The sequence below is a fragment of the Cyprinus carpio genome, chromosome A5, assembly GCF_018340385.1.
Source record: "Cyprinus carpio isolate SPL01 chromosome A5, ASM1834038v1, whole genome shotgun sequence".
Classification (NCBI taxonomy): domain Eukaryota; kingdom Metazoa; phylum Chordata; class Actinopteri; order Cypriniformes; family Cyprinidae; genus Cyprinus; species Cyprinus carpio.
In genome coordinates, this window is record NC_056576.1 from 21,405,774 (window position 1) to 21,694,131 (window position 288,358).

Genomic DNA, 288,358 nt, shown 5'->3' on the forward strand with positions numbered 1-288,358 from the left:
GTTTTTTGGTTCAATAAGTAATATCTCTGTCTTATTCGAATTTAATAGGAGAAAATTATTGGTCATCCAATCTTTTACATTTTTAACACTCTGTTAGCTTAGATAATTTAGAAATTTCATCTGATCTCGTTGAGATATATAGTTGAGTATCATCAGCATAAAAGTGGAAACTAATGTGTTCAAACTATTCACCAGTACTGTATAAGTGAAAATATACAAAGTTTAAAATTAAATGTTGTATAAATAAAAAGGATAGCAATCATATTTGTTTTAAGTGCTTTTTATTGGAAGTGAGGGGCCTTCAACATGAATTTTGGCTAGGGCCTCCAAATATCTAGAACTGGCCCTGTGCCAAAATTGACATCAGTTTCTTTGGTGACTCATGTCCTTACTAAGAAATGCATGCTGCTGTGAGCACCAAGTTGTGCTGAGGAACACATAGAGTTTCAATAATGACAGAAACATCTATTATTTACACTACAACAGTGATACTGCAACACCCTCCTGTACACACCAAATGACTCAGCATTAAAAATTAACTCCTACTGAGAGAGAGAGAGAGAGAGAGAGAGAGAGAGAGAGAGAGAGAGAGAGAGAGAAAGGCAACTGCAGAATTGGGCTGCTGTAAATGAAATAGTGAGAGTGGAGTGGCATGTGTATTTGGCTGCTAAACAAGTGTAAATTAAAGATGCACAGCATAACATGAATCTCTATGACATTTGATCGTGCTGACCTTTGACAGTGAAGAAAAATCTGTCTTGGTCTGTAACTGCAAAGTGTAATTTGATGGTGCAACACAGTATAAAGCAGGAGAATTTGAGATGTCTCTTTAATAAATATATATAAAAGTGTATATATATATATAATATATAACAGTAAGCAGGAGAATTTGAGATGTAAATAAATATATATAAAGTGTCAATTAATTTTAATAATAATATAATTATAAGAGAGAATTGGGGAATCATCAGTGTAATATTTCATTGTTATATTATTATAATCCTAATCCTAATCCCCAAATCATGTTATCTAAGTGAGGATGACATTATGAGAGACAGTTCAGAGGGACAAAGGGAAGAGAGACAGAAAGAGAGATGGTGAGAGCATTAAAGGAGATTGAAACACAAAGGAGGAAATGAACAGAATTACAGGGAAACAGTGGCACCTGTGACTATGATACTGGTTAGCCATTGGTGGAGGAGAGCAGCAAATAAAGTCATGTGACCAAAGACAGAATCATCACTGCTGGTTTTTGTTGAACATCATTAATGAAATGAATGGGGTACAAATGAATATTAAATGATAACAACAACAACAATATAACACTGTTCATTAATGATATACAATACCTAAACACTGTTAAACCAAGGAAAGAGTTTCACTTGTGTGTGAATGTAATGAAAACTATAACGTTCAACTTTAAAGGGTAATGGAATTGACCTGAAAATCCATTAATGAATACATCAATGCAATGAGAACCACAGTAAAATGAAAAATCAATATATTGAAATCAATCAGTATTTATACTTGCACAGAGGAGTTCAAACACAAACACACAAAAAATACACACAACAGTGTGACACACACAGAATGCCGTCTTTCCCACGTTTACATACAAAATGCCTTTGAAAGAACAAATGTTAAAGATCAAAAATAATTTCTTTCTAAGTGATCTGAGGAGAAAGAGAAAGAGAGATGAAGGAAGAAAGGAGAAGAAAAGGGAATCACAAAGAATCACATCAGAGGAGGAAAGCAGACCTAAGTGCTCACAGCTAATCTGCTGTGCTCCAACTCCCAGACAAAAGCGTACAGTCATGCATACACGCACAAGCGCTTAACACACTGTCACTTCAGCTTCACATGTTCAGTGCTTTAAGTATTCTTGACCTCTCATGAATTTCCCCGTGACTGCCATGTTCTCTTAAGATGGCTTTCCTGAATCTGAATGTGAAGTATTAACACAAAACCTGCCACGTTACAACCTAAAAAACAGTGCAAATGCCACAAATATTTATTCTCCGCAACAAGAACCACATTGTGATGAAAGTGTGTTCAGACTGGTATATAATAGCAAAAAGCATAAAATATTTACTGGGAGAGGGAAAGTTCTCATCCCAGCTGTACTTGAGCAGCAGAACCAGACGTTACGGTCCTTACATGACTCATGTGAATGATAAAGAGAGAGCTGGACAGAGATGATAGATAGAGACATGCACCCATCAACAACACACACACATAAAAGACCACATATATAAAACCCCATGAAATCAAAACGATCTATATCATCTACAAGTTAGAGTACATGACATGAGCCTTTTGATAATGCACACCCATCCCAGGACAGAAAGCTGCACTTGGCTTTTTTATGCGTTTCAGTGTTGTACGAGTGATTAAATTTTATCTTACAGTGATTCTTACTGTTATTTTCTTTTAATCCACAAATTTTACCCTAAATTCTTCCTATTCTCACCCATACTTAAAACTCGAATATACACAACTTACTATTCAAGCTCTTTCGCTACAAATGTGAGGCATTTTTTTCATTACAAAAGTAAGTTATTTCTTGAATATGCAAGAATGTTTTTGTAGAGCTAAAATAACTGGAAGCGGCTGACAACGGATGCCTTGCACATTCAGGTTACAAATGGCCAAGTCTGCTCTTAGGTTAAAAATGAGGTGGAGAGAGTGGCTTAGCTGTTCAGTGCTAGATTGATTTATCAGTGGTGCAGAATAACCTGCACGTAGACAGGCCATCAAGATGCCCTTTTGGCAGGTGTGACTGCAAACAAACATAAACAGAGATCGACCAAGGTCACTGCAAGGTAACATGGGGAGAGTTTCTAACATGAGTTCTGTGTGCAGTGATGTGATTGGTGAGTTTTTGAGGAGTGGACCAGTGAATGCTAGAGGTGTGTTGCTCATTGGCTTAATTGGGTCACCTCTACACTCAGAGAACCCTCGTTATAATCACCGGGACACAGAGAGTAATTTGTTTATTTTCGATTACTCTTCATTTAGCTTCTATAAAGGACTGAAGGGTACATGAAGGTTAGCATAAAAATAGGATTTTTACCTATAGGGGATGGGAAGGTACTGCAGTTGGTTTGCAGAGATTATGTTTTTTTCATAGCATTTCTAAGAGTTTTAATGAACATAAAGATAGATTATAGTCTCATTAAAGTACTATTGGGACCAAATAAAAAAACGTGACAGAATTACCTAACAAATGCAAATAAAGGGTATACAATAAATAAAAATTCATCAATTTTAACTTGTTAGAAGTTAATGTATGGAATGGTGTGTATGTTATTATAGTCGTTTTAGTTTTAATGACATGCAAGTCAACATATTTAATAAGTATAGAACAAAATTACCCTTATGAAAGGTAAAAATGGAAATCATTTTAAGGGGCAAATATCATCCTTTAACGGAAAATTGAATTTCTGTCACTGTTGTCATAACCACTGAATAGAAAAAGAAAAATATGAAAAGCTTCATAGTCAGGTGTACACAACAGGCCCAAATCATCCAAGGACATGCAAGGTACAAAAACACTCAGCAAAAATATTGTCTTATCGTTGTAGACAAAATCACAGAAAACAAGATATTTTTGCCAATATCGCACACCCTTAGGCATAGAAAAAATGTTTATCTTGGTATCAAAACAACAGAATTCAATGGAAAGTCCCAGCCCAAAAAAAAAAAAAAAACGTGAATTTGCCAGCTGTATAAAAAAGCTAAAAAAAAAAAAAAGGTGAAACAAGATGGCAGCGTCTCTTTGAATTATATGATGGGAGCAGTCAGGTATAACAGCAGCTGGAACATAATAACGTAATGCAGCTGACCTTATCTTACTCAAATAAGTACGAGCTTCATCATCACTATCAGATCTTAAAAAACAGCCCTACATTTATGTGCAACTGACCTTTACAATCTAAACATACACAGACCTGGCTAATGCTGCTTTTATATAAATTAATATTCTACTGGGAGGTAACGTATGTGCTGAGTATTTGATTATACACACATCTAGATGACAAAACGACGACTGCTGTTATTCCTGAACAGAGGATGTTAATCATAGCGGACTCCTCGGGTCTTGTTCAGAGTCCTCTGCAGTGCTGAGGTGGACTCTGACTGTGTGGGCTGAGCTAGTTTTCCTCTACTAAACATTCACAAGCTAGCACACCGTTTCAAGTCCAGAGGCTTTTCATGCCATAAACAAACCAAGCAGTTTAAAATATTCTTTATAAACACCATAAAATCGTGCTACAGGCAAGGGGTCCTTTTGTGCAGTCTAGATACAATTCCCTAGTTACAGGGATGTATTTTACAAGTATAATGTTCTTTTGTGAGGGAATGTTGATTGTATATAGCGCAGTGCAGCACTCCGATTTAGAGTTAATACATTACCGCGAGTGTTACTGAGATTAGGAGCCTGATATAGTCTGGGTGTAAAGCTGTGTGTGTGTGTGTGTGTGTGTGTGTGTGTGTGTGTGTGTGTGTGTGTGTGTGTGTGTGTGTGTGTGTGTATGTGTGCATCTTGAGGAATGACCAGAGAAAAGTGCAGTGGCAGCAGATCTGGTCTGCAGCTCAGCACTCACCATCAGCCCCCCGTCAAAGCTCAACCCCACCCCTACAGAGGGATTCTCCTTCAGCTCCTCGCTTCCTTTTAAATAATCGGCATGTTCTTCCTGGGCAAATTTGAACAGTACAGGATAATGCTGAACCACACCATGTCTTTTTCACTTCTGCATTTACAAATGAGACTTTAACAATCAATGAACTCCTGCATCTAATTTTTACACAGTTTTTCCATCTCTCCACACACACACACACACACACACACACACACACATTTTTGAATGGCCAATGCAGACAGGCCATGAAATTGAAGATGTGTGAGATACACATATTTCACACTTAAAACTGACCAAAACCCATCCAATATGCATATACACACAGATAATATGCATATATATAGTTGCAATAAAAAAAATCGTCTTGACCTGCAAGACATTCTGCTGCCATAAACAAATTTTTATGAAAAAAACTGGACTTTTTTTTTTTTTAAATACCAAAACAAAAGTAAACTATTATAGAAAGTTGATTGGATAATGAGTTATAAGTTTATGTACAATTCTATGCATCAAACATTGTGGGAACAGTTTAGGGAGGGTGCTTTTCTATTCAAGCATGATTGTGCCCTAGTGCACAAAGCAAGGTCCAGAAACATGGTTGGATGAGTCCGGTGTGGAACAACTTGACTGGCCCACACAGAGCTCTGACCTCAACCCCATCAAACACCTTTGGGATGAACTTGAACGGAGATTGTGATCCAGGCCTTCTTGTCCAACATCAGTGCCTGATCTCGCAAATGCTTTACTGGATAAATGAGCAAAAATTCCCACAGAAACACTCCAAAATCTTGTGCAAAGCCTTCCCAGTATATATAGAAGCTGTTATAGCTGCTAAAGGGGGCCAACTCCATATTACCTATGTATTTAGAAGAGAATAATATATGGGAAAAAATATATCATTAAAACATTTTCTTCCATACTAATTACATACTTTTATTATATAATTAAAAAAAAACATCTCTTAAGGTGTGCATTGTACACAGCCCCTTACTGATATCAATAGGTGGTCTCTGTAAGGCTACATAAATTAAATGCAGTGCTATTCTTATTTCCTAATTGCTCTTGACAAAGGCTGCAAACATCCATCACAGTACAGACCACAGCACAAAGGACGTCACAGTAAACAGAGCAAAGCACAGCTCACGGTACAGTACAGAGAGAGGAAACTGTCCAGGCAATGAGCGATTGACAGAGTCGTGGAGAACAGAGAGGCGCAGGGGCGTCATATGGGTAGAAGAACAAGTTATAGGTCAAAGAAAAAACATGCCTATCATGCCACTCTTGTCTCTCTCTCTTTTTTTGTATCTCATACTCCCTCTCTTTTTGAAGGAAATTGATAGGTATGGGAGTGGGTTTCTTATCAGAGGCATAAGGATTCTTTTCTGCTGAAAAAACTGCAATGCAGATACACAGAGACTGAGAGAGAGAGGGAGAGAGAGGGAGGGAGTGGCGAACTTAAACTCTGTCAGTAATCCCCTCAAATTTCAGTAACATCCCATTCAGCACAGCACCTTTTAGGATTCTCACATGCCCATGCACATACACATGTCTGTTTTTATATCATGTTAGGGAGTTTTCATTGTTTTTATACTGAGCTAATGATATTGCTAACCCTAATCCTGCCTTTAAACCTTTATTCATTTTTTTAAATTCATTAAACACTATTTAGTGTGTTAATTACACCATTTTCATTGCAGAGACCACTGGATTTCAGGTTTACTATTTTACTCACAATGTACACAAAACCTAACCACACAGACACAGTCACCTTTAAAACACCTTTCCTTACACCAAATCCAGTGACTCTTTCTTTCGTGACTTCCAGTGACTCTCTCTCTCTTTCTCTGTTTAGCATAATCACTCTGAATCATCCTTCCCTCAATCTACAGTGGCACTTATGATTAAGACATGTTAACTTAGGGCAAAAAAATAAGTGTCCTTGCCTCAAACCATGTATAGTGCAGTTTCTGGTCAACCTACACACTTTCTAAGATTCACCATTTTACATATTAAAAATTATCCCTGCTTGCAAAATAAAAAATATGCATATGCAAATCAAAAATTTACAAATTTACTTGACAGAGCTTTATTTTATTGCAGTTTTTCCTTAATACAAAATGCAAAAAGACATGAACAATGACTATACTGACACTGGTGAGGATTAATTCTTTTGTTTACCAGAGATAGCGTCGTTAATAATTAACATATACACTGCCACCTGGTGTCGGATATGATTAAAATAACACCCACTATCCTCCTTACTAAACAATTTCCTGCCCTGTAAGATCATGACCTTGATGAGAAAGTGCCAGTAGAGAGAACTGATAATGGTAAATATACATAGAGGAGGCCTGAGGAGTGTTGCAACACAGGGTGAGTCGTAACACTATAAATGAAATACAGTGGTGAATAAAATAAAATTCTCTCACCCAGTTGAGATTGTTGATCATTTTCAATATCTTGGCACATTTATAGATTGCAAACTAAACTTTGGGGATAACACTAATTATATCTTTAAAAAATGCATGCAACGTCTGTTTCTAAGAGATTTAGTAGGTTTGGAGTGACTCAGAACATACTGATTGCTTACAAACCATTGGTTGAGAGTGTGCTGACTTATAATTTAACATCCTTAATTGTAAGCAGAAAAATAACCTGGCAAGGGTCACTAAAATAGCTAGTAAAATCATTGGTAGACCACAGAGGAATTTAGATGAGGTGTACACTTCAAGTTGCTAGAAAAGCAGAGTGTATTCTAAAAGACTCTACTCATCCTTTTTTTTTCTATTGCCCTCTGGGAGACGATTCTTAATGCCTAGAGCAAAGATAAATATTTATAAAAGATCCTTTGTTCCTGCTGCAGTTGGATTTAAAAGGCTATGGGATTTAGTATGGTGATTTTTATCTGTGTTTTGTGTGGTATTTGTTAATATTCAGTATCACTGGTGTGGTCAAAGTCAAATTTCAACCAAAGTTGATAATAAAAATGTATTATATTGTATTGAACTACAGTGGTGAAACCACCGTGACCACCATCCACTGATGATGACAGAAGGTGCAACGCCATTTTACAGCACAAAATGAATAAATATACAAATAAAACAAAAAATTATATAGAAAATAAAGACAGAGAGTAGCCTATTTCACATCTGGTCATAGTTTGATAGTTTGAGTGATCTTGTGCAGGAGCAGATTTTCTTGTTCAGTTTAGTATAAATTATCCACAGCTTTTCATTTATGTAAAATAAAACAACAACAACAAAGCAGAAATAGTTGTGCAGACAGAGGGTTGTTAACACTTTCCAATGTACTTCTGTACAGAGTTAAACCTCTGAAAAAAAAAAAGATATCTACTTTTTAAGGACAGTGGTTTGTAACCACAACACTCTTTATACTTGACACTCATTTCTAGTTTATAGGTAATGTGCACATTACTGTAATTTGTAGCAGACAAAACTAACACTTCCAAAAATAAGATTCACCTATTGTTATCTGGTATTATATTATTATTCTAACTCACCCAAACTGCATATTAAAATGTAGGCTTACAATTAAAAACTATTAAGACTATTGAAATGGCATAGCCTTTTATGTGCCTTGTTTTTTAATGCCACCTCAAATTAATAGCCACTTGAAATTCCCCTGACAAACACAACGCGTTGGAATTCCCATAGAAACTAATGTAACTGGCAATTAATTATGTGTGCAACGCAGGCGCGCTCCGAGCCCTACGCATGCGCAGTCCGCACGGTATCTGGTTTCTAGAGTGGATTTGGGAATTCCCCAGGAAAACACCTACGCAGCCACAAGACCTTTTCTGGACAAACAGGGCAACAACAAGCTGCTCACAAGGGGAGCAATTTGTAGTTTTATAATGCTCCGGACATGGAGGGAATCTGAGGCTTGTGCGACAGCGCTTGCCGCTGTTTTTTGGGAATTTGTCCAGAAAGAGCGCATCTTGTTCCCATAAGAACACCAACAAGCGTCAGACGGAATCCATCTGGATAGAAGCGAAAACGGCGCAACAGATAGTTGTTTTTCAGGACAGGCAGTTTCTCTTTTTATAGCAGACATAATTTAAACGGTTGATTCATATATAAATGGAGGGGACGCACGATATTCACGCTGAATCCTGGAGAAAGAATGCACGGCCTGGACCGAGCTATGCTATGGATAAAAGGGGCGCCGAGGACCCTGTTCCGGAGGACTGGTGTGACAGCGGGCTAGACTCCTTAAGCGGGGTCGGACTCGGTTTTGAGGGTCCCTACGGCACTTACACCGAGGCCGAGCAGATGTGGACACCTGGACGGTCTGTGTCTGACATACCTGACATCCCTCCGCCGGACGAGTCCGACAACAGGAGTACCACGGATTGTGTGTCGATTGGTGGCGGAGAGAGGCTGGACTCTGCCATCGGGGACTCGATTAATGAGGATGCGGTGGTGGGGTGCATCTCCGACGGGATCGGCACCATGATCCTGGGCGAGCCTGAAAGTACAGACAGACTGGCGAATTCAAACACTGAGGAGGGTCGGCAGCGAAGGGAAGAGCTCTTCAGCACGCTCAACTTTCTGTCAGAGGACGGTGACACGTAAGTCTATGTAGTTTTCTATAACCTGCACTTTTGAACAGTCTGAAAGGCTATTGGATTTGGACTGTAAACACGTCCTTTTGTCTCTCAGGGTACTTCATTTGGCACTGATTCATGAGCAGTGGGGTATTGTTCAGTGCCTGCTTGAAGAAATTGTGGTTGACAACACCTGGACTTCCTACCTGGACATTCAAAATGACCTGGGCCAGGTAAATGCACACCTTAGTGTTGCCAGATCTTTATAGGAAAACAAACAACCTGCTCTGACAAGCCAGCACCTGTGGATAAAAAGAATAGCTTTACTTTCAGTGATTTACTGTTGCATACAACATTACATATTAAATGAGGCAATACATTTCATGGTGCTGTTGAAGTCACCATATCAAACTTTTTTATGGAATATTGCATTGTTTATAAATAAATTATTGGTGCCTGTAATTTAAATTCATGTGCACTAATAATCTTTAAAGTAACTGTATGCACATTGTTACCTTAAAATATTAGTTTAAAAATTGCAATATCAGTTCTGCTGTACACTAACTTTTAATAAGGTGAATCGCTTCTGTTTCTTTTCCACGCTCCCTCCAAAAGTCTGTTCTGAGAGTTTGAAGGTTTAGTGGGCACGAAATTCCACAAAATTACTTTACAGCACCAACAAACGCATATGTACAGCTATCCACTGTAATTACGAGAACTTAACTATATGGGGCTCCAAAACTTGCAAAAATATACAAAACCATGTACTGTTGCTTTAATGAAAAACATTGATTTTAACATTCACCTCCCCTCCAGCAACCTGTCCAATCAAATCTCAAAGTAAAAAAAAACAAATCCCACCCTACCTTTTTTTTTTTTTTTTTTTAAACTCATGCATATGCACCTATAGGGAGACAGATCCCAAAACCTAGCAAGCCCAAATACACAACTGTAAATAATGCAAACCGCAGCTGACCATATCTATATGACTTTATAAAAAACAAGCCCAGAGTCACTTATAATTAGTGTATATGGCAACACTGACACACCTTCGGTGCATGCTCCCTATCTCTAACTTTTTTCACCCTCCCTCCTCATTTGTTTAGACTGCTCTGCATTTGGCAGTCATCGTAGACCGGAGTGAGTGTGTTCGTGCACTGTTGTGGAGTGGAGCCAGTGCAGCGATCCAAGAGAGGGGTGGAAACACACCTTTACACCTGGCTGTCAGAGAGCTTCGCAAAGAGTGTGTGAGAGAGTTGACCAGCTGCTCACGGACCCCACCAGCTCACCTGAACATCACCAACTATGCAGGTACAAAGCCAAGCAAATGTATTTCACTCTGATGAATATCATTGTTTTTATATATCTATGTTTTGCATCCTGTCCCTTTCTCTGTCCGTCTGTCTCTTTAAGGTGTGAGTGCACTGCATCTGGCTGTACATAAGGGCAATTGTGAAATCATCCATATGCTCCTGGAGGCTGGAGCAGATGTAAATCAACGGGTGAGAAATTACCATTTGATTTAAATCAGGGTTATTGTAGTTAACTAAAACTAAAACTAAAATGAAAACCATTAAAAACATTTTTGTTACTTGAAAAAAAAAACAAACAAACATTAATTTAATTAAAATATCCATCAAGATGTCAAGGCAACAATTTTTTTCCGTTTTTTTTTTTTTTTTTTTTTTTCATTGTAGGATTTGGGGTCAGGTCGGTCTCCATTGCACTGGGCGGTGGAAGGTCAGAGGTCAGAGGTAGTGACGTTATTATTGAACGCTGGCGCATTGGTGAATCAGCGCTCATATGCAGGCCACACCCCATTCTACTGTGCCCTTTACCGACCCAACAAAGAGGTGCAGGCCCTTCTTAGTGCCCATGGGGCCACATACACACAGGACGATGAGGAAGAGGAGGAGTGCCGAGAGAGTGAGGAGGTTAGAGCCAAATCCACACACACTGACAGCAGAATGCTTAACTGTCTGCTTCTGTACTCATTATTTCTCTGTCCGTCACAGGAGGAGTTTGATGATGTCATCATAAATGGACAGCGAGTGCTGTAGCTGTAAAACATGGACACTACTCTGCCATTACACCCCTTGAACTCCAGCTGAAAGAATGTGGAGTCTGAGTGTATTTGGTGGAGACTATTATGCGTGTCTGCGTGTGTGTATTTTGTTTTAAGGTACAGTTTGCTGGTTTTGGTTTAGGCTGATGGGTGTGCATAGCTAGATTCTGTAAGTCATGGAGGAACTATGTTGAAGTTACTTTAGCCTGACATCACGCAAAGCCTTTTAAAGCTGTAACAATGGAGGCAGCTTTTCATGTAGTAAAACCTCTCATTGGCCCATCTGGTGTATGTTATCATAAAGGGATAGTTCACCTAAAGATGAATATGCTGTCTCACCCTTATGGTGGTTCAAGCCTGTATGACTTTTTCTTCTGGGGAATAAAAAAATGTCTTAAAAAATGTTTGAAAAGTGTTTTATGTGCACACATTAAAAATCAGTGGAGTCCAGTGTTGTTTAGGCAACATATCCTATATCATACCTTTAGGCAAAATGTCTTTCACAGAAGAAACATAAAGTCATTTAGGTTTGGTGAGTAAATGATTTTAATTTTGGGTGAATTATCCCATTAAGAACCAAATGCCCTAAAAGATACCAAACACGGTACATTGCTTGTCATCGGCACATGCAAGCAACACAGCTGTAATACTCCCACTCATTATGTCCACAACATGTGTTGATGTAAAAGGTAACAATAGTGGCTTTCTTTATTTTTTAAAATGAAATTATTAGCCAGATTTCGCTGAAGAAACCTTGAAGAGAAATTGAATGGTTTTTAATAAACTTGTTGACTTACTATTACTGCTATACCAACTATTGGCTGTTTATTTAGTGTGTCACGCTTTCCATGTGACCTCTCAATTGCATTTCTTATTAATTTTTTTATTTATTATTATTTTATTTTTTTACAGTACATGTTTTCTCCTAAAATGGGTCTTGGGGTTAATATGATAGGTGGACACGCAATCAGTCAGACAGAGATGAAAAGTTTTTATAGCTATGACTTAAAAAATAAATAAAATTAAAGACAACACAGAATTCTACATTACAAATGGCAACTCAAAAAGTTTGAACTGAATGCAAAGAAATATGATTAGAGCTAAATTCTTGATCTAGGGACGTTCATACTTCAGACTCATCAAACCGCTTACAGTTACACCATATTATTTGAACTGTGAAGCATCTAACAATCATTCCAACTTTTATTAAATATGGCAACACAACACTTGTCTTATTAAACATTTTAAAATATATTTAAAATTAATTAAAATATAAAACTATATGTATATTATAATAAAGAAAACAGATCTAAATTTTGTTTTCAATTGTTATAAAAGTGGAGATTGATCTCTATTCACTCATGTGGCGGCATTATGGTTGTGGACATTTACAATAACTTGTTGAGGCCTATTTCAAATTTTCTGTTTGAAGGGGTGAACGTGAAATTTTTCGGTGATGATGATGATTGGTTCGTTCTGTTGGTAATATGGAGACTCCTTTGGAAATCAGGGCTCATAATCTACTTGTACTTGTCCTCTGTGAGTTGACTGTATACTGGTGAGCAGATTAAATTTGTCCTGTTTTAAATGATAAGGTTAAGTATGGTTATTCATCCAATGAGAATATGTCATTGGTTTGACCTTGTGCTTTAGGAAACGATGCCACAGTAACAGCTCAGCGTAGATGTAAGACAATCAAGAGAGAGGAAGGAGCAATATTTAGGGATTAATGAAACAAGTGTAGCCATGTCTTAAAAGATGAGAGGTACAGTTAATTTTAGAGGAAGCTGGATTTGCATTTGAATGTTTCTAATCCATGTATAAAGAAATTGTTCCTTTCATCTCTACATATTTCTGTTTATTTGGTGATGGGTGAAATTACTGAAAATCTCTTTGAAACCTTTCAAATGGACAATAAACAATAATGACAAGAAGGTTTGTTTTATTTGCACATGCTCATAATCACTCAAATACACAATTTTCTCATAATGTAGCTGCATTGTCTATCTTTTCTAAACTCAAAGATTGCAGAATGTGTGTTAAGTTTGATTGGCTGCAGGTTTTGAAATGACACTTCATGTCTGCTTTGTTTTTGTTTTTTAACAAACTTTTTACTGCAAATTTTTATTTATTGTTTTTAGAATCTTACAAAAATTAAGAAATGTCCAAGTCCCATTTTGACACCCATTTCCATTCTGTTTAAATGATTATTCTAATTACTAGTGCTATATTTAATGGTTGACAAGAAATTAAATCAAGGCTGTGGGGATTGTAAGCACAGTATTTTAATTTCTAACAAATTTACTAAAAAGGTAGTATCAGTATTTTTACATGTAAGAATGAGAGGATGTATTTTGAATTACAGCAATAAGAATTGGGGGGTAAAATGAGCCTAATTCTCCTGAAAATATTAATAGTTACAATGCAAAGAGTCCTAATAGTGGACATTTTCTTTATGCAAATTAATAATATACATTTTTTTCTTTCTTAAATTGTAAAATGTGACCTGGAAACGTCCTTGGTCTTCAGTTCAGTTTCATTCCTCAAATTTTGCCTGTTTGACTGTTCACCCTTCCAAGATTCTGTCTGAAAGAACTCATTAGTGGTATGTTCGGTAGTTCTTCTCTAGCATGCACAGAGTTACTGATGATCCAACGCCAAACCCAGCATACAGTGGTTCTGAGAACTTGGCCTGAAATCTGTGGATGAGCTCCATTGTCTCAGACACAGAGTAAAAGGACACAGATCCTCTGGCGTAATCCAGGTACACACCAATCCGTGAGGCACGAGCTGCACCTGGCAGATCTTTATCCATCTTATTGTGCCAGGCAGAGTATCCCGAGTCTGAGCATAGGAGGCTCCAGGATTTATCGTTGTATCCCAGAAGGCTGTTTGAGTTCTTGCCTTTGCGGCTAATGCTCTTGTAGGCAACTCCAATGGAAAATTCACCATTCCACTCCACCTCCCAGTAATGCCGTATTCCACTGAGTGGCTGCTCGCACAGGATCTGGCAAAACCCATCAAACCGCTCTGGGTGATCTGGGTAGAACTGGGTTGTTCTTTTGCGGACCACCCGGCGATTCCCGTCTGAAAGGACCAACTCTTTATAGGCAGTGTTGAGATCAAATGTAAGTTTACAAGAACCTGTGAAATGAAATTGTTGAGAAAAGAGACTCATTCGGCATTTAAAGGGGGATATGTTATTATCTGTAAACTGAAATAGATTAATTAATGATGTGGAATCATCTATACACTCACATCTGAGGAAATCCAGTCTTGTTTTAGGCTCTTGCAAATCAGTTTTTATCTTAGCTGAAAGTATAGTACAAGTGGTACATAAATGACCAGAGGTGTTCTGTAACATACTTTATTCTACATAAAGTGAAATGTAAATGAAACCTCAGAAAGTACTCTCACCATTCAAACGTCCTCCAGATCTCGGAATAAGGATATAGACTGAGGTGTCACTCACTAAGATGAAAGAGTTTTGAATATCATGCAAATGCAAAAATTAATAGCAGATAAAATATAGCTTTATATGCACTACTGATCGAAAGACTGGGGTCAGCAAGATGTTTTTTTTTAATAAATTTAGAAAGAAATGTAGTTTTATTTAGCAAGGATGCATTAAACTAATCATTACATTTTTAACAACATACCAATTATTCAACTTCTTTTTGAAGAAAAAAAATCAATAGACAAAAACTCTATAAAATAGTGAAAGTTGTGAGTTATGAAAATGACATGATCTAGGACTTATAGAGTGCATGCCATTGTTAAGACTAAGTTTATCCCTCACATGCTGGTTTTCATTTGTGTAAAATTCAACATAACATCTAAGCTGATTAAGGTCTATTCACCAAAGAATCCTGAAAAAAAGGTATCAGTTTCCACAAAAATATTGAGCAGCACAACTGTTTTCAACGTTGATAACTCTAAGAAATGTTTCTTGAGCAGCAAATCAGCATATTAGAATGATTTCTGAGGTATTGTGTAAATATGAAGTGTGGAGAGATGATGCTGATATTTGAGTTTTTTCTTAAGGGTAGTGAATTACATTTTACAATATATTCAAATAGAAAACAAGATTTTAAAATGGTAATGGATTTTCACAATAGTACTGCTTTTATTGTTTTTGCGATCAAATAAACACAGCTCTGGTGAGCATAAGATACATATTCCAAAAACATTTTAAAACTCTTACTGACCCAAATCTTCTGAACGGTAGTGGACATGAATCTCTCTGCATCTGCATTTCCATTCATAATTGATTATGGAACTATAGGGGTGCAGAGCTGATTCAGTTTGCTGTCTTGTGTGTCCAATGCAGAGTTGGGCACATACATCTCTGCGTAATAGCTAGATTATTTGGAGTATTTTATTTATTGAAATAATAAAGTCAAAACAGAGATAAAATCTCATGTCTGTTCCTCTGTCTTGCAGTGGTTAAATGTTATAGTCTTCATGATTACCTCGTTTGGAGATGTTTCCCAGCTCTTTTTTGCAGATTTCGTCCAGGTGTTCCTTCATGTCAGAGACAGTCTTGGTGATCTCACTAAAGGAAAACTCTGGGTTTATCAGCACTTTGGGCACCATGGGCTCCGGTGCAACAGATAGTGTGGGAAAGTTCTGTACAAGTAATGAAGGCACTTAACAAAATCGGTGCTGATAAGTAGCTTCCTTAAATATTCCTGAATATCCATATTAAATAATCAGTCAAACTAGTCCACTTTCTGAATGACAGAAATCCAGAATGAAAAAAGAAAACAAATTAAATGTGAGTGGCTATTTCTTTACCTGTAGGAAGTGAATGTTGTCCTCTGTGTCCAGTATTTGACGTAGTTCAGCATCTCTCTTCTGAAGCTCCATGATCTCTTGTTCAAGTCTCTCTACATAACCCTGTGCCTGTCAGTAGATCAAAGTTATCACAGTCTGAGAACAGGGAACAGCAACTGTAGTCAGCTCACCACAGTTCCCCAGTGAGGGGCTGGGGATTTTAATCAGCACTTGCTCTCTCCGGGAATGGGATGTTGGTGTTACAAGTGCAATGCTCTACAATTAGAATCAAAACGTGTATGTACCTGATTCATGGAGGCCTGTAGGTTGGCCTGTATGAGTTGTCTTATCTCAGCATGCCAGCGCTCTACCGCCTGTAACATCTCGCTGAAGATTTTATCACTGTCTGTCTGAGCCCGCTGTGCATTTCCCTGCAGAGAAGTTGTTACAATTAGCAACAGCATACATCCACACTGCCAGGGGGCAGCACAGAGCACTTCATCTAAGTGCCTTTGAGAGAATGCGATAACTGGGACATATTTAAGTTTTACTAAGTAGCCTACATGTTATTAAACAACACATTACCTATTACCTATCTTTGACAAATTTGAAATGTTGTCACTGAACATTTAATAGTATCTTAGCTGTTTGGTTACTTGTATTTGTATGACCATAGGAGACAGCATAGAGACGATGGTAGGCTAGATTATATAACAACACATAATCTGCCAGAGATACATGAAAATTAGGATTCCATGTACCACCATGTTTCAAACTAACAACAATTCTATTGTTATTGTTATTATTATCATCATCATCTAATTGTTGTTTTGCCCCAAAGCTTCATTAGGACTCTCCTGATTGGACCGACCTTGAGAACATCTACATTGTGTCTGAGTTCTTGAAGTTCTTTCATCCGATCCTGGATAATGTGCTGAACTTCTGTCTGAGTTGCCACCAAGATTTTCTATAATCACACACATATAGTTTATATATACACAAGTATTACTTTTTTCATACGATTATGGTTAATGTATAAACATATAGTACATGCAAAAAATAAATTCATATAAAATAATTAGATTGCCTTTTTTCAAGAAATAATACTTTTATTTAATTTTAATTACATTTTAAAATATATTCGCAATATTAATCCTTTGTCTTTTTGATTGAATAAATCTGAATTTGGTGAGAATAAGAAACTTCTTTCAATAACATAAAAAACTAAACTTCTGAATGGTTTTATAAATGTATCCTAAATGATTCTGACAATATAATCTTTTGTTGTCCAAACCTGTGACAGTCCACAGTCTACTCTTATTTCCAGGAAACAATTCATTAAATTCCTTATGAAACACAAAATGTAAACATTATTTTGTGCCAGTTTGAGCAAGTTTTGGTAGCTACAATTCTAAACCCCGTGACAGTTTCCCCCGGTTTATTCACAACAATTATAATCTTATGTTTCACCTGTTTCTCCGTGCGTTCATCATCTGCGCTGACTATGTTGTGGCTGCGATGTTCTCTAACTGTACACAGAACACAGATGCACATCTGGTCTGAGCGGCAGAAAAGCTCTAAGCCTTTTTCATGCTGTGGGCAGATCTTCCGATCCAGGTGTCCCGTCTCATCCACCAGTTTGTGCCGTTTAAATGTGGCTGATTCGTAATGAGGTTTGATGTGTGTCTCACAGTAATAAGCCAGGCACATCAGGCATGACTTAACTGCTTTGTTCCGCTGACCAGTACAGAAATCACACAAAGCATCACGCTTGAAGTATGGAAATGGGGTGAGCTCGCGCCGGGGCGGCCGAGGCTCCGGGTTGCCTACGTGGGGTACATTACGTCTGAGTATGGGCCGAGGAGTGAAGGTCGCCTGGCACTGCGGACAACTGTAAATACCGAGGTGGTCAGAATGGTCCCAGTAGATCTTAATGCACTCCAGGCAGAAGGTGTCTCCACACGGGATGGTGACGGGGTCTCGCTGGGTGTCTGTGCAGAGAAGGCAGGTGTAGTCGAGGTACTCCGATTCTGCCATTCTAAAACAAACGTGTGAGAAAGAAAGGTGAATTGAAAGAGCAACTGAAGCAGGAACACACCCGTATTTATAGATTAGAAAGAAGGGTGGAGAAAGGGACCTTGTGGTGCTGATCTGAGATGAGCATGTCTACAAACACAGTAGTTTACATAAATGAGGGATTATGAGGCACATGTAACTGGCTTTTCTATTCCAGAAAAAAAAAAAATCATTCAGAACACAATTTCAGCATTATAGCAAATGTTAAAGCAGGAATAGTTTACCCTAAAAAGAAAATTCCACTTAGGTTCTAACAATTCGATTAATCTCATAGATAGCCAAAGCACTTTCTCTCTTTCTGCATATATGTACTGCAGTGAAATTTGAAGCTGTTTGGCCTGTAAATATGGAACCTGTTTAGAATAAATTTGTCAGTGCTTGCATTCTGTGAGTACAGTTCTCAATGTGTACTGTAAACACCTAGAATTATGCAGGTAGATCATAAACACAATTAAATGCTGGATCTGCAGTATGTCAAGGTCAAACTGACCGATGTCATGAAGGGAAACTCAGTACAGCATACTTTAGATCCTATGTTTATTTCAGCCATCAGTTTGAGAAATCTTTTAGTTTTAGTATACCTTATTTTCAACATAGAATCTATTTCCTGTGAATGTATGATTCGTTAGTTGCTAAAGGTAAATAAATAGCAGAATAACAAAATGTTGTAAGTGGTGAAACTATTTCCACTACAAACCAGTGTGTTTATGATTATGGGAATAAATTAAAATAATATAACAAATACCAACATCAAGCAGCATAAAGTCCTTTTTTACAGATAAATTAACTGGTAGTGGATGACACTGTAAACATTGCACATTAAAGTTGAAAATGCTGCAATACGTTAACCTATAAGCTGGATATAATAATAATATTCCTGCTTGCTTCCCTGTGCATTCACAACGGTGTCCTTGCAGGCCCGGGGAGGGAACAGTAAAGGATGCTGAGCCACCATCTGGATGAGCTGCCAGACCTGCAATTCAGAGAAAAGACACTCATTCTTTGCACACATTAATACACCATTAACACCGGCTGAATATTGTTTATATGCCACAGCCTTGTTGCTGACCATGTGCATACATTTATGATGATATTCCATTCATCTTCTTGAATATGCAGCAGCTACATGCCTAATGCCTTTGTGTTCACATAGAACATAAACATGGAAAAATGTTTCCAATACTTTGTTGAATCCATGTCACAAAGAAATCAGCTGTTCTGGGGGCAATTGGCGTCCAACACAGTTTAAGGAATGTGACCTAATAAAGTTGAAATTGCATGTGTATACATAATTCGTCAGTAAATAGATACATTTATCTTTAATACTGCATGAAAAGTAAAATTTCTGTGTGGTATTGTCTTTATCTAACTCCCAAACGTCTCCCACTGTTTTAATCTTGACATTTTTAGATTTAGTACTTTTTCCATTTGTCATTCTCTGTGAGGCTCGTTTGTTTGTGTGCAGAGCAGACCTTTATAAAGCTTTTTGCAGCTTGTAATCTATAGCTATATAAGTAATAACTTATGAATGGATGTGTTTAATGATTGTGACCTTCAGGATTCATCTATCTTCATGTTGTCTTTGTAGCCACTTGAATAGCCACTTGAAAATATGCTCCCATTTTTTCTAGCATACTGTAGAGGGAGCTCTTGTAGTTCATATAAAGAAAAGCTCTGTTTGCTACGCAAAGATATGCTTGCTTATTATTCAGTCTTTTTCCAGAACTGGTTTTAATTTATACATTTAATTGCACTGCTGAATAAATATATTTATTACAAATAAATGAATAATCCATGTACACTAAGGTTAGAATCTGACTGAGGAAATACTGGAAATGCTTATTCTTGCCATTAATTAACTTTTGTATCACCAGGACTTAGTTTGGACATATACAGATTTATATGTTCATATCTGAAGTTATGGTAGATATTATATTGGCCTGGTTATTGCCACTACTGTACATCACATTTCCAACTGGAATATGATGAAATTCTCATTATTCTTGTCCATGTACACTCTTAAAAATAAGGTTCCAATAGGTTTTGAACCAATGCAGTGGAAGAACCACTTGAGTTCCACAAGGAACCTTTCTGTGAACAAGTTCCTAAAATAACCATGTTTTATAATGTGAAGAATATTTTAATAATCTGAATAAAAGTGTATAACTATAAACTATTTGTGTAATGGAAAGGTTCCATGAATGTTAAAGGCTCTTCAATGCCAGTAATAACCATAGGATACATGGCTTATTTATTTATTAACCTTTATATTTAAGCGTGTAAACAGTAATTGTCAGCAATGGTGATTGGGTCTTTATCTATATGTGGTTGTGTTGTGAGTAAGTGATGAGTTGCTCAGAGACATTAGATAGAGGTGCCCTGAAGCCATTAGAGCAAATAACATTTAGAGCATCACAGAACAACAACGTGTGAGCATGTGTGTGGCTTCACTATGTCACATCTGAACACTGCTCCACACAGACTGATGGGAAAAGGGTGTGGCAGCAGAGAGAGACAAAAACAAAGCCAGAAGGAGGAGAAGAGGAGGAGGAGGAGGAGGAAGAAGAGGGAGAGAGGGTTGAAAGTGAAGGACTACTGTATACAGTCAGCAAAGCAGAAAAGAGGACAAATAAAAGGGCCAAATAGAAAGAGAAAGTCAAAAAGCGGCAAGACAAGAGGGCATGTGGCAGAAAGAGAGAGAAGAGTGAGTGATGTCATCATTTGTGCTGGGCTGTGCTCTTTCCTCCCTCTGTCTGGCGTCATTGGACACACAAACACTTACCAGTGGCAGAGAGGAAGACAGAGAAACACACACCCACATTCAGCATCCTTTCAATAGCAGCTTAGCATCAGTATCCAGGACTGTCCACCTCACTGTCAGGTAGGCTGGATCTTACCCTTAATAACACACACTCACCCAGAAGTATCTGTTATACCTACAAGGCCAAACAGGGCTAAGCATGAAATATGGTTAGCATGTTTTTATAGTACCGTTTTCAGATGATATAGTGCTCTGCACATTTTGAATGTCTCCCTTATTTAACACGCCTGATTCAGATCATCAGTTCGTTAGGAGAGAGCTCTGTGAACTGAACTGAATGTGTCAGATAAGGGAGACACGCAAAATGTGCAGAGTGAGGGGGTCCGCAGAACCAGGATTAAGATATGATATAGTGAATATATAGATCAGCATTATTTGAATATGTACAGTAAGTGCATACGGAATAAAGGAATGTAAGCTTACCAGAGCCCTTTCATTTCTAATAATACAAGAGTTTCGCAATTTTTTTGAGCAATTTCGATTTAATCTGTTTATATTTTATATGGATTTATGGATAAAAGACCCGACATTAGAGAGAGAGAGAGAGAGAGAGAGAGAGAGAGAGAGAGAGAGAGAGAGCACAGCTAAAGCTAATTAAGTAAAGTGGACTTCATTAAATTAGGGCTTTTAGTGTGAGTAGTGTACATTTTGTGTGTGTGTGTGTGTGTCTGTGTGGTAAATAAGCATGATATTTATGAGCATGGAAGATGATGTAACAGTGTGGTACAGTGCTCTGGCTGTTTACTAGCACAAGAACATTATAGCAGCCTTCACTGTACAAAACCAGCAGACATAAGTACATGACAATATTAACAAAGCAGTACAGCATTGAATAAAAGAGTGTCTATATATTTAAAACAAACAATTAACTATATATAAAAAATAAAAATAAAAAAAATACAGAAAAGTACACATATTTTCATTAAAATGCTAAACATTTTCATTATGTGGCATCTTTCAGTAGAAGATCTGAAATGCTTCTGTGTAACAAAAATCAGGATCTATTATGGCTGCACATGAACAGGTGCACATAGATGTTACCTTGTCAAAGATTTACAGCTGGAACTATTAAAATAATAATAAAAAGAAAAAAAAGAGATAAATATTAGATGAAAAACTTCCATGAAAATAAGATATGATGGCTTGGCAACTTACTGATCTAAAATAAGTTACTAAAGTATTAAAGTACTAAAACTAAAATAAAAATAAAGCTAAACAGAAATATATATATAAAAAAAAATAATAAAATAAAATAAAATAAAAGGACAACTGAAATCTAAACGCTAATTCAAAATATTAATAAACACTATAATAGTATAAAGACACTAAAATAACTGGATCAATAAGAAGCCAGGATTGGAAAGATCAGTTTTCTAATATTGCAATGAAACATCATAAAATTGTCTTCCCTATCCTTATATTTGTAAATTGTCTTTCTTTAATATTCTTTCTTTCTTTCGTTCTCTAATGCTAGGTCTGACAGGATGGCTGAATGTTCAGGTGAGGTATCACTGGCAGATGTTGAGACAGCATTTTGTAAATTTGCAGTGCATGGAGACACCAAAGCGACGGGGAAAGAGATGAACGGGAAAAACTTTGTTAAGCTGTGCAAGGACTGTAAGGTCATCGATGGCAAAAGTGTCACCAGCACAGATGTGGACATCATCTTCAGCAAAGTCAAGTATGATTATTCACATTGTGAACAGTTTTTCTTTGAATGCTGTGCAGCACAATAGACACATTACTGGGTCTAAAATTGTGCTGATTTGTATCTGCTAATGTGCTTCAGGGTTAAATCGGCACGTGCCATCACATTTGAGCAGTTCACTCAGGCCATGGCGGAGTTGGCTACAAAACGTTTTAAAGGGAAGAGCCAGGAAGAGGCAGTACAGCTTCTCTACAGACTTATTGTTGGCAAAGAACCTGCCAACGTTGGTGTCACTGTGAGTACTAGCCAATCAAAACTTCTGTCTTCATAGATTAGCAATAAACATGTACATTAACCATTGATAATCCCTTTTTTTCTCACAGAAAGTGGCAAAAGCCCCCGCTGTAGACAGGTTAACAGACACCAACAAGTACACTGGTTCTCATAAGGAGCGCTTTGATGTGTCAGGAAAGGGAAAAGGCCGTGCTGGGAGGGAAGACATCCCTGATACCAGCGGATATGTTTCAGCATACAAAGGCCAAGGCTCCTACGAAAGCAAAGTAAAAGAGGACGAATGAGAGGAAGGAATAAAAGGAAAAGAATGCTTTATGCATGACATAATGAGTGTCTGTCTGAAGTCTTCCTGGTTTTATTTCAGCAGCTGGGCTGTGGCTTGCCTGCAAAAACAAACCCCTGGCTAAATGTGTGTTTATCATTTTTACACTTGCGAGTACTTCACAGTTAATGGTCTGTAAGTCATAAACGCCCTTTAGTGATGCTCCTGTTTGTTGTTTTTACACTGGTTCATACCACCATGTAGCAACCTGCCTTTCTGTCCATACCTGCTAGCTACCTGAAAAACATCGTCTTGAATCCCAGGGAAAACACATGCTGATAAGATACATACCTTGAATGCAAGCCATTTTAGACAAAAGCAGCAGCCAAATACATAAATTACTGAGACATTTGACACTCAAAACAATACCCCTTTAAAAATAAGTGACAGCTTAGAGTTGACAGATGCGTTGTCATAAACTGGTCTGTCATCATGTTACTGATTCTTCATGTGGTAACAAGCTGTTTTTTATGACTTTGACCCATTTGCCTTTCATAAATGTAATATATTATTTATATTTAAGACTAAATGAAACCAAGCAATAACCCAAAAATTCAAACAGTCATCATTTACTCACACTCGTGTCATTCCTAACCTGTATGATTTTCTTTCTTCTGTGGAACATTTTTGAGAAAATGTCCTAGTGTTGTTGTTTTTTTCAGAGGTCACCAAACAGTTTGGTTTCCAACATTCTTCAAAATTCTACTGGTTTGAAATGGCATGAAGTTGAGTAAACGAAAGACTTTTCTTTTTTGTGTCAACTATCCCTTTAAGTGCTTCTTTCTCTCTGCTGGGGTTATTATTTTGCTGGCTAAATAATGAAATTTATTGTGTGCTATTTGAGCTTTATGGCTTTGTTGCACTGAGATCTCTATCAGACTGTAAACACTAAACTGAGTCGACTCAAATAATGTAAAATAAAGAAATGTCATGTGAGAATACTTGACTGAAATTACAGCACACATTATTGTGATTTTTTGCATCATCTCTGATTGTGTTGTATTGTATTGTAGACAGAGGTGTGGTGTGTCTCTTTGAATAACTGTTCTGGGACTTCAGTCAATAAGAAATGGATATCTTTTTCTGGGAAATCACATGTTTGATTGCTTTAAATTCTTGCGTTCAGTTTCATCGTATTTCATGGCTTTGTTGCGTGTCATTGTGTGGCGGTATAGTGTAAAGCTCTGTGGGGTTTTGTATTTCAGTGCATCTGAGGGAAGTTACAGTCTTCATAAACACAAACCTGAGTCTCCCTCCTTTAATACAGGAGGAGGAGTGCTGCCAGGATATAAAGCTGAACATAACACTGACTCCATTTTTCACTCACTTCCACTGAGACTCAAAAGGCAGAAACAGCTGTGAAACATGAAAGGTGAGAAAATAATCACTGCTTCTGTAAAGAAATATTTATTATGACAGTAAAAATCTAACAGACAAACTTGGCAGATCATTGCACCTGTTAAAAGAAGTTGCTTGCTTTATAAATAATAAAGTTTTGAATAATATTTATTTTGGTAATATTTTATTTATAAAATGCTATTTATTTGTATTTGTTTATATACATTTTATTTATTACAATTAATGTATTACAAATTATTCTAAAACAAGTCTATTTGAAACTCACAGATGCTTCAGAAAGTGCCGATTATTATTATTTTTTTTTTACAGATGCTTCAGAAAGTGCCGATTATTATTATGAGATATTTTCTTAATAAATTATTATATAATCTACTTTAAACAATAATAAACTTTAATAAATTCTATATATATATATTGTTAGATATTACCAGGCCCTTATGGAATCTGCAGACTTTTTTCAGATTTTATTGGAAAAATTTGTGGAATCTTACAGAATCAGTTTAAACCTAGAAAAATGTGTTTAGTAGAGCTGCTGTTGTGGCACTCTTATTGGTTGCCGAAAGAATGATTCAATTAGCTAACATAAACAAAGGGGAAAACTGCAGATTCCATGGGCCTAGTTATAAGTCACACATTTTTATACACTTATCCTGTTGTTCTGAGCCATGGAGCATAAACCAAACTAACTCTGTGCAGTACAGACTGTATAATGGTATCATCAAAGCTCTGACAGAATGTGATTACCCTCTGTGAACAATTTAATCAGGAAAAGGTGTTGTGCTGTTCTGTGTGTTGCCGCTGGTGCTGGTACTGGGCCAGGAAAAGTCCTTCAGCTGGGATGGACCAGGACAAACCCTTGCTCCAGATCCCATCAACCGTAAGTCTTTGCAAGTCTCCCTGAAAATCTTAATAATATGGAAATTTACAGCATTATTATATACACCAAAATGTAAAGCTAGACATCATGTGTGACTAATATATTTATTGATTTCTCACTAGCATGCCTGACTGACCAGAACTCATGTGGTTGTTGTGTGATGCAGAAGAAAAAATGGGAGTTAGAGCAATATTTAAACTCTAGTATTAATACATTGGAGGATTTGCTGGCCAAAGCACAAAACACACTGAGAAACATCAGAGGTAAACACATACGCAAATATGTGTGTATATAAGCTCAATGGATCTTTATTCTATATCTTTGTTCAATAATTTTACATATAGAGAGGGGATGTTTTATGTACTGTAACTCTAAATTACAAGCACTTACAAACTAAACAGGCAAAATAAAACAGAAATTTGAGTAGTTTAAAATGAAATCCTGATTTCAAAATATTAAGAAAAAACATTATGTTGGCTAGAAATAACTGCATCTTATCTGTTAATTCCATAACTTCATCTAATCTGGCCTTATTTATTTTGTGTCATATTTTTTACATGTGTGTTCCATACGTTACTCTTTAGACAATCGAGTGGCATTTTCTGTGGGTCTAACTGACAGGAGACGTTGCATTGGTCCGTTAAGAACAGCGACAAATCTGGTCTATCAAAGCATCTTTATCAACATTGGAGAGGCCTATAACTCATCCACCGGTGTGTTCACGGTTCCACAGTCAGGCGTGTATAACCTGGCATTTACTGTTTTCAGCGACGCAGGCTCACCAGGCGCATTGCTGGCTGTTTGTGCCAGTATCAGGAAGAATGGTGTGGCTCTAGCTGCGCTTAGGGAGATTTATGGACAAGACCAGGAGGACCAGGCCACTGCCGTCCTGCTTGCGCAGCTTAGCGCAGGGGACAATATTACCATCAGTCTCCAGGCTGGCTGCTGGATCTGTGATGATCAGAATCACTATAACACATTTAGTGGTTTTCTGTTGTATGCTACAGAGTGAAGCACACACACACACACACACACACAGAGACTTTAAAATGATATTAGTGAGGAGATAGATGCAGTGGTTTTCATACAAAGATCATAAATTCTAAACCTAAATATCACACAAAACTTTTAACATCATTAGATTTGAAGCAAAATTTGATTTGGTAAATGTATCAGCATTTCAATTAGTGAAGACCACTTTAAATGAAGTTGGTTTTCAACAGGTTTTCCTATACTTTGTTTTTAAATATTTGACAGTGAACCATGTAAACAAACCTAGACACAAACACATACTGATTGTGAAATAATAGAATGTTGCAAAAGGTACAGATTTTGAACTAACAATAATAAAATGTTGACATTAAAAACTAAATTGTGTGGCCATTTAACTTCACTTTCTCTTGTAGTATTTCATCTCTATATAAAATTATTGGTAAACCAAATTTAAAATGTCTATTATATTATATTATGTTATGTTATATTATTTTATATATTTTAAACAGATACAAGTATATTTTATGTGTTTATAATTTTAGTATCATGGTTCAGAGTGGTGGTAGAAACACATCTAGCAAAAGTAAAGATCAAAATACACACACACACACACACACACAAACACACACACACACAAAACATCCTAAATATTTAATTTAACTTTTTTACAATTAATAATTGACAATAAATAAATAAATTAATAAATTGTCATTGATGGAGTTTGGGTTCCTTGTCACCGTTTGGCTTGCATATAGCTGGGGAAACATGATAATATTGGCAATATTATTGACTTGACCGCACACACTATAGAATGAGAATCTGAATGGAGCTGAGCTTGATGATGACATCACTCTTTTCTCCAGAGCTGTTTTATAGATGAATTAAACTCACTCCATAATTGTGGAGTATGTATGTATGTCATTACATTGGTTGGAGCATTAGAAACAAATGTAGAGAAAACTATGCTATTTTTCTTTATAATGAAGTTGTCTGTATTTAGTAAATTGTGTTTAACACACAAAAGAGTGATAATCAGGTCAACACACATTGAGGTATAGAAATTCTACACTGATTAAAAAAAAAGAAAAACCTGTGCTGGTATCAGTATCGACCTATACTCAGAATTTTTGGTATCGGATCAGATCGGTTCGGAAAAAATGTCATCGGTGCACCCCTATTTTTTTCCAACCTTTGTAAAAAGATGATAAGATACATAATGTTAACCATAAATTGGTATTCCTATTCTAAACAATGTATTTATACATTGCATCCAATTTACATATTAATGTGTTCTTGAGGCAAACCATAATAAAAAAAGAAGTGGAATAATGGGAGTAATAACTTATTTTCATAAGAATATCTCATATTTCATAGGAATATTGATCTATAATTTCTTTCACTATTGACTTGCTGTGTTTCCCCAAAATTCCTGATTATTAAGATGTTTGTCCTGGTATCCTCTGCAGAAGGCATGATTGAAAAGTATGCCCTTTATATAGAATAGAATAGAATAGAATAGAATAGAATAGAATAGAATAGAATAGAATAGAATAGAATAGAATATGATATGATATATTAAAAAAATCTTATAGTCCTATATATTATAAAAGTTACTAAACTAGTTAACTAAACTAACACATAATATGCCAGTGACTCTCATTTCATACTCCCATGTGTTAATGGTGTGATTTGAGAAACATGATTTATTTTTTATTTGTAATATTACACAGATGATGATGCTGAATTACATCACTAGGATGAACCATAATAAAACCAAACCAAGAACACATGAACAAATCAATACTGACCCAATAAAAATGTGGCTATTGATACACTCGTTACTGATAATATCAGTCAGTTCTTTAAGCAAACAAAAACACATGTGCAACCAGAGCCAGCTGACCTACTGATATGCTTGTCCCTTTTTATCTGTTATCATCCAATTATAACACACAGACATTGAGGAGTTCAGTTCAGGGAGACATCTGAGAGTGCTTTGCACTTCCTTGGGATTTTACATCTGAGCAGCTATAGGATGTGTACACGCACACACATACACGCAGATGCAAATCGATTGAAGGCCATCAGGGTGGGACTGCCCTCTGAGCCTGACATCAATGCTAATAAAAACTATAATAAGCACCACCCATTAACAGAGCAGATATCCCTGCTTTCACACCTCCTCACACAGTGAGTGAGAAGGACTTTTCATAAATTCAAAGCCAGTCTGAGTGTTTAACGGCTGATTTTGCCTGTGAGGAGAGTCATACTGTGAACCTAACAGGGGATATGAAAAAACCCACACGCCGCCAAAAACAACAAAGCTGCTTTGATTGGAGAAAAAGGTTACATTTGGTCACAGAAAAGCCAGGTGCGTATTCAAAAGAACATGCGTATACATGGAGAATGTTCCTTTGCAGGCTGGAAACAGCTATTTAGATTCTTAAGCTCTCTCACAAAAATCATTGAAAAGGCAAGGATAAATTGTGTTAATGACAATTAATTAAACTGTACAAAACAGTTCAATTACCATAAATGACTAAATGTCTAGCAATATTCTGAATATAACACAGCAAATAAATGTGAAGAAACATATAACCATTTGAACGATTTTGTGTTTGTAAATTAAGTCAGATCAGCTAATTAAAATAATTTTAATAATTTCATTCTGTTCAGCGATAGTTGTTTTTAATCAGGACTTGCTATCCTGAAGAGGTTAATTTTCTCTCTCAACCTGAGCTGTGATCTCAAAGCTGTAACAAAGTAGCTCAAAGTTCTTTATATTAAAAGTTCAAGCTGAACTACAATTTTTCAGTCTCAAAATACTTTCTCAGATCATGGCTTAAAATGCAGAAAGAGATACATATAAGGCATTTGTAGATTGCTCAAACTGTTTGAACAGCCTGACACAGTAACATTGGCTCAACCAATGTCATGAGCTTTGGGCAGGACCAGTGGCATTTTCCATGGCTCCGCATCCAAATAAATAGATAAACAAACAAATAAATAAATACACATATAGAAAAAACTACCAATATATAATTTTCATCTACTTCATCACTACAGTTTTCTTTAGTTTTTGTCCTAAAAAAAGTTTGGGAATCACTGCTATATATAGTATATAGTATTAGTATTTTAGAGCTGGAGTTCTTCACGGCTCCTTGTGAGGGCATCTTCTCGTTTAGCTTGTACTCAAACAAAGGATCTGAAGGACAGCGTTTGTACCAGCGGGTGGCACTAGTGAGACAGGGACGTTCTGAGGTCGCTGCGTGGGAGGACAACAGGGAGAGGCAGTGCCACACAACTGTGTCCTGTTCAGTCTCAAAGCTGGAGAGCAGGTTATGGGGCCGAAACATCTTTAGAGGATACTTATTTAAACAGCACCGCAGAGCTGCATACACACACACACACACACACACTGGCAGTGATGTTATCATTATCTGTTTAATAAAATAAACTTTATTGGAGAAATAAAAGATTAGTGGAGAAAATCATTATTATGGCCTCTGCTTAAGACATACAGACCTCTCTTCACTCGTAGAAATACTCAGACATACTTTGACATTTGACATACATACACTCTCAAGAAGTTTTATCAGCAGTTTTCACACAGCTGCAGGCTAATGTAAATAAATTAATCACTTTATCCATGCTGAATAAAAGAAAAAAAAGTACCGACCCCAAACTGAACAGTAGTATATTTAAACCATCTTATGTGTGAATGTGTCAGTGAGAGAGAGGGGAACTCCACCCAGCACCACTGTTATCTCATTTTTCATCAGACCAGTCTATCAGCCCTGTAAGGCCTCTGCCACTGAGAAATCTCAACAAGCCACAGTCATATCACCCTGTAGCCCACGACTGGTTGCCCACTGAAGCTAAGCAGTATTGAGCCTGGTCAGTATGGGAGACCTCCTGGGAAAACTAGGTTGCTGCTGGAAGAGGTATTAGTGAAGCCAGCAGGGGGTGTGCACCCTGTGGTCTGTGTGGGTCCTAACACCCCAGAATAGTGACAGGGACACTATACTGTAAAAAGCACCATCCTTCGGATCAGAAGTTAAACCGAAGTGCTTAGAAATGGTGACACAGCACCTGGGTGACCACCTTAAACAAAGCATGCAAATGAAGTATTCAGGTATAGCAACCTGCCCCATTTCATCAGTCCTAATCCAATCTGCATAACTACTCAAAGACTGGGGCAGAGGCACCAAGAGCCATTACAAACAAAAGGTGATAGTCTCGATAATCTGGTTCATCTGACTAACAATAAGAGAACAAGAACTGACAGGAATGTCTTGCTACACACTTTGCTTAAGAGAATCATTTGTCTGATGTTATTTTATTTACCTTAAATGCTCAATACAATGTACATCACCTTATAGTTTTTCATGTGATGCTATGTCAGAACATAGGATCATCATATATTATACAGATTCTTAAATTTGTAATCCCACACAATAATGCCTGCTAATAATCCCCATCCACTGAATTGGCTCTATCTCATTCTCCTATCCAACTGTAGCTGGTGTGGTGAGCACACTAGCGCCGTTGTACTATAGCTGCCGTCACATCATCCAGGTGGATACTGCACACTGGTGGTGGTTGAGGAGTGACCCCCTCATGATTGTAAAGCGCTTTGGGTGTACAGCAATATACAATAAAGCACTATATAAATGCTTCATTCATTCATTCATTCATTCATTCATTCATTCATTCAACAAGCTCAGCTTAGACATCACTTCAACAAGCTGGTTTTCAAATGAACACAGTGAACATAGTAAAAGTTACATGATTTCCAACATCAGACACTTGAAGCGCAGCTGGCGTGACCGCAGTTAATATGTCTATATCCATCCAAACCATTTGGTTAATCCAACAATATATTTTCATGGTCTACATACACACTGTAAAGGATCAGAACAACTGCATTTAAATACATGAGTGAATCCCCTAAATTATAGTTTTCCGGTGTACATAACAGAACTCACTCTCAAAATTGCAATGACTTACAGCTGGTTACAGCTAGACACTTAGCCACAGACAACCAATCACATGCCTCAAATTCACGTGCTTTGGACAGTCACAGAAACACATACAAACAGTAGTTTTGTTTGGAAAAATGTAAAACTGACAGAAAATGTGTCTATTGGAGTGAAGAAGAGACTGTTTCATGTTTACACTAATAGTCCAAAAAGTACATTCAGGAAAGACTTGACAGTACAGTCTGTAACATATAATATGTGGATGCACAATGCTAGGGCCTTTACGTAAACAGGTCGAGTGCTGAGTTCGCAAAAACAATGATACTGTCACAGCAAATCTGCATATAAGAATGGTAACCCAGAGTTTAGGAATGTACCTGTGAAACATTAGATTATGAATACCCAGGCTTAATTATTTACTCTGAGAAAACTATGAGCAGTGTGAAATGTGAAGCAAGACAACACAAGACTCTGTTAACCTGAAACTTAGAATGACCCAGGGTTAATCACATCAAGCGTGAAAAGCCCTATCAACATAGCTATAAATATAAATTTATACTCGGAACACAGTAAACTAAACATGAGACAATATATAGAAACAAGTAGACCGAATTTAACAGGTTGAGAAGTTAACAGGTTATTTACAAAAACTATATATAAAAGCAAAGGGAAATTACTCAAATCTTTGTTACTATGGAAGCAGAAGTCAGATCATGACATCAGTACAGCTCACTTTGTCCATGATGTCATGGCATGTCAGGAGTGGTATTTATGTCTGACATTTTCTCTTTCTCTCACTTCTGTCACATTTACTGTCCCAGTTTCCCTGTCCCATTTCATTTTTCATTTGGTTGTCATGTGTCTACTCTGTGACTTCCTGTTTCATCAAACCTTCTAATCAGCAGCCCCATAGAAAATTGCCAAGATATTCTCTCATTCATGCCCGTATCATTCCTCATTCTCTTCCCACTGCTCTGGGCGGAGTGAAGGAGAAGGCATGTGAAGAAATTCCTCACTCTGTCCAGACCGCTTCTTTTCCCTCGCCCAAATAAGGACGCACATTGCAATACAGGAAAATGAGAGAAGAAGGGAGGGGCAGAAATGGTGGCGAGAAAGAGATTTAGAAAAAAGTCATGACCTTTTATGGATGTGGTTACCTCCTCTTTTGCCTTTCTTGCTCTGTCCTTCACTCCCTCTTTCTCATGCTTGGTCTCACTCTTGCTGAAGTCATTTCCATGAGGGTGGCACTCCCTGAGTTTGGACCCTAAACACTATCATAAAGGGAAAGAGACTCACTTTCACGTAGACACACACAGTTGTGCATCACAGAATACGCATTTTCATATCAAGACTACTGAGTTTCTACACATAAACTGGTAAGTACTCTACATATAAACCTACATATTGCTAAGTTAACACGATTTTGTACATAAATATGTAATATGTGCTTAGACCAAGAGAGGACAGTGAGCAAGTTAGAAAGAATGAAAGACTGACAGAGTTTGAGCATTAGAGATGTGATTTAGTAGGACAAACTGACTATAGCAGTGAATGACATCTAAATGAAGAAGAAATCTCATAATTTAGATCATTCTTCAGAATATTTTTGAATGCCTCTGCCTGTTTTTACATGCTCTGTGTCTATAAAAAAGTTTTTATTGGCAGTAGCAGATGATGTTGCAATTTCGTTCTTCTCCATGTCATTTCTCTCTGTCTTACACACTCACACACATTGTGAAAATGTATACTTCAAAACTGAATAAAAAAATCTGGCTGTATGACGCACATGTTTTTCCACTTCAAATGAGGGTTGTTCTTTATACTCCATCGCTCTCTCTCTCTCTCTCTCTCTCTCTCTCTCTCTCTCTCTCTCTCTCTCTCTCTCTCGCACTCTCTCTCTCGCTCTCTCTCTCTCGAAATTCAAGTGAGAGTATCAGATCTCTGTAAAAATGCTTTTGGATCTGAACTGAAACCAGCTCTTCTAAATGCATCTGGTTTCCTGTGTTTGAGGAGTGAGTGTAAGTGGTTAAAGCTCAGTTGACTATTTGATTTTCGGGTTTGACAAACCATAACAAATTTGATTATCACAGTCATTTTTAATTATTTCTCTCCATTTACCATATCAAAAGTATTTGCTTACATACCATATCTCATTCTTTTAGGATGTTACTAAGAGCTGAAGAGGGAGTCTTACTGTATGATTTTGAGCCTGAAGCCAAATAGCAGATAAGATGAAAGATTGTTACGTAATTTGAGATATGAGGACATATATGAGAAAGTTTTGTATCTCAGTATGAGACTCCAGGTGTGCTCATATGTTTGTGTGTGTATTTGATCTACTTCTTGCAAATAAAAGAAATCATCACCAGATGTGAACTAATTGGACTGTGAAATGCACAGACAGACACACACACACACACACACACACACACACACACACACACACACACCCCTCACCTCCTCTACAAACAAGGGCAGGGCAGGTTGTAACTTGTCTTTTTGCATATATCGCAAGTATGCAGTAATGTGTGAGTTTAGTGATTTGCAGGGGCAATGATGTGTACATGTGCATGAAAGCATCTAGCTGTGGAATCTGAGTGCACTAAACTGGAAACAACAGGAAACAGCAAGAAAACTGAAGAAAGAGTGTATGCTTCATGTGTGGGGATGTTGCAAAAGAGTCACAAATTCTGACTTAGTTTCTTTAGATGACTTTGGGGTTGGACTTTGACAAATGTATCTTTTGAGTTTTACCTTGTCTCTCTGATTCTATCTGTATAAGTTTGCCTATACTGTTGAGCTTGCATTTTAGTTATTGATGTGGTGCCTGAAACAGTAATGAATACAAATGAAGGCCTGATAAATCCAATATGGCCTAACAGCAGTTTGAAATGTGATAAGGACATGTTGACACAAAAGTAGGTTTCAGCATTGCTGACACTCGGTGGTCAGCAGTTCCTGATTATGATCGGAGATGTCCGTCTTTGTCAGTTCAGAGGTTGTGTTGTGTTGTGTTGTCAGAGACTGAGGTTGCTCTGTTAAAGACTTCACACTACAGTGAATGCAGGTTATTACCAGAGTGCATCAATATTTGCATTGAAACTTTGCATTACTGTCGAGAATGGGATTTGCATGGAAGTCACAGTTAAATACTCCTTACTAAGCTAAATCCTCTGACTACACAGATTCATGCATTAAACATGAAAATGGCACTACATAATTCTAGCAATAACACTAGATGTCCTTGAGAAATTAAATGCCAATATTTAAATGATATCTGCTAACACAATTCTAAAACTACAATTGAATAAAACTATAAAACTGAACTTAAACTAACTGACAAAGTGGAAATTAATGAAAATGACTTTGTGTATGCATGTCTTCTCAGTCAAAATGGCAAATAAAGGCCCATCCTATGGTCTGAGTCGTGAGGTGCAGAGTAAAATTGACAAGAAGTACGATCCAGAGCTGGAGGAGCGGCTGGTGCAATGGATCATCGCTCAGTGTGGGGATTCTGTCGGAAAACCTCAACCTGGAAAACAAGGCTTCCAGCAATGGCTTAAGGATGGATGTGTAAGCCACCACTTCCATTAAAGTCTTTGTAACACAACACACTCCTTTCATCATTTTAATCATCTCTTTTTCTGTTCTCTCTTTGTAGATTTTATGTGAGCTGATTAACAGTCTCTGTAAGGATTCAAAGCTTGTGAAAAAGATCCAAAGTTCTACAATGGCTTTTAAACAGATGGAGCAGATCTCTCAGTTCCTTGGTGCTGCCGAACGCTATGGGGTCACCAAGTCTGACATGTTTCAAACAGTTGACCTGTGGGAGGGTGAGTGCCTGTTTTCACATCATGCGATCTTAGTGTATTTAGTTCATAGAAAATTGTCAACTTGATTCATCTGTCTAAATTATGCCATTAAAAACACAACTGGCATGTAACAGTGTTATTTTAGCATTATTTATAAACTATTATAGAGTGTATTATTATTTTGAATCAGTTTTTTAATTTTATATTTTACTGCCAAAAAGCACCATGTTTTGATCTCTTTGTGATCTATATGTTTGTGTATGGGTAGGTAAGGACCTTGCCGCTGTACAAATGACACTGCTGTCTTTGGGGAGTCTGGCTGTTACTAAGGATGATGGCTGTTACCGCGGTGACCCCAGCTGGTTCCACAAGTGAGTGTTATCAAAGTCCTTTTAAGACCTTTTCAAGGTATTCTATAGTCTTTGGTGCTGTTGTGGTTTCCTCTTCCTGTTCGCAAAATGAACCAGCTGCCATAGCGACCAAATAACAAAAACAAGCCACTTTACTGTCCGTTTTGCAGTTGTGGCTTATAGCCATAGCAATATGATTACAAATAGTTATTGGACAGACATTTTTAATGTGTCCAGCATGGAATCAGCAAACACAGATAAGTGTGTTTCTCATAAAAATATGCTATTATTAATATTAAAAAAGAGACAGTAGAGAGAGACAGTAGCTGGTTCCCAAATGACACACTATACACTAGGTACTTATACACTGTGTAATCAGTCATGTAGTGTATGAAATATATAAGGTTAATTTGTCATTAATAATCATAGTCTAATAGCTCCTTCCCCTTTGCTACGTAATTAAAGCTGTGACAGTTGAGTGCATGAAGTGTCCAACATTCCACACTTTGTTTTTCGGTTATTTAAGTGCATCGTCCGGGTATTTAAAGTGCACTTTTTCTTTTTGGAATTTTCAGTGTGAACACACTACTTATGCTATTTATACTACAAAACCTCATAGAATACTGCAGTTTCTTTGGTAGCTAAAGGTGATGAAAAAAAAGTACACTGCTGTTCAAGAGTTTGGGGGTCTGTAAGATTTTTTTTTTTTTTTTTTTTTAAAGTCTCTTCTCACCAAGGCTGTATTAATTTGATCAAATAAACAGTAAACCATTTTCAGGCTTCAGTGTCACATGATCCTTCAGAAATCATTCTAATATGCTGATTTGTTGCTTAAGAAACATTTCTAATTATTATCAATTTTTGAAATATTTTATGTAATATTTTAGTGGAAACTGATACATTTTATTACTCAAGATTATTTGATGATGACAAAATAAAAAAAACAGAATTTATTTGAAATAGAAATCTTTTGTAACCTTATTAATGTCTTTTACTTTATTACTTAACGTCTCTTTTAATGACATTTACTTTTGAACAATTTAATGCGTAACTTCTTTAAAACAATTACTGACCCCAAACATTTTATCAGTACAATATTTGAGTTATTTGTTCTCATCTTTACATCAGGAAATCCCAAGAGAACAAGAGGGAGTTCACTGAGGAGCAGCTGAAAGAAGGTCAGAAAGTAATCGGCCTACAGATGGGCACTAACAAAGGGGCATCACAGGCGGGCACGACTGGTTATGGTCGACCTCGGCAGATCTTGAACAACTAATAAAGGCCTGAAGATCCGTGATCTTTCCTTCTCAGCCCTTCAGCAGGGTGGACCAGATGTAGCGTCCCACTTAAACCTTCAGCAAACCCCAGCTGGACAATAACAAGGAACAGAACACACAGTGCTTAAACCAAAGTTTACAAATTCATTGTATCATTTCAAAATCCTGTACATTCCATTAGAAATTCATTAGTCTGCTGTAAATTCTATTAAGGTGCAGACGGACATACATTCCATTATTCTATTTCATACATTCCAGAGAAACGCAATCTGCTGCGTTCCATGGGAACAAAATGCCTATAAGGTTAATTTGGCCTTGCACAGTCAGGTATTGTCTTGTCTTGTGTTTCTGTGGATCCAAATTATATTCTCCGCTCGATATTCATTTCCTGATCTAAAATCAATATGAATCTAGGGCTTTACATCAATATGCTTATACATTGTACACGAGTAACTAATAATTGATTTTGCTAATAAAATTCATTTAAATTTTGAAATCTCATTGTGTTGAGTTGTGCTCCGGCATTTGCTTATTCTCTGCCACTGAGTGTTATGTAAGATCATTATGAACAAATATTCAGTTAAGTGTGTTCAAACATTTGACTAGCAGGGTATATTTGTTTCCTCTAAAAAGCTGTTTATTCAGTGTAGTGAAGCCTCTCCTCTATTGACATCCATTCAAAAAAACGGCCTCTGGTCTCCTTTCCCAAGTAGGCCTACTTCAGGAGGTCAATCCTCTTTTCAGTGTTAACATCCTCCACATTTAATTTTATTTAACTTCCTACCATTTCAGAGAGAAAAGTAATAGCACGTTGATCTGCGAGCCGTGGGTCTTCATGCGGAGAATTCTGTTCATATTTTCTGCATAATGATGCATTTAAAAGTTAACGACCAAACGGATGTTTATAAAAGTTTACATTTCATGTTGCAGAATAGCCTATAACACAGATAACATTAAAGGGGTCATATGATGTTGCAAAAAAGAACATTATTTTGTGTATTTGGTGTAATGCAATGTGTTTGTGGTTTAAGGTAAAAAAAAACCACATTATTTTCCACATAATGTACATTATTGTTGCTCCTCTATGCCCTACCTTCTGAAACGCCTCATTTTTTACAAACCTCATTGGTCTGAAAAGCGAGGTGTGCTCTTATTGGTCAGCTATCCAGTGCTTTGTGATTGGCCGAATGCCTCAAGCGTGTGATGGAAATCAGTGGCAAATCCTTTACATATGTAAACGTGCTTACAGACTGTGAGTCAGAACAGCCGCATTGTAGTCTTCTCTCCCATGATCAGGAAACAGTCTTCCATAAAATGTGCTACACAGATCTGAATATTTGGGTTGGACTGTTCTGGAACAGTGTTGTAATCGGGCATACGAGCACAGCGTGCCAGATGTGGGCCAGTCTCATTTCTGTAGGCTATCTACTGTACTGTTCATTAATATTTAATTTGAAATTAATATCCAGCCAAAACATTACTTTCATTTTAATTATGTAGATTATAATATAAATAACATGACATAAATATAAAAACATGACATTATTATGAAAGCAATTTTAAAATCCATTAAAGAACTCACTAGATCAAGCTGGCAGGAGGAACGTTTACAAAATAATACATTTATTTACAAAAACATGCAATTACAGAAAAAAAAAACCCAGTTATACAATAGCCTAAGTGTAGATACAATATTTAACACATTTTGCAAAATTACCCATGCATTTACTTAAACTTGGATTGTAAAATTTAAGCTTAAGCTAAATATAAACATTGTTTTAAACAACATGTCTTTTCACATCATAATTTGGTGAGTTCTTTACTTGGGAGCTTTCATTTCTGTAAAGAGCAAATCATTTTGCAGAAAAATAAAAGTGAACACCACAATAAAATGCTAGAAAAATACATATTCAGCAGATCCAAAGCTTCCTGTTGGTCAGTTTGTCTCTTCAGTTATGATTCCCACTGTTGTTGCAAAAAATTACACAGTATAATGGTAAACGCAGACAATTACTTGAACTTCCCCTTTAGCTCTAACTGTTATGTCAGAGAAGTATAATAAAGACGATGCACCCGATGTCTTGGACTCAAGAGACTGCTTGGTGTTCACAGGTGACTAAGGATTAACAGCTGACATTTCTTCAGCGAAGATACTTCTCTTGGTTACTACAAAACAGAAACATATTAAAAGCATTTTGTGACATGTTAAGAGAAATAATATTATTTTATAATATTTTATATTATTCCTGTGTGTCTCCACATGCTGAGTGAAGAAGCAACTAAAGATGCAACTGAAGCAATCAGCTGTGATGCTGTGTTGTGTTACATGTTTTGGCAGAGGTGAGCATCTGTAAATGTAAAGTCTGCTTAAATTTAGCAACTGTTAAAGCAGGACAGATCTGTTGCAGATGATCTCAGACGTACTGATGCACATTAATTTGTTTGCAGTACATTCTCAATCTCATCATAAAAAAAAAGAAAGCGTATGTATTTAGTTAATTGAGGTTATTTGAAGACAATGATCTTCTATAGAATTAGCAAAAGTACATAGCACTTTTCACTCTCACTTGATAGTTGATCTCATATCACGTCTTCTCATTTGAAGAAAGTTTTGCTTATTTGCTTTTACATTCATACATAATAATAAGGTGGAATAATAATTATGTGGAAACTAAAAATACAAACCTTTCTACTTGTATATGCTGGACCCTCATCAGGGGTCCTCTTCCTCATCTGTTTGTTTGTGGATAAGAGTGTTGATCGTCAAAGTTTAGTGCAGCGTAAACACTCTAGATTCACATAACTGTTACTTAAATCAAAAATCAAAAACATCTTGTTCATGTATTAGCTTTAGGTGGTAAACATACCGAAAGTTTTTCGGGCAAATCAAAGTCTTGCACAATAAGTTAACTTTTTGCTTAGTAAGATATTAAAAATGTAAATGCACATCAATACTTACCAGAAATATTTTATCAAAATGAACCCATACTTCTTTATCTGTTGGTAAATAAGCCATTGTGATTTGCTGTTATCACAGACCACAGGACAGCAAATAAACGGGATGTAGCCACCTCATTACTTGACTGGTTAGACCAATGGTTTCATTGCCATTTATTTTAAGCTACAGGTGCCTGCACTGTTGATTCTGAAGCCAGATTTCTTTGACCCTGGCAACACATGATTGCTGAAATATGATTGGACAAAAGCTCTTATATACACATATACTACTGAAACCAGCGCAACCAAAAGAAAAGCTATGAAATGAAGAGATTAGACTATTGGGAATAATTTAACAAATCAACAGACTTTTCTCTGGTGTTGTATGCCAGATTTCTCTAATCATTAAGTCTGCTTAAACCCCGCCCCTTTCTTACAACCAAGCAAGCTCTCATCAGATCTGCTTCCATCTAGTCAACAACCAATGGACTGAACAAGCAATAATCTTTTTCACCTGGATGTACATCACTATACGGAAGAAAAGATCTGTCGCAACTTCCATTACAATGTAACTTTAAAATGATAAAAAGTTTGAAATGAGTAGCCCTGAATGAATACATCACGTCACATTATGATCCCAAATATTCAGACAGGATGGATTGATGTCTTTAAGTTTTTATTGTTAGGTAGGTGAAAAGTGTTTTCAAGCAAAAAACAAAAAACAAAAACAAAACAAACAAAAAAAGTTCTCAGAGCTGCATTGGAATGCCATAACAACTTCAAAAGTAATACACAAGAAAAACACCTGCAAACCCTATAACTCCCATATCCTCTTTTTTTTTTTTTTTTTTTTTTGGCTTTTTTTTCTTGCTGAGCAAAACTTTTCTCTGTTGGGTGGAGAATGACATTTCAGCCACCTGAGCAAAAACATTCTTTATATCAGACCTGTACAGTGCACACGCAAAAAGTGTGAAACTTTTAACTTGAATGTGCTATTTGTATTTGATTTGACCATTTATATAATTCAATTATGCACATTTTAGGTTACCTGAGAAAACATTTTGCAGTGCTGTGTTACTTACCAAGAAATTCTATTTAAAAAGAATTTAAAAAAAAAAAATCTCACGCAGAGCAGTTCAATTCTTTATTATAATATAATATAATTAAGAAAAAATTAAGCAGTTATTGGTCATGAATTCCCTTTTTGAGGTCAATTAATTATTAGGCTTAAAATGTAATATATAAAAATGAAAAAATAATAACAATAATAATAATATTTAATATAAAAGAGTTATTTTGTTATCGTTCTCCTATCATCCGCTATTTCCACCACTTAATCAAGCCACTCTTCTTTAAAACATGATATTTTAGTTGACGTCACTGCGTTTGCATTAGCTCATGTGTTTCGTCCGCAACCATAAAGTAGGCTATTCGATTTCTACAGTGTTTCATTTGGCGCACATCATTCTCCTTCTAACTATATAGCGACCCCAACTCTATGGCGGTTTGCCCGAGCATTGCAATTATTTCGCATTTAGCCTACTAGATTTCTATCAAATGGCTTTCCCAGCTCATTTTTGCGTCTGTGCTGTGCGAAGCTGTGCGAATGTATATTACTGACATCCCTTCCTCCTCCCCTTCCTTCCTTCTCTACATCCTGCCTTCACACTTCCTTCCTGGTCTGTCCATTACATGATATAACATACGTCTCTAGTGGTTCAACAAATAACCAGAATAACATAACAGAAAATCCAGTTACACTCATTTTAAAACAACAACAACTACCACCAGAACAACAAACCACAGCCTAGAAAAAAACAAAACAGCAAATATTTATGTTTATCATAACAGCAATGCTTATTATTTTTGTGGTTTTGAAGCTTAATCAACCACAACAAAATTATTTTTCATGCAACTAAATGACTTGTTATGACCACTGTGAAAATGACATATTCCTTGATTCATGTGGTTAGGGTCACATTAGTCTCGCGTAGCCAGACCTTCAGACAACGGTCCGTGGGCGTGACGTCCGAGGCCGAGACAAGGGTCACGTTATATGTCCTGTGCTGCCCCCTACTGTTATACTCAACAGACAGCAACATTCCCCATACACCACCTATCTAACGCAGCCTCAAAAAATATATTGACTAATAAAAATTACTGGTCGGGGGAGGAGCTTTCGTCATAGTCACCAACAAAGGGTGCTGTAGCCCTTTGGTGAACATTTAGTTGAACTACCATTAAATCATCGACTAAATACACACTTACTGGGCTGGTGACATTTGTATACGACTGTTGATTATTTACCTGGGTATTTTAATCGTGATTATTAATGGTAATTAGTATAATTTACATTAAAATACATGTGTGGTCCATCTGCATATTCTTTATGTAGAATACACACCCTACACATCCAAAACGAGTACAAGTGTATTCACATTTTTAATAAATTATGCACAGTGCTAACACAGAATATACACTTTATAGCCAAAAGTACACAAATTTCCTTTTTAATAATAGTTTATGTCAGTAATTCTAATGAAAGCAAATATTTATGTTAGCGTTGCATCATGACATTCTAGAGCTACTTACATTTTTTTTCAACACTTTGGAAAGATCTTTTTCTAATCCAGCATGACACACTGCCTCCAGGCCTACAGCGTGCTCCCTACTTAACTGAAGTGCACAAACAGAACACGTAGGCCTATGTAGTCGGTAAAGTTGTTTTAACACATCACGCCCACGTGCTTCCGCATTTATCATAAGCGTCCTTTGCTCCACACACGCAAATGCACTGAAACTTCACAGGCAATAACCATGAAAACCAATCTTCAAAACTACTCAGGTGCAACAGGCTTCCAATATACGCTTGAAGACGAGAGTCTGTTAACGGCGTTAACAGGAAAAAATACATAGCAGGCAGAGCAAGCTCACTGTTTACAATGCACGAAGTATGAATTTATCTCTGAGGGGAACTGACTGTCATAAGAAACAGTTTAGACAGATTGCATTTTCCTTTCATCTTGCCTCTGTATAATGCATTTAGTGTTTACAGAGGTAATCACGGAAACAGTGCATCGCTGCTGTTCCTTAAAGGGATAGTTCACCCCTAAATGAATATTAACCCATGATTTACTCAACCACAATATATCCTAGGCGTATCTGACACTCTTCTTTCAGACGAACACAATCACAGTTATATTTAAAATTGTCCTGGCTCTTCCAAGCTGTATAATGGCAGTGAACGGTGCCTGTTTTTGAAGCCGTGTTTTTGTAAGAAATTATTGTTTTTGGTCCCCAAAAAATGAGAATGGATATTATTAAGGAGCTGGGCAATCATTTCCCCTCCATTTCCTTACAGGTTAGAAACCTGGGTGTTATCATAGACTCCAAACAAATTAATTCTGTCGTTAGGAACAGTTTTTATCAATTACGGGTCATCTCCAAACTTAAATCGTTTTTGTCTTTTCAAGATTTGGGAGATTCAGCTTTTATTACATCATGTTTAGATTACCGTAATTCACTGTACTCAGGTCTTCCTCAGTCATTGCTTTCACGCCTCCAGTTGGTACAAAATGCAGCTGCAAGTCTGCTGACTGGGGCAAAGAAATATGATCATGTCACTCCAATTTTAGCTTCACTTCACTGGCTTCCAGTCCATTTTAGAGTTCAGTTTAAGATTCTGTTGTTTGTTTTTGAAGCGCTTAACAATCAAGCTCCATCTTATCTTAAAGATCTTATTATCCCTTTGTCATCTACCAGACTTCTAAGAACTGCTGCCAGGTCCCTCGTTCCCGTTTGAAAACTACCTTTTCAGTCACTGCCACCCGTCTGTCGAAACAATTGCCTCTAGACTTCTGCCTTGTACCTTTCATTACCCATTTTTAAACCAAGGTTGAAAACGTATCTTTTCTCCTTAGCATTTTCATTTCATTTCATTGTTGTTTTATTGTGTGTCTTGTTTGCTTATTTTCTGTGTTTCCTTTTCTCTTTTAATTTTATTTTACATTTTTTAAGCACTTTGGATAGCTTTGCTATGTTTAAATGTGCTATATAAATACATTTTACTTACTTACTTAGGGCAGTACTTTAACCACTGACCAACCACACCCCGACAACTTCTTCCCCAACTTTTTGGGTAGCAGATAATATTTTTCAGACCCTATTTTCATGGCAAAGCTGTATGTGAACATAACTCATTTTTATGCCGAACTCACCGAGATCGCTTGTCATCATTGACTATTTCAAACGCTTCTGGTTGGCTGTTGAATTCATGCACTTAACAGACAGTGGCATGCGAAAGTTTGGGAACCCCTTGCAGAATCTGAATAATTTTAACAAAATAAGAGAGATCATACAAAATGCATGCTATTTTTTATTTAGTACTGTCCTGAGTGAGATACTTTACATAAAAGATTGTCATTTAGTCCACAAGAAAAAAAAAATAGCTGAAATTATTGTTTCCTTCTCTAGCATCATTGAATATTTGAACGTTTTTTAATTGTCCTCAGTGTGAAAAGATGGATCTCAAAATCATACAGTCACTGCTGGAAAGGGTTGAAATATGCAAAAGATGCTGAAAACTGAAGAATCTGCAGGACCAGAGGGATTTTTCTGAAGAACAGTGCTCAGTTTAACTGTTCAGAACAAACAAGGGACTCATGAACAACCATCACAAAACAAAAAACAGTTGTGGATCATCCAGGTAACCACACACAGTATTAAGAACCAAGGGTTCACAATCTTTTGAATGGGGTCATTTGAATAATTTCAGTGATTTTTATATTCGTGTGGACTAAATGTAAGCACATTTTATGTAAAATATCTTACTCAGGACAGTACTAAATAAAAAAAACATGCATTTTGTATGATCTCTCTTATTTTGTTAAAATTATTCACATTTTCACAGATTCTGCAAGGGGTTCCCAAACTTTCGCACGCCACTGTAGGTTGCAATGCTCAACTCTTCAAAAAACAGGCTAGACCAGCCTATGCGCATGCACAGTCCTAAGCGTACATCTCAGAACGCTGACCGTTTCTATAGCAACCGTGACTTCTAACGGCAGCTGCAGTAGTCTCACGTAGCCAGAAGGTCTATGGGCGTGATGTCTGAGGCTGAGACTACAGCTGCAGTGACGTGATTAGCAATTGGCTCTTTTACTCAGAAGATGGGGCTTCCTTTGATAGAGAAACCATAATGAGCGTTGCATTTTTCCCCCATTCACAACCATATGAGTGACAATTCATGGGTATTCTATAGTCTTTGTTTTAATTGACCAGGACAGTTATCAATAATCCATTTATTATGATCTCATGGAAATGTTAACAGCTCCATATAGTGGCCTACTGGAGAGACAATGATCCAGAGGTCATCAGCAGCCTACCGGCATTGTGGAGGTGGAAGTTAGCTTTAACAATTTCACTTTTTTTTTTTTTGGTCAGCTTGTGATATGTGTGTTGTGTAATGGTGGAAAATAAATTTTCATCAGAAACTTCCTTACAGAGACGGCTTCTGAATTCTCCTGGGTCCTTGGGGGTCACTTGGAGAATTGCTTTTTGGGTTTGCTGGAAGAGAAGATACATCCAAAGAAAGTTTTGCTTGTAGAATTCACAGTTTTTGCAGTTTAGGGTTAAATAGTGATAGCAGTGATCGATAGTCTTTCATTTATTGAACACAGCTCTCAAGAGTTTGTGTGACTCAATATCATTACTGAGGTTCTTCATAAGCTGTGTGTCTTGCATTATTTGGGATATTCCATTCTGGAAGTACCTCCACTACAGGATATGACAGTTGCATGTCTCATCTTCAGCAATCTAGTCTGCATTAATTTTTTAGTGTTGCGCTCATGAATCAAATCATATTCAGACAGGTATATGGTATTCACATGGGATCACCTTTGACTCATCTTGAGTGACAATTTCACCTTGCGTGTGGCTGGCATGCTTGCTGGTGGTCAAGGCTGATGTGCAGCTTTACTTGGAACTGACTTGGTTCATTTTCCTTATTCCAGTGAATACTATAGCTCTAGTTGATTATCGAGGTTGATATTGTGAGACTGTTGAATAGAGGTTTACAGTATTAATGATCTTTATCTATTCAAGACAACTTGGTGTATAAAAACTGAGGAGGGTGTACTTTACTGCTTCACTGATAATGTTAACTGCTATCAATCAGTTTAAATTCCATACTTAAAACAAATATGACTGTTACACAAACCCCTTAGTTATCTGAAGATCCAGGCAGGCTTCTGCAAGAAACTGCCTTAGAAGATAAATTTAACGACTATATACTTGCTTTAACAACTTCTTATTTCTAGGCAAACTGAGTCATAAAGTGAGCAGGGTGTGGATACCACACTAGGATCCATCAACATTAAATCAGTAGAAAAAAGAAAAAAAAGAAAGTTGGTTTACTTTTGGAGGACTTTTGCTTGATAACATGTGAATGTAGAACATTATGAAAACTACACTGCTTGTTGTCTGAGCAATAATTCTATGAATATAGTCACTCACTGTTTCATGGAGGTAATGCAGTGCGTCATTTGTATACTATGTCATGATGACCCACCCAAACATCACCATTCCAGTCTCGATACATACTCACCAGGTCTAGTCAGCACAGGAAGTGATGATGACCACCATGGGGCCTTTGAACAAGAATGTTAATATGTTTTGTAACTGCATATCTGTGCACAGTGATGAGTGTTTTACAGACTTCTTGCTGATTGTATCTATTGCAAAAACTTACACAAACAGAATATAAATTCAAGAAAATTTTATTTTAATAATGTATTTAAAAGTTTGCGAAGTGTATGAATGCTCTTTACTCCTGATTTCTTCATTATGCAATCGGCAGTAGAATAAACTCAAATACTGAAAGTCATACATCCAAGTGAAACAGCAAAAAAGCTGATAGAAAAAAAAAATCTGACAAGATCACTGGCATTTGAAAAATCATTGATTAAATCGGCAAGATCTTCGGCATTTGAAAAATCATTAGCATTTGAAAAAAAAAATATATGAGTAACTTTAAGTGACACACATGATATGTGTGTAAACACATCACATAGTAGTACAGTGGCTTGGTAAACAAAGTAGTTTATACATTCAGGTCAGTGCCGTGGTTCATTTAGGACTCCACATATCTGTTTCACAAGATTACTGGTTCTATCAGCTATCGCTTTAAATGCACTATGGGTGTTCTCAGGTTTGTTTCTCTGAGTAATGTGCTTTTACTGCAGTTTAGGACTGCTAAAACAGTAGTTCAGCATAGCAGGTCATAGGGAGCATCACTTGAAAATAGGGCTGAGGATAGTGGGCATGGTCTTGTTGACCTTCTCCTTGTATAAAGTATAGAGGGCATCCTTTTTGTTGATTTTTTTTATGCAACTGTGGGAACAGGAATGTGTTTTAGAGTCAATGTAAAATCAGTGAAGAATAAACATCAAAGAATCTGTAAATGCATCTGTTTATTTATAAATATACTGGCCATATACTTACATCTTCTGTAATATCCATAATACAAGACAGAGGATGCCAATGCCAATGACCACCAGACCCACCAGACTGAGATATTTCCATGCCGGGATGTATTGAGTTTCCTTATCTCTGATTGTGACAGGAGGAAAAAGTTATAAATGATCAAAACTAACATTAGAAAATGCAAATGGAAAGGACTTTTTACAATCTAAGGATGATTTCTGATGTTCTAACATCTTAGGCTGTGTTATACGAATTTTCAAGAGCACGTTGAATTAACTATCTTTAAATATTCATAAACACGTGTCAGTTATAAATGTTTCAGAAGATCAGAATGACAGAAAACTCTTAAATCAGTAGCTCTAACCTGTACACTTTCTTTGACTCCAGTCACTCCAAATTCCTCCATCAGCGCAGTACATGTTCACCTTTGATCTGATTCGAAAGCAAGTTGTCTGACTTTCTACCCCTCTCAGAAGGCCATAAGATGTGTCCACTAAATTCTGAAAAACCATCCTTTCCTAAAGAGGAAACAAAGACAACATGGGTGATTTTGACAGACTGAATTCCTGCTCAATTTGATGTTTGTATTGGCACACTACCTAAAGCAAATCTTGGTTTAACAGTGCATGCCAAGATTCAGAATGAAATACAAGTGAATGGCAGTTGTTCATGGAGACAAGTGTTGTTTACAAATTACTGGATGTTACAAAGCTATAAAACTTTGTCATCAGTGTTCCCCAGTCCCTTCTCCTGAAGGCATTTTGGATGTTTCCCTTATCTAATATGTCTGATTCTTATCAGCCCATGATTATAATTGCATGTGTAAAATGTGAGGCACCTAAAATATGCAGCAACAAAAAGGGTTTGCAGAATAGTGCTGAGGATAATGTTTATTTTTCACTGTGATATTTATTTTTGATTTTAATCATCTAACTGCATTGGACAGAAGAAATAAAGATTAAAATACCTGCTTTTCTTCACCATTTTCCATCGCAGTGCTGCTTTCCACCTCATATTCCAAGCAGTGTTCTGGCACCTGACCACTAGGTGGGGACCAATCTAACTTCAAACCTCCATCAGTCTCTGAGACATGCACAGAGGAGACCACTGCTGGTTTCACTGCCCAGAGAAAGAAAGTGAGAAGAAAATGAGGAATATGTTCTTTAAATGCACTTTACTACTGAGTCAGTCCAGGTGTTTATTCTGTATATGTCCCTAGTTCGCCAAGTTTGCAGTTTCTAGACTTATTGTGAGATTTATTCTGACAAGTATAAAGCACTGTGTAGTTACCATGGTTTTGGACCTCAATAGAAAAGTAGGCCATTCTCAGACTTCCTGCTGGAGAGGATCCATTTACACATAAATTAAACTTGGAGAACTCCAAGAGTGATTCTCGAGGAAACCTGCATCCCCTTCGACCCTCAGGAAATACGATGTATTCTGGACATTCCTTTGTTTCATCCATTTCCCTGTGCCTGGAAAAAACAGATACACATTTACTCATCAGGTTAAGTCATTAAGTGCACTTATTTTATTATTCAAAATGTGGATTGTCAACGTAAAACTGATTTGCTTGTTTTTATGTGCATCATTAGACATCATTAGAAAGAAAATGATGCATGCTATTGACCTTTGCAAGAAATTATGCTTATATTCAGAGTATGAATAGATGTTTGAGTTATAAATGGTATTTTAACATCAAATTGAAGATTCTGTTTTATTGTGACCTGTTACATTGATTTACAGAAAGAACTAGACGCTGACTCATTCCAGCTAAGCAGTTCTGTCTTGACTTGTAGTGCAGTGGAATGCAGCGATCAGATACTAGTGGATCAGAACCATGGCATCTGTTAAACTTTGCCAAAAGTTACTGTGTTCTGCACACTCTAGTGAGAATAGCGTTTCATTTCCCCCCATGGAACAGACAAAACAGCGGAAGCTTTTGCATTTGATCAGTGAACTCTGTAAGGTCCCTCAGTTCATTCAATTAAAAATATTTGTGCTTTAACCTGTCCTCTCCTCCCCCTGAGGCAAAAGCCATTAATGCATCTGTGAAATCATTTGGAATGCATTAATGGTGTTTTTAAGTAGCATTTCACATGGTAGTGCTCACCAGTAATAGAGGTAGTGCTGTGAATTCGGAGGCTGGACAGGTCCTGACTCCCAGGTGCATTCCATGTACTCCTTACCATAGTAGACACAGTGAAAATCTCTTACTCTTGATCCTGCCACACCTGAGACAGGAGATAACATGTTTAGTTTAACAAGTGATAATAAGTAAATGACAACAATCAAAATAGTAAACTGTAATTGTATTTATATTGAATATTATGATATGCTATGCTATATTCTAGCAGTATGGCTAACACTAGAATGGTAGTTCTGCTTAGAAATGAATGAAGCAACTTGGTTTCCTCAAACCAATCAATTAAAATTGCAGTTATTACCAAATTTAAGGTAACATGTAATCCAACACACAGTTAGGCCTATACTGAGATTTATTTGATCAATTTCACAGAAAGACTCTAAATCGTGCATCAGTTGGTTCACTCCTCAAAAGCAATTTCCTTGAAAACAGGTCATTAATATTATGAAAATGTTTGTGCAATAGATTCCAGATGGGTGTGTTTAGACTAGCATGTTCCTATTTTTATTTTTTATTTTTTCAGATCCTTTTTGTATTTTGCTTATGCAATATACTTCAGATTAAAAAGGCTAGGAACAGATAAACAGAAAATATTCACATGTCAGTTCAGGTGGTTACTCAAATGTATACGTCTTCAAGACCAAAGAATTACGCCACAAGAATTAAGCCAACGTATTCACATTTACGCAAGTACTTACAGTACATTTGCGTCTGCAATTGCTGTCTGACTGATGTTTTTGTTCCTAATTTGTATTTTCATCATCTGATGCTTACAATCAGATATTCGCAAAAAAAGCACACATTTACAGTTACCAGCATGATTGTGGAAATGCTCTATTTCCCACCAGCAAAAGTATTGGGAATTACAGAGATTAGTAACTCGACTGGTCATGTGATCTCCATATACAATGAGATGACGTGCTATGTGTAAAAAAAGACTCCTTTTATTAAATATTAGTCTTCATTTCCTGAGTGATTGTTTTTAACATATTTCTCAAAAGTAACCAATTTTAGAGGTAAAATGATTGTGATTAAATTACTGAGTGCATATTTAAAAGAGGCAACTAAGCAATGTAAGGAAAAAAAATAGGGCTTCAGCTGGATTCCTCACAATCACAATATATCATGTATGGTTGATCTTTGCTCTTGTTCGCTTCAGTGGGGTTGAATAGGTTTTTAATCTTTACCTGTAGGTTCATGCGTGTAGACCCACTCTGTTTCCTCCCCTTGGACCTCTGTCCCATTGGTGCAGGCACACTTCAGCACAGTGAGTATTCTCACCTTGACTGCTTTCTCAAGGTCAAACTGAGCAGCATAAGTCAGCTTGACAGTTCGGACACTCTGTACAACACAAAAAGAGGGCAATTTTGAGTCATACATCTCTATGTTTGTAATAATGGAATAATATATATATATAAGGCATGAAAAGCAGCTTCATTTTGAAGATGCTGTAAAACAGATATGTCTGTCTGAATACTAAGTACATCACCCGCAGGGAGTTGTTCTCTCTGAAGGGTTGCATTAAATGAAACACAGATTTTGGCTCTGACTAGGAGTTCCCTGGAACTGACTTACCAAGTTTGTGAAATGAGCCTTAGAAATTAATGCTTATGTGCTGAAAACAAAACAAATGAGACTGTGTGTGTGTGTGGTGTGTTCTGCGAGTTCTTGAGGATTCCTACCCTCCATCGTTCCTCGTAGGTGTCATAGTATCTGAGTTGGTATCGTACTGTGCAGCCTGTAAGGTTCTGAAGGCTGGCTGGCCGAGTCCAGTGGATACTGAGGTAACCAAGGAAACCAGGGTCTATTATCTCAATATTAGCAGGTGGATCCACTGTGGGAAATCAACACTGTATGTCTATGAACAATGTTAATTGCACTAACAACTCTTGGCTTGGAGACAGACCAAGCACGTGAATTAAACATCCAGCTGTAATTCTAAACTCAAATCTAACCCATGAGTCAAAATGTTTGTGCGTGCATGAGGGTAACAGTTGTGTAATCCAGTGAACTCAGCCAAATTCTTAGTAATCTGTGACACAAAGTCCGGCTAAAAACCTCCGTGTGTCTGATCATACAGTTAAGCTATAGAGGAAATGATGTCAAAAGGAAACATAAATGGTTTCATAATGTTAAAGACAATAGACTCTATTTAAGAAATATCAAATAGGTTAACTATTTGCTATTGGTTTAACTATACTCTAAAAAAAGATGGTTCTTTACACATAGTAATAGTTCTATTAACATCCATATAATCCTAAACAACCGTTTTATGCTAAAATGGTTCTTTGTGTTAAGAGTTTAGGGTTGTTTATTCCCACCTTTTTTTTTTAACCTTTTTAAATCTGTAACTGTCAAAATCTGTAACCTCATTATTGATTTGGGAACTCAGCCATCCAGCTCTCAACATGTACCTGAAATTCTTCTTAAAATGTCCATACATTTTACATTTCAAATTGTAACTGACTTCCTACCGGTTTTTCTCTTTTCAGTGTTTTTTTTTTTTTTTTTTTTTTTTTTTTTTTCAGAACATGTGTAGTCAGCTTTAAGCAGCTTAGTTGAGGATATTTCTTTCCTCTTCTCACTAAGCAAGTAAGTGACAGAGATTTTGCATTTATGATCCATATTCTTATCAAGATTTACCTTTTATTTACCTTTTTAATATTACCTTTTATGAGCTTTTGCTTTTTGCATTGTAAAAGGCTCTCATACTGTCCATTTAACCTTCATAAACTCTAGACTATCTTTCTACCCAGACAGATGTTGTCGCGTTCCACAAACTCATCAACTGCAGAGAGAAACTGCCACTCAGTTACCGAAATACACACATTAGGACTGACGTAAAGACATCACAGACGACTGTGAAGATATTTCACTGGAACTTGGCCTTCATTACATTTATTTTGTGTTTTATTTCTTTATGTATGTATTCATGTTTAGTGTCAATGATCATTTATTAATGAAACTAAACGTTAAGGTATTTTTACTACAATTTTTAATGCCAATAAAAAGTAAAAGTACCTAATTTACATTTTATTAAATGTGAAAAAGTATAAGACCAGGTAGAAAAGGGGGTAAAATACATAATATAAATTAATTATATATAAACTGATATGATTAAAAAATAATTAAACTTATTAAAAGATTCTTTATAGCACTTTCAAAGCATGGTTCATTATATGGAACTTATAAAAAGGGTTGTATTTAACAGTTCTACTTAAGAATCTATTAGAGCTTAGATAAAAGTCATGTTGAGTCAGAATAAGCAGAAGTCTAGAACTGTGCCAGTTTTTTTAATATATATAATTTCAGTGGAATTAGCCAGGAAGCTTACCTGCCACTCCGCAGGCCGTGACCTCTGATGTAGAGACAGGCTCTTGAGTCAGCAAAAGCAGAGTGAATGCAGAGAGCCATGCAGGAAACTTATTCAGCATCAACATGTTCTTCTGAAGGGTAATTATCAGTGTCTAGAGAGGAAAAAAGCAGTAAACATTTACATCAGTTGTCTCTCTTAACACCTGTTTTGCTACCTTTTGGGGTGATGTAGTATAGCAATGATCTGCAATCAAGATAAAATAGTACATTGTCTTTAAAAAGGGAGGTGTATAGATCACCCACGCTGTCGCCAGTCTTTTTTCCCATGTGGTTGGAAAATGAATAACTGCATGAGGTGTGGTTCCTGTATTTCTCTAGACCAGTTTTGTATAGCCTGCTTAGTATCAGCTCTTTGGCATCTTATATTTAAAACAGCTGTTCTGCATCACTGTGTATTTGCCTAGTCCTTCACCTTAAAGAGACATCTGTCATTATTTACGCAGAACATGAAAGAAGGTATTTTGAAAAAGATTGATAACCAAACAGTTTGGTTACTTTACTTTACTTTACGCTACTTCAATATCGCATGCAAGAAAGTAATACAGGTTTGGAACAACATGAGGGTGAGTAAATGATTCGGTGAACTATCCCCTAAACACATTCCCAAATCTGATTTTATGCACAAATATATTTTAAAAATAGAAAGGAAGGAATTTACATCCATATAAATTCAGCATATAAATGAAGCATACATTAAAAAACAAATGTTAATATTTTGTAAGAATCTACATAAACAGAATGTTTTATTTTTATATAATATTAAAAATACACAAATATTACATTACATTTTCATTATGTTTAAAATGTTTAAGACATTAAATAAATCTTTTGATAGAATTTTTTAGATATTCAATATCAAGGTGTAAAATTTTAATTTTTAATATATATAAAGTATAATGATTAAAGAAGCAAACTAAAGTTATAGTTATAGTTGTTTTTTGTATTCTTTTTAGGAGATCTTGTTTTGAGTATATATATATATATATATATATATATATATATATATATATATATATATATATATATATGTATATATATACATATATACATGCATACATACATACACACACATAAAAACATTTGCCTTATAATGTATTAATTATATTGTAAAATTAAAGCTGCTATTGTGATAAAGTTTTCACAAATATTCATAAATGTCGATATAGGCACACACAAAGACAAATATACAGTTATAGAGTGGAAAATTATCCACTTAGTCAACCTAAATTCAACCTATACATAAAGCAGATCTGAAGATGTGATGAGAAAGAAGGCAGGTAAAATATCCACATATGATGAAGATATAACTTCTTTTATGCTATTACAGCACAAAAGAACAAGTTAAACAAGTACACTTACTGTCACTGCTCTGTAATAGAAAGATCTTGATAGTATGAGCCCATATAGGTGCCTCAGGATGGTCTGAATGAACTTCTCAGTGTTCTCGGATTTTGTTGGATACAGCACCCTCTTATTGACTCATTGCGTATTTCAGCGTAATTCACTGCCTACCTAGTATATAGTTACAGGATTTTTCTTGAACAGCATACACCTTACTGAGTCAAGACAATTAGGCTAATTCCACTGAACGTTTTAATTAATACTTTTGGTTTTGTCATTAAGTGTGAACTGTTTAACTGATCCTGTTTGTAAAGGTTTTATAAAGCAGTCTTGTTATTCGAGCGTTCCGTGTGTGTGTGCGAGCGCGCGCGTCATGCTCTGTGAATCAGCACTGTTGGGCTATTGTGTTTACTTTGGCTTCCTCTGTTTATTCACTTTCCCCATATGTGTTGAAATGCGGCAACTTTAAGACAGCAAGAAAAACACATCGTCTTTCAAAGACTTTTTACAAACCTATTTGCAAGAGGAATGTTTATGTTGAACACGAGTCCTTTCAGTTCCCACAAGTACAAACATTTCTTTTTTTTTTCAGTTTAAAATGTTCCCTCTGGGTTTTATGCTGATGGGAAATAGCATGTTTACAATTACCTTTTTGATAAAAAATGACAGAAAAAACTCGGATAATCAGTTAAACAGTGTAGCCATTGATCATTAAAATTCAAGTAAATAGGTTCATATCTCATAAATATATCCCTGATAAATACAAACTGTATTGGACTCTTTCAAGTTTTGCTACACTGATTTGACATTAAAAGCTTCAAAATAATGAGAGCTGGAAACAACATAAAATTAAGTGTCTGCTAATTTTTGTTCACAAGTGTAGCTAGAGAGAGCACAACCCCTCCTTCCTGACCCCCTGTCTTGGTTGATTCTCTGGAAGAGAGATAATTGCTTTCCTTGGAATAGGATTCATACTTCAAAAGCAATGTAGCGGACATCGGATGGTCAGATCTCATACTAATAATTTTAAGCACTGCTTATTTTAGTTTGAAACTTAGAGAGTGTCATGAAGAATTGTGTTCCTGCAGTGAAGAAGCACAAAGCAAATGACACGGACACATTGAACACTGTAAATGATCAGTTTATTCCAGTATTTTGACCTTTGAAATGTTTCGGTTTGTTGCCTTTTTAGGAAACATCCTAATGTGTTAAAACATAGATTATGTACATGAATGATGGTATGATCCAGACATGCAATCAATTTGTCATACAAAAACATTTATACATACAGTACGCACTGCGTAGGCATCTCAGACCTGTCTATTACTTTTTAATCAAAACTTCTTTTTACAAACTGAACAGCTTCTCACCAAAATAAATGTGAATCAGAGCTGATGAGTGATTTGATTGGGAAAGGGGGGAACATGAGAGTGGATTTCATTAAAATAAGATACTCCTCTCATTGAACAGTGTAAATGTGCATACTCAGTACAAGCGGTCTACTTTTCCCTCACAATGCAGTAAGTGTCATGAACCCCGATTCAGCATTTCATTGGCCAATCTGAGGTCTTATGACAATGATTATCTCTGCTACAGTTCAATTATTATTCTTGCATACCGAGTACTATAGCATGTTATTAAAAAAGTAGCATGCAGTATGCAGTCTACACCTTGAAGCAGGTGACCTATTTCAGGAGTTTTGCAAAGTGATGGAAGTGGAAACGTATGAGTGACAAATGGCTAATTGGGAAATTGTGTCATAAATATAAAGCTAAACAGACAGAAACAGCTAAATTAGAGGGTGCAACTGAGTGAAACTAAAACAAAAACCTTTTTATTTTTTTTTAAACAGGAACTGTAACATTTAGAAAACCTACGTTCTTGGCTGAGATTGTGTCAAGGAGGCAATAAAGCCTGAGGAAATGCTGTCACCAATCCATCCAACACAAAGCTCTGGAACTGAACCAGACGTATCTGTTATGGTGTGTGAAGCATGATGGGGAGTGAGACATTACTCATCACTGCAAATCTGGGTCCTAAGACTCCTTTCCACAGAAAAGGTGTCAACAGCTGCTCCTGCTGCCAGTTGAGTACACAATGACTTTTTGAGAGGCATAAATCAATGAACGTTTTCTCTTCAAAACACCATCAGGCACCACTATCTTTCACGATGTGCTGGAAGTGGTTAATTAGACACAATTGCAATAAGAGAAACAAAAATACCTGTATTCTTCACAGAAATATATGGTGAATAGTCATGAACAGTAAAAGTGTTACCCTCCAATTACAATATTTACATGCACACCATAAAGTGGCTTAAAGGGATAGTTCACCCAAAAATGAAAATTACCCCATGATTTAATCACCCTCAAGCCATCCTGGGTGTAAATATATTGAAGCCACAAAAAGTGTTTCCATCAATCATAAAAGGCACTCCACGTGGCTCCAGAGGGTTAATAAAGGCCCTCAGAAGCGAAGTGATGTGTTTGCATAGAAGAAATATCCATATTTAATACTTTATAAACTGTAATCCTTAGCTTCTGCTAACTGCTGTACACGCGTTCGAGAGAGTGGTGTTCCAGTGGATGACGCAGGCATAGCATAAGCTCTGGTGAGAAAATGCTAGTCTTGTGAGAAACAAGTTTTGTTAAAGCAAAGAAAAACCAGTCTACTCTTGGATTACATCAAAATCCTCTAACATTTTTCTTTACATATCCTCATTTTGTAATTCTAATTTGTGACAGGCTTTTTATATTGCTCTCTCCTCTGCGCTTCTGCATTTGTCATTTTTCACCGGAGCTTATGCCACGCCAGGGGTGTCCATAGTTGGTCCTGGAGGGCCGGTGTCCTGCAGAGTTTAGCTCCCAACCCTATTTAAACACACCTGAACCAGCTAATCAAGGTCTTACTTAGTCTCAGCCTCAGACGTCACACCCACGGACCATTGGCTAAACGTCTGATGCATATGGGACACAAAAGTGGAAACACTTCAGGAATGTCAAAGTCGGATTGGCTGAATTCTACAGGAGGTCCGGGAGACGTGTGTGTCACGTTCTTTAATGTCCTGCCTGGAAACAAAGATACTGTTCCGTCAAACCCCCTCACAAAAGAAGAAAGCCTCTGTGTTTACAACTGTGACAACGAGTGCTTGTCAGGATCAACTAAACGCTGGGTTTTCTAAAGTATGTGAAATATTTAAAGTTTGTGGCATAGAATCTTTAAAATATGTCTGAGAGTTGTACACACCTGTCTGTTATTGTGGCGACATTTCTACGCCCTGAAACATGCCGCTAAATGAAATAAACTGTGATTGGTTAAATAGACATGTCGGTCAAAAGGCCTCATGGGCAGGCCTTGGCCAATGAAAGCTGCCATGAATTAGTCTGAAGGTCTGGCTATGTGTGGCTAGGGCTTACTAGTCATGCTAGGAACTTGCAGGCAGGTGTGTTGAGGCAAATTGCAGCTAAATTCTGCAGGACACCAGCCCTCCTGGACCGAGTTTGGAGACCCCTGCGCATCCTCCGTCATACACTGGAATGGCAGATATTTTTCTTATACAAACGCATCACTTCACTATTAGGTCATTATTAACCCCCAGAGATGTGTGGAGCACTTTTTATGATGGATGGATGAACTTTATTTTGCTTCAAAATCGCGACCACCATTCACTGCCATTATAAAGCTGGGAAGAGCCAGGACATTTTTTAATTTTCTTATTGTATTTGTCTGAAAGAAGAACATCACAAACACATAGGATGGCTTTAGGGTGAGTAAATGATGGGGTAATTTTCATTTTTAGGTGAACTATCCCTTTAAGATATCATAACAGCTTTCACGTTTACATGCACCATCCACTTGTGCGGAGCAGAGCAAGCATTTTCAATTCTTTCCTATGGGAGTAAAGCTTCACAATCCTCTGATGAATTGTGGGATTGGCAGTAAGCATTAAGAGTGCCGAGAGCATCAGAAAGTTTTTTTGTGCAAAGATCAAACAAAAAAAACTTATGATGACAATTAAATTGGCCATGCACTGAAATAAACAGTTCGTACTTTCTACAGACACACCCCAAAGTGGAGAGATTGTAGTGTTTAGAGCGGAGTTCTGCTGCTGTAGTGGACATTTACATTTACATTTAAGTCAGATTAGATAACATAATGAATTTAAAGTGGATAAAAATGAGGCTGCGAGAGACAAACTTACAGTCTTTACAATGGTACACTGTATAATTGTCCTAGATCACATAGTTTTCACAACTTAAAACGTTTAAAACTTTTTAATGGAGTTTGTTTACTAAGTTTTTTTATCGGAAAGATTTTCATCAGCTGAACAGTTGTTAAACAACAGTACAATCCATTGAGCTTCTATCCCTCACAGCCTTGTTTCACTCCTGTCAAAAATTAAATATGGCGCTACCCTGACTATTGTCTATTAAAGAAAAACCACATGTACAGTCTATATGCTAAACAGGACATGTAAATATGAATGCTGATCTTCTACAAATAACTTCCTCACATAACCTTCTTTCTGGTGTGCATGTAAACGAAGTGTCATACAGAAACTGACTGCAAGCAACTTCCGGAGCTACAACCCATTAAGATGGCTGCTCCAATTTTCATGTTAGGAAATTAATATATAGCACTCAAGAATCAGTGTCGCTGATTTTTGAGGTTGATAAAGAAGTAAATAGAACTCAAAGAAATAAATAAAACATACAAAAGTACATAAAGGTAAATAAATAAATTCCACAATAAAACTAATTAAAACTATTTGTCCATATTTTAAAATTTCTATAAACCTTCAGAGTTTACTGTGGTGAATGAACGGCTGCACATCAAACCCTTTACTTCACTTCACTCAAGTTCCCAAGTATCAAAGACTCTTAGAGATTTAAAAAACAATAAAACAAATGTGAACAAATTTAATCATTCAACAAAATGCAGATCTTTCATTAATGGATGGTTCTTACTCTGTAATTATAATAAGGTTTTTGAAAATGTTTGTAATTGGCCTATTTTTAGTGCAGAAACTTTACATACCTGCCCATACCTGCACAACAGACAAAAATTTACCACAATGCTATTACACTGGTACTCGCGAAACTTTATGATGTCGTGAATTCCTGGCACACGCAGGCTGTGAGAAGTAAAGCACTTAATAAAACCTGTGAGAAAAACAGTCATGGAAAAACAAACATTTGGCAAACGCTAACATGTACGTAAAAGAACACAAAAAAGCCTTTGTCTTGTGCAGGCACGTGAGCAGTGTCTTCAGTGTTAAAACCTTCCAGGCATGCCAAAAGAAATGAATACTCTCTAATGCACTGCCGGTGACTCACCTGACTGCAGTACATCAACAGCTGTGACAGCAATGACAATTTTTATGGCAATGCATTTGTCTGTCCTTTCCAGGTGTCCTCTGTGCAGATCGGGTTATTACATCAATACATGTCTCTGGCCCACTTATTTCTTCAAACAGACAGGAAACAACAGCCAGAATGTAACAAGATGTCTGACAGCTCTTAGAGACTTCATACAGGAGAGGGCTGGAGTGACATATAAATAACATCTTCCTTCTGGTCCAGAATCAGCCAGATAGCTGTGGGCTTTTCTCCTGTCCTCACCCGTTGGGGGCTCACCGGTCCAAGAGAAGAGTGAACATGAGAGATGAGAAGAAAGGAGACAGAGGTGTCCATCAATAAGAGGGGACAGACGGCATTGCCAGCTGTGGAATAGAAATTTCCCCTCAGAATGAAATGTGTGGCTTTAAGAATTACATTATTGGAGCTTTAAAATGTCTAGACCCCTCCATAGAGGCTTATAAGAGGTAGGGGGAAGCCGGCCTGTTCACCACAGTTGTGAAGGGTAATGACTTCCCCATAGTAGGTCAAAGATCAGCACTGAGAGTGAGGATGAGGTGGTAAGGCAGGATAAAGGGATGCTAGTGGACGTCCCATGATCCAGCAATGCTACATGGTAGAAAGTTGGTTGGGTTTTGAAGATGGAAGATCCAGCAGTGCCTGTACAGTGACACCAACCTTTACCAGACCTCGCTCCTCTAGGATGTGATGCGGCAAACACAACTTGTCCTGTTCATAAACACAAGTAAATGTAAGCATAAATATAGATCAATGGCAGATTTCATAATTCTATGATACCCCGTTAAAAAAGATGATTAAAAGACGGTAAAACAAGAATAAATTTGGCATTACAGCATTATAACACACTACTGTTCAAATGTTTGGGGTCGGTAATATTCATGAATGTTTTTTAAAGAAGAAGCTTCTTATGCTCACCAAGGCTGCATGTATTCAATCAAAAATAAAGCAAAACAGTAATATTGTGAAATATTATTACAATGTCAAATTGTAATAATTGCAAATGTAAAATAATAATAATAATTGCATTTTAAAATATATTTAGTCATTACTCCAGTCTTCAGTGTCACATGATCCTTCAGAAATCATTCTGATATGCTTATTTGCTGCTCAAGAAACATTTACTATTATTACAAATGTTGAAAACAGTCGTGCTGCTTAATATTTTTGTTGAAACCATGATTCATTTTTTGGGCTTTAGTATTTTTATCACATTATAAATGTCTTTACGCTCACTTGATCAATTTAATGCATCCTTTCTGAATAAAAAAATACTTATTTCTTAACAAAATCCTACTGATCTTAAACCCTTGAACATGTATGAATAATGAATGGATACATTTTCATCTTAACATTTTTATGCATAAATACACAGCTTACATGTGCACAGCAACTCTCTTAAACTCAGTTAAATGCGAATGTTAAATCTTGCAGGGTTACATCTTATAAACTATCAATAATTCTTTAAGTAAAAGCTGGATGATGTTGAATTGTAAAATATGAATTTGATACTGATTTAATAAAGCAGATACAAGCTAATAACTGATATGGCATTTGTAAAAGGAATAAACACACGATCCTACCTGTGGCACTCCAAGCTTTTTACATGCATCCAAGAAATTCTCAACATTCCGCCGACACTTGGCCATACTCAGCTTTGGCTGGTAGAGGGATTGTGGACAGAAAGTGTAACATCAAACAGAACCATGAAACAACAAGCAATGTATGTGCTAGTTTCAAATGCTGAATATTTACTAATGAATGTCAATTAAAGTGCAGAAAATATGATTTCATTTAAAAGGAGATCCAAGAAGCTCTGTTTGAAACATTCAGTGAAACTTACCACAGCAGGGGAAGGTACATGAATGCTAGCGACGGAGCGAGGACGAATGTGATTAGCCAGATGGCACAAAACAACACCATCCATCAAAGCAGCACCCACATCATCTGGCAACAAAACCTTTAGCCTAGACTCGAGGTTCTGCAAACACATACAAACACTCAGTTTACTTCATTTGATTTCAAATAAAGGACAAGTATATCATGTGAACCAAGAATCATTCATTTGCTAAATGTCAAGATAAGACGTCTGTGCTCTTTTCAGTCATTCCGGCTATCACATGGGTGGCCCTTCAGCACCAAGGACAGCATAGAGCTGGGGTGGAGGTTATGACGTTGGACATGATAGGAAATCATTAGCAAGGGCAAGCAAGCACTCTACAGCTTCAGCATCAGTGAATCTCACATTCACTTCTTACATGGAAAACTAGTCTGTAGACACCGTATAGATGCAGTTTTGTTTTACTTATGATCTGCCTTGCTGTGTCCACGTCTAATGCAGCATCCTAACTGAAGCGGAACCTTATACAGTGAGTAACGAACTGAAAGCTCTACGCAGGCAGCAACTCAAATGGTGTGCCATATAAATAGCATTCCACATGTGAAGCGCACATGAAAAGTGGTTTCAATCTATATATAGTGACTTCAACACCTAATCATCATCCCTTTCCTTAGAATTACTTAGAAGCTATTGTTGTACGATTACATGGTACTAATTATTGTCTAAAATATATGTTCCCTTTCTGGCATCATGACTCAACAAGTAGAAATAACACTGTTGGTAAGAGCTCCCAGTGGCAAGTAGAAACATAGAGCAACTAATACAGAAAACTGATGAAAGAAAGCACTGTTATCACACGTGAGCTCTGACAACATTAATTACACGCTGCTAAAGATGACTTGTTTATCTGTGTGTTTAATTAACTTCACTTGGCTTACCCTAGAGATATGAATCAATCATTTTTCATTATAGTTTGTCAAATATGCCAGAGGGGTTACAGTGGAATTCTGACCTGCTGCAAGAGTCTGATCTGCTCCATCTCTTCTCTGAGGTGCTCCATTTTTCTCCTCATGGTGAAGCTTGGCTCCGTGGAGCTTAAGTCTTGACGATTTCCACGGGAGAAGGCTGAGTAGTAGACACATAGTCAACATCATTATAATGTTGCTCTTCAATGCAAGCTTCCCCTAATAAACTAAACTGTTTGATCTCTGAGTCTGGTAAATCTTTGAATTTTTACATGGTGTGACTGTGGTCACTAAGTGTCTTCTTTCTGTTCATTAGATTTGAGGTCTTCCATCACTGCCCTTCAACTATAGATCAACAATAGTTCTGACTAATTATTAATAATCTAATTTACTTTAGAATAGCTCCATAATCAATATTTTTCTACAGTTTGTTGTTGCTCCCCTAGTTAAAATGTGCATTAACACACTTTCATGTGGAATAAAAAAAAGTGTAAATAAACTCCGATATAGATTTATCCTCTTTTGTCAAACTATGTTCAAGGTTCTTTTTTTTTTCTTCAGGCCAGACAATTATTTACTGGATGAAATTACATTGGACTTACATGGCCATTAAAAACAAACAAACAAAAAAACAAAAACAAAAACACTTACTCTTCTTGTTTCCCCCCCTTTTCAGAGTACTTAGTACACTAATTGATACACGTATTTCATATTGTCATAAGGCCGAATTTACATGAACCAAAAATACAGAGAAGCATGTTTTTGTCATGCTGATGTCTTTCTGCTGCTATTTAAATATTTGAAAAATATATTTGCCATAAATAATAAAACGGGAAGCATTTGTGAGAATGATAATATTGCAAAACAAGCGTTTTTTCTGTTGTGTGCAGCATAACTCTTAATATATTTCTGTGAGACAGGAAGTACTGGCCTTCCTTGTGCTTTCCACTGAACTGCAATGTCATGAAAAAATGAAAAAGAAATGATAAAGAAAAACAACTAGTTCAAGACAATATCCTTCCAAAGAAAAAATGTTCTTGACCTCCAAATTCCCCTTAAACAAAGGTGAAGAAGAGTATTTTTGAAATGACAGACATCGTGAGATTTTAATACAGTCTCAAAATATGATGTCTATGGAAAAAAATACTGTTTTGTAGTTCAGAGCTTTAAAGCTGACTTCAGACATGATGCCTGTTTAAAGTATAATTGAGAGTGTTTTTGTCTAACACATTAATACAACTCTGATTGCTCAGTTACACTGAAAAGAAAATGCTTTGCCAGGCTGCCAAGCCTTGGCAATACCATCACAAAGATTAAAGAAAAAAGACAACTTATGACGAGAGAAAAGGAAAGGGACAACACTACCTGATCTGGGTTTCAGACCAAAAACAGTCAGAGTTGTGGTGAAATCATTAGATCGCATTCCCTCCTGTAACAACACAAATATGGAATCACTGCAAACAATTCTGATGGATTTTGTAATGGATTCAGATTCTTCTGACTGAGATGGTCTGTTCTACATGTTTTACTCAGATGTTTCTCAATGAAAATTGTATGCTTATGTTGAAGCAGGTCTCAGGGGGTAGCTATACATAGGGGAATGCCTATCACAGAAGTGTAGAAAACATGCAACATGCATTTGTTCACACATAAATATGTGTCAGTTTTTAAAAAGGGGTCATGAAATGTAAAATCAAAATGTTCAAAAATTAAAAAAACTATTTTTGTAATAAATGTTAAACCAGCGTTTAATGCTATTAAGACACCAAGCGTATCATTGAGTGTTGCTAATAAAATCAGTACATACCCACATACATGCACTGTCTTTTGTAATACAAGTAACAATAGTACTTTCAAAACTAGCTACTGAAAATGAAGCAAATAAGCAAGCAAAAGCAATTATCATGCTGAAACAGACAAATGTGTAATGGTGGCTGTTTACTTTAGTTTCTGCATCCCTTGAAATTGAGTGTTTTTCACAAAAGGTGAAAAATGAGGATGGAAAACTGTAATTTTTTATGAATATTGGACCTGTAAAAAACTTTCCCAAGTGATAATGTCCATCTTGGGCAGGATGCCATCCCACTCACAATGGGAGGCACCTGAGGATCATTTAAGCTTGGGATTTTGCCTCAGGTGTGTGGGGCATCAGGTGTGTAGAGGGAATTTCTACTACATTTACTACTTTATCTAATCTAAATATTGCAATTTCTTAATTTTTCATGACACTGAGATCTGAGCAGAGCGACATGTAGACAGTCATGAGTCAACACAAATTCTCACCTCAAAATCATTTTCGTTGCCACTGGAGTTTCTTCGAGCACTTTGGCACTTATACTGGAGTGGGAAACACAGGGAGACAGAGGATCAGATTCCAGATATTCATCACAATATCAGCCTTTAACATCAGAAATGCATTAAACAGGACAATGGTTCTCAACCATATTCCTGAGCCCCCCAAACACTGCGTATTTTGCCTGTAGGTCTTGGAGTCTCTGCTAATGTGCTGATGATCTGAATCAGGTGTGTTTGATTAAGGAGACATACAAAGGCTGCGTTTACACTTGGCATTAAAATGCGACCTGTATCCAGATGTTGTCCACATACACATTGAAAAGACAAGTGTGAATGCGATTCTGTTCGGAATGTTATCTGATCATCATGTCCTGGTCCAGAGGTAGTCGAGGACGCAATTTGTCTCAGTGTAATAAATGCAATGTCATCGTTCTTCATTCACAGGTCAAGATGACGCAAAAACCCCACCCACACTGACTGTTGGTAGACTTATTTAAATGCGCCGTAGATCCGATCGGATTGCACAGGAAAGATAGATCCGATCGGTCATCCAGATAGAAAAGTCACTTGATGTTGGTAAGTGTAAATGTGCCGTGTCCTGATTGACTGATGATCCAATCTGATCTGCTTGATCGGATCACGGTGATCGCATGTTAATGCGAAGTGTGTTGTAGGGATACAATGACATAAAAGGATACAATGCTGACTCTATCACCACTTTAAATCTGGCTGAAAGCAGTCTAGTCATACTCTTGATAACCTTACATTCAGGAGCAGATGTGTATATCTGATTTATTTTCTGTTTTATGTGAAATAATCAGTACTTTTGTACTGAAATTCTGATCACAAAAATTCAAGGTGACGCAAAATTCACTTTTACATCGTGTGTGCATGTGTTTTAGCTTGCATGTGACAACCACCCTACAATGATAAAAATCCATTCACTCTTTTTTTAACAGTCAAGAAACCTAAATAGTCTCAATTTATCAAGCCGTTTTTATTCTCTGAGCAATATGACATCATACTGCCTAGGCCCCGCCCACGACTGCTGACAGACTGTCCCATATTAGCATATTCCAGCCCTCAGCCACTTGTATGCTATCCACCATTTTCTCCAACAATGTCTCGTAAGCAATGCAGGTGTTTTGTAGTTGGATGTAAAAGTGAACATAAGAGTCTGAGGAAAGTGGATTCGTTTTATTTTTGATGGTAATGCGCCACCGAATACACAAAAAACAGAAGACAGGGGCGGGGTGAGCAGAGCTCATTATCATTTAAAGAGACATGCACTGAAACGGGTCACTGTGAACAGAGCTGTTTTTGACAAGGTGAAAAGAGTGTTGTTTTACAAGACCATTGAGGAAATTTAACCAAAGAATTGCAGACATTTCATGAAGACCGTAAAGAATCATACCAACTTGTGGAAAATGGGCATCCAATGTCCCCTTTAATATACTTTTCAACCATTTCTTTAATGTTTTCTGTTCAACCATTTGTGGGGAATTATAAAATAATAATAATAATAATAACTCCTCACAGTGTTATTGTTGTGGTAAGATCCATTTCAGATTTAAAAAAATATATATGCGATTTATCACTTAATATATCAAACACAAACTATGTACTATGGACCAGATATTTTACAATTAGTTACATATCTGGTCATAGACAGTGTTGGGAAGGTTACTTTAGAAATGTAACAGGTTACAGATTACAAGTTACCCTTTTTAAAATGTAATAGTAGTGTAACCTTTTCGATTACTTTATTAAAGTAATGTAATTGATTACTTTTGATTATTTTTTGATTACTTTTCTAAATTTCTAATGAATGTTTATTTTCAACTGTTAATCATTTTCAAACATTTACACCATGCAGGTTTAACCTTACAGTAGTGCTCAACACTGTCAGACTTTCAAAATCCTTCATCACTTGAATTAAGATGATCAAATTTGAACACATCCAGAACAAAATCAGACTTTAGTGCTGCCTTTTACTTTGAGATTGATCTGAAGTTCAATGCAGATTTAAAATCATAAGAAATTGTGATACTGATACTGTTTTTGAAACCAAATCTTTGCATAACTACAGGAAACACTGCATCTAACAATATCTAAAATGATAAAAAAAAATCATAAATAAAGGCATATACATCAACTCAAATACGGTTATCTAATAAGCATGTGTCTTATGCTGTGTACTAAACTCCTGAAACATTGGTGTCTCTTTGTATATATGATGATAGGTTTCTCAAAATAAGTAAAATGCTCATGAAGTGACTCAGAGAAGTTCTAGAGATTATGTTTATGTGTTCATGTACTCATATATTGAGACGGCAGAGGCAGAAAACACCACAAGCTTCAGTAGGCCTATGTGTAGTAAATGAAACCGCATGTCTGCGCCATTCATTTCTACGAGGGGCGGACTGGGAAACAAAAATTTCAGGCCAGAAAATCTCACACTTATACACCCACAACAAATTCTGAAACATGGACAACCCTATTTTTTGTATATCAGGAGCAGATGTGTTTATATATAATATATACCCCAGGGTTAAATCTTTAGGTTGGACATTCAAAATAACTAAAAGTTCTCTCCTGAACTGCACTATCACTTCCATTTTTCTTTTCAGTCTCTTTATTTTGTCTAATATCCCTCTCATGACTTTAATACTCAAGATTTAACAAAACTATACTTTCTAAATTGCCTACATGTCTAAATTAGTACATCACTACAATATCTTTATAGAAAAATCCTAATACTAAACATGAGTCATGTTTTTCCCTTACAAAAATTAACCATGTTTTATTACAGAAAAGTAACCATGTTTTTTTTTTTTTTTTTTTTTTTGTCAAATGGATTAGCATTTGTATTTATTTTTACTACAAATTCCATGGTTAAACTATGGTTAGCGTAGCAAAAATTATGGTTAACTTGTGGTAACCATGGTTTTACAATAACCATTGTCTCTGGATTTATAGTAAAATCATTGTTAATTTTCGTAAGGGTTGTGTTGTTGTCTGCCCTAGCTCCCCTTAAACTTATTATAAAATATGATTATTTTTCTGCCAAATTACTACTGTAACATTACAATAGATAATAATGATCATCCAACCACATTGTCTTTTACATCTGATAAAGTTTGTTAGTCTGACCAGTAGTTGTTTCAAACCACATTGACACATTAATTATTATTATTAAAATATTTTCTATTGAATTATAAACCAGTAAAGTAGATTATTACTATTACTATTTCACTCTAAAATAAAAAACCTAAGTATTGAATAATAATAATAATAATAAATCTATCAAACAATCAATACTAATACTCATGGCTGTTTTACATGTTTTGCTTTCAAATGTTTCAAATGCTTTTATTTTGTGGAAAAGGTAGACTTTACAGCTTCTCTGTTTGTTGATAACAGATTTATAAATGATTCATTACAAATTTGGGATGATAGCTGGTTTGTTGCATTTTCAGTGGGATGGTGTGTAGAGCATGTTCTCCAGAAAAAATGCAGATGAACTTCATACACAAGATCTCATCCATCAGGGGCCGATGTCTAATAATCCATTACACAAGTCTGTATCTTTCCTCTGGGTCAAATCACACAGCCATAGCTATTATACTGCCCCACTGAAGATAAGCATGAAATCAATGGTTGTATTCATGCTCTTTGTTCTGTTCTCTTATTGGTTTATTGTCTTTATTGTTCACAGTATATATATAAGTATATATATACTTATGTTTAAAGTGCCCATGAAATCAAAATGTAAGTTTTTTTGGGTGTTAGTATCAATATGTTAGTCTTAAGGTTATTTATAAGGCAGTGTGCTCCAAAACAGTGACAAAATTCGCATTTAGAAGATATAAGCATTCAAAGCTTGCAGTTTGTCACTTCCTCCAAAACGGCTCAATGATTTTATTGACGTCACATCCTTCTTCATCTTCTCATCAAATCTTCTGACCAATCAAATGCTCTCTAGAATCCGAAGAGCCAGCCCCCTGCACTATAAATAGACTCTAAAGCGTCGGCTGAGATCGGTCACTTGTGCACAGTCTATGCAAACGATTCAGACAGTGTAAATATGCTTTCAATTGGTGCAAATGAGGTCTGGTTTCACAGTCTGAGGTCAGCGCACAAAGTCTGATCGGCATAAAAAACTTTTACAACTACACAGCCTCAGCATGATTATGACCACTATTTTGTTTTACTAAGAGTTTCATATTGAATCTAGGGGCTAATCTATTAGACTGTGGCTGTCAAATGGAGCTTTACCGAGCTCAATGGCTCCGGCCCGAGCAGATACAAACAAAATGCTATTGGCTATTTTAAAAAGGGGGTGGGGCTGCTCGATATGTCCCTCCCTCTCTTCCTGTTTCAGATGAAATTATTTCACCACATATAATAACGCTGCATGTTTCAAGACACTTCAGGGGACCTTTAGGTTCACGTTTGTTCATGGTAAGTCTAGTCTCTGTTCATATTGCATTTGTTTATGGTTTGGACTTCATTAAAAGTGCACATGGGTTCTACTTCAACGTGCCTCGGTTAAGCTAGACCTGTTACAATGAACCTAGCAGTTTCCTTGCTTTGCCTCCGTCAAGGGGATCGATGCATAGAGGACAATGTGGAGGAATTCTGTGGACTCTGTCACCTAGTTAATTTTAATGATGTGGCATTAAAGTATTTTTTTAATACTTTAATGAACCCATTTGTTCATGGTTTCCAGGGGGAGAGATACACTGGTCCCTGGCGAAATACATAGACCATGCCCTTCTGCTTAGTGGTTCTTCATTTACTGTGGGGACTATGGATGAGGAACCCCACAATTCTCCAGTACCTACCATGGCAGAACCTTCAGCCATCATGTCTGCCACGCCAAAATCTCATCATTCAGCCCATTCACGTCATGCCTTCCAAGCCAGAGCCTGTTCACATTATAGACGCCATACCCGAGTATTCAAACAAGATGGCTGCCACACCAGAGCCTCGTCATGCCACAGCACCCACACCAGAGCCTCGTCATGCTACTGTCACCATGGCAGAACCTCGTCACGCCACAGCTGCCACACCAGAGCCTCTTCACACCACAGCCACCATGTCAGAGCCTTGTCATGCCACTGCTGCCGTGCCAGAGTCTCGTCATGCCACTGCCACCACACCAGAGCCTCGTCATGCCATTGCTGCTGTGCCAGAGACTCGTCACACCTCAGCTGCCACACCAGAGCCACGTCACACAACAGACGACACGCCAGAGCCTCGTCAAGCCACAGCCGCCACATCAGAGTCTTGTCACTCCACAGACGCCATACCAGAGCCTCATCATGTCATGGCTGCCATGCCAGAGCCTCCAGCCAACAGGGATCCCACGCCAGAGTCTCCAGCTGTCATGGACAACATACTAGATTCTTCAGACATCATGGACAACACACCAGTGTTTCCAGGTGTCATAAACATCGCATCAGAGGCTACAAATGCGTTTCCTAGGTGTTTTGGACTGGCTTCCAGTTTGAAAGACACGCCGCTTACATTGGTGCGAGCTGCTAGCGTTTCTGTGGTGGTACGAGGTCTGAGTGTCAGTCGCACTCCCTGTTATGGTGATGACCATTTTGTGTGTTAGGGCTGCACACTGCTCTCTAGTCCATGAGTCTGCTCCAGAGCCTGCTTAAGCCCCAGAGTTCAATCCTATGCAGGTGCTAGCCTGTGAGCTTCCTGCCTGTATTGTTTTGACCACAGTGGTCACACGTAAACCATCTGCCAGTCATGTCACAGCCTAGATGGCCATCCCTGAACTCACAGTCTCCCCTATCATGGCCAAGGAGGCCATCTCTGAGCTCCCAGCCTGTTCTGTCACAGCTAGGTGGTCCGTACATGTCTCTGCACCCCAAGGCCTTCTGACCTGTGGTGGTCTTTATGTGGCCCCGTCAACTCCACCATGGTAGGTATCAGCTCCACCAGTGCTCCACAGCCCAGGCCTGCCACTTCACTATGGTCCATGGTCTCCGCCACTGCTTCACGGCCCATGCCCACCTCTTAGTCTAGTTTCCTGGTTTGTCATGTGATTCCGTGTTCCCTCATGTGTTCCTGCCATGTGCTACCCTTGTCCATGTGTCTTGTTCTCATTGTTTATTTTTATTGTGTGGTTTTCTGTTTATGAACGTTTTCTCATTGGTTTATTGTATTCATTGTTTACGGGAGTGTCATGTTTCCCTATTGTTTGATATATATATAACCCTCATGTTTCTTTGTCCATTGTCCAGCTTTATTCATGTTACCACTGTTGGTGAGTTTATGTCCATGCTTAAAGGGATAATTTACCCTAAATTTTTTATGTCTATCTGCTTACCCCCAGGGCATCCAAGATGTAGGTGACTTTGTTTCTTCGGTAGAACACAAACGAAGATGCCGGGAATCATGGCTAAAACATACAATAAAAAAATCTCCATTAGAAGTGCCAATTGTCCACTTGAGAGGTGTCGGTAATGCACTTACAAGTCTGCAATCTGCCATTAACTGTTCAGTTTCTTGCACAGACCAATCGTTTTGTGTCTTTACAAATCAATGTATCATCACAAGCTGCAATTTGGATTGTTTGTGTATGTTTTTTTTTTTTTTTTTTTGTTTTAGCCGTGATTCCCATCCACTTCCATTATAAGACTGACAGACTGCAATGGTTTGTGTTAAAAATCTTCGTTTGTGTTCTACTGAAGAAACAAAGTCACCTACATCATGCAAGCCCTGGGGGAAAGCAGATAAACATCAAATTTTCATTTTTGGGTAAACTATCCCTTAAAGGTCATGTTTGCTCATGCCAAGTCTAGTCTCTGTTCATCTTGCATTTGTTTATGTTTTGGATTTAATTAAAACTACACATAGGTTCTACTTCAACATGCCTCAGTGGATTCATTACATGGGGTGTGTACAGGAATTCTTTTGTGTATTCAAATGTTCTTCAAAATTCAAATGTTCTTTTTAAAATGTCTTGTCTCCATTAGTGTCTGCAGATAGCAGTGGTTAGAAAACAGTGTAAAAGTAGTACAGAACAGTAAGAGCTGAGGAACGTTTCCAATTAATAAACTAAACCAATCAAATCATTCAAGGACTCATCATTCTTCTTCTCAGTTACAGGTCAGTACTGAGGAAAAAGTGTTATTGCAAAGTAATCTGGGCACAGACTGGGCTTGTCCTCCATTTTGTTCTTTTGACAGTTCCATGGAAGTGCAAAACAAATGCACATTTGAAAGAGACTGAAAGGGAAATTCTCTCAGGAAGAGGTATTACGGATGTGTGTTTCTGTGTGTTCTGCCAAGAAACCCTAAAGGCAAAATTTCACCCATTTTAAACCCATATTTTCTTTCTTTGACATTTAACATTTCAATGTTCATACACAATAAAACAATAAATAAATATCTGCTTGCCTTAAAAATGTTAAAGGGGTCATATGATGCAATTTCAATTTTTCCTTTCTCTTTGGAGTGTTACAAGCTCTTGGTGCATAAAGAAGATCTGTAAAGTTGCAAAGACTAAAGTCTCAAATCCAAAGAAATATTCAAAGAGATGATGTGTGTTTCATTGTTAAAGCGAAACTACTTTGTTTGGCCTTCCAAAAGAGGATGATATCCACTTCGTCATGCCTAGAGCTGATCCATGCTGGTTGCTGAGGAAATACATCAACTTCACGCTGTGAATCGCCGGATCGGCTTTCATTGTGGACAAAGCAGAGTCCAGCCCAGTGGTCATGACATGTGGTTGCCCACCGGCCGCGCTATTCTCAAGTCCACCGGCCACCGCTCACTCAGCCCACCGGCTGTTCCTCAGTTCCAACTTTGCAAGGACATTCTGACATTTTGACTCATAGCCTGTAAGTATGTTTTTTATATTTAAAGATTTTGCCACTGATGATTCAAATGTGAGTTTTGAGCAGCGTAGAGTAGCGCTTGTTTTTTACGTTTCTCCAGACATGGTTTTATGCTTACGAGGGCACGATATGCAACACAATGCATAAAAAGACAGTATAAGTCATTATAATCAGTAATTATGTCCCCACTGGATGCAACAAATGCCTGGTTTATAATGGGTTTAACTTGTTCTTGTCTTGTCGCGCCGGTTAAGGGGCGTAACATTTCCGTCACACGCTTGAGGTATTCAGCCAATCACAACGCACTGGATAGCTGGCCAATCAGCATACACCTTGCTTTTCAGAAAGATGAGCTTTGTAAAAATCGACACGTTTCAGAAAGGCAAGGCATAAAAGAGCAACAATAATGTACATTATGTAAGGAATAATTGACCGCGGGCCGTTGAATTATTAGAAAAATATTTCTTCCGCATCTCATCCAACGCCTCTTTTGCCGGTTTTACAACGTCATTTTTAAAACTGGTAATGGACGCTTGAGCCGTTGATAGCATTCTAATGCAGTTATTAATGAAGTTATTAGAAAGAGAGCGAGAGAGACAGAGAAAGAAAGAGAGAGAGAGAGAGAGAGAGAGAGAGAGTGAGAGAGAAAGAGAGAGAGGGGGGGGGCTTGTGTGAATTAGGCTGCAGCAGCGTCTCTAAACAGCATTGCTGTTACATTGCTAGTGAGAAATGTCATGTGTACTTACTTTCGGAAAATCGTCTGTCGTGTTGTTGTTTCTGTTTGTCCTGTAATTTCCGTTATTACAGTTTTACTATGCGAAGTGATATGGAACTGTAATGCGGTCAAGAGAGCTGCCTGGAACTACGTTCACCATGCGTTTCCCAGAAAATAACTGCACACCTCAGAACGTTCGTCAGCCAATCAGATTCAAGCCTTCAACAGACCCGTAGTATAAGCGGAAAATAATGTGTTTTTTGAACCCTAAACCAATAAACACATTGCATTACACCAAATACATAACATAATGTTCTTTTTAGCAGCATCATATGACCCCACTTAAAGGACATTGATTTAACAAAAGGTCAAAGGACAAAAAAAGAAACAAAAAAGACAAATGTGATGCAAAAAAAAAAAAGTCAAATGTGATACATTTACCTGGATTTCATTTGACTCAATAGTGAAAAGAATAGACAAACACAGTTCACTTTTTTTTTTTAAATCACACAAACTAGGATACATGTTCATATTTTTATTGAACACTGTGTTAACAGTCACTGTGCAGAATGGAAAAAAATCTGTGAACCCTGCATTTAATAATCTTAATTTTGGCAGAAACATCCTCCGCCAATTGTTCCCTGTAACGTGGATCAGACAAGCTTTCAGGGCAGGAGCTTAGAACAATTCCTTTTCGCTAAATTCCTTGAGCTAGGTAAAATATCAGATGTCTTTCTGCTGTGAATTGCTCTCTTGAGGTTGTGCCAAAGCATCTCAGTCAAACTGAGGTCAGAATGGGCCATTCCAGAATGTGTCATTTCCAGTCATTCTTTTGTTACTCTACAAATGTGGTTTAAGTCGTTGTCTTTTTCAACACTCCTGCAGCCTATCCCAATAAACTTCTGTTTATCTGTCATGACAGAAAGCTGTCCAGGCCCTGAGGCAGCAAGCATGCCCAAAACCTACTTTACAGCTAGGATGTGGCTTTGATGTTGGTGTTCTGTGTCTTTTCACTCCACACGTGGTGTTGTGTGTTTTAAGAACTTTGATTTCATCTGTTTACATAGTGTTTAATCCATCATAGACACTTCAACAGATATGTTAACATTCTCCAGGGGTTTCTGTGAATCAGCTGACTCTCAAACTTTTTGGTATAGTGCATTATGGGGCTCAGAGCCATGCTGCGAATCTTGTCTCAGTGACAAGGGTCCATGTTTTTGTTGAGGTCACTAGCCTAGAGATTCACACGTTTTCCACCTTGGACTGTGAATATTTCCAAAATGAGTTTAAAAACGACATGAAAATGTGTTTGTTGGTGTGTTATTTGTTTAAGCAGACCGTTTATTTATCTATTGTGCTGTAATTTTTACAATTTAAGACCAATTTATGCAGAAATCCAGACAAATCCTGCCATTCTCTAAGCAACTAAAACAAAGTGAAAACAGCAAGGTACTTGAAATAAGACCTCACGTAATTTTCTTCACATGTAAAAACTCTGGTCGGGTCTGGGATTTCCCCTCTTCAATATATAACAATTATAACCAATTGTGTGGAAGATCACAAGCCATTATTTGAACATTATACCCACAAGACTAGGAACCAATGCTAATCTCGCCATCCAGAGTCCTTTAAAAGCACCTCAAAAAGAATAAACTCCTCACATCTTGATTTTCCAAGGTTTACATAGGTAAGGACTGAAGTACAATAAGTAATCAGTCTGGGGCTGCCATATCTGAGGCTGTAGACAAAGTATCAGAGGCTGAGACTAGAGATACTGTAACTGTTTTAACATACTGAAGTACAACACAAGTTGCCCTGTGACATACGCAAGTCTCAAGTTGCATGAAGTAATTGCATATTTGTGTGTGTTTGTGTGTGTGTGTGTGTGTGTGTGTTTGAGTGAGAGAAAACCAGTGAGAAAGAGAGGGATACGTGAGTGTACACGAGCAAACAAAATATGTGAGCGAGAGAAAAACAGAGAACTTGTGCGTGCTTGGGTGTGTACCTTCAGGTAGTCTTTTCTCAGGTACTTGTTTCTCCTCCGATCCTCATTCTGGTTGAGCACAGGAGGAACCTCTGGCCATCTTGGCTCTGAGTCACTGCTCTCTGATTTCAAACTTCCATCAAACGAGCAAGAGGAAGAAGGCTGAGGGACAAATCACAACATTACGGTGAATCACAGAGCTCAGAATGGATTTCATGGGGCCCTAAATTAAAAGGTAGATACTCTGTGGAGTCGTAAACAAACAAGTTATGGTTATATTCATTCTCAAGGTCTAACCTGTGGAAAGCATTTCCTTCCACATTAATGGTAAATGAACAATGTGAGAAATATTGATATTGTATGATATATATGCCATAAAGCCCCCCCCCCCCCCCCCCGAAGAGGAGTTGATGTTGAAACAGGGAAAACAAAACAAAAAACAACAACACATGAATGAACAAATGCATGGAAGCATCAGTAACAATGCACTGAAAACTACAAACCAGTTAGCAATAATTTGTTTTCCAGCAAAAGTGTGCTTATGAATTAATGGAGTTAAATTTAGTTAAATATTTTTTGCCTGGTAATTTGTCAAGAAAAAAGGTGAACAAAATGTTGTGAATAAAACATGTTGTAATGAAAAATATACACTAACATTCAAATGTGTGTGGCTGGTAAGATAAAAAAAAGAAAAAAAAAGTTTTTGAAAGGAGTTTTGAAATACAGCAAAAACAGCTAATTAAATTTATTCATGTGATGGGAAAAGCTGAATTTTCAGCATCATTACTCCAGTCTTCAGTGTCACATGATCCTTCAGAAATCATTCTAATATGCTGATTTGCTATGATTTACTATTATCACTATTAAAGTTGAAAATAGTTGTATGCTGTTTAATATTTTTGAAGCTATGATGATGCTATCTTTACTGTTTAATGTCACTTTTAATCAATTTAATGCATCTTTGCTAAATAAAAATATTTCCTTTAAAAAAATCTTATTAAAGGGTTTGTTCACCTTACAATTGTCATTAATAACTCACCCTCATGTCATTCCAAACCCGTAAGATTCATCTTCAGAACACAAATTAAGATATTTTTGATGAAATTTGAGAGCTATCTGACCCTCCCATAGACAGCAACGCAACTGAATTGTTTCCAGGTCCAGAAACGTAGTAAATACATCAGTAAAACAGTCCATGTGACATTAGTGGTTTAACTTCAGTTTTGCGATGCTAAATACTTTTTTTGTGCAAAGAAAACAAAACTAACAATTTACTTAACCATTCTTCTCCCATGAGTTACATCTTCCACTATTCTGGAGAGTACACCAGAATCTATTGGACATAATCAGTGTTGCTTACGTTCAGGGGGAAAGCGCGCACATGAACGTATCTGCATAATAAGTGTTGTTTACGCTTAGGGGAAATTTTAGACTCTCTTAAATGGTGGAAGACGTAACTCGGGGGAGAAGAACAGTTGAGTAAATTATGTTATTTTTGTTTTCTTTGCGCAAAAAATATTCTCGTAGCATCGCAAAACTGATGTTGAGCCACTGATGTCACATGGACTGTTTTACGTTTCTGGACCTGGGAACAATTCAGTTGCGTTGCTGTCTATGGGAGGGTCAGATACCTCTCCAATTTCATCAAAAATATCTTAATTTGTGTTCCGAAAGATTAACGAAGGTCTTATGGGTTTGGAACGACATGAGGGTGAGTAATTAAATATGCCATAGAACGTGAAAACAACCAGCCTATAATGGTAAAAATCGGGGAAAGTCCCATTTGCGACGCTCTCTGCCCTATTAGCATATACACAGCCCTGAGTGAGAAATAGCGGTCCGCCATTTATGTTTTCTTGCTGTAGCTGCTGTAGGTATAATGTCAGTGCCAAAGAGCCATTAAAAGTGTTGTGTGTTGGGATGCACCAATGAACATAGGAGTCTCCATAGACCACTGAAGACACAGTGGTTAAATTTCAAAATCTCAAAAAAAAAAAAAAAAAACGGAAAAGTCCTATACTTTGTCCCAATCATTTTATGCCAGTTCAGTGCCTATCAGTTCTGAAAGAGGGATCGATACCAACGCTGTGCCTGCAAACGTCCAGATTCCAAACAAAGTAAGCATCATGCATCATATTTTGTTTTCCAAAAGAGCTTCTTGGCTCTCTGTAAGGCTAAAGTTGCTAAAGCTACCATTGTCTCTCCCTGTTTTCACTAATGCTGCCTTCACGTGCTCACAGAATGATCGTAAATAGAAATGTGGTGTTTGGATGCAATGTGAGGATCAATAACACGGTCACCACCAGTTAAACCGTAACAGCGGTGGTATGCCCGCCAGCATGAGCTCTTGAAGCTCCACACTCTTCAGAGAAGGCAGGAGCACCAGCACATTTTAATTTAAAGGGGACATACACATAAATAGCATGTTTTGGCTCATACCCTAAAAGTGTCAATTTCAACAAGCTATAAAAAATTATCTGTGGGGTATTTTGAGATAAAACTTCACATACACACTCAGAAAAACAATTTCAAATATTGTATCAATGCATTCTATGGCACCTTTAATGATAGAATTTTCATTTTGGGGTGAACTAACCCTTTAACCCTAACTTTTGAGCAGTGGTGTAAGAATGGATTGAGCTGGTGAAAATGTTGTGAGTGACAAAAAAAAAATCCAACTAGAACATTGGATTTTGGAAGCCTTAATGTAAGGATAGAAATGAATGAGGAGGAGGACTGTGATGAACTGAAGAGTGACCTCAGAGAAAGCAGCATCTTCATCAGTGAGATCAGTCTCTTAAAAAATACACACACAAAACACAGAATGAGGGAGAATGGAATTCACAAACACAATGATAAAGCAAACTCAGATCAAATCTGTAAAACATCTGCTGGCACCCATTGACTTTTCAAAATGTCTTGTGTTCAGCAGAAGAAAAGAAATGTAATTAGTTTTGGAACAACTTGAGGGTGAGTAAATGATAACAATTATGATAACAAAATACTTTTTTGGTGAACTTTCCCTTTAAAGTTGGCATAAAACAAAGTTGCGTTTGATTCACAACAGGGAAAGTTTTTTCCCGGGTTGTGATGTACATCAGAGGTTGTTGGAAGGAAGAGATGAACACATCATCAGAGAAGAGAAGAGATGTCGTTGCAAGGGTGAGGGGAAGATATTTTGATTAAAGATTAGGAGGAAACGAGTTTTAAAAAATTATGATGTATGACGCAAGTTCAACAGTCAACACACTGACAAAGGACAAAAGAAACAAAAGTTTAAAAGAATATAAAGTATAAAAGAATAGAAAAGTTTAGAAAAAGTCTGCCATGAGTGCTATTATCAACAAAATCTTAAACAAAGAAGCCAATCCCAGAACCCACAACCCACAAATAAACCAAAGTTGCAATAAAACCATGTTGTAACAATTAATTAATTAATAATAATAATAATAATAATTCCTTACATTTATATAGCACATTTCTAAGCACCCAAAGCACTTTACATTGTCAGGGGATAGCTCCTCATCCACCACCAGTTAATTCACAGTTAATAATTATTTTCAATGCAAAGCCTGCTTGCATTTCTTATCAGGGGTTGGAAAATGAGTGGAAACATGCATTGCTGCATACAATGCAGGCATGTTTATGGCTTTGTGTGCAACTGTGCATGACACATATATATTGGTACCTGTCCACTCAAGGCGGAGACTGAGCTGCTCCCTTCATCTAGTGATGCACTGTAAAGAAAAACAGAAACACTCAGTGATATGCAGAAATGCACCTCCAAAAAATACAAATGGGGGCTTATGGGTGACTGCACTAAGATGATAACGTGTGCTTATTTGTATAGATATGGGCATGTGTGTGCACACTTCAGTGTATAAGGCCTGATGTGTTATCAGGTTGTTAATCTGTCCATAGAGTGCTAAAAGGCTTTATACTATTTCACAACATATGTGGTCAAGCACACATGAATGAAGATCTACAGTTGACAGATTGTAATTCCTAATGGTTTACATTAACCTTAACGGGTTTGCTGTAGCGTAAATGTTTTAACCAGTGAGAGGCATGTCTGGAGCTGTAACTCATTATCAAACGCCATGTTCCCAAAATTAAACACACAGGGGAAAACCCTAAACAACTACATTCACACATGAAGCACCAATGTAGATGGTTTTCAGCAGGCATTATTCCAGGCTTCAGTGTCACATGATCCTTCAGAAATCTGATTTGCTGCTCAAGACACATTTGTTTTATTATTATCAATGTTGAAAACAGTCCTGCTGCTTAATATTTTTGTGGAAACTGAGATACATTTTTTTTTTTTCAGGATTTTTTGATGAATATAAAGTTCAAAAGAACAGTGTTTTTCTTTGAAACGGAGCGGTCTGGACTCCTGTGCTTTTTCTTTAGGTTTGAGAAAAGAAACAAGATAATGAGGGATTCAAAAGCAGTGGTGTATGGTGTGGTACTGTGAGATGGTAATGAATGACCTCTTGCAGCCCAAGGGCAAGAGACATATTGACTTTCAATAAACATCTCATTTGATATATTTTGTCTTCCTCTTTCTGATCTTGTTTAATTTATTGGCATTTCAATTGAGAAAATAAAAAAATTGCTGACTAAAATTCTGGTGAGATGTGTTTTTCTTGATTAGTTTAATATTAGTCAATGGTGAAGTTTTAGATCGGAGGTGATGTGGGTTGACCATCAGAATGTGCTAGAAAATGATTAGTACCAGAACTGCAAAATGTGCTATTAGTTTTGCAGAAAAAATTCTTAACAGTTTCTGGCACATCAGCATGAGCAACTGATGCCTTGGTGCACTGGTTCAGTCACAGTGTGCATCTCTACAGGCCGTGACACATTGAGCCGTCAGTCAGCCGTCTGCCAATGCTGGGCCGTCATTAAGCATCTGTTATCTCGGTTTTTGCAGTATATTCCACACCATCAGCAATAATCAGACCCTGTCTGTGGCTTCATGGCCGATTAAGCATGTTCAATCAACATTGGTTTGGTGTGTCACGGCCTTAATGCAGTTCTGAATAAAACAAAAACAAACAAATTAAATAAATTTATTCCAAGGATCACATCTGAAAATATTGTAGTACAAGTTCCCCACAAGTTTGGGGGAAAAAAACAGTATTTCCAGGTGCATCCTGTATGTACCTGTCTCTACCTGTTCAACTGTCAAAATATAAAGCTTCTCCACCCTGTCTTTTTATTTTATAAAAAAAAGGGAGTTCCCACAATCAACAAAGACATCTCAGAGATCAAACTCCCGCTCATACTCCACCCTACAAATGCTCACGGTTTAAAACAAATGTGCAAAACAAAATTTAAACAAAGAAGAATATGAAGGAGAAATGGTTGCTTGCTGATGCTCTGTTGCACTTCTATTATGACTCCGCCACCTGAACTTTCTATTACCCTGTATCGTACTCTCTCATTATCTGTAGATTATTGCTGATGTCATTTCCAGTCAAAACACATTCCATATGGCAGGACTGTGAATCGCAGACAGGTCCAGATATTTAGCATGACAAATATCTCACAGACGTCAACGACATATCGGCGTTTCTATCAGATCGTGTCTTTGATAACACACACTACACTATTGTCACACACGTGAACAAGCAAGTGCCTCCAATTTCAAGCATTTGTCTGTGATTTCCACAAAACTAACGCTGAGTGAAAATTGCAGCTAATATCGTACAGTGTGTGCCCGGCATTAGTTGAAATAATGTTTCGGGGTGGGTTGGGGGGATGTGGTTGGTTCCCTGTCGGCCCCTTCTAATGTCTAACGTCAATGGAAGCTTTTTTGTAAAGTTGTAAAAATATATGAAGCGTTATGCCGTTTCTATAGACTTAACCAACTATCTTTTAGGAAATACATAACATAATAAAGTTGGTTATTCATAAATAAAGCAAACTATTACAAGAAATGGAAATGTACGTGGAGGTGTTTGTGTGTGTATCATAATACCTTCTAACAGCCTGAGATGAGGTTCTTTGTTTGGTGCTACTCCCTGAGTGGCTGAGAAACCTGAAAGATCGGAAAATCCATTATGTCTTTGAATGTAGTCTTTGTTTGACATGCATCCATGGTGCGTAAATTTATCTTTCCAAAATGCCTGACTAAAGGAAGAAATCTGATCTGAAACCATATGAGAATTGAATTTTTAAATACAAAACATTTTATAGCTGGTGCAATGACTATGCGTACAGTCAGTGGAAAAGATGTGGTTTGAAAAACAAATTTGTGTGCAACAATTTGCTAGGAAAGAGATGCTTCAGAGCATTCTGAAGTCATGACATGTACCCAGTGACCTGTAAAGCAACTTGGCTTCGGATTAAAAACAATCTTCCAAAACGTATGCATTTTTTTTTTTTTACATGTGAACCGAACCAACAAATTCAAAAGAAAGGTGTCCTGCACATTTGCACGTCTACAATTTTGGCCAAAAGGATATGTGGGAAACTATTTTGAAATATTTACGCATGCAACACACTGTTATCAGCATTTCTTTTTTAAAATTTATACAAAGTTGCAACACCCTTGAAATTACAACACTTGACTTCTTGACATCATTAAACCTGGACATGAACATAGAGTACTTGCTAATACACAACACGCACATAAATACACATGACCAGATGTACTAGATGTGTGCTATACACCCTCTTCTAATTACACCCATCCATCATTTGAAATAAACACACACATATAAACACACACATCTCTTCTTCTACCTGTGAGCTCTCCCCGGGGCTCTTCTACGGTGTATTAGACTCTCTGCCCTACAAATTAGGGATCGCCTCCTGAGAGTCAAATGTCATGTGTGCACCAATCAGATCCCAGGATTAGGTGGAGATGCAGGAAGTGATGGAGAAGGAGATGGAAGGAGAAAGAGGAGGAGGAATATGGTGATTCATTTGTTAGTTAGCAGAGAGGGTCTGATCCCATTAATTCAAAACACCTGACAGCAGTCCTCTCATGCAGAGGCAGCAGACTGCATGGATGAGTGTATCGAAAAGGAACTGAAAAAACTTCCTTTCATTTGTGAATCTCACATAGACATACAGTGCCTATAAAAAAGTATTCATACCCCTTCGTTTTTTTTACATTTTGTTTTGTTGCAGCCTTATGTTAAACTGCTTTAAATAACTTGTTTTCCCACATCAATCTACACTCCATACGCCATAATGGCAAAGCAAAAAAGAGATTTGTAACAACTTTGCAAATGTACTAGAAATAAAAAACTTAAATGATTCCATTGCATAAGTATTCACACAAGTATTCTGGGACAGTTGAACTGACTGAGGGACTTAGCAGAGTTGAAGGAAAGCTCAACACAGCAAAATATAGAGATAGCCTTAGTGAAGAAAAATTTAGGGGTATTCTTAATATAAGACTGGTAAGGAGGTTCACGAACCTAAGGGAAGATGACATTAAGCACACAGCAAGAGTGGCTTATAGACAACTGTGAATGTCCTTGAGTGGCCCAGCCAGAGCCTGAGCTTTAACCCAATCAAAAATTTCTGGAGATTTTTTTCATGAGACCGGGATCTTATAGAGAGGACCCCCTGCTATGTGACGTCACTTGCTGTTTGTTGCTGCCGTGTGTTTTGAGTTTGAGCTCCGTCAAGTTAATTCTTTATCATCTATTTTTCATCTTAAAATCAATTTTATACACCATAATTTTCATTTCTATAGCATCTGTATATATCCCCTATCGTATTCTACAACGAAAACAAAGTTCCTTGTTATCACTAGTTTTATTTTGATTTCCCGAGTCCGCTATTAGCACATAGCCTGCTATCATCGCCAGCGTGGTTGCTGCTAATCTCGCTTACATTGCTAATACTCTATTCACACAAATTACCATTGTTTTACTCACTGTTAATTGCTTTAATGGCGGATGTGTGTCTACGTTTGAGTACAGGTGAGGACCAGTTGCTGGAGGCTGTGGAGAAGCATATCTGCGACCTGGTGGAAAAGCAAGCCGGCTGCGAGAGCAGAGATCCGTGCTGGGAACATCCCGGGCTGATGCTCACAAGTCTGGGGTAAGTATTCAGCACGATACTAACACTCCCACCACCTCTACTCCGTGTGTTTCTCTGCACAGGCTCCGTGCACCCAGGACACGATCTTCCCAGATATCCTTCATTCTGGTGCCGGGACACCACGGACCCTGGGTGCACCCACAGTGGAAGACGCGAGCCAGGCCCTGTGTAGGATCTTGGCCTGGCTTGGTAGGCTCTAGAAGAGCCCACCCACAACATTCTTGACGAGGGGTATCTGAAGGTGAATATGTGATCGTCGGAGACTCCATCGTCCGGCACGTATATATTATATATATATTATACTATATTAGCTGAAGGTAATGTCCACACTCACTGTTTCCCTAGTGCTTGTGTTCTCGATGTTTCTGCACAGATACCCACGATCCTGTGGGGCGACAAGAGCATCGGCGAGGTCTTGCTTTACGCGGGGGTTAACGACACGAAGCTACGGCAGACGGAAACACTGAAGAGGGATTTCAGGAGCCTGATCGAGACGGTACGCAGCATGATCATCATGTCAGGACCGCTTCCCACGTATCGATGAGGACACGAAAGGTTCAGTAGACTTTTTGCTTTAAACGAATGGTTATTGTTATGGTGTAAAGAACAGAAACTGCTCTTTGTTAATAATTGGAATCTTTTCTGGGAGCGTCCTAGGCTTTTTCATGCTGATGGCCTGCACCCATGTCAGATTTTGGATGTCAGAACGGTTCTGTGGGACTTTCTCTTGTCAACCAAAAGGGACCTGGTGAGTAACACACACTCTCCGTATACGACCACCAGGGCTGTATACAGATTTCCTAAAAGAACTTGTAGATTTCCTCTCAGACCTATTGGTAAATGTTGATAAAATGCTAATTGTCTGAAATTTTAACATTCACGCTGATAATACAAATGATGCATTAGGACTTGCGTTTACTGACCTAATGAACTCTTTTTGAGTCAAGCAAAATGTCACCAGACCAACTCATTGTTTTAATCATACGCTAGGTTTAATTATATCGCATGGAATCGATCTTACTGATATAGATATCATACCTCAAAGTGATGATGTTACTGACCATTTCCTTGTATCGTGCATGCTGTGTATTACTGATATTACCTATATGGCTCCGCGTTATATTAAACTATTCAGAACTAATAAGAACTATTGTTCCAACCACTTAAGATAGATTCAGAAATAAACTGTGTACCCATAAATACAAATAAACTAGATGAAATGACTACCAACATGGACACTATCTTCTCTACCATATATGAAGCTGTTACTCCCATCAAGTTGAAAAAGTTTAGAGGAAAACGCACTGCGCCACGGTACAACAGTAATACCCATTCTCTCAAGAAAAAAACTCGTAATCTTGAGCGCAAATGGAGAAAAACTAACTTGGAAGATTGTAAAATTGCTTGGAAAAACAGACAGGCTCTAAAAGCTGCCAGGGCCGAGCATATCAGCAAACTCATAGAAAATAACCAACATAATCCAAGGTTTTTATTTAGCACAGTGGCTACATTAACAAATAACCAGAATGCCACCGATCAACATTCTCACAGTTTAATAGTAATGACTTTATGAATTTCTTCACTGATAAAATAGATAACATCAGAAATACAATAACAAATGTAGATACTACAGCGTCAAATACTGCAGCTTCATTCATTGCACCCAAAGAAAAACTGCAGTAAGAGCTACATAAACTTATCACCACATCTAAACCAACAACATGTTTATTAGATCCTGTATAGCAGAAGAACCACTTCTCAATCTTATTAACTTGTAATATCTTATTAACTTGTTATCTTTAGGTCCCAAAACCATTCTAGCTGGCGGCTATTAAGCCTCTTATTAAGAAACCACAACTAGATCCTAATGAACTGGCAAATTACGGACCCATTTCAAATCTTCCGGTTATGTTTAAAATTTTAGAAAAAATTGTGTCTGCTCAATTGTGCACAGTGCCCACCATAGCACAGAAACTACACTATTACAAATGGCTTGCTTCTTGGGTCAGACCAAGGCTGCATCTCATTGCTAGTTTTACTTGATCTTAGTGCTGCATTCTACACCATAGATCACAACATACTCATAGATCAATTACAAAACTATACAGGTATCCAAGGGCAGGCTTTAAGATGGCTTAGATTTTACCTGTCCGATCGCCACCACTTTGTTTATTCAAACGGGGAGTCATCTCATTTATCACCAGTAAAATATGGAGTGTCACAAGGATCTGTCCTAGGTCCTCTGCTATTGGTAATATTACTAGAAAATAAAGGATTCATTTCCACTGTTATGCTGATGATACTCAACTATATATCTTAACAAGACCAGATGAAACATCTAAATTATCTAAGCTAACAGAGTGTGTTAAAAATGTAAAAGATTGGATGACCAATAATTTTCTCCTATTAAATTTGGATAAGACATAGATATTATTTATTAGACCAAAAAACAGTACACAGAATCTCTTGGGTTACAATTTGCAACTAGACGGATGTACTGTTACTTCCTCTACAGTCAAAAATCTGGGTGTTATGTTAGACAGCAACTTATTATGTTAGGTGTTATGTTAGACAGTTAGACACAAAATCATATTTCCAATATTAAAAAAACAGCATTCTTCCATCTTAGAAACATTGCCAAGCTACGAAACATGTTACCTGTTTCTGATGCAGAAAAGCTAGTTCATGCATTCATGACCTCTAGACAGGACTATTGTAATGCACTGCTAGGTGGTTGTCCTGCATCTTCAATAAACAAGCTACAGGTAGTCAAAAATGCAGCGGCTAGAGTCCTTACCAGGTCAAGAAAATACGATTATATTACCATAATTTTACAGTCTCTGTTCTGGATACCTATTATGCTCAGTATCAGTTGCAAAATATTATTACTTACCTATAAGGTCCTTAATGGTTTAGCTACTGCGTACCTAACTAATCTTCTACCATGCTACAATCCATCACGCTCCCTAAGGTCACAAAACTCTGGACTTTTGGTAGTACCTAGGATAGCAAAGTCTACTAAAAGAGGTAGAGCTTTTTCGCATTTGGCTCCCAAACTCTGGAATAGCCTTCCTGAAAATGTTTGGGGTTCAGACACACTCTCTCTGATTAAATCTAGATTAAAGACACATCGCTTTGGTCAAGCATTCGAATAATGCATCTCATAATCTTGTACTGCCATTCTATCTGATCAAATGCACATTATTATTCTTTAGCTTGGGTTAAACAAATAAATTTTGCTTAGTTGGAACAGCAGCTACGCTAATTATATCTCTATTTGTTTCTCTGTTTTTGACATTATTGACATTATTTGACATACACATATTGACATCCCGTGGTAACTAGGAATTACACAAGCTTCAGTCTGGATCCAGCCCTTACGAAGACCTGAGATGACCGAACACCTGAGAAGAGATGATGTCAACCCTTCAGAGGACTTCAGATGATGCCAACCCTGTAACAATATACTGAACTACCAAATTTTGCTATAAGTTTGATTGCAACACATAATAATTGCTGTTAATAGTATTCATCGTCTGTTTGATTACGTCTATAATTAGATTTTTCTGTACATTTCTGCCATATGTACATTATCTGACAGTCACCACTGATAAGCTACTACTAAATATATAGTAGAAACTTAATTTTCTGTAAAGTTGCTTTGTAACGATTTGTATTGTGAAAAGCGTTATACAAATAAACTTGAATTGAATTGGAGAAACCTGAAAATGTGCATCTGTCCCCATCCAAGCTGACAGAGCTTGAGAGGTGAAGATGTGAGGACAAGAATGGCAGATAATGTGCAAAGCTTGTCACATCATACCAAAAATACTTCTGCTTCAACTAAGTTCTGTGTTAAGGGTATGAATACTTATGCAGTGTACTTATTTCAGTTGTTGAATTTTAATAAATTTGCAAAGTTGTCACAAATCTGTTTTTTTGCATTGTCATTACAGTGTATGGAATGTAGATTGATGTAGAAAAAAGTTTTTTTTTTAAAAACAGTTTAACATAAGACTGCGACAAAAAAAAAAAAAAGAGTAAAAAAAATGAAGGGGTATGAATACTTTTTATAGGCACTGTAACTTCTAATGAAAAAAACGATAATGAGAGTCAGCTGAGGTATCAGAATAAGGCCCAAGAGAAAGAAAGACTCTGAAAAAGTGAGTGCAGAAGAGAGGAGTAGCATATATAAAAGATACATTTATATTATATAGGGCCGTCAATTTACTGTGTTAATATAGTTTAATTAATTTTGATAATAAAAATTATAAAAGCACACAAACTAACAATGCTAGCTACCAGGCCTTCAAGGAAAATGGTGATTAACATAAAAATGCGGTCATCATTTACTCAACCTCATGTCAGTTCAAAACCAGAAGACTGGTTAATCTTCAAGTTTTGGTTATCTGGACTTTCAATAGAGGGACAGAAACTCACAGCATGGCCATACCAGAGATTGTCTTACTGCTGGGAGATGAGAGGGTCTGTATAACTTGCTATTGGAGAAAGAGTAACGTCAACTTGGATCACGTGTGCCTTAATAACCAATCACATTACAGCCTTGAGGTCACTGAACTTCAGTCAGAGTTGTGCAACACTCAGTCACCCTGTACAATACCATAGGAATAAATGAGAAGTGCCATAAGCCATTTCCTACTTGTCGCAAAAAGTCTGACTTCTATTATAGCCGTTTCGCTTTTTTGGCTAAAGGTTGCAGGCTTGCTTTCTAGTGGCTCTGGCCATACCCACCACAGAGGAATACATTGAAAATTCATGTAAATTGTCAATGTGACGAGACATAAAACAGTAAGGCATACGATTAATTATGAACATACGGTGTTACCTATTTTTCTTGGTAGCCTTCAGTTAATTAACCTTGTGACCTTGTGTTTACTTCCTTTTCTACACAGACGAAAAAGACTGATGATATTTCACAAGTATGTCTGTGTTTGCACATTCCATACAGACTGACAGTACAAAAAGAAATAAGTTGCTGAAACTATTTGATCTTTGATGCTCATACAAATTACTCATATAAACCACATTTTGCTTATGTTTATTTACAGTTTGAGATATATATAATTTAAATCCAAAATGATGCACAAAGATGAAATAAAGAATATTATATTACTAAATTTCTCATTAATTTCTTATTTAAAACCATTCCTGTTCCTGCTATTTGTGGATCATCTTTTGCAACACTTCACCTGATTCTTATGTTTCTTATGAATCAGCTCGACGAATTATGCTGCTTGTCAAATGTCATGCTTTTAAAGCTACTGTTATGCAGTTTTTGGGGCCTATAAACATACTAAAATGCATATCTGTAGATCAGAGAAATCAAAAATTTTCTATTAAGGCATGCCCCCAAACCCCCCAAACAAGCTCAGTTTTGGGACCTCAGTATTTATGAAACACTGCATACAGCCCTGACTCACACGTTTCATTAAAAATATCTTCATTTGTGTTTTGAAGACTATCTAAAGTCTAATGGGTTTGGAACAGCATGAGGGCGAGTAAATGATGGGAGAATTTTCACTTTTGGGTGACTATCCCTTCAAGGACTGACTGCTTTTAGTAAAGCCCTGAATGTATTTTGTTACCTTTGTCTCTTTTATATGTTTTCATGTCAGGTAACTTTTTGTCACAACTTATTCAGAGCAGCAATCTGAACACATAAAATCTTCTGTAAACTAGTATATAATATTCCAGTATTTAATAAATGTATGGTGCCATGAATATCCAATAACCCTTGAACAACCCCATTATATAAACTAATTTTTATACCATAAAGCCAATTCAAAGACTTGTGGCAAGCAAGTAAAACACTTACTTTTTTGTACTTTTGGGTGCTCATTAAGTATGCAGTTATTTGCTATCAATTTTATTAATGACATCTTTTAATCGATTGACAGCCCTAATATTACGACAGGGAGTCTGATGGAAATACTGTGTGCGAGTTTGATAGACTCTGCAGGTCACATGACCATGTGTGATTTAGCATGAAAGATCACCTGTTCTGTTGCTCTTGTTGTAGCAGCTGTACTGCGATCTTCCTCAGATCCAACACTTCCTTTAAGTCATCCTCATCTTCTTCAGCTAACTGCTCTTTCTCGGAGCTGAAGTAGCCAAGAAAGAGAGAGACAAAAAACAAAGAGACAAAAGGATGTTGTCGCTGAATTCTTAAACACAACTCAGTCAATCAGTCAAATTCTTACATCGCGTTACTTGCACAATTAAGATGCTATTTTAACATTTCGGTCATCAGTGAAGGTCTGAGTCCATGTGAAGTTAAAGGAATTCATAGAAGAACAGACGGTTTAGAAATATCATAACAGAAAGGAATGTGGCTATGAATGCATGCATGCATTAATTTAATTTATTTATGGTGGACCATTATCGGATTTACTAATGGCTAGCAGTCTTGTAGTGGCTGCCTTGAGGCACATATGTTAGCATGATACAGGGAGTGATGGTAAAGGACCTTAATGAAGTCTTTGAGCAGATATGGCATGTGAATTTTATTATAAACACTGGTGTCTCAATAGGATATTTTTCTAGTTTCTACCATTGGTTGATGGTTTCCCACCACCATTTTATGGGCAGAGGAACCTTTTCATGAGTATCCGACCTGATGAAGGTCAACAGTCTTCCAGTGGAGTCAGGGCCCCATTAAGGCATTTGAGACCTAGCATTGCTAACTCCTTTGGCACCCCCTGCATCCGGTTTCTATCTCAGATGTATTGGCACTGCTTCTTCTCGGGATAAGAGGGACCCAGACAAAAGAAGCCCTTGTTTGGACAACCCAAGGTAGCTTAAATTGTCCTGGTGGTGACAAAAGACCACAAACTAAACACTGGTAGGAAACAAACACTTCAGCAAGTTTTGTGAGTCATTGGATGGTGCAATCTATTCAATAGGTACTCCAATTCATTTTACAAGTTTTGGAAGACTGGGTTAACATCTGGGCTTTGGGCAGGGCAAGAAACCATTCTGTGTTATATTGTGATTTTGGAACATGAAAGGACTCTGCCAAAACTGCTGCATAAAAACCTGACAGCACATGATTCTACTGGCTGTATGACAAGATTTGTTTTCACTGCAATTACTAGAATAGCCAGACCTGGTAATTAGAATGGGGGAGTTCTCCCTTTTTCATGTGTTCCTTTATCATGGCTTTGGCAGCAGAGCGTGTTTGGTCATCATTCCTGGAACATATTGTCACCCAGCCATCTGTCCACCACTATAACTTCACAGTCAGTGAGACACAATAAAAGCACATCTCATTTCAATTAACTGTGAAAAAAAACTCAAGGTATTTTACCTAGAAGTTAGACTAAAGGCTGGAACACATTACACAACTTTTACCCATATGTTCTTTAAAATACATATTGTTTCCATTTGTCACACATTTCCAAGCAACAAGGCAGGCTTCTGCATTAGTTTGTTGCGTTCATAATGACTTGAAGGTCCGATAATGCGTGATCCTCAGTCATTTAGTGTATGATGCACAGTTTTTCTCTGTTATATGATGCCTATTGTTTTAAAATCGGTTTAGATTTTTAAATTATGTAGCGCATTCCAGCCTTAACAAAGGTTTTATAAAATAAACAAAAACTGGCTAAAAAATGAACATGATTTAAAGAACATCTGATATAGGAAATGTGTATCAAGAGCACTCTTAACGGTTGACAATCAAAACGACCCAAATTCCCGAAACTAGAACTCCAAAGCAGACATTACAGAGCCCCTATGACAACTGCTTTGAACATGACTTCAAGTGGTATTTGCTCTCTGAAAATAAATGTTGAAAGGAAATCAAAGCAATTTTCAGCAGTGATGTAAATGCTTTCAGAATTTTTATTACAAAAGTTACACAGATTTTTTTTAAACTAATAAGAAAAAAGATTTTTGGGGAAGAAAAGTAAATTTATTGACTGGGAATCTGTCCCAAGCGGGAAAAAAAAAAAAAAAAAAAAACTAGTTTAACTCCACCCCTTTCTATTTACCATACAAGGAATTCTTCTCATCTAGTAACCTATCGTACACGTACACCCACTCAAGAAGATACACTATTGGGACACCGTACAATTGGAAAGTATGGGTACTAACTCGGAATTCACAAGATGACACAAGTATTTGTTGTTTCTTATTCACGCTTGGATACTACAGAACCTGGGAATTCTCTGGAAAAAAAATACGACTCTGTGAGCTTAAAAGGCTGAAGACGACTACAATGCAAAACTCCTGCGAACCTTCAATCTGTAAACAAACTTCAAGTCATAGTTTATATATATTTATATTTAGTGTGGCTCGCCAAATTCACTGAAAAGGGCTCCATCCATTATATTAAGAATCTGGGATCTTTCCATGATATTGGATGCAAATGAGATCTGCCAGCTCTTCCTACAATCTGGAATAGTGACCATGTTTTACATATGATGGTGATTACATAAATCTACATTTGAATACAACACAAGGGTGGATGAAGCCTTGAAGCACTTGCAGAACTGTGTTTTCCATTTGGTGCTTAACTCAATCCTTCTGTTAACATGGTCCTTCTCATGTTAACACTCATGGAACACCAAGGTAACATAAAGCAAACACATAAAGCTTGTCTTATAGCATGAAAGTCATTAGTGTGTCATTTGAGGTAAAATATCAAAACTATTTTCCATAGACAAAACACGCTGTTGGCAGAGGCACAGCACTGCTACTTTAAGGCTTCTACAGTGAACCGGTGCCAGTTTTTAGAGAGGGGAGTGTGCGCTGGCACCATGAAATGCCTATAGATGTAGCTGCCAAAAACAAGTCACATACTGAATTCATCTATGTGTACTGCTGTGCAAAGTCTATTGTGGTGAAAAGCATCCCATTCTTTTGTGAACTTTTCCCCCTCCTTTATTATTTAGACACTTAATAAAACAAAGTGTATATGATTACTGCTTACCTATGATCAAATGAATAAATAACCAAGGAATGAATCTAATGCAACACATTAGACATTGTCGTCATAAATATAGCAAACAAACCTCCATTCCCTGACTCAAGCCTTTAAGCAGGCCTTCAGCAGAATTTTATTTGGGGTACCACAAATATGACTGATTATTGTCAGTGCTTGATTATTTGAACACTATAAATCTAACACACCCATTAACAGTTTTGTTTGTTGTAGCTGTGTTGCTTACGTCATACCTCCGCCAGGCATGTTTTTACCCCTCTAGGATTTTTAATTGTAACAGTAGCAAATCCACAAGTGTGGTCAGGTGTTAATTTGCACTTTAACATTCAAAGTCTCACAGTACTATGTGGCATACTTAATGTGATGTGCTGAAAAGTAGCTAAATAAACCAGCAGACAATGCATTTACAGAACAGAATGTTATTTTAACAACATACTGTACATTATTAAACACAGCAGCTGTACATCTAAAACAACAACTCTAAATCTATAACTAGCTAACTGAGGCACAATGATATTGGAAGCTTATTTTTATTACAAAAATATAAACCCAGGAAAGTTTTACACAGACGACAAAAACTTTAAACTAAAACTAGCTGAGTAAAATGTTATATTATAATCGATTTTAACCCTTTGACTGCTTTAACGCTTTGGCTGGTGCTGAGCCAAAGAAAGACGTATTCAGTGCTTTATATAACAACTGTTCAGTGTTTTCACACGCAAAGTTTATTTTAGGTTTCAGATATTTAAATAAACATTTCAATCAGGTACTAGCAAAAAGAAGACATTTATAATTTGTTAAATACACACTGATTTCTATGGAAAGCAGCAATAATAATCCTTTCAATAAAAATTTGACAACGTTTTATGACTATAAAATTTACTCTGTTTTCCTCCCAGTTCGCTGGACACATACTTTCATGCATTTCGGGAGAAATGGGTGAATTTACGTGTTAATTTATGTAAATCTGACAAATCCACACGACAGAGTTCAGCGTGCACTAGATCAACTATGGTCATTAATGTTGTTTAAATGACAAAACAAATTAATTTAAACATATTTGACAATCAAAATAGGCTGTATCATATAGTTTATGCTACAGTTAACAAGTCTGTGGATATTTTAAATTAAAAAAAGGAAAAACTATATTTAATTTAATTAATTATTTAATATTGTATTTTTAAATTATTACCATTGTCTATTGACATAATATATCAATAAATAAATAAAATATAGCTGCAAGCAGCAATTACGGGGCTAAGCACTCCAGCGGCAAGTTGAGGAGCTTAGCATGGCATGGAGCATCAGACCAAATTAAACAATGAGCAATAAAAGCAATTTTAGGATGATTGTAATTGTAATGGCGGAAAAATCATAAATACAACCTCTAGTAGGGTGATTTATTGGCTTATCGAGTGTGACCAATAGGTGGCGCTGTTATCAAATCAATGTGGTCTGTTCTGTGTGAGTTGACAATGACACACACAAAGTTTAGTGTCAATATGCCAAAGCACTGCAGAGATACAGCTACAAGTGCCATTTTGGCATCATGCCTCAAATTCGGTGCTGTGTTATGCGAAAACAGTTTTGTCTATCGACACATAATTCATACATTTTTGTCAGCACAGTCTGAAGATCATCTGGCTCGATTTTGGTGAAAATTGAACCAACCGTTGATGAGGAGTTCGAAAAAGTAGGTTTTCAACATAAATCAAAATGGCGGAAAAGAAGTACAGCTTACTCTGGCATATTTGGTATCTATGTTATCAGCATAAGCCACGGAATATTTTGAGACCAGTTTCATTACAATAGCCTAATGCAATCAAAAGTAATTCGTTATTTTTGGAAATTTTATAATTAAAGGTTAATGAATGGTTTATTACTCTTTGCTAATAGGTGGCGCTGTTACCAAATTGATGTGCCGTGGTCAGTGTGAGATGACAATGGCACATACATAGTTTGGTGTAAATATGTCAAACCTTTACAGAGATACAGCTCTCAGATGCAGTTTGGCATCTTTCCAGCAAATTCGTTCATGTGCTAAACGGAGAACGTTGCATGTATCAACACGAAATCCATAACTTTTTGCCAGCTTTGTCTGAAGATGATCTGAGCCAAATTTGATGAAAATCGGACCAACGGTCTAGAAGGAGTTCGAAAAAGTAGGTTGTCAACATGAATCAAAATGGTGGACAGGAAGTTTAGCCAATATTGGTAAAATTGGTATCGGTGTTCTCGTCATGATCCAAGGAATTTATCAACATCAGTCCGATTACAATAGGCTAATGTAAGCAAAAGTTATTAGCATTTTTCTAAATTTCATCATAACTTTTGACCACAAGGTGGCGCTGCCCCCAAACATTTTGAATAGCATCAGGGCATGGAGCTGAAGATTTTTGTAATTAGTTTAGTAAAGATACGCTAATGCGTTCATAAAATACAGCATTTTAGAACATAATTAAAAATGGCTGACGACCAAAATGGCTGACATTGGAAAATGGAAGTTCAGAAGTTATGAGCAAAAATATGCATTTTTCATATCTCCTAACCACTAGGGGGCACAGTGCCAAAACAATGCAGGTAGTCTTAGGTCATGCTTGTTATAACACTCACCAAGTTTGGTCTCAATAGGACAAACCGTTGTGGAGATATAGCCTCACAAGCATTTTTGCGTGCTTTTTGTAGAATTTGTTCTCATGGTATTTGAGAACGGTTGGACGAATCAACTTGAATTCCATAACTTTTGGCCAGTATGGTCTGAAGATGATCTGATCCAATTTTCGTGAAAATCGGACTAACTGTCTAGGACGAGTTCAAAAAAGTAGGTTTTTCAAACAATTGAAAATAGCAAAAAAACTCAACTTTGCGATTTTTGAATTTTGAATTCGACTCGGCATGAGCCAAGGATTCAGAGGAAAAAATAATTTTCCTTCTGTGGCTTACGGTTCAAAAGTTATTAGCATAAAGATATTGAAACTTTGGACAAGTGGTGGCGCTAAAGAGTTGGAGTTAGAGACTTCAAATTTGCTATGGTTAATGTTGACATGGCTTACGGTTCAAAAGTTATTGTTATATGGGTTTTTATAGACTTGCGGCGGAAGAAAAAAAAATCACGCTAACGGATACAATAGGTGCCTAAGCACCTTCGGTGCTTGGCCCCTAATAAAATCAAGCTGTTATTTCACATACCCTGGGGGCTCTAAGGAGCCACTTAGTTGGCTTATGCCTTGGGCTGGCTCTGGCTCTGTTACACTCAATGTGTAACATTGCTAGTCTGGATCTAAATTAGATCTAATCTAGACTACATGGGTGATTGGCTTTGGGTGAGGTATGTTAAAAAAAAAATTAGTTTTGCTTTTGCTGTGGTTCTGAACTCAATTCAATAGAATGCAAGGGAATTTTTTGGTTAATAAAATTGCATCACTTCCTCCTCTTGTTAACTTCTTTGGAATACCAAGGTAAAAAACAACCCAAGCTCGTAACACATGTGACACAACACATATGATATGTTTAGAAATAAAAATGTATAAAAACTTTAAACAATTACCACTGTCCATATCATACTAATTTGCATTAAATAAACAAAAATGCATGCCCATTTAAAGTTCATAAATGAAAATGTAGTTCTTATTATTTAGCAATATACATCCTCTCTCCTGCTAGAATACACTCAAATGTAAAGCTCCATCTACACTATTAAGTTTGCTCTTTCACTTTTATTAATTTCTGTTTGTGTGTTGACAAATGCATGGACGTGTCTTATGAAAGGTAATAAGTTAAAATAATATCATGTGTTTAAAAACTATATATATATATATATATATATATATATATATATATATATATATATATATATATATATATATATATATAAAAACTTTTCACTTTCAACTTGCCCCTTATCACTTTCCCATATTTTATCAGAATTTTTCCAGGAAAGCTTCAATGATTGTGCAATATATGTGTAAAGCACATAAAATAGTGGAGGCAACAGACAAATCTCATGGGGAAAACAGCTAATTGAGTTAATAAGTGAAGCAATCAAATATCACAAATTTAAAAACATTCATTATGCAGCCTTGTAGACCCTCTTATCCTTAAGGCCCTCTTTGACTTAAGTTTCAGAATTCAGACTGACTGTAAAGTATCAAAACTGTTATTTTAATGATAAATGAACTTTAACTGATGTTGGTACCTGATACTGAATTTTGACAACACAAAAACCCTAATTACAATACAATACAATACACTGCCATGTCATAGTGCATTGCATTTTCAGAGATACAGTAGTGGTTTGTTGACTATGAGTGATGCAAGCCAGAGAAAACTGTGCCACACCTATTCTAAGTAATCTAAAAAAAAAGGAAAGAAAAAAAAAGTCATGCATGCATGCTTGTCACTTTTCCTCTCCATCCCTTTCTGTGACACACACACCTACCTGTGACAAACTGCACGACTGAACGGTTTAAAGGTCAAAAATGTCTGCAAAATACTGCAACCAAAATGCAAAACCACAATGACATTTAGACTCTTTTTGTCTAAGGGGCCATCCACAAAGAATGAATTTCTGCATTCCAATGCACTACTTTCCCACTGTTTTTATGCACTAAAAGAACATATTTTGCATGTTTTGAAATGTCATTCTAAAATCACAGCGCTCAGATTTGAAGTGTAACTTTTAAAAATTGCCTCTCTAGACCCCACGGTTTGCTCTTCATTGCACTGTCCTGCATTTCACATCTTTTAAACACAAATATGCATTCTGTATGAATGCTTCCCCAAATATTTAAGAGCTTTTCACTGCAGCTGCTGCTTGTTACTTTGTTTGGAACACAGTGCCAATATAAAATCCATCATGCTGTGAGCAGTTTGAAAGTTTAAAGAGTTTTCATGTCTTCCTGGATATTTGTCTTTTTGTTCCTAAAGAGGCTTCGTCTGGTGTGAAGTCTTCATGTGTCAAAGGGCATTTGTAAAAAAAAAAACTAGTAAATGTATTTTATCATACCCTGCATGCTCATGCTTTAAGGCCCCGATATACTTCAAATGAAATCGAAGAACCAGCTTAAATTATGTCATTTTGAAAAAAATCAGGCCGAAACGAAGTTTGTTTTGAGTTTGTTTCGGCAGTTTGAAACAGCTGACCAAAGGAAACTTTCTGTGGGAGTTCATTTTGGCTCCTAAACACCTTTGAGTTTCCACTGGTCCGTGGCGATTATGCAATCGGTGGGTGTGTTCTGAAACTCCACCTTCTTTGACATGCAATTATTTTTCCCCCAGTTTGTATCTCATTCAACGGAGGTCAGGCAAGAGAACAACATCTCCTATTACTAGCAACATAAATACAATGTGTCGAATAGCTGAGCTGGCACAGATATATCCGCACCTGTACGATCGCTCGCAGACAGACTTTAAAGATTCAGAGAAAGCTATGCGCGAGAGTCGCGAGTTATGTTTACATTAATCTACACCCCGCCTCCTGCAGTGCGGGGGTGTTGGAATGTTCGAAAACAGTATACCGTCACTCAGCCTTTTTGAACTTCTTTTTGCCCCCAAATGAAGAACGAAAACAAACTTTGTTTAAAGAATATATCTGGGCCTTTAGAAATTGCTTCAAGTACAAAATCAAGTATATGAAAGCAAAATAAACAACTCACTTTTTGTCCTTTCTATTCAATGCTACACTAACCCATCACAATACAGCAATGTCTACAGTTATTTTTTTATTTGCGATGACAAATTACTATGTGATTTTTAAGATAAAAAAATTAATCATTTCATTTAGATTTGATTGACAGTATCTTGCACCAATTAAAAAGCTCCCCTGCCTCTACCTCGGTTTACATGGAAATATGAGGGCTACATTTGTTGGTGGGAATGGCAGCTGTAGACTCTGAGGGTTGAAATTAATCTTTCAGCCTTTACATCAGGAGCTGAATGAAAACACACACTTGAGTTCTAAGATGAGAAATTCTGGACGGGGGATGTTTTTGAATAAGATTTGTTTTTATTGGCAGGAAGTACGTATATCAAAGGAACTATTCATGATAATGAATGGAAGCTTAAGTCTGTGCAGGAAAATGACTTTGAACTACAAATACTGATTTTGCGCACGGTAATGTTGCTGCATATTATCTCCCACAAAACACCAGGCAGACTTACCCAGACTCCTCTTTCCAGTTCTCTTTGTCTTTGCTTTGGTGTGTTTTCAGAACCCGCTCCAGCTCCTGAGGACAAGAGAGGGGAAGCTCCTTTACAGTGTGTGGTTTAGTGAGTGTTTTTATGTATACATGTACTCAGGTGTGTCATGTCTTTGTATAACAGGTAAGGGTTAATGAAGCATGTATATGGGACTGCCCGAATGTTTATGCATACAGTACCTTTATACATGACACATAGGGTACATTGTGCTGTAGATCTCCCTCAGACAGAGTGCCCTCTTCATCTGGATTTGGGTCAATAAAGTCATATGGGTCCTGATCTGCACATAATTCGGATGAAAATACTCAGGTAAGACACTTTGTTTTTGTAAAATGATATCGTAATTACCAACTAGACACACTGATTATATGACATGCTATACTTCTCACAAACACAAAGAAGCTTTATTAGTTCATTCTTTTAGATTACTAGGGCATGTGATTTGCATATGGATGTTTTGTTTTGATTGTAATCAAGTTGTGGTGTCAATCATAAGTCACAATTATGCAACATAATTACAGAAATACAAGACACACATCAAGCCTCTCTGAAAAAATTCCCAGCTTTGGGTAATTTATGAATACATTTCCTGATTTCTTTGAACTGAAAATAACTGAAAATTACTGTCTTTCAGTCGTTCACGCAAACACTAAACACCATCATGGTAACACACGACTAATTCATTCAACAACAGAAGATGTTACATAAACCCACATGTACATAACTGATAACAAACATGACAAAACTATTAAGAAAGATAATTATTTTAACAAAATACTTTCAAATGTGGAGTGTCAAGCAGGGAATTCTTGGAATATCAGTTTACAGTTTTGTACTGTAAATTATACGTTGATTTGTTATTTTTTTATTTTTTATTTGTACAATTAACAGCATTTTACTGTAAAATGACATGAAATGTCTGGTTAGATCTTTTACAGTTTTTCCCTGTATATAGTATGGGAACTTACTGTTGTTAACCTATTAACATTTTTTTTTTTCCGCAGCATTTTTACAATATTTTACAGTTAAAATAACACATTTTTTTATTTCTGTCATTACAACAAGTTTTATCAAGGCAGTGGATATGACAATGCTAATTTATTTGGTCTTGGCCTAGGTAAACAAAGGTACATTGTTTTTACATCCTCAGTAAAACAGTGAGTAGTGATTAGTCAATATTTATGTGACTAATAAAACATAATATTACTTATGCTGAAATCACACCTTTGTTTGAGTCCAGCTTTGTGAGCAGTATGTGTGCGTCAGCCCGCGCTGTCTCAGACACTTGAGAATGGAGGCTCATGGTGTCGTCATCAGATGGCTGTGCAACAGAGCAGAAGAGAGAGAGATGCCGTCTGGCAAACTGGCAAAAAGAGATTTACTTCTAGAAATTCAAATGCTACTTGTGTAACTCCCACATGATAGGATTCATCTATAAAATCATTTTTCTTTAACATCCAGGTCAGGCCAGTTTCCCTACCCACGTAATTATGCGCTTAGCCCACCTCACCCCACACCAATATCTGTTTGGTTGCCCGGTAGAACAGTCAAAACTTTTTTCAACCCAGTTTATCAAGTGAAAAACAGCCAGTTTGAGTGTGCAAGACTAATGTATGTATATGTTTGTTTACCTCTGTAGTCGACAGTCTTTTGTCACCGTTGTCACTGCCAATACCTGAGTCAGGGCCATGGTTTTTACTGGGATAGAAATCTTCCATACTACACAAACAAACATTTATACATTTAACAAAGACACAAAGAGACACACAACATCATTTCCCTTCACTATACTAAGAGTTAGACGAGGATCAATTCAATGAAACGATAAAGCAATATCACACTCGAAGGATTCAACACTTTTATACAACAGTCAGTGGACAATTATGTAAATAAATATGTCAATGTGTCCTGAAGACCCTCTTCTGAGGGTGCTCAGCTTAAACAAAAACAAAACACAACTTAATACGAATATTGAAGTATTACAGAATTAGGGGGAATAAAAAAAACATTAAGAAAAAATAGCAAGCATAATATTTAAATAACTCCTTCACAAAAGACAGTCACTGTTTTCTTATGTGAATGAATCAGTGCTTTTGAACAAATCACTTGAATGAATAATTCAGTGACTCACTCATAACCATTAATGCACAGACAGTTCATCACAAACAAGAGGAGTGATAGAAACGGTGCTGATAGACTGTATTTCAGCACTCCTGAAATGCTACTCAGCCAATCAGATTTGAAGACCGAAAGCAATTGTTGTATACAAGAGTTTTTATTCCTGTCTGTGTCAGCATCTTCTATAATTCAGTATAGTGTTTTGCATAAAAAAGATAGTGTACATATAACTGTAGGCTAAAAAAAAAACTTTAATGACCCTAAACAAACATGATAGCACATACAGCAGGAAATATTAAGAAAAACTGGAGAAATACAAAGTACGGTAACGAGGTGAGCGTGCAGTTACCCACAAATGGTAAATTAAAAATGCTTTTGTATGTTTTATGTGAATCATCAGTGCAGCAGTAAACATCTGTTCACTTAAAAAGCACAGCTTTTGACAATATGATTGATGGGGCTCTGAAAGTGCTGTTACTCATAGTTGTTAAAATATGTGTGTGCTTACAAAGGGGCATAGACATGAGAATGAAAGGCAAGGCTGTAGGTACCTGTCTGTCAGCTGCTGAGGCAAGCAGCGTTTTCCCAGAGAAGGCAGGTCAAGTGAGTCTGTTTTTTTATCCAGGTGACATGCCTGCAGGTTTAAATACTTAAAGATGTGGATCTTTCCCTTTAGGCAGATCTGAAAGCAAAGAAGAAAATTTATTAAACAAGGTGGGACAATACAAAACAGCAGAGAAATCACAGCCTCTCTAAAAAGTCTTCAGAACACTTATACACAGACACACTACCGTTAATTAGAATTATTCTGTGTTGATAATGTTATGTGATTTCCAATATTGCCTTTCATGCAGTGTGTAATGTAGCTGTATGTGAATGTAAACGATCTGCAAAGTTGTAAAGTCGAAAGTAACAGTCTCTCCCCAAAATAAAGAATTGACTCTGAACAGCCTGAACGAGTCGTTAGTAATTTGAATCCCACTTCCGTGACGGCTACACATCACAGGATAACACATTTGCATAATGCGCTCCTATGTTCTATGTTGGCCGGCCGCAAACAACTTGACCCTCCCACAAACACGTCATTCTACTGACAACTGCTTCTCTAGTCTCTGTGAGTTCAACGCGGGATTCACAAAACTCTTGCTCTTGAAAGATGAATCAGTATCCTGTTTATTTGGACCAGCTGCTCCACTGAATCACAACCTGTTAGTATGATAATAATAGATGTTTATATTTTCTATAGAGCGTTCAAAATACAGAACTATTAAAATAGGCGTATCATCCTGGAATGTTTTCCTTAAAAACTTTAATTTCTTTGTGAATGGACACAGAAACACGAACATCTTGGATGACATGAGGTTGAGTAAATTATCAGGAAATTTTTATTCTGGTTAAATTGATCAAAAGTCACAGTAAAAAGTTATTTTTTGCTGTCTAACAGTATAAAACATTTATTTTAAATTGTAATAATATTCCAAAATATATCACCAACCCCAAACTTTTGAACAGTAGTGTATATGTATACATAAACATGCATACATACAGACATTATGTCAAGCCAATTCTCGTTTATGTAAATGTTTACATTCATTGCAATGCAACAATTTATATAAGATTGGATTTGTGTTCATTTCACACAGAAATCTGTTTGTGTCTTAATATAATAACAAGATAATACCACTTTTATAGCTGTCTTCTTTAAGTCAACAAAGTGACAGACTGGTGTCTACCTGTACGAGCACACACTTTCTCTCTGGGGGTATTGCCAAGTAATTTCCAAGGAAAACGACACATTCTGTAGATAATTTCAGCCACAGGAAGGACTGGCTGTCCTCCAAATCTGCATGTCGCAGCAAGACGAGCCATAGTAAAAGATCTTTTGTTATCAACAGACCGAAAAAAACATCTTTATCAGTATTTTGCGTCATTTTCTGTCAAAAACATTTAAATAAAATGACAAATAGGAAAGAAAAAAGCCCTTCTCAACATCTCGCATCTGAGCTATTGTTTCCTCAAACGTAAGGACAACATAGGTTGTAATTGGGTAAGTTTTTTAGATTGTTTTTTTGGTGCGCCTAACTTTTTTTCTTAGGTGCACCAGCACAAAAGTTAGGTGCACCCAAATTTTTGACCACATCGCATTTAACACCTCATTATTACAAGTTCACTTTTTTTTTTAAATCGCTGTCCATATAGGCAATATTGACTTAATTAGCCTTAATGATTAACTAACAATCTGGTCAACGTAATGTTCTTTATTTGAAGCATAATTCTACAAGAAAGGTAACTTACTGAAAAAGTGTTGGTGCTTAAAGTGCTTTACTGAGCTGAAATTTAAACTTAAAACATCTCAAGATAAATGAAATAAAAAGAAAATCTAAATTAAGTGTTTTAAGGGCTTCAAACTGAACATCTCATGGCTCAAGGTCTAATGGACTGTCCTCCATTGCAGTCACATGCCCCTCGGATGGCCAGCTCCTGTAGTTTGGCCTTCTTGATCTTTGGCTTTGGCTAAACCAGCTGGTCACACTCTCTCTAGCATCAAAATCTTCCAGACTTGGCCCCTCTACACTGATTCTTATCAGATCTTCACTGTGTCTGAATGAAGGGATGCTAGTGCCTGATTTGAACAGCTAAACAGTCCCTAAACAGCTTATACTACTGTCTCAGCTATTAAAATAGTTCAGTTTTGTATGTAATAGCAAAGTGATTATATTTCGTTTCGTTTTTTCATTAAGTTAATTTAGAAAAAGGTTACGAAGAAATTTTTGTTTGTTAAATATAAGTTTTAGGGTTTTTTTTTTTTTTTTATCAATTTAGCCTTCTCAAATCATCACGACCTGCCTAAAATAAAATCTATAGATATAAAACAGTTCAAGCATATAACAATGTTTAAATGTTAGACCCAGATAAATGATAAATGTGTGCTATATCCAATAGTTGTGCAGAGACGCTTCATGACATGGAGGCGGCAGCATGATCATTTGCATTTTTTCAGTAGATACGCCTTCATTTTTGCTCATAAAGGTAAGAGTAATACATCATTCGTAACTGCGAAGGGTCTACTTTTATTTGTGTGCACTCACAATATCAACAAAACGTTGCACTTTGTGTCGTGTCGTCTTTAACAGGAGTACAAAAAAAAATAACACTCAGTGAAAACATGCCTAAATGATAAATATATCTATAGACATGCTAAATATATCTATAGAAAGCTTTAAATGATTACTTAATGAAATAAATCGAAAACAAAAACTCTTTCATTATAATCATGATCTGTAAAATGCACTTCTCTCTAAAGGCACGTCTGAGGAGATGGCGAGTCAGGATCAACAGGATCAGCAACAGGCTCGAGGGGCGTAAAAAAGTCGGGGTCCGTCAGGCTCAGGCTGAAATGCAGAGCTCTAGTGTCGGTTGTTGAACCACAGGGAGACTTTCAGAGTCGCGGAGACTTTTTTTTACCCCCTCAAACGGCTGGTCGCACCGGTGCGACCTTGATTTTTTTTAGTCGCACCATTGAGAAATTAGGTCGCACTCTAGGAGCCCTGACATATGTGACCATGGACCACAAAACCAGTCTTGAGTGTAAATTTTTTGAAATTGAAATTTATACATCATCTGAAAGTTGAATAAATACGCTTTCCATTGATGCATGGTTTGTTAGGATAGGACAGTATTTGGCCAAGATACAACTATTTGAAAATCTTGAATCTGAGGGTGCAAAAAATCTAAATACTGAGAAAATCGCCTTTGATGTTGTCCAAATAAATTATTAGCAATGCATATTACTTTTGAAAAATTGAGTTTTGATATATTTATGGTAGGAAATTTACAAAATATCTTAATGTAACATGATCTTTACTTAATATCCTAATGATTTTTGGCATAAAAGAAAGATCGATCATTTTGACCCATACAATGATATTTGGCTATTGCTAAAAATATTCCCCAGCGACTTAAGACTGGTTTTGTGCTCCAGGGTCACATATTCTGATGAGCTTCAATCTCAACATTCAGACCACTGTGCTTGGATAACACCAAGGCAAGAACAATGCACATTTTTAGGGCTAAGTACATTGCTCAAGGGCACAGTGTGATGGTGGCTCAGTGGTTGTGAACATAGGCAATGTGGGTTTGTGATAACTTTTCTACAGAAAAAATAGACATTAGAGAAAATTCTTAAGTAGTCCTCAGGATATTGTGGTATGAAAAAAAATACAGAAACATTTGTGTAATCATTCTGGGGTTATTTTGTAGGTAGTGAATCTGCATATTTTTAGTGTGATCCATTATTTTAGAGCTGAACTATTTGGGGAGGAAAATTTTAAATTTACCCATTCAGTAATATATTATGATTTTTATTGTAATTATTATCAATAATGTTAAATCAAGAAATATATTGTAATAATGATATTATACTGTAAAAAAAAATTATTTAATAAAATAAAATAACTATTATATTTCACAGTAAAACTGTACAATTATAATACCAAAACTTACGTATTAATTTCTTCCTTTTCAAATATTAAATTATCAAGTTTAGTGTTTTTTTTTTTTGGCACTCTGAAACTGCAACATATTTATTTAATTCAATTTCAACCTTTGTGATTTAACTGACTTAAATTACTCTTTCAAGTAAATTATAACTTGCACAAACAGAAACGTTAACACTGATGTGTAATACTGTTTCCCAGTCAAAGCTTTTTCCACTGCAATTCATTTGACCTCAGGTGTTATGCATTCTTTTTGAGGTGTTTTTTTTTTTGTTTGTTATTTTGTTTTTTGAGGAGATTATTCTCGGCTCATGTGGCACCTTAGGTGAGTTATGAACAAAGAAAACACTATCATCATTATTGCATCAATACACCTGATATTTTAGGGATTTTCCATTGTCAGCCACTAGATGGCGCCGACAGAAAAGAAATAAACAACAATGAAAACTCTTCAGCTTCAGCTCAATACATGCGAAGAGATATACAGTAACAGAGTACAGACAGACCTGGGCAGGAGGAGACTGCATGGGGTTGTTGTCAAGAATGATGTGCTGTAACTGCTTAAGTTTGCGGTAAGATATGGGAATCTCAGTGATTTTATTACAGGAGAAATCCAACCTGATCAACGGCAGATCGGACAACTCTGTGAGAACGAAAATAAAGAAAGATATAATGAGAACTTCCGTCCTTATGGGAATGTCATTGATTTTATTACAGGAGAAATCCGTTTTATCTGACTTAGGCTTTTGTTGACATATCTGTGTTGTGTATGTGTCTATACCATCTGGTAACACTTGTAGACAATTTCTTCGTATGTTAAGTTCTCGTAACGCGAGGAGTTTCCCCATTTGAGCAGGAAGCACCTGGATCTCATTACAGCTGATGTCCTGAACATAGGAAACACATATACTGTAAACAAACATCACAGAAACACAGACGTTATTATATACAATACAATCACGCATGTATTTCCACACACTGACCAATTCCATGAGGTCTTTGGCCTTTCCGATCTCTTCAGGAATAGACAGGAGTTTATTGTTGCTGACCACCAGTACTTTCAGAGGAAGACTGAAGAGAAACTTGGGGAGAACGGACAGCTGATTTCGACTGAAAACACAAGGATTGGATTCAATAAATACACATTTCATCCTCTTTCACTTTCTCTAATGAGAACACCCACAGAACAATTGAAATCAATGAAACCCCTTAAAGTTGCTGGATGATAGCAACTACCATTCTGCAAAGGACTCGTGTCTCTCATGTTGACCAAAGCTGCATTTATTTGATCAAAAATATAATAAAACAGTAATATTGTGAAATATCATTACAATATTAAAATAACTGTTTTCAATTTGAAAATATTTTAAAATGTTATTTCTGTGATGACAAAACTGAATTTTCAGCATCATTACTCTGTGTTCTCAGTGTCACACAATCATTCTCATACGCTGATTTGATGCTCAAGAAACATTTACTATTATTATCAATGTTGAAAACAGTTGTGCTGCTTAACATTTTTGTGGAAACCTTTCAGGATTCTGTGATGAATAGAACGTTCCAAAAAACAGCATTTATTTTAAATTGAAAGATTTTGTAACATTATGTAATGTATTTATTGTCTTTGACTATATACCTTTTACTGTATTTTTGGTCAAATAAAACATTAGAACAATAGTGTATTTTTCACCAAATTGCTAAATTGTGTTCAATCAGGGTTTGAAACTACTTGATTCAAATCCATTTCTATTGGTCTACGATAGATTTAAATGCAGTTTCATTTAAAAGACATCTTTTTTTTACAGCTTGAACAACGATAGTTGGCATGGAAGCCAGGGGCCAAGGTAGTATTAGAAATAGATCAGTGTAATGAGATGTCAAAGTGAGTTAACAGACAAAGACATCATAGTGTGAGTGTTACCTGATGTTCAGGTAGGTGAGCATCTGTAGGTTGATAATGGCCTCTGGAACCACCTTTATGCAGTTGTGGTAGAGGTTTAATGACTCCAGCGGCGCAAATATACAAACTTCCGGAGGGATTTCACAAAAACGGTTTTTCGACAAGTCTATAAAGAAAAAAGATAAATCAGATATGTCAGTTTAACACACCTGATGAGATCAACAGAAAGTTACAGAGACACATATTTACAAACTAATTATGCATGCTAGTGTACCACACATCCAAACAAAAAGTTTGAAGCCCTGTTATTCAGGACTACTGTCTTCAAGAGAAATAATAATTGATGTATTGAATAATTAACTAGTTGTATAGTCTGATCTATAGGAGTTTTACCTTATCAGACAATGACAAAGCAGCAGTGTAACACAAACACACACAGAACAAGAGAGAAAGAGCAAATGTGTATTTAAATGCAACTACACAACAGTTAGTTCTAGTCCTTGAGTCTGATTGGTCGAGCTGATATACAGCCCAACAGCACTGGGAGGTTTCTTTGTTTGTGTCACTGTACTTGACTGTGTTTGTATGTTCAAGACAGACTGTCGGTCTGGGGTTTTTCAGTGACTCTTTCTGCCGTGGTTATGCCAGTAGGTGGCAACAAGTGACTTGAATCATTATCCACTGATATGTTGAAAACCACGGATTCATTCACAAACCAATGTGTGTTACTCTGTGGTTGATCTTGCTTTGGCTCCGAATTGGGACCATTTTGACTGGAAGAAGAAAAGAACTGTGTATGAAATATCAGCCTTCATCCTCAAATGGACATCAATCCCAACTTTCAGCCAATCAGAACTGAGTTACCATTACCATACTGTTGCCATGGGAGCAGACATGCATACAGAAGAAAAGTCATGTCAACTTCCTCTATCATTTATACCCTCTTTGAAAAGAGTGTATGTGAGAGAAATATAAAAGACTGTAGCCCTGTCAAAGCAGACAGAAAAAGTAGTAAGACAAACAGAAAGGGACTGATTTCTGTCTTTCATTGACACTTGAGCAGATAAAAAAAAAAAACATATTTGACTGTGCAGCTGAGGTTGCTAACCTGAAGCTGTGCTGCCTGGCAACCATAGATATGTATAACTAGATGCCCTATTAGCAGCTTTTCTATGGGCTGCTATTCGTAAGCCAACCGCCATATCAGAATGTCAAAGCCAGTGCGTGAACACTCGAGAGCATCTGCACTGCAACTGTAGTCACACACACATTATCTATATCTTCGGTAGACTTCAGAAGATGCTTTTGCTAAACTAACACAATACAACAAGATAAAGTCTTTAGCTAACGAGGCATTTAAAAGGTTCTTTAATTTTAAAAGTTGATCCAGTTTCTTCAGGAATTTAAATGTGGAACCTACTTATGAATATCTATGCTGGCAACTATTACAGACTGGAGCAGTGTTGCCTGGCAACTGTTACCAACCCAAACTGTGCTGACATTCCTCTTGAGCAACCTTCAGTAGGCTAATAAGAGAGCAGAGCATGCTCATGGCTGCATCCGAAAGCCTATAGGCAGCTGACTTGCTGCCCTATTAGGCAATGACTTTGCAGGCAGCGTTTTTGCACGAAGGCACCTCATGAAACTGATTTCAGACAAAAAATAGAACGAGTTTTGGTGATAACTTAAAAAATATTTTATTACTATAATGCTGATTTCTCGCAAGAACTAACATCAAAAGTGCAAAAAGTTAGTCAGAAACATACATTTACACACAAACTGACCACCAAACGCGACTTTATTTTTTAGTTCAACCATCACAGAATGGAACGCACAGGATTGTGGGAAATCAAAGGCAGCGAAGGATACATCTATGCTGCCTTCAAAAATCGATCAGATGAAGGTATCTCATGAGACAGTAAGTGAATCTAATTTTGGATTCGGACATGCCTTGATCTCCAGGTCATTCTGTGTATTATTACTGTTATTGTATATTGTCTTTTGTATTGTTTTTTCAGATTCTCTGTCACTGCTTGTGGATAATTTCCCTCTTATGATCCGGGTCCAAGAAGTCATTTTTGGGTGATTAGCATGGGCCACTTAGCTGTAACCACACCTAGTTATAAAGCAAATTTTGAATTTAAAGGGGTCATATAACATTGCTAAAGAGAACATTATTTTGTGTTTTTGGTGTAATGAAAAGTGTTTATGTGGTTTAAGGTAAAAAAAAAACAAACAAACAAAAAAAACATTATTTTCCACATAATGTACATTATTGTTGCTCCTCTATGCCCCGCCTTTCTGAAACGCATCAATTTTTACAAAGCTCATCGGTCTGAAAAAGCGAGTGTACGCTGATTGGTCAGCTATCCAGTGCATTGTGAATGGCCGAATTTCTCAAGCGTGTAGTGGAAACGTTACGCCCCTTAACATATTGTGATGCCGTGTCCCAGGCAGAACACAGGCACGACAAGACAAAAACAATAAAACCCATTATAAACGAGACATTTGCTGCATCCAGTGGGGACATAATTACTGATTATAAAGAGTTGTACTGTCTTTTTATGGATAGCGTATCACGCTGCGTAAACATAAAACCATGTCTGCATTTGTGATCTGAGAAACAACAAACAACAAGCCTACTCTACACTGCTCAATACTCATGTTTGAATCATCAGTGACAAATTCTTTAAATATATAAACGTATTTACAGACTGTGAGTCAGAAGCGCCAGACTGTCCTTGCAATGTTGGAACTGCCCAACTTCATAGAAACAGACCCCTTATTGTAGGCTACTCTCCCAGGAACAGTCCTCATCCTCCGTAAAATGTGCTGCACACATCTGAATATTTGGGTTGGACTGTTCTGGAACAGTGTTGTAAATACAACTTAACCACTGATTTCTAGTTGTGTCTTCTTTTGGAAGCCCAAACAAAGTAGTTTCATTTTCACAACGTAACACAGCGTCTCCACAACATGGCGCCAGCGGCAAGAGCAACATTAAAAGTAACGCCTTCTTTCTTTGCGTGAACATTTGGGCGGCGTTATGCAAATCTTCCCACACAGTGACATAGACATGTGGGGGCGTGTTAGAACGAGCCGTTTTGGGGGGTGTGGTTGACTCTTAACTTTTATAAAGAATATCTCTTTGGGTTTCAGACTTTAGTCTTTGCAACTTTACAGATCTTCTTTATGCACCAAGAGTTTGTAACACTCCATGGAAAGAAAAGAAAAAATTTCAATTGCATCATATGACCCCTTTAACATTATTACAATCGATGTTTTTCGGGGTTTCTTTAACGGACTTGTATCCTAGTGAAGGAATTGGGGCTATTAAAACGTTAAATAAAAAATCTTTTTCAGTTACATAACAAAATACATGGTGACTGGGAACAATGCCTTAAAACTATCATAACATTATGGCTCCTTAAAGAGATACTTCACCTAAAAATGAAAATTCTGTCCATTTGTGTCATTATAAACCTGTATGACTTTCTTTCTTCAGTTGGACATAAAATAATTTTACGCAGTGATTTTTTGTCCATACAATGGAAGTCCAAAACTGTTTGGTTACCATCATTCTGCAAATACCTTCTTTTGTGTTTCACAGAAGAAGTTAAGTCATGCAGGTTTGGAACAACATGAGGGTAAATGATGACAGTATTTCCATTTTTGGATTAACTATCCTTTTAAGAACAGAGACACACATCTCTCTGTTTCTCTGAGAGGACTATAGTTTACAGTTATCTATTATGTCTCTCATAATAAATGAGCACCTGAGGACAGAGACCCAATCAACTGAACTGGGAAAGTGCTGAGCAAACACATTACACACACACACACACACACACACACACACACACACACACACACACACACACACACACACACACACACAGAGAGATACTGTGTTGGACATGGGTTTGTATCACGCTAGAGCAATATTAAGATGAATTTTTACATTTGTTGACAAAATGAGATCATTAATCATTACAATGTGGAACATACAAGGTATTAATTCATCCAGTTTGGTTACAAAACCCAAACCTCAGATTTTAGAAAAAACATATCAGACATGGACATAACAATATTACAGGAAACATGGTGCAAAACTGATGAAATCACTCTATGTCCCCCAGGATACTGTGAAATATTTTTATCCTCTAGAAATCATGAAAAAAAAAAAAATTCAGGGGGCATCATAATCTGGCACAACCACGTAATTGACAAATACATCCAAACAAGTAAAAAAGAAGAATCACATATCTGGTTCAAAATCAACAAGCACCTTACCCAAACCACTAAAGATGTTTTCTTATGTGCCCTCTATTTTCCTCCCTCTGAATCTTATAGAATGCTTTAATGAGGACAACTTTGAATCTCTCCACAGTCAAATAAACCTCGGTCTGTACCTCGTCAATGGCAGGGTGAAAGGGGACTCTCTTGGCAGGTACACCTATCATTTCATTGGTCAACAGTTGATTTCATGATCACAGATTTAGATCCATTCTCTTTCAGAACATTCACAGTCAAACCACTAACACCCTTATCAGACCACAGTCAAATTACCATTTACCTAAAAAGGACAACAAATACAAACATACATTCACAGCCCAGTAAGCTAAACAACATTATAAAGAATTATAGATGGGCACAAAAAAGCACAGAAAAATGTGACAGCAGTTGGCCATCCAAAAGTATGCCTACTTATAGAAAATTTTCTAGGCAGAGTTTATCCTCACAATCGAGATGGTGTCAATCTGGCTGTGGAGAACATAAATTATATATTTAAATATTTGGCCAATTTATCTAACCTCATATCCTCTAAGAAAATCCATAAAACAACACAAGAAAGTGAAAAATGGTTTGATTTAGGCTGTAAAACCATGAGGAAAAAATTCTTACCATTGACAATTGTCAAATCAAAAACACAGACAACCAAACAATGCAGATTTATGCCATCAAGATTGTGAAGAACTTAAACAGTATAAAAGTACACTCAGAAAAAAAGAGAGAACAGTACATCCAAAATCAACTAAAAACTATTGAAGAATCCATAAATTCTAACAATTTCTGGGACAACTGGAATTACTTGCACAAAAAACGTCATGAACAAGCAGCCATACAAAACGGAGACAACTGGAAAAATCACTTTGAACAACTTGAAATTACAATTAACCCAGACAAAACCAAAAATATGAAAATATGATTCATATGGAACATACAATTGGTAAATATCAAAACTGTTGAATGAACTGATTGATAAAATCCAGGCCCTAACAAACAAAAAAGCAAGTGGGCTAGATGGCATCCTCAATGAAATGCTCAAGAACACAGAGCACAAATTAAGATTGGCCCTACTAAAACTGTTCAACTTGGTTCTGAGCGTTGGTCATTTCCCTGAAACCTGGAATCAAGGACTCATAACGCCCATATTCAAGAGTGGAGACAAATCAGACCCAAACTATTACAGAGGCATCTGTGTGAGCAGTAATCTGGGGAAGCTGTTCTGCAAAATCATCAACACAAAACTTGCACACTTCCTCACCGAGCAAAATGTCCTCAGCAAAAGTCAAATTGGATTCTTACCAAATTATAGAAAAACAGATCACATCTTTATCCTAAACACCCTGATTGACAAATACATTGAGCGAAACAAAAACCAAAATTTCTGCTTGCTTTGTAGATTTAAACAAATCTTAATTTTTGTTTTCGTTTTTTAGATTTATATTGGGCGAGATTAAAACCAAAATTTTGGGGGGTACTACATACAATATTATAAAAACAATGTGTTTCAAACAATCAATGCGCACATTACAAGGGTGGAAATAAATGAACCTGCTTCACTCAAGACCGGGGGCCCTGAGGATTAATCCTGCCCACTAAATCACCGACCCGCTTCAAAATATCTAAATTAAGTTCAGGGGAAAGAGGCGAAACTTCCTGGTATGACCAAAAAGAATAGCACCTGGCCTACACACTGACATGACTCCAACTGGTAAAGCTCTTGCTGTTTGCTGAATCCAACAGACTAGGGCTCTACATATATCTAACCTAGACATCCTGCGCACAAGTTCTGTCAGACCTGGGCCCTGATGATTAATCGCCTACCAAAACTAAAGTACTAATAGACAGCCGTAGTTCAAAAAAACAAGGTACAGCAGTTCAGGGAAAGAGACACAACTTCACCCTTGCGATATTGCGACCAAAATAGAATCTGCCACAAACTACCGCTCCACAGGTCGGCGCTGAAGCGGTAGTGCAACTGGTAACTGACTAAATTTGGCTGTGAATGAACTGAAAGAGAAAGCAAGAAGGGCCTTTTATGCCATCAAAAAATCTATCCAAATTGAAATACCAAATAGAATCTGGCTCAAAATATTCCAATCAGCCATAGAACCTATTGCATTATATGGCAGTGAAGTGTGGGGTCCTCTCCTAAATCACAAATTTTAAAAATGGGACAAAAATCCCATTGAAGCCCTACATGCTGAGTTCTGTAAGAGTATCCTCAGAGTACAGAGGAACACACCGAACAACGCATGCAGGGCAGAATTAGGCCAGTACCCTCTACTAATGCGCATTGAGAAATGAGCCATCAAATTTTGGAAACACCTAAAAATGAGCGACCCCAACTCTTACCATTTTAAAGCCCTTAAAAACCATGAAGTGAACCCTGAAAAAAGTCCCCTGATTCAGATGGTCCTGAAGCTGCAAAAACAAACTAACATGACTATTAACAGCCAGCATCAGGACTCTGAAATACACAAAAGTTGGCCAAACCAAATTATAAAAGCACAAAAAGAAAATTATCTAACTTATTGTACTGAAATAACAGAAAAATAAATTAAACTTAAATGTTATTTGGCCCTAAGCAGAGATTACACAACTGCAGTATATCTGAGTACAGTGAAAGACTGTAAATTAAGAAGACAAATGACGAGGTACAGAGTGAGCAATCATACTCTGACTACATAGACGGGCAGATATCGACAGCACTGGCTGCCCAAAGAGAGCCGCAACTGCCCTTACTGTAATCATGGGGAAGTGGAGACAGAGCAACACTTCCTCACCAGCTGCCCTAACTATGAAGAAATTAGAAAGAAATTTTATCCCAAATTTGAAATACTTTACCCTGACTTCAAAATGTTAAACAAGAAAACACAACTTCAATATTTTTAGGTGAAAAACAAGACTGTATCTTACTAGCAGCAAGATACATTGATGCCTGTCACAAAAAGAGGGAGGAGTCAACAAAACAGTGATGCGCCCACAAACAAACAAACACACACACACACACCACATTGAATTATAAATTGTTTGTCGAATTCTGAAATATTATTTGTTCTACTTTTTAAATGTATATAAATGCATATTTTTGTTGCATATATCTGTTCTAGATTCAATGTAAACACTTGCTTTGGCAATACATTGTAACAATTGCCAATAAAGCACATATTGAATTGACTGAGAGAGAGAGAGAGAGAGAGAGAGAGAGAGAGAGAGACTGTATAAGGAATTGAGTGTGTGTAATTGTCAGAGACAGACAGACACAGACAGAGAGACAGTGATTGAGTGAAGAGGAACGTAAAGAGCGAGACAGCATGACTGTGAGGAACTGTATGTGTGTGTGTGTGTGTGTGTGTGTGTGTGTGTGTGTGTGTGTGTGTGTGCGCACACGTGACTGTGGACAGAGAGAAGAGGAGTGTGAGAGAGGAAGTGATAGAGGGATGAACTGATGGGAATTCCTTGAGACAGCGACATTTCTAATATCAGCTCAGCATCTCCAGTAGTAGTGTGTGTGTGTGTGTGTGTGTGCATATTTTGGCACAAAACCAGTGAAAGAAATCTATGAAGGTAAAATATTGTTTAAAAGATTTGCATACGCAGGGTAAGAGTTGTGGAAGTGTACACAAGACTGTAAGAGTAAATAAAATTTGCACGAGCAAGAGAAGCTTTGTAAAGGTGTAAATCGCATTTCAACCGTAAGAAAAAAATATTTGCAGCATTTTACTCTTACTCTTAAGTGTAATTCATGTATTGTGAAACTGCAGCTTCATGCTAACGCAAAAAAAATATGATCTGCATTCTTTGGACTTCCATTTTCACTAAAATACAGTCAAAATGTAAGCCTGTGAACAGTGATTTGCAACCAAAAACAAGAGTTTAAAGAACTGCAAAACGGATTGACTGCATAAAACCAATCTGTATGTGTAAAAAAAAAAAAAAAAAACTGTTGCAAATGTCTAAATGACTTGTGCATGTGGAGCAAAAAGTTCCCAAAATAAACCAGTTCTTTAAACTGATGTTTTCGGTTGCAAATCACTGTTCACAGGCTTGCAGTACTTTTGACCGTATTTTAGCGAAAACAATGTGCCAAAAGTGTAAGCGTGGAAAAATGGAACTCAGAAGAATGTAGATATTTATTTTGGGTTAGCATGAAGCTGCAGTTTCACAATACATGAATTACACTTATGAGTAACAGTAAAATGCTGCAAATAATATTTTTCTTATGCATGAAACGTGATTTACACCTTTACAAAGCTTCTCTTGCGCATCCAAATTTAATTTACGCTTACAGTCTTATGTACACTTCCACAACTCTTACCCTGCGTATGCAAATCTTTTAGCCATTATTTTACCTTCATAAGAGCTGATTGAAGGGAAATTATTCTCTTTTTTTTTGTAATTGTCTTTGTAATGTTTTGAGTTTGAGTTATGATTTGAGTTATGACTTTATTTGTTCTTTTCTTTGTCTCATTTCTTTTTCTCATCTACCTATTTTACACTCAAACAATACTTAGACTGAGGCACAGCTGTTTATCAGAGGGGACCAGACCCCCCCCCCCCCCCCCCCCCACACACACACACACACACACACACACACACACTTATATGAGAAATCAATGTGCTGCTTTTAATGCATGGACTTAAGGCCAATGGAGATGATACGGCTATCAGCAAGTTTCCTTAATGTCTTCATGAGAGGGGTAGGGCTCAGGTTTCAGACACACACACACACACACAAAGCAAACTCAATGCCCCATGTGTTTCATGAATATGATAATGGGCTGCATCACTATATTTTGTCTGTCTTCTTTATTTGTGCGCTCTAAAACAACAGATTCTTGAAGACGTGCAACGGAAACACATAAATTTAAAACTAGGCTGTGTTTGACTACTGCTGTTGCCAATGAATTTCCTTAGCGGGGATGAACATACTCATTAAAAAAAAAAAAAAAAATTGTATGACATTCATAGAGATCTGTTGTTGAATAAACAACAGACGGACATTATGTTTCAGCTTAAAACTTAAAAGAAAAAAGAAATTTGTCATCAATTTCTTACCCTTAAATTATTCCAAACGCATAAAACATTCAACACAAATGAAGATATTTTATTATATTCTCTTAGCATTTTATTTCCCAGTTTTAATGTGTGTATGACACATGAGATCAAACCTTATTAGTCCTTATTAAACCTCATTAAAAATACTTTTATTATTGTTACAAAGATGAACTAAATGTTATGGATTCGGAATGACCTGAGGGTGAATAAAATAACTGAAAAATCCTCTTCTTAAATCGCTCTGTCTATGTGTTTCTATCAGAACTCATTTTTGTTGCACTGAACGAATGTTATATAATAATAAATCTATCCAATTATGTTCAAACTGAGGACAGAGAGTGTTAGAGCGAGAGAGAGAGCGAGCGAGAAATTAATCTGAATTAAGGGAGTCAAGTGAAACAGCATCTCACTGTATAATGTTTCACTGTCTAACAGGGACTTTACAGAGAAACATTATTATGTCATGTGATGCAGTATTTCCCCTTAGACACATAAAACAAACTTTTGTGTGTTTGTTTCTTTTTACTCCACAAAAAACTCATTCAGTAATTTCACATTTTTATTTACCGTTTTGTTGTTCCTGGCCATCATTGACACAGTGGGACCCTTAGGATAAGAATGAGACTGTCTGGACCAGACTGTGGATTCAAATTAATCATCAAACACGTCTCCTCTCCATCGGTATTCTTATTCGGGCAGTTATACGATTGCTTAGACACATGTTGACAGTGTGTAGCCGTATAACCTCATTTAGTGAGAGCTCAGAAACATTACACAACTGCTCTAACAAACCAGGACAGTCTTTTAAAATAAAATGATCTTTTCCAATCCAATTCAGACTATTTCTATTAGACATTCCGATTACATTCTTGAACTACTTGAAAACTAAACTCAAGTCATGAAATTGGATCACTTGTACAAACAGAGCAGTCAATATTCAGCGTATCTACACGCAGTAATTATGAAAATATCAGCACTATGCCAGGAAACTTTCTCATAAACCAACTGAAATTAGGTGTCAGTGTGGGGAAAAAAGATGATAAAAAAATGGGAAATTATGCCTCTGTTGTATAAGCAATGTTTTATGTATTCGTGCAAATACTGCATCCAAAACCGCTGACACAGTCCATCACTCATTCATCATTTACAAAACAGTGAATTTGACACAGAAGTAAGAGTGAATGAAAATGAGTGAGAACACTTCAACTTTGCTTGATGCTACAAATGTCCTGAAAAATGAAAATCAGATTAAATCCAATCTGACTATTCACATCTGAATCTGAAAGAACTATAAATATATATATGTGTGTGTGTGTGTGTGTGTGTGTGTGTGTGTGTGTGTGTGTGTGTGTGTGTGTAAAAACAAATATTTCTACCCATTCAGGATCATTCTGACCCTCTGTCTGAAATTATCCTTTTTAAGTGGCCAGTTCCTTTAAGGCATATAATCCCAGGGCTCACAAAATTTCAAAATCCCTGGTAGCGCTTTGGGCAGGCATTCTTCAGATTTTGGTAGCCCAAAATGAATTTAACTAGCATGGATAAAAAAAGATTAACTTCACTGTGGACAAATCAGCATGATCAAAAACTTTAAGTCAAGAGTGTAGGGGTGCATCGGTTCGGATCACAATAATAATAGTCACAGATCAGATAATTTTTTGATGAGCAAAAAAAAATAAAATAAACAAAATTATTGTTTAAAGAACACTTTAAATGCTTTTTCGATACCACAGCAAAAACTAGTAGCATAACTAATAAAGGTCATTAAAGACAAGTGAATCGTCAGTAATAAAATAGGATCAAACAAACAAATTACAAAGATCTAAATAAAATATAACAAAACTACAAATAAAGCAAGGTATAAAATTAGTTTGCATGCACAGAAATTTAATAATTAAGTGTAAAATAACACTGTGTTATTAAATGTTCACTGTATAAATTAAATGTAGATGAATCTTTGTTACAGTTGTGTTTTTTTGTTCAATTAACATTAACAACGCAGACAGCAGCAGGTATTTGGCTGCTGTAGCTTTAAGACCAAATGCACGGCTCCAATATAATGATACACATCCAATTTCTTTCTCAGCTGTTTTACTTCAGACATAACTAACTGTTTAAGAGAATACTTGCCTAGACAGGTATTTTGAGAAAGAGGAAGAAGACAACGAAAGAGGAATCAATTCTGTGTTCCCGTGCTGTCTGAAATGCATCTCTCCGTGGGCGTGCTTCGAGGATGCACACAAATAACAGCATGCAAGTACCAAATTGAGTTCTGTTTTGCCTCTTCGTTCACTTCAATGGTTTAAAATGCTTGAATGTTTAAATTGGCAAGACTTAGAAACATGTGCAAATAATCACCTACGATCGGCCAGGGTGGGGATACATTTTGGTATCTGACTGGAAAACACATTAGGCCAAGAACATCAGGCTAGCGATTTTGCAAGCCCTGATAATCCTATGATGTGATCCGGGATGCCAATATACAATAATATTATGATATTTAAATAATATTATTTTGGGATGCCAAAATAAAATAATAATAAAATAAACCATCCACTTGTTCCTGATTCTGAGATCCTTCTGAAGGTTCTATTTGCTTTTGACGCAACGTGACACGATGCGTGCATTTGGCATAAACAAGCGTCTGCCATTAAGCAACTGAACAACAGTGTGGGGGGGGGGGTTGTGGTCAGAATATGTATAACTATTCATTGATGTCTTGCTCTGGAAGCAGTGCATATGCAAATTAGGGATGCACAATAAATATCGGCACAACATTTAATGCGCATCTTGTCAGAAAAGTCGGTTCTGTAATCAGCGGTAAATCTCTACATGTGCGTGCTTTCATGTGGAGCAGCATTTACTACACAGATCCGTTGTTCACTGACAAGCTGCGCAAAACCACGATCATATTTTGCGCATGTTTTGCGCAGCTTGTCAGTAAATCAGTCAGTAAATGCTGCTCCACATGAAAGCACGCACGTGTAGAGATTTACCGCTGATTAAAGAACCGGCTTTACTGACGAGATGCGTATTAAATATTGTGCCGATATTTATCGTGAATCCCTTATGCAAATGTTTGTGCCCTTGTGATGTCACATGCCACCTCATATCCAAATGAGCCATTTTTGGAGCTTGATCAAATAAATGCTTTATTTTTAATGAGGAGGAGGACGTTTTAAGCTATGAAAATTGCAGGAGGTCTTATATGTCAAAAGATCAAGGCAATTGTGATTTCTCATGTCATGACCCCTTTAAGATCATAAAAAGCTTAGCCCTAGAGCTCAGAAACATTGATAATTAAGCTATCAGATACTTCAGAAAATGAGAAGAGCTGACTCATACTTCATCGATTTAATTTTTAACCCTGAATTAGCCTAATGTTAGTTTAAGATGTATTTGTCATGTCAAACATTTGACTGCATCATCACTCTTTATTGATCTATCGGTTAGTTTATTAACGTGTTAATCTATATCTCCCTAAAAGTCTTTGTTCTTAGTGCTGCAAAGCATCACTATACAGTGATGTGCAACCTGAACTACAAAGACCATGATGCTGATCACCAGGGTTTGAAGTTGACACCTTACAGATGGGACCAGCATGTCAGATCATGTGTAATTAACTCAGTCTCTGGAGAGTGCTGTGTGTGTATGTGTGTGTGTTAATGTGTGTGTGTTCATCTGTGAAGGGCAGAGAGGTCTCAAGACAGCTGAGGTCTGTCTGGCTGTCACAAGATCTCAAGACCAGAGCGTGCATCACAGAAGAACATGCAAGGAACTCAAACAACACCAGCAAAATTAGTTACGTAGTTCATCTTAAAACCTAATTACGTTTATAGACAGGCTCACAAAATGAGTGGCCTGATGGCCTAGGGCTACTGTGACGTACTGTCACTTGCCTTTGAACATTGTTTTTAGTAATTCTTCTGATTAAATGTCACAAAGCTGACATTATCTACTGAACAACCTAGGCCAAGAGGAAAAAATTTTTAATGTCGAGCTGTGTCTATCCCTTTCAGGGTGTAAAGCCCTCAAATGTGTAATTAAATCTATATTTTTTACCCAAGATAATTCTACAGCAACAGTAATTTACTCAGGCACAATGACAAGCTACTTAAAAAAAAAGTATTTCCTGGAAACCCCTTTCGTCTGTCTCCCATCAAAATAAATCCATTTAAACTTTCCACATTGACCTCTGGTTGCAAAACATAACCTTAGTGTTGTGGACACAATCTGAACTTCTAAAATCCTCACTGTGTGTGCAATGAAACTTCATGAGTCATAGTCACTATCACCTGAAATCTGCTCATGTGTCTGATCATTCGAGAGCTGAGATGGACCTTTGATTTTAATAGCTACTGATATAATGAGAACTTGCTTTTTAGAGAAAGAAAGACACAAAGTGTTCCTGGTTACCCTAAAGAGAGAGAAATTAAGGAGAAATTCACTCATCACACTGCCACAGGTATAAAAAGCCCCAGAACTTACTTTCTGTAATATCGACCCTTTTTACAGAGTGACATGACAGTCAACACTATTATGATGAAGTTTACAACATCACTACACAACCCTCTTTCCTATTTGCACAAGTCAATATAACAGACCTTAGTCAGCTTAGTGCTGTGTTTAATCTTTGACAGGAATGAAAATGAGGCTGTGAGGGATAGAAATACATGGACTGTACTGATTTCAACTCTTTTGAAAGCATGTCCATATAACGGGAGTATAGGGTAATCAACATCAAGCTTTTTTTTAAAAAGTAAGAGTATCACATAGGATCACAAAAATCTATTTTGTGGTCCAAAAAAGAAAGAAGGGCATATGGCAATAGAACAACACAAGGGTGAGTAAATGATGACATAATTTTCATTTTTGGGGGAACTATCTGCTTTGTACGGAAGAGGATTAGGGCCAAGCAATAATAAAAAAAAATTTATGGAAGAGTATTTGGGTTAAGGTAATTATAATGTGAGATTAAACTTGTTAAATTTCAAGAAAAACATCAAAATAAAATGTTGGGAATAAACACACTGGTGTCGTGTTCATTTGATCTCGTTGGATATATTGTGGGTTTATAATTGTTAAATTTCAAGAAAAACATCAAAATAAAATAAAGCCGGTTCCGTGATGTCTGTCACCTGTTTTCAAACGGGAGCGGCAGTTAATACACAGAGCTGTAGTTCACTGACAAGCTACGCAATATTCTGTTCATAATTGAGATTAATCGCATTAGATTATGAACACAATATTGCGTAGCTTGTCAGTGAACTACGGCTCTGTGTATTAACTGCTGCTCCCGTTTGAAAACAGGTGACAGACATTTACCGCTAATCACGGAACCGGCTTTACTGATGAGACACAGCATGACAAATGCATGCGATTAATCGTGCAGTCCTATTGGAAACACACTGGTGTCGTGTTCATTTGATCTCGTTGGAGAGAGTAATGCTCGTGGATGTAGCGTATGACGTGGTTGGGTTCAAATTTGTCTTTTGCTGAACTCTCTCTTCCTTTTTTCATATCATATCACATCGGAAAAGTGGAAATCAATTTCCTAACAAGTGTTTAATAATGATGTATTAATTGGGTAGGTTTATGTTTAGGTAGGAAGGCTTTTGTTGTACCAATAAGGCAGCGTCTATTTAATAATTTTAATAAATAAAATCATTAACACTCTATGTTATTATTACATCCTGTTAATGTACAACACTGAGGTGTAAATAGTATCTGCCACTATTTATAAATAGCATCTAATTACTATTTACACTTATTGCAAAGATCTGCTACTTTCACATAACATAAATAGAATTGCTATATTCACTTAGTGTAAATAGCACATCGCTAAAAAAGCTGCTGTTGGCATAGTGTAAATAGAACATATCACTGTTTTCACTTACTGTAAATAGAATCTACTTTCACTTAGTGTAAATAGCATCTGATGTGATATGTAATGAAAAAGAAGAAGAGCGAAAGGTTCGACCTCATCATATGCTTCATCCACGAGCATTACTCTCTACGACCTCCACCACTGCTGACGCTGACTAACACTGTCCAACAAGATCAAATGAACACGACACCAGTGTGTTTATTCTCAGCATTTGATTTTGACTTTATTCTCGTAATTTAATGAGTTTTATTCTCAGCATTTTATTTCGACTTGTTTTTAATTATTACTTGGCCCTAATCCTCTTCCATAGCTTTGACCTGAAATTGTTTAGTGCTCACAACAATAAACTGCATAAATTATTAGATTAACTGAAAAGCACAGTCTAAACATATAGTTTCAAATAAAGCTGTTGATTGACAGCAAATTCGGCACCTTCCTCTGACTGCTGTAACCCATATCTCTCAATGTTTGCTCTTTTTAGAAAGTCTGGGAAATTCAATTTTTTTCTATAGTCGTTGGAGCAAAAGTGAACACTACAATAATGGTCTCCTATTTTAATATTTGTTGGTGTTTGATTTTTTTATAAAGTATTGGTCTCCTATTTTACCCTAAATAAAGCTCTAAAGCACTAAAGCTGTTGATTGACAGCAAATTCGGCACCTTCCTCTGACTGCTGTAAACCATATTTTTTGATGTTTTTTGTTTTTTGTGGGTATTTCAATTTTTATGTTTTTTATTTGTTTGCTCTTAAAGTGTAAATGAACACTAAAACAATAATGGTCTGAGCAGCATTTTAATAATGGTCTCCTATTTTACCCTCATAGGTCAGCTGCAGAGATTAGCCTGGTATTTTTTACTTCCACATTCTAAATCCAGAAATGAGAAAAGGGTTCATTAACCTTTTATCTTATAACCACTATGATGTCATGAACTCAAGGGTTCGGCCTAGAGCCAGAGAGGATTCTGCCTCTGTCAACAGAGCACAAGACATTATATGTACTTCTCTTTTAACAGTGCAATTTAAATTATTTGTACACTTAAAATTTAAATAATTTTTGTAGTTGTGCTACACCCAAAATTGAAATAAATTTTGTTGTAAATTATTTTTATTTTTTTTTTTTTTTTTTATCGAAATAAAGCTGTAAATGAAAAAGTAAATATTAAATAAAAAAAATTAAAAGACAATTAGAAATATCCCCTTGACAACTAGGCTAACTGTAATAAAAAAATTATACATTTCTTAAAATAAAAGCAATCTAGGAATATAAAGAAACTAACAAAAATGACAAAAGCACATAACAAAAATACTTTTTAAAAAAGCTAATTCAAAATATTAACAAATACTATAATGGTAGGCTATATAAATAATATCATGATTACTAAAATAACTCTTACACTTTTTTAGTGATTAGTTTATATTTTAATTCATACAAATTCCTTAATAATGAGGAAGCAGGTAGTCTAAATAAGTGTAAACACCGAAACCTTGCATGCAGCACAATAAACTCAGTACTGGACAATATTAAACCAAACTGTGTAAGAGGGATTGATCTGACTGATCCAATAACAGAATTAACACTGCTGCATTGCAATGTACTGAATTGGGACATGTATACAACTAGCAAACAGTCCTAAAATACATATTATTTTTTATGCAAAGACAATTCATAGAAATGGAATCCAGTTTATCAGTGAAGACACATATGATGACAACGCTATACACAGCAAACCGTTGACTCTTGTTTACTTACATTATAAATAAACAAAACAGTGAAAAGTGGTGGCAAAAAAGAAAGCAAGAAAGACAAAGAGAGGGAATTTTTAAACTTTGTCTCAATTTAACATCAGAGACTTGGGGACATCTTCGTACTCCAGTGTTAAGTTTGTGGCCAAACACTTGAGCCATTGGAGCAGACCACACACATGCTTACCATATACTCAAGCCTATAGTCAAACTATCAAACACACACAAAAACTAACAAGCACACGAGCAATCTCATACTTACAAAATACAAATATGAACACAGATTGCAAGTTGAGGGCTTTCTTCTCTTTATTCAGTTGAGTTGGCAACAAAATCACTTCCTCTTATAGGTGACAGTCTGGTGCACATTCAACTATTTCCTCTTTCAGATAGATGCATACACATGCACACAAACAAAAGCGCACACAAGCAGCCTTATACTATCAACGAATGCCATCTGTATGCCAACGACGCTGACAGAAACAGCGATACCAACGTATAAACGTCCAGCGTTATCTACAACACAGGCTTCTTTCAGCACACAAGCCGTCAGTGAGAATCAACACACAATGCTCGATATAAACAAACCATCCTTCATACAGCTTAAATGGTTGTAAGACACAGCCAAATATACACAAAAGACCTATTCACTAGTGTAACTCGGTACAGTTGAATGAGAGTGTAGACACGATGCTGTGTGTAAGGTGTGCATGAATGAATGGGTTAGTGTCACTCCTCCCACTGTGTCTGCTTCACATCTCAGTGGCTGTTCGCTGCAGCAAGACTACCATTACAGACCACAGACACTTCCGAAAGACAAGCAGCCATTTAATTTCTAACCACATCTCCAGAAACAACTGAAATACAGCTAATCCACATTATGCTGCAGTAGCCTATTTATTATAGTCCAGCCCACTTGTACAAACTGTGTTTTGCCAGACCAAAGATTATTTAGATTAACAATAGCTTTTAATACTATTACAAATATCTAAATCGTAATACTAATTATTAGTAAAATGCGTGCTTGTGTTTTATCCAGGGTTGCCTGCGCATTGATTTCCACTGAGAGGATGAAGAAAGGCGCGTGACAGATTATAAAGACCAACGGCAGCATCTTTTGTCTGGCTCTACAGTCTCTATCTGCACTTGTGGTCCGTTTAAATAATGCCTTTCATCATCGTTTAACACCCTATCCACTAAATAAACTGTTCCCATAATGATAAATAAAACTGCTTTGTCAAATATAAAGGGAGCAATGTTATTTCTACGGGTTTGCATGTTAAAACCTGCTGAATTACTGGAGCAAAGGTTAATGAAGATTGTCTCCTCCAGCTGAAGTGCTCGCTCTAGTTTTATTCATACGTGAAATGTGGTTTGGTGAGAAAGTAAGATGTGAAACCAAAACAACCAGGGATGCTAATGCCCTATTTCTGTTGCCAGCTATAATTGGGTTTGCCACACCACGCTGGATATGATAAACACGACAGAAAGCGTGATACAAGCACCATGTGCTTGTATCAGCCCTGGCTATTGTAACCAATACACAAACACCCACTGACACACCGCGCAAATGCACCAAAAAAGCACCCACGCTCTTCGCTTTATGTCTTTTTTGTTGTCCTCTCAAACCAAGAATCGCGAGAAGCAGGTCAGTGGAGCACGCAGGGAGATTAGCCCACATTTGACGGACCCACCTGCTTGTGTAGTATCGGTCAGATCGTAGTTGAGCCCCGGGTAGTCGCGCAGTTTTCTTCCGCTGATGTTGAGCATCCCGGAGCAGACGGCGTCTTCCAGCGCGCGCTCCAGACTGCGGGCGGTGTGTAGCGGGTGCTGCTGCTGATGCATCACGCCCGGGTTCCAGTGCGCGACGTTGGGATAATGATGGCTCTGGAGAGCCACAGCGGGTCCCACAGCTCCCTGACTCGCCGCCATTTTCATAAGTGTAATTATTCTTACAATAATAATAGGGGGCTGCCTTGCGTGCCGCGCATGCGCAGACGGCGCAGACGGAGGTGGGGAGGGGATGGGCTACCACTGGAAAGGGGCGGGGGATTAGCTCAGCTGTGACGGCAGGTATAGTGTTAAACCAAGAAAATTCATTTATGCATTGCTTTTAATTTTCTATAAGTGAACCAGTATGATGTTATTTGTCGTCGGGAATATTTATGTGATGCGCGAAGACTGTATGGATAGTGGTTGAAGCACTTTCGAAAGCTACAGTTAAAGTTTAGTCATACTTGAGGCGCTTTTAAAAATCTTTGAGGTGACTGTTGATTGAAGTGAGGTTGAAAGGTGGTTTACTGACTTTCCTTTTAGGGCGTGTCTTATCTTCTTTCTGGTGCTCGGCGGGTGTTCAGTTGTGGTTGGTGTGGCACAGAAAACCGGGCCATGTGCCCTGAGCTCAGAGGCGAACCCTGGCGGCTGAATCAAGAAAATACTCGCCACTAATAATAATAATAATAATAATAATAATAATAATAATAATAATAATAATAATAACAATCCCAGTCAATATTGCAAGGGCATGGGACGGCGGAGAGTTGATGCCCTCCCTTATTAAACTGAAACTCTAATCTGAGACTCCCTAATCAACCCACTGATGCATGTTATAATAGGTCTTAAAATTACACACCAGGAAGCTGTAATTATACAGATTACGTATTGTATTATATTATATTATATTATATTATATTATATTATATTATATTATATTATTCATTTGTATAGCTCTGTTTGAGTTAAAGTAGTAATTTCGACCTCTCCAAAATGGGTCATATTATGGGCACTTAGCGGGGTTCAAGTAAATGGGGGGGGGGGGGGGGGTATATATGAATATGTGAAAAAGTCATGTCTGCTAAAATATAGCTTACTGTTCATTAAAAGCTTTTCAGAATAAATAAAATCGAAAGTAATAGTTAAAAGAAAAAACTGCAGATCCTTTCATCATCATACAGAGAAAAAAGTAGCCTATCAATTCGTAACAATTGGCAATAAATACGGAATAAACTCTGAGTAGGTTTTATAACTGTGTTTATGATTTGAGTATTGTATTGTAAAAGTCTGTGAATGGACTTTGTATTAAAACAGTTTTGAAATGAATAAAACTGAGGAAAAGCCGTTGTTCTGTTTAAATTGAAACATCTCGGGGTGTGTGTGTGGGGGGGGGGGGGGTAAATTTGGATTAACTCTAAAAAATATTTTAGAATAAAACATGTTTTGTCTGTGATCATGATAAACAAAATAACCTAGGGAAAGGTTATAAATAATTGAATTCCTGCCGCTAGTTGTGTTGTAAAGCACCTTGAAAGACCTGTCGACCGGGATTACACACAGCGCTGCTGGGACTCACCCTTCACCTGATCAACAAGAAGAAACACGGGTTGATTTAAAAAGTTTGATAGTTCGTCTCGTCGTCAGTGTTTCTGTTTTGACACCTTTGGAAGACATCGAGTGTAAATACTTTGGCGTTTTCGATTCACGCGACGCTTCTGAAACTTCTGCGTGCGTAACGACATTGGGAGACGAAATGGGGGACAATGATGTTCAGATGGAGAGTACCGAGCAAATGCAGGAGCCTCACGCTTCAAGCTCGGACAAAATCGACTTGTCATTAGGTTAGTAATTGCGAGGCGAGACATGGTGATTTGGATCCGTGGTGTTGACGTGTAGAGCAGCAGCGGTCAGACCAGCGTGCTCGTGCACACACACCATCTACCTTGAGTTTAGCATGATAATAAATGACCGAAAAGATAGGTGATTGTGATTGACTCAAATGAAGCAAGTTATAGTAAATGTAAAATAAAAACCTCATCCATCTGTACTGTAGCCACAGTATTTATCTCAAACAAGTAATATACAAAAATATTATTTTATATGTAATTCATATCTTTAGTCTTTAAATTGAAATAGTTTTGTATTTTAGAGGCTTTTTTAAAGTGAACCAGAGGTGAAACACTTTGTTGATTTTTATTTCACAGATGACATTATAAAGCTGAATAAGAAGGAACTGAAGGCAAGCCGAGCTGGCAACATCGCTAAAACTAAACGTGCTGCTCACAGGAACAACGTCTTGAAGAAACTCCACCAGGTTCCACAGCAGCAGAGGGGACTCAGACGAGGGGCACAGCAGTACAGAGGCAAGCTTTTGATGCTTAAAACTCTCTTATCGCTTACGTTTATGACAGCTGACACATTTGGACTGTGTGGACTTCTGCCTGGCCTGATCTGTTTTAAAAATGCTTCAAGTGAACTGTATAAGCACGTGTAAGTTTCTCATAGAGGTTTGTCTCACAGGGCCTGGCAGGGCGAGAGGTTTGAGGAGACAAAGGGGATCCGGGAGGGACATGATGTCGAGAAGGGGTTCATTAAATATAGCTGCTGCCACTGTCACGGTATAAGTGATTGTATTGTTTCTGGTCCTTTAAAAAAGGTTAAATAATTGAAACCGGTTGTTTTCAATTGAATACCCTGTGTCCTATGTTAACAAGGTAACTTTTTTTTCAACATAATTTTTACTGTGTATCATAGACCAGTGAACATTTTGATCAGACCACATTCACATCGAGGGGGACATTCAGAGGACGAGGAAGAGGTAGAGGAAGAGGCGGCGGACTGAGCAGGTTCTGTACTCTTCATTCATTCAGAATTTATCATTCATAAAATCTGAATATGATGTTGTTTTACTTTAATATCAAAACAAAATATGAATGATAAAATATACTATAATACTTATAATACAATATCATGCTTAATTATTTAAGATGGAACAACGGATGAATATTGTTTTTTTGTTGTTGTTTTTTATCCAAACTTATCCTCACCAGTAAAATTCAAGAATCTCAGTCTAAAGTACCAATTGTTATATAATAATGTATTTATTATATTCTCTACGATTCAACCGTGAGCAGGACAATATGATATTATGATATAAGTGCCAACAGAAGTGGTGAAGGTTGACACAGGAACTCGTGAGAACTGGTTTTCATGGGAAGTCTTCCAGTGTATAGCCCAATCTAATGTCTGCATAAATATAAACACTGAAAGTCACACCCAGTTGCAGAAGAGAAAAGTAATAGAAAATATTTCCATGCAGCCGAGGCTGAGATGGTCAGTGTAGCTTCAAAGAGAAGCTTAGGATGATGCAGCTGCGGCTTATCATCTCTAAGAATTGTGACCTTGAAGACGGTGTAGAGACACACAAAGGCAGAGATGTACACTTCCGTAGTCAGTAGGGTTTTTTTTATTATTAAGTATTAAGAAATTAATAGTTCTGTTCAGTAAGGAGCAATTTACTTGACCAAAGTGATAGTAAAGATTTATAATATTACAAAAGATTTCTATTCATTAAAGAATCCTGAAAAAAAAATGTCCAATTTATAACTCCGCTTTGCGTCGTGCCTAACAACACCCCTTAGCTGTTATAAACTCACTGTAAACCATGACTTCTTGGGGCTTATTGCTTTATTATGCACCAAATCAGCATATTAGAGTGATTTCTGAAGGGTCATGTAACACTGAAAACTGAAGTAATAACTGCTTTAATTCAGTTTTGGCATCACATGAATAAATTAATTTTTAAAATATAATAAAACAGAAAACTAATATTTTAAATCATAATAATGTTTGAGAATATCACTGCTTTTACTGTATTCTTGAGCAAATGTAGCCTTGGTGAGCATAAGAGACTTCTAATATATAGGTAAAATACAACAGCAATAAATGGGGAAAAATATGTATTGGGTGACATCTGGTAAACTCTCAATATTTTATGGGTTTTGGCATAAAATATCAAAATCTTCTTAGAAGTAGCATTAAACTTTAGAAAAAAAGAGCTATGAACTCAGCTTAGAACTGTGTGCAGTTTAATATAATTGTTTGATTGCTGTTGTTGTTGTAGGGGTGCATTGTCAGCAAGAGGACAGAGGGGTGGAAGACCATTTGTATTAGACAGAGGGGTAAGAATGACGATCTTTATTAATAATAATAAAAATAAAAAAAAAATAACATTCACATTATACACAACTTTACATGGATGGACCTTCCTGTTAATATAATTTAGACCTATATTTCTGTCTTTGTCTTTGTTACTTCAGTTTTCTGCTACAAAAAGAGCTGAGAGATTACAGAGGTATCAGACGATAAGAAGGTGAGTTTAAATTAAATCAGAATATGACTCTATATTCTAAAAAGTATTCTCAAATGTAAACTAATTGTTTTCTCTGTGTGTGTCTGTCACACCCACATCCACACACATGCTGAAGCGAAGAACAGCACCATCTGGCTCCACGCTCACAGTTTCTCTGCCAAATGCTAAACCTGCACCTGTCGCTGTGTGAGTAAATGAACCTTCTCACTTCTTTCTCATTCACTGGGTGTAGGTTTCTCTTCGTTTCTCTTTTCTTTGTCTCTCTCTCTCACTCTTTTCACTCCATCAGGACGACATCTAATCAGACAAGGAGGGGTGGGGCAGTGTTAAGGGGCAGATCATCTGGAGGAGCCGGTATTTCTTCACCTAAGGGGATTCCTCTGCAATTTAACTACAAAGCAGCCAGTAACCAGGTGAGTTAAACACAGCGGCAGAGCCTGTATATCCAGTAATGTGGGACAGTCAGACATTTATTGCATTTTATTGGCCTTATATGTGTATAAATTTTTATAAAAAAGAAATGCATGATTAAACTGTTCTTCAACTTTTAGAGCCTCTGTTTTTATTTTATTTTGCAGACTGCCGTATACCTTAATGACCGCTTCACTGACCTGAGGTTTAGAGTGCGAGGACGGGGCTGGGGAAGAGGAAGAGGAGCTCTTGGAGGAGGTGGAAGAGGAAGAGGAAGAGGAAATATCTTTGGTGATGGACGAGGTAGAGGACGAGGAAACTTTATAGGTGGTGGCAGAGGCAGAGGACGGGGTGGGGTTGGTGTGACAGGAGGAGGAAGGGGCTTGAGAAGAGGGAGGGGAGGATCAAGAGGAGCCGATCGAACAGTAACTCTTCAGTGATTAGAGTTACTACCATTCAGTTTTATGAAGTAGTAGTGTTTACTGTTAGTGATGCACTGAAATTTCCACAACCAACAATATTGGGGCGAAACAGAAAAAAAAAAATCAGTTTCATCCGAAATAGTTTTGGAGGCCTGAAATCAGTGACGCTTAACTACGACTGGTAATAAACAGTTCAATTACCCAAATTTAATTGACAAAACTTTTTTTCAGTTTCAGTTTTCAGGTAAATGAAAAATTTAATTAGTTTTGGTAAAAATAAATAATAACAATAATAATGATAATTTTGGTGCATCACTATTTGCTGTAATGATGTCATTCAACTAAATATTTTAAAGATTTCTGTCAGTGTACAAACCAAAAATTGTCCTTTTTAAAAGAAAATGTTAATTATTTTGTTATTATGTGATGAAGGTTTTTACAGTTTTAGGTTATGGAAAAATACTATTTAAATGGTACCTCAGAGGGTAATGAAATGAAAGTTGTTTACATTTTATATCATCATGTCAATAAACACCAAACAATGGAATCTTTTTTTTTTTTTTTTTTTGAAGAAACATTTTGTATTATTATTATTGTCTGATTTGTCTGTCTGTTTATTTGAACATGCTGCTTAAAGGGATAGTTCACCTAAAAATGATCAAAAACATCATTTACTGACCTCCATGTCATTCCAAATATCTATGATTTTTTTTATTTTTTCTTCTGTGAACAATTCTGGTTACCAATGACTTACATTGTATTGACAAAGTTTCTTACAGTGTCTGTGAGTGAGTAAATGATGTCCAGATTTTCATTTTTGGGTGAACTCTTAATGCAAAAATCAGTGAGGGTTTGGTTCTTTGGCTATTTGAGTGGATATTGAGACATTTTTATGCCATGTTCCAAGCACTATTCAGCAATTAATATAAATATAAAAATATCAAACCAGTCCAGGTGTTTCATTATTCTTTAAATATTATCTAAACTGTTCTTAATTTAAAATGATCATTGCTTTCATGTTGTTGGTCCATTACCTCATTTTCGTGAGAAAACAAGAGCACAAACATGAGCAAGTGTTAACAATGGATGAATTCTGTGATTTTCTGTCATAATAGTTGTTTTGTCTCACATGATGTTATCCAAAAAAAAAAAAAAATTATGTCATACATCAGATCAATACAACAAGAAACATTCAAATGTAAAGGTTGACAAAATGAACATCAGGTTGGTTGACAGCCTCGCATATGCTCAGGTCTTGAAGACTGTTCATTTTATTGCCATTGTATAAATAAATAATGAAGTCATAATTCATAATTCCTCAGGCATATACATTTTTAAAACGTACAGAAGCAATCGCAATATTAAAGGCTCGCGAGTTTGGAGTCTCACGCGTCCGCTGCAGTGAGTGCAGTCCACTGATCTATATATATATATATATTATAGATCAGTGGCGCAGTCGCAGAATGAGGCGTTTTGAGCTCTGATTGGTGCTTGTCACGTGACGTCACTTTTCCGTTATTTCCATTTCTAGTAATTTCAAAATGGCGGATTAGCAACAAACGAACGGTTTCATTTTTGCATCGCAAGAGCTGTGTAAGTCGCTATATAGATTGTTTACAGATGTGCGGCTGCTTGCAGCATCAGATATGTCTTCATTGCGTCCTCCAGTGGCGTTAAAGCAGTTGGCAGCAGAAGGTTGTCTGAGGTTTGAACGAGGCCAGGAGAACTAGAGCTGCTAGCCTGCACGCTAACGTACACACATAGGCTGTCTGTCTCGACCTGGTAAACTGCACACATAAAAACAGCTTTTTGGGGGTCTGGCGGCGACCGTGAAGCCCACGAACGCTGTCTAGGTTGGCAGCTCACTAGGTTGGAAAAAACAGAGTTACAGAGACACCACGAGCAGCAGGACTATGACTATTGGAAGATAATGTTATAACTTATAAAAGCAAGTAGAGCCATGGCATGTAACGTTAGTCGTGCCGTGAATCCTACAACAATAAGGTGTTTACAGGATATATAGACCACTGTCTTATTGTGCATGACAGAGCTGGTGTTGTAATCCAGCATCTTGAGAGTCCTGCATGCTGCTGTCCTCAGTCCAGATCAAGAGGTCACGCGGATGAGTGCAACATGGCTTTTGTGTGACTGTCACAGTGTTCTGGGGAATTTGCTTTGTTATTTGCACTCTTATTCTCAGAAGTCTTGTCATTAAGTGAAATACTTTGTGATATTTCTCAGGTATGTAGGATCTCGACCCCCTGGTTTTTAGTAGTTGTTTCTTAGATTAATATGTAGTTCCCTATCCTGAATATATGATTACATACTTGAATAAACCGCACTGCAGTGAGTTAAGTTACAGTACATTTCTGTTATGTTTTAGAAAGTTGATATGGCAGACAAAAAAGGGAAATCTGTGGGGGTGAAGAGGACACTAACAAAAAGAGAGCAAGAGGAAATGAAGAAAAAGGTAAGATTGTGTCAGCAAAATGTGTTTGATAGATTCAATGAACATTCAGCACATGCAGAAGAATAAATAGATAGTGTGGCTGCAAATTAAGAATTACTTTCCACAACTTTTTAATTTGTGCCTACTTTTTAAAATGTGTTCCTTTGTTTAGATTGTGGCCATGATTTATTTAAATTAAAACCTGGGAATAAATTAGTACAGTGTGACTATAGTTTAGCCTAAACTAAGGAATGAACGTGGGAATGAATTCTTCGTGATCTTGTTATTTTTCTTCCTAGGTGAGAGTAGTGGTGCTTAGCTGAAAACATAACTCCTCCAAAAACAGACAAATACAAGATACAAAACTATTACTGTTAATTGAAACCAATATGATTTTTATTAAAAAATATACCCATTTTTATACTGTTGACGTGTACAGCATTCCTCTGTCTCGCTGTTTACAGGAGGAGGAGAAAGCTGCTGAAGTCTTTGAGGAATTTATAGCTTCTTTTGACACTAATGAAAAAAGTGGAGTGAAGACATTCGTACGAGGAGGAATTGTAAATGCAACTAAAGGTGAGTTGTTGTGCCTTTCATACACAAGTTTATTCTTCAGTGTTATATATTATTATGGTATATATTAATATTTTGAATTAACCTTTATTATATTAAGTTTTAATTTTAGTTTGTGTAATGTTGTTATTGGCAATGCCATTTTTGTCTAATATTAATATTTTATTGCAGCCTTATTTCAATTACAGAAAACATTTTTAATAGTTTCAGTTGTAGTTTTAGTACAATAACAAAAGTGAAATATAAAATATGTTCCCTGCTGTGACTTGTTGGGGTTTTTAAGCATGTGTCTCTCTAGATCTCTGTAGTTCGAAACAATAAACCAGTGATCTGGTTACTGATTTGCCGAATCACTCAATCTGACTTTGTGTGTTAGTGGAATGCTTATGTGTTGCTTGCAATAAAAAGATTAGAATTTGAATTGTGGGCTACTAAAACTATAAATCTAAGCTGTTAGTTCAAATGGAGGAAGGAGCGAGTTATGATTATAGGTTTTCATTGTTCATCTTTCAGAGGAAGAAGCCGCCGAAGTGAAGAAGAGCAAACTGTACAGACCCGCCTCTAAATTCACTTCTCCACCTCAGAATGCCTCGCCTGTCCAACCTGCAGACGTTAAAAAAACTGTAAGTGCCCTTCTGTCTCCTGTAGTCAGATGAGCTTGATATGCTTTGAAGAAGTAAGCGCTGTAATCAACATTGGTGGTGCATTTTGCTGTGAATCACAAAATACAATAATCAGTCAAACGTTATTGTTCTTTCTCCATTCTAGGCCGTTAAAAAGAAAGTGGAGGAGAAGAAGAAAAAGAGTAATCTGGAGCTTTTTAAAGAGGAATTAAAACAGTCAGTGTTTCTCTCAAAATTCACTCTATTCGTCTATTTTCTAAATGCATGTTATTGATTTTATTGTGATCGATTCATCCCTATGTTCAGCAATCAACAACTGATGTCACTGCCCTGTATATACATGTAGTTTTTTTGTTAATATGTTTCAGTCAGATGTATGTCACAGTACAGAAAAAAAAAGATCTGTTCTCCATTTCATCACGATTTTGACAAGTGTTAACAAAAGGGTAGTTAAAAATTGTTCTGTGTTTATTGAATCTGTCATTCAGAATCCAGGAGGAAAGAGAGGAACGATACAAAAGGAAGAAAGGTGATTCTGGAGGAGTAAACCCAGATCTGGATTTACCCCCGACACGTCGATCAAGTAAGTCTGACAAACTCATGCCACACATTTCACTTTGGAAACCCAGTGGAAGCCTTACAAAATCTTTTTACGTATTGTGTTTGTAGTATTTGATGATGATCCTGTAGTGCCAAACACAACAAACCTGTACATCGGCTGCATCAACCCCAAGGTGAGGAGAGAACACAGTATTCTGACCTGCTGATTGCCATCCATGGGAAAATCTGGCCAACACAAAAAGTCACATGGTTTTTCTTTAACACTGTATAATACTGACCATATTGCACTCTTAGTATTACAGAGGTGTGCTACACAGTATGTTTAGACTCTTATTTATTAAGCTTTGACTGCCTCATTAGATGACAGAGGAGATGCTGTGTAAGGAGTTCGGGAAATACGGTCCTCTGGCCAGTGTGAAGATCATGTGGCCACGCACTGAAGAAGAGAGAACAAGAGTCACCAACCGCGGTTTTGTTGCTTTCATGACACGGAAAGATGCAGAGCGTGCTCTGGCCGCACTGGATGGTGAGGCGTCCTCAATCCTCAAACCGTGTAAATGAAACATTAGACTGCTGTCTGTCAAAAGACGCACTTGTTAGTTGGACAGTTTTGACATTTGAGCTCTGGTGTCTGTGCTTTGCAGGTAAAACAGTAATGGGTTTTGAAATGAAGCTAGGTTGGGGGAAGGCAGTACGTATTCCTCCACAACCTCTGTACACCCCCATCGGGGTTCTGAAGACCACTGCCCCCCCTCCACCTTCTGGACTGCCATTCAACGCCCAACCCAGAGACCGCTTCAGAAATTACTTCACCAAGCCACGCAGCCGCTCGCAGGAAGACATTTACAAGGTAACCACATGCTCTGTCTCCTGGTGTTGTAGAGTGTGGTATGCCGAAGTCAAGGTATTTATAAAAGATTTTCTGCTGGCAAGGTATTCTGTGAGCATGAAGCATTACTGAGTAAACAAAAGTTTTTTTCCAAAAAAGGATTAAAGGTTACTGCTTGATGGTTTAAGGTTGATACAAAAGATCTGAGCAGGCTGAGAATTAAGATTTAATGAAGAGACTAATTTTGGAATCTGAATGGAATCAGAGCTTTTCATTTTAGATCAAATATTTTCTTTTTCTTTACACATCATAAGTTTGGGGTTGGCAAGGTTTTTAAATGTTTTTGAGAGAAGTCTCTTATACTCACCAAGGTTGCATTTATTTGATCAAAAATACAGTAAAACAATAATATCATTACAATAAAAAATATTTTCTATTTTAATATATTTTAAAATGTAATTTATTGCTGTGATAGCATAATAAAAAGCATTTTGGTAACACTTCAGAATAGGGAACATATTCACTGTTAACTTAGAGTTTTCCCTGAACAAACTCTGAAATTGCTGCTTATTAATAGTTAAAAAGCTATTTGTTTATTTTTGTTTTTTTTTTTTTTTTGTGTTGTATAGGATTTGGTGATGTAGAATATGGTATTGATGTGTTAGTAATTTTTATGATAATATTTTTTAGTAGTATGTATGCTAGTAATATGCTAGTTAATAGTGAGAATTGGTCCTTAAAATAAAGTGTTACTAGCATTTCTTCTTATAATTACTATAATTACTTAATATATTTTTTGAAACTCAATAATTTTTTTTTTCCGGATTCTTTGATAAATATAAAGTTAAAATGCACAAATTTATTTAAAATATTTATTTTTTTTAGTATTATTTTTTTATTTTATTTTTTTTTTTTTATATTTAATTTTTCTTTTCTAAAATAGTCAGTTTCTCTTTAAAAAATCAAATGAACTGACCCCAGACTTTTGAATGATAGTGTATATTAAATGAAGAGAAATGTGATGGAGCCAAGCTTTAGCTGCACTGTTTAAGAAATGATTTTATTGTTTCATTGTTTGAGGAAAGATTCAAAATCAACTCAGTGTGAATTCACATTATCGTGGGAACACTTTCAACTATTCTGAGTCAGTTGATTCAACTTATATGTGTATCTTGAACTAGACAAAGAATCACAAGCAGATTAAACCAGGAAACTGTACAGAAACACTGCAGTAAACTTGGTCGGTTTTAAGTTCAGTAATGTTTATTAGACTGGGGGGCATCCTGTGTAATGAGACGTTTCGTTCCTACCAACCTGTTTGGCTTCTTTGACATTCATATTCTGTTAAGAATAATTGGCCGGTCTCTCCATATCACTTTTTGATTGGTATGTCAAAGATGAGTCCCCAAACATTTCAAATCCAAACCCTTTTTCATTTTAGATTTGTAAGCTGTTATGAGGTTTAGCTTTATATACTTTAAGCTGGAGTAATAAAGAGGCCATGGCCTTAGTGAAGCCAGACAGGTTGGAGAAAGTGTCTGAATCCACAGAATGTCCCTCAGACAGAGCAAGAAGCAGCGGTGAGATGAACTTGTCTGTTTGCGAGCATGTTTCCAGAGGTTTAGCTGCTGCTGCTGCTGCTGATATTAATCATGAATATTCTGCAGTTTGTTTAAATATAAACTCACTGTATTTTTGTATCTTCATCATTTGGTTTGACGTCACGAAAAGACTCTGTCCGAGGCCGTAGTGACAGTGGTAATCCCCCCAGAAAGGTACACATTCTCTGTCCATTTATTAAAACACCATTGCCACTGAAACACGCACAAACACACTCACCTGTAGTCTGACGCCTAAATCACAGGGGTTTGTTCATCACAAAGATACTGTAAGACGTCATTGATCTTAGATCGGAGCACAGATACATCTCAGATCTTTAGCGACATCAGCAACTTCTCTAGTCTGTTGATACCATTGCGTTTAAAATAATATAAATCATTTCATACTCAGGAATTGCTGCTGTGAAAATGTGTAGAACACCACACAGCGGCCCTTTTCTGAACGTTAGGAGCTAACATTGTACTAAAACACACTCCCTTAACGGTCTCATAGGGCCATGGTAACATCAGAAAGCAATCTTATTTGGAGTGGACAGAAAATTCAGAGCAAAATACAAGATTAAAACTGCCAGACAGTGAAAATGAAAGACGAAAAAGATAGAACTGACATGGTAAGGCTGTAAGGACAGTATGGAGTGATGGAGAAAGATGGAGAGAAGAAAAGAAAAGAGTGCCCTTGTTCATTCTCTCATCCATCTCTTTTGTGGCTGATAGGAACCTGCTGGGCTTGATACACAGAATGATTGAGTTTGTGGTGAGAGAGGGACCCATGTTTGAGGCCATCATCATGAGCCGGGAAAAGGACAACCCTGACTTCAGGTGTGTGAGGAGTATTCTGCTGGTTACAGAATATTTGAACCATTAATATACTTAGATATTCTTAGCTCAACATGGAATGAAAATTATAAATTCGTGTTATCGGTTATATTGTGAATAATTCCTGCTCTGACTTTTTTTTACCTTATGATTTTTTATTTTTTTGTCAAGATGTTGTAACCTTCTCGTTAAAGAAAATAAATTGATGCAGAGTGCTGTACAGTATGGAAATTTTTTTTATACACAATACTGTACTTCACAATACGGAAGAAAAGATGTTGCTACTTGTTACATTGTGGTTTCGATTAAAAATTATAAGCTTAAAACAAATGTTAAACAACTAATTCACGATAAGATAAAGGGTGAATTTTCATTTTATGCCAACTTTAAAAGGAATAGTTCACCTAAAAATGAAAATTCTGTCATTTACTCACCCTCATGTCTTCTCCAGTGTGATTTTCTTTTGACTGTATGTCACAAAAGGAGACACTAGGCAGTGTGTTCACGGTTCTCTCTTTTTCATACAATGTGAATGGTAACCAGGATAACACATAAGCAGTCTGTTGACTTGCCCAATATGTTCAAGTCTTCCAAAGCCACATGATATGAAGGCTCAGGAATGTTTGGGCTATTTGAATAAGCACATTTCACTTTTATGTGAACCAATGACATTTGGCATGATTGGCGTCAAACCTGGTGTAGTCAGTCACCCACCGTTTTGTGGTATGAAAAAGAGCAAAGTCAGCATTCTGCTAAATTTCACTTTTTGTGTTTCACGGAAGAAAGACAATTATTCAGGTTTAGAACCTGAGGGGGAGTAAATATTTGGTCAGATTTTTTCTTAAGACTTCTACATGTTATATGTAACTCGTTATTTATTGAATGTCTGGTTAATGTTGCAGGTTTTTGTTTGATAATAAGAGTCAGGAGCATGTGTACTACAGATGGAAACTCTACTCCATTCTCCAGGTAAATGAGCCACTGCCATTCATGGCTAGTCACAGTCTTACTCTCAAAAATAGATGTCACATCTTCATATCTATATGAAACATTTCCCTGTGTCTGTGTCCTCCTCTCAGGGAGAGAGCCCAAATAAATGGAGGACGTCACCTTTCAGAATGTTTAGGGGCGGCTCTCTGTGGAAGCCACCTCTCCTTAACCCGTATCTCCATGGTGATGAGGAACCAGAAGAGAGCTCCTTCCCTTCTCAAGAGGAAGAGCCAAAGAAAGGGCACCTGAAGGCAGAGTAAACACGTGTTCCTCTCCAACAGAAATAGAAGTTGTAGGCCGCCTGTTTCTTAGAAATAAAATGCACACAGGCCTGTGATGTATGGTTGCCCACGTCCGTTTGGTTTCATAATGCATGTGCATATTGAATGTGTTTGTTGTGTCTCAGGCACAGAGAGAGGTTGGAGGCCTTGCTGAGAGGGCTGACTCCTTGCAGGGATGAGATTGGTGATGCAATGCTGTTCTGCCTGGAGAGAGCAGAGGCTGCTGAGGAGGTCGTCTCCTGCATCACTGAATCTCTGTCTATAGCACACACACCACTGCAGAAGAAGGTACCCACACATTTACAGTAGTACAAAGATACAGTTGGAGTTCACAAATCACAACTGGAGTTTGTTGCCTAGCCCTTCTTCACTCTTTTGGAGATTTTGTCAGATGTCTTGTGTATATATTGCAGATTGCCAGACTTTACCTGATATCGGACATCCTCTACAACTCCTGCGCCAAAGTTGCCAATGCGTCTTATTACCGCAAATTGTGAGTCACTTGTGCAACATTTTTATTTGATGATTTTCTTGATTGCATTTATTCTTTGTTTTTTTTTTCCAGTGTCTTTGAAATTGTTTCCCAGTAATTTGTTTCAAACCTACAGCATTGACATGATTGTGATCTATTTATTTATTTATTTATTTGTATTCTGAAAAGAAAAAAAATTAATGGAAATTCACCCTACGTAGTTTAAAAAAAAAATGTTATTGATCTAATTGTGAATGATTCATCCATGCCTGTTGAAATCTTTTCAAAATGTTGTTTTTTTCACTTTGTAATCAAAACTGGGTTATCTAGTGAAATGACAGACTTCTACTCCAATCACCTTTCTTATGATCAACTGCAAGCTTGCATCAGATCTGTCTCTATCCAATCAATAACCGTTGAGCTAAACCAAGTCAAGGCCCTTGTTTTTTTTTGTTTTTTTTTTTATAATCTTTTCACTCTGATGTATGCCACAATATAGAAAAAAAAGATCTGTCATTACTGCAGTTAAATCGAAACTCCAATAACTTTAATGTTGTCTCTGATTAACTCTTAAGAGTTTTCTTTTTGTCTTGCTTTGTAATAGTTTTGAAACAAAGCTGCCGCAGATATTTGGAGACATCAGTGAAGCGTATCGGAACATCCAGGCCCGACTCCAGGCAGAGCAGTTTAAGGTGGGAACAGTTTGTTCTAGCGTGTCATCTGTCTCAAGCTCCTCCCCTGCAGAGATCTTTGATTCCACTCCCCCTCTACATTTCTCTCTTTCATCTCTCTCTATCTGCAGCAAAGAGTCATGGGATGTTTTCGTGCGTGGGAAGACTGGGCAGTTTATCCAGACTCCTTCCTGATCCAACTGCAGAATATATTCCTGGGGCTTATTAAACCTGGAGAGGAAGTCATTGACAGAGCAGAGGTGAGCTGTGGCAAAAAGATAAAAACTAAATAAAATGCATATGATTTATATAGTGTATTATGTGTAATATTCATTTGCATACCTGTTCTCTAGCCCAAATCACCTGATCTGGATGGGGTGCCATTGGATGGTATTCCTCTGGAGAGAGGTGAAATTGATGGTACACCCCTTGATGACCTTGATGGATCACCTTTGACCTGGGATCCATCCTCTATAGATGGTGTACCGGTTGATGACATAGACGGTGTTCCCCTAGGAAACTCAATAGATGATATTGATGGTGTGCCATGTAGGTAGAAGGACGTTGCGGTTATTGGGAGTGTATCTTGTTTATTACAATATTGTGATTAACTAACTGTTTTTTTTACTATAATGTTACTGCTATTTGTAGCCTATTTCCTAATCTGAACACAGTGAAAGAGTTAAGACACATACAACATTGATTGTGTTCTAATGGTTTTTATTTAAGTTACACATATTTCTTCTATGTGTTTGTTTTGGTGTGTCTGATCCAGTTGATGAAAGCTCAGATAAGACTTTACCCACTGTTGCACTGTCTAAATGGGAGAAGGTGGAGGATTCAGAATCCTCAGGTACAGTCACAACACGAATAGTAATACATGGCTAATTGCTTTTCTGTCTCTCTCTCTCTCTCCCTCTCTCTCTCTCTCTCTCTCTTTCTCTCTCTCTCTCTCTCTCACACACACTCTCTCTAATATATATATAAATATGCATCCTTTTAAACCTTAAACTGTTCTTATCATCCTTTCAGCCAAGAATGACTCAGACACTGAGGTGAATTCGAGGTAAACCCTGCTGGATGCTCTTTTTATTTATTGTTCTCTGTGATGAGTGGATGATTCATTTTAATCACATGATATTTCATTGGAGCATTTCAACAGCCCTGTCAAGTCACATGCTTTTTTTTATTACCTTCTTTATGAGAACTGTTCAGTAAACATGCTGTTTGTTTGCTTTTGCATCTGGGTTGGCAAAGTTGGATTACATTGGCAAACATGGATTTATGAGCAGAGGAAATATATATATATAGAAAATACACCACTCTTTTTAGTTTTGGTTACCTCATTGTTTCCTGCCCTGTCTTTGTCATGCAGTGGCCTGAAGGAAAATGATGGTGACTCTGATATGAGCAGTGATGAAGCTGACAGCCCCAGCAGGTATGAGGGGGCGGAGTTTAAGAGTTCTCTAAGGAACTTTGAGCTGTCTGAAAGCAAAAGGACACGCCTCCGAGAACTGGAGGTTAGTCACTCACTCAGTATTTCATGTCTCGCTATCTCCCACCCACACACTCACAGACGGACATAGCACTAAAGTTAACTGTGTTGCCAGGTACTATAAAAGTGTGCTTATGCATATTGCAGGTGAAGGTGATGAATTTCCAGGATGAGTTGGAGTCGGGCAAGAGACAGAAGAAGTCTAGTATGACTCTACAACAGCAAGTTCAGCATTACAGAAACAGACTGCTACAGAAGGTAAACACCAATTCTGCATAGTACAAGGTTTTATTCAACAATTATATAACTGATAATGGTGGTTCTGGATGCTGATGCGGTGTTCCAGTTTTGCTAAATGATACAAAACAACTGGTCACCACCATTTTCTTCACTGGTAAATCTTCTCGTTTGACCTATAATACATGATATCAGAACCAAATTATAAATATATGTGTGTGTGTATGTGTATATTATATATATATATATATATATATATATATATATATATATATATATATATATATATGTGTGTGTGGTGTGTGTGTGTATATATATATATATATACATATTATAAATTACATTGTAAATGTCTATACTGTCACTTTTGATCAATTTAATTCGTATTTGATTATTTGGGTACTGAGTTGGTGTGTATACTTATATTTTTTATTTAATTTTATGTATATTATTTGTTGTTGGAATATGTAATTTATGTGTTTGTGAATACAGTGTTTTTTTTTATATATATATATATATATAACCTAAGGGTTAGAGATTAGGACTCGTTATCCAAGGGTTGTGAGTTCGGTCTCAGGCCGGCAGGATTGTATGTGGGGGGAGTGAATGTACAGCGCTCTCTCCACTCTCAATACCACGACTGAGGTGGCGTTGAGCAAGGCACGAACCCCCAACTGCTCTCCGGGCGCCGCAGCATAAATGGCTGTCCACTGCTCCGGGTGTGTGTTCACGGTGTCTGTGTGTGTGTGCTCTTTGGATGGGTTAAATGCAAAGCACGAATTCCGATTATGGGTCACCATACTTGGCTGTATGTCACATCACTTTTTCACTTTCACTTTTCACTTTCATCAATAAACACAATTCTTTAATTTGCTTTCTGTCACTTCTTCTTTAGGAGTTTGACAAGGACGACCAGGAAAAGAAAGACAAATATTCACAAAAACAGAAAGACCGGTCCAAAAAAGATGAGCGGAGAGATAAAGGGGAGGACCGGAGTAAAACAAGGGATAAAGAAAAAAGTAGAAAGAGTGAGGACAGAGAAAGGAGTAGAGGACGAAGTCGAGACAAAGAAGAGAGGAGAGAGAGGTATGCACTCATCACACACACACACACATTTTTTGTCTAATTCAGGGTTTTTTGTCTAATTCCTGGAGGGCCGGTGTTCTGCAGTGTTTAGCCAAAGGCACTAGAAGGCAAGCCTGCAACCTTTAGCTAAAAAAGCGTAACAGCTAATGCTAACACTTTGCCAGTACGTGTGAAAAGGAGACCAGAGGCTGTTTTTTTTTTAATAGATGTCAATGGAGGAGAGGCTTCACTACACTGAATAAACAGCTTTTTAGAGGAAACAGCTTATCATTTAATGAATCGACAGCCTATCAGCTAATCTTCAACATGTTTTACACTAAACAATACTTCTGGATTTAACTATTTTTAGTTTACACTGAAAAAAATTATGTTTTTTGTGACCGGTAGGAAACAGCTTACGGCACTTCTCATTTATTCCTATGGTATTTGTAAAGGGTGATTGAGTGTGGCACAACTCTGACTGAAGTTCAGTGGCGTCAAGGCTGTAATGTGATTGGTTATTAAGGCACACGTGATCCGAGTTGACCGTTACACTTTCTCCAATAGTAAGTTATACAGACCCTTGTATCTCCCAATAGTAAGACAATCTCTGGTTTAGCTCCAACCCTAATTAAACACACCTGAACCAGCTAATTAAGCTCTAACTAGGCATACTAGAAATTTCCAGGGAGGTGTGTTGAGGGAAGTTGGAACTAAACTCTGCAGGACACTGGCCCTCCAGACCCCGGGTCTAATTATTATGATAAGCAGCTAAGTCCCATTATTATTCAAAAACAGTCAATCACAATATCCTGACCAGGCACAAGATTTAAGTGACAAGTAATTTGTTTCAAAACACTACAGTTCAAACGTTTGAGATTAGTAAGATTTTCTGAATTCTTTGATGAATAGAAAGTTAAAAACAGCATTTCATTGAAATCTTTTGTAACATTCTAAATGTCTTTTCCATCATTTACAGTTCAAACGTTTGAGATTGGTAAGATTTTCAATGCATCCTAGCTGAATAATAAAGTATTGATTTGTTATATATATATATATATATAAATATATATATGACATACAGTATAGAAGAACTGAGATTTCACTGTTTGTGAGGTTACCCAGCACAGCACTATAGAAAGAGAAACCAAATGACTAGAAATCAACTAACTAGTTGTTTTTGGTCATGTTACTATATTAAGTATTTGTGTGGATTTTACTCACCATTTCCCTCACAATTTATCCTCTGTCAATCTTTATTCCATGAAGAACAAGATCTCGATCCCCACGGAAGTCAAAACGCTCTCAATCACCATCACCGCAGCACAAATCCTGGAGGTCATCGTCCCGATCACCACATCGCTCGAGCAAGACCAAGAAGAGTAAGAAGAGTAAACATTGAACTCTGACCCTTTGAACCCCGTTACCTCCACAGTCATCTGCTAACACAGCCTGATGGAGCCTGTGGATGGACTGCTTCTGTCATGCACATCAACATGTCTCTGTTCCACAGTTCTTTGATTATAGACTTGCAGCTGATTTACAGCTGTTCATTTGTTTCCGGAACGGTCCTCAGTGTGGCTGCTGCGATCACAACCCTGGGCTTGGCTGAGTTTTTCTAAGATGAAGTGTGAACTTGTACAGATCTTTTTGTTTTGTAAACTTTTATTTGTTTTCCTCTTGTTTTAAATCGAGTGTTTAAAAAATGCTGCAAGATTAACCCTCCGCCTCCAAACTTTACAATAAAAACAATTATTGAAGGAAATCTGTGTCTTGTGAATATTATGTAAGGGGTTAGAGGTTTTCATAAAGCAATTGTTGAATATATTTGAATGCTTTATAGTGATTTCTATGAATGGTGTTCATAGGAGGCTCAGAATAAAACTGTTATAACTATTTGCTTTGTAAGATCCTTTTTCGAACTATTGCACTGCCAGACAGTTTTTCAAAACTATAACTATTTGCTTTGTAAGATCCTTTTTCGAACTATTGCACTGCCAGACAGTTTTTCAAAACTGATCACAAAAGACTTGATTTGTTGCAAGTTAATATACCTAAGAAATTATTAATAAACATTTCACAACAACTTCAAGAACAGTTACAAGTTAATATCAAAAGAAATCAAATAGGAATAATGACTTGAACTGTTAAGGGACATGTCAGGGAAACACAAATATGTATTCATACTAAAACATAGACATGGATGCACAAGCAAAGAACATAATAACTGCAGGGTTTGCTTTATTTCATAATATTTAAGAAATCTCATGGTTTCTTGTTCATTATAAATCATTGCGATTTAACTAGTGCTTCTAATTCAGTTTTAATAAGGCGAATTTTTTATCAAATTTGTGTAACATCGCTAGATTCAAATGTGAAGTCAGACCAGAATTATTTTGAAATAGGGCAATTAAAAATGACAAGTCTTCTGCACGATTACAAAAAGAACCCAAACTGTCGATGTCTGCGTTTATAAACATGCTCATTCATTTAGAATACCTCTCTTGTTTTACACTGAAATGCGCAACACACAAAATCAAACTCGTCTAGTTGAAAATTCCAGCATTCACAAACTTGAGTAGAGCAGGGTTTGCACATTTTTTACAACGAAGAGCAGCAAATACATTCTTCAAATATAAAGGAAGTTATATATTTTCATAAAGACCTATTTACACTGTGTAAGAGTGATATTATAAATTAAACAGCCTGGGAAAAAAAAAAGTCACATTCAGATGCTTTTGTTTTAGCAAATTTATTAACATTTGTAAATATTTTTATGAAAACATCTTGGGGGACACATGGTTTGCCACTGCAAGACTGTTTCCCTCTAGCACTGTCTTAGGTGTTTATATTGTGGACACTGCAGTTCATCGCTCATATACCTGTCTGTATATGGACTATGGCATGTTCACACAGCTGAGCAGGAACCCTGGGCATCTTACTTCTGGTCAGTAAAAAGGTCCCTTTAATGTTAAAGTTACTGGAACTATGACCATAATAAACTGTTGTGATTGTCTATCCCATGTAAGCAATGGCAGAACAATGTCTAAAAGACTGTTTCACCAGTGCATGTGTATTAATTGTTTATAGTGATTTTACAATTTAATATTTAAATACCATATTCTTAAGGGATTTACACACAGTTGGTTTATTAATTGCCATTGCATATGAAACATTTAATTTTCTCTGTGAAAAACATTTTATTGCATACATACAGAAACAAAACAACACATGGGGAAAATCTTTATAGAATTGTTTTTTTTATTGTTATTATTTCTGGAACCATACACATAAAAAAATCAGGTTCAATTATTTTTACAACATAAAATAACACAGACAAAGATTCTTAAATTGAAATGAGTTTAGTTAGTGCTCATGTTGGAAATGTGAGAGCGTGTGTTTTCCAGAAACATTGATTTTGGGGTTGAAGTACGCGGGGGAAAATTCAAGTCAGTGTGTGTGTGTGTGTTTGAAGGGCTGACTACCTGTGTCTCTTACATCCATTCTGCCTCCATACAGGCTTGCAGTTTCACTCATCCATTAAAATGGCATCATTGCTGTATGCAAATTAAAGCCCTTTTAGTACAAACAGTAACAATACAACAATACCTCTCCAAACGATATCAAATTAAAAAGAAAGGAAGGTAAAGAAAGATGCGGTTAGCTGTAATGACATCTGTCCCTGCTCCTCAACTGTCCCCCGCCTTCCAACTTCCTGGGTCCCTGTTCTCTGCAAATAAGGCGGGGCTTATAATCTCCACCTTTCAGAGCACTCTCCAGCAGCTGATTGGTCAATGAATGGGGGCTCAGTTAAGTGTAAAGTGGCACTGATTTTGTTTGAGCTCTGTCCGAAAGCTGAGAGGAGCCTTTAAATTAATTACATATACTTGCCGGGTGTCATATTCAGCACAAACACTCAGTATTTTTTAACATTGACAAAAACTTTAATGGCTCCAGTGAAATCCGCAGAGAGCAAAACTTCAGTGTGGTCTGTTTTCAGAGCCCCTGAGGAAAAGAAGAAGAATGGGTTACTTTTGTCCAGTGCACTGTTGTGATCTCATAATGCTATTTGGCAAAGTTCCTGTCAGTACCTGATGGGATGGTCTCGGAGTCGTCCGTGCTGTCACTCTTACGGTCCGAGTCTGGCTTCTCTGTCCCTGGCTCCTGAGGCACGATGAGATCCGGATGCGGAGCAAAAATGGCTGAAGTAACTACGGCATTATGGGCTACAAAGCAGAAAGCACACGTAATTTAAGACTCTTAAAGTACATACAGTAATGGTTGTTAGAACTGCACTATTGGGGGGAAAAAATGTAATTGTTATTAAAAAAATAAATAAATAAAAATTCCTCCAGGTTTGCTGTGCTTGTTGGCAGGGCCAAAAAATGTGTGATAATTTATCAATATGACTGTAAAATAATACTAACACAAATAGCACTAATAATAATTAAATCAAATGAAAGAAATTTACAAATAAGAAATATTACTGAGTATTATATTTTTATTCCTGGAATATTTTGTGTGTGTAACTGCTGCTGCTCTCAGAATCTGATTCATTTTTGTTCCATCATATTACCTTTGATCCCTTCCCAGAAGTCATTGCGGTCTCTCCGTACAGAGGTGAATTTGCTCAGGTCATGGTATGTGCTCCAGATGTACACATACTTGTCCTCTGAGCCACTCACAATGAAAGAGTAGTCGTGACTGCAAGAACAAGACGAGATCCTTGAGATTCACTTCAACTCTCAGCAGAAGTGTAGGATCAGAGATGGACATATCTGGGCTGTGTGTGTTTCAGACATGCTGCTCTCACCTGAAGCTGGCTTTGATCTGACTGCTGCTGTTCACATAGCCTTTGTACTTCATAGACAGAGACAAATCTCTGAGGTCATATAGACGAATGCGAGAGTCGTTCGATGTCACCAAGATCTGCAGAGGAAAACAGATTAGCATTAACTGAGACTGAATGATGGACGTCAAGTTTTAGCACCTTGATATGAATAAAAACATCATTATTTGTGTTATACTTAAGTACATAAGAAGAGTTTCTATTTTCACATCTATCTTACCTTGTTCTCTCCTGGCAGCGGCTCAATACCTGTGATCTTGCGGCCCACGCGATTTCTGCCTCTCGTGGAGCGAACATGGATTTGAGTGTGATATTTAAGGCGCTGAGCAGAATATGATGAAAGAAGCAGTAAGTGATTAATAATCAACAATTCATAAATCAATGCTGTATACATTCTGTTTTTGGGAATCCTCCTTTTTTTTGTTTTTATGAAAATCATTGTACGGTTTAAAGCTTATAAGAAAAAACACTCACCTCTGTGTCATAGAAAATGCAGCGTCCATCATAGGTGCCAATAACTGCATATTTTCCATTCTGACAGAAGTTAGCTGCTGTTATCAGACGCGTCTGTCCGTCCACCTCATTCCACAGTGCCACTTTCTTATCTGGGATATTCCATAACCGCAACTTCCCATCCAAAGAACCGCTCAAAAAATACCTGTCATCCTGAGAGAAAAACACAGCCATTAAAGCAAGGACACTTTAAGGTGATTAAAAGTGACACTAAAGACATTTATAATGTTACAAAATGTTCAGTTTCAAATAAACACTCTTTATCTGAACTGTCTTTTTATCAAAGAATCCTGAAGAAATGCATCGTTTCAACTGTTTTCAACATTGATAAGAATAAGAAATGTTTCTTGAGCACCAAAACAAATGATTTCTGAAGGATCATGTGACACTAAAGACTGGAGTAATTATTCTGAAAATTCAGCTTTGCATCACAGGATGTATTTTGTAATAATATTAATCTGTTTGTACTGCATTTATAATAAAATACATGTAGCCTTGGTGAGCATTAGAAGCTAGTGTATACCAGAGTACACAAGAGGCATACGTACCCTGGGATGAAATGCAATGGCTGTAACGAAGTCTATGTGCTGAAAACAGCAGAGACACTCCCTCCTGGAGATGTGCCACAAACGAACCGTCTTATCCATCGATGATGACAGCAGGAAGTAGTTCTACTCAGAAAAGAAGCGACATAATTATGTCCAATTGCTCTTCATTATACTGTGAATTTCAAACGTTTTCCACACTCTAGTATTTCAGCAGAGCAATGATGACTGTAATCTCTCACCTTCGACCAGGACAGATCCAGCAGGTCAGCAGTGTGACCCTTGTACTTGCAGAACGGAACTTGCCGGAATGGCAAGTTTCTGTCCTCGGTGTCTGCATCTTCCACTGCAGCACCAAACTGAGCAAGCGAAACGAAGAAAGGCGGTTATCTTAGAGTTTTAAATAGTCATTCATCAGCGTGAAATACAAAGTAAAGAAAAAAATGCCTTACCCCTCCTTCAGTATCTGATTTAGAGGAACACAGACTCTCCTGAGAGGGAGATGGGGACACACGTCCTGAGAGAGAATAGGAGAGACCAAAGAGGCTTTTTTTTAAAAAGGAAACCCAGAACAAAAATAGTAATTACAGATATTTTACACAATATTTGTGTGTGATTATTAAAGATTCACTCATTTAGCTTAGCAACAAGCTAACACCAAACTTTGTCGTCCATGCATGCAAAGAGCTGCTGCCTATGTAGAAAGCTTAAGATGGCTAAGAAGCGTAACAGTTCACTAGGTTTTTTGCATACAACAGCTAGCTGTTCTGCATACACTCTTCGTGGGCAGCAACACAATAGCGCTGTTTTGAATGTCAAATGCTTTCATTGGTTTTAGTGTGTACTTCCTAGACAAAGATCAAGCTTAACCTCTGGCTAAACTGCACAGTAAGTAGTGATTTATCTTTTAAACGTAGATCTAGATCTAGTTATTCATTTCATTATGTCAGGTCCATTCAACACATCTGACAACCAGAAAGTATCAGATACTTTTTGGGGCCACTGTATATGAACTATGTACAAGATGTTTTAAATAGAAATGACAGTCTTTATATACAAGACTGTACAGGTGTGTGTGGTTACCTTCTGTGTTGTATTTTATTCTCATGTTGTTGAAATAGTCATAGGCGTTTTTTAGGACCCAGATCCGAACCACATTATCCTGCCCTGCTGTAGCCAACAGCCGGCCACAATGAGAGAATTTCATTGTCCAGACGGCACCCTGAGAAAGAAACAGGGGAAGGAGGAGTGGTCAAATCACTAAATACTTAACTATCCACATCACAGATCACAAAATATGTTAAAGTTCACATTAAAGGTCACACACGCTCTCCTTACCATGTGTTCTCCACTCAGGTCCTGCACTACTTTGATTTGGTCAAAGTCAAAGGGCCCTTTGAAGCTGTGAGCAGCTTTAAACTTGACCGGTCGGGTGTACGGCATCCCCTCATCATCACTGGAGGATGGGTCGTCCTGGTCTGTGTGGAACACCTCATCCCGAACACTTTTGACTTTATTGACGGCTTTCTCTCCATATTCCTCCGCCAAGTGCTTCGCTCTCTTCACAGACTTACCCAGAAACTTTTTCAGCTGTGTACTGAGTGAAAGAAGAAGAACAGACAGAAGCTGTCTGAAAATCATCCTCAACCGTCCTTCAAGATACATGTTTTTTATTTGGTTATAATTACACTACTATTTAAACGTTTGAGGGTTTTAAAAGAAATCGATGCATTTAATTAATCAAAAGTGACAGTAAAGACAATTCTAAAGTTACGAAGATTTCTATTTCAAATAAATACTGTTCTTTTGAACGTTCTATTCATCAAAGAATCCTCGAAAAAAAAAAAGTGTGTTTCCACAAACATATTAAACAGCACAACTGTATGTAACATTGATAATAATAAAATCTTCCTCTTGCACAAAAGCAGCATATTTAAAATGATTTCTGAAGGATCATGTGACACTGAAGGAGTAATGACTCCAAAAATCACACAGACTTCAAACTTTTAAACGGTTAAGTACATTATATTTCCTCGTAATTGTGTATTTTTACTCAAGACTATGAATACAGTTATAAATAAACATCCGTCTCTTACGTTCTCTGTTTCAATTTCCCTCCATCTGTGTCTGTAAGTGCAGGCTGGGACTTTTCATCATCATCCGACTGTGCTGCATCATTTCTGCCAAGAAAAAAAAAAGAAAGTGTTCAGAGCTGCTGGCTTTTTTAAAATGAGGTTGCATATAATCCTGATGTAAAATGAGAAATTAGAAACACCGATCCAGGAGCAGATCCAACTTCCCAAGTGTTTGAGATTAACCACACTAACAGAAACTACAAAACTGTTATCAGCTCAGCATTATGAAGCACTTCTTGCCAAATGTTCCACTTGTGTTTAAGTGGTTGCAAATCTGAAGAGAGTGGAAGAGAAGAAGGGATTACATGCCGTCTCCCTTCAAAAGAGAAAAAACAGTCTGTAGGTTTCATTCTGGCTGATAAAACGAGGGCAGATGAAAGTGTAGAGAATCGGATTACTGATAGGATTCGATTCTGCTGCCTGAGGGCCCCTCCACATCAGCTCAAGCAGAGTGTCAAAGAAGGAAAATGATCATCGATATTACACATGAAATGTAAAATCATCTCAGAAGAGTTCCAAAACTCTGTGATGGATTGTGGATTATAGGATACAGTAGGGCATATTAGGCATCATGGCATTTTTTCATGGAGCCCAATCAAAGAGTTTAGATTCAAGCGAACTGTTGGTGGTGCGTTATGGGAAATGCAGCTCTCTTACGAGATATACTCCTTGGTTCTCCTCATGATGTGCAGTGTGAGTGGGTTGATTCCATTCGGTAGTTTCTCTTCTGCCTGAATCAAAGGGATCTCCTCACCAGTGTCCAGATTCTTGATCATCACACTCGCAAGAATCTCCTGCACAACAACAACACACAGATTACTACCTTGAGTCATAATCATTACAAGAGACGCATTACACCAGGCCATGTAAAATACAACCAATCAAAAGCCTCTCCCAAATGAATGAACGAGGACGCGGCCACCCTCCTAATCTGGTTCTCACCCACGTACCTGCTTTTCAGCTAATCAGTTACGACTTCTGCGTGACCTAACCATATTAATGCTAATAAAGTTTAGAATGTGTCCCTCACACTTTTTAGAGTGCTGCAGGAATGCGTTCTAAAACCCAGAAGCAAGTCCTAGTTCCATCATCCCAAAGTCAATGGTTTTTTTGACTGGGTTTTTGGTCCTTCTTGGTGAAGTTTTATTCTACAACATAAAATAAATCAGTTACAATCCCACTTGTGTCATTTTAAATTTATGAATCTTACTGGTTACTGACAAGTGGCTAAATGGAACATTAAATGTCATTAACCCAAACAGGTAAATGCACCTACTTTTACAGCCTTGTTTTATTTATACCTTCACTCTTGCAAACTATCATAACTCATACTGTTGATTTTAAATAAAGACCGAAAGAGTTGTTGGAAACTTAGTGGTGGTGGTGCTGAAATCATTTGACTGTGGTGTAATTCGTTTATAGCATCTCACTGCTGACGAATGTACTGTACTTAGACTTCAAAATTCAGAAAAGTTGTGTTCATTTGTGAAGATTATCTTGATGAACAAAACTTTTAAGAATGTTAAACCTTTGCTAGTCACAGAGCTTATTTTCTGCAACAATCCAAAATCTAATGGAAAAAACCTATTGGCTGTTTGTTGAGGAAACCAGTGTGATGCTAACTTCCAGGTTGGCCCACAAAATTACATCATCCCTGCAGCCCTCTATTCTTATGCTCATCTTGCAATATAGGTTCATATGTATGTAAGTATGTGCACACACACACACGCACACACACACACACACACACACACTACCTCATCTGTAAGCTCTCTGCCTGAATTAGATCTTGGTCTTTGCGGTCCTGCGGTCTCGCTTCCACTAGGACTTGATGTCTGCTCATCGTTTTCCTGCAAACAAAAGACCAGATAGAAATGTATGATGTTAAATATTCAGCGTAAAATCTGAATATTTATATTATTTGAAATGGCTGTAATTAAATACAAAACCTGTGCAGTGACCACTTTATCACCACTAGTGGCGCTCGCGAGGTCCAGTGAGTGCTGGAGTTCTTTAGTAATACATTGTACGGTGGCGTTTGGGCTGACCAATCCACACGGCTCGTCTGCTGGCTCTACAGAGACTGACCAATCATACAGAATATTATCGCTTTAGTCATTAATTAGTTCATATTTCACGTTTCGTATTATACCAATAATAAGTGTCAATCACAATAGATAGAGTGGCATTTTTACTTGTTAAACCAGTGATATTTAAAAACTCTAGTAAGTCTTACCTTCTATCCCTGCTGGTAGCATCACTTCCTGGGATTTTTTAGCGGAAAAGCTGGGCCGTGAGGGGGGAGGCGGCCTTCGAGGTGGAGCCCCAGTGGGCGGAGGTGGCCTTGAGGGTGGCTGCTTCTTGGTGCTAGCTACAATGTCTGGCTCCACTGTAAACTGTCTGGGAGGTTTGGAAGGGCTAGGGCCGTCTGCATCAGTCATAGGGACTTGGTCTAGAATATCAGCCGTTTCTGCACACGGAAGGGAGGCGGGTTGGGATGGTTGACCCAAAGCGCTTGTGATGTCAGGAGGGGGTGGCATAGCCTGATCCTGACCTGCTTGGGCGGGACCAGCCACATCCGGTGCTCTGTCCTGTGACCTCACTTCCTTCGGCCTAACGTCAGGCAGCTGCTCAGAGCGACCAGAGTCATGTGGTGTCACATCAGGATCCTCTGGAGGCACCAGACCGCCCTCAACAACCAGGTTTTCTTTAACACTGCAGCCTTCTGCTCCTGCCTTCTCCCCTTCAGATGTGGCTGCACAGGCCTCCTCTCCTCTCAACAACTCATCTTCCACTCCACTTTTCTGACTCTCCTCTATAATACTATCAATGATCTGGAAATAACATTCAGAAAGTTGTGCTTTATTCATCAATAAAGCTTTGTTTACACTAAGCATCAACTTATAGTGTTTCCCTGCAACATCAATAATGGCTTATGTCCAAAGAGGGCTCAGGGTCCACATTTATTGATCAAGAAGAGTTGGCATCCAGCCCACTTGCAATACGTACTCAGGAGGAGCAGGATTATCAAGAGAGTTTCAAACACATATACCCAGCATTTGATTTTTGTTTACTGGCACAAAATACAGAGTCTGTTTTGATGCAAGGTTTTCCTTTTTCTTTTAAAAGTTGATAGTTTATTTAACAAGCTACTTATTTTTCTATCCTAACTATGCATGATTAGACAGCATGTTTAAGATTTAATATTTGCATTAAGCATTTTTCTTGCTGGGTTGCAACTAATCCGTTGACATAGACCACTTAAGAGAAATGACTTGCTTTTTGGGCAAACATCCAATAGCAAACACACACTAGAGAGCACAGCATGCTTCTGTTAATTACTAATAAATGAAACAGAGAAAATGAAAAAAGAGACACTAGATATAAGGTATAGAAAGCGGCATGTAAGAACTGCAAAGCTTTATCACGGCCAAACCTGAAGAGAATCATCATGGCGGGATTCAGGCTGAGTCAATCCAGCAGTGACTTCCTGTACCACATTCTCTGCAGGACCCTACAGGCAATCAAAAGCAACAAATGAAAAACCATCCAATTCTCAAATACAAATCCCCCATGTCAGGTTTTTTTTTTTTTTTACAGAATTTATAAAAAAAAAAAAAAAGCCAAATGTAAAAGGTCCAAATAGAGTTCCAGAATTCTCAAAAAGTTCTTCGAAAATACTTATTAGGCAGGATCCGTTTTATTTAAATGATTAAACGGAACTAGAGCAGTGCCTCAAACTCTACTATAAACCTCAGATCATCTTTCCATCCTGCACTCATGTGACTAATGCTCTTCACTAAAAGGTTAGAACCATCACTCTACTGAGACTTATGACTCCAACAAACCCATACACTGGCCAACACAGAATCTGACTCTACGAGCCCCCTGCCCCTCACATGTTCATTTAATTATGTTTTTGCTCACGTTATTATTTTCAGTTACCAATAAGGGTGTTGTGCAATTCCTTTCCACTTAACACAGTTTCTCAATGTAATCAAGTAAGCCTGCAGATTCTGTCTGGAACCACCCAAGGGCAAATGCTGCTAAATTCCTTTCTATTTGCTCAGTAAATTCTCACTAAATTTTCTTTAATAACATTTTCACTAAAAAGGACATTGTAGTGCACAGGTAGGAACATTTGTGTAAATAACAGCAAACTCTTACCCCAAGCTGAGAAAGTTCAAACTTTGCAGGTGACCTATAAAGAGTCAAAGAGCAAATAATTAATAAAACAGGTCAACAATGCCAAGCTTCATACACTCATATCACTCATATCATGAATCACACACAGCTCCAGTTTGACACTTATGCTCACATACTTGTTCAAAATATTTAAGGAATTTCATGCAAGGAAAGCCTTTATTTAGTATTGTATTAGGTCAAGATAAGACTAATTAGTAAACGTCAATAAAGTTGTGTGTGTACACAAACAGTCAGTGGGTGTGAGGGCTCCTCCCAGCACTGAGTTCACATAAAGAGGTCTGAGCCTAATTAAAACTAGCTAGTGTGGCCTGCCTGACACAGCATTCATGAACAGACAAGCCCCTCAGTCTCATTCATAACACGCCCTTTAACCAGCTACTCTGAAAGAAGTAGTTCACTTCCAGAATAAAAATGTCCTGAAAATGTACCCACCCCCATGACATCCAAGAAGTTCATGTCTTTCTGTCTTCAGTCGTAAAGAAATGAAGGTTTTTGAGGAAAACATTCCAGGATTTTTCTCCTTGTATTTTCTCCATATACCACAAATGCTCGTCTTGCACTAGCTCGACCGATTATGTAACGTAGTCACATTGGAAAGGTCACATGTAATGTACGCGGAAGTGCCGACCCAGTGTTTACAAAGCGAACATGCAAAGAAAGTCAAATGCCCTTTACAAAAAATAAAATAATGATGTCGGATAACTTTTCTTTTTTTTTTTTTATAAACTGACCTATCGTTTTGCTAGATAAGACCCTTGTTCCTCGGTTGGGATCGTGTAGAGCCCTTTGAAGCGGCACTGAAACTGCAATTTGGACCTTCAGCCTGCTGGCCACCACTGAAGTCCATTATATGGAGAAAAATCCTGGAATGTTTTTATCAAAAACCTAAATTTCTTTTTCATTAAAGAAAGAAAGACATGAACATCTTGGATGTCATGGGGGTGGGTACATTTTAATTCTGGAAGTGAACTACTCCTTTAACATAAGCACAGTGAACAAACACAAACTTTTAAATTAAATAAGCCTTCAGCAATCTCTGATGACACCGTCACAGCTCTTCTCACACACACCTTTGACCCCAGCCATGCTGTCATGACAAGTACGGGTGAATTCTTCTGTACTTGACAACATGGAGACTCGTTCTTCACAAAAGAGCAATTCTTTTTCTGAACCATCAAGTCCTCAAATCTTTGTTCAGACTGAGAATATGAGTCACTGAGTCATTCAGGCTCCTTTTCTGAAAGTAGCGGACATGTTTGTGACTAAAACCTAAAGCCTCAGTCTAAATACATGATTTACCAAATGTCATACTGTACTTTTATAAAATGTCTAAATAGTGAATGGTACATGAATACAGTGGGAAAATGCAAACTGGAGGCATTTCTGGAGGGACAGTTCTCATACAATCAGGCAACGTTACATATCCTCATATTATTCCAAACCTCAATCTTAATGACTTTCCCTCCTCAAAGGAACAGACTCAGGGATTTAAAATCGTTTGGTTCAAGTCATAACACCAAAACAACACAGCAGCAACATCAGCTGAACGCTACGTGTCAAAGCGAGACACTCAGTTGACTCGAACGTCTAAAAAACACTGTCTAGGTAGACTGCTCACTAGTGTAAGAGTCATATGACATTATATATCCACATAATAAACGGTATATGGCTGTACAGAAGCAGTAAATCTGTAAACAAGCAATGGGGCAACTGTTGACAGCTCTGACAGGTGCAGATTCATTCTCCGTTCTCATAACGGACATCAGACATCAAACTGGCGCAATAAAAGTAATCTGTATTTTGTTAGATTGAATATGAGACTCACGCATGAGGTGAGGGAGTGAAGTTGACATCCTCCGCCGCATCGTAAAACTCCTCCGTGTCGCTGGTGTCCGACGCCATTGAGCCCGGGCTGCATACAAAGGCCGCCGCCACTGTTGCTGTTCCAGCAAACGAGGAAAAACTCCCTGAACTTGTGAACCATAAAACGAGAAAATACACGTATGAATCTGGATTTTACGTCTGCCGCGCGTCTATGGCATGAGTCCCGGGAGAGGCCACGATAACGCACGCAGACACACGGCCTAGATTACAAGATCTGACAGCGGGGCTGAGTGTTACTTATTTATTTATTTTAAAGCAAAATCAGCCGGTTATGTCGATCTGATCAGGCGGTAATGCACTGTGAAGATGCGCCCGAAGCTTTCCACGCGGACTGTCAGTGACCCTGGCATATCGGGAAGATCCTCTACCGGGATTTATGATCGAAAACAAACCGAGAGGAGGAAGAGAAACGGCGACAGGTCTTCTCGCGTCCACCGAAGCCTCGCAACATCTCGCGATGTTTGGATGCAGCTGATCTGTATTATCTATTGTGAAGCATAAACGCACGAAATGAGGTTGTTACTATGAATCCTTGATCAGTGAAAGAGGGGACTGGATATATATATATATATATATATATATATATATATATATATAATATATATATATATATATATATATAGAACGAGCAGTAACGTATATTGAAGCAGTGAGAATTAATTGATAGCTTTGTAACTATTTGTAAATATATATAGTCCATTACTTTCATAACATTTTCATTTATCACATTATAGTAATATTCATATACATTGATATTTATACAGTACTGTCCAATTACATCCTACCTACGGAGGAATCAACCAATCGCTGCGCGTATCCCTGCGCCATGAACTTCTTTTGGTAACGGAAGTTTTTAGCGTCAAGGATTGATTGGCACGAACGTAGACCAATCAGCGAGGCGTACGGCACGTATTCCCTTGAGGCTACAGCCAATGAAAAACAAGAGAGGAGGGGCTTTGTGAGGTCCATGAGTAGAGTGGATTTGGGGGTTTAAGAAGAAAACAAGGGTAATTTCCAGAGGTTGTGGTAAGTCGAAATGGCTTTTAAAAGTTTATTTGTTTATTATTCTATTTGGCAAACTGACATATCAGTGGCATATACGTAAAGATACACATCCTTCAATACGAAAAGTAGCTTGTTGTCAGCTGAAGCTAAATGTAGCAGCAGCAGAAGCAGAGCTGCGAATGGGGAGCCATGCTTCAGGTTTGGTCCTTTCTTCAAACGAGCTGAGCTGAGCTTTCGAGAACGGACCCAACCAGGAGCAGGGCTACAGTCACAGTCCCGGTTCTGCCGCGACACTGGTGTCGGCGAGGGCTTGCGGCGGGATCCGTGTGTGGTTAGTGGGTTTGCTCCCACATAAACCTCTTCCACAACCCCAAACTCTGTGTCTGAACTAACAACGAGTACTACAGACACAACGCCCTGACAAAACCAAGTGCAACTAACAAATAGATGCTTGTTTGTGTTCATTTATGGCCGCTCTGATGATCTACTAGTTGCTTTGGCCGGACCCCTGCTGTTCTAATACTATTAGTGACTGAGAGCTGTTTTCCTTTTGTTTGTGTTTGGCTTCACTTTCCAACACGCATTTCAGTTTTCTTTGTGTTGTTGTAATAAATTAACTCGGTCAAAGTAAAGAAAAATGTTGGTTCAGAATTGTCACTTTGCTGTAAAGAGGATCTGTTTGATTCAGTAAATTATAGGTTACTCAGTTTTATGTATTCTTGGTGTCTGCATCAGATTAGTCAATATAGCAACCAAACTGAGTCACTGAAGAATGTCCAGTTACTGACCAGTTAGCAGCTGTTATCAAACCGCTTTTGATCATTTCTAAATTCATTTTAGGAGCTCCAGAGCACTTGCTCCGGCTGTCAGAGTGTGACAGAAGTTGAGCTCAATTATTAAGAGCGTGATTCAGAGCAGCTGGGAGCTGTAAGGGCCACCATGTGCTCATATGCCATGACAACAGTAACATAACACTAATGGCTAAAAACAAGCTCTTCTACCAGGGGCCTCTGGCTAAAACCTTAATTTAGCATATGTCCTGTGTTGTGTATTGTCCTGACCGTGTCATTTGTTGCTACGCCTATATTGGCACATGGTGTGACATGACTAAAGGCACTTAGGATTTTTTTTTCTTAAACTAAAGCCATTCAGTGGAGTAAATTGTTTATATCTGCCTCAGACGAGAACATATAGCCAGTAACAGAACTATGAATACTCTTTTATGGGTCCTGTGACTACAGTTCCACTCTGCTCGATGAGGGGAGAGGCGTGGCTCTTAAGATACAGTTACGACACAAATTCCCTGATATAAAACCCTTATTTTATTAATTTATTATTACATTTATTAAACCATCCTGCCGCCTTTTTGTTACTGAAATGATGATACTTGGATGTCTATTTTTATTGTTCACCAAGAAGATTATACCTGAAATCTCTTGTCTTTCTTAAAAATGACACTGATATGCGGTTTAGCACTCGTAGTGTAGTAATGTGTCAGAAACACACATTTTGGTGACACACACACACACACACACACACACTTATAGTGCTTTACAAGATGATTCAACACACGTTTGTCCTGTTTTAATAGTTGTATGACCTATTCAAGGTTGTATGCTTCATTTATAGAAATAGTTCAGTCATGTGAAAACTTGGTCAATGGCTAAAAGGACAGCTTGGTATGCACTGACTGGTATAGATTTTACATATTGAATTTGACGGGATGCTGTCATTGGCGTGTTTAATCCAGCATTTATTTCCAACCTCACATTCAGTTCTGAGTGATGGCATGAACAACACAGTATCACATTACAGATGAAGAATAGCCTCTAATCAGAGAGAAGGGAAGTTGGTCTGGGTGGACATAAGGAAATGCACAGCAGGGTTGTTATAGTTAACTATAATGAAAACTAAAACCATAAAAAAGTTTCTTGAAATAAAATATACAAATCTTAATAAAATGTCTTATTAGAAACATTATTTTCACTAGTTGCCAAGGCATCATTTCTCATTTTATTTTAGTTGTTAAGTACTAAAATTACTAAAACTGAAATTAAAAAAAATTATATAAACTAATAAACTAATATAAAATATACAGACATACTTAAAAACAAAAACTAATAAAAATGGGGGAGGGGGACACACAACAAAATTACTAAAACCAAATTTAAAATGGAAAACGGACAATAAAAAAAATTAAATATTAGCAAAATTATAATAACCGTCATTTTGACAGTTGTGTCCCTTTTTGACCGGACAGAATTTTTCAGAGATTACCTACAGATTTAAAATGTTAGAAAAGGTTTATTAAATAAATACTACAAAGAGACTGTGGACTTGATTGACAATGACACTTCTGTTTTGTCCAGCTCTGGAAGCGCAACTGACAGTTTTAAAAGCATGAGTGAAACTATCAGTTCATTTAAAGTCTATAAGGAGACTAAACCTGAACATCTTGTAATGTAGTGGGGTTCGGGTTGTTTAGCACAGCTTATCCATGTTCTTTTTTGACCTCTTGTCTGTTGCTAAGACACAGTGGTTGCCACGGCAATGAGGAAGAATTGGACAAGCCACTGAAGTGCTGAAATTCTTTCCATGGTGCCATGCTTTCAAAAGTGCCCTTCCTTATACCCTGGACAGAGTCTTCTTCATGGAATCAGGAACTCAAAACATGAATTGAGCAAACATTACCAGCATGCTTTTTTCGTGTGCTTTTTTCAATAGTGTTTATTTTTCAAGCTCTCGTCTCTTGAGGTTTCTAGAGCTAGTCTGACAGATGGAAAGTGTTTTGTTACCCTGCTGTGAGCTGTGTTGTATAGCTGTGTATTTTCTAGGTAGGCTACAGGTTGTCACTGGTATTTTAGCTGTTACAGGTTGTTGTTGTTGTTGTTGTTGTTGTTTGTTGTTTTTGTTTTTTGGAAAGGTATTGCATGTTCAAAAAGTGTATGTAATTGGTTTTGACTTCTCGACTGCAGTTGTTCATTCTCTGTGATGGCCGCACAGAAGCACAGCAAGGATGAGCCCATGTTTGCTCTTCTGCTGCCTTTAGTCTGACCACACATGATTCTTACAGCGGTTTGCTTTTTGATCTGTGAGCTGCACCCTCTTGTAGAAAAAGCTGTTAAACTCTCTGGCTGGTCATTGTGATGGTCTCAGCTTTAGCGAGTATGTCTGTACAGAGGTGACATTCAGTGTCTGCTGCTCAGCTTTGTTTCTTTATCTGTGAGAGAAACTATGTAAAGTGACCGATGATGATGTATATCCTGTGATGATTTTCTTTTCTGTCTCCTGATCAGATGGGAGAGAGGGAGGGGGGCAGACTACGCCCCAAAATATGAGCAGCTAAATATTAATAGAAATGCCATATGCTATACTGTTGCAGATACTCAGAGACAGAGGCAGTAGGGAATTGCTATCATGTAAAAAATTGATGTTAATGTTTGCTAAAAAAAAAAAAAAAAAAAAAGATAGCATTTAACAGTGTTATTAAATGAATAGTATTTTATAGTTTAACTTTAAGTGAGCATAAGATAATGCCAAAGGGTAACCTGTATGTAAAAATAGAGGAAATGAGCATGAACAATTTAATACTCATAATCTGTAATATCAGCCGATATATTGTGCATATCTAAGAAAAATGTTTGGGTGGGTCGTACGGATGGGTTTGTGCCATATGAAAATGTCCAATAGGCTTTATTTACATCACAGCCATGAACATGACTTGCTGCTTGCTTTCTGACTGTTTGCAAGGAAAAGACATTTCTCATTTTGAGTGGACAAAAATCTGTGTCTTGCAGGATGTGTCATGATTTTTTTTTGGTCCGACTGTAAATATGAAATGCTTATAGCAGCTAAAAGTGAAATTGGTTAGCAGTATAGCCTGCTAGCAAAAGCAGGGGTCGGACACAGTAATATTTTTCTTTTTAAAGGAAATTATTACTTTCATTCAGCAAGGTCGCATTAAATTGATCAAAAGTGACTAAAGATATTTGTATAATTTTACTGTTTTTTTTTTTCAAACTGAAAGCTGACAGCTGTGTTTGATTAAATAAGTCGATTAAATTAGATTTTAGACTTCTCTTGATTATTTCCAGGACTCATGATGCTCCTGTCTTTCTGCTGATATTTTAAGGTGTTCTGGAGTTTTGTGCCTGGGCATGGACCACCCTGTGCATAGAGGAGACACCATGTCCATGGGACTACACGACAGGTACTGTGCAATGTATGTCATCTCTTTTTTTTCTACACACATATACACATACTTCACATTCTCTATACATCGCCCCTGTGCAGAGACACATGCATTCTCATTTACCTTCTCTCCTGTCTGGACACCGTCCTCTTGGTTTGCTTTGTGCATCTGTTTCTGTCATGAACAGGTTACACATACACACACATGCTCTGAAGCTTCACTCGCTCACACATACACCTCCGTCTCATGTGAGCTGTCATCATGGAGGACATCGTTAAACATGTGAACATTTGTCCTGCTGTGTGTGTGTGTGCATTTTACAGTCATCTCAGATGACTGATGACTATTTTTTTTTTTTTGTAAATCCTACTATATAAACTAGGTTCTTTGTTGGTAATGTGATGTAACGCTACCATATTCATCAATTATACATCACACTGCCCTTCAGTTAGTTTTATTACTATTATAATTATTGTCATTTTAATATTACACTTTTATTCTGAGACAAAAACAGGTTTCCATAAATCAGAAACTCTCTGTGCCTATGATTCATTTTGCATATTCAGTAGAGTGCTGCAGGAGTAAATGATTTAGAATTTTTGCGCTTCCAAACCATGTAAAAATCAAAATATCTTGCTGGTCACGGAACTTATTTTCTACAATAATCCAAAAGCCAATGGATTTTTGTCAAGGGTACCATGGGGATGCTAAACTTCTGGGTTGGCCTATTAAAATACATTATCCCTGCACCATTTTCTGACATGTATTTGGAATGTTGAAGTTAGTAAAAGGGCCTTCAGAAAGCCATATGCTTCAGCAAATGCACACTCTCTTGTTTTTGGATGTATCTTAACAGTTAATTTGTCTGTTATTAATGTTATTGTGACACATATCTAATGGGTTTGTCACAGACTAGTGCTGTGATGAGTGAAGCTGAGAGAGGACAAATATGCTCAAGCTGCTGCTTTGTGCACACTTTTCTGTTGTATTATGGAGACTGTGCTGTGTCTTTGTTTGTTGTTTAATTTGTTGTTACACCCATTTGCAATCTTATTTTCTCTATGGCTAACAGCTATACAAATAATTGCCATAAATGCTCTTGAAAATGGACACCTCAGGACAAGAGATAAACTCCGGTACATAGTGAAAATTTGGTGCGGTGGATTTTTTTGCACCCCAAACGTACACTAATTAATTTTTTTACACTCTCTCACTAACGCCATGCTGTCATACTAACCTGCTTCTTGCTCACACAGATGATATAAGCGTGTGTCGCAGCAGGCAGAGGATTGAGATTTGTACTCTCTGCTCTCTACAGTCATTCCTGATTGTTTGCTGTCTGTGATGTGTAAATCACAGCAGAATTACAGCATGAGCTCATATCACTATAAACATTGAACACTCTATTAAACAGCACAGCTCCTGAAGTGAGCGCAGCATGTTGGCTGATGGGTTCTTCTATATTGTTCAACAGAAAAACAAAGGCAACTGTGAATTCCATCGATTTGAGTCGACCTGCTGAAATATTACACGCACTACTCTCGTTTTGTCTTCACATGCCAAGTTGGCACGTAAGGGCTGAGCGTGTGGGCATGTGGGTTTGTGATGACTCAGACCCTTGAGATCATCGGACTAAGATTCAGTCAGCTGGTGTGTAGGACAGTATTGACAGGGCTATTTCTGTGTTCTGTTTGAGGAATGATCTGTACGACCTTTAGCCAAGTAACAATCTCTCTAATGGCTCTTTTTAAGATGTATATACAGTGGCCTCAAAAGTATTTGGACACTTAAGCCACATTTAAACATAAATGTCTTTGAATTATAGAACAAAATATCAAAGTAGCATTTACTAGCAAGAATCTGATTCTTGTTTCCATTCAACAAGGATGCTTTATATTGATCAAAAGTGACATTAAATATATTTACATTGTTACAAAAGATTTCTGTTTCAAAGAAATGCTGTTTATTTCAAACTATCTATTCATGTGATTCATGTGAAAAAATGTGTCACGGTTTCCACAAATATATTAAAGGTGCTATATGTAGGATTGACACCGAGGGGTTGAACTAGGTATTGCAGTCCAAATTCAAAATATTGGAGAGGGTTTTTTATACCTGGCCCCTCCTCCTCAGACTTGACACACACGTAGGTTGCCAGATTGACGACACCAACAGGAACGAGCACACTTGACGATGAATGAAATGAAATGCTCTGTGTTTTCCGCCAACTGGCAACCCGGGGTGCTGAAATACAATTGGGTAAACTGGCAGTGGGCGGGTATCATAAACCAAAACGACAACAGACATTCCGGCCCGGTACACATTTTCAAAGGAGAATAACTGACTGTAGCGTTGTTTTTCAGATAAACAAGTATGTGAAATTAGCATTGTTCTTAAATATCTGCAAACATATTATGGTATTTTTATACTTTAGTATCAAAAATTTCAGAGTCAAACTGTTTTGACTTTAGAGTCAAAAACTTACTTACAGGACCTTTAAGCAGCACAACTGTGTCCAGCATTGATTATAATAAGAAGTGTTTCTTGAGCAGCAAATCTGAATGAAGGATCATGTGACACTTTAGACTGGAATAATGGCTGATAAAAATTCAGTTTTGCCATCACAGGAATAATTAAAATTACATTTCAATTCAATTCAATTCAAGTTTATTTGTATAGCGCTTTTTACAATACAAATCATTGCAAAGCAACTTTACAGAAAATTAAGTTTCTACATTATTTAGTAGTAGCTTATCAGTGGTGACTGTCAGTTTATGTGCATATGGCAGAAATGTTCGGAAAAATCAATAAAAGACATAAACAAACAGACGATTAACACTATTAACAGCAATTATGTAATCAAACTTAAAGCAAAATGTGGTAGTTCTGTAAGTTGTCTCAGGGTTAGCATCATCTGAGGTCCTCTGAGGGGTTGGCATCATCTCTTCACAGGTGTTCTGGATCCAGACTGGAGCTTGATGTAAATCCCGTGGCAAAACAGAGAAACAAATAGAGACATAATTAGTGTAGCTGCTGTTCCAACCAAGTAAAATTGATTAGTTTAACCCAAGCTAAAGAATAATAATGTGCATTCGATCAGATATAACCGCAGTCCAAAATTATGAGATGCATTATTTGAATGCTTGGGCAAAGAGGTGTGTTTTTAATCTAGATTTAATCAGAGAGAGTGTCTCTGAACCCCGAACATTATCAGGAAGGCTATTCGAGAGTTTGGGAGCCAAATGCGAAAAAGCTCTACCTCCTTTAGTGGACTTTGCTATCCTAGGTACTACCAAAAGTTTTGTGACCTTAGGGAGCGTGATGGATTGTAGTATGGTAGAAGACTAGTTAGGTACGCAGGAACTAAACCATTAAAGGCCTTATAAGTAAGTAATAATATTTTGTAACTGATACGGAACTTAATAGGTAGCCAGTGCAGAGACTGTAGTATTGGGGTAATATGATCAGATTTTCTTGACCTGGTAAGGACTCTAGCCGCTGCGTTTTGGACTACCTGTAGCTTGTTTATTGAAGATGCAGGACAACCACCTAGCAGTGCATTACAATAGTCCAGTCTAGAGGTCATGAATGCATGAACTAGCTTTTCTGCATCAGAAACAGGTAACATGTTTCCTAGCTTGGCGATGTTTCTAAGATGGAAGAATGCTGTTTTTATAACATGGGAAATATGATTTTCAAAAAACAAGTTGCTATCTAATATAACACGCAGATTTTTGACTGTAGAGGATGTAACAGTACATCCGACTAGTTGCAAATTGTAATCTACGAGATTCTGTGTAATGTTTTTTGGTCCAATAAGTAATATCTCTGTCTTAGCTGAATTTAATAGGAGAAAATTATTGGTCATCCAATCTTTTACATTTTTAACACACACTGTTTGCTTAGATAATTTAGAAGTTTCATCTGGTCTTGTTGAGATATATAATTGAGTATCATCAGCATAACAGTGGAAACTAATCCCGTATTTTCTAATGATATTACCAAGGGGCAACATGTATATTGAAAATAGCAGAGAACCTAGGACACATCCTTGTGGCACTCCATATTTTACTGGTGATAAATGAGATGACTCCCCATTTAGATAAACAAAGTGGTAGCGATCGGGCAGGTAGGATCTAAACCATCTTAAAGCCTGCCCTTGGATGCCTGTATAGTTTTGTAATCGATCTATGAGTATGTTGTAATCTATGGTGTCAAACGCAGCACTAAGATCAAGTAAAACTACCAATGAGGTGCAGCCTTGGTCTGACGCAAGAAGCAAGTCATTTGTAATTTTAACAAGTGCAGTTTCTGTGCTATGATGGGGCCTGAAACCTGACTGAAATTCTTTATAGAGATCTTTTTTTTTGCAGGAAGGAGCACAATTGAGCAGACACAACTTTTTCAAAAATTTTAGACATAAATGGAAGATTTGAAATGGGTCTGTAATTTGCCAGTTCACAAGGATCTAGTTGTGCTTTCTTAATAAGAGGCTTAATAACCGCCAGCTTGAATGGTTTTGGGACGTGACCTAAAGATAACGATGAGTTAATAATATTGATAAGCGGTTCTTCGGCTACAGGTAACAACTCTTTCAGTAATTTAGTGGGTACAGGATCTAATAAACATGTTGTTGGTTTAGATGCAGTGATAAGTTTATTTAGCTCTTCCTGTCCTATAGTTGTAAAGCACTGCAGTTTATCTTTGGGTGCGATGGATAAAACTGAAGTATTAGACACTGTAGAATCTACATTTGTTGTTGTATTTCTGGTGTTATCTATTTTATCAGTGAAGAAATTCATAAAGTCATTACTATTTAACTGTGAGGGAATATTTAGATTGGGTGGCGTCTGGTTATTTGTTAATCTAGCCACTGTGCTAAATAAAAACCTTGGATTATGTTGGTTATTTTCTATGAGTTTGTGGATATGCTCGGCCCTGGCAGTTTTTAGAGTCTGTCTATAGCTGGACATACAGTTTTTCCATGCAATTCTAAAAACTTCCAAGTAAATTTTTCTCCATTTGCGCTCAAGACTACGAGTTTCTTTCTTGAGAGAGTGGGTATTACTGTTGTCCATGGCAAGGTACATTTTTCTCTAACCTTTTTCAATTTGATGGGGGCAACAGCTTCTTATGTATTAGAGAAGATAGTGCCTCATTATGGGTACACAGAGCAGTTGAGATAAATCAGGCAGGTTATTTATGAATCTGTCTTTGGTGGCTGGAACAATAGTTCTGCCCGGACAATAACGCGAAGCCATATACTAGGGCTGGGCGATATATCACATGTGATTGTCACGCGCATTTTGTCAGTAAAGCCGGTTCCCTGATTACTGCTAAATCACCATCACCTGCTTTCAAATGGAGCGGCATTTAATAGACAGAGTTCACTGACAAGCTACGCAATATCGCGTTCATTATCGAAGCCGATTCATCTGCGATAATGAACGCAATATTGCGTAGCTTGTCAGTGATCTACGGCTCTGTCTATTAAATGCTGCTCCATTTGGTGAGGATAAGAGACTTCTTTCAAAAACATTAAAAAAGCATAATGACCCCAGACTTTTGAATGGTAAGTGTAGTTTAAACACTTAAAGTGTTTTACAAAAAGTTTGTTAGTTACTAAAATGATGAAACAATAGATATTTAACAATGTAATAGATAGGTCTATATAAATTATAGATATATTTTCACAAGATGTGTTTGGATACATTGTGTATGTCAACTATTAGTGGATAAGGTTCCTATTTAAAGTGATGAACTGGAACTCTGCAAGGATGTCTATGTGAATGACTTCATACTAACTTTATAACTTTCACTAGGAAATCACCTTGACTAGTTAAAGGTTTTGCAAAATTGCCCTTCAAAAGTTATTTCTGAAAAAGGTCTACTATATAGTGTTTGATATTTTGTTTTCTAATGCAATGGCATTTATTCAGTTTTAGTTAGTTGTGACTTAAGTATCCAAGTATTTTTTGCTTATGTGGATGTCATCTGAAAGGTCTTAGTGTGTGATAGCCTAATGTTCTCACGTCTTCTGTTCTATACTGTTGATCTGTCACTCTTGTAACTGTTTCACAAACACCGGTGTGGCTCTGATCTTGTCTTTAAGTTGTTTAGGACCCTCAACCATCTGTTGCGTATGTGTCGAGGTTGCCATAGCAACAGCTTCCTGAAGGCAAGACTGAACTGTTAAAGCTGATTTCAAGTAACTTCTACACTTTCTGTTCTAATGGCTGTGCCAAGTAGTTGGTTGTTGCTTGATTTACCCATTTTCCCCTTACACTCTTAAAAATTAAGGTTCTTCATTGGCATCTATTGTTCCAAGAAGTACCTTTATTATCCATGGAAGCTTTTCATTCCACAAAAGGTTCTTAATAGTGAAATAAGGTTCTTTAGATTTTTAAAATGTTCTTCAAACTGAGCATAATGGAACCAAAAATGGTTATTCCATTAACTGCAGAAACCCCCTTTGGGAACCTTTATTTTTTTAAGAGAGTAGCGGTTTCTAGACTATTTTAGGACCTTTAAAGTTCAGTATGATTATGGGGATTCACATAAGAATATTATCTGTGAGCTTTCCATAATTTTTTCACTCTCTTCCATCTTTAGCCATGTCATCGCTTGCTGACACTTTTCATCCACTCACTTATTTCACCCATCCCTCATTACTTCCTGTTTTTTTTTTTATTATCTGTACTTGTCCCTCCTGCCCTTCCTTAAGTGCTTAATCAAGTGAGTCTCTTTGCCGTGTTGAGCATTGTACCCAGTCACAGTCATGTTTGTTGAACGTGTGAATGCAATGGCCAATTCAGAATCTACTCAATACACCAGAGTTTGTAAGTGACTTTTACTCTCCTCTCTCACTCTCTCTGTGTGCTGCTACTGCTCCTAAAATGCTTTGAAAATGACAAATGCGGATTAATTGTGGAATTTCTTTAAGATTTGCCAAAAAGACTTTGCTGGATTATACAGCCACCAAAAGCTCTCAGATCAAAACATTCACGACGTGTTGATCATCTAGTAGCTCTTAATCCATCATCTCTCCCTTCAACTCTTCTAACACATAAAGACAAGGCTTGTTTCAGATGTAAACCTTGTTGTATGGTGTTTTGCATAATTTCTGCATATCATCACACTGACTAAGTGTAGAACAGGGGCCCTCGAGGTCCACTTTCCTGCAGAGTTTAGCTCCAAACCTAATCAAACACACCTGAACAAGCTAATCAAGATCTTCAGGATGACTAGAAAGTTATTGGCAGTTGAGATTGATCAAGGTTGGAGGTAAACCCTGTAGGAGAGTGGACCTCGATGCGCCAGAGTTGAGAACCCCTGGTGTAGAAAGTCGGTAAGATTGAACAAAATAGCTTTTCAGTCATATGTTAAAGAGCAGAAGAAAAGAATAGATTTTCTTTCATATGTTAAAGAGCAGAAGAAAAACGTTTTGTGATTGTTTATAATAAAAAACATGTTGTTAAAGAGCAGAAGAAAAACCTAGAATATTTCAAGCTTTTTGATTGTATAATAAAATGATTCTCTTCCATTATTAATTATGAATCTTTTTTTGTTACTGAAAATAAATAGATCTAAATAAATAAAATCTTATTGACCCCTAACTTTTAAATAGTATTATGTGTAAATATAAGTGTTTATGGCAGCAGAGACCAGGTATAGCACTTAAAATGTAGATATTTTCTTAACATTAAATTTAAATTTTATCCTTAAATCTTCATGTTGAATATAAAAGTTCATGTCCATGTTGTCAAAAACCCATTTACTATTAGCATGGATAAATGCTGGCTACCTGTGATGCCCAGCTTCAGTAGAAATGTTGCCTTTGTTTTTATTCAGCCTCTTGTTCTCTCTGAGAGCAGCATGTTCTTTGAAATGTTCACTGTTTGAGCCTACACAGTTATTGAAACTCACTGAGTGTGTAGCAGAGATCTGTTCACAGTGACCAGTGTGATTTGTGATTTAACATTTAAAAGCACTTTCGTGGCAATTACCTCTGCTGTGCCATTTAATATTTCTATTTTACAGTCGAGGAAACCCTTCTCTTTTTCCTGAGAAATATGTTGGTATAATAATATAATATAATATATATAATATTAAATATAAATTAAAAAATAAATGTATGAATAGTGTCCTTCAGATAGTATCTAAGTAATCGTGTAGCCTTTTTCATAGATCATGGACTGATTGTGGGAAAGTAGAGAAAAGGTTGGTTTCACATTTTTCCAGCTCCAGTCAATTTGCATGAATTGTTTAAATTATCATCTTTATTTCCGAGTTTGACATTACACAGCTGCGTGCCACACATGACATATTGAGCAAGGTACCTGCTGAAATCATTGTAATGTTTGCCTTCAGGCTGTGCAGGTGAGCTACAAGAGCTGCAGAACAGGAACAGCTTTAGACAACAGTGAGGGTGTGCTGCATAAGTGCCACATTTACCACTGTACAATGCTGTCATTTGAGCACAGGAACGACACAATGGCAGAGACAGTGAAGTTTAGCATCGCTCTCTGTCTCTCTTAAATACACACACCCCTCTGTCCTCACCCACTTAATTAAGTGCTAAATGTGTGGTGAGGGTGAGCCGTGGCTATTCATAGAAATGTATTAATAGAGTGATTAAGGGGTAAGGAGGGCAGTGAGAGTGTTGAATGTAATAGGATGAAGAACATTTGCTCTTTCACATGAGAAAATGATGAGTGAAGCACAAGGAAAAGCAGAAATGAAGGTAGTGTGAGGTGTGTGACTATAACAGAATGTCAAGCTAAAAGTTCAGGTCATCGAGCACCATCTGTGCTCAGTAAAGGTTATTACTGGTGTGTGTGTGTGTGTGTTTACTATACTCTCTGAACCTCTCAGTATTTTTTCTTAAACTCTGGAACTTCACATCTGTCTCACACTATCATACACAGGACTGCTTATGTGGATTTTTCATATTTAATTTTGATTTTGATTTTGATTTTGTAATCATGGTGAAGTTTAAGATATAGGTGACTTTTTATTTTTTAGTCAGTAAAACAGTAAAGATAAATTTTAGCTGAAATCGTGATCATTGGTGATTCATAAAATGTCATAAAGATTCATAAAGTCAGTGGCTACAGTCACACTGTCAATGCATATACATGCAACCAAAACTAATACCCATGGCTCCTGACGATATATTGAGGTCTTATGAAGCGAAACGATCGGTCTACAAGAAAATGAATGTTATTTTAAACATTATTATCTGTAATTCATAGCCTCAGGCGAATGGTCAGGAGTGATGTCCGGTTTGCAAATGAATCATTCTTTTGTACTGGTTCTTTTTAGTGATCGAGATGAACCAAAATCGGACTGAACCATCTGAAACAGTTTGCGGCTTGAGATCTACAAGTTCAAAACTCACCTTTGGTCATTCCTGACAGTGACTCTGACTGGAAATGAGCTAATATACTGCCATTTATGTTCCTAACCTTAATAAATCATCAGGAGGAGTATTAATTTGTCTTGCCTGTATATGCTTTTTTTGACTCTCGGTCTGACACTCGGATTTGAGTGGCTTTTGATAAGGTCAAAATGCAGATATAGCATATTTTCTAGAAACAGTTTTAAATCAGAAGAACATAAAGACACATGATGATATTATGCTAAGTTTCTCTGTGTCGTTTGTCCTTGCTAATCGGTCGCCATTATCTGTAATACTTTAATGGAGAATCCATAGTAGCTGGAGAGGATGGTGTGGGTGAGTCAGAAGTAAGCTAAAGAAAAACATTGATTTTTATTTTAGTGAGTGGTTAATTTGCTGTTGTGTCTGTTAGTGTTCCTTCACTGATTAACTCCTAATGAAGGCTTCTGTTACCAAATTCACGGTGCAGTTTATCACTTCAGACAGTGACGCATCTGTTCTGAGCTGCAGGCTTACAGCTAGAGGTGCTGTGTGTCCTTTTAAAATGTGTTTTATCTCTCTTGCTGTTTGATCATTGTGGTGTGATCACTTTGGCTGAATGCATTTCATCTGCTGTCTGGTTATATACACGTGAACAAAAGATGGCTTTTGTTTTGTTACCTGACTTGTTATTGAGATACTAATAGAATTAACTCACAGATGGCCTCTAATGATCTCTCTATTTCTATTCCATTCTATTCTATTCTATTCTATTCTATTTCTAACAAGATCCATAGCAGGCCTTGTGTAAACTTTTAAACTGTTTGCTGTGTATGTTTGTGTTATTATCCTGTGTTCTCATATACATAATTCAGTTTGTATTGTAGCATGAGTATAAATAAATGCCAGACTCATTCTTAAACAGATCAAAATATGGTCACAGATGTTTTGAGCAGATAGATATTTATACAGGCTGACTGCCAACAATGACTCTGTCTTCAGTTATATAAATTATGGCTAGATGATATTACTTATCGCACATGTTAACAACCTGTCATATCTTTAATTTCCTGGTGAAATAACATTTTGTTTGTAACGTAAAGGCCGGCCCACACTAAAAGAATTATAAAATGTTATCAGATTTTTAAAATGTGAGATACCACACACATAACTCTAAAAAAAAAAAAAAAAAAAAAAAAAAATTATATTTAACTGTTTTATTCCTATAGTGTGTGGAGTGCCGTGATGTGACCAAGAGAGCACACACTAATGGATTTCATTCACAAACAACCAGTGTCCTGACTGTGAACACAAATCTCTCGTGATCAAACCTGACTTTAAAATTGGGCAAGAAAAAAATGCCAATAATTGTATTTGGACAGAAAGTTAAAAATTAACAGCATTTGTTTGAAAATCTTTTGCAACAATTTACTGTCACTTTAGATTAATTTAATGCATCCTTGCTGAATAAAAGTAATAGTTTCTTTAAAAAATTACTGACCACACATTTTTGAATGGTAGTTTATTAAAATATTGATTGCTTGTTGATAGCATCTTATTTAAATGGAAAATAAATTTACATTGGACCCAAAAGAAAACCCAGTGTAAACACAGTAAGGGGACTGAGGGGCCACACTTCATAAATCCACCACATGCCACTTACAGACAGAGAGAGAAAGAGAGGTAGGGAGAGATACATGGAGGACAGCTTGAAAAAAACTGAGTAAGGCACACTTGGTCACGTTTTTAAACATTGTAGCACATCCAGAACACGATTGAATAAGTTAAAGGACATCTACTCTGACTTTTTTGTCAGCACTTTAAATGAAGATGGACATAATCACAGAAATTAATGTGGTAGCTTTCTTTTTCTCTCTGTCTCCTCTTTGACATGTGCTGTCACTGCAGTGGGTGAAGAGCCCCATGGTGGAGTTTGTGCCCTGCTTGCGCCGCCTAGCTAGAGATGTTTTGAAAAGACCTGTCTCTCATAATGGACATTTAGTGGGGAATTTTTCACCATTAATACAATACTGAGGAACAGAAGTGGTATTCTTTAAAGTTCCGGAGAATCATATTCGTGTTTTATATTTCATGTGCCTACAGTAGTGTGTTTTTAATGCCAGATCATTAAACTCTTATCTGAGCTCTGAGCCTCTTTCTCACTCACTACCTCCATTCATTCAGCTATGGCAAGCCAGTTTAACATTATTCACTTTTGGATTACTAGGTATTAATTACAAAGAAAAAAACAGTGTTGTTTCAGTTTTCACTAGTTACTATACTTAAAATATTAAACTAATTTATGTACTTATTCTAATGGTGACTAGAAATAATTGAGTCGAAAGTTAATTATATAGTTAAATATATATTAATTATATACTAGATCTTATAAGCTTATTACCACTCCTGTCTTACTAGTAATTGTAAAATAATAGTGATCTGTGGTTCACATATCAGCTCACTTCTGACTAGTATTTTTTTCAGTTGTTATTGGGACTTACTTACTAGAACTATTCCAATAGTTTTACATTAGGTCCTTTCGCAACGCTTTAGTTCCAGAACTAAATGTATAGTACAAAAGTACTTGGACGATTTTGCGCGAACTATTTCCCAGTACCATTTAAAGGGTTGCATTCGCATCGACAGTGTGTACTAGGAAGTGACATAAACTGGTCGACAGTGAAATCATTTGTGCATAGCGTTCAACAATGAAAACAAAGAAGAACAACATTAACAACAGGTTGATAGAGGACGCTGTGATCGGAGCTGTGTTTTTGTTGTGTCTCGCGGGTTTCACAATAATGGACATGGAATGTTGATGTAAACGTAAAGCAATTGAAAGAACAGAAAGGAGGACTAAGAAACTCCAATGACAACTGGCAGTGCTAAATTTGCTACAAATGCCTGCACTTCAGCGTCCGTATATTTATCGCTGTTCATCATACTTGTGATATAAGTTGACACAATGTTTACACTGTTACATGGTGTTTTAAATCATGGCGGGTGAGGGCGTTTTCGTACGTGTTTGGCCAATCAATGTCTATTTGCGTCATGGGTAGTACCAGTTTTGTGCTGGTTAGACCCTGCTCTGGAGTAGGAGCTAATTTGGTTCTTGAAAAAGGCAGTCCGGTACTAAAGTCCCCCAAAAGTGGGTAGTTCCACAATTAGTTCTGGTACTATGAAAAGGTTCCTGCGGTGCGAAAGGCCCTAATAATACTGGTACTTGTACATGAGAGACTTATATGCTTAGCTTATATATCGATCCGACTAATGTCTAGTCAGAATAGCTACTTCAGGTTTGTTAAAAAAAAAAAAAAAAAAAAAAAAAAAAAAAAAGTAAAATTTGATGTTTAAAGAAGAAATTTGTATAAAACTAGTATTGCTACTAAGAAAAGTGCAATAGATACTAGTAACTGTTTGAATAGTTAATCATAACTTATCAATGAATACTAGTAGGCTAATGAAATGCTACTAGTAAAACTATAGAAACTGATAAAATATATACTGTTTAGAAGTTAATAGTTGATATGTGAAGCACAGAACCCCATATGAAATGATTATGTACTACAGGTTAACTGAATAGATATTACAGGGCTTATTGGGTTTCTGTAGTTATTAAAAACTAAGTATAGCTACTATTAACCTACGGTAGAAAGTAAAAGTAGTTAAGAGAATGAATGATACAGCAGCTTTCCATAGTCAGCCTGCATTCAAACGAGGTGGCACTATAGCTGAACATCCAGTGCACCTACCGCGCATGCCTCTTCCTTGCACTGACCGGACGCGACGGTGCCTATTTTTTTCTTCCCTTCCATCATCATCATCATCATCCCTCTCTCTTTCTCAGGAGATGATGCTCGGCTCAGGCACACCTGCTTTTCACCTCTCGGCTCAGGCTTAAGTGTCATTCCTCCAGGTTTTCCGTCAACCTTCCCTGCGGTATTCAATCAGAGCTGCCTGTGTCGGCGGCTGATCCTCCTCTTTATTTTCCTCTCCCTCCTCCCTGCTCTGGGTGAGGGCTGCCGGGGATGGAAGCCCGCGCTGGTCCCCTTTTCATGGACTCGCTCTTGACGGCTATTCTCATCCGCGCTCTATCTCAGAGGTGCTGACTGAAAAAAACATGCCGTTGAAATGGAAAAGCGGTTCGCCCGTCAGCTGGAAATTTCCCGTGCCCGTTCTTAAAACGTCCAGGTCCTCCCCACTCTCGCCAGCATACATGTAAGTAGCTGTGATGTTAACGCGTCGAAGTGCGTGTATTAAAATGTCACCGTCACTAACTGAGGGCGCGTGAGTGTGTTTATCTTCCGTCTTTAGTCGTTCATTAAGGATGCTGCTGCTGTGCTTGTTTCGGGGTCGGTGTCGCCTCCTGTCGTTTCTGTAACCTAATTGTGAACGTTTAGAGAGGTTTTGAGACCCATTTAATAACGTTTAGCGTGCTTCCGCGCGCCGCCTAGTTTTCTATGATCCACAGAGGATTTTCATGTGCTTTCTCTGCTATTTCTGAGTCCTTCTCACGGCTCTGTTTATGAGCTCTAGTACGCACCGGGCCGAGATAACAGCCAGCGGAGCAGGCTTTTGTCTTGGCGTGCTGTGTGTGCTGGATTCTTGCGCTTGTGTAGTGCGGTGGGGGCCCGGTGGGCTGCTGGAGGATGCAGCACTGATGCTGGATGATACACGGTACATGACCGCTAGCGCTTCCGCTCGGCACGATTAACACACCAGTGCACGACTAACTTCAAATGTGTACTAGAAAAGCAGCAGTCTTTAACACGATCTTCTGTGGATCAGCGCGCACTAGATGCTGTACATCAGTGCCCAGTAGAAACAAACCCTTTAAGAAAACCTTTTATTATTGTAGATGTTTTCTTACTTTATTTTTTTTCTCCTAGCGGTTTCGAACCAGTGCACCACCAAGCCACTGAATTTAATAAGACATATTAATATAAAAATGAGTTTTTGTCCCTTTGTCAACAGCCTTGTAAATAAAGGTTTTAATTGATTAAATGCTGTTGTATATCATGTTCAAGATTATGTAGTATAAAAAGTTAAATTCACATTTACTTGTAAAGTGCTTTTCACACTGCATATATAATGCCTGAGGTGACTGAGTCATGTGATGAGATTTTGTACTCATGAAGTCATGAAGGGGAGTCCATCCTCTGGCAACAAAGTAATGTCCATATGGCAATAATATACAGCTCTAAAATAATACACGTTATGTGGTTAAAGTCATGTATTCAGTTAAACAAAATGATGCTGTCCTTCTACACATTAAGGGAATAATTACAGTGATTGTAATGTAATTATTTGGCAGTTTTGAAATAGTTTTTGAAATGGATAAATATATATACACTGTACTGCTGTTTATCTCTTTTTATTTGTTTTAGATCTTAATTTTCCTCAGGCACAAAATTGAAACCATGACCAGCTATTTGCATGAGTGATTTGAGAGTTAACTGTGAAGCGAGAGTTTAAGGCGATGATCTGTCTTGATAATCATGGGTTATATCCATCTTCGTTGGAAAGTGGTTTTGGTAGTTCAGTTCAATTCAAGTTAAAGGCTGGATCTGAGAAAATGCCTTGGTTGTCTCTTTTGTTTTGTTTATAGTTTCTGTCTTTCTTAGTCTCTCCAGCCATAACGCTAATGTGCATATACAGTCCTCATAAATTTCCCATTGAGAATCAATAAACAATGTTTATGTATATGTCTCTGTATCTTCTCAGATTTAAGGTTAGGAGTTGTGGATTACAGTGTTGAGTTTCCGACCCTGCTGTCGCCCCTCCCAGTCGAATTTTGCCCAGTAAAAACAAAGTCTATTTTTACTGCTTTGGCTGTGTGTTGTGTGTGATTACAGGGTGAGCTGTGGTCTCTGTATTTCTTAATGGGAAGAAAGATGCCTCTTGGACACATGAATCATTCTCTTTTTTGTGTGTGTGTTTTCAGAGAGAAAATATTGAACAACAGGATGTTTTTGCCAGCTGCTAAAAAAAATAGAACTAGGGGGAGTTTGTACATTCACACACCAAAGATGAACTATGAAGTTTCAATAATCGTTTACTTCTGTAAGAATAGAGAAGGCACACCACAACTATAACGACACAGAGTAACAATATCAAAGCAATCTCTTTCAGAATTATTTTTTCCAACCAATCAGAATCGACCTAACTTAATGAGCTTGAGCATTTAAAGCAGCAGATGACATGTAGCACACACTTTTAATACACAGAATATTATCATATTGCTGCTCCACACAAACTCATCTCTTCATCTGCTCTGAGTTTGGGTTGCTTTAACGTGCATTGGAGAACACAACATGCATCAACCATCTTCCCATACTTGTAATGAGAAGCACTTATCAACAAAAGAGATGCTTTAAGGGCTCCCTGCAGTCAAAAAATCTGTCAAAAGTTTGTATAATTTTTTGAAAATGAAGAAATTAAGACAGCCATAAAAACTAGTATTGTAATTTTGCAGTTGTCATGTAAAATATATTTTTTTAAATAGATCTTTTTCATTTTACAGTGAATCAAATTTGATTCCCCTACACCGTACCCCCCCCCCCCCCAAATTATGCAGCCCTTATATTGTTATAGCTGCTATTGCTGGTGTAAATGGACTTGAAGTTTATACATTGAAGTTTCCCCCCTTAAAAAACATGGATGTTGTTCCAAAGTTAATGTGCATGTGGTGTTAGGAAGGTGAGGTTCATTTAGTTGCATGCACTCCTGAAGTATTACCTCACTTCTAAATATACCCGCTGCCTGTAGTGAGGATTTTACGCTCGGTAGGGCAAGGGAGAGGTATCCATACTCAATGAAATACTTACACAATAAATTGTAAACAATTTTAAATGGACTGAGTAAGAACAAGCATGCATCACCACAAAACTCAAGCACACAGTCCTTAGGACCCATTCAAGAATTTTTATATTTGTGACTTGAAGGATTCTTGGGTTTCTCCTTAAACGAGTGATGAGGAGTGACAGCCGGAGAGCTTCTGCCGCAGGGGGGAAGAGAATGACGCACGCATGGGTGTGTGTTTGTGTTGTCAGGTGAAGACGGTAGACAGTCATGACAGATCTAAAGTCCTGCTCATCTGCTGCTAAAAGGACCTTGGCCTTGACCTTGGTTCACATTATGATGAAGTTTAACCTGAAAATTTTGGTAGCAGGGTCATCCAGGATATTCAGGGTGTGTTTGTTTTGCTGCCAGCACTTGTCTAATGTGCTTTAGTCTCCTGTGAAGACAGTGTCAAACACACAGAAATGTCGACAGGAACAGACAGCAGTTCGTCCTTTTCACATTCACCTTTCACGCTGGATTCTCTCTGTTTCAGCTTTTCTTTTCTACCCTGTGATCTCAGATGAAAGGATGGGATGTGTCAGACTTCTTGCTGCTGCAGATTGGGAGAAGGCTGCTTTATTAATTTTTATGTGTTTTGATTTTTGTACAGTAACTTTCAGTCAAAATTCTGTTTGGAGGCCACCAGCGTTTTTTTTTTTGTTTGTTTGTTTTGTTTTATTTTTTTTTGTTTTTTGGTGTTTAAAGGTGTAGTTTTAAAAAATGACATTGAAGATCAGTTTCTTCCACACTGAACTGAAAGTAGAGATGGCACCCTGCATGCTGAGTGTTGTTTCTGTACAATCCAATGAATTAATATTTAAAATTATTCCAGTAAATAAGATTTTCATAGGATATTGCTTGTTTGATATCAAATATTTATTTTTACAGATGTTAAAATGTTTTTCCACACTTTGTTTATATGTAAAAGGACATCACAAAGTGTCATTTATTTTTAATATTTTGTTTGCTTTGGGTGTGAGCTCAAAGAAATTTATTTTCATTTTTTTATTTTTTTTTTTTTTTGGGTTTGAGATAATTGGGTTTTATTTTTTTTTTTTTCTTTTTTTTTTTTTCAAAATGTGTGCATTTGTTTAACTTCAAAACAAATTTCCCTTAACTATAAGTGAAGTTTGTTTTCTGATCGGTGTTGAGGACTGTTTTGAGTATTAATATAGTGGTACAGATCCCGAGTATATTTATTACAGACAGACTGTTGGTAGCTGTTTTGATCATGTGACCTCACCAGCTCCCACTGTGCCACACAGAATGACATGTGAGCAGAGTCCAAAATTATCCAAACCTGCCAACAGTGGGTGATTTAAGAAAATGTACTGGTCATGAATATTTTTAATGGACATGAAACTCTATTAGGTATTATTTTAAAAAGTAGCAATTATAACCTTGGCATTATATACACCTCCATTTAAAAGTTTGGGGTCAGTAATATTCAGCAAGGATGCATTTGATCAAAAGTGACCATAGAGACATTTGTTACAAAGGATCTATATGGATATAAGGATATATGTTTCAAATACATGCTGTTTTTATTAATTGATATAATGAATAGAATTCTATTTATATTCATCTATTCATCAACTTTATATTCATCAAATTATTCTCCTGGAGAAAAAAAAGCAGCACAACTGTTCTTAACATTGGGAATAATAAGAAATGTTTCTTGAGCACCAAATCAGAATATTAGAATGATTTCTGAAGGATCATGTGACACTGAAGACTGGCATAATGATGCTGAAAATTCAACTTTGATCACAAGAATAACTTGTGTTGTAAAATAATAAATGTAGCCTTGGTGAGCATAATAGACTTATTTAAAAAAAAAACATACTGGCTCCAATCATGGGAAGAAAAAATAAAAATGATAATAATAATAATAATGCAGCATACTGTTTCATATCTTTTAGGTAATGTTTATGGCACACAATTTCCCTGCTTTTGGCCGATGAGTTAAAGTTCATTTCAGGCCCTGCAGTTCTTAATAAAGCTGTACCAGCCAAATGTTGAGTAACTCCCAATCCCAAAGCCAATTTTTACTTTCATTTGGCACTTGGTAAGTGTTAATTCTGGGCACTGCATGTGATTTGTATTAATGGGATTATATTGAATAAGTCAGTTTTGCAGTAGTGTGTTGTTTGGTGTAAGCAAAGTCCCTTTAAGACAAATCATGTCACTCGGGGGCCATCTTTGAAACGCCTCTCGGGCATCTAAGTGCAACTCCTATCTCTTTGAATGGGAAAACATCAAATTCTACAAAACTGTTCACTAGGCTTGCGATTAAATTTCATATTTGAAATCACCAAATAAATCTGATAACAACTGTGTCATAAATGTTGTTTATTTTGCTCAAATAATGTTATAAAAAGCTTATTATTCAGGCTAGATCAGCCAGTGCACATGTGCAGTCCTGAGCACACTTTTCAGAAGGCTGACTGTTTCTATAGCAACCGGGACACTTCTTACGGCTGCTGCAGTGGTGCGCAGACTTTACCGATTAGCGATTGGCTCCTTCATTCGGAAGGCGGGGCTTCCTGCGATTGAGCGGCCATATTGAGCGTTGCATTTTTCCCCATTCAAAACTATACAAGTGACATGTCTTGGGTATTCTGTAGTCTTTGGTATAAGTCACTAGTGCTCTTTCCAGTCAGGAGACATAGTTTCTTTCCTTTTGATTTCTTACATTAGTTGTACTCCAACACCTTCACTGCTGCCTCTAAGCGTAATCCCCCCAAAAACTGGAACCAATGTGACACGCACACCATACGTTACATTATCAAAACCATATTCATCATCTAATGAGTCTGCACTTCCTCTGACATTAACCTGACGGAAGACAGAAGATTTGTCAGACTTTCTCTTTCTGACCTACCATCCCTCTTTTTGTATCCATCTTTATTTATTCACTTCTGCTCAATCTTTATGCATCAGAGAGGAAATGCAGGAATCCAATTTTCACCTCAGGATCACCTCAGATGGGGAAGAGGTTGGAGAAGAGGGTCAGAAGGAGAGGAAGAAATGAGCAGAGGATGAAAGATGAAGAGAATGAGACCGGAGAAGGAAAGAGGAATAGGTGTTGTGAAGGTTGAGGATGTTTGGTAAGAAGAAAATGCGTGAAGGTGAAGTGGCGGAAAGGAAATGGAAGAAATGCCGTGCAAAATATGAAGGCAAAAAAGAAATGAAATGGAAAAAGAAAGCATGGTCCTCTCAATATCTTGCTGCTTTTTAGCTTTAGTTTACTGTATGATCAACTCAGATCCAGTTTTTTGAAGTTCAGTTAGCATTGTATTTTTTTGAGTAGTGTTTTCAAATGTGTAAATGCAGTAATGCTGATATATCTCCTCAGTCTGTTTATCTCGTAAGGTTATAGTATTTATAAATCCATTATTTATAACACTGAGTGAGGCACTCCTTTACATAAATTCACAAAAACTGAATAGATGATCATTTCTGATTCTGAGCGTAAAACAGATGCAGAACTTCTGCAGCAGATGGCTTGTGTTCATCTCTCTGCATGTGTGACAAAAATAAAGCATAGCTCCTTTGAACCCAGTTTAAGGTCGGAACAATTCATAATTGCAGCAGCTGGACGTCCCTGAGTGGTCACGTGATGATGTATAAAAACAGCAACACATGTGATCTATTGAGTCGGGCCTCATGTTTACCAAAGCCATGCTGCAAATGCTGACTCGTTTTGCGATTAATAAGCATATTGTTTCATTGAAAAATGATTGAAGTGTTACAGGCACAGATTTAGGTTCTGTTTAAATGTGAATCACATTGATGAAGGAATGGTGAGCAGCCCTTGGTCAAGTACAGAGCGGATACTCTGAAGTTTGACTGTAATTACCATCATATATCTGTGTGTTTGAATCAAAGATTTCATGCTAACTTCAAAAAAAGAGGCAAAGAGATGAATGCTGCTTGTTTCTCTCAATAACTAATGGAAACAACTCAACCCATTATTTGACTACAGAAAGGTCTGCACAACATTATGGGAGTGGAAACACAGGCACTAGCAAATGCACTGGGTACGCTTCAGCACACACTCGTCCGTAAGGGGCCTTTATGCACAATGTAAAATGGCAGATGTGAGATGCTTGTTTATAGTTTGGGGAAATTAAGTGAAAAATGTTGAGCTGCAGGGATCTCAGTTTTTCCCACTTGGATACGTTGTTAGGTTGTTTTTGTTTATTGCGTGACATTTGTGCTGTATGGTACTATTTAGTGACTGTGACTTCAGCTCTGTTTACACTGAATCACATCTGAAATCAACCTTACCGTTCTGTCATCACAGTTGTTCACAAGTGTCAGAAATGTTTCATAAAAGTGTAATATTGAGCCGATTTTTATTTATTAATATACATTTTGGTTACATTTAGTTTTCTAATGAATGAGGCAATTTATATACATAGATTTCTCTATTCATAATTTTTTTTATATATAATTAATTAAATCACTGCAGTTTTTATGATGTTATATGCATTTTAAGGCTTGGAATAGAATATTAAGAAAATACATCAGATATATTTGTTTAAAAACAATACAAAGGGCTTTATGAAGAAATTAATACTTTCAGTAAGGATACATTAAATTGATCAGAAGTGGCTTTTTAATTTACCTTTATTTAATTTTTCTAAAAATATGAGAACATTCACTGTATGGCAAAAGTCTCAATTCAGGTTAAGTATCTATCAAATTAAATTGCGTCATATTTTCAGGTTATTCTGTAATATGGATACCCTAGGGTTTTATAATGGGGGTCACTTATTTGGGGACTTTTTAAAAATACTTTTTATCGTTATGTTTGACATTCAACATTTTTGATACTGATTCCAGTGGAAATATTTTACTTTTAAAATGTATGTATTTTGCCGTTGCACCATCCTCTTCATGTGCATAATTTGGACTGTATTATTTGTTCCTCCCTAATTTTGAACAGAAACAGATTCTTGTAGCCTGATTTGTTCCTCCCCCTTTTTTAACTTTTGTCATCTGGCCGGCGCTTCAGAGCCGCAAATACCAGGACAGCCAGGCACAAGAACAGTTTCTTCCCCCAGGCAATCTACCTCAGTAACAGTTAAATGTTCCCCACTTATGCAATAAAAATGTGCAATATCCTTATATTTATTTGTTACCCCTCCATCCTGGTACATCCCTGCATCTCACTCTATTCTATTCCATTATCATCTAAAGAACAACTGTTCTAACAATTTTTTTTATTTTTTTATTTTGTAATATTTGTCTTTTTTTTTTTTTTTTTTTGTCTGTGTGTTGTTGTTGTTGTCTCTGTGTACTGGAAGCTTATGTCACTAAAACTATTTCCTTGTATGCGCAAGCATACTTGGCAATAAAGCTCTTTCTGATTCTGATGTGCTTGTTTGATCTTGTTGTTTCATGCTAATCTGTCAGTATCTGAGTCTCTGTATCATCACCCTTTCAATCAACACTCCAATCTCTAAAATCTGTTTGTGTGTGTCACCGAGCAAATCTGAGTTGCCATGTGAGTCACGCACACCCTGGCATGAAAACGGGAGGATTTTTCTGGAATTTAAATATGCATTAAAACAATACAAAAAAAACCCTCCACATTCCTGCCCACAAATCACACACTCATACATGCACTTTCACTCCAGTAGTGCGAAGCCACACACACTCTCCTACACTACGTGATAAAATAACGAGTAGCAAATTAGTCACCTTATTCATCGACAAAATGACATCAGTAATCTTTAATCAGATGTTAACTCACTTAAAAATTTAATCCCACCACAAATGGACAATTCAGCTTTAAATTCAACTACAGCAAGGACACATAATATTGATCAAAAGTGACAGTTAATACTTTAACATTGTTACAAAAAATTCTATTCAAATAAATGCTGTTCTTTTGAACTTTTTATTCATCAAAGAATGCTAAATGGTTGCAAAATATTAAGCAGCACAGCTGTTTTTAACTTTGAGCACCAAATCAACATATTAGAATGATTTCTGAAGGATCATGAAGAATGAAGACTGGAGTAATGATTGTTAGAATTTCAGCTTTTCGGTCACAGGAATAAATTGCATTTTAAATTGTAATAATATTAAACGTCATTTCTATTCTTTCTGTATTTGAGTACATAAATTCAGCCTTGCTGAGCATAAAATACTTACTTGAAAATGTTTTTAAAAAGTCTTACCGGCCCCCAAATTTGAACAGTTGTGTAAGTGCCTCAACATAAATCTGAGCTTGCTTCACATTTTGGCCTTGAAACTCATTTGCCTGCTAGGCCTCCATTGTAAGTGCATTACTGCATTTCCTTTATCTTATAACCTGAGGGGAGAGTTGACGTGATAACGTGAGGTAATTGACAACATGACATGGCTATATACTGTCAAAAGAGCTTAAGCTGTTCCTGGAAAATTCCCGTAACCCTTTCCTTGATTTAAAGTCGTCGTTCACTATAATGTCTTTTTAGGAAGAACAGTTTAGAAAGGGCACAACAGAATGCCAGCATATATTCAAATATCAAACCATTATATCTCTCTCTCTCACTCTCTCTATTTTTACCCATTTGCTAATGTTTGATGTGTCATTATCAGACAGACCTCAGGTGGGTTTCTAATTCTCCTCTCTGAGGAGTAAATGCCCAGGGTGAAGGAACTGATTTGCAGAGATATGATCTGAATCAGGAGAAATAGAGAGCAGAACTGTGTGTGTGTGCGCCCTCAAATCCTAATTAACAGGCAGGGATCTCGTCCAGGAGAGTTGAAAAGGATGTTGGTTAATCGAAGCAGAATATGTTGAGGTCCGTGTGTGTGTGTGACAGGCCAGCTGTTCTACTGTCTCATTCAGTTCTGTTCTTCCTGTTCTCCATAATACAGAATTATTAAAGAATCCTGTTAAAGCTAATGCTCTTTTGCTTGCCCTGGTTCTTGATCTCTCTCTCTCTCTGTTCATCCATCTGTATCTCTTCCACTCTTTGCCATTTCATATCAAGTTGTCTTCATCAAGCTGATTTGCTTCACTACAATCATCATCATCAACTGTATCGGTAATTTAGAGGCTCAGATCAATTGAAACTACTTAATTGAATGTATACCCTCATGATTTCTCACTCTCTGTCAGTCCAGTTCTTGAGTTTGTCGATTGACACCTGTCACATCGGGCTGCATGTGTTTGCATGTTTTATGGGAATGTGCATGTATTTAGTGACGCTATATTTCTCGTTGTTTCTGGCAGCCACCAGCACTCGTTTGTGGTGTGGACCACCCACTCTCTGCTTGCTGCATCTCCAACCTATCACCTGACAGGGTAATGCACCAATCAGCTGCCTGTGCTTTGTGTCATGTGACTGTGCCTGCCATTTTTGGCGCCTCCTTTTTTTTAACCTCCTTTCATTTGACCTGCTCATTGTCTCATAGTGACACCCCTGACCTATTTGACCATCCTCTAGAGCTCAGTTGAACTGGGAATCATCTTTGTTCCTTCCTCACGATTCTATGTTAATACTTGGGTCATGATACATTACATATTATTGTTCTTGCTTGCAAAAGAGTGCAACTTTTTGGTTGCAAAAGTTGCACTTGGTTGCAAAAGAGTCTACTTTTTCAGTGGTTTTGGTGCTGGACTGTGTATTATTCCCATTAATTTTTTTCCATAGGTATTTTTAAAAATTATTTGTTAAAGATAAGCCATAAACCAAACCAAACGGCCACATAACAAATAACAGCATTACAAACTTTAATTTGAAGCAAAAAAGTATTTGAAAATCTATTACCACTATCCCATTAAGAATTGTGAATTACATAATTGAATTAAAAATGGAGAAATATGAATCTGTTGATTTGAAGATGTCGATTATTAGAAACAATTTATTTGACGTTTAATGCAATATATGTATGTATATGAGAGTGTGTGTGTCTGTGTGTGCAAATATTTAAGTAGTTTGAGATCTTAGGGGTTGGGTGCTCAAAGGTTTTTGGTTTTGAATTCTCTGATTGGTTGAGATTTCTTCACAGAATCATGGGTAATGTAGTTTTCCCTCGGGAATTCCAGTTAAACATGATGCATAAAAATACTTTACAAATTATTAAAAATGCCTTGAATTGGAAAATAAGTTCTACCAGTGTATTGATTCTGTATCGTGACATTAGTATCACAATACTACAGTTTTCTGACCCTACATCCTCTGACCCACATTCCTTTCAGCCAAGGCAGTGTGTATCCAGATGAAAGGGCGATACATCCTGGTTGGATATCCTGGTTAGATCTCATTGTTAAAACCATGAAGCTCGAAGCTGTGAGGGGAAGGTCTGTGAAATAAATGTCATAGTGCTGTGTTGATCATTGAAGTCCTGTCCCGAGGCCTCATTCATAAAACCTTTAGTTTCCATGTTAAAAGCTTGAGTACTTAGACAGAATTAATAAAACCATTCATAGTATATCTGCTGTTGTCCTGCGCACAGTTCTTCAGTAGTCTGAAAATACACAAGCTTTAGGAGCCATCTTTGCTAAGCCCCAGAGTAACCGTAAGAGCTTATTATGAGGCCTTTTTAATTATTCATCATTTAATATGCTTACAGGGTCCAGAATTAACACTCGCCAAGCACCAATTGTGAAAACGAATTAGATTTAGAAAGTAAATAAAACGGAGCCAGTTGGCTGGGAACTTTATTAGAAACTGTAGCATTGGAAGGTTTAAATCAAATTGCATTGACTGCTCACTGATGAAAGTGGCTTTGTCTTTGATTGTATTTATGTAAGTAAAAACTTACAATTAAACTTTATCTTGGATTTTGACATTTGCTGTTTTTACACCATTCCTGTTTATCTTTGGCTTGCTTTTGAGCTTGTTGTTTTCCTGAAGAATAAATCCTCCATCACAGGTATCTTGTAGGCTCTGTCAGGTTTTCTTTCAGGATTGCTCTGTTTTGCTGTATAATTTTACCCTCTCAAGCCTTCTTGGTGTGCAGAGAATCATCTCTTACGTATGATGCTGCAAGCAAAGTGGGGTCAGTGGTTTTCTGACTTGGTATGAGAGCCAAAAATCTATTTTAGTCTCATCCGATAGAACCTTCTTCCAGCTGTCCTCGGTGTCTCTCACAACCTGGCAAACTGTAGCAGAGATGTCATATGCCATTTTTGACCAGTGGCTTTCTCTTTGCTACTCTGTGCTGAAGCACCAGGGCAACCACAGAAGCTTGTAGATCTTTCAGAGTAATGATCTCTACGAGGTGGTGTCCCCCAGCGGTCTCTTTCTTACACTCATTTTAACCATACTCCAGTGGATATTCACTGACCTGGAAATATTCTTGTCCACCTCTTGACTTGTGCTTTTTAGTTTACAGAGGGGGTTAGTTGAAGGGGGTTAATATTTATCCATTTGTGTTTGTGTACAGTACCATTCAAGGGTTTGGGGTCAGTAAAAAACAAAACAAAAGGCTTTGTTTATTTGACCACATACAGTAAAAACAGTGAATTTAAAATAAGTGTTTTCTATTTTAATTCATTTTAAAATGTAATGTATTCCTGTGATGGCAAAGCAGAGTCATTAATTCAGTTTTCAATGTCACTCGATCCTTCAGAAATCATTCTAATCTGCTAATTTGGTAATATTCTGAAACATTTCTTCTTATCAATGTTGAAAACAGTTGCTCTGCTTATTATTTTTGTGGAAACAATGATATTTTTTCAGGACTCTTTAAACAGACGTTTCAGAAGAACAGCATTTATTTAAAATTGATTTTTTTTTTACATCAAAAAGTGTCTTCACTGTCACTTATAATAAATTTAATGAATCCTTGCAGAATAAATGTATTAATTTCTTTTTTTAAAAAATCATACAGAGTGTAGTAAAATGCATGTGAAATGTTTCTCTCATGACACAAATGTGAGGAACAAAATCCCAATTTGTCATTTTTGTGACCAGTGCCACTTTTCTGAGCAATTGAAATTGGCATCTCTTATGTGATGCTACCATTGACACTGTCACGTGCTGATTGTCACAAATATATTAAATATATACTTCAGTTATATCAGAAATAGAAAGAAGAAATCAAAAGAGATAAATGACTGTCTGGTTTTATTCCACTGTTATTTGCAGCAGTGGTTGATCTTAAAATGTTCTGACTGTTTGCTTTTTCACCATGAGGCTTGGAAAAGGCTGAGCCAGTTGACCGCAACATCTGAAAGAACATAGACCAGTTTAATTGGGTTTCATGATGCTTTTCTTTATACATGTGCCCTAAAAAGTAAGGTCAACAGGAAAAAACAAACAAAAGAAAAAACATTTTCTTGTCTTATTAGTAAATTGGCAAAACAACATTTCTCATGAATATTAGTTTTAGGTTCTTTACAGTAAGTTTCTGAAATCTTTGACCTCATGTTTGTTGTGTAACATTGTGTTAAACTTCTGCCATTCTACATGTGCTTTATGTTGTGAATGTTCAGTTGTGTATGTGTCTGTGCGACATGTTTATCATTTGAGGAAGGTTTCTGTACTGTACTCGTGGAGAAGAATCAGGACGCACCACATCTGTTTCACATCTAATGAATCAATATTGCGTTTACAGTCAAAACATATTTGATCTTTTCACACAGTGCTGTCTGTACCACTCTCACATTTAACAGATTATAACTGCATTTTAACCTTTCTTCTCTCTTGTTTCTTTCTCTGATGGCCAGATCACTGGTGGAAGATGATGATGCTCAGATGATGAAGGTGTCACTGGGATGCAGTGAAATGGGGCTCTCTTCCCACTTGCAGGCCGCAAAAACAGGAAACACACGCTTCTTTACCAGCAACACACACAGCTCTGTGGTTTTACAGGTAAGTGTGTGTGTGATTTACATATGTCTCTTACTAAATGTCGGTGTGGGTATGTGGGGTGTCACCATCTGCCATTCTGGCATCATGTCACACGTGAGAGTTTGTTTGTGTGTGTGTTCGGAAGAGACTGTGAAGGTCATCTCTGCTGTTACTGGCAGTCAGGCTTTAGTTCACACATAAAGATAGTAATATGATCATAATCCTCATCAGTGGTGGGCTCAGTCCTACCCAAGGTCCATGAGAACATTCATTAGCACCTATCTGTGGGTCACCTGATAAGTGCCAGCATGTGCTTGTGTGGGAACAAAGGTGAGAATTTAATTGGAATTTTCCAGTGAGTCATTGCAGACAGATCAATAAGTGAAGGTCACCTGATTCCCGCATTGGTTCATATTTATTTGGCCACTGTTGCATGATGTGGTGGTGCAAGAGGTGAACTGTGTTTATATGAACTTCAAATTGCAGTTTATTAGGATTGAATCAGTTTGTTAAATCGAAATTCCACGGATAAACAATATTTGAAAGAAGCTGCAGCTGATAACAGCCGCTCTCAGATGAAATCATTTCAATTTAAATCTGTCACATGGCACATGTGTCCTAAAACACAGCAGCTCTCACCCCCCTGCAGTATCACTGACTGCTGGAAAAATGATTTGATTCCTGTGATTTGATAGGAACCGGCACTCTTTTCATTTGATTGGATGTTTATCCCCAGGCTCTGTGTGTCCTCACACACCAAACATACACAGAATGAGAGCTGGTTTAGTGTGTTTTAGCATGTGTTTTTTGTTGTACATTCATTTCTTTTGTAAAAAAAAAAAAAAAAAAAAAGCTGCATATTTGTGATGAAAAAATGAGCCCAAATAATTTTTTTATTTTATTTTATTTATTTTTTGTTTAATTTTAACATTCTCATAATAATAATGATGATAATAATAATAATGTAAAAGTATCATTATTTTTAATATAGATTATTAATTCCATAGTGACCCAATATACATAAAGCCCACAAACACCTTCACACAGTGTTTGTAAATGTGGATGCCTCAACACAAAAGGCTTTTATTGTCAAATTAGATGCAGCAAAAGCATAGTGTTGTCATCTTTTACATTTTACATGTAGACATTTAGCAGATGCTTTTATCCAAAGTGTCTTATGAATGAGGCACATCACAAGCCAAGCTTTTAGTTTTAGATTTTGTGTCAGACGCTGATTTTATGAGGCAGGTAAAGACAGCCAGTTGGCTTTTCCACATTTATCATGCAGTTTGTCACAAATCATCCAGCCCTGAGGGTGTAGTACAGTGTTTGGTGCTTAAAAAGCTTATGTGTAATTTCAGTAAGTGTAGCACTGATTGGATTGTGCCTTATTTCATGTCCTATCACATGCTTGGCATTTGCTTTTGCACATGCTGCTGGATTGAGCATGACACAGCGGCTCTGAGAGAGAGAGAGAGTGAGAGTGTATGTGTGTGGACAATGGCTCTGTCCTTTTAATTATAGCTCGTCTCTGCCATGGGAGTCCATCTCTGCTCTAGTCCCCTCATGCATCTGACCTCCTATTCATTAATTAACCCCACAATCTTTTATTCAGAAATGACTCTCATGGGACACATAGTAATGATACAGCTACTTAATATTCACACTCTGTTTTTTTGGGTGATAACAACAGATTATATTGTGTTTTTGTTGATGTTTTTTTTTTCTCAAGAACATTTCGTTCAATCACTTTCCTCCTCCTCCTCAGTGAATTCATTAAGTCCATTACAGAAATGCCTGTCACTTCTCTTACTTCCTCTGTGTTTTATTTTCTTCTCTCCGTCTCTCAGGGTTTTGACCAGTTGAGGATAGAGGGCCTGCTGTGTGATGTCACGTTGGTGGCAGGAGATGGGGATGAGGCGTTTCCTGTTCACCGAGCCATGATGGCCTCCTCCAGCGACTACTTTAAAGCCATGTTTACAGGTGAGCGAGGGAACAAGACATGGGATAACAAAGGATTAGGTGAGGTGAAGCCAAGTTTCCAGATGAGGAAGGGATAAAGGAAGGAAGAAAAAAAAACGGAGGTGTTTTGGGACTGAAAGGTCAAAGTTTGACAGAAGAGTAAGAGAAAAGAGACTCCAGTTACAGACAATGTTGATGTACTGTACAATAGAATTTGGCTATACTGGATTGTTTTGGTTTTTGCTTAGTACTGTCCCTTTAAATCCTCTGTTGCTTTTATTTTAGTCTGTTAAACATGTAAATATCAGTAACATGTCAGTCTCATTTAGTCTCACCAGAGACTTTTCTTCAGAGCTTGATTCTCTCTCCATTCAACCCCTCCCTCACTCGGCCTCTCTCTCTCTCTCTCAGAAGCATACTCTGTTTCTTGAGAAGAAAGAACAAATCAAGAGAGGTAAAAAAAAAAAAAAAAAAAAGATAAGAAACAAGGGATTTGCTCGGGGTTATTTGGAAAAGCTTGTTCAGAGATAATTAGTTCAATGGAAAGGACTTCATTTCATTATTTGAATTGAATTCAGCTATTCCCTAAAAAATGGGTATTGTCTGAACAAGCCATTTATGGATTAGTTTTTAATGTAAAACTGTTATGAGAGAGCACTAAAACAATTCTAAAGAAGCAGTGTGTCCAGGGAATCCTCTTTCTTCAGGCTAACACCATTCCCTAGCTAGAGCTGGGGGAAATCAGTTTATCAATACATCATGATTCTGAATCAGTCCACAAAAATACAGAATTCAGTCAAGCTTACATTATTTAGTAAAGTGAGTTCCCGTTTAATTAAAAATATATAACAAACACGATTAATGTAACCATTTTAAAGAAAAAAGGATGTTTTGCTATAGCTTTTGGAGTAAGAGTGCCTATACCTCAGCGTGTGACGTCACAGGGTTGGTTTGCTCCGTTGGTCAATGAAGTAATATAAGCATTTCTTTACTTTTTGAACATGCAAATGCTATTTTAGCACAGAAATATTTTGGTTTTCACCATCATTTGGATGAATATTCAACATCAAACTGTCTACATCATTAAGTTTTGATAGTGCTATCCCAAGCATTGTTTTCACGATGTGAGGTGGATTTTAAACAAACAACACACAATATGTGGCATCTTTGTTCTGTCAGACCTTTCAGACGTATTTGCATTGCACTGGCTCGTTCACAAATAGTGATATGTAACATTTTTTATGTTCATCTGCGAATACAGTTAGCTTACCTGATGTAAACAGGATGCTAAAACCAGTCACCTATCTGAACGATCGGGCCAGTGCTGCTTCCTCAAGAACATTTTTTGTTCTCACATGTTTTAAGTCTTGTCAGTTTAAACATTAAAGTGTTTTAAGCCATTCAAGCATGAGATCGTGCTACCAGTTTTTTGCACACAAATGCACGCAATAAGCCACAGTTCTGTTCTCTTTCTTGTCTTCTTAACCAAATGCACACAATATTATGTCAAAAGAACATAAAAAGAGAAATTATTAAATAGCACAACTCTTTTTGACATTGATAATAATACATTTTCTTGAGTAATAAATCTCAAAATGATTTCTGAAGGATCATATGACCCTGAAAACCAAAGTAATGACTGCTAAAAATTCAGCTTTGCAATCACAAGAATACGTTTAAAATTGTAATATTAAATGTTAAGATTGGACATTTTTTAAATTGTTATAAAGACTGAACTATGTAGTACTGAATTATGGAGTTAGACCATTACACAGTTTTTCACCATTTTTGTGTTCAGGATTTTTTTGGGCGGGTCTTAATGACGCACTGGAGCCACTGAGCATGGCCCCTCCCCTAGCACTATAATTACTAGAGCGTATTAGCCTCAGTGGTTTGTCAGCTCAGTCATGAGTTATTGGAATTACGTTAGTTACTACAGTTTGCTAGCTGTGCCTTTGTCACGTTAATATATATTACCTGGTTGTGATAATTTACAAAACAGCTTGGTCTTCTTGTTTAAATTTCCTAAAAATTATGATATCAAGATGAGAAAGATTAATTTTGTGAAGAGCCACTTTGATGGAGAGCTAAGGATCATGTCCAACACCCGCCTCTGCAGTGAACATTTTACACCAGATAGTTTTACAGACTTATTTTGATGGAGAGCTAAGGATCATGTCCAACACCCGCCTCTGCAGTGAACATTTTACACCAGATAGTTGGAAACCCAAGGACTGGTTGCAGCATTTTAGAGCAATACTACTTTTTTTTTTTTCAAGATTTTGATCACTTATTTTTAAAGATAGTTTTACAGACTTATTTTATTTACTTGGCAGTTTTTTATCATTAAAATTTGACTGGGTTAATAACACATTCTTCTGTGGGATAGTTTTTGAATTTTTTTTTATATATTCTTCTTTTTTTATAAGTTATTTCTTTGTTATATTTGATTATGTCAGGTCGTGCACAAACACACTAATCGTGTTCGGTTGTATATGGAATGTGTATATAGCTGAGTAATGTGCTGTATCTGTTTATAGGTCAGTAATATTTGTAAGCTCGTCAAAGTCCTGCTCACACGTGTGCCATGAGCATTTCTGTCACTCTCTTTCATTCTCCCCTTGTGTTCTACTTATCTTTGTTCTACTTATCTTTTTCTCTATCTTTTCTTCTGTCTTTCTCCATCTCTGTGTAGTTGAGGAATCACATCTGAATTAATGGAAGTGGTTTGATTTATTTCAAACGTGGCTCTTGAATAAGTGGCTAATTATCATGGTAAAGAGAATTGGTGACAGCTTGCAATGAGACTCACTTATCTTCTCTCTGTTTTCCTCTTTCTCTCATTCTCCTTATTGTTTCTGTCACTCTTCCCTCTCTGCCTTTGATCCGCTCGTTTGCAATGTTTTTTGGCAATCCCTCGCCCATTCTTTTCTTCCTCATTCTCTTCATCTGCTTTTCCCCTTTTTATATCCGTTTTGCTTGAATATGTCTTTGCACTGATTTTCTCTTACTTTCATCTCCTCCCCCCATCATCTCTTCCTCTCTTTCTCTTTTTTTTTTCCTCAGGTGGAATGAAAGAGCAGGATTTGATGTGTATAAAGCTGCATGGTGTAAATCGAATAGGGCTAAAGAAGATTATAGACTTCATTTACACCGCCAAACTCTCTCTCAACATGGAGAACCTACAGGACACCCTAGAGGCTGCTAGCTTTCTCCAGATCCTGCCTGTCCTTGACTTTTGCAAAGTCTTTCTCATTTCTGGGGTAGGACACTGTTCAAAATGTTTGAAATGAGAAAGCTTTTATTCTGCAATGTAATTTGTAATGTTAAAACACAGTTCCTACCTCCTCTTAGGTGTCGCTGGACAACTGCGTGGAGGTGGGGCGCATCGCCAACACCTACAACCTCACAGAGGTGGACAAATACGTCAACAACTTTATCCTGAAGAATTTCCCCTCGCTACTTGGCACCGGCGAGTTCGTCAAACTTCCTTTCGAACGTCTAGCGTTTGTGCTCTCCTCCAACAGTCTAAAACACTGCAGCGAGCTGGACCTGTTCAAATCTGCGTGCCGCTGGTTACGCTACGAAGAAGGCCGAATGGAATACGCCGCCAAGCTCATGCGCAATATCCGATTCCCCCTAATGAGTCCGACAGAACTCATAAACCACGTACAAACTGTCGACTTCATGCGTACGGACAATACTTGTGTTAATCTTTTATTAGAAGCCAGCAACTACCAGATGATGCCATACATGCAGCCGGTGATGCAGTCGGAACGAACTGTCATCCGTTCAGACAATACCCATTTAGTGACACTAGGGGGCGTGCTACGGCAACAGCTGGTTGTAAGTAAAGAGTTGCGACTTTTTGACGAAAAAGCACATGAATGGAAGGCACTTGCACCCATGGACGCCCCGCGCTACCAGCATGGGATCGCAGTGATCGGGAACTTTTTGTATGTGGTCGGGGGACAGAGTAACTATGACACGAAAGGTAAAACAGCTGTGGATACCGTGTTTCGATACGACCCGCGGTATAACAAGTGGATTCAGGTGGCGTGTCTGAATGAGAAGAGGACCTTTTTTCATCTGAGCGCTCTCAAAGGACATCTCTACGCTGTGGGCGGGAGAAACGCTGCAGGAGAGCTGGGTGAGTCAGGAAGGGATTTTAGTGTCACAGCAGGAGACAGATTTCCAAGGGACACGCTGTGCCTCAGTTGTTGACATGTTTTGTAAATATAACATTAATAGGTGTCTTCAAGCGCTAATTATGTGTGGATGCAAAAAAAAAAAAATGAAATGCTTAAAAGGTCTTGGTATTTTTGGTTGGTCCTAATTTTAGAAAGATTTGACTTGATGCTGAAGGAGAGCCGGTTTGTCAGTAGTGCTGCCCCCTAAGGGGTGTTGCTAATCATTTCAGTTGTTCTCAACTGGTGGGCCGTGACTCAAAATCCTTTCATCACTTCTGTAGAAGCTAGCATAATTAGGTAGATACCAACATGGACAGGATACTTGACATCACCTCCACCTTCAGAACCATGGACAAAATTACGCAAGATCAAAAATTACAGCTACATTAAATGATGGTTTAGATGCAGTGAGGTTAAACATGGTTTGTGCAGACACCATTGTGTTTTGTGATGCAATGTAGAGCACAGATAGAGGTTCTATCCATCAGTTGTTCTTTGGTTTAACACAGATCTGGATGTGAGCTTGCAGTGCATCAGATCGGCGAAGGCTGTCATATCACTGGAAGATTGAGCAATGACATTTAGATGAAACATCATTACTTAAATTAAATAAATAAATGTATGCATGGATGAATTGTTCAAAATAAGATCAAAAAGATGCATTTAATATAATAAAAAAAAATATATATATATATATATATATATATATATATATATATATATATATATATATATATATATTTGATTTTCCATGTTGCTGAAGGTCCGTTTTCATATCGAGCCTTCATCATGATAATAACTTTACTGCATATCGTTGACCATGTGTGGATAACTGTAATATTAATATATTTACATTTTTTTTTTTTTAATCATTTAGGAACATATATAAAAATGAAATCCCAATTTATATTGGATCATTCCAGGCTACAAAAGTTTGGGTGTCCTGGAAACAACAAAGTGAGAAATCATGAAACTCAAAAACTAATTGCCATTGCTAAAAAAAGCTTTCAGGTAAATTAGTAATAGTGTAGAGGATTTATGTCCGTTATATGGAGAGACATTTCTCGCTTTTGGCACTGTTTGCTTTATAGTCATTATTCCAGCAGCTATGGTTGTATGACTGCATCAGGCAAAGGTGGAGCTTAACCAGAGATGATAGTTCTCACAGGGTGAATGCCCCAGTGGAACATGGGTAATTAAAACGCAGGGGCAGCTCCACATAGCAGAACACCAGAACATAGAGTGCAAACACATCAGTGCCCACACAACCAAAAATGACCTTCCCATCATCCATGGCAATGCTCCTCATTACTATACACACAAACACACAGAACAGATATGTACAGCACCTCAAAACTGACAGGAAATAGACAAACACGTCACACTACAGAGGTTTGATAATGGACTCTGACACGCTCACTTCCACGAAAAAAAGAAACTTGGTTACAGCCCTCTGCATACAGTTTACATGGACTCACACACACCGGCCTTTCTCATGTTTGTCAGACGACACTCAAGCCCCTTGTTTCTATAGCAACCATCATCATGGCGTTCAAGTAGAATTTATTGCTTTGAGCTGAATTTAATCTTTTTACCCCGTACTGTTTGAAGACTTTGCCCGCTGTCTAATATTACTGCTGCCCAGTATGTTTGATTTGTCACTCTCAGTACAAGATTTGCATAAACTGAAGTTAAATACCAATGACAAGTGAACGATTTTAAAAGCTACATTACCAAGATAACTGGTGATGTAGCTTCATATCCAAAAAATCAGCATCTGATTATTAGGAATTATTACATAGATGCAGAATGACAAATAATGCAGTGTTTTTTAATTAAAAAATGAGGTGATCTGTTATTATAAATGTAGACTGACAGATCCTGATGAATGTGGATGTATGGGGTTGTGAAGACTGAGTGAATGAATGTTGTGCAGGTTATATTTATGATCATAGTTTACTGATTTTGCCTTTTAAAAGCTCTGAGAGGTTTTTTTGGGCGGTTCCATTGAAAAGTCAACCACATCAGTTTTAGAAAAACCTTGAACAAATAGGTGTAGACAATAAACTTATACTGTTGTGAAGTATGATGAACAAATGGGCACCCATCTTTACTTTAAATACCCATAATTATATGTAATGAATGTGATTTTTTTTTTTTTTCTCCACTGACACTTTATTTCAAAGCCTGTGGATATCAGTGTGAGAGTCGTAAAACCTCCCCTGCTCTGTTTCAGACCGCTCATTTTCCACCTGCTGTTGTTTAGGATTTTACACGCAGTTGGTTTAATAAACTGCTAGTAAGTACATGGAGAAGCTATATTTTATTGCTCTTCTATCTTTTAGCCAGAAGACAGACTCCGCATTAAGTGTTTGTTCTGTGATTGGTTTATCATCTCTGTGGCCGAGGGACTGTGAACCAATATTAATGGTCATCAGAATCTAAACTTGCATCTGTTCAGTGTGCTGTAAAAGTACACTAGTTTGGTTGTGTATAATTGAGCACTAAAGCATCCCTGTTCTCTCTGTTTGTGAGAGCATGACTAATGTACAAGAACTCATTTTCTGTCCCCTTTAGACCTCTTCCGGGATCCATTGCAAATCGGCTGATAGTCTAGTCATCTTTATTGGCATTCAAGTTTTCATCTCTGATTCTCACTGTCTCTTGTCTTTCTTCAGCAACTGTGGAGAGTTATAACCCCAGGACAAACGAATGGACGTATGTGGCCAAAATGAACGAGCCACATTATGGACACGCAGGCACCGTTTATGGAGGATATATGTATATTTCAGGTACCTGTCACATATCTGTATGTTTGTTAGTTATGAGGACATTTGTTTTTTACATTTGTTTTTACAACAAACAACTGTTTTCTATGTCAATTTAATATAAAATGTAATTTATTGTTGTCGGTTTTCAGCAGTCATTCCTCCAGTGTTCAGTGTCACATGACCCTTCAGAAATCATTCAACTATGCTGATTTGCTGCTCAACAAACATTTTATCAATATTCAAGACATTTGTACTGCTTAATATTTTTGTGGAAGAAATTATGTTTCATTACTTTAATGTATTCTTCCTGACTAAAAGTATTAATTTCTTTCAACAACAAAAAAGAAATCTTACTGTAACTGAACCCAAACTTTTGATCTGTAGTATATATGTCATATATATAGTATAAAACAATCCTAATCAGAAGGAAAAATATTTTAAGCATTAAGCTCAAGCTCTTGATTCGATTTGATTTATTTCAATGTCAACAAGAACAGCTTTAAACCACACATTTCACCTTTTAATATGTGCACAAATTCAAGAAAAAATTCAGTCACGTACTCGTCCTCATTCTCAAACACATTTTCACAGATCAGGTAGCTGGTAAGGTGTCGCTGACAGGAAGAGGAATATCTGGAGGGTGAGAATGAGATGTTCTCACCACACACACAAACTGATCCTCTATAGATCTGTGTGTGTGTGTGTGTTCCCTCTATCGCACAAAAGCACTTTCAGATGGCAAGAATTTAACTTCTCTTAACAGAGGAACACAGACTCTCTCTCCCAGGATGTTAACTTGCCCTGTGCAGGATTGTTCCCATCGCATGCTCGCTTTACAGGATTGCAGGTCAAATCCTGCTTTATGGAGATGAGTCCTACTTTCACTGAGAATGATAAACAGAGAGAGAGATGGTTGGTTGGATAGGGTGGTGAGAGGAGGAGATGTAGTGATGACATGAAACAGAGAAGTGTGTTTCTGTGTGATAATGAACATTGAGGTATGTAGGAGGAGTGTGATCTCTCTCTCACACACACACACACACACACGAAGAGAGCTGTGATAATGCTGCTCAAGGCTTTCTGTCGTCTTCTCCCACACAAATATTTACCTTTCCATAAGTTAGCTTTCCCTCTTACCAAGCATGAGACGGATGACTCTCATTCAACCCTCCAGCAACCTCTAAATAACATTCTCAACATGATGTGTGTGTGCTGTACATGAGGCAGTGTCACTGTAGGCAGAAATATTTTTTTAGAATTATGTAGTATTTATTATTTCAATGTTTTATATACATACAAGTATACTATTATTTAATTTTTTGCCATTTTTAAAATAGTATTTATTTCTCTGCCTCTAAAACAGTGTTTTCTTTGGACATACAAGGCCATGTGGCTAGGGAAAATACATGTTCACCATATTATATCTTATTTAGAATCCAGTTAAATCCAAATGGATAAAATCAAGTTCCAATTGGTCTTTTTCCATGCTGAACATTCTGTTTCACTCATAAATATTGAATGCTTTCTGAATGGAGCTAATGAAAAATGTCAATGTGACATTTCTGGAGAGTTAATAGCTGTTGTAAAAACAATCTCTTCAAAACTGCACACAAAATATAAAACCCTCCTCCATGTCACTGTCTCAATCTGTTCTGCCTCAAGCATGGTGTATTTATTCATGCACAAGTCTTTTCTAGTGATGATCATACACACATTTACATTGATTCTCACACTTCTATCCTCCTTCCTCTCCTCCACCTACGCTTTTTCTCTGGAGTATTTTTGGAATTGCTGATCCTTTTGTTTTTGCTCTGGTGTCTGTGTCCTTACTTCTGCATGCCTCTCTCTCTCTCTCTCACCTCTCTCTCCTTACTTCTGCTCTACTCTCTCTTCTCCCTTACTTCTGCATGCCTCTCTCTCTCTCTAGCTCTCTCTCTCTCTCAGTTATATGGGTCATGAAGCAATGGAGCATTAAGCGCTGCACTCACATGAGCTTTAGTGTGCATGCATGAAACAGTCTCATGTTATGTGCTGCCTCATGCTGTGTTCATCATCTGTCCTTCTCCTTATCCTAATCTTACCTCATCCACTCTCCTGTGCCTGTTTCCTCACCATTTCACTTTAGACTTTCTTCTCTTTCTGCTTTGTGTTTTGATTCATACAGATGCACTGGAGGAGGAGAGTGAGTGAGTGTGTGTGTTTGTGTACGTGTGTGTGTGTGTGTGTGTGTCTGTGTGTGTACGTGTGAGTGTGTACGTGTGTGTGTGAGTGAATCATTCTCATCTCTTAGTAAAGGGATGAATAGTTAGAGGGCAAAAATAGGAGGGATGGAGAGAGGAAGAGGAGGGAGGGTCTGGTTGGCTGATGCCCAGGTGCCTGATGGGATGGTTCTCTTTATTTTCAGCCCTCCCTGTAGACATGTCCTGTTTTCTTTTTCCTCTTGTCTTTTTTCCTCCGCTTCCCTCTCTAGTTCATTTCGGTGAGTGTGCGGACATGTTTATGTGTGTGTGTTTTCAAAGATGCATTATTCAATCTTAACTCTTTCTTCAGCAGACTTTGAGAGAGTTTCCGTGCACACATTATGCATTATTCATGTCTGGTTGTGTATATCTAATGCTTCCAGGAGCGTGCACACATAAGGTGTGTGGGGTTTCGGCAGAGAAAGTGATGTGAATTCTCTCTGCGGTTTGTTGTGCAGGTGGAATAACCCACGACACCTTTCAGAAGGAGCTCATGTGCTTCGACCCTGACGCTGATAAGTGGTCTCAGAAGGCTCCCATGACCACGGTCCGTGGCCTGCACTGCATGTGCACGGTGGGCGACCGCCTCTACGTCATTGGAGGAAACCATTTCCGAGGCACAAGCGACTATGACGACGTGCTGAGCTGCGAGTACTACAGTCCCGCCCTGGACCTGTGGACGCCGATCGCCGCCATGCTTCGCGGGCAGAGCGACGTGGGCGTGGCTGTGTTTGAGAACAAGATCTACGTGGTAGGCGGCTACTCATGGAACAATCGCTGCATGGTGGAGATTGTTCAGAAATACGACCCCGAGAAGGATGAATGGCACAAAGTGTTCGACTTGCCCGAGTCCCTCGGCGGCATCAGAGCCTGCACTCTGACCGTATTTCCGCCCGAGGACCTCTCGCTCTCCGGCTCACCAAACCGTGAGTCTCCTCTGTCGGCTCCTTGAGAATGGATGGAGGGAGAGTGAGAGAGACAAAGGAATAAAACGGACGGATTGGTTGACAAGACATGCCAGATGGATGAGTAGATGCAACTCCCATCACCATGCAGTCTCTCTTGTTCTCTCTCTCTCTCTTTCTCCCTCTATCTCTCTCTGTCCCCACAGGAAAAAGACAATGTTTGCACTCCCCACTGATATACGTTTCAATGGTGTCTGTGGTGAAACCCCATCCCTTCCCTCGAACGATTCCACTTCTCTTCCTCATCCCTTCGCTTCTCTCCTCCTGAGAGCAAATGCTGAAAAAAATCCTTCCATCCCCACTTGATGAGAAAGAAAAATGGAAGCACTCCCAGGGTTGGGTGTAACTACACGTTAACATTGCATTTGGGGGGTTTGTTTTGTCTCTTTTGGCAGGAATAACCTTAACTTGAACAACAAATGACTTTGCAATTCAACTTTTCTACCTGAGTCTCCAGAGTTTTGCTATGAAGACTACGTTCCCCTGATCCTACCTATTCTGAGGTCGCCTACCCCCTCACTATTCTCTCTCTCTCTCTCTCTCTCTCTCTCTCTCTCTCTCTCTCTCTCTCTCTCTCTCTCCATTATGCCTGCTCATTTTCCCTGTTTCTGTCCACACTCACCCTTTGCCCAGTTTTTTACCCTCATTCTCTTGTCTCTCAGGGGGTTAGTTGACCTTTGACCACAGGATGAGGAAACCGTTTTAAACTCAGGGGTTGGCCTGCCCCCATCCCTCCCTGCCTAACTGATATTTCATTTCTCTACTCCTGCTGTTGTTATGAACCATTAACAGAATTGTGTTTTCTAAATTTAATAAACAAGATTTTGAGGAAAAAAAAATAAGTGTTGGTTTGATTTTCATTTAGTTCTCCGCTTTCTTAAAAGCTTTTTCTATACACTGTCCATCGACATCATATATTGTCTTTAAAATTCAGAATGGGCTTGAGTGCCATATTAGTTTTATTCACGGTTCACAACACAATTGTATGTTTGAGCATCTAGGAATCAGAACAATCCATTTTATAATCAAGAATCCACTTAAACAGCTATGTTAAGAGTGTTTAATATGGACTTGAATGGGCTATCATGGACAGAGACACCAAGGCTTTCTGAAGAGTTTGATACAGTCCACATCATCAATGCATGCAAAAATAAGTGTGGACATGCAAGACAGTATGTGACCATAAGACAGGCATGCAAAAATAAGTGTGGACATGCAAGACAGTATGTGACCATAAGACAGAATAAAGCTGTCGTGTCTTGAAAAAGGGCGGTTGATAACAACTAGGATACATTGCTTCTTCTTGAGAATTTTCCTTTTTTTTCAGGTGTCTTGAAAAAAGTCATTGATAAAGCTGTCGTGTCTTGAAAAAGGGCGGTTGATAACAACTGACTAAATAGGACTACAGAGGTTGTCAGGAACATTAAAAGTCATTGTGCTGAACGGGAACTAAGTTTTTTCAGACTGCTTTAACTTTATAAATAGCAGAACTCCAGAGTTGTCAGAAGTTTAATAGTTTATGACCTAACTTTAGTGTTTTGTTTTACTTTTGGCGATTGTATTTACAGTTCAAAATATACAAGAATATTTCCTAAACGTTAAGTGGTCACAGAGGTTATTTCTGCAATAATCCAAAATCACATCAAAATAACAAAAATAAATAAAAATAAAATAAAATAAAAATTAATTTGTTAACTTCTGAGTTAAATATAATAATTCTTACAAGCTTATTGCTATAGTCAATGTCATCGATTACTTTAATATTCAATTTGATGATAGCGCCACCTGTTGGTCAACAGCAATAGCGTTAAAAGTAATTCCACATAATTGCTTTTAGGCTGCTTTTCCTAAAATCAACACTGGGGAAGTATTGTCCAATAAAATCTACCATTCATGACATTGTTGTCTCTTGCTTCTTGCTGGTGGTGCTCAGGTGAACTACCATCTGTGTGAGTGTGTGTGGCCTCCTGACAAAACATATGGTCACTAATCTATTACAACTTAAATGAGGCACAGGGCTCGGCCCACACTTGCTCTAAGCCCTGTAGGGCACAATCAAGTACACATTTTACATTGGTTAGAAACTCTGTAAAGCAGCAGACCATTGTGCTCTAGTTAGTCAAACTTAATCGACTCCTCTGATTTGTTGTGTCAGTGTGTGTTTAGTTTATATATTTGATTGGTAACTAGTGCAGTGAGTGTATGTGTCATGACATGCATGGAGACTTTTTGGCCTCATTGGTCTTGTGGCCCTGGGCTGCATCAGTTGTTCTAAACTACATTAAAGCCTCATGGGAAAACAGTACTAAATGCAGGGTCAAGGGCAACCACAGATGAGAGCATCAAGAGTGTGTATGGACAGTCATGCTGTTACTATTTAAATAAGGGCGGGTTTTAAAGCACTGCAATTCTCTGCTAAATGTAGCTCTACAGGGTACGCCTTGCACTCATAATCCCAGCTGTCCTCCATAAAAGCAGGATTAGTCATCATATTATGGTTTTTGTTCCCCACCCCCATTTAAAGGGGAACTCCACCCAAAAATAAAAATTCTTTCATTATTTACTCACCTTCTTCATCCCATGTCAGATGTATATGACTTATTTTCTTTGGGAAAACACACAGAAAGATTTTTAAGTAAAGAATCCATCTCTGTGAGTCCATTTCATACAAAGTAAGTATATATGATCACCAAAGCTAAATGTTTAAAAACGTGATTAAAATCCATACAACCCCCGCTGATGAATCAATGTCTTCTGAGGTGAAACGATAGGTGTGTACTATGAAAAAGTTAACTAGAAACCATTGGCCAACAGTCATGTGTGTGTTAATGAGAGCATTGTGAAATGCTACGTCAATGTTGTGAAGCATGAAGTGGCATGGACTGAGTCTGAAAGGTGAAAAATACTGCCTTCAGAGGATGCAAAACAAAGACCTTAGCCAAAAAGAAACCATCTACTCATGGATTCTTTCTTCTTTTGCGCTCTCTCTAAATGTTGTTTTTTTGGGATGTTGTTCTGTTGTGTAGGTATGGTATGAAATGAGAAAATGGCAGATTACTTTAAGGCAGCAACAAATACATGTGTACAGCTATTCCTGTAGCCTACTTACGACAGTGATATATTTACAACAGTGCATTCCAGTCACTTAAGTGTAGGGGACTCCAAAGTCGCAAAACTACATTTAATTGCTTGGTTTGTTCCTAAACTAAAACTGTGGTATAGTTCAGGGGTTTCCAGACCTGCTCCTGGAGGGCAACCTTCCTGCAAAGTTTAGCTCCAACCTTTATTAAACACAACCAAAATCAAATAAAGGTCTTAAGGAATATTAGAAACTTCGAAGTAGCATCTTAAATAAGATAACACAATTTAGTGTATAAATTTTATTACAAAGTGCACTTTGAAGGAACTTGAAGGAAGATTGATTGATTGATTGATTGATTGATTGATTGATTGATTGATTGATTGATTGGAGCTTGACACAGTACATTTAGTGTCCACTTTAGTATCCAGTTCAATGGTCGCGGATTGTATCTTTAAAGCAGTTACAAACAATGTACATAATGAATGACCTACTGCAGAAGACGCTGTTTAATCATTCAAAATGAATGATATGATAAATAATTGATTTAATCATTTAAAATGGATGGTGTTTTTGTAGATGGTCAGACAAAGGACCTGCAATCTTGGGTTGCAAGCATTGTTATGCTGCAGGGATGCTGTAAATCATAATGATATAATATATGAACCATGAAATAGACTAAAGCTTTGAGCTTTTATTGCAATCTGAATAAGATTCAGATGCCGTGACCTCAAACTTTTGCCATACAAATCAGCCAAGGTCATGGGAAGGAATGATAAATTGCACTTTATTATCTCTAGATGTAAGATGTGCCGTCATTCCTCATGAATGAATATTATGGTGATGTGTCTGATTATTTCTGTCTGGATGGAGTCCATGTTTGTAGTCTGTGCTGATGGTGTGGTAATGTGGCACCTAAGTTTGTTTCACAGCTAGTAGTATGCTAATATCGGATTGTGTTTTGTTTTATTAATTGGGGTAGGGGAGATTAATTTCTACATATTTCTAATTTGATGTTTTCTTGATTGCCTCTTGCTTGAAGCTGTTAAACATTAAGCATTCATATTGTCATAATAAACCACCAATTAGAATGCATTCAATGCCGTATTAGTAAAACAAACCCTTGAATATTCTAATATATGTGACTGTTTATTTAGATGCTTCTAATGTTACAATTATGCTTAAAAGGGTACTGTTACATTTAACGATATGCATAATCAAGACTTAATATTTTAATGTGCATAATCAAGCCATCAGCTTAAGTTATTCTCTTCCTCTCACTCTCTGCTATATTATTGTGTCATATGAATGTTTCATGGCCTGTGTAAATTTAGAAATTAATACTTTTCTTGACAAACAAATAACAGTAATAACATTATTATTTTTTTTTTACTGTATTGTTTGATCAAATAAATGCAGACTTGGTGAGCAGAGGTGTCTTTCAAAAACATAAAAATATCTTATCAACCCCAAACCTTTGTCAGTATGTCATTCTGTTATCACTCATTACTGATTTCATATCTGTTTTCTATCTGTAAAACAGGTTCTGTCTTCTCTTGCTCAAAAGCCTTAGAACAATGTCTTGAAACCTTCATAAGAATTAATGAATTTTCTGAATCAGACTAAATTTAAAGTGCCGCCTTCTGTTTGCAGGATGAACAACAACTGTTTTAGTCTCAGACTGCCACTCTTGGCAACAAATTTGTGTGTTCCTGTTTTTAATGAGTTGCTTTGTTTCCAAAAAATACAATCCATAGAGAGGAAACAAGTTTTCAAGACATATGAACCATTTTATAACCTTATGCAGTCTCACTCTGTCTCTCTTCTTCTTTCAATCTGTCATCTTTCTAATGCAACTGTATCACCAAGTGATTAGAGTGATTGTCAACAGATACATCACATTACTTTGGATGTCTCTGAACTGCGACTTATGTTTTCTCCCAGAAACCTCCAAATCAACCACTGACCCATATATGTGTGTATGTGCTGCTTCGTTGTCTTCAAGGCTATTACTTTTCATTACATCTGCAAAAATAATATTTCTGAGATTATACATTATTGCGAGCGCTGCGTACACTGCTGAAATCTGTGTGAAACTGTGAGAGGGAATGAACAAAAGGCTCGAAGGCAAAGCATACGGTTAGTGTGGATTTGTTTCTTTTTTTTAGCCTATATACTATTGTTCAAAATTTTTAAGAAAGTAAAACTTTAATTTTACAAGGACAAATGAGAGAATATTTATGTTGCAAAAGTATACTATTTCAAATAAATGTTCCTTTGAACTTTGTTCATTAATTAATCCTGAAAAGATGTATCATGCTTTCCACTGACGTTTTAAAGAACAACTATTTTCAGCATTGATAATATTAAGAAATGTTTTCTTGAGCATCAAATCGGCATATTAGAATGATTTCTGAAGGATCACGTGACACTGAAGACTGGAGCAATGATGCTGAAAATTCAGCTTTGCATCACAGGAATTAATGATGTTTTAAAATATATTCAAATAGAAAAACAGTTCTTTTCAATTGTAATAATATTTCACAGTTTTACTGTTTTTATTATGTATATTCAATTAGAAGCAGCTTTAGTAAGCATAAGAGACTACTGAAAAAAACTTCATCCCTAATATCTGAATGGTATTTGTTAATCAGATAATCATATTATTTTTACTTTTTGGCCTAAAGTGTCTTATCAAACCTTATGCATGCCCAGTTTCTGTTCTCACACACAATCTTGCTGCCAGGCTTCATGGAGATCGTTCTATTTTTCATGTCTGAAAGCTTCACTGACAGAAACAAGACATTTGCACTGTGCTCATTTGTTATATTCATGTTTTTAATCTTTGAGCCTTCAGACACCAAAGCAAATCTTGATTAAAAACTTGTCAGCAGCATTCATTTATAGCATCGCTCACTGACATGAAACAGTCTCAGTGACACAGTTTCTGTCTTCGCACTCCTCTGAACACTTTCTGTTCTCTCTGTTATTTTCTCACTCTCCATTTCCATCTTTGGGTGACCTGTGTGTGTAATGATTTGGATGCCCCTGTGGAGTCAGTGAACTGGTGTGCTCCGCTGAGCTTCCCATGGTAATGCATCCCAAAGCCTCTGGGCAGAGACACACAGCAGTCAGGGTCATGCTGATGTACACACACTCACATGATGTGATGGAACCACTCATGAGTGACAGGAAAGTCTTAAACCAGCACAAAACTGCATCCTGTTTCAGATATTCTGTAGTTAATCTCATAGATACAAACAGCATAATCATGGCATTCTCATGGTGAAATGATTCAGTAACAATTAGAAAAAAGGTACAAAGCTGTCACTGGGGTGGTACCCTAAGGTATAAGAGCTGATACAGTAGGACAGCTTTATGTTAGCATTTTAATTGAAGCTACTCATTCAGTGTAAATAGAATATTTTGAACTTTTACACTAATTGTTGTACTGTAATGTACCAGTAATATTATTGTGATCATTGTGCAAAAATGATAACTAATATCAAATGACCTTATTTTATTTATAATCATCTTATTTATACATTAAAAAACAGGGCAAATGACATTAAACAAAGAAAATATATGAACTACCCCAGTGACTAAAGAATAAATTAATATCTATTATAGACACAAATACATGTATAACTAGGAATAATATAATATAAGGGAATATGTTATTATATATTGAAATAATATAATATATATTTATTAACTATTATATTTATTTTTAAACTATTAAATTTTTTGTTAACATTGAAATTATATGTGGTCTTGGGTCGACAAACCAGTCTTAAGTCGATGGGGTATCAATTTTTCTTTTTAATAAAATAGGATATTTATGCATATCATGTTCCATGAAGATATTTTTGTAAAGTTCCATGTAAATTAACAAAACTCAATTTAAAATTTGTAATATGCATTGCTAAGATCTTCATTTGGACACTTTAAAGGAGCCGTATGTACCAGGCTTAAAGTACTGCAATCACGATAGAGCGGTGTATATTTGAGTTGCAGGATCAGCCAAAACGTAGGCTGCTTCAATGAGCTTTATGGCAAGTCGTACAAAATTATGTTTATCATGAGAGATATTTTGATAAGTAATTATGTATTTAAAAAATGTAATAATTGTCATTAGGATATAATCGTAAAGATTTATGCTCGTATGTGACAGTATAATCGTAAAGATTTATGCTCGTATGTGACAGTATTATATTTATTCGTATGTGACAGTATAATCGTAAAGATGTATGCTCGTATGTACAGTATAACGTAAAGATTTATGCTCAACGTGACAGACAGAACGGTAACTGTTAGATTGTCCTCAATTACGTTGCAAATTGCCATAATGGGCGTGCTATTTTCCTGTTTTTTGTCTCAGCATAAACAGAGAAACGGGCTCCTGTAATTTTCTAATGTTAGCATACGTTGTCAGCTAACGTTTTTGTTACTTTGCACAAACATGCCGACTGTCATGATTCCATGAAATGTCCATTGACATTAAGTATAGTTAGCCAAGCATAGATGAATCCTAACTGTCCAGGAGAAAATTAGCAACGTTGGCGTCTGTGTTCAAATTCTTCTCCGTTTCATTGTCCTTTCAAAAGCATCTCCAATACAAATTCTGGTTTTATTTTTATTACTTTGTCACGACGAATTATAACGAGATTTTTTTTTAGTAACATTAGACATTTTTATCCGACTGGAGTTAGGGTAGGTTACAGCAAAGCTGGCAACACGGATCCCGAAACACTAATGATTAGGTGGAGGGAGGGCGCGTCAGGCCAAAACACAAAAATGACAACATCAAAACATCAGTTGAGGGCTGCAAGTCCACTTTTTAAATGATGGTTTTATCCTGGGCGGACTACTGTTGTCAGTTTATATAAGTATTTGAAAAAACATGATTTTTAATGTGACACCTCAGGGCCATTTTATGATTAATTGAAATAGATTTCTTACATACAGCTCCTTTAAAGGTGATTTTCTCAGTATTTAGATTTTTTTTGCACCCTCAGATTCCAGACTTTCAAATAGCTGTATCTCGGCCAAATATTGTCCTACCCTAATAAACATCAATGGAAAGATTATTTATTCAGCTTTCAGATGATGTATAAATCTCAATTTTGAAAAATCGACACTTAAGAAGTTTTATGGTTTTATTAAAATTATGAATTTTTATGTAATTTTAAAATCATTTTAAGTGACCCTTGTATATCTCTTATTGGCATTTTTTTTCTTTCCAAAATGATGGTTGATCCATTACTGACAGATCAAGGAAAAAATCAGTGCAGAGAAAAAAGTAGAAATGTTCATAGTTCAAACAGATCAGGAGAGTAAGAGAAAAGTAGAAACGTTCATAGTTCAAACAGTTCTTGTCATCTGCTGTCACTGAAGAAGCAAAACGAACTGAAGTGAGAATAGTAATTCTGACCTGGGTGTGTTGACTACACCAGCTTGATACAAACATGTTATGACATATGATATGACAGTTTATATCAGCTGACAACATGATAAAATCTGACATATAAATATTTTTTAGAGCTGAGTTTGATGTATCTGTTCTCCTGAGCACTGTCTATGAAACACACCACAGGTTCTTGCATGTTGAAACTTTATTTATTCACTTATAACAGATACACTGACAAGGCCTTCAGGTGATCCTACAAATCTTGTTTGTTTTTTTCCCTACAAAGCCAAATTCTTTAACTGTAATAAATTAAATGCTTTTTGTATGATTTATGTCCTGAAATAGGCACATTTCTGACACGTGTGTGATGTACAGAAGAAAGTAGCAGCTGTGCTCACCTCAGGCCTGAACTGAACTCCAGATTAATGTGAGATCTGTCTGCGCAGTAGAGGCCTAATAGAGGTGCTTCAGTCCAGCAGTGTGTGAGGCAGAGTTCAGCTGAGTTCAGTGTCTGGCCAAATGCAAACCACTTCAGAAGTGCTTTAGAAAGACGCAAAAGATCTCAAACAAACTGTTACATTTAAATTCATTTTAAATGGCTGCAATCATATTTTTGTTTATTAGAAAATGTTTGATTTATGATTTAACAGATGAAAACTGGGTGACTGGAGTATGATTCAAAATATGACTGAATCAAAAATAGTAAAAAGAGCATTGTAAAATCTTTGAAAAAGAACAGAAATGCGTAAGTGGGGAAAATGAAGAATTATTTACTTGAGCACTTGGCGCTTTTGGTAAAAAAAAAAATCCATTAAAATAAGGCATGAACTGTTAAATTAAGCATTCTGAGTTATTTACACTGTTAACGAGTTGGATTCTCCTGCTAAACATGGCCAAAGTTTAAAGAAAGGAGTTAGATGTATGCAGAGTATTTCTGTGCAACGTACACTCCTTTCATGACATCATGAAGGGTGGAATTCCTTATATGGTCACTTCTCTCAGAAGAGCACGTGCACATCAACCGCGAGAGCAAGAGCAGCCCATCAACGCATCAATACGTTTCAATGGAAGTCGTCGGCAGAGCTGCACAGAACTTGCTCGAGAAGAATGTCTCCAAAGAAGTGTGTTTTCGGTTGTGAGGGAAAGAGAACCTTGTTCAGTTTCCCAAAGAAACCAGGGTTAAGGCCCGTTCACACCAAGGACGATAACTATAAAGATAACGATAAAGATATAGTTCTAAAAATCGTTTTCAGTATTAAAGAACAGCAGCGTCCACACCACAACTATAACGATAAAGACAAAGAAAAACGATATCGTTGGAATCACTTTCAAAACGATTTTTTTTTCCAGCTGATGAACGATAAAAAATTGACAGCCAATCAGAATCCATCCTGTTGTAACGCGCTCGAGAATTTAAAGCGGCAGACGAGCGTGCGCTTAGAATAAACAGAAGATATCGTTCGCTGGTGTGGACGCTAATATCGTTATCTTTATAGTTATCTTTATAGTTATCGTTCTTGGTGTGAACGGGCCTTTAAGGGAATAGTGGATGCAGTTTGCGCACGTATGTTTGTTTGTTCCCATAATTTCATCAATTAATGTTTTACAAACAAGGCCCAGTTCAACGCTGGGTTTGCAGATCTTTTGATAACGAAAGATGGAGCGGTCCCAGCGATTAAAGATCCCGGTTATGAGTCGAAACTGCAGGCGGTGAGTAAAACCACATCAAATTTCTCTGTTTTGTTGGCAGTCGGCGCATAAGTGTTCGCGACTCTTTAGCTCCGCCCACTGCACACCTCAAGGAGTTCGAATCGTAAAGCTGGATTTTTCTTTTATAAATCTTTTATAAAGTTTCTTTTGATGGCTGAATATCCAGCTTCTTTTACTCCTGTCCAACCATAGTGTGGGAATTGTGGATCTGCGGCAGCTCTGTTTCTGGCTGCATCCGAAAACTTAGGCAGGTGACTTGCTGCCTCGCTGCTGTATCAGGCAATGACTTTGCAGGCAGCGTTTTTGCACGAAGGCACATCATGAAAATGATTTTGGACAGGCTTCTGAGGCAGAGTAATGGTTAAATTATCTACAGCAAAATATAGAGAGCTTTAGTGATAACTAAGTGGATATTTAATTACTGCAATATTAATTTCTCACTAGAAATTACATAAAAAGTGGAAAACGTTGATCAAAAACATACATTTACACACAAATTGAGCACCGACCGCAACTTTCAGACGTCATCTTTAATTTTTGGCTTAACTGTCACAGAATGGAACGCACAGGATTGTGGGATATCAAAGGCAGCGAAGGATACATCTATGCTGCCTTCAAAAATCGGCCAGATGAAGGCATCTCAGGAGACAGGAACTGAAGCTAACATTGAATTCGGACGTGCCTTGATGCCTTCCTACCTTGGAATGCGTCCTCTGAAGGCAGCATTTTTCAGGTTTCGGATGCAGCCTCTGTCTTTGATTGGCTGAGGGGGCTGTTGTCATGGTGCCGGCTGCTTAAACTGCCCTGGCCTAGCTGAGCTGGAAGCCATCCTGTCCCTGACAAAATGATTTTAAATTATTCATAGACTAACTGGGCACAGATTGAGGTAGTGTTTGTGACAAGGCCATGCCAGCCTTCAGAGGACTAGGTACAGACAGAGGACTAGGATTAAAATATGATCCAATTTTACCATAGGACTTATAAATAATAATAATTATTACTAACTTGTTACTTGTATATTACTGATTATTAATTTGCAAATTGTACAGTAAGTTTTGTGCATAATATTTTGGCCAAAGATTCTCTGAATATCTCAGTGAAAAAAAAATTAATAATAAAAACTCAAAGTACTCAAACTATTCTATTAATTTGTAATATTAACTAATTCTGAATGTGTTGCATATGAGGAGATAATAGAGTTTTAAAAGCATGTGAAACCCAATAATCAGACACTCACACATTAAATTGTTCAGCACATGTTTCTATATCATTCATTTTGAAAGAATGAAATAAAGATGATTATGAAGGTGAAGTAATATGTAGTGGTGTAATGCTGCCCATTAACAAGTGTGCATCAATGAACTCTCACTGACTTTCCTGCACAATCTTTCAACAGTACTGTCTGTGTTACCATGACTACCATACAGACAGAAAAGTATCAAAAAAGAAGCTGCTCTGTCTCTGTTCTTTTGCAAATGCATTTAACACATTTAGTAGAGAGAGTGCAGAGAGAAAGAAGCACATATTGGCGAAGACCTGAAAGATTAATTTCCATCTCATCTTGGCAGTCCCTGAGGTTTTAGCAGAAGTAAGGACTATATTTTTTGAGAACATAAACTATAAATATAGAGTAATTTTATATTTTATACACCCATATTCTGCCAGTAAACTGAGTTTCATATTTCTGTAGTTAATTTTGTTTGGTTGGTTCCCTCCCGCTCTAATTTGAGAAATGTCTGCTGTGCTGTAATGAGAAAGCTTGGCCCATATTGCATACTGTACAGTAAGTGTGCACTCTAATCAAGGTTACATCATTTGATTTTCTATATTGACTATGGCCTTATTCTGTCAGTTCATCCCATGACAAAGATTTCCTATATATGGTTTTGCTGACTCAATCTAGATTGAATTGAATTTCACTGTTCATTTTCATTGCCATATATCAAAAAGTTGTTCTAGTTCCTAATATATTCGCTATCTTTGAAATGTTTGTGGTCAGTAAGATTTTTTTCTTTCAGCAAAGATGCATTAAATTGATCAAAAGAAGCAGTAAAGACATTTATAATGTTGCAAAAAAAATCTATTTCAAATAAATTCTGTCCTTTTGATCTTGCAGTTCTTTAAAGAATGTAACACTATATTTCACAATGTAAAAAGTATTACTGCTTTAACAGTATTTTAATCAAATCAATGCAGCTTTGATGAGCATAAGAGACTTGTTTAAAAAAGAGACTTGTTTCATTCTCCTACGTGGGTTAAGCATATATTTCACAAATTGTTTCCTTCAGGTGGTGGTGCTATATGTAATACTTATATTTCTATGTGCACCTATTAAATGATGCTTTTATTGGCAGATTAGTTTTCTCCATTAGGATTTTTTTCCAGTAATAAATGCTTGAGAACTCTGTCGTTGGGTGTGTTTTTAGTTGGTCATCCTACTTTCCCAGAAGTCCGGTCTTTCCTTGGGTCTCAGTCTTTGATGTGTTTGCAAGTGGGATGTTGATAATTAGCAGTGCTAATATCTAATTAAATGGGGAGCATAATATTAACCAACCTCCTTACCTAATAACTAAATGCCATCTTGTGACCAAACATGAAACTACATGTTGGTATTCAGAAGAACAGCAGGAGGCACAAGAAGGCAACTAGGCCTCAGCATTAAAATTGGCACGTTAAAATAAATGCCCACACAGCATAATGAGATGACTTCCCAATTTACCACACAGTAAGTGACACCCACTACTACCGTCCCACTTCACTTCCTTCCTCCTCTGTCATTCTTTTGTCTGTATCTTTCTCTCCATTTTTTATGCATCCAATCTGTCACAAACACACATGCTCCTCAACCTCTCACTCCCTCTGTGTCTCTGCCTCTCTCCATCACATCTGGAGGTGATTTAGCTGGAGTGCTGAAAGCAGCTGGAAAGAAAAACAAGCACGCATGTCATGCATCCCACCAGACCTAGGGTGTGTTTGCTGGGAGAATGATATATGTGTGTGTATTTCAGGGTGTAGCTTTTGTGTATATGTGTGTTTTCATCACAGTTTGTGTATTTGAGCTGTATTATGTCTGATTCATAAGTGACGCTGACTAGAAATGGCCATAACTTGGGGCAGCAGTTTCTGAATGACTGCATGTTTAGTTTGTATGAGGGTGTGTTTATGAAATGCCCTGTTGTTTAACACTTTATGGTTTGTGATGTTTGGTTTATGAAGTACATCCTGTCCCCATTACGCAACACTTAATAGTGTTGAACTGGAACAGCGCTGTGTGTCATCAGTCATCAGTCTGAAATAATTTAAGAGTACAGTCTGCCTGTTTCGTTATATTCTTTACTTCTACAAAATAATTCAGTCTCGCACAGAGTGCAGTAGCTATGGTCCGGAAGTAAAACTTTTCGCCATAGGTGAATTGATGGCTAGTTCTGAAAGCTAGCAAGTCTCTGTAAACTTCATAAACTTCACAAGCAGGTCCGTGCACGGGGGGTGGCCTGGTGGCTAGAGCCACTGCCCCTTTGCCCTCATTGGCTGAGGTGCCCCTCTCACCAATCCCCCATCACCCTAGTCTCACGCCCACGGACCGTTGGCTAAACGTCTGATGCATGTTGAACACAAAAGTAGAAACACTTCAGGAGTGTCGAAGTCGTCATCAGATTGGTTGAATTCTACAGGATTTCCGGGAGATGTGCGTGTCACATTCTTTAACGTTCCGCCTGGAAACAAAGATACCATGTCACCAAACCCCCCCACGAAAGAAGAAAGCCATAGTCAGGGGCTGCATTTCCGTATGGCAGAGTATGGCAGTTGCCATACCGTAGACCAGTCAGGTGTGCCCTGAAACTTCATATCTCTATTATATTTTGTAGTTATTATTTTAAATCAGAGGGTTTTACAAACATTTAGCCCATGATAAGCATTAAAAAGAGCTTGTAACTTCACCCCATCTCCATTCAGATTGACGCGCCGCGCACAGCATGGATACAGATCTCCACTTGTTCACAATGCAAGAGCAAATAAATAACTGATGTTTGAATAAGTACAGCGTTTTATTTTTCAAACACTATATCTCTAAAGGCTAAGCTTTTTGTGTGTTTGAAGAGCGGAGAAGTAGGCTATTTGCCATCTAGTTGTAGCCAATATAAGCTACTTTTGTAAAATATCCTTTGCATATAGTGCTTCATCGTTTCTGTTACCATATCATTTTATTTGATTTTAGTTATTCATCGTTTCTGTTACCATATCACAGCCCCCCTCTTGATGAAAGCGTATTATGCAATGCACATTCTGATGGGGTCATTCTACTGACAGCAATACCATTCGCTGTCCAAAAACTCCAGTTGCCTTGAATTACATGTAATGTTAAGTGCAAATATCTGATACAATACCAACACTGACGATGCAGTGTTTAATTATTGAAATGCCCCCCCTTTCCTTTACCCCCGCGCCATAACCCTGCTTTTGTGAAACGCTGCTACTGGCCGTTGTTTACAACTGTGATGACGAGCGCTTATCAGTATCATCTAAACACTGGAGTTTCAAAAGTATGTGAAATATTTTAAAGTTTGCGATATAGAATCTTTCAAATACGTCTGAGAGCTTTACACACCGGTCTGTAATTGTGGCGATATTTCCACGCCCCGAAACGTGACGCTAAGCGAAACGAACTGTGATTGGTTGTTTGACATGTCAATGAAAGCTGCCATGCATTCCAGACCTTCAGCCGTCAGTCTGAAGGTCTGGCTACGCGAGACTACCATCACTCCAGCTCAAAGCTGTTACCGCTCCGCCAAAGATCCACTGATTCCACTAATCCACTAATCCACTCCGTGTTTCCCGCCGCTCCGCAGCGTCACTCAATCTGTGTGCTGCTCTCTGGAGACTGGAGACCACAGTCCACGAAGGTCGGTCATTAACAGGTAGATGCATTATTATCCACGTGGTTGATCCCTTGAATTAGTAATTAGTTGGTAGTTTGTTTGTTTTTGTCGGTAATGACCACTGATCTATAATATAGATCAGTGGTAATGAGTCTCTCTTCTAAAAGTGTTGTACAAAATATCCATGTTCTTAGAATTAGAATGTCTAATCAAATTATTCTACCTGACCAGATCTAATATAGATAACACCACATTTGCTGTTGTTGGCACACTTTGTAGACAATAAAAAAAAAGCCTTCTAAAAAAAGAAGACAGAGAGAGAAAGAGCGAAGGGAGGCTGCTAAAGACAGTTAAACATTACAAACATCAATACAAAGCTCCAGCAAGCCAGCAGGTAAATCAGCATACAGAATATTTAGCAGTATGTCACTTTAATCCTTGTAATTAAGTATATTTCCCATTATAATAACTTGTTTTGATACTAGTAATCTATAACACATTTTATTAAAACCATATTAATAGTAGGCCTATAAATAGTTTAAAAAAGTAGTATAAATGTTATAAATTAGTTATATAATATAGATTTATGTGGTAAAATATTAAATTAAATGTATAATGCTTATAGGGGAGAGTGGGGTAAGATTAGCCCATTTTTACTATTGTGGTCCTCAAGATACGGGAAAATTATGCAGAAGTACAATGAATGTATTTGTCCTATCCAAATGAAAGTATTCCTATCATTTTTAATGATCAGAATGTATCTAAGGGTTGACAAAGGGTTCTAAAAATATGACTTCTTATAAAAAAATTGTTCCCATGGCTCAGTTTGCCCAGGGTTTGGGGTAAGTTGACCCGAGTCGAGTCAGTGGGTAAGATGCACCATCTGACTAAATCTGATTCAAACCCATGTGAAATAAATAATAATTTAAAAAACGAATTTAATAATTTCCTTTTACAGGCAGTCATATTTCTTTTCTTAAAGTTAACTACAACATAAAAACAACCAAATTAAGTTTAAACTTCAATATTTAATTGTTTGCATTTCTGAAACAATATGTGTTACACCAAAGTTGTAGCCTTCCTAAAAACAGACTAAACAGAGAGTTTGTTGGTCATTAGTGACTACAGGTTGAAAGACATTTTTATGTATTTATTTTTATTTGTTTTCATAGCAATATCTGGCAACACTGCCAGAACTTAAACTGATGGTAATCAAAAGAGCCCACAGGCATGTTATTGCTGACAGGATACCACATGTGGTAAGGCAAACGAAAAAAAAAAAACACATCATGATATTTTCTGTCAGAAGCATTATCAATGCTATCAAAACAGTAGCATATAACACTAGTGCAGAGATCTGTAGAACAAGTATGTTACGTCTATGCTATGTCATATTGTAGTTAAATATTCACAAAGTCGTGCCAACAACGTTCATAAGGGCACTAGACAAAGTTATCATCCAGCAATGGTTATTAATGAAAACTATAACAGTAATAGGCCTATGTATTGCTGAATGAATAATAAACAACTGATAAAATTATATACCCCTAACCTAAAGTAATGGTGCAGTGTGATATAATTTAACAATGCTTATTCCTCCAAAACGGAGAAAACATCTTTCACAAACATCTACATATCTGTCTCTTTTAAAGTGTTTAGTGTATATAATGAGTGGTGCTATTATATTTCAATTTAGACCACACTAATCTTCAAACCCTGGCTATGGCCATGGTGCCTTCCATTCCCCAGTGTGTTTCTTCTTTTCACAGTCTGGCAGAAATGATGTGTGGTTCCAAAATACATGGTCACATGACAGTAAGGGTGCTTTCACATCTCTAGTTCGGTTCATTTGGTCCGAACCAAGGGCAAACAATTATACATTGTAGCATTTTTCAGCTTTTTTGGTTCCTTTTCACACCACACTGATTGCTTTGGTCCGAACCAGTTGAATTGGATAGTTTGTAAAAGAAATGGACACAGCGACCCCATTGGAACTCAATTGAGACAAGTGAAGCCCATTTTTAGCGATTTTTAGCACTTCCGTTTCTGACACGCGCAGACTCAAACTAAGCTTGATGACATCAGCAACCTGTCTGACAGATGTAAATCTTCTAGTAGCTGTGCGTGCAAACTGCCATTGTTAATCTTGCCGAGACGGCGAGCTTGAGCGGGGAGTTCTTTGGCGTGAGTGAGCAAGAGTAAGTATTCTGATTAATTATTTTGTATAGTATTAATTTCTCTACTGTGCGACAGAGAGTCGAGTGGTTATGACGCAATCGTTAGCCTATTTTTACAAAAACTGTTTCTACGGGGCCATAATGTAACATAGAAGGTAATGGAGCCCTTTATACATTGTCCTGTATCTTTAGAAATAAATAATGGACAAATGGAGTCTTTAAACGCCTCAGATGTAAAGTTATTCGCTGTCAAAGTGACGCCAAAATGAATGGGAGTCAATGGGATGCTAACGCAAGTGAAGTTCTGCTACAAGATGGCGGCACGCGGCCGACTTCAACTTCCGGTCGACTTCCTTCCCACCTGGTTGAAACGAACCAAAATGCAGTCACATGACAACATCCACATCGCTCATTGGCCATGACGTATTTCCTAAACTGCTTTTCAATTGGTCAGAATTTACGTGCGGGAAAATTCCAACATAAGAGGAAAAGCCAGCAAACAACACAGAGACAACACAACTATGGAGAGACTGCGCGGGCTGGTTTTGTCCCCTGGACTGCGCGGGCATGGTTTTTGTCCCTGGCCATAATCTGTTACATTGTTTGTATACACGACAATATGCAAACACTACATTTCTATAATGAAGCGCTGGGATGCGGCTTTTTGAAAACAACGTTCTCAGAGAAATGCACTGCAAAGGTGGCGAGCGGGCATCGAGGGCTCGTAACTTCACAGCAGGAGGCGTGCATTGGAGCATCCACGAGCTGCCATGCTAAAGTGCAAACTGTCAACAAATACTTCCTCATCCCAATGAATAAGCTTAATGCTGCAGCGCAGCTGACTACGGCAGCTAGTTTAGTCCAAAAATGATTATGTGCATTTGATCAGCTTTTTGTACATTTGAGATCATTTTACTTTGTTTTTTTGCTGAAGTAAAATGGGTCTGCTCGAGGTCGGATCACGTTCTCACCACAAACGAACCGCTCAACCTCTTCAAGCAGGTCTCGGTATGCTTGTTTGGTCCGCATTTGGTGCGCAGCCCGATTTTGTGTGCGATTTACAGTGCATTGCTGCAGACGGGAGGACGAGCGCACGCTTTCACACCTGCCCAAACGAACCGCACCAAAGGGGGAAACGAACTCTGGTACGATTCAACTGAACTAAATGAGGCAGGTGTGAAAGCACCCTAAAAGTGTACAGTTGCCAAGATGCAGGGGGTGGGTCAACTTACCCCACTCTCCCCTACTTCCATTGAAGATGAGACAGACGCAAGCTCAGAGAGTAAGGCAGAGCCCACTCTTATAAAAAAGCATAAAATCACCATAATATATTCACAGATATTTAGGAAACATGTCAAGTTTACATATTTGTTTCTTCGAAAAACAGTGCTAAAGGCAGTTATTCTACTTTGAAAATGTGTCAGAATGCCTGGTTTTGTCTGTGTTATTCCACCCACTGCCAGTTCCACTGCCATGGAAGCCTGCTTTGAAATGAACTTGTAAATGAATTTGGTTTGAATTATTATATTATACCTAAAATGAGTTGGGTTGGATTTAATGTAATGTAATATAAGAGGAGTGTTATATTAAGGATAGGTTAAATCAACTCATCAACTTACAATGTAAGACTCGTCGCCTTCCATTGTCAATTGCGCTCATTCCTGTTACATGCCCTCAATCTGACAACTTGCTGGAGCATCGCGTCTGAGGAGGAGGGGCGGGAGAAACAATATTTTGAATTTGGACTGCAGTGATGCACTTCAACCACCAACTGCCAATATTACATACTGCACCTTTACCTTTTAATACAAAGACTTTTTTTAAATCCTTCCAGAACCAAAACCACTGAAAAGTTGGATGGGTACTGTTGTGATCTATTATGCTGACAGCATCTTGTATTTCAGTTATTGACTGTAGTGAAACTGACTTTAGTTCAGAGGAGTTCAGTTTTAACTGTACTTGTGCAGTGATCATCTTTTTGTTAGGCTGTTTTGTTTTGTACCACCGTTTCACATCAATAGCCTAGCCGGGTTGATTTTGCGATAATGGCAATCCGTTAGCAGGTCATTACATTCTTGTTTCAAGGCCACTTGGCTGGATTGTATTTGCTTAAAAGGCTACATACTTGCTTCAACACAAATAAGAGGATGTGGCTGTGTAACATAATTGCACTAGTGTAACAGAGTCAGTGAATTGAGCAATATAATTCCTGAAAGTTAACCAGACTCTATTAAGGGGCTGGCAGACAGGCTAGTTTCTGCAGGTCAGGTTAGTGCTATTTACTGCTTTTAGTAGACATTTCCTGTCTAGTCATGTAAAAACCACTGGCAATAAAAGATTCACATTTTAACTTCAAAAAAGTTTTCTTGGATTCACCAAAGTGAAATACTTTGCATTAATGCAATGCTGCCATTCTAGCTACAGTACACATTGTAGTTTCACAATTTTAATGCTAACAAAATAGAAAGAAATGTAGGCTAATTGTTTATGACCTCACTATCAACACAGCTGTCTGTGGAGGGACACATATTACATTGTCAACAAGCATTCTCTCATTTAGATTATCATCAAAGAAGCCAAATGCAGAAAGATAGGGAGTGAAAAGAAACTACTGAGGATGATCCAGAATACTAAATAAGACAATCAAACTCTACAGATTCTAACAGCTGCTGTCTGACTGGAACAGGTTTCACCACACCAAACACAAGCTGCACTGAGCAGAAATGATCTAATGTTCTTATCAATGCACTGAGTCTTAAGAGATTTAGTCTGGAGAGGCTAATTATAAAAAACAGACAACCGCCGTGGTTTGACTGGAGTGATAATCAAGAGATATTTCAGTCTGTTTAGTGAGTGCAAAGTGCAAACATGCTGGCACACACACAGCTCACAGACCCAGTTCAGTCAATCTCAATCATGCTTCACTGCTCTTTAAGCACAGACAGAGTAAGGAAAAAAAAAACAGACCTGAAGGAAAAGACTATGAAAATGGTGGATACAGGATTTAGCAATTATGAATTGCTCCTTATAAGCAGGAAGACACAAATTTGAATAGTCTGAGAGTATACGACACATGGCTTTTAACCACTAGGGGTCTGTGAAGGTAGTGCAGGTGCTGCTCACATGGGAAACAGCTTTTCCTCAGATGGCTAATTTGCTGCCAAATATCGGTCCAACGGATGTTTCACCTAAAAATTATTTACTCCCCCTCAAGCCATCCGATGTGTTGTATATGACTTTCTTCTTTCAGACTTACACAATCAGAGATATTCTTTCTAGCTTTATAATGGCAGTGAACGGTGGCCGAGATTTTGAAGCGAAAATAAAGTTCATCCATCCATCATAAAAAGTGCTCCACGTGGCTCCGGGGGTTAATAAAGGCCTTCTGAAGTAAAACAATGAGTTTGTATAAGACAAATATCCATATTTAAAACTATAAACCTTAATCTCTTCTGCTAACTGTTGTACGTGCGTACACAAGAGAGTGGCGTTCCAGCGGATGACGCAGATTTACAGGTGTTCTACGCTTCTGCGTTTGTCATTTCTCACTGGAGCTTACATTATGCCTCCGTCATCCGCTGGATTGCCACTCTCTCTTGAACGCGCATACAGCAGTTAGCGGAACTAGAGATTACGGTTTATAAAGTTTTAAATATGGATTTTTTTTTTTAAACAAATGCATCGATTCACTTCAGAAGGCCTATATGGACCTCCTGGAGACATGTGGAGTACATTTTATGATGGATGGAATAACTTTATTTCACTTCAAAATCTCGGCCACCATTCACTGCCATTATAAAGCTTGGAAGAACCAGGAAATTTTTAAAATTTTTAAATTTAAACTCCAATTGTATTTGTCTGAAAGAAGAAAGTCATATACACAGCTTGTATAGCTTGTCTTCATCCAGACTGCAGCATTTCTAAATGTTAAAAGCAAAAATGTAAAATGTACTCAGCCTTTGGTCATCCAAGATGTAGATGAGTTTGTTTCTCCATCGGAACAGGTTAAACATTAAATCACGTCCCATTACACTGGGTGATGTCAGAATGAGTGTTAATATCATCACACTAATCCACAAGTAATCCCCATGACTCTAGTCCATCAATTTACATCTTGTGAATTGAAAAGCAGTGTGGTTGTAAGAAACAAATCCATCATCAAGGCATTTTAACTTTAAACCTTTGCTTCTGGCCAAAATATGAGTCCATAATCCATAATAACGCTTCCTCCAGCATCCATTCTGATGGCAAACAAGTGATGTAATACTAAATTTCTGTTCCAATGAAGAAACAAACTTATCTACTCATCTTGGATGGCATGAGGGTGAGTAAATTTTCAGCAATTTGTTGTGTTTATTTTTAGGTGAACTTTTTCTTTAATACAGATGTCCTGTATTTGTGCTGTATTCAACTATTTGATATATGCATGTTGTCCTGTAGCCTGCTTGGACAGACAGATGAAGATTGTAGCTCGACCACATGAAAACCAACCATTATTAAAACTGTGTATGTAAACGTACTTATGAGTCATGCAAATTGTGGTACTTTAGTGTGTAATATTTTGACACCCCCCCGCCCCCCGTTAATTCCCTCTTTCCCTAGATGCCCATATGTGCAGCTTTCCCACAGAAAAATATTCCCAAATGATCGATTCTCTTTGTAAAACACGTTCATTATTAAAATCATGTATTTTTAGTATTTATGAAGACTGATCTGTGAATGCAATTAACAGCACTTTCATGTACAAAAATGGAATGAGACTTTGTATTTTACATTGGCATGTCAGTATATACAGTATAAGCTTCGTAATCTGCAGTGTGCCAGCAGCTGAGTAGGGATCAGATTTAGTGTTTTTCTTGTTGTGCATGTGTGGACCTGACTAGTTTTTTCAGAGGGTATAGAGAAGAAAAGGACATGTTTGACTGCAGGGATCCTTGATACTCTGTTTACACATTGTAGTTCTGAGTAAGCTGATTCTCGTCTATCAGTAGGCTTCGTAACAAAACACTGTTGCCCCATCAGATGTTTTTAAATGTACTTCATACTTGTAAGAGACTTGCATCCTGTGATTAAGATTAGTCATAGATGACAGAAGAGATCTCTCAGTTTCCTTACTGTAGTTTGAAAAAGAGGAAAATCCTCTCTTAAAGAATACAAATGGATTTGTAATGTAAATGTCATTACATTTAATACCTCAAAACTCCACTGGAGATTGTGTGTCAATCTCAGAGGAAAATGAACCTAAGAGCAGATGATCTGTTAATGCTCTGTTAAATATTAAATGGAGCACTGTTGTCATATGTACAATTAAATGACATAGAAATTAACGTGTGTTTTTACCTACAGGCACTTATGTTTAATAAAACGTTAACATGTGATGGTCACAAAACCGTCTTGGAAACCATCTTTACCCTTTCCCTGACTCAGATCTTAAAGCATTTAAATCATCATTCAAATCAGAATTGTTACTTTTTGTTATTAAAAATATATATTTTTTTTCTTTTTATCTTTTCAACACGTATGCTCTTCTGTCTCATCCGTGCCACAAGGATGCACTGTTTTATTTCAAATCAAAGCTAAATACACATAAGAACAGTGCATCCTTGTTGTGCGGATGACACAGAAGAGCATACACAGCATACAGTTATATGGAGAGACACAGAAGAGACTGTTGACAAAGGAATTATTGAATAAATTTGTTTTCTTCGGTTACAAAAAGTGTTCTCGTCGCTTCATATAACCCAGATTGCACGTCTGATGGCAGATGGACTATTCTGACGACAACTTTCATACCTTTTATGGACCTAGACACTGTTATTTATTTGGCAGTCTATTGGACAGTCTCAAGCCTCCAGGTTTTCATCCAAAATATCTGAAATTGTGTTCCGAAGACGAACGGAGCTTTTAAGGGGTTGGAACGACATGGGGGTAAGTGATTAATGACTAAATTTTCATTTTGGGGTGGTGTATCCCTTTAAGGACTGTCTGTCTGAAGTCAGTCTGTCTGCTGAACCTTTTTCGCAATTAAGACTATGACTCAACACCAAAAAAGTATATTATGGCGAAATGACTTTGACCACAGTGCTGTATGACAGTGTTTCTAAGTGTTCATACGTGTGTAAGTGTTAAGGCTGGTGCACGGAAGTGACTGTGCGTAAATTTCTGAATGATGATGTGAACTACGACTCTTTCTGTCATTCAGAGTACGGGAAAATCAGACTTCCCTCTGAGGTCAGAGCAGCTGCAACAAAACCAATCTCATACGCACACACAAACACACACCTGTTTCCGGGATACAGTAAATCTTTTCAGTGGAACACCAAATCCACAATTCTAGTTAATATAAACTGAGATTTTCATTTGAATGAATATCATGTGAATCTTTACACTGAAGCATAAATCATATGCTGACAAGCAGTCTCCAAATCTCTCCGTGAAATAAAGACCCTCTTGTTCACTATCATACCTGCATGCCACAGGAAGATTATGACTGTGCTGTGTTCAGTGTAAGTGGATGTTTACCAAAAACATGTTTTCTGCTGCTGTAGGACCATAAGAATGTGTTTCCAGCAGATAAACTGAAGTGCAGTTTGTTTATAAAAGACAATTTCTGTCCATTAATAAAAGTCAGTGAGTTGCTCAACATGAACATGAACAGACATGAACGTCAGGTTTCTGAACTGCTCATGAAGCTGTAATAGCTGTGATTCATTAGAGGCATGTGCATGTATTCCACACACATGCTCTTGACCAGAAAGCCTATTAAATGAGAAAAGGTGGAGCGATGAGAGAAAGAGGGAGAGAGGGGGACGGGGTTAGGAAGAAAAAGGAGGTGATTGTTTGGGGAGTTAGAGAGAGTGTTGCTGTTGCAAGGGAATGAGAGCAAAGGAAAGAGCATACCAGAGAAATATTTTAAGATTGTTAGATAATACTTCCTGGACTATCGATTAAATAGGTAAGAATTGAGAGTTTTTCATTTTTATTCATATCTTTGTTTGAGTTCTGTATTTAATACACTAATCTTACAACTTATGAACTTACAACTCTCCAAATAATCAAGAGACAGCAAACAACAGACAGGCTAAATACAAAAGCTTTTTACTTACTTATCAAAACACTAAAAAAACCTGCATTCCTTTATCACATAGCTGTGTGGTGTTTTTCTCTCCAAAACTCTTACCACTGACTGGTTTTAAATGAAGTTTATCCATGCCAAAGAATGTTAATCAATATTTTAACCAAGGGTGGTTGACACTGCACACACACACTCTCACACACTCACGTTGTGTGGAAGCTTGCTAACTGGTGTGTTTTGCAATAGAGTGATTTGGACGACTGGAATGTTTGTATTCACTTTGCTAAATGTAAATTGTTTCCTGGAGATAATCAGCTCTGAAGTTCTAGAATGTTACTTGAGAAATATGAAGCAGGTTCTGAAGTTCCACTGACTTGTTACTTATCATTCATTCCTTAGCCAGCTCAGTGGTGATTTTTCGTTCTGTTTTTTTCAATTCAGGAAATTCTGCTTGATCCCTAAAAGTACTTGATGCAAACTAATATAGTCAGGTTGACGTGTAGTCACCTGTTGTAGTATCAGAATGTGCAGCTATCATTGATTCAAACTGCTGGTATCTGTAACAGGGTCATTTAAAGTATGATCTTTACTGATTGAACAAAGGCCTTCACCTAAAATGCTAATATAGACACACAAAGCACTGTAACAAGTGGTAACAGGCACTTGTTACACTAAGGAGTTATTTCTGCTTGATTTGAATTTTAAAAATGTATTTTGTTGGTGTAACCTAATGCAATCAGGTTGATTCAGTGATCATATTTTTCACTTACATTTTTTATTTAATTTAGATGTTACCACATGAAGTAGTTTTTATGTTGCCTGAAAAAAATAACATGTTGCATTAATTAGATTTGATTTGGATTAAAGTGTGTGCCAAATGCATAATTTGCATGTCAATTTGAAATGCAGTGTTTCAATCTTTTACATTTTTATATAACATATTTTAAAAAGTGTTAACATTAAGCTAAATTTTATTCAGCCAAAATAATATATATTTGACTGTACACCCATAAGTCAAGAATGGCTAATAAAATTTGTTGATAAGATCTGTTAAATGTTTTTCAAGCACCCAAGTAATGAGTCATGAATCATTTGATTTGAATCTGAAGTTACATTGTATTCCATGAAAAAAAGCATTTAGCACATTAATAAAAACTGATGCAGTCAGAAAATATTTTACTGAACCTTCATGAACTGTAGATCATAAATCAAGAACTGTTAATGAAATCAGTTAAAGATAATTGAATGATTGATCTATTTCATCCACCCTGAGGAATGAGTTGACTCCTCTGACCTGAAGCTCCATTCATATTGATATTTTTTTAGCAGGAGTCATGTTGGGGTGTGGATGTCCTGTCATCCTTCTCCTCCTCATCAAATTTCTGGACCTCTCCTTTGTGTCATCAGCATCATCATCATCTCCGAATGCCACTCGACCCCGTTCCCCCCCCTCGATTGATTACTATGAGGACTTCACCATTGAGCCTCCAGGCCCATCCACCACTTACTCCGAAGGGTCAAAAAACAATTGCAAATATGACCTGTGTGTGGAGCATCAGCAAACCTGCAAGGAGCTTGAAAAAGCCACAGGCTGCCGCTGCCCGGGGTTGAGCAGTGCTTACACTCCCCCAAGTCCACCGCGCCTCTTGGGACTGATTCAACAGGATGGCAGAGGGGTTGTGGTGCACTGGTGTGCTCCCACCTCCGTTGTCACCCACTACATTGTCTGGGTGAGAGGGAATGGAAAAGTGATGGATAGGAATATACAGGTGGAGGAAAGAAAGAGGACGGCAGTATTGGAGGACGTTGAGGCTGGTGCGTATGTATGTGTAGAAGCGGTAAATAAAGGAGGCGGCAGTGAAAAGGATAAGTCGTGTGCCACATTTGAACCACAAAATTCAGAATCTGGACTTGCGCTGAAGCTGGGCATTATTGGGGGTGTGGTGGGACTCATACTGCTGTTGATTCTGGCCCTGCTACTGTGGAGACACAAAACACGGCAGATAACCACTGCACGGACTGAGACTGAGGGAGTTCTGTAACGTGTGTGTGAGTGTGTGTGTGTGTGTGTGTGTGTGTGTGTGTGTGTGTGTGTGTGTGTGTGTGTGTGTGTGTGTGTGTGTGGCCAAAAAAATGCACTTGATATGAATCGTGGGATTAAATGAATGACTGTGGACTACTGTGGGCATGCTGGATAGAGAGAGTGTATGGATGACAGTGAAAATGAACAGATTAAGAGGCGCAGGGAAGGGGGATGACTCCGCACATTCTTCTCATTTGCTCGTCAGTGTCTAACAGTGTGATTTAGGACAGATACATATTGCATACTGCTGGTGTGCTGACCAGCTGTGATCAGGATTTGATTGGATCAAATGATTTATACACATTTTAGGTCATTTTGTTAAGATAGAGATTGCTAAGAAAATCTATGGATATATGTGTAAATATGGATTTTACAAGATTGAAGACTTTTGTATTTTTTGCTAGTTTTATTTCCTGGTAAAACAAAATGTTACCGTACCATACCACAGTGGTTCTCAACTCACATTCTCAAGCACATTTTGAATGTCTCCCTTATTTATCGCACCTGATTCAGATCATCAGCTCATTAGGAGAGAGATCCATGAACTGAACTGAGTGTGTCAGATTCAGAAACATTCAAAATGTGCAGAGCAGCGGGTCCCGAGGCCTGGAGTTGAGAACCACTGCCATACCATATGTTCCCAAATCATAGATGTGTCAAGACATAGTACTGAATATATTCTTATATCATGTGTTTACCATATACAAAAATCTACATTTAAATCTGAACAGCTCAAATCATTATATTTTATTATAGTTTTTAGGGACAGTCACCTGAAACATAAATGGCATGTGACTACTCACTCTAAACACACAGTAAAATGATGTCATGATGACAATATCGACTTCTTGTTGACCGCACAAGAACATGCACTGTCCCAAACCATTAGCAACTATCCTGAGCTATGACATCACAGGCAGGGAAAATTATGTCCATTTCACACTTTTAAGAGCTGTCTATAGTAGATGCTTTACCAGGCACTGGTACTATAATAAAATGAAACTTATTAAATATTTATATTTAATTTATATATATATATACAGTACAGGTCAAAAGTTTGGAAACATTACTATTTTTAATGTTTTTGAAAGAAGTTTCTTCTGCTCATCAAGCCTGCATTTATTTGATCAAAAATACAGAAAAAAATTGTAATATTGTGATATATTATTACAATTTAAAATAATTGTTTTTAAATTTATTATACTTTAAATTATCATTTATTTCTGTGAAGCAAAGCTGAATTTTCTAGGATCATTATCACATGATCCTTTAGATATCATTCTAATATGATGATTCATTATCAAAGTTGGAAACAGTTCTGCTGCTTAATATTTTTTCAGAACATGTGATACTTTTTTAGGATACTTTGATGAATAAAAAGTAAAAAAAAAAAAAAAAAAAAAAGAAGCTATGTTTTTAAAAATAAATATAAAATACACTACTGGTCAGTAATTTGGGGTCAGTAATTTTTTTTTATTTTATTTTTTTTTAAAATCAATACTTTTATTCAGCAAGGATGTGTTAAATTGATAAAAAAAAGTGATAGTAAAGAAAATATATTATTAGAATATAGATTATTAGAATTTTTTTTTTTTTTTTTAATAAATGCAAGTTCTTTTTAACCTTTTATTCATCAAATATATTAGACAGCAGAACTGTTTCCAACACTCATAATAAATCAGAATATTAGAATGATTTCTAAATGATCATGTGATAGACTGGATGTTACATGTGACACTGAAGGCTGGAGTAATGATGCTGAAAATTCAGCTTTGCATCACAGGAATAAATTATTTTTTTAAAGTATATTCAAATAGAAAACTATTATTTTAAGTTGTAATAATATTTCACAATATTACTGTTTTTTCTGTATTTTTGATCAAATAAATGAAGGCTTGATGAGCAGAAGAGACTTCTTTCAAAAACATTAAAAATAGTAATGTTTCCAAACTTTTGACCTATTTCTTGCAAAAAAAAAATCTGTAGTCAGAATATATGGCTAATTTTAAATAGCTGTCAATCAATCTTCCTTCTTTCCTTCCTTCCTTGGCAAACCTGGCACCATGCATTAGTAAACTAAACGAACAACATTAAATGCATCAAACAATTAACAAAACATCTAGCCCCTAAGCTCCTACATGTGCAAAAGCAAGTGAATGTGTCTGAAGACTTAAAATGACCAAGTGTACAACTTCTAATCTCAAGAGGCAGATTAATCCAAAAACGAGGAGAAAGTCTGACATAGGCTATATTGAGGAGCTAGGCCATTCAGAATCTTAAAAACAAATAAGAAAACCTTAAACCTCACCCTATAACAAACTGAGACCAAAGAGGCCTGCGCTGGAAAAACAACCTGTTTTATAGTCACATTCAGAAGCCTAGTTTCTGCATTTTTTTTTTTATAATACATAGCAGTCTTTTAGTTAGTTTTTTTTTTTTTTTTTTTTTTTTTTGATGGTAATGCAACTCCGATCTACCTAAATGCGTTTATGTTTGCGCAAATCATTTTACTCCAGACTAAGGCAGGTTTTGTTAATCTCAAGAGTTAAAACTCAAGGATATATCAGTACCCACTGTTCATGATTAGGGCTGAACCATTAATTGCATTTGCGATAGTATTGCGATATGAAAAAACGCGATTTTTTAATGGCAGAGGCTGCGATTACAATCGGTCACGAGACACGCGAGAGTAAACAGATGTGTTCGACTGAACTTGAAAATCGATCAGTCTATGACATCAAAGTACGGTGAGAGAAAGCATAAGGAGACGTCCGCTTTCTTATGGTTCTCACAGTACTTTGATGACACACACCGATCGGTCTGATCAGCGCTGCTTCAAGTCGCACACAAGCAGAGGAAGCATCAAGTTGGCACGCTACAGTGTTGCCAAGCCCGCGGTTTGTAGAACCCCTCCATAAAACGTGTATTTTACCCCCTGGAATAACGGTGGATCCCCCTCGAAACACGATTGGGCTAGTTTTGTGAAAACCTGGCAACCCTGGCACGCTACACGCAGAAATGTTTGAAAGCGTATATAATAAACGTACTTCAAAACGGCTCATTGAAATTACTCAAGCAGTAACAGTGTTACGGTGCATTTCATTAATGGAGACTTCGACCTTTAAAAATATATATGTAATAAGTTAATGTATATGTTCTTATTTATTTATTTAAAGTCTTTCTGAAGCAGTGGTTCTCAAACTGTGTGGCGCACGGGCCATCAGCAGAAAAAGAAAAGAAATAAAACCGTAAACAGCCAAAGGAGTCGGACGTAACTTAGAATGGGAGATGGATCGGTTTGTGAAAGGAAAGAGAAAGCCATAAATGATGTCGCACAGACCCAGGCAGATCTGGTCATTCAAAAGCTAAATGCAGAAAATATGACGCGGCATATCTTGCTCTCGGCTTCACTCACGGTGTCTTTACCGGGCGCTGCAGGTGTCGCACTACAGTCACGCTATCTGCGCTTCAAGTTCATTGCGCGTCTACTCGACGGTGCGGGGTAGATTAAGGTGCGAGCGTGTTCAATGCGCTACAGTCTTCTTAAGTAAATCCTCCTTCGGTTGTTATATTTATTCGTATTCATATTCACGGCCTTCTATTTAAGTTTTCACCATTTATTTTATTATAATTATGTGTTTTTATTTATGTATTTTTGCGTTCAAAGCTGTATACTTTTTCCTTTTATTATGTGGAATTTGGATTATGTTTTGTGCAACTGTCTTTTTATTTACAGTTACATTATTCTAGATCAGTTGGATCCATGGATTTTTTTTTTTTTAAGAATGACGGAATTCATTCACGTTTTAAGTGTTATAAGTGCATGTTATCATTCAATGTGTACCTGCTGTTGTACTGTGTATCCTGCTTGTGTGGAGAAAATCAACATAAAGTGAGAGGGGGGGAATTATTAAAAAGGACAAAACCAAACTGTTTTCATGTCATTTCACTGTTTCATTATTTAATGCATGATAAAATAAAGAACAAAATAAACAAAAATAAAAAAAATCTAATTGTTTTTGTTGTACATGTCCATACATACCACTGTGGTGATTTTCATATTATTTTACTGTATCATTCTTTAATAATTGCATGCCAAAATCATGGAAAATGCCTGCTTTTTCACTATACAGTCATATTTGAAAATTCATAATAAATCAAAATCAAATTGTTTTTTTTTTTCATATTCCACCAGTCTCTTGTTCTACAGTTCCTATGTAACACTGTGGTGATTTCATTTCATATCATTTTACTCTATCATTATTTAATAATTGCATGCCAAAAACATGAAAAATGCCATATTTCTCACTACACTCAAATTTTGAAAATTCATAAAAAATTAAAATCAAACTGTTTTCTGCAAACTCCACAAGACTCTTGTTCTACATTTCCCCAAGTACCAGTGTTGTGATTTTCAAATAATTTTATACTGTATCATTCTTTAATAATTGCATGCCAAAATCATGGAAAATTCTAGCTTTTTCCATATACAGTCATATTTGAAAATACATATAAAAACAAAATCAAATTGTTTTCTGCAAACTCCACCAGACTCTTGTTCTACATGACACCAAGTACCACGGTGGTCATTTTCATATCATTTTACTAGGCTATATCATTCTTTAATAATTGCATGCCAAAATCATGAAAAATGCAATCTTTCTCACTATACACACATATTTGAAAATTCATTAAGAATTAAAATCAAATTGTTTTCTGCAAACTCCACCAGACTCTTGTTCTACATGTCCCCAAGTACCAGTGTGGCCATTTACATATCATTTTACTGTATCATTATTTAATAATCGCATGCCGAAATCATGAAAAATGCTATCTTTTTCACTATTCACTCATTTGAAAATTCATAAAAAATTTAAATCAAATTGTTTTCTGCAAACTCCACTAGACTCTTATTCTACATCTCCCCAGGTAAGACTGTGGTGATTGTCATCTTACTTTACAGTATATTTATTTAACAATAGATTACCAAATCATGACCAATGATATCTCCTTCCTCATTGTAAATGCATTTTAAAAATCCATTAAAAGGTAAAATCTAATTGTTTTCTGCAAACTCCACCAGTTTCTTTTTCTACATCTCCTCAGGTACCAGTGTGGGGATTGTCATCTTACTTTACTGTATAATTTTTTAATAATTACTTACCAAAGTCCTGACCGATGCTATTGACTTTGCTATATCCACATACAAACAAACCTGTAGACTTTTATTTACTTTTGGCTGGCTTTGGGATAACCATGAGGTTTGCATATTGACTGTGTATTTGACGTTATGTTTGGCTTAATGAAGGTTTTGGTCATTCTCATCCTGCCTTGTGTGTGTGGTTTCTCTGTCTTGACCCACAACATGAACATTTCATAACTTACAGGTGAATGACTACAAATATTTATATGTTAATTTGAATAAACATTTGTGTAGCCTATTCCAATTTAATATTTTATCTGGTCTCCCAGATACAACTTTCAGTGATGTGATGTACTTTAAAATGTCCATATAACTTTACTTTTCCATTATCACTAATCTTATGCTATTGTAACTATCCAGCAAGATCATTACGGTCACAAAGGTATTACTGTTAGTATAGTGGTTATAGGAGGAAAGCCTTTGTGTTGCCTTAGTGGACAGCATAAATCCCACAATAATAAATAAATAACAGAGAGAATAATAATAACAGTTATTCTCTCTATGCTATTTATAATGTTTAAAGTGATGCAGGTGTTTTTTCCCTGTAGGTTTTTTAAATTAAAAAAACATTAATTTTTCATAATGTTTATTGAAATTATTTGGAGCACCAAAAAAGTTTGAGAACCACTGGTCTTAAGTTAACAGACAGTGTTTAAAAAGTGCAGTCCACATGTTTACATATGTTTATTACAGTGACTTTGAATTACCTAAAGTAGTGTGGTAAAGCAACAGACTTGTTTTTATATTTCTGCAATCTGCTTTAGCTTGTGTGATTTGTATATTAATGTTTACACCAGTCTTATTTGTCAATGCTTTATGTTGTCATAATTAGGCCTATTACATGCTTACAAGGTTGTAAGTTCAACAAATCAGTCAGTATAGCTACTGCTGGGATTGTAGTTGTTTAATAAAACTGTCATTCATATCAACTCATGCATCACCTATAATTTCATCGTAACATAGGCCTGGCCTATAGAACAGAACGTTTGTGTTTAATCTGTCTAATCTTGTATTGGTCATACTATACAATGATACTATACAATCGTCTTTGAATAATAGGTACAGAACATAAAGAGCTTTAAAAAATAATTGCATATTAAATCGCAATCGCAATAAGATTATTTTCCAAAATCGTCCAAACCTATTCATGATCCAGCTGTGCCATCAGAAGACGTAAGTCTCACATTTTAAATGTTTTATGATTATTTGCAAATCGCCTTTCCTCTTCCACATAAGATAGGGGCGGGGTGAGCAGAGCTCATTAGCATTTGATTTAAAGAGACATGCACTGAAACCTGTCGCTGTGAACAGAGCAAGAGGCAGTATTAACTTTAAGTGACATGGCATCTGAAGCACGGAAGCCATTGGCACATGTCACTTTGCTCAGTGGCACATCCGGTGACACTTTCGGTTTTCACTGACATGTGTCAGTGGAGAGTGGCATTTGCCACTGAGGGGTCAGCAGCCTTTTCGGCATGACATGCCATTTTAAATTTTTCTGGTTAACCACTGTGCCAAAACCCATCCCACCCCCACCCCCCACCTTTTTTTAAAGAATTCTCAATTATACAGAATGCATTGACTCTTTGTACAGTACATTCACATTTTTAAATAATACGATAAAAAAAAACAATAGGCCTATTTGATTTTCATGCAAATAGTTTCTGATGATTTTTTCATAAATTGTTTTTTAAACTTTCAAAGTTTCTTGAATAAAAGATATACAGTATGACCGTACTGAACATCACTGTATGTGTGTGTGTGTGTGTGTGTGTGTGTGTGTGTGTGTGTGTGTGTGTGTGTGTGTGACAAGGCCAATGCATTAAAACCGTTCAGTTTGATCACCGTTCTACGCACACACACACACACACATACACACCACTGGCACACAGATCTTATGAGATCGCGCTGCGCAAAAAGTAACATTCAGACTGTTTTTAAGTAACTAAACTCAGCTTCATATATTGTTTGTAGAGAGAGACAGACGTGCCGTAGGTTGCCGACCCCAGACATAGACACACGCACTTAACGACAGAACGATATTTAATTGATGATACGTGTCTGTTAAACATAGGATGTATTACATGTTACTTTGAACAACAACTTAGGCTTCTTAATGTGTTAAATATTAGTCTTCTGCCTGAATGTTTGGCCAATAGCCTACTTCAGTAAAAAATAAAAAATAAAAAAAATCACATTGTTATAAAATGGTTTCATTTCTTATTGCATAATTCTTTCAAAAAAAAAAAAAAAAAAAAAAAAAATATATATATATATATATATATATATATATATATATATATATATATATATATATATATATATATATATATATATATATATATATTCAATATTAAAGCCATAGATGAGATAGGTTGCGCTGGCCAGTGCTACTGATGATACTGCATGTACAGCAGTGTCAGTACCAAAATCAAAGTTTACAGTAACGGATGCGACTGTAAATGCGGTATTCGTAGTGACTCATGATAGATTAATTCCGTGTGTTTCAAGAACCCTATCCTCTAACACAAAGGAACTGTTTATGCAAATAAATAAAAAAGTTTTCAGGGTGAACCTTTAAACAACAATCTTTTTTAGTGTACTTTTGGAGCCAAATGCTATGCAAAAATAGTACAACCATAGGGTGAACTAAACTGTACTAAACAGTGTAAAATGTCACATCCACAGTAAGACATTTTTATCCAGATAAGTAAAGAGAGGAACAAAAGTGTTCAGGATTAGGTATAACTGAAGGTGAATGATTTTATTTTTAGAGCTGTCAACAAAGGTCCATGACACAAGGGAGTTACTGATTCTGTACAAATTCAGTGACTTAAAATGAAGGGGTGGTTTGGTATGTCCTGAGCTCCTGACTCTTGTTAGGGATTCCTGGGTTATTTCACATTTTTCATATACCACAGAATCACCAAAAATGATATCAAGCAGCAGCACCTAGACACCAACTCCCTTAAGTGTTTTAGAGTGCAAATCTACCATCAACACAAGAGGGGCAGCAAAAACCATTTTAGTAAAGGTACAAACAAACAAGCTGTCTCTGGATAGAACACTTCTGTCATTCTAGAACTGATCCAGTCAGCCCTTTTAATAACACTGCTTTACATTATCTGCAGTCTTCGTAATCATCTGTATTTTAGAAAGCTGGAAAATAACTATAATTTATGACAGAATTACCATAGCAGGCAGGAATAAGTAAGGTCTCCTGTGACACATTCAGTTCGCTGTTCTACTGGAAAGTTCCATTCTTTATTGTGGTGCATGTGATTTAAGGAAACCACATACTTCTCTGGATTTTGCATAAAGCATTTTGTTTAGCGTTCTGGCTACATGTCAGTTACAAAAACAGAACACACACACAATTAAAAAAAAATAAAGGACTATGATATAGAGGAACTATTTTACAATATTTTTGTGCATTAAAGCGTACATTAAAAAATATTTTTTAAGCGACTGATGTTACATAAGTTTACATCATTACGCCAGGGGGCAACAAAACCGAACAATTTCTTTTCAGAGTTGATTGTCTTGCTTAAGTAACATTGCTTAATAAACATTTGTTCTTTATTAACTTTGTTTCTTATGTCTTTTTGAAACTTTGTTCTCTGTACAGTTTGTTCTCTGTGCAGTGTTGCAATAAATATTCTGGATTTCTGCGCGTTTCACTATTACACCTTCCCCCACAAGCTGATTTGGATAGGATCTTTATCTTTTCAGTTCACATTTTTTCAGAAGGTATTTATTTATTTATTTAAAATAAATAAATATGTACAGACTCAGAGCAGAGCTTGAGAGAGACAGATGTAACTAAAGCCAGATGTTCTGGTACAGCGGGGCCTGATTTAACCACTGCTAAAAACTCTTGTGACTTCTGTGTCTTTTTTCCTGTAGTATCAGTCACAAATTTGAATACATGCTTCTAAAGCTATGCACAGCTGAGCCAGAAAGTGGGCCACACAAGCCCGAAGAAAAGGAGTGCTGACGCATTACCAGATCCTGCTTTTAGAAGTGAAGTTCAAAACTGCCCCTGTAAAGGCAAATCAGAACAAGAAGTATTCAGTGGGAGTTTCATAAAATGGGTTTTCATGGGTGTGAGCTGGAGTCACACCAGATATCTGAGGCAATGCCAAGTATGTGCTGGATGGTGTGAAGCTCAACACCACTGAACTCTGGAATAATGGATCACGGTTTACCATCATCCTCTCTCATGGATGAGTTTGGGGGATGGCAATATAAAGCTACTTGACCAAATTTATATAACAACTATAAAGTTGGTCAAGGAGGAAAAAAGGTCTGTGGCTGTTTTCCCTGCTTTTGTTCCACTGAAGGGACAAACTGTGGAAAGACTTCAGAGAAGGTCCTTGTCTAGCATAGCAAAAACAACCCTAGACGCACACTTTAGACATATTCCTCATTTTTGTAAAGCTATTAATGTATTATTATTTATTGCATTATATTTTGTGTTGTAAATGATATTGTCTCATATTGTAATTCACCAAACCATATTACTTTGTATCAGAGCTTCAGATTATTGATTGGTGTCCACTGGTGAGATATAAAATGAAACTTAGAAGTTTTTGTCTGTTTATAAATGTGCTTAAATTGGCACATATACTGTGGTATATGTTATGTACAACCCAAATTTGATTGTTTCTGATTCCTGATATACTAAGATTTGCCACCGGGTGGCGCTGCTGCACCAGCACAACAGGACCAAGAACACAACCAGTCTCAATAGCGTTACTGTTTCATCACAGGAAGTGTAAAACTTATACCAAGGGACGGGCCAAACTAGAGAGCATTAATGATAATATTTTGTGTAGAGCAGTGGTTTTTAACCTTTTTGACTTCAAGGCCTCCTATGGTACTTCTGTTGTAATAAAAAATAAACCCAAAATAGGTTATTTTAATCTTGTACATCTTAACATTTTTTTAAATAACTTAATTTAAATGATTTTAAGATTTATTTGGAGCCTGAGGCTCCTTAAAGGGGGAAATCTGCATTTTTGAATGAAGTATTTAGCAACTTCAAAGAGGTTGTTAACCAAGTAATGTTGTGAACAATCTTTCTTAAGCACAGCAGACTTAACTTGTTTGTATTCAAGGGGATTTACACATGGCATGACATTTTACTGCACAATTGAGTCCAAAACAACTTTGAGTAATCACAATAAAAAAAATATGTTCAGTGGTTTGAATATCAATTTCACAGCATTGACAAGAGTTTTCTCCAATATCAAATTTTGATTTGAGAAGTTCTTTAGATGGGTAAATATCATTTATCATTTTAAAATGAAGTTCTTTCACTTTAAGGAGACTTGGAAAAGTAAGATAATTCATTCTCATTTCCTTCACCTCTTTAGGGTTAAATTCTTTGAAAACACAATATCGTTTAATTCTGTTTGGATGAAGTTTATCAATGAAGCCACTTCTAATATATATGTTGTTACATTTATGATCTCTAATAAACAATTCACCCAGACAAGGAGACGGGAGAGAGAATGTCACAGAGTGATGTGAAAGAATCCCTTTTACTAATAATACCATGTTTTTGGTATAGCATTTACAACATTGTAAAACTCTTTAGGATGACATACAAATCCATGTTTTAAACAAAAATCCTTGTAACTGAGAACATTTCCATAATTGTCCATCACGTCCAATAGGGAAAGAATACTATTATATTGAAACCAGTTTTCATAAAATAAAGATTTGTTATGGTGCAAAATAAAACGATCGTTCCAAATACAAGTTTTATGTGGACTAAAATGGTGAGAAAATGCTCATTTCCAAGACAACGCTAATGAACGTTCTGAAAGTCGTCACTTATATGCGCTTTGTTTACGCGAGAGTATGTCATTAAGCCGCGACCACATCTCTGACCAATCAAAAGTCAGTATTGACCCCAGCGTCTGTACTGTGGAATGAAGGCTCGGGCTCTGGCGCGTAGCGAAAAAGCAATAACTACATTAAATGTAGGTTAACGACAGTATTGCCGTGAGCATTCAGTGCGGTTATTTATCGAGCTTTCACCAAAACCAAGTCAGCGAAAAGCTCCGTTTTCAGGAGTAATGCGTGGGCTAGTTTGCTAATGGCAATGCTATAGTAGCTCATCTGGCTCGTGTCTAGTTTTTCATTTCTGAGTGGTTAGAATTGAATACTGTCGCAGCGAGACTCCAAAAGATGACCGATTCCGTTTTATATAACATTAATATATCACAGCAATAACTACTTAAATAGACTCCCTCTTCGTTTGTGCGTGCAGCAGAAGATTTCGCTATGAACTCAAAGCGCAACAACAGTGAAAACGGGGCGGGCAGAATCAACCCAGTGTCGGTACCAGCAGCAACAAACAGCTCGCCAGCGAGCGCTTCTCACCGTAAACAAACTATAATCAACTCATCCCATAAGGGAGAGAAGGACGAGTGCATACAAAACACAGTCCGGGACAAAAACCTGTCCATCTCCACACTCAGAACGCGCCTCGGACCGACCATCCGGTCCACTCTGTCCGCGGCGGTGGACACCCTTCTGGGCGAGATCGTGGCGGTGCTGTCCGAGACCCAGCGGGAGCTGCTGACCAAAGAGCAAGAGAACGAGAAGCTGAAGGTTCGACTCGAAGTCTCAGAGAGAGAGCTCAAGACGTTACAGGAGTGCCTGTGCAGCGCGCAGAAATTAATCGACCAGCTTCAGGGTCCCTTTGGGAACCCGTCCATGCCGGGACCTCACGTCTACGCCACCGCTGGACCCGTGACCTCGAGCCGCTTGACACATCGGAGTGCGCCCGAGCCGGATCCGCGCTGCTTTACTGGAACCGAACCCGAGTTGAGCGGTGCTCTTGGGGACGCCATACACGGCTTTGACTCCAGGGAGGAATTCAAGAGCTGCCACCTCTCCATTCAGGCGGATGGGACAGTGACGAACAGTTTTTATGACCCTATATCCGTCCATTCCTCTAACATCTGTTCAGACATGAACCGGCCTGGTAAGACAACACTCAGTTTATTACATGTTATGTGAATTATTGATGTGCTAACACAGAAGCATTGGACAGCGTTGTAACAACACCAAGTGATTTATAATAGGGATGCACAATATATCGGTTATCTGCCGATATAGTAAATTTTCTAATTTAATTATTATCTGTCGATATTTAATTGTGCGTAGACATTTCTCTCTCTCTCTCTTTCACATTTTATATAATTAATATTAATGATAATTATTCAATCATTTATTAACAATAAAGTAATTTATTAATGCCTAAATTGTAGCATTTCAAATTATTTGATTTTATATTGTGATATTAAATATTGTAAATACAAATAGTATTCTTTTAATATTGTCCATTTATTGGTTATCAGCCATAACCTGGAAAAGTTTAATATTAGGTCATCCTTGTTTCCCTAGTTTAGAGATTGACAGTTATTTGTGTTTTACAAATGATACTGATTATTTTTATGTTTGTGTGTCTGATAACCATACCAATATTTCACTGCTAATTATTAATCTCAAATAATAAAAATCATAAAATGCATGAATATTTCTAAATTAACAATAATAGTAAAGGGCGGTCATCAGTTCTTCACATAAATGTTTTGAGACAGTCTGAAGAACCGATAATCCATTTTATTGTTATTCTCTAAGTATTGAAAGAATGTCTACTTTTGATATACATAACAACTACTTTTCTTAACTGAACAATTTAGAGAAAACAGCTTTTGGTAGGCTCTGTATAACAGTTTTATAACTGTTGGTAGTTTACAGCTGTAAATACCTATTATGAAACGATTTGGCGTTTTACATTAGAATAGTTTTGTCTGTGAAAAGTACAGATATCCAATTATATGCAAGGAATATAATATTCTTATGAAGCACAGTGACAAAACCGTTTTACAAATTATAAAGTTTTCATTCCAAAGTTGACATTTCTCATAGGTCTACCTGTGTATAAATGTGTGATGTATGTCACAGGTGAGATGGTGGATGACAGCAGAAGACTCACACACGCCAGACCCCAAAATCCTCCCTCACACACTAGCTTCTCTGTTAAAGAGGAGCAGGTTCCTGCCTCAGGACAGGTGTGTTTGCGGGGAAGGGAGGCGCCCACAGAAGCCGAGCACTCAGCGCAGAGTGTGTGTGATCTGGCATACGTCCATGTGGTCGAGGAAGAAGGAGGTTCCCATTCACACCATCACCAATCCAAACCTACACCACCGCCCCCCTCCAGGCCTCACAATGGACCCTCCTCCAGTAGTTCACCATCACAAGGAACCTCAGGACTTAGATCAGCCCAGAGGGATGCTCCTGGTTTGAGTATGACCACCAGCAGAAGCCCAGGGGTGGGTGGCTCGTCGCCAGAAGAGCCCATACGACGCTCCATCTCTGAGCTGATGGGAGAGGCACCTGGGGAACGTCCTCACTTGTGTCTGGAGTGCGGCAAGACCTTCCGTCTGATCTCTAGCTTGAAAAAGCACCTGAGGATCCACACGGGAGAGAAACCATATCCGTGCACTGTCTGTGGCCGCCGTTTCCGCGAGTCTGGGGCTCTTAAGACTCACCTACGCATCCACACGGGTGAGAAACCATATTCCTGCTCCGACTGCGGAACGCAGTTTCGTCATCTCGATGGTCTGCGGAAGCACCGTCGCACACACACAGGTGAAAAACCATATGTGTGCAGCGTCTGCGGCAAAAGGCTCAGTCGTCTGCAGCATCTGAAACACCACCAGCGCATACACACGGGAGAGCGGCCGTGCTGCTGCCCACTTTGCCACAGAGGCTTTAAAGATCCGGCTAGTCTGAGGAAACACCTCCGTGCACATCAGGGTGAGCCTGGAGCAGATGAAGCAATGGGAATGGCTGGTTTGGGAGAGGGAGGATCCATAGATGATGAGGATATGAGGTTCGGGATGTGGGGGGAAGAGGAAGGGAATGAAGGCGAGCCTGTGGTGGACTGTGTTTAGTCAGGAAAACAATAAACATTTTGATCTTTTTGTGAAAAAATAAACAAAAACCTTATTTAAAGGGTTAGTTCACCCAAAAATGAAAATTAACCCATAAATTACTCACCCTCAAGGCATCCTAGGTGTATATGACTTTCTTCTTTCAGTCTGAGTTATATTAAAATTTGTCTTTGATCTTTTAAGCTGTTTAATGGCACTCAGCGGGTGTTCAGTGCTTCAGTCCAAAAGAAGTTAAATAAAAAGCGCCCATCCATAAAAAAAAATGTCTCATACGGCTCTGGGGGGTGAACAAAGGCCTCCTGTAGCGAATCGATGCGTTTTTGTAATAAATTATCCATATTCAAAACGTAATAATTACTTTAATGTAGCTTGCGCCAACTTGGAAGCAGCTCCGGGCTGATGAGGTATGAGGTCAGCGTTGCGCATGCGCTGGTGAGTCTCGTGAAAACCAATGTTTTTGTTATCAGGAGCAATGGAAGCAAAGTTTACTTATTTAGCAAAGGAAAACCAGTCTCCTCATGGCTTATATCGAAATCCTCTGACAATCTTCTTTAAAAATCCTCTTTTTGTACTTCTAAATCGTGACCGTTGTTTTGTTTTGAAACACTCTCTTGCGCTTCTGCGTTCGTCACTTCTGAGTGGCACTTGCACAACGCCGAACTCATACGTCATCCGCCCGGAACTGCTTCCGTATAAAACTGTTGGCGCAAGCTAGATTAAAGTGATTATTACATTTTAAATATGGTTATTTTTCTTACAAAAACGCATCGATTAGCTACAAGAGGACTTTGTTCAGCCCCGGGAGCCATGTGAGACACTCTTTTTATTATGGATGGTGATTTTTATTTAACTTCTTTTGGACTGAAGCACTGCAACACCCGCTGAGTGCCATTAAACAGCTTAAAAGATCAAAGACAAGATCAAAGTATAACTACGACTGGATTCGTCTGAAAGAAGAAAGTCATACACACCTAGGATGACTTGAAGGTGAGTAATTTATTGGCTAATTTTCATTTTTGGGTGAACTAACCCTTTAAATGGATAGTTCATCCAAAAATGTTCATTTACTCACCCTCAAAATGTTCCAAACCTGTGCGAGTTTTTTTCTTCTGTTAAACACAAAAGAAGATATTTTGAAGAATGTTCAGGAAATAAACAGTTGCCGGAAGCCACTGACTTCCATAGTATGGGGAAAAATACTGTTTGTTTACCAACAATCTTTTGTGTTCAACAGAAGAATGAAACTTATACAGTATGAAAACACATTGAGATTGAGTCAATATGACAAGAATTTTAATTTGTGGGTGAACTATTAAATTTATTTTTTTTACTCTAAACTGAAATGTGGCTAACTATACAACAGAGGTTACATCTTGTCCTAGACTGTCTGTGGCAACACTTTCTTATAAAGATTGACTTTAAAACCTATAACAACAAGCTCATTATTTAAAAAAGTGGTTATGTAAATTTATCATGATGACTCCAATATCCGCTTACTTCAAGTAAATATTATATCCCATGACATCTCAGATGTCACATCATATAGACCAGGGCATGTAGACTTGCAGCTTTTGTTTTCTATGTGTACTGTGTTTTAGTGTAGGGGCTGTTGACTCTCCAGTGGGACTAACAGGGTATCATAAGATCTGTTACTCACATATTTTATGGGTGATGTCATTGATGTGGTAATCATTTTAATGTGCCCTCTTTTAGAGAAAGAGCTACGATGAACACATTAAAGCCTTAACTGTGGTTATATTGCACTGGCTCACACACAGATGTTTATCAAGAGCTGTAGTGTTGTTTTAAATTCAGTTCTTCACTTTTATATCATTTAATGGTGTTCAGTGCATCATTAGATTAAGAGTGTTTGGAGGGTGTTTTGTTTAAGGTGTAGATTTTTTTCACAGGGTGTTGATCCAAAGAATGAGAATTGTGACTGCCAGGGTTAATTAATCTGAGTTCAGCTAACTCATCTGTAAAAATGTATTTACATAACCTACTTAACTATGTATAAACATGCAGATTGTTTTGAAGAATGAAGGCTTCTTTTTAGGTTGAGGTATAATGAACCAGTACAGAAAACAAGTTAACCTTAAAAGTACTGCCCTCTACTGGATATATGAGGCAAAGCCTGTTACTGCCAAGTTGTTGTTGTTGTTTTTTGGGTGGTTGGTTCTCCTCCAAAGATGGAGACGGTTTATATGTTGTGGACATGGTGTCAATATGTTTGGCTTTGTGCATACTTTTTTTTTTCTTTGGTTTTTTTTTTTTTTTAATATATATATATATATATATTTCATGAAACACCATTTTGTACATTTGACTTGTATATTCTGTACATTGAATTTAAATAGATTAGTCTTAAAAATTTCAAGCCAGAAACTGGATCTTAAAAAGATCCATGATAAGTGTTTTAATAACTGAACTATTTAAACTGTTCACTTTGTTACAATATTTCATTTGTTTCTTTGCCCACATGTGATGTTGAATTAAGAGATGTTGTTGCAGATGTTTGAAGGTTGTGGTCCATCTGTAGTTGATTCAACAAGAAGTTCAACAAAAATGACTGTAGTTAACACTCCAAAACATCTTCAGTGTAAACAATCATTGGCCTCATCCTTAGTAAATATGCAGAACAGAATGTTTGATTTTGATTAGTCTAGTATTTTGGGCTGGTCTGCAACCTCTTAAGTGTAATGCTGTAATACAAGCTGAGGCACTTCAGCCAAATGGAGAGGAATGATCAAATTTTAGTTTCAATATATGGTATGGTCAATGTAGTCTTTCATTCTCCAGAATTATAATTCACTCTTAGATACAATACAGGTTAGTTTTTTCCTTAAAAAAAACTTTTTGCAATAACATCTCTACTTGTATATCCGTCAGTATGTATTTTCTGTCATTATACTCTTTAATTAAGAAGGGCACAGTCATCATCTCCTTAATATCTATAACAATCAAGTTCACTCATATTCAGAATGATGTACCAACAGTACTATAAAAATTAAAATAAAAAATCAAATGTATCAATTATTGAATCTGAATTGCAAACGTTCTTGCAAGATTCTTGTGGTTTAGATGGGGACTGAATTTATTGGTCACTTCATTAGGTACATCTTGCTATAAGACCAGGTTGGAACCCCTTTTGGCTTCATGACTGCTTTAATTCTTCATGGCATAGATTTAGCGAGGTGCTGGAAACATTCTTTGGTACATATTGACAAACTATCACACAGTTGTTTGTCATTGTCATGTTCAAGAAACCAGTCTGAGCTTTGTGACATGTCAGGTTATCTTGCTAGAAGTAGTCATGACAAGATGGGTACACTGGTCATAAAGGGATAGAAGTGATCAGCAACAACACTCATGTAGGCTGTGGTGTTTAAACAATGCTCAGTTTGGGCTAAGGGGCCCAAAGTGTGCCAAGAAAATATCCCCATATGCCATTACACCACTACCACAAGCCTGAACTGTTGATACAAGGCAGGATGGATCCATGCTATCGTGTTGTTTACGCCAAATTCTGATCCTATCCGAATGATGCAGCAGAAATCAAGATTCCTTTTCCAATCTTCTATTGTCCAAATTTGGAGAGCCTTTTCTTCCTTTTCTTCCTTTTCTTAGCTGACAGGAGTGGCACCCGGTGTGGTCTTCTGCTGCTGTAGCCCTTCTGCTTCAAGGTTTTGTGTTCAGAGATGCCCTCCTGCATTCTGCAATTGTAACAGCTGGTTATTTGAGTAACTGTGGTCTTTCTATCAGCTCAAAGTCTGGCCATTCTCCTTTGACCTCTGGCATCAACAAGGTATTTTCACCCACAGAACTGCTGCTCACTATGTAGTTTCTACTTTTTGGACCATTCTCTGTAAACCCTAGAGATGGTTGTGCTTGAAAATCCCAGTAAATCAGCAGTTTCTGAAATAATAAGACTGACCAGTCTGTCACCAACAACTATACCACATTCAAAGTCACTTAATTCACCTTTCTTCATCATTCTGATGCTCGGTTTGAACCATGTCTACATGCCTAAATGCATATATATATATATACTATATATATGATATAGTCTTTGTTCACAGTTTTATGAATAGTCTTTCTTTTCTATGTTGACTTGGGTTATGCTGGGTTGAGACAGCCTGACTCAAAGGATAACAACAGACTATCTACTCATATTTTGAATTTGAACAAATCTATGTTGGAAATATCCATAATTTTCAAGAGAACAACGTCCGTTATCATTAATGCATTAGTAAGGCTTCAAAGTATCAACAATGTAAGTTATCCTGTACTAATGTTTACATTTTTTTTTTGGTTGTTTTTTTCATAGTCATAAAATCATTAGAATTTTTATGTGCTCTACAATTCAAAAGTTTTGGGTTGGTAAAAGAAAGAAATCTTTTATGCTCACCAAATCGGCATTTATTTGATCAGTAAAAGCAATAATATTGTCAAATATTATACCAATATAAAAAAAAAAAAATTCTGTACTTATATGTTAAAATGTTCTGTTTTAATATAATTAAAAATTTATACATTTTAAATTATATTAAAACAGAACATCTTAACAAAGTTCTGCATAATTAAGGGCGTGGCCACTTGAGTGACAGGTGGATTGCCGCTGCTGATAATGCCGTCGAGCTAGGTGGGCGTGGCTACAACAATCAGCTCGCGCCTTTTTGCCCATTTTCGATTAACCGGGAGAGTTGCGCGGTGACACACTGCCAAGATGGTGACGGCCCGCTCTGCACACTTTGAGCTTCAAAAACGCTCTTCAGGAGTCTATGGGTGATGTCACGGACACTACGTCCATGTTTTTATACAGTCTATGGTTTTCACAAAGCTCATCGTTGCTGATTGGGCAGCTGTCCAGTGCGTTGTGATTGGCCGAATTCTTCAAGCGTGTGACAGAAATGTTACGCCCCTTAACATACTGTGATGCTGTCTCCCGGCATGGCGAGACAAAACCAATAAAACCCATTACAAACGAGGCATTTGTTTCATCCGGTGGGGACATAATTACTGATTATAGTCACTTATACGCGTTGCATTGTGTATCGCGCCGCATAAACATAAAACCATGTCTGCATTTGTGATTGGAGAAATGACAAACAACAAACTTTACACTGCTTAAAACTCGCGTTTGAATCATAAGTGACAAATTCTTTAAATATAAAATATGTACTGTGAGCCAGAAGCGCCGAACTGTCCTTGCAAAGTTGGAACTGCTCCACTTTATAGAACAGCCTTCGAGCACAGACCCGTTGTAGGCTACTCTGCGGGTTCAGGAAACAGTCCTCCATAAAATGCATCACACACTGCGGGCTTGAGTGAGGAACGGACGGCGAACTCAAAGTGAACCACATGTGACGACCCCAGGCTGTACTCCGCGTCGTCCATGGTGAAAGCCGATCCGGTGACCCACGGCGCAAAGTTGATGTATTTCCTCAGCGACCAGCACAGATCAGCTCTAGGCATGATGAAGCAGATATCGTCCTCTTTTAGAAGGCCAAAAAAAAGTAGTTTCGTTTCACAATGAAATACACAGCATCTCCACAACATAACGGTGGCGGCAACAACAACACTACAGCGAGAATAAAAGTTACGCCTTCTTTCTTTGTGTGAATTTTTGGGCGGCATTATGCAAATCTTCCCACACAGTGAGGTAGACATTTTGGGGCATGTTTAAACGAGGCGTTTTAGGAGGGTGTGGACAAGTCTTAACTTTTATAAAGAATATCTCTTTGGATTTGAGACTTTAGTCATTGCAAATATACAGATCTTCTTTATGCAACAAGAGCTTGTAACACTCCAAAGAGAAAGGTAAAATTTAAATCGCATCATATTACCCCTTTAAGATCTGCTAACTCTTTATTGTCATGGTCTCCCAACAGACATTCTACGGACTATAAGCAACTTTGCAAGTACATGTCAACTCATTCTAACCCTACCAGTCCACTAATACTCTACTTATACTTTTAATGAGAGTTAGTAGACATGTAGGTGCAACTTATAGTCAACAGACTGTGTTAAAAGGACCATCAAAATAAAGTGAAACTGAATTCTTTTGTAACACAAATGTCTCTGTCACTTTTTGATGAATTTAATGTGTCCTTGATGAAGGAATGTTTTATTTCGAGAAAAAAAAATCTTACTGACCCCAAAAGTTTGTAATTCCATGTGTAACATCAGCTTTACATCAGCCAGTTCAATTTGTCACACATCATCTAAGTATAAAAAAATGTTTAGAATTGTCCCTTACACAGAATCTGCTTTATATCTGTTGTCAAGCTTGTTTTTCTACCGTTCCCCATCAAACTCAGTCTCTTCAACTCCCAGAGATTTCCGTTGTTAAAATGCCACTGTGCTGTTTTGCCCCAGACGATGAGACATCGGTCAGCCACATTTAGCTGATGTTTGGCCAGAGCTCTCCTCCCTTCTTGATTCTGAAGTGACTCATGTGTCCGCTCAGGCGTGATTATAGACTCTGTGACGTAAGCTAGGACCACTCTGCTCTTTGAGCCCACACCCTGCCTCCAGACCACAGTCCTCGCTCTCCATGCTGCAGTAAGCAGGTTTTAATGTCACATTGAGGGTAACTTTTGTTGGGCTGAATGCTCATCCCACTGCGCTGTGTCATCAGACTGTTATAGTGCTTATTCTGACAATCATTGTTTTTCACTAACAGAGCTTGTCATGTATGTGGTGTTGAGGTTGTCTTGCTGTGAGTGCTCTCCTTCACACTTAAAAATAAAGTGTTTTTTTTTTTTTTTTTAAGAACTGTTCACTGAGAAATTTTTTAGGAACTATTCTATGTTGTGAAACCCTCCACCCCCACCCCCCTTTGGAATCTGTTTTTTTTTTAAGTGTTGGCGTCCTGTTGCAGTTTTAGGATGCCTAATGTTGCATTAATTTTTGCACTATAATTTTAATGTAGTATATTCATATTATGTTATTACCTATTTTTTTTATGTAAAGGCAATAAACATTTAACCCTGTTAGTAACAGAGAAATTATTATACTGGCAGTATAATATTTTATAAGGACTTTATAAGGAAAGTTGCTTTTGAAATGCATTATATCTGTGTGTTAAAAAAATGGAGGCTGGCATGCAACAACTTGCTTTTTTGCTTTTTGCATGTTTTGCTCTCTGTGTGCATCTGTGTGTATTTTAGCATAAAATTCCTATGTGTGTTTGAGCAACTGTGCATGTCTGTTTTGGGTTTTAGAGCTGCATGCCTATGTGTAGCCAAAAATGTAAGATCTGCCTGTGAACTTGGTGTGTGTGTGTGAGAAAGAGAGAGAGGAGCTCTCATGCAGTCATTTCCTCAGTGACTGAAAGCAAACATTCTCACTTTTCTTAAAGGAAGTGACTCAACTCACTTTCTCCAACGTTGCCTCTCCATCATTCTACTCTCATTATTTATTCTTGCCCATTTTCCCTCTCTCCCTTCTTGTTTATACATGTCCTTTATAAAATCACATTTTCTTGGGTTTCCTTTTTTGAGGGGGTCAAATTTGACAACAACCATAGCTTTACGTTTTCTCCATATCTGGTAACAGGAACACACTGAAAAAGTGTGTTTGTGTAGGATTTACCTAGAATCAATTTTCACTCAGAAACTGCTAGTAAATTTCACAAATACTTATAAAGAACGTAACACAATGAATCAAACATTAATTTTATAGAGAAACTGTACATGGTACTCCAAAAAATGCCAGTTACTTAATTGTATACATGTAGCTATAATAATACTTAATGGAATACCATGACACTATTATCCCTGCTGAAAAAAGAGAATGGTTTGCTTTTTGAAGCAGGGCCATAACCACCATGACCCCAATAATTAGAAATTAATTACCCCCAATATTTGAAATTCTTGCACTGCTCTGATGCACTCCATTGCGCAGCGCTCTGTTTGTTGTTATGGATGACCAAAATAGTTTTAAAACTTACATTTTAAGGTTGGTGTTCCTCTGCGGTATAACAGCGCCCGTCAATGTAAAAATGACTGAGATGGCCAATCAAAACAAAGTAGTTCACTGAAGCAGAGAGCGAATTCCCGCTCAAAGCATCAGTTCCGACGTTGAAAGAGAGCGAGGTTAGATGGAAGAAGCGAAACATTTAATTTTTAACAACTGTTTTACGATAGCAATGCTAAATGACTAACAGTAATACCTAGTGATTCCAACTACTCTACTTTTCTCAAACATGGCCGTTTTGAATTGAATGTATACAAATAAATGTGAATGTATGCATATTTTAACATATTATTTGCAAATAGTTAAAGAGGATCACTTTGTAGCTAATTAGACCTAGAATTTCCTTCACAGTTCTAGTTCTTTGTGTTTTATCATAAAAAACAGTCCCCAGCCTATCCAAGCTGACAAAATCTCTCTAAAACCAGTCAACAGATTTGAAGCCCATGAACCAGCATAGGCCTCTTCAGCAGAGGTGTTTAAAAAAAAATAGATTTTTGTTGTTGTTGGGGGCGTCTTGCAAGATTTGCAAATCACATGTGGTAAACTGCGCTCTCGCGCCGCTCAAGTAGTAAACACTAGAAATTAGTGTTGCTCCTGCAAAAGTTAGCTGGCATTTCCACTGTCATTTGTGTTTGCTGACCGTGACTGCGGCGGAAAATCGCTCGCAGCACCGTCACCGGGCGCTTGATGAGTTCAAAATAAGGGGAAAAGAAGGTGAAGAGGAAAAGCACCGACGTCGAAACCGCTGAGTCCCGCTCCAGAACTGCTCTGGCCCTGCGCCAGCTCGGCTGCCTGTGGATTGGCTCTCGCTTTGCCTCTCCTCCTCCTAAACTTTCCCAAACTGCGGTACGTACACACGCCATCCACGCAGCGACTAAGAACTATGCCTTAAGGAATGAGGAGTTTTTCATCTTATTCCACTGCCAGGTTGCCTTTTAAAACATGTAAGGATTTTAAAAAGCCTTTTAAAAATGTCGCAAACGGCCTCGATGCGGATAATCTGTATTTTTTATCCACCGAACCGGACGTAATTTGTCAAGTTTCTTACTTGAAACGGGACAGGAAGGCATCCGCACAACTTTCTGCCCGAGGACTTTCATTGCCAGCGCTGCCTGGGAAAAGAACGCGTGCCTGCGTACATTTCCCAAACGGGGCTCCAGGAGGGACTGCCTGATTCGCTCAGGCTTTCGGGAGTAGACTGTGGGTGGTAGCGTGAATGCCCTGTGCTGGCACTGAGGGATGCCAGCATGCCCTCGCTGATTCTCTCCCATCTGCTCCTCGTCTGGCTCGCGCTCCAGCGGCTGGCTCTGTGCGGCGAGCGCGCGTCCACTCGCGAGCGCTTCAAAGTGGTCATCGCACCACTCATCTGCAAACGGACGTGTCTGAAGGGCCAGTGTCAGGACACCTGCGAGCAGGGCAACAACACGACTCTCATCGGTGAAAACGGACAGTCGGCGGACACACTGACCGGGCCAGGCTTCAGAGTCGGTAAGTCAATTCAAACGAGTTTATAACGCTCGTTATTCGGTTTGGTTTGTTGACAGGACTGCTCACGAGCTCTATTGTTTAAATTTTTGCCACATTTGGATGAAGGACCTTAAAGGTATAGTTTACCCAAAAATAAACCTTTCACATTGAATGACTTTAATTACATATTTACTTACCCTCATGTTGTTCCAAACCTGCGTGACTTTATTTCTGAAGTAAAAACACAAAAGGATTTGTAGGCAGAATATTAGTGACTGAAACCGCCAGTCTCCATTCACTTTCATTGCGTTTTTTTTTCCATACAATGAAAGTGTATAATGACTGGGCCTGTCATTCTGCCTAATGTCTTTTTATGTTTTACCTAAGAAAGTAACCAATTCGGGTTTGGAAGTGTGAATTAGTTATGACAGATTTTGTATTTTTGAGTGAGCTGTCCCTTTAATGTACAAACTTTATGATTGAATTTAGCCTATGGCATGAGTCTGTGAGTGGAAATGCAATAATAACCCCCTCTCTCTTTCTCCGTCTATTTCTCTCTCACTCTTGTTAATGGTTTCTGCATATTGTCTGGTTGGCAGTGTAGCTCTCGCTCTGAGCTGTATCAGATTGGATGGGGTAAGGCATGGTGCCATAAAGTCTACGCAGCAAGATCTGCGCTGCTCACACACATATTCTCTTCTCTTAAACACACACATACTGTACATTTACATTCTCTTTGTCAACAATAAACACACTTGCAGTCAACAGACCCTTAAAATAGTTTGTGTGCGTTAGTACGTATATGTTAGTAAGAGAAACCCCCTTCTGCAAGGGCTGCTGTACCAGTTTGTTATTTCAAGTAAAGAATGCCAGGAGCTGATATGCTTAGAGAGTATATCTATAAGTGTGTGTGGGTATGTTTAGCTCAACATGTTTGTCTGGGTTTTTCTCATCAGTATTGTGATGAAGTGATGGTTATTTTAGTTCTGCCTCTTAGCAGGTTCATTTGGTGTGTTGTCTTTCTTTCTCTCCCTCTTGCTCTCTCTAATTTTGTCTAGTGGATGCCTGTGTGCTTTTGAATGTGTTGAGTCCAAAAATAAATAAATGTGGTAAAAAATAAAGGAGGAAGCTGAGTCACTGCTGAGTGAAAGCTACATTTATGGAAGTCTGAAGAAGTCCCCACACATCGGGCTCTAAGACTCTGACCAAGAGCATCTGTGGTTCATGGTGTGTGTGAGTGTGGGATATTTCTGAATAACAAACATCATATCTGACCTACATTCTCTGATTTGTTAGAATCTGATTCTAAAACAAGCACAGCTTTATAATTAGACGTAGGCCAATCATTTGTTTGACAGATTATTTTTTTTAAACAGATATTAATTCTTTTCAGTGTAATTGTTTATTGTTTATCTTTTGCCTACAGATAAATGACATCATTTTGCTAGAAAAAAAATTTATTTGACTAAGTTGAAGGTCATTTGTAACTCTCTACAGTCATTTTCTAATTCTCACAGACACTTCGATTAATTTTGGCAGAATTTTTAGATTACAAAAACCTGACCTTTCTAACCCTAACTCTACACAAAAATGATTTGTAATGTCTGTAATGTGAACACATTCTCATACTCTTATTCTTTAACACAAGCCTTTTTATTTTCATGACAATCTGAGAATTTTTTTGTCTAAAAGATTATGAGAATAGACAAGAAGCACCCAAAAGCTCTTTAATAATGCTACCCCATTGACGGGTTGAAGTTTTTGTTGTTTTTGTTTCATTTATTTAATTTCACCAAACCTGAATTTTTCCTCACAAGGAATTTCAGTTGCTTGTTTAGAGTCCAGAGTTCATGGTGTTCAGTGGAAATAAGCACTGCAGCTACACTCAAGCCTTTATTTTAATGTCAACAATGAGTTAGTCATGAAGTATTTTACCTTTTGCTTAAAGCCTGACTCATACATTTTACATTTTTCTCTACCTTAGACTTTGTGGTTTCAGTCATGGATTGCACATACCGTCTGGAAAATCAAGGACCATAAGACATACTCACATGTCGACTCATCTTATTTGATATGCAGAGTCTCTACCTTTTCTTTTGTTAAAGTAATTGTCACCAAAAAATGAGAATTTGCTGAAAATGTATTCACCCGCAGGTCATTAAAGATGTAGATGAGTTTGTTTCTTCATCGGAACAGATTAGGAGAAATTTAACATTACATCACTTGCTCACCAATGGATCCTCTGCAGTGAATGGGTGCCGTCAGAATGAGAGTTCTAACCTCTGATAAAAACATCACCACAAAAGTTCCACTCAATCAATTAACATCTTATGAAGTGAAAAGCTGTGTGTTTCTACATCTCGGATTGCCTGAAGGTTAGTAAATTTTCAGCAGCTTGTAATTTTTGGGTGATTTATTTAATATTGGATTATTTACTGACAATTTCAATAGCAGTTTGTTAAAGAGGTCATGAACTGCCTTTTTTATTATTTTGCACTTTTCTTTGAGGTCTACTAATAATGTTATCAAAATTTTTACATTGTAATTTAGAAGTAATAGGCTATTTTCTGTCCTGTATTGACCCCCTCATCTGAACGCTCTGTTTGAATACATTTGGCGGATTGACTACATCCTTGGACGCTGCTGTGATTTAGGTTCAAAACACATAAATACTCAGTACATACAGTATCAAACGATCTGTAATATAAGACAAAGCAATAGTGACCACGTAATAAAAACACTTATTCACACTTGTGTGGTGCGACATTACTGTTGGATCCGATATAGTAGCACAGCATCATCTTTTAGTTTCAGTCTTCAATCTTCAATCTGCGTTGAAGGATGTTTTTGTAGTACAATGACCTCTTATATGTCAAAAGAACAAAGGAATTTTGATTTCTCTGTTCATGACCCCTTTAAGTACTGAGAAAGCAGCCTCTTTTTCTCTTTTTGTGTTCCTCTGTCTGTCTGTCAATGCCAGGATTTGGGTTTTGTGGTGAGAAGTGTGTAAACCCCAAACCATCCTCCACTTATGCAGAGTGCCCAGAATGATGCCAGCATGCCACAGACGCATTGCCCAATGACTATTTCAGTCCTCATTCACACACACACACACACACACACTGCTTCTCTTTCACATGCAAGCCTCACATATTTTCTTGTATTTTGGGGACTTCTTTTAATTTCTTTATTTAACTCTGTTCTACTTACAGCACAGTCTGCGATCCCTCTTTATTTGACTACTGTGGTATGCTGTGCTCAGTAAATGATGTGATTAGAGTGCACACAATAGTAAGAGCCAGATTTATTACATAACTAGATACATGAAGTCTTTGGGGCTAATCAGGCTTTATTCCTCCCCTGCTCTCATTTTGCTCAGGCAATCCATGGAAAATCCATGCAGCAAGCCACAAAGGAACAGTTTGAGAGTGGAAAATGTGTCAGAAATCCAGTCGAACATTCCAGAAGCATGCCAATCCTTGTGTATTTGTGAGCATATGAGTCAGTGTGGTCATCTACCATTTGTCATAAGTATGAAGTGCAGTAATTATTATTACGTTCTGTATCATCAACCTCTGGTTTCTCAGTCCTTTCCCCTTGCCATCCTTTTTTACCTTTGTTTTTTTTGTGTGTTTCCCATTCTTCTTTGTAGAGATTCCCTATGCATTTCTTATGCAGAAGATTGAAGAGCAGAGTGAGATGGCATAATTGGTCATGCCAGTCTAAGACTTTGAAACCATAATTAGAGGTTGTGTTGGAAAGTGATAAGAGAACACTGTGTATAAGTGAGTGTCTGTCTTTGAGGGAGAGGTGGCAGCTGTAGGCTTTTTAAAAGGGCAATATTGAAACTTAGGCCCTTAAACAAGCATTCTGGTTTACTCAGAGTAAACTCACTGCTTTTCACTGTGAGAATGAGGCCAGTTATTTAAAGCAGAGCAGAGGAATGTCTTCATATGTATGTGCATTTTTTTTATTTGGCCACAGACCCTGTAGTTATTCAGAAGTGAAAACATGAAGATGGTAAACAGGGTTTTTGAGTGATCGGACTAATTTAATTCTTTACACGCTTCATTGACACTTTTAGCATTTTAGACATCCCCGTCATTGTTCCTTTTTGATGCTCAGTATCTTAAGCCATAGTTCAGCCAAAAAATATATTTCTGTTCTAATTTAATCACCTCATTCCAAACTAGGCATGTGCCTGTATGAGATTCTGACAGTATGATAACCTTAGATAAAAATATCACGGATTCACGGTATCACGGTATCGTGCTTACAGCTCTAAAATATGTTATCTTTAAATTTCTGGGTAAAAAAAAATAAATTAAAAAATTCCCCACTGAACACAGTATATTTTATTTTTAACAAACATATAGAACATTTTGGAACAGTAAACATGTCAGGCTAAATAATTAAAATAAATAAATAAATTCTTCTTAATTAAGTGCAGTCACTTAAGTGAACCTAAACCTGCAGCTCAATAATCAAAAATATCATCAAAACATAATTTCTGTAAAAAAATATAAATAATAAAAAATGCAGTCATTAAACCTGCAGCTCAACAAGGTTTTTGGAGACATGCTCGCTTTCTACACATTCATCGTTCAGTCCAAGTTATGATGCAGGAATGTTTACCTTTCCTGGATTAAGTTTGGAGCGGTGAGGTACGAGGATGTGTGCACATGCACACACATAAGAAAGAGAGAGCGCGAGTGTCACACACACACACACACACACACACACACACACGGTCTCTCCGTATAACACTCAAACAGTGGCAAAGTTTTTTTTTTTTTTTTTTTTGTTGTGATTTTGAACAGATGTAAAAAAAAAAATAGCAGGACACTTAAAAGTATACACATGATAACAGCTAAATTTTATTATTGTACTAAATCGCGGAAAGGTACAGTACATACTTTAGACTGCTATTTCCTGCTCTGTGAAGTAACGTGAGGGAGGAAACTAGTTGACATTAGCTAGTTAATTAGCCATGTTATCTGCCTCTGTAGCAAGCCAAATAGTATTTATTTCAACAGTGAAACATATGGCGGGTGGGTCTCTGTCTTGATTGGGGGTGAAAGAGGGATGACACAGATATATAGTTTATGTTCCACCTGGACGTATTTATTTAGCGATCGTCTAGCTAAAACGTAATCTGTAGGGAACATCGTTCTGTACGGAACATGGTTAGTCTATGTTACCCGAAAATCTTATTTTTCGACAGGGGAAAGGTTCCAGGGTTCATCTCCTTCGGCCATCCCACACACAGGTGACTCTGACTGCTCACACCAACCAGAGGGGTAGGGGTCGTGTGACTTATTCCGCTTTTCGCTGCAAACTACTAAGGGAGTGATGGGATTTCTGTATTTTATGACACGAAAAAAATAATTTTAGTGGTTTTGAAACCATGAATTTTCCAACCCACGGTATACCTTGAAACCGGTTATCGTCCCATGCTTATTCCAAACCTGTATGATTTTTGTCTTTTGTCTTTTTTGTCCATGCAGTGAAAGTCAATAAGGTCCAGAGTTGTTTTGGATCCCACTGACTTTTATTTTTATAGACAAAAACAGTTCTTCAAAACATCTTTGAACTGGTGGACTATATCCCTTAGTCAGGGCAGTCACCATTTATAATTTTCCATGGAAGAAAATGTTGCTGTGAGGGGTAGACTACAGTCTTTACAATGTTACATACTTTATAAAGGTAATAGATCACGCCATTTTAAAAACTCCCAACTTTTTTGAATGTTTTATGAAGTTTTAGTCTATGAAAATTTATTTGAAAAGATGTTTAGTCATCTGAACAATTGACATGTTGTTAAACAACGGTACAATTCGTTAAGCACACTATACTTCAATCCCTCACAGCCTTGCTTTCATTCCTGTTAAAAGTTAAAAATGGCACTACCCTGAGTAAGGAAAGTCCAAGACATTTAAATATTACTGGTTAATAACATCACTGAATAATCATAGATCAGTAGGAGGCAGTGATGTCCCCAGGGGCCCGGGACATCATGTTTGGTTTTCATTTTCATTGGTGCCGTTGCAAACAGAGAAACCAAAACATCAATATTTTCTCAGTCAGACTAAACCTTACAACATAAGTTAAACACGGACAGATAAAGCACCACATCAAGACTCTTTTGATCAATCTGGATTCACAGTAGCACACTCCAAGAAAAGGTATAAATAGCTTCCAAATACATATATTTTTCAACAACTCTCAAAAAAGAAATTTCCAAGGAGTCATTTCATCATAGTCTTAGTGCATAGTATAAAAGTTAGTGTTTGCAGTGTCTGGCTTATTTTCCCTCTGCACATGAAATTTTCCGCAATATTCCATTCTTAATGTTCCCTTTCCTCTTCCTTTCTCTCCATAAATACACAAATACCTGTCAAGCGCTGATGATGACATCACAGTCACAGTCTTCTGTCAACATTCCATCCATTCACGCTCTTTGGCTTTCATAATCTGGAACCTCTGCTGTTGCCAAGGTTACGACAGATTCTGGCCCCCATAGATATGTAGATGCTTCATTAGCGACTGTTTCTATGGGCCGCTATAGGTAAGTTGTCTGCCATATTGTAACGGTCAACTTGACGTCATTCACTATAGTAATAATCACTGAATATTCGAAAGATGCCACAATCCTGCACAGATCAGCTCTGTGAGAACCTACAGTATGGTGAATGATGTCAAGCATATAGGAGCCGTCGAATGGGGCATCTATACATATCTATGCTGGCCCCCATGTGACTGTGTATACAAAGCTTGCAAGACCTGTGTCATAGCAGGAAAATGTAAACATTGAGATGAAAGAGAGAGGTTGCCCACATTGGTTTGATGTTTTATTTGATGTGTTTTTTTTTTTTTTTGTAAGATCTGTGGATGAAAGATATTTTGAAAAATATTTTTAGCTCAGGTCAGACTCATGACAAAAGTGGAGGTGCTTTGAAGTAAGTTTCAAAGTTTTGGAGAGCTGAATTGTGCTTTTTGGAAATCAAAAAGCTTTTATTGCTAAACCTTCTGTTTAGTTCTTATGGAAAATGTTTGAAAGAAAATGCTTTTGTATTCACAAGAAAAAGGCATCCATACATGCTAGAATGTTAATATTTGTGTTTGTGTGATATTTGTATGTGGGTTTGTTTATGTATGTTGATATACAGTACAGTACAGTACATGCACATTCCATTTCAGCAAACACTCACTCTTTTCACTTTTCTAGACTTTTCTCTGTGTATTTTTAAAGGCTCGCTGATGGATTTATGACTGTCAGTTTTAACACACAGCTGATAGTGATTATACATAGCCTAGTTAGTATATTTTTGGGAAACTTGGGTTCAGTATTATAATGGGTGTGTGCTTGTTGTTTTTGTTATTTTGCTGCGCACCGAAATAAACAGTCCCAGGCTTTTGTCAAGAAACTTAATATTGAACATTCTTTTGCCCCACCTTCTGTTTTAACACTAATGGTCACTTTTATATTTTTTGTATGTTTGTGTTTAGAAAACTAAATTATAGTTCCTAACATATCATTTAATGGGAGGGTTTCTTCGTATTTTTGCTAGTAACTTTGTTAGCAGGTAAGTTAGTTGGTACTGATGTGTTAGACAGTAATGGCGGCGCTCTGAATACATCCGGCATCCTAGTTTTCCTCATCTACTTTGTACTTTGTGATTAACAAACAAGGGCTGCACGATAAATCACATGTGATTGCCATGCGTAACCAAGCCGGTTCTGTGATTAATAGTACCGGTAAATCTCCATCACGTGCTTTCAGATGGAAATTATTCAGATGCAGTTAATACACAGAGCCGTAGATCACTGACAAGCCATGCAATATCACGTTCATTAGATGAATCGCATTCGATTATAAACGCGATATTGCGTAGCTTGTCAGTGTTAGTGTTTTTATCAATGCCATTTATGTTTTTGTTAATACAGCACATAGCACTAATCAACTAAATGAATGTAACATGACAAAGATGAATGCACTTTTGGAAGTTGAATGTAAGGAATGTATGAAAAATAACTTTCATATTGATTCAATGGATTTAGTACATTTTGAAAGAAAAAAGTAACAAGGATTTATTGCATTTTGGGGAAAAAAATAATACAATTTTATAATAAATCTATGAAAATCAAAACCTGGATTTTAATTTTTTATGTTATTATAACCTAAAGATGCTATGTGAAAGTTTGAAACAGAAAATAGTGGTTTTCATCTTGCCACTTTCTTGGTAAAGAAAACACATTTTTACTCAAATTATTCAAAATTGATTTATTGTGTTTTGGAACCAAACTTTTCATATTCATGTGTATATATATATATATATATATATATATATATATATATATATATATATATATATATATATATATATATATATATATATATATATATATATATATAAATTACAAGTGTATTGTTTTTTGTCATGTGTCTCTCTGCCAGGGAAAGCCAGTGCTCTGTATGCATGTGTCTGAGCTTGCTGGCCTTTGCGCCAGGGTATCTGAGGAATGTGAACATTTCTTTGCTTTTGCACCACTGTATCAGTGGTACTGTACTCCTCTCTCACACACACCTAATGGTCTAGTTCCTTCTCAGCCACTGGTGTATTAATGGAAAACAACTTACACTTCTTTGTGTGAATATTTTAAACCTACTCATTTTTTCCTTTTCCACTATCTGTCATTTACTCATTCCTCCATTCCTCCAACTTCTGAAACAATTATACCTAGTTGTTTAAATTGTTTTGTTTATGGTCAAGTTGTTTATTATTTTGGGTTAAAGACATTTATTGAGCACAAGATGAGATAGACACTAACAGACAGAATGAGAGTCTACACTGAGGAACAGGGATACAGAGCTGACTGACAACAATATTGTGTTAACAGTTTTTGATCGATAGTGCTAAAGTTTGGCTTCTTTGATTCTTTGACCAAAGGTGTTAAAAGAATCCATTTGAAATAAAGGCAGAAAAACGTTATAAAGAAATGTTTATTAAAAAACAAATCAGCTTATCAGAATAATTTCTAAAGGATCATGTAGCACAACTGAAGACTGGAGTAATGACTGTTGAAAATTCAGCTTTGCCATCACTGAAATAAATTACATTTTGAAATATATTTAAATAGAAGACAGTTCTTTTAATTTGTGATAATATTTCACAATATTTGATTTTTATTGTTTTTTTTGATAAAATAAGTGCAGTCTTGGTGAGCATAAGAAACTTCTTTCAGAAACATTAAAACCCCAAACCTTAACAACCAAAACTTTTGACTGGTAGTGTGTGGCTTTTCTATGTAATTTGAAGTGTGCTTAGTGTGTGTTGCTCCTCAGTCACAGAGTCACAAAGAGATTGCAGTTTTATTGCTCAAAAGTTGCTCTTTAATATCATGAGAGACTTAGTTGTTTGTGTGTGGGTTATCTATGTTAAGAGTCTTAGTTATTAATGTGACTTGTTGGCAGAATTTTGTTTATTGTTAAATCTAAACATAGCCTTATTTATTTTTGGGGTACAAGATACTTTTTTATTTTACTTATATTAGAAATTTAAAGCAGTTTGCTCTCTAGTCGCATGACTGGCTAAAAGCAATGACATATTACAGACATCTCATATGTAATTTGGACTTGGCACAGGATGCTTTTTAAATAAGCTTTTAGCTGGCATTTGACTAAGGCTAAGGTCACTCACTCTCGTGATTTACACACAGTAGGTTGTCCTACACCCACAATATATTACCTTACATCAACCCAAGAGTTTGCTAGTATGGTGGCTAGAACAAAAATATAAATATTTTAAATATTTAACTGCTGAGCAAATATGTTTTAAGAACACAATCAGTAAAAGGTTATTTATATTCCTTGCGTGTCTCAGATTAAGGCAGTTCAGGGACCTGATGTGAACCCTGCTGTAGTGGAGCTGATTTATCCACTGCTGTGGCAGGTTTATGGATTCAACTGCCCTGCTTTTTATACTGAGGTGTGAGAAAGCTGGTATAAAGCTTTCAGCTTCTTACTGTAAATACATGGTGATTTTCAGACAGGCAATGGATTAGATGAGCACAGCAGACACACCCCTGACTAACCCGCAGAAAATCATCACACGGTCTGTCCTACTGTATACACCCCACCCATCTAATACACATGTAATAACAAAATTTGTGTCATACACACACACACACACACACACACACACACACACTCACTCACTGTGTCTGTTAAATCCATTAACAGGCTTTTTAGCTCAGACAAAGAGTAAGAAAGTATTTGACATTCCTCCAAAATCATAAGCACACAATATGTTTTAAGATTTCTAGAGCTTTTGTCAGTGTTCTGGCCTTTCTGAGATTAAAGTAAATATTTTATAAGCAAAACAAAGCTAGTCGAAGCAGATCTGGCAGACTAAAGATTTTGGGTGTAAGAGAGGGCAAGATATGCTGTCTAAAGCTGTATTTTCGAAACCTCTGTCTGTCTTGAGTACTGCAATTAACTCAGCAAGCACAGACACACTGAAGCATTCACACACACACACACACACACACACACACACACACACACACACACAGACAGCTTCACATACACACACACACAAATCTACACAGTTATGAATACATATGCACATCATAGACAAAAACACAAGCTTCCACACAGAAAATAATTCACAGCCATATATACACACCCACATAGGCTTTAAAGCTTCACGGTACACATGCACACGCTGACAGAATGGCACTTTACATTCAGTATGTCTCTGCTATGATTACAGGATCATTAGAAAGGTAGGAAAGAAGCAATAAAGTAAGAAAGAAACCTTTTAACTTTTTATTTTCTACTCATATAGCTGTTTGTTTGTTTTTGTTTTTGTTAGAAATGTGGTTGTTTGTTTGTGTCTGTGATATATGTTTATATTCTGGCTTGGTTTTGCTTCAAGTGTTTCCCCTTCTCTTTCTCTAGCTTTCACTCTCTCTCATAAGCACATTCTTATAAAGTCATTCTATTTTTATGTAAAGTAAGAATGGAGGTGGTGTGGGAGCTTGAATCAGTGCGAGCGTGTGTGGGTGGTAGTCATACGCACGCAGACAGACTCCGGCCAGCTGTAATTGTTTCCGTGTGTTGTCCTCATCAAGCTATAGGCGAGCCACAGTTTGCTACTGCCAGCCTGATCATATGTCTTCGTGCTCTTTAAAATGTCCCTTGGTTGTCTAGATTCAAGAATCTGGATTTTTTTTGTATTGTCTTGCACATCTGCTCTCAAGATCTTTGCAGTCCACTGACTTCATGCTTGTTGTTTAAAATGCTTTTAAATTGTTTATTTTTATGATTGTCTATAAATCATGTCCCTGACAACATTTTCCTCCATATTCTTCATTTAGCAAGGGCTAAATATGAAAATACTTGTTTACACACAGTATTAACATATTAAATATTAAGTTTAAAACTAGGAACTTGATGTTACAATAAATATGTTTAAATATAAATTCTTGCTGATTATGGGCTAAAAGTCAGATATTTAATGGATATTTGTTTTTATCATGTATTTAAGTTGAGATTAGATTTTGATCATTTATTTTTTTTTTTTGCTATTTAAAAGCATTGCTAGTATTTTTCCTGCTGTCATAATTGTCTTTTATGTTAAATCATCAACTATGATTTTATAATTTTTAATAATTTTTTTAAATAAAACATTTTATTTGTCGTCTCCTACCTTAAATTCAGCTGCCACCGAATATACTCTTGAATAACTTACAGAGTAGCTCTTAACAGGTATGCTGAATCCACGTTTAAACCAGGTGTTGTGCTTTTGTGAAAAATAATAAAAAGCAGTCTGCAAAAGCCTCTGCCCTCATAAAGAATTAGTATGTGCTTATTTTTGTAACTTTGTTTTCTCTCAATATTTTCACTCTTTAAAACACAGTGGATGGTGTGGCTGTCATGTATTGACTCCATCTATGTATGTTTTTGATTTACATTATATAGTTAATTTTTATGTAAACTATACAAGAAATAATAATAATATATAAACAACATGATATATAATAAGAATTATAATATCTAATTCTCAAAGCCAATATGTCATGTCTAATGTGTAAACTGTCTGTGTTTGCAGTGGTGTGTCCTCTAACCTGTATGAATGGAGGAGTATGCAGTACCCGCACACACTGTCTCTGTCCACCTGGCTTCACCGGACGTCTCTGCCAGTTCCCACTTCGGACTCAAGCTTCTCGTGGCAACAAGCAACCCTTCTACACCCTGCAGGTGAGCATCTCCTTCACACCGTGCGTTCCACAGACTTAATTGTAAATGCATCCTTGGAAAAATTCAAATGTTGTTGTTTTTTGTTGTTGTTGTCATCTTGATTCCAAACAGACAAACAGATGATTCAAAACCAGTTGTGATAGAATGAATATACTAAATATGTCTGATGGCTCTTTTTTTAGATCCTGTTGCTTTAGATTGATAATTGACTGAGAATAAATGACTCTCCCCAGGTGATGCCTGAGTCCCAGAGTCTGTCAGAGCCAGGTGGCACAGGTGGGCGGCAGCAGATGACACATACACACTCCGTGTTCACTCTACAAGGAGCTGGACATCACTCTTCTGAAGGTAATTAGCACACAGGACATTTTCACTTTTAATTTGAATGAACTGTGGTCTCATTTGCTTACACGCTTACACATGTGAAACCAATGTGAGAATATTTCCATGCAGAATTAATTATCAAAAGAATAACTAAAGCTCATTCTATTATATTCTGTACTTCTGTAGCTCAGTCTGGAATGGTGAGCCTGTATAGGTATATGTATAGGCGTATGCACAGCTGGCTAATACGTGATCCGAAACGTGACCATATGCCATCTAGGTCAATATAAATGTGTCTTTACAGTGTTGTTATTCTATACTAATATACTATTGCATACTATTTTTAATTGAAATAAAGATTAAATAAAATAAAATACTTTTGTATAAAAAAAAAAGTAAAATATTGCCTTGGAAACTACCTGAAATAAACATTCATTATTGAAATACATTCATTATTATTAAAAAGTTATATAAAAATAACTGTATTTCCTTCTTTTTGGTCTCTATTCATTCATCTTTCCAGTGCAGGTCAATGTCCGTGTTGTTCACACGCCAGACACTTCAGTTGTCATCCATCCTCACGACCAATCAGAGAACAAGCCTCACAGTGCCAAGACAGTGACCCGCCTCCCTCCACAGACACATAAACCCAAGGGGAGGTGCTTCCAGGAAACCACACCAAAACAGGCTGTGAGTGACACAAGTAGATGAGATGATACAGAATATCTGATTTGCCTATGAATTTCTTATATATATTAAAAAAAATATATAAAAAAATAAAAGACTCTAATTCGTGCTCTCTCTTTTTATAGTGTAGTAGTAACCCTCTCCCTGGTCTGACCAATCAGGAAGACTGCTGTGGCAGTGTGGGTAATTCCTGGGGCCAAAATAAATGTTACAAATGCCCATCACTACCTTGTAAGTTCAAATCATTTTTGTTATATTATATAACTTTTCTTAGGGAGTTGCATTTTACTGTTTCTGTCCAAGATCAAAGTGTGTGTCAAGCCAAAAACAACTCCTTCTCATTACTAATTCTTAAAAAAGAACAGTTCATGCCAGAGTCTCACTACTCAAGTCTGTTTTTCCTTATAAATTCACCCTGTCATAGCTTGATGAGTGGGAATGTGTCATTGAAGTCTTGGAGTTAAGTTTCCTTTTGGGCTAGAAGAAAAATACTTTTTTCCACTCCCATTTTCTCTCTGTAACCCATTTGATGTCTCAGAGCTCAGTCAGACGGTGATCCTGGCCTGGTGAACGCTTCTGTGTGTGAGCAGATGTGTGTTAGTGTTTTTGTTCGAGTGTGTGTGTGAATGTCTGCGAGTGTCTTCGTGCCTCAGCAACATCACCATATTTTCCAATGACACACCCTTTGCAGTAAAAGGAGACAAAAGTGAAGGCTGGAAAAAAGGATAGAAAAAAAAATGTTGGCTTTGGCAAAAGCCTTTCTGGAAAGCCACTCTGTCTCTGTTCTCACATGTTCTTATACAGAAGAGAAAATATCAGCTTCAGAGAAATGTTCCCACTGCGGCCCTTTTCTCTCTTTCTCACACACACAGAAGTGAAGCTCATCACACAACACACCATGCTACCAGTTTCTCTCTGACTTGAATCCCCTCACAGACACTTCCTTCATTAGTTTTCTCAACATCTTCCACCACTTTCATATTAAGCTTTGTTTTACATTCTTTTCATTGGTTTGATGTTTCTTAGTTTCATGATCAGGCTTAATCAAACAATCAAAGCAGCTAACCTAGTACAGATGCTTTGGTAGTAGAAATGATTAATAATTTGTCTGAATTTCTCTCATTCAGATGCTGGGAAACACCAGACTATAGTGGAGGACTTTGGCTCCACGTGCCCTCAGGGATACAAGAGACTGAACAGCACTCACTGCCAAGGTAATGTGTGTGTACATGCTGGATTGTGTATGTTGTATAGGTTTTACAAATTGTAGATATGTTACACATCCATAAGCATTAAATTAACACAAACAAGACAGCTGCCAAAACATTTTTTTTCTCATGCCGTTTAGAAGAAATATCACTTTTAGAAAAGGGCAGCCAGAAGTTGTTTTTATTTCTATTTGGTGGGTAGTGAAATCAGGGGTTTTTTATTCTTGAGAATAGTTTATATTTCTATCTGGTTTATGTGCATGTGAGATTGTTAACTGAGACATACAGGAGACATATTTTATGTGCTATTTATTTCATAAATATATATATAAAATAATACTGACAGGGAACAATTCTCCACATCCACAATAAAAATCTCTGAAACATATGACAGTTTAAATATGAAAATATTATTGAGGATGAAATGGACTACTTGCACAAGTTCTACTCTGTACGGCTCGAGAGTTTCCGTTCAGCGTTTAGCGCACATACATCCAGACCGTTTCTTGTGAGAAAGCAGTTTATACTACGTTTTAGGGGTGGACTATGACAGTTAGTCATATTCTCTGCGTTAACATGAATTATCTTCAACCTGCTGAAATGTTCCTATGAATATATTTCTCTGCCAAATACGCATTCTGAATAATAAATATATTTCCACACTAACCTGCTGAGGTCCAGCACTTGTCTTCACATTTTTCTCTTACTGATCATATTTTATACCTGTTGAATTTACAGTTTTAAATGAATTTGATTGATAAACACACTTACGAAAAATAACCATGGTTAAAGTGTATTAACCTTTTTTTCAGTTTACCATTTGTATAACCATATTAAAAACACCATGGTTAAACTATGATTAGTGTAGCAAAACCCGGGTATATTTGTGGTTTATTTTGGTACAATTGCAATTTTTTGGTTTTATTTGTAGTAAAACCATGGCTAAGTTTTGTAAGAGCATTATTGCTTGTGTGCGTTGGTGCTCCTATTCCAGTGTTTAAAATGGTTGAATGAATGTGTGGTAACTGCCTTAAAGAAATTTAACAATGTTAAACATTTAAATTATTTTTAACCGTAACCCATTGACAGTGGGGCTACTTTGAATATCATATTTTGGCATTGCATACATTGAAATGATTGTGAATGAAAATTGACACAGATTGGTGACATATTTACATAGGTTGCATATTTTAAACATATTAAATACAGATAAATAAAGGTTCATTCTGCTTATTCATCAGATCCCACATCCACTGCAGCGGTGTGATTTCTAGTTTAGAGCACTGACACCCTTTGGTGAAACTGTCACGTGTGTTTACCAGCCACTGCTTTTTCAGATCGGCTTATACTGGATTAAAACTTCACATTCCGTTGAGTTTGGAAAATTCTGTACGCATCAGAATATCTCTTCTCCTGTTTCTGAAAATGTCCAGATTTTGAAAGCATCCGGCGGACTCTCATTTTAAGTCAACTAGATGATTATGGCACACTGAAAATATACATAACCAGAAATAACTGAGCCGTATTATCTAAAAACAGAAGTGCGTCACGAGGCTTAGTGCAAGTAGTCCATTAATGTGTAGTGAGTGGAGTTTATGATAACTACCATTTGAGCCATTCAGAAACCTCAATTATAAGTCATGCAAGATAACATTTTGAAGCTACTCAGTCACATGATCTAATTATTATCTTAGTATTATATAAAAATAACATAGTAATTGTTATAACAATAAAATAAATCAGATGTATTTAAAGGGGACATTGGATGCAAAATTCACTTTTACATGGTGTTTGCATATAAATGTGTCTTAACAATGTTTGGACACAACCACCCTACAATGATAAAATTCATTCACTCCTTTTTTTTTTTTATCCGCGAAAACCCTAAACAGTCTCAATAATCAAGCCGTTTTGATATTCTGAGCCATATGAAGTCATACTGCAACATCTGTCAGGTTTTAGTGCAAGCAGAACATTTCTCAGATTTAGGAGAAATCAGAAGAAATTAAAGGTGAACAATGCAATCAGAGCAAATTGCACAAGATGTAGAATTTAAGATGAAGACAACAGCAGTTCACAAACTGCATACTGTTTTGGGTGTTATCTGCTAAACAAGCTTTTGTTTGAATGTTACAAAAGGAAATACCCATTGAGTATGAGAATAGATATTATTCAGATTCAGTGTTATCCAGAGAAACCAGCCAGACTGAATGCATGAGAACATTAAACCCTGGCTGAGGTTTTGGACACACTAATCAGCACTGAAAGAAAAGGTCTGTGTTGTAGCCTTTCCATATTGAGTCTTTTCAGATGAGTCTGAGGCCATTATCACTGGCCATCCATTACAAATAAGTCAGAAAACTCTGGTAATGTTTTGACATCGAGCCTAAATCTTCTACTTGATGTAAAAACCTGCCGTTATGTTTTCATAGAAAAGTTACTGTATAGCACTGGATAAACTGCAGGTACCAATCTACAATAGACTACTATTATTATATATATATATTACTCCTGATTCTCGATTGAAAGAACTTACTAAAATCGAAAAAGAAACAATTTCTGGCATCACTATTTTCATTGTTAGTTATTCAGGTTCAGAAATTCTTAGATGATGGAAAACCCATCAGCACCATCTCTGACTGCAATAGTTACTTAACAGCCTTAACAATGACAGCTGGAAAATCAGTTACAAAACTATCTTTGACAAGAAGAAGAAACTTGAGAGCTTTCTCTTTGACATTACATTTTTCTGCTGGTTTACCTTGATTTAATTGAATTTGAATTCTTTGAACAATATTTTTTTTTTACCATTGTAGGCAATGTTAGGCAATCTTGAATCTTACCCATGAACATAATCTGAACACTCACCCTGATCCTGACCCGATTTCCTCTTTTTTTTTTTTAGTACATTTTACTCATGGCTTGTACAGGACCAAAAAAAAAAAAAAAACTCAATTTACTTTGGACATATTTCATGAACTTATCACAAATACTAATGATTCTTTTGCATTTTTTTCCTTTCTCTGCCTTAGACATAAATGAATGTATGATGCAGGGGCTGTGTCAGAATGGAGAATGTTTAAACACACAGGGAAGTTTCCGCTGCACTTGCAAACCTGGTTATGTACTGGCAGAAAGGACACGCTGTGTTGGTAAGACATAAATATGTGTGCAAATTCACATGTAACACAAATATACAGTATGCTCTACAAACCATCATAAAGATCTTTTTACCCTCTTAGCATCAACAGCAACCGTCGAGCAGGGCCTCTGTTATCGGATGGTTACAGAAGCAGGGAAATGTGAGCATGCTCTTCCAAAACGCCTTTCCCAGGAGATATGCTGTTGCACTGTGGGTAAAGCATGGGGAAGCAACTGCGAGAGGTGCCCACAGGATGGGACAGGTGAGTGTGCCTTCTGAGTGGGGATGTGCACCATTCAAAATTGATTAGAGAATGTCTTTTAATTTCTAATTCAGTTCTTGAATTTGAAATATTTTTTTTTTAAACTGTCATTTTAAAATAGAAAAGTATTTTTAAAAAGCCTTGTTTGGACGTTTTGGAAAATGGTTTAAACTTTGATGTTTAAATATTTAAGAGATGTTTGAAATGTTACCTATAGACATTTTGTATTAATATTTGTGGATCAGGGTGGAAGTACACTTAATTTCCCAGAATTCATTACTTGTGTTGAATTTCTTATTATTTTAATCAAGTAAATTCCTCCTCTTGTCATTCAGATTCATATTCCTTTGTGCCAATTGAATTCAAATTCAGTGTCAATTCTTCAATTCTGAATTTTTCCCATTCTGTTGTGAACATTTTTCTGTGTCTTTAGAGAAGTTTTTGAATCTTTGTCTAATTAATCTTCGGCTTTTCTCTCTCTAATGCTTCCTTCTTTCTCATTCTGTCTCTCTAGCTTCCTTTAATAAGATCTGTCCAGCGGGGAAGGGGATGTCTTTCCTGACCTATCATGGCACTCTGTCCATTCATCCCTTTCTGACCAGTATTGAACACATTAATCCTGACACTGGTACAGATATTTGAATCAATTCTGAGATAAAAAAAAAAATATTTAAGCATGATTGCTATGTTTTCTATTGACTGATTGTTCATTGTATCTTTGTGTTTGTGTTTCAGAGGTCAAGCCGCCGGTAAGATTCTGGTTTTATGTCTGAAATATCAATGGAGAGAAGAACAGAGATCAAAAGTCATCTTTGACAGAAATCTGTCACAGTTTTAATAAATAGAATTAAGGAAGATCAGCTGTAGACTGTTCACTTAATTGATTTTGCTCTCATGTCAACAGGAAGTCCCAGTTCAGACAACCACGCCCATGCCGCTGTCACCAATCAGCACTCACGCGCCTCGCCACCCAGGTACACTTTAGAAAGTGTAGTTCTGTGTCTTTCTCCATAGCTAAAATGGGAGTGCAAATATCACCACAAAATGCTAAATGTTGTGTCCATAACATTAATTATCTGCATTTCTTTTTGAGTCTCCTTTTTCATTTACTCACAATCTTTTAAGTATTTATTTATTTTCAAAATGTGTCTTTTTCTTACCTACCTCTCCATTTTTGCTTCCATCTCTTCAGTCATTGTGGCCAGGCCAACAACTCCTCCCATAGTCCATGTGCCTCCAGAGAGTGATTCACATGAATTGGCACAGACGCAGATCTCACGTGAGTCCCGTGACAGCTTGTCAGTTAACTCTGCAGTATTGGTCTATGCAAAGTTCTCCTTTGGTTATTTAATGAGAAAAGTGTTATTAAATGTTATAAAATGTTTTTTTTTCCACAATTATGATTATGTTTGGGGTTTGGGTATCACAGCAATGGATGACTGCAAGCTGAACAGGAATATATGTGGTCATGGAGAGTGTGTGAACACACAGAATGGTTACGTGTGCCACTGTTACCCTGGATATCAACCACATGCACAAGGAAAGAGTTGTGTGGGTGAGTACATACATGCAATACATGTAACTACACACATACTGTACAAACATTGAATTCACAGATGCATGTATTCTGAAATAACTAACTGTACTTGCAGTGCATAAATATATTATTCACTACTAATCAAAAGTTTGGGGTTGGTAAGATTTTTGATTGTTTTTGAAAGAAGTCTCTTATGCTCAGCAAATTTTGCATTTATTACAGTAAAAGTTATATTGTAAAATATATCTAAAGTTTAAAATAACTGTTTTCTATTTGAATAGATTTTAAAATGTAATTTATTCCTGTGATGGCACAGCTGACGTTTCAGCAGCCTTTACTTCAGTCTTAAGTGTCACACGATCATTCAGAAATCATTCAGAAATGTGGATTTGGTGTTTATATATTATCAACAAACAGTTTCAGGATTCTTTCATCAAAAGAAAGATCAAAATAACAGCTATTATTTGAAATAGAACGGTATGGTAATTGAATGGTCGTGTAATATTTAATAGATGCAAAAGCCTCTAAGTGCCATCTGAAATTTTCTTCTAAAATTACCATTTTTATCACGCTCCTATATTTATGTTTAGTTATTTCACTTTAATGCCATAGAAAAGAACCTATACATTGGCATTAAAGTAAAATTACTGAACCTAAACATAGGAGCCTGATAAAAATGCTAATTTTAAAAGAACATTTCTGACGGCACTTAGAGGCTTTTACATCTGAACTCTTCATATATAAAAATTATTATATTACACAATAAAGAATTCTATAAAATATATACAATGTTCTCATTCTTTCTGTAGATGAAAATGAATGTGACTTGGAGCCATGTGGTAGAGGCACCTGCTTTAACACCGTGGGTTCCTACAGATGCAACTGTCACCCTGGCTACAAACTTGTGGTGCATCATGGGAAACGTAGATGTATTGGTGAGTGACTAGCATTGTCTATTCAAAGGCAGTGGACAGCTACTATACGCATGGGCATATCAATACAGATGGCCAACACTTGTTTTCATGCATGTTTTCAGATATAAACGAGTGCTCTAAGCCTGATATCTGTGGAGTTGGAGGGCATTGCACTAACTTGCCTGGCTCCTATAAGTGTGAGTGTCTGCCGGGCTTCCGGAGCAAATCCCGCAGACAGCCTCTCTGTGAAGGTGAGGACACCCACAATACTGTTTAAAAACACAGTACACTTAATGTTAATTGTAGACACCTATAAACAGTTCCTGTCCATCAAATATGGATAATTCTGTTTTTTATAAGCAGTCTGTAAATGTCGGTGAATGTTTTTGAGAGTCTCATCGTCTATACTGTTGCTGTCTCTCAAATGCAGATATATACGAATGTTCGGACCCGAGTGTCTGTCCTAATGAACAGTGTGAGAATACTGTTGGATCCTATGAGTGTATACCCTGTCAACCTGGATACCAAGCACAGGGAGGAGTGTGTTACGGTCTGAATACTTGCACACACACACACTAACCACTCACAAGCAGTTTAGCTCACATTCTTAGAAATATATGGCTAAGGCCATTTCGACTACCATCAGCTCCTTGCACAGACTTCCAGACATTTCATGACTAAACCAAATTGACACTCTTTTCATTCCCTTTTTTTTGCATGCCATTTGCTGTCATTAACTTGTATGATTATATTTATCTGTTGGACATGCTGCTCTCTAGATAGTGGTCATTAAAAAAAACATGTACACTACTATTCGGTATTTTTTATTTTTTTATTTTTTTATTTTTTACAAATTATTTATTTTGTATTTTTTTCAGCAAGGGCACAATAAATGGATCAAAATGACAGTAAAGACATTTATAATGTTAAATAAAATTTCTATTTCAAATAAACGCTGTTCTTTCTATTAATTAAGGTATCTTGGAAGAAAATGTATCACAGTTTTCATCATAATGATTTCTGAAGGATTTGTGACACTGAAAACTGTGCTTTGCCATTACAGGAATAAATTAGATTTTAAACTATATTAAAATAGAAAAGAGTTTTTCTATGTATTTCTGTTTTTATTGTAATGATTTATAATTTTTTAAAAATATAGTATTTTTTTTATATTTGTATTAATTATGTTTTAATATATTAAAATAGAAAAGATTTTTTGTCTTTTTATAAAAAGACTTCTTTAAAAAACATTAACAGACATACAAACTGATTTTTACACACCAGATGAGAAGCACAGTGGGGGATTTTTGTGTGTTGTGTTGTGCAGCGCAGTCATCCACTAGACATGTTTATGCAGACTGTAGGAAAGGTTATGAATGTGGGGTGTTTTTGACAAATAAAGTTGACAGTTGCATAATCTTACAAGAGATGTCTGTCTCTCTCTCTATCAGATGTCAATGAGTGTCAGAAGCGTGGTGTGTGTCTGAACGGCCGTTGTGAGAACTTGATAGGATCTTATCGATGTTTGTGTAATGAAGGGTTCCTGCCTGAGGCTGACAGCAAAGGCTGCAGAGGTCAGTGGCACACAGCCAACAAAACTAAACAACATACTGCTAAATAGAAAACTTCCTGCATAAGTTCTTTCTAAAGAGAATAAATATACTGTGCAAAAATAATTTTCAACCTTTACATAAACACAATTAAGCGTGTGTATGTGTTCTTGAAGGCTATGTATCTGTTTGTCTCTCCACAGACATCAATGAGTGTCAGGATAACCGTCTGTGTGCTAATGGTCACTGCGTTAACACGGAGGGATCATTCCGCTGCCAGTGTTACCCTGGTTACCAGCCTACACAAGAGGGAAGCCACTGTGAAGGTCAGCTAGTAATTACTAATCCAACGCTGCAAGTCTCATAAGCACAATACTGCACATAAAACTGAAATATCTGTATACTACAGTACGAATTGTTTACTGTTATACACTACACACAGAAAAAAGTGAAAGTGACGTGACATACAGCCAAGTGTGGTGACCCATACTCAGAATTTGTGCTCTGCATCTAACCCATCCAAAGTGCACACACACAGCAGTGAACACACACACACTGTGAACACACACCCGGAGCAGTGGGCAGCCGTTTATGCTGCGGCGCCCGGAGAGCAGTTGGGGGTTCGGTGCCTTGCTCAAGGGCACCTCAGTCGTGGTATTGCCGGCCCGAGACTGAACCCACAACCTTAGGGTTAGGAGTCAACTTCCCCAAGAAAACCACGTAGTGTATGATTCCATCCAGTTGGAGGATATGAAGCATGTTTGATATTTTGAGCTGATTGTAGAAGACATATTGTTTTCATTTGTCATTCATGTGTTTTCACATGAGTTTGTTGTGTTCAGAGCGACTTGAAAGTCTGAAAGTCTGTGATCTGGTGGTGTGATCCATTTAGTTTAGAATGCCCAGTTTTTCTCTGTTACCATTTACAAAGTCAGACATTGTATGATGTCTAGTGTTTTAAAATCTCTCTAGCTTTTAAAAGTTGTACTGTATAGTGTATTCCAGTCTTTAGCATGGCCGGAACACAGTACTGACCAATCAGCATTCAGGACCAGAAATATCCTTCTTTATAGTTAAGCAATTATTTAGTCTAAAATATGCAATAAAGTTAATTTTAAAATACAATTTATTCCTATAATGGAAAAGCTAAATTTTTAGCAGCCATTACTCCAGTTTTAAGTGTCATATGATTCTTCAGAAATAATTCTGAAATGCTGATTTTGGTGCTTTAATTATTATTATTTTTTAAAATTAAAAATAATAATATATTATTATCAATGTTGAAAAAGAGTTGCGCTGTTAAAACATTTTGTGGAAACATATTTTTCAGGATTCTTTGATGAAAGTTCAAAGCCACTGCATTTATTTATTCATAGATATCTTTTTTAACATTTATAAATGTCTTCGTCACTTTTGATCAATTTAATACATCCTCGCTCAATAATCTGATTGATTTTGTTGGAGAACATACAAAACCTTTTGAAGGATAGAGTATATCTTTTGTAACCCTTCTTATACAGCTGAAACGATTCACTAACACTCACTATGTGAATCAGTAAGAATGTTTTTGATCTCTTTAGATATTAATGAGTGTGAACGTGCTTCCAACTGTCAGCGAGGACGCTGTATCAATACGATGGGCTCTTACCGCTGTGAGTGCCAGAAAGGATACGCGCTCTTCAGTGGGCGCCGGTGCCAGGGTATGGGATTTTACACTTTTACATCAACGAGTTCCTCATCTTGGTCTTGGTCTTCTTGTTCACGCTTTTACACTTTCTCTCTCAGATATAGATGAGTGCGCTGAGGAAAGGAGTCTGTGTCAGCCTCACGGTGTGTGTGAAAACAGACAGGGTGGATATGTGTGCGTGTGCAACGATGGTTACAGACTGTCTGAAGATAAACACAGCTGTGAAGGTGAGAGTTAGTTTAGTTAATAAGTATGCTTGTTCACATGAATTTGTTTTCTCTTTTTTTTTTCGAAGTTCATTTTATTTGTTTCTGTTTTTCTACACAGAGATTGAGATAGTTGGAGATAAGAAGGAGTGCTACCTAAATCTAGATGACACCGTCTTCTGTGATAGCGTCCTGGCAACCAACGTGACTAAGCAGGAGTGCTGCTGCTCGATCGGTGTGGGATGGGGAGATCACTGTGAGATCTACCCTTGTCCCGTCTACCACTCAGGTTAGATTACAGATGGATACATGTATTTATTAATGGATAAAAGGTAAATTGGTCCATCAGTGTTTGATTGATGTTGTCTGTTATTTTCCAGTGGAGTATCTCTCTCTGTGTCCAGTTGGCAGAGGATTTTACCATGACGAGGGACCGATAGAATATGGATTGTCTATGCGCAGAGGTATATGTCCATGCATATGTGTTTTCACACACACAAACACACTCTCCCTCACATAATAATTAAATCCTCTCTTTCACGCTCTCTTTGTAGATATTGATGAGTGTGTATTGTTCTCTAATGAGATCTGTAAGGAGGGACGCTGTATGAACACACAGCCTGGCTTTGAATGCTACTGCCAACAGGGATTTTACTATGACAGCAATCTACTGGAATGTATTGGTAAAATCACACAAAAATACACACATTTTACTGTCCATATAGACACTTACATGGACATATACTCTACTGTCTAAAAGTTTTTGTTTTGTTTTGTTTTTTAAAAAAGAATTGACAGTACAGACCTTTTCATTATTACATTGTGTTTTAACTTTAATAAAAAAAAGAATTGAAGAAAATCCTAAAAGACATGGATCATGATTTTAAAAAATATTAAGCAGCATAACTGTTTTCAACATTGTTAAGAATGAGAAATGTTTCTTGAGCACTAAATAAACAAATTAGAATGATTTCCGAAAGATTATGTGACACTGAAGATTGGAGGAATGATGCTGAAAATTCAGCTTTGGAATATTCAAGTATAAAAGAGTTATTTGAAACAAGTTATTTAAATTGTAATAATATTTCACAATATTACTGTTTTATTTTTATAAATGCTGCCTTAGTGTACAGGAGAGATTTGTTTAAAAAATATTACCAGCCCCAAACTTTGGAACAGTAGTCTGTACAGACACAATATTTTGTACAAGTCCATGATTAGTTTACAAATACAATAAAGGAATTAATTTTTGGTAATTTATTAAATAATAATTGTAAATCTTATGTGTAGTTATTTTTGTCATGCTTTGTAATGGGCTACATAGTTTAGAATTTTTAAAACACACCAAAAATAAGAATAAAAGCAATTTTCATAAAACCAGTGTGATACTGATGTTGCTAATCAAAGTTTTTCTGTGCTGCTGTACTGCCAGCTAGTGGCAGAAAGAAGGATTTTTTTTGTGTGTCAGCCAGTAGGGAGCAGTAGAAACACTCAGATCCAGCACCTCTATTGGACAGACCAACACATCAGTAATCCTTACATCTTTTATATTTATCAAACTCAAATGCATTGTAAAATTTCTTAACAGTATTCTCTCTCTCTCTCGCCTTGTAGATGTGGATGAATGTCATGACGAGTCCCTGTGTACTAATGGACATTGTTTGAACACTCGTGGCTCGTTTTACTGCACCTGCAACCCACCCTGGGTCCCTGATGCCTTACAGAAGAAGTGTGTCTTTCCCACAGTTATAGGTATGTGTTTCTAATCAAGTGTGTCACACTTGGTAGTAAAGCCACTTATTAAAAAGCTTCTACCCCATGTGAGACTCAAACTCACAACCTTCAGATTATGAGACTGACACGCTGAGGCCAGCGCCTGTTAGTTGTGGTATAGTTCCTAGAAGAGGGATAGCGACACGAGTTCGCGCCCTGCTCAGACCAGTGAGATGTTATGCATGTTTCGTTCATACCAGACCCCAGAGGGCACTCTTTTGCAGAAAGTCCAAAACGGACTCATAGAAGTAATAACTTTACTTATATGGACAAAGGCATCCAGCTGTCACTGGATAAAAAAAGCCTAAATGTTTTGACTGATAAAACAAAGATTAACAACCTTTTTTATTTAAAGTCAATAAAACATTTACAACAGTAGTGCAATTTTGACATATCAGCCTAAAAAAACTAATAAGAAACTCACACATAAATAACAAGGTAAACTTACCATTTTATATATGGTGTATATATATATGGTATATATGGTGTATATATATATATATATATATATATGTATGTGTGTGTGTGTATGTGTGTGTGTATGTGTGTATAAATATATACACACAGGTGAATTTCAATAAATTAGAATGTCATGGAAAAGTTCATTTATTTCAGTAATTCAACTCAAATTGTGAAATTGTGAAACTCATGTATTAAATACATTCAGCGCAAACAGACTGAAGTAGTTTAAGTCTTTGGTTCTTTTAATTGTGATGATTTTGGCTCACATTTAACAAAAACCCACCAATTCAGGATCTCAACAAATTAGTTTATAAGTCCAATAAAAAAAAATTTTTTTAGTGAATTGTTGGCCTTCTGGAAAGTATGTTCATTTACTGTACATGTACTCAATACTTGTTAGGGGCTTCTTTTGCTTTAATTACTGCCTCAATTCGGTGTGGCATGGAGGTGATCAGTTTGTGGCACTGCTGAGGTGGTATGAAAGCTCATTTTTCTTTGACAGTGGCCTTCAGCTCATCTGCATTTTTTGGTCTCTTGTTTCTCATTTTCCTCTTGAAAATAGCCCATAGATTCTCTGTGGGGTTTAGGTCTGGTGAGTTTGCTGGCCAGTCAAGCACACCGACACCATGGTCATTTAACCAACTTTTGGTGCTTTAGGCAGTGTGGGCAGGTGCCAAATCCTGCTGGAAAATGAAATCAGCATCTTCAAAAAGCTGGTCAGCAGAAGGAAGCGTGAGGTGCTCCACAATTTCTTGGTAAACGGGTGCAGTGACTTTGGTTTTCAAAAAACACAATGGACCAACACCAGCAGATGACATTGCACCCCAAATCATCACAGACTGTGGAAACTTAACACTGGACTTCAAGCAGCTTGGGCTATGTGCTTCTCCACCCTTCCTCCAGACTCTAGGACCTTGGTTTCCAAATGAAATACAAAACTTGCTCTCATCTGAAAAGAGGACTTTGGACCAATGGGCAACAGTCCAGTTCTTCTTCTCCTTAGCCCAGGTAAGACACCTCTGATGTTGTCTGTGGTTTAGGAGTGGCTTAACATGAGGAATATGACAACTGTAGCCAAATTCCTTGACACGTCTGTGTGTGGTGGCTCTGAATGCCTCGACCCCAGCCTCAGTCCATTCCTTCCTCATTCTTGAATCGATTTTGCTTGACAATCCTCATAAGGCTGCGGTTCTCTCGGTTGGTTGTGCATCTTTTTCTTCCACACTTTTCCCTTCCACTCAACTTTCTGTTAACGTGCTTGGATACAGCACTCTGTGAACAGCCAGCTTCTTTGGCAATGAATGTTCATAGCGTTCTTGAAAACGCTAGTGTGGACAGAGAGCATTTTAAAACGAAAACGCTGTTTTCAAATGTATCCAGATTAATGTAGACGTAGCCTGAGAGACAATTTTGAAGGCTCAGGAAACCTTTGCAGGTGTTTTGAGTTGATTAGCTGATTGGCATGTCACCATATTCTAATTTGTTGAGATCGTAAATTGGTGGGTTTTTGTTAAATGTGAGCCAAAATCATAACAATTAAAAGGACCAAAGACTTAAACTACTTCAGTCTGTGTGCACTGAATTTATTTAATACACACGTTTCACAATTTGAGTTTATTTACTGAAATAAATTAAAAAGAATCAGTTTCCACAAAAATGTTCAACAGCACAAATGTGTACATAATATGAAGAAATGTCTCTTGAAAATCAAATAAGCATATTAGAGTCATTTCTGAAGGATCATGTGACACTGAAGACTGGAGTAATGGCAGAAATGGAAAAAATTACATTTTAAAATATATTAAAATAAAAACAGTTATTTTAAATTATACTTATATTTCACTGGTGGGTTTTTTTTATAAAATGTTTTTTTTTATTAAATGCCTTTTAAATTACCTTTGAACGGTAGCCAATAGGCAATGTATTTTTTATTTATTTACAAAATGAAATATAAATGTAATACAAATTATTGTGTATCCTCGTGGGGAGTGTTAATTTCCCACCCTAACGTAACGTTATGATGATGTACATGATGTACATTTTTTGCTTCAGGTGTGGATGAATGTCAGGACCCTGCTAATTGCAAAAATGGCCACTGTGTAAACACCCAAGATTCCTATTATTGCATCTGCACTCCTCCCTGGATTCTGGCAACTGACCGTAACAGCTGTGTCACACCTGAGGAGCAGGCGGGTGAGTATAGTTTTATGGGAACATCACAGTCATGGCATAAAAATGGCATGGGTTCTTAGGAATGTTAAATGTGTTGTGGTATTCGTTTGTAATTCAGCTGCTCTTCCTGGAAAACTAAAGATGAAATACTCCAGGCATTTACTGAAGTTCTCACCCAAGAATGTGTGCTTCTGATGCCTCTCTCCTTGTCTTCCTCGCTCCTGCTTTTTTCTCTCTATCTGTCCTTCTCTCTGTATATCTCTTTAGTAACGGGTGTGTCTGTGGTGCACCTTTCAGATGTGAATGAGTGTGAGGATCCCTCCTACTGTAGGAACGGGAGATGTGTTAACACTCCCGGCTCCTTTCACTGCATTTGCAAGCAGCCACACACCTTCAGTGCAGCCCTCAAGCAATGCGTCTATGATGGTGGGTATCAGCATGCAAACTGCAGTGATTGGTGGATTGTTTTTTTTTTTTTTTTTTCTTGATTGGCTTTCATGTGGCTTGGCACTCTACAAGTTATTGCTTTGAGCCTCGTTTCACCACAAGACTGCTGAGCATGGACCATTAAAGATGTTTTAGCAGTGTTAGCCTTGGAGTTGCCTTCGTTTTTTGAGTTGCCACCTACTTTTCCATTTCTTTCTTCTTCTGTGAACCTTTTGGTATTTTGTTGATTTTTTCATGTCCTCCATCATCTCCTTTTCTCTGTCTTTCTCAGACCGCACTGCAGCACATAAGGACATATGTTTCGAGGAGGTTGATGAGGATCATATGTGCACTATGCCGCAAAATGATCTCACCGTGACGTACTCTGAATGCTGCTGTCACTACGGTCGAGGCTGGGGCCCAGAGTGCCGGACCTGTCCTAATAGAAATTCAGGTAAAAGGGCTGCATTTAAGGGTATTGCAAAAAGGCTCTGCTTAGAAGGCTGCATTTATTTGATTTATTTGAAAACAGTAATATTGTCAAATATTCTTACAATTTAAAATGTGATTTATCATTCAGGAAATATTCTAACATGCTGGTTTGCTGCTCAACAAACATTTCTTATTATTTTCAATTTGAGAACAGTTCATATTTTGTGGAAACTGATACATTCTGTTTTTCTTTAAGCTTCTTTGATGAATAGAAAGTAAACAGACAGCATTTATTTGAAATACAAAGTCTTTACAGGTACTTTTGGTCAATTTTATGCACCCTTGCTGAATAAAAGTATTAAATTCTTTAAAAAAAGCGTACGTACTTAAACGTTTGCGTGAATGTAATAATCAGTAGAAACGTTTGTCAGTGTTGAATTTTCTTTTTTACATTTGCATGTATTCAGGTTTAATATTTCCATTTAGCAGGCTACATCCATAAATGTATGTTTGGTAATTAGCAAGGCAGGTAGAAATGTATGAAAGTGTGATGTACTTAGATGAAATGAAATATCAAAGGTTATTTTTTGTTTTGGTGTGTGTGTGTGCAGTGCTTTTTAACAGATTGTGTGAGATGCATTTGGAGACTGAATCTGATGGAGAGGGGGACTTCCTGGCAACTTTCTCCAGTTACAACCCAGGTGAGCTTGCCAGTGTCATTCACCTTGAGCTAAATAGTAAGTCTTAAAAATGGCTCAGTTTTACATGACTCTATCATGTTCAGAGCGAGACAGTTCAGAGGAAGACTCAGACGAGTGTAGCTGTGCTAATGGACGGTGCGTGCGCTCCTATCTGGGTACGATGTGTGACTGCAATACTGGATTTATACTGGACCACTCACGAACACGCTGTATAGGTGAGTGTGAATGCAGATCATCAAACAAACCCACACTTAATCATATTTCCTGAAACTGAAGTCATGTTCCTTAAGTGTACGGACAGCCATATTTTGATGCTCCTTCTCTCTTTCTCCCTTTAGATATTGATGAGTGTGCGGGCCGAGGGACCGGACAGAGCCCCTGCAAGAATGCACGCTGTATCAACACCTTTGGTTCATTCAAATGTCACTGTAAAGTCGGATTTGTAGCGGCACGCCGACCAAACGTGTGTATACGTGCCAGGGCTCAATAACAGCACTACGGCTGATGCTCACAGTTGAACATTTCTACAGGCCACACTCTCTCTCATGTACATACAGAAATATTCATATGCCACCACTAATACACATCATCAAATCTAGTATATCTACAATTATGAACATTTACCTATAAACACACAAAAAAAAGCATTTCATGTTTCAAATTCTCATTTCCTTTTAATCATTTTATGTTGGGAATTAATCATTAAGTTCTTTGTGTTGCTTTTATTGTATAGCCTGCTTTCATTCATATCTGTTTGCACCCATTTGACAATGTGTTTGTTGTTGGATGAGGGATTGTCATTGGATGCAATGTATCTTTTAACTTAAATGGATTCATTTTTTTGTAATTATGTTGCTGCTTGGCACGTTTTATCATAGCTCACCATTTTGTTAAATATTGTGCTTTTTCTGTATTACTTAATTTTTTCTTTTTTTTTTTTGATTTAAGTTTGCAAGAATTTAAAGTGTTTTTTCTTATTGTTTCTGACCTCTTTCAGATAGTTTGATATCAACGATCATTTGATTTGTGTGATATTCCTTTGTTTGTACTGATGTCTGTTTATTGTTCACCATTGATAGTTTTTTTTCTATTAATTTGCTTTGTACATTGTTTTCTTTGTTTGATCAAGCAACCATTGTCATCTTTCTTTGGTTGCACTGAGCACATTATTGTTTTTATATGAAGTTAGTCATTGACAGAAGGCAGTGGTGATTTGGTTTTCTAAACCATTTAAATTGTGCAAAAAATGTTCTTCTGAAACACAATGAAAAAATTAAGTTTCTTTAATATTTTTTGCTTTCTTGATGAGACAGAACTGTGAGGTTATTTTTCACAGAAAAAAATAGACCTAATTACTACACAAGTGCGTTTACCAAAGAAATGAAGATAAATGAATAAACGAGAATAAAAAGACGTCAAACTCTCAATGCTGAGTGCAGCTGACTGTGATTTTCTCAGTGTATTTTGCCTTTTTATTTCATTAATTATGATTGGGCTGTAGCAGGGTGGTTTGGTGTAGAAAACTGGTGGCAATTGTACTATATAAATAGCACACAGATTCAATCTAAGCAGCAGCTTCACAAAGAGGGAAACCTTATTTGTCAGCTTGGTTGTTTTTCTACAGACATTATCTCTAGCTGAACACAAAATCTGTCTGTTAGGTCTACTCTTAATCATGTCAACCGCTTCATACATTTTTTTTTCCACACTGCATTTCTTAGTGAGTCAGTATAGGACGGTCATGCTAATACTTTTGTCAGTCTGTGCTGTGGTGTTCTACCTCCACCTAGTGGCAAACACAGTAACAATCTTTTGTTTGTTTGTTTTGTTTTGTTTCTGGCACTAGGGGGCAGTAGAACAGCGCAAATATGTGTGCGCTCTTTCTGAAACACATTCATAAACACATCCTTTCACATTTCCTTATAAAACGCTTACATTCAAAACGTTATATTTCATGTCATATAAACCATATATGAAGCTAGATGAAGTTCTCTGTGTAGTACACTCGGAACTATGTGAGTTTATTTCATGTGCAACCACCCTATTTATCTGACACAGCCAACCAAAGAGCGTCTTCACTGGTAGGTATATGTGTGAGTGTGTACTCGTCGTGACATGATCAAAATCTTCTGCCCCGTGTGAGGCTCGAACTCACGACCTTCAGATTATGAGACTGACGCGCTGCCTACTGCGCCAACGAGGCTATATGAGTTATATATATGTGAAGGGGCCACTGAACTATTCTAATCCCTTACTATTATGGTCAAAATCTGTTGTTATCCGTTGTACTTAGGGATTTTCATTACAATATGGGTTTACTTTTCAAATAATTACGCCACCTGCTGTGTGTCATGAATATTGGCGTGGTCAAGAACCATCATTAGTTCAGCTCACAGCCAGCCTCTAACACAGGTGACCGATCACGGTCTCTGACCAGTCTGTTACAGGGAATCCCGCCAATCAGTGGACTCCCCGGGGGAGGAGCGACTTCGTAGGGTGGATTCTGTGCACAACGGGTAGCTTAGCAATTTTCTTAATTCTTGTTTTGAATGAGACACATTTTAATGATAGATAGATGTACAGGATCTATCAAATCATATTGATCAGTGTTCAGGTTTATTGGGGTTATATTTTTGAGCTGTTTATTGAGTGTGGTCAAATTTAAAGTTGTAGAAAACATGCTTATTACAAGCAAATTCTTAAAAGCAAACACAAAGTCATACGATTTTTATCTTTTTCTACAGTATCACTATCTTTAAAGGGACAGTTCAGCCAAAAATTAATATTTTCATCTTTTACTGGAAAAAAAAAACAGTCATGATCTGAATTCATCTTAATGAATTAGTTATTTAGTTAGTTGCTTATTAACATTTTGAAACAAGTACACAATTTTATTAATTCATGAAACAATTAACCAGCATTTGAGTACATTATTTGTGCCCAGTAAAATCCTTTATAAACACAATAAGTGCTAGAAGGCCACATATAACCAGGATGCTACCCATAGTGATAGCAGAGTAAAAGGTTTTATCATAGGACAGGGGCTTCATTGCCTGGCCTCGTCTGTCTCTATTGTTCTTAGTAGTAGATTTGGTTTGACATTTGCCTGTACAAGGTGATACAGACTTGTGTGACTGAGTTGTCAACTTGTCGATCACTTTAGCAGTCCGTCTCTTTGGTGAAATAGCGTTTAAATCATTCACGGTGGATTTTATTGTTGTTAATACATTTGATTTTATTGTTACTACGCCCGTACCAGCTGTACTTAATTGTTTCCCCACTCTTTTGTCTTGTTTTCTAGTGCCAGTTTGAATCATAGTTATAAGATTTATGCCACTAGCCTCATTTATTGTTGGACCATTTGACGTTTGTATAGCTTGAAAAGATTTTTGTGGTCTAACTGTGTTTTTTTCGCTTGTTTCAACTTTAGATGACTCCGTTCCTGCTGTTTTTTGTCTTTTTATGATGGTGCTTGGTCCTGGTTGTCCTTCAGTTAAATCTACTTTTGTTTCAGTCATAACCGCTGCTTTCCTAAATGTAATGTCTGGTCTAGTTTTTGTTGTTGCTTTATTTTCCGGGGTGATTTTTGACGTTTTCAGTTTGTTGTTAGTGAAATGTGTTCCTCTGTCTGTCACTGGTTCAGGTATTGGAGTTGCACTCCTGATATTAGCTGTAGCTGTTATAGTTGGAGCAAATCTGGTTGTCTCTGATCCTAGTTTTGGTATGGTGTTTTTTTCTGATGGTTTCTCAAATATTGTCACACCTGTTTCTCTTTCATATGTTTGTATGATATCACTATCACTTATGCTCTCAGGTTCAGGTGGTTTTTGAGCTGTATTTGTCAGTGTTTCCACACTGGCATGTTCTTTTGTTTGTTTATATGTGGTGACTGTTTCACCTGGAGTTGTTTCTGCTGTTTCCTGTCTTTCTGCCTTTTTCGTTCCAAGTAAAATCGTAACTTTCTCTATAGTCTCAGACAAGACGATTGTTCCCGCAGCTGTAGATCTGACTGCCCCAGCTGCACTCACTGCTGCCATCTCAGCTGTTGTTTGCCGAGAGGGTTCAGCAATAGCAACGGATGATGCTTTTGATACCACAGATGATCCAGACATCATATTCACTGATGCAGTTTCAGGAATGTTTGTGATTATTTGTGTCTTTGGCGAGTTCGACACACCTTTTGTCACATCTAATGTACTCACTAATGTTGTCATCTCTGTTTGAGCTGCATCTGAGTTGATTGTGAATGACTTTATGGAAGACTTCTGTCTAATCTCAGAGTGTTGAAACCTAGACATGAATATAAAACCCTGTAATTATTAAGAATTCTTACTAGACCGTCACATATGTTTAAAGGACGGTCCCACTTTATATTAAGTGGCCTTAACTACTATGTACTTTCATTTAAATGAATCATTTGGTACAATGCACTTATTGTGTACATACATGTTTTTACATTGTAATTATTTTAAAAAATACCTGCATGTAATTACATCTGTAATTAATTTCTGTAAGTACATTTATAATTATACTGTTGTCCCATCCCACCTCAGTTGCAGCAAAAGTGTTTTGCAATACAATATAAACACTAAGTACATGGTACTTATTTTTTTGTTGCAAGTACATAGTAGTTAAGGCCACTTAATATAAAGTGGGACCTAAAGGACTATAAAAATTCGCACCCCATTATCCAAGATGCCAGTATTCCATTCAAACTGATCACCCCTATACATAAAAAACATAAAGAAGACATAAATACTAAATAGATTAGTAAGATGGAACAGGTACTGATGGATCTTTATCTTTTGATCACCCATAGGTTTTTGGTTTTATTGTGAATGGTGTCTAAGCAAGAGATTATGGTAAAACGTGTGATGTGTTAAATTTGGTAATATTTGGAATTATTTATATTCATCCATCACCCTCACCCACAGTTATACTGTAGCTGATCATTGGGCTGTTACTCTGTGATGTTTCAGTGTCCCAGATCTTTAGGTAAGACAGTAAAGACATATAGTGACTTCCCAGTCTAAACCCAGGAGAAAGAAATCTTATTGGTTCTCTGTTCATAACTGATATTTATTGTAATGATTTTGCTGTAATGATCAATTTATTGTGATCAGATGTGAAGCCACCAACCTGCAGAGATGACCAGCACACAGACATATCTGGCCGCCATCTTTTCTCTCTCTCTTTGTGGCCTGTGTGGAACAAGAAAATATCTCCCACAATTAGTCTTTAAAGCATCCATAATTTAAACTGTTTGTTCATATTTGACTGCGCTGTTAAGGCATTTAACATTGAATTTTCTCTTCAATTAGTGAGTTACCAAACTATAGTTTGACATTTAATAAGTAATGGAAAAATGTGTTGCTATTTAAGACTTTCTATCTTCTATATCCAGTGGAAACACACCAATAAAAGAAGCTGATTTGAAATTTGCAGGGATTTTTAAAGAAATGTTTATTGTTTTCTTTCAGATTTGAATAAAAACTATAGTATTTTCATCAGGTTGATGTTATAAATGTTGCAAATGGATGGATGCAGATGTACATCCTGACATGCAATATATGTAATATCTATATCTACAAACTTTGGCTTTGTGATTTGATATTTGTACTTATGACGTTCCATTTAGTCATGTATAGAGCTTACTGAAATAACAGTCCACTGATATCTCATGCTTTCAACATATTAAGACATTTTTGTCACAATATATCAAACATTTTTACACACATTAATCATGGGTCTTCTGCATGAATTCAATTATACTGATTATAGCTAAACAACCTAATATGCCATAAAAGTCTTAATTTTTTTTTTACTATTTACACATAATGTCAAAAACACATACTATCAAGTTTATAACACGTTTCCTTTATATATATATTCTTAGAGCTCAGAATGTGATCTCTGTAATAGTTCTGTTAATTATTAACCATTATAAACCATGTACCATATGGTAAATCCCCTCTATCACAAAGCATCCTTCAAACATTTTAATACAACTCAAATCATGAATTCCATATTTTATTTTAAAATCACACAGTCATAGTGCTATTTATGAAACATAATAATTAATAAACACATTTACCGGTTGGACTATGCAAGGAAGAGCAATAGCACTGTGTGTCCAAAGGTCTTCTGTTACACCGAACGTTAAGACTCATGCATCTCGTTTGATTTGCATGTTAAGTAGAAGTATCAAGGCACCTTGTCCTCGAGAACTAGGAACATGCATGTGTCTATCAGACTGCTGCTCTTAGTCTATATATCCATAAGTCCGTCATATTTGTATTTAGATGTCAAATTGTAGACAATGGTCTTAATGTAAAGTGACTCACATAGACAGTTTGTGTGGAAACACCTTGGTCAATGACACAGTGATGACAAAGCAAAATTCTGATCTCTTTATTTCATCAATTCATGACGTGGGAGGGGATATAAAATACTATGGGGCCTCAGATACAGAACGGTGTTACAGCCACTTGGTGAAAACAGTGTATTTGGATTCTGGCTTTAGTAAACAA

At 37.2% G+C, this 288,358-nt stretch overlaps 14 protein-coding genes and 1 non-coding gene across 37 annotated transcripts; 10 read left to right on the forward strand and 5 right to left on the reverse strand.

The window, feature by feature from the left end:
• Positions 1 to 8,380: 8,380 nt before the first annotated feature.
• Positions 8,381 to 12,074, forward strand: LOC109061754 (NF-kappa-B inhibitor alpha-like). The gene is made up of 6 exons (XM_042756427.1): positions 8,381 to 9,231; positions 9,323 to 9,440; positions 10,314 to 10,518; positions 10,621 to 10,709; positions 10,905 to 11,141; positions 11,223 to 12,074. The coding sequence occupies exons 1-6, from the start codon at positions 8,741 to 8,743 to the stop codon at positions 11,265 to 11,267; spliced, it is 1,185 nt and encodes a 394-aa protein (XP_042612361.1). The 5' UTR covers positions 8,381 to 8,740; the 3' UTR covers positions 11,268 to 12,074.
• A 555-nt stretch (positions 12,075 to 12,629) lies between these two features.
• Positions 12,630 to 18,258, reverse strand: ftr84 (finTRIM family, member 84). The gene is made up of 8 exons (XM_042756425.1): positions 17,519 to 18,258; positions 16,920 to 17,015; positions 16,354 to 16,479; positions 16,070 to 16,177; positions 15,745 to 15,901; positions 14,690 to 14,743; positions 14,531 to 14,584; positions 12,630 to 14,416 (listed from the first exon to the last, which is right to left on the reverse strand). Exons 1-8 carry the CDS (start codon positions 18,083 to 18,085, stop codon positions 13,872 to 13,874), a joined length of 1,707 nt encoding a protein of 568 aa, XP_042612359.1. The 5' UTR covers positions 18,086 to 18,258; the 3' UTR covers positions 12,630 to 13,871.
• A 2,437-nt stretch (positions 18,259 to 20,695) lies between these two features.
• On the forward strand, positions 20,696 to 24,166 carry LOC109064582 (tubulin polymerization-promoting protein family member 3-like). Of its 3 annotated transcripts, none has more exons than XM_042756428.1 (4): positions 20,696 to 21,005; positions 22,429 to 22,626; positions 22,735 to 22,888; positions 22,977 to 24,166. In XM_042756428.1, the coding sequence occupies exons 1-4, from the start codon at positions 20,836 to 20,838 to the stop codon at positions 23,169 to 23,171; spliced, it is 717 nt and encodes a 238-aa protein (XP_042612362.1). In that variant the 5' UTR covers positions 20,696 to 20,835; the 3' UTR covers positions 23,172 to 24,166. The 3 variants fall into 3 exon arrangements, with proteins under 3 accessions (XP_042612362.1, XP_018937174.2, XP_042612363.1); XM_019081629.2 differs by having other exon boundaries at positions 20,700 to 21,005; positions 22,420 to 22,626; XM_042756429.1 differs by having other exon boundaries at positions 20,870 to 21,000; positions 22,420 to 22,626.
• Positions 24,167 to 24,355: 189 nt separating this feature from the next.
• Positions 24,356 to 26,817, forward strand: LOC109064581 (complement C1q-like protein 4). Its single transcript, XM_019081628.2, has 4 exons — positions 24,356 to 24,581; positions 25,335 to 25,445; positions 25,568 to 25,708; positions 26,030 to 26,817. The coding sequence occupies exons 1-4, from the start codon at positions 24,575 to 24,577 to the stop codon at positions 26,455 to 26,457; spliced, it is 687 nt and encodes a 228-aa protein (XP_018937173.1). The 5' UTR covers positions 24,356 to 24,574; the 3' UTR covers positions 26,458 to 26,817.
• Positions 26,818 to 32,618: 5,801 nt separating this feature from the next.
• Positions 32,619 to 37,355, forward strand: LOC109055956 (transgelin-like). Of its 2 annotated transcripts, XM_042756430.1 has the most exons (5): positions 32,619 to 32,796; positions 34,809 to 34,993; positions 35,082 to 35,253; positions 35,501 to 35,603; positions 36,711 to 37,355. In XM_042756430.1, exons 2-5 carry the CDS (start codon positions 34,814 to 34,816, stop codon positions 36,856 to 36,858), a joined length of 603 nt encoding a protein of 200 aa, XP_042612364.1. In that variant the 5' UTR covers positions 32,619 to 32,796; positions 34,809 to 34,813; the 3' UTR covers positions 36,859 to 37,355. The 2 variants fall into 2 exon arrangements, with proteins under 2 accessions (XP_042612364.1, XP_018937176.2); XM_019081631.2 differs by lacking the exon at positions 32,619 to 32,796 and having other exon boundaries at positions 34,792 to 34,993.
• Positions 37,356 to 46,556: 9,201 nt separating this feature from the next.
• Positions 46,557 to 54,399, reverse strand: LOC109064575 (interleukin-13 receptor subunit alpha-2-like). 2 transcript variants are annotated; one of them, XM_019081622.2, is made up of 10 exons: positions 54,159 to 54,399; positions 52,759 to 52,891; positions 51,107 to 51,258; positions 50,612 to 50,765; positions 49,392 to 49,512; positions 48,569 to 48,753; positions 48,246 to 48,397; positions 47,643 to 47,796; positions 47,297 to 47,402; positions 46,557 to 47,185 (listed from the first exon to the last, which is right to left on the reverse strand). In XM_019081622.2, exons 2-10 carry the CDS (start codon positions 52,862 to 52,864, stop codon positions 47,086 to 47,088), a joined length of 1,230 nt encoding a protein of 409 aa, XP_018937167.2. In that variant the 5' UTR covers positions 52,865 to 52,891; positions 54,159 to 54,399; the 3' UTR covers positions 46,557 to 47,085. The 2 variants fall into 2 exon arrangements, with proteins under 2 accessions (XP_018937167.2, XP_042612372.1); XM_042756438.1 differs by lacking the exon at positions 54,159 to 54,399 and adding an exon at positions 53,043 to 53,081.
• An 866-nt stretch (positions 54,400 to 55,265) lies between these two features.
• Positions 55,266 to 125,886, reverse strand: LOC109084943 (leucine-rich repeat and calponin homology domain-containing protein 2). 6 transcript variants are annotated; one of them, XM_042756431.1, is made up of 22 exons: positions 125,593 to 125,886; positions 106,941 to 107,085; positions 106,003 to 106,129; positions 105,801 to 105,906; positions 105,526 to 105,662; positions 101,075 to 101,205; positions 100,037 to 100,124; positions 99,630 to 99,726; positions 98,585 to 98,685; positions 98,367 to 98,431; positions 89,260 to 89,364; positions 81,929 to 81,997; positions 81,162 to 81,221; positions 78,864 to 78,912; positions 77,934 to 77,972; positions 75,197 to 75,337; positions 64,604 to 64,657; positions 63,686 to 63,749; positions 62,368 to 62,480; positions 61,359 to 61,496; positions 61,099 to 61,176; positions 55,266 to 60,226 (listed from the first exon to the last, which is right to left on the reverse strand). In XM_042756431.1, exons 1-22 carry the CDS (start codon positions 125,834 to 125,836, stop codon positions 60,107 to 60,109), a joined length of 2,271 nt encoding a protein of 756 aa, XP_042612365.1. In that variant the 5' UTR covers positions 125,837 to 125,886; the 3' UTR covers positions 55,266 to 60,106. The 6 variants fall into 6 exon arrangements, with proteins under 6 accessions (XP_042612365.1, XP_042612367.1, XP_042612366.1 ...); XM_042756433.1 differs by lacking the exon at positions 81,929 to 81,997 and having other exon boundaries at positions 125,593 to 125,885; XM_042756432.1 differs by lacking the exon at positions 77,934 to 77,972 and having other exon boundaries at positions 125,593 to 125,885.
• A 1,248-nt stretch (positions 125,887 to 127,134) lies between these two features.
• LOC109084961 lies at positions 127,135 to 132,047 on the forward strand. The gene is made up of 9 exons (XM_042756439.1): positions 127,135 to 127,512; positions 127,876 to 128,034; positions 128,192 to 128,289; positions 128,426 to 128,517; positions 129,795 to 129,852; positions 129,991 to 130,043; positions 130,159 to 130,229; positions 130,333 to 130,456; positions 130,622 to 132,047. Coding segments are annotated over exons 1-8 (621 nt in total). The 5' UTR covers positions 127,135 to 127,424; the 3' UTR covers positions 130,335 to 130,456; positions 130,622 to 132,047.
• A 301-nt stretch (positions 132,048 to 132,348) lies between these two features.
• Positions 132,349 to 145,453, forward strand: LOC109084936 (U2 snRNP-associated SURP motif-containing protein-like). Of its 3 annotated transcripts, none has more exons than XM_042756440.1 (24): positions 132,349 to 132,469; positions 133,260 to 133,346; positions 133,790 to 133,901; positions 134,412 to 134,521; positions 134,667 to 134,737; positions 135,010 to 135,104; positions 135,191 to 135,255; positions 135,443 to 135,608; positions 135,727 to 135,932; positions 137,643 to 137,686; positions 138,245 to 138,349; positions 139,249 to 139,315; positions 139,426 to 139,592; positions 139,743 to 139,905; positions 140,031 to 140,110; positions 140,694 to 140,781; positions 140,892 to 141,020; positions 141,114 to 141,309; positions 141,536 to 141,613; positions 141,793 to 141,826; positions 142,136 to 142,280; positions 142,403 to 142,513; positions 143,388 to 143,578; positions 144,827 to 145,453. In XM_042756440.1, exons 2-24 carry the CDS (start codon positions 133,269 to 133,271, stop codon positions 144,957 to 144,959), a joined length of 2,634 nt encoding a protein of 877 aa, XP_042612374.1. In that variant the 5' UTR covers positions 132,349 to 132,469; positions 133,260 to 133,268; the 3' UTR covers positions 144,960 to 145,453. The 3 variants fall into 3 exon arrangements, with proteins under 3 accessions (XP_042612374.1, XP_042612375.1, XP_042612377.1); XM_042756441.1 differs by having other exon boundaries at positions 132,388 to 132,658; XM_042756443.1 differs by lacking the exon at positions 132,349 to 132,469 and adding an exon at positions 132,681 to 133,117.
• Positions 145,454 to 146,798: 1,345 nt separating this feature from the next.
• On the reverse strand, positions 146,799 to 158,143 carry LOC109084919 (WD repeat-containing protein 44-like). Its single transcript, XM_042756444.1, has 19 exons — positions 157,631 to 158,143; positions 155,767 to 155,800; positions 155,036 to 155,113; positions 153,836 to 154,433; positions 153,549 to 153,682; positions 153,357 to 153,449; positions 152,257 to 152,393; positions 151,561 to 151,644; positions 150,803 to 151,061; positions 150,548 to 150,686; positions 149,917 to 149,981; positions 149,707 to 149,823; positions 149,468 to 149,590; positions 148,881 to 149,072; positions 148,627 to 148,728; positions 148,371 to 148,486; positions 148,134 to 148,261; positions 147,649 to 147,783; positions 146,799 to 147,562 (listed from the first exon to the last, which is right to left on the reverse strand). Exons 1-19 carry the CDS (start codon positions 157,705 to 157,707, stop codon positions 147,474 to 147,476), a joined length of 2,700 nt encoding a protein of 899 aa, XP_042612378.1. The 5' UTR covers positions 157,708 to 158,143; the 3' UTR covers positions 146,799 to 147,473.
• Positions 158,144 to 158,559: 416 nt separating this feature from the next.
• LOC109090703 (kelch-like protein 13) lies at positions 158,560 to 202,880 on the forward strand. 6 transcript variants are annotated; one of them, XM_042756446.1, is made up of 9 exons: positions 158,560 to 158,715; positions 162,827 to 162,916; positions 186,346 to 186,417; positions 189,790 to 189,934; positions 191,764 to 191,896; positions 194,942 to 195,138; positions 195,230 to 196,025; positions 198,744 to 198,857; positions 201,535 to 202,880. In XM_042756446.1, the coding sequence occupies exons 2-9, from the start codon at positions 162,852 to 162,854 to the stop codon at positions 202,026 to 202,028; spliced, it is 2,016 nt and encodes a 671-aa protein (XP_042612380.1). In that variant the 5' UTR covers positions 158,560 to 158,715; positions 162,827 to 162,851; the 3' UTR covers positions 202,029 to 202,880. The 6 variants fall into 6 exon arrangements, with proteins under 6 accessions (XP_042612380.1, XP_042612381.1, XP_042612383.1 ...); XM_042756447.1 differs by having other exon boundaries at positions 162,827 to 162,904; XM_042756449.1 differs by lacking the exon at positions 186,346 to 186,417.
• Positions 202,881 to 225,904: 23,024 nt separating this feature from the next.
• LOC122145051 (leucine-rich repeat neuronal protein 4-like) lies at positions 225,905 to 228,946 on the forward strand. 2 transcript variants are annotated; one of them, XM_042756451.1, is made up of 3 exons: positions 225,908 to 226,249; positions 227,696 to 228,422; positions 228,463 to 228,946. In XM_042756451.1, the coding sequence occupies exon 2, from the start codon at positions 227,704 to 227,706 to the stop codon at positions 228,409 to 228,411; it is 708 nt and encodes a 235-aa protein (XP_042612385.1). In that variant the 5' UTR covers positions 225,908 to 226,249; positions 227,696 to 227,703; the 3' UTR covers positions 228,412 to 228,422; positions 228,463 to 228,946. The 2 variants fall into 2 exon arrangements, with proteins under 2 accessions (XP_042612387.1, XP_042612385.1); XM_042756453.1 differs by having other exon boundaries at positions 225,905 to 226,249; positions 227,699 to 228,486.
• Positions 228,947 to 239,546: 10,600 nt separating this feature from the next.
• LOC109064493 (B-cell CLL/lymphoma 6 member B protein-like) lies at positions 239,547 to 242,751 on the forward strand. Its single transcript, XM_019081530.2, has 2 exons — positions 239,547 to 240,655; positions 241,642 to 242,751. Exons 1-2 carry the CDS (start codon positions 239,950 to 239,952, stop codon positions 242,631 to 242,633), a joined length of 1,698 nt encoding a protein of 565 aa, XP_018937075.2. The 5' UTR covers positions 239,547 to 239,949; the 3' UTR covers positions 242,634 to 242,751.
• Positions 242,752 to 251,124: 8,373 nt separating this feature from the next.
• Positions 251,125 to 283,255, forward strand: LOC109064494 (latent-transforming growth factor beta-binding protein 3-like). 6 transcript variants are annotated; one of them, XM_019081533.2, is made up of 30 exons: positions 251,126 to 252,101; positions 264,197 to 264,345; positions 264,579 to 264,693; positions 265,193 to 265,359; positions 265,482 to 265,587; positions 266,484 to 266,570; positions 269,597 to 269,716; positions 269,789 to 269,968; positions 270,483 to 270,596; positions 270,704 to 270,717; positions 270,873 to 270,942; positions 271,161 to 271,247; positions 271,398 to 271,523; positions 272,315 to 272,440; positions 272,542 to 272,670; positions 272,850 to 272,969; positions 273,871 to 273,993; positions 274,173 to 274,295; positions 275,550 to 275,669; positions 275,755 to 275,883; positions 275,984 to 276,151; positions 276,243 to 276,326; positions 276,417 to 276,545; positions 277,477 to 277,614; positions 280,150 to 280,290; positions 280,567 to 280,695; positions 280,988 to 281,149; positions 281,739 to 281,828; positions 281,912 to 282,043; positions 282,167 to 283,255. In XM_019081533.2, the coding sequence occupies exons 1-30, from the start codon at positions 251,861 to 251,863 to the stop codon at positions 282,316 to 282,318; spliced, it is 3,771 nt and encodes a 1,256-aa protein (XP_018937078.2). In that variant the 5' UTR covers positions 251,126 to 251,860; the 3' UTR covers positions 282,319 to 283,255. The 6 variants fall into 6 exon arrangements, with proteins under 6 accessions (XP_018937079.2, XP_042612388.1, XP_018937078.2 ...); XM_042756455.1 differs by having other exon boundaries at positions 269,807 to 269,968; XM_019081531.2 differs by having other exon boundaries at positions 251,127 to 252,101; positions 280,537 to 280,695.
• A 703-nt stretch (positions 283,256 to 283,958) lies between these two features.
• trnam-cau lies at positions 283,959 to 284,031 on the reverse strand. Its single transcript has one exon. It is a non-coding gene; the product is annotated as a tRNA-Met (tRNA).
• Positions 284,032 to 288,358: the final 4,327 nt, after the last annotated feature.

Excerpts from the sequence above, each read along its gene's own strand:
- LOC109061754 (XM_042756427.1), top strand. The coding sequence starts at position 8,741 with ATGGAGGGGACGCACGATATTCACGCTGAATCCTGGAGAAAGAATGCA. Across the intron at positions 10,519-10,620 it reads GAACATCACCAACTATGCAG|GTGTGAGTGCACTGCATCTG; the intron begins GTACAAAGCCAA and ends TGTCTCTTTAAG. Across the intron at positions 10,710-10,904 it reads GAGCAGATGTAAATCAACGG|GATTTGGGGTCAGGTCGGTC; the intron begins GTGAGAAATTAC and ends TTTTCATTGTAG.
- ftr84 (XM_042756425.1), bottom strand. The coding sequence starts at position 18,085 with ATGGCAGAATCGGAGTACCTCGACTACACCTGCCTTCTCTGCACAGAC. Across the intron at positions 17,016-17,518 it reads ATGAACGCACGGAGAAACAG|AAAATCTTGGTGGCAACTCA; the intron begins GTGAAACATAAG and ends GTGTGATTATAG. Across the intron at positions 16,178-16,353 it reads TACAGGCCTCCATGAATCAG|GCACAGGGTTATGTAGAGAG; the intron begins GTACATACACGT and ends ATCTACTGACAG.
- LOC109064582 (XM_019081629.2), top strand. The coding sequence starts at position 20,836 with ATGTCATCATTTGTGCTGGGCTGTGCTCTTTCCTCCCTCTGTCTGGCG. Across the intron at positions 21,006-22,419 it reads ACTGTCCACCTCACTGTCAG|GTCTGACAGGATGGCTGAAT; the intron begins GTAGGCTGGATC and ends CTCTAATGCTAG. Across the intron at positions 22,889-22,976 it reads CTGCCAACGTTGGTGTCACT|AAAGTGGCAAAAGCCCCCGC; the intron begins GTGAGTACTAGC and ends TTTTTCTCACAG.
- LOC109064581 (XM_019081628.2), top strand. Across the intron at positions 25,446-25,567 it reads TGCTCCAGATCCCATCAACC|CATGCCTGACTGACCAGAAC; the intron begins GTAAGTCTTTGC and ends ATTTCTCACTAG. Across the intron at positions 25,709-26,029 it reads CACACTGAGAAACATCAGAG|ACAATCGAGTGGCATTTTCT; the intron begins GTAAACACATAC and ends GTTACTCTTTAG.
- LOC109055956 (XM_019081631.2), top strand. The coding sequence starts at position 34,793 with ATGCATGTCTTCTCAGTCAAAATGGCAAATAAAGGCCCATCCTATGGT. Across the intron at positions 34,994-35,081 it reads AATGGCTTAAGGATGGATGT|ATTTTATGTGAGCTGATTAA; the intron begins GTAAGCCACCAC and ends CTCTCTTTGTAG. Across the intron at positions 35,604-36,710 it reads GACCCCAGCTGGTTCCACAA|GAAATCCCAAGAGAACAAGA; the intron begins GTGAGTGTTATC and ends TCTTTACATCAG.
- LOC109064575 (XM_042756438.1), bottom strand. The coding sequence starts at position 53,066 with ATGGGAAAAAAGACTGGCGACAGC. Across the intron at positions 50,766-51,106 it reads CCTACGAGGAACGATGGAGG|AGTGTCCGAACTGTCAAGCT; the intron begins GTAGGAATCCTC and ends TGTGTTGTACAG. Across the intron at positions 47,403-47,642 it reads GAGTCAAAGAAAGTGTACAG|ATAAGGAAACTCAATACATC; the intron begins GTTAGAGCTACT and ends TCACAATCAGAG.
- LOC109084943 (XM_042756431.1), bottom strand. The coding sequence starts at position 125,836 with ATGAAAATGGCGGCGAGTCAGGGAGCTGTGGGACCCGCTGTGGCTCTC. Across the intron at positions 106,130-106,940 it reads CTCACCTACCTGAACATCAG|TCGAAATCAGCTGTCCGTTC; the intron begins GTAACACTCACA and ends TTGTGTTTTCAG. Across the intron at positions 62,481-63,685 it reads TGGTCTGAAACCCAGATCAG|CCTTCTCCCGTGGAAATCGT; the intron begins GTAGTGTTGTCC and ends TCTACTACTCAG.
- LOC109084961 (XM_042756439.1), top strand. The coding sequence starts at position 127,425 with ATGGGGGACAATGATGTTCAGATGGAGAGTACCGAGCAAATGCAGGAG. Across the intron at positions 128,518-129,794 it reads AGAGGCGGCGGACTGAGCAG|GGGTGCATTGTCAGCAAGAG; the intron begins GTTCTGTACTCT and ends TTGTTGTTGTAG. Across the intron at positions 129,853-129,990 it reads CATTTGTATTAGACAGAGGG|TTTTCTGCTACAAAAAGAGC; the intron begins GTAAGAATGACG and ends TTGTTACTTCAG.
- LOC109084936 (XM_042756440.1), top strand. The coding sequence starts at position 133,269 with ATGGCAGACAAAAAAGGGAAATCTGTGGGGGTGAAGAGGACACTAACA. Across the intron at positions 133,902-134,411 it reads AATTGTAAATGCAACTAAAG|AGGAAGAAGCCGCCGAAGTG; the intron begins GTGAGTTGTTGT and ends TTCATCTTTCAG. Across the intron at positions 135,933-137,642 it reads CGCAGGAAGACATTTACAAG|ACTCTGTCCGAGGCCGTAGT; the intron begins GTAACCACATGC and ends CGTCACGAAAAG.
- LOC109084919 (XM_042756444.1), bottom strand. The coding sequence starts at position 157,707 with ATGGCGTCGGACACCAGCGACACGGAGGAGTTTTACGATGCGGCGGAG. Across the intron at positions 155,114-155,766 it reads TTGAACTTTCTCAGCTTGGG|GGTCCTGCAGAGAATGTGGT; the intron begins GTAAGAGTTTGC and ends GATTGCCTGTAG. Across the intron at positions 154,434-155,035 it reads GCCATGATGATTCTCTTCAG|ATCATTGATAGTATTATAGA; the intron begins GTTTGGCCGTGA and ends TGTTATTTCCAG.
- LOC109090703 (XM_042756445.1), top strand. The coding sequence starts at position 176,386 with ATGCCGTTGAAATGGAAAAGCGGTTCGCCCGTCAGCTGGAAATTTCCC. Across the intron at positions 176,484-186,345 it reads CCACTCTCGCCAGCATACAT|CCACCAGCACTCGTTTGTGG; the intron begins GTAAGTAGCTGT and ends TGTTTCTGGCAG. Across the intron at positions 195,139-195,229 it reads AAGTCTTTCTCATTTCTGGG|GTGTCGCTGGACAACTGCGT; the intron begins GTAGGACACTGT and ends ACCTCCTCTTAG.
- LOC122145051 (XM_042756453.1), top strand. The coding sequence starts at position 227,704 with ATGTTGGGGTGTGGATGTCCTGTCATCCTTCTCCTCCTCATCAAATTT.
- LOC109064493 (XM_019081530.2), top strand. The coding sequence starts at position 239,950 with ATGAACTCAAAGCGCAACAACAGTGAAAACGGGGCGGGCAGAATCAAC. Across the intron at positions 240,656-241,641 it reads TTCAGACATGAACCGGCCTG|GTGAGATGGTGGATGACAGC; the intron begins GTAAGACAACAC and ends TGTATGTCACAG.
- LOC109064494 (XM_019081531.2), top strand. The coding sequence starts at position 251,861 with ATGCCCTCGCTGATTCTCTCCCATCTGCTCCTCGTCTGGCTCGCGCTC. Across the intron at positions 270,943-271,160 it reads TCACGCGCCTCGCCACCCAG|TCATTGTGGCCAGGCCAACA; the intron begins GTACACTTTAGA and ends CCATCTCTTCAG. Across the intron at positions 282,044-282,166 it reads CTCACGAACACGCTGTATAG|ATATTGATGAGTGTGCGGGC; the intron begins GTGAGTGTGAAT and ends TTCTCCCTTTAG.